Here is a 288,358-nt window from a genome sequence, read left to right as displayed (position 1 = left end):
GTAACTTTTACTAACCTACAAGGCCATCAACAAAGCTGCACCAACATACATCTCCTCACTTGTCTCAAAATATCTCCCAACTCGGCAACTCCGTTCTGCGTCTCTCTCATCCACCCTCATTACATCCTCCCATTCCCGGTTACAGGACTTTTTTTTGGGCTGCACCCACTCTATGGAATTCTCTCCCTCGCACAATAAGACTCTCCTCTGGTCTACAAACTTTCAAGCGTTCTCTGAAAACCTACCTATTCAGACAAGCTTATAATATTCCTCAACCACCCTCTTAACCTCACTACATTAGCCTATTACCACCCGTTACACAATTTCACACAAGACAACTACCCCCTGACCAACATTGTTGTGTGACGGAATCATTTAGCTTATGAGTCACTTTTACCTTTGCATCCTGGCTGGGCCGAAATGCAAAATGTAGACTTAACCTCATGTGTGAAACTCCCATTGTCCCATAGATTGTAAGCTTGCGAGCAGGGCCTTCTCCCCTCTTTGTCTGTTTTACCCAGTTTGTTTATTAGTTTACTATGTTTGTCCCCAATTGTAAAGCGCTACGGAATATGTTGGCGCTATATAAATAAATGATGATGATGATGTATTATATCGATATGGAGCTGTACTGGAGAATAATCTAATCCTGGGGTGCCATGCAAATGCCCTAAAACCGGCCCAGCTCCCTCATCGTTCCTAGAGAAGGTTTGCCAAAAACTTATGCCTTGGTGGAACACAAGTTGCATTCTGTCAAGATAATTTGATCCAATGATTTTTTTTTCCCTTTATGTGTAATTTTAGCTTTTTTAACCCTCATCGCAAGTGTGAGTTGGATATTGAGATTGGATCATGACAACAAAGTCACTCATTTATTGAATTATCAGTCGTTAACAGAATCATGGCTTTTGAAACTTGTCAACATCTCTGTCTTCAAAGCCGTGGGATGTGGAACATAAAGTTCTTTTTTTTTTGTATAAAGCACATCATTCGATGGATGGAAACACTGCTCTATTCTTCCCTGGCTAATCCACGTGCCAGGTGTTCGAACCCCTTTCATCTCTCCGCTCTCACCTCGTGTCAGGCCACGTGGCTCCTCAAACAGTGACAATGGAAAGGGAGCTTATGCGGGGGGTGGGGTGTAGACAGATCTCTCTCTGTCTGTCAGTGGAGATGCTTAAACCCAATAAGGAGAAATTAGATTTGTATCACGCAACAGGTGCTGCAGATTCACATCACTAACTCGTTGCTTTGTATGTTAATACTCTATGAAGAGGTACAATGTGTACTGTATGCGGACATAATATATGGTATACAAATGACTCAGGTGGTTGAAAAGTTAGATCACTCATTCCAGTCTGCCCAGGTGGTCCCAGTTATTGGGGATTATTCAATGATTCGGTGCAAAGAGCTATAATTTGCTTTTACTGAGCGTATCCAATCGCAGAGCTTGTTTCAGTCTAGGGTACAGTCAATACCCCTCACCTACCATCTAATCTTTAACCATTTATTACAATTATTTTATCTTATGATGATTATTTTATTACATACGTGCAATCAACACTATTATTATTAGTTTATATTTATAAAGCGCTGTCATATTACACAGCACTGTACTTTGAGGGGGGAATCATGACATAACACAAATAGCATACAATGGCATCCAACAGCTCTGCCCCAATGAGCTTACAATCTAAGAGGTGCGGGGAAGGTATAATACAGAAGGCAGCGGAATAACAATTGTTTTGGAATGTTCGGGCGGCTATTGTTGAACAGAAACATCATCAGCCTCAGATAATAAACTAATAAACAATAGAGCAACGATTGGTGGCCGGCGTTTCTGAGCAAGCAATAGTGGTGCGGTACGGTTGGAACGTGGAGAGACGGCAGGAGGCAGAGACACGAAAAGTGAACCAGTCACGGTAGTGATCCTAAAGCGGTCATCTGCTGGCATCAAAAATGTCCATCACCATTTATCATAAGGGAGCGTCTTCATCCGCTCGTTCTACAGGAGGATTTTGCTTTCTTGCTGCACGGGTAATCTTATGATTATCTCAACAGTCCATTATTTAAAGGAAAAAATTGCAGCTGGCCCAGTGACCCAGCCCAAGGTACCCACTATGGGACCGGCCCAGGGGGCAGCTGCTCCCCTGCCCCCCCACCCAAACCTGCCCCCGTTCCCCATGTCCGATGGCAGATAAGAACATTATGTGATAGGTAGGGCACAGAGCTGATCAAAAGTCTATCCGAAGCGCCGTACTACTCTAGACACCCAAATCTAGGACATTCAAAGCCAAGCGAGTCCACCCAGCACTCCACAACAACAACCGGCTTAGCATAGCTTTATTTTAGCGTAACAAGATGGAGGATACGGTGTATGTAGCGCACACTTTTTTCACAACAGCTAAGCGCCTTGGCAGCTATTTTGTAGCATGAACCTATATTCAGCCTATCATTTCCCTAGGAAATGATGACATCGCTGAGGCGTGTGTCGCTGACTGAGTGGCTAAGCTGAATTCTCATGAATATTGATCCCGCCCACAAGATGGCTTCCTCTGCTGTGTGTAAATGATGGTTTCACTTCACAGCGAGAAATTATACAGGTAAAAACTATCATTTATTTTAACTATTATTCTCTACCTATAATAATATAGTAACTCTAATTAAATAAGAGTGTTTCTTCTTTGCAACCAAAAGCTCTGTATTAATATTGAATTATGTATTATTTTGAGTCAGGCTGACATACTGTTTGGTCAATTCAAAAGAGTTAGGAATTGATTTACCAAACAATTTGAAAGAGAAAAGTGGAGGTGTTGCCGATAGCAACCAATCAGATTCTAGCACTCATTTATCCAGTACATTCTAGAACACGATAGCTAGAATCTGATTGGCTCCTATGGGCAACACCTTCACTTTTCCTTTTTATAAGGTCTGAAAAATCTACTCCTTAAATATTATCAGACTCCTCTAACCAGCTCCACCTATTGGCCGTAATGTTAGAAAAACTTATAAAATAATTGCTCATCTTCTGAACCAAAATTTCTTTAAAAAAAAAAAAAAAAATCCCTCAGGTTTAAAATGCAAGTTTTATTCATCCAAGGAGCCCTGCGTGGTTTTTATAATAAGTTGTGTTATATTATAAGATGCCTTTAAATAATGAATGCAAACAAGATGTAAATCAATATGCGAGGTAACTTGTCCTTAGCTAACTCATTCGATGGTTGGCATAAACTTGTATAAAGCTATGCAATTGCAAGGCAGACCCCCAGCGCTGGTCACTAGCGGTCCCCCGTGGTGTTGGTCCTGGCATAGCTCAGCAACTCTGGAATCCGCTTGACAAACGACAGGACAATGAATGTTATCTTGATTACACAGATTTGCCCTTGGCATTATACCGGCGTACACAAAGGACCCATGACACTACTCGCAAGAATGTGTTGTTGAGACATATTATTTTATTAGAAAATGATTTGATAAGCAACGCAATAAAAACTTTCCAGACAATACAGCAAGTTTAAAATAAAAAAAAAAGTCTACTTAGGAAGTTTACACAACAACTCGGTGGCTCGATGAGATACCAAGAAAAGTGTTGTGTGAACTGCACCAATAGTGGAAATGACTTGGCTATCAACGGACTATTTCAAAGTGCTGTGGAATATGCTGATGCTGTATAAACACTTTATGAAATAAATTATACTATATGTATTTTAGCTTGCAGGATGTCAGTAGCAGTGATGTCCCTGGTTTCAAGTGAACCGATTAGCATTCTTGTCATCTGTCCAGGAAGTACAGGGAGTTCCCACGCAGGCCATCCTCATGTATCCCGCATCAAGTGGCCGCCCCCTTGGTAACGCCATCCGAAGCGAAACGCTTTGTCGCGGTTCTGCCGCCAGCTGCGCTATGATGAGAATAAAGTCGTTAACCCCAAGGGGGTGAGGGCGTGATTTCGCAAACCACGTCTTCACAGGCCAGCGCTAGTCTTTTGTTGCACCTGCTCTCTGAGATAAGGCTAAGGGGCATATTTAATAAAGCACGATAGTGCTTTTAACGGGTCATTAAGGTCCCACAGTGTCCTCCGCAAATTTATTAAGGGGGCATCGCAGCAGATATCATGGATATCTGCTGCTTTGCATTCCTCTTCGTTTTTGGGAGCAGTCACCATTCAACAGAATGGTGACTGCTCCTGGCCGCAATCTAACAAGTCCCGAAAAAACATTTCAAGCTGGCGTACATCAAACCGAATTGAAGAAATCTAATGCTGTCAGCTCTGCTCCGAAAAGCAGAGCTGGACAGCGCATGTGTGGAGGGATCACATGATCCCTCCCTGTCACTCAGCGCTCTCTCTCTGCAACTATCGTTGCAGAGACAGAGAGGGGATCTATGTGCGCATGTCCAGTTCTTGGAACTGGACATGCGCAATTGAAGAGTGAAGAGAAGACCCGAAGACAGCGCTTCCGAAGAGGGGGGTAAGTATGATTTTTTTTATCACTGAAACAGCAGATTTTCGGAACTGCTGTTTCTGTGCAGGGCTGTACATAAATGTGAGAAGTAGTTCAATCCTTATCATTGCGATAAGGATTGAAAACTACTTTTCACTTTATGTGAATATTGATAAATGTGCCCCTAAGAGAGAGTGAGAAGTGAATCTTGTATGAAAATGAAGAGAAATTGTAACCACAGCTGGTCAACAAGAAAGGACATTTCCAGGGAGAAATCTTTAAACAAACAATAACGAAGACTGCAGCGCTAATTAAACCATAGTTGCACTACACATTATATCATACATATTGCAAAAAATAGTCTCACACAAATCACTGGTATAAACAGATGTAATACAATCAAAAAAACATATAAACCATATATAACTCTCTAGTAATATGATATGTACAGAGCATAAAACATTAAAACATATATTCCAGTGGTTCGTGAGTGATATAATTAATAGTGCATTTATGGTTTAATTAGTGCTGTATTGCTCTTTGCTGGTTGTTTGGATATATCTGTGGAGGATTGCAGCCCATATTTATAGCTGCTTTACTGCTGCACTGATTATCTTGTTGTTGTTTTTTTTATAGTGTTACGTGCGCCACTATCCAAGGGGATTATTTTGTTTTTCTAATCTCTAAAACCTGACACTAGCTGATAAGACACAATCTATGCAGACATTTTTAGGTAGAGTTCCATAAGTCGTCATAACAACCACAGCCCCAGCATTCTTATTGGCTCATAGAGCTGGCGGGAACTTATACGGTGGACTCTGATTGGCTGCAGTTGTCCGTTGTACAAGAGCCTAATACTATATCTACACTGGTTGTTCTAACTCTTCCCTAGTAACAATTGTCAGTTGCCTTTTGCACATTAATAGTGGAGAGGTTCACATACCTGCAAACAGTCCAGATTTTCAAGATTCTTGGAGGTCAAAATGACACATTGACCTTTGCTAGGCCATTGGTTCCACCACTGGCTTCGGCCTGTGTAGCGGTCTCCATTTGGAAAAGGCTCTGACGGGGTGGACAGGGTCTCTGGGCTTTACATTTCAGTGTGCAAATAAGCTATCAAGTATTTGTGTGCTACATGAAAAAACAGTCAGTATTTAACTTATGTGCAAAACAGAACACTCATTTGCACCCCTTGCAAAGTAACATGGTTTTGTCCAGGAGACTGAAATAAGAATCCTCTTCATTTAAGATCCTTAATGAATCAGGCCCCTTAATTATATAGAGTTTTTCTTCCTTACAACCTAAAGTTCTGCATTATTGGCTATTATCATGAGGCTGGCCTAACGTTTGGTCATCTCAAAAGAGATAGCGGGTAGATTTATGAAACCCATAGCGACCAATCAGATTCTAGCTTTCATTTATCTAGTGCAGTCTAGAAAACGACAGCTAGAATCTGATTGGATGCTACAGGCAATACCTGCACTTTTAGATACGTGTACCCCATAGTTGCAAAAGGTGGGACTCATTTTATGTATAGATGTCTCATTGTCTCCAAGACAGTCCCTTTTTTGGACCCTCCTATTTCTTGCAACGAGAGTTGATGTTAATAAGTTGGGGAGACAAATGTGGTATGACCGCTATGTGAGGATGGGCCAATCCGATCTATCCACGTCACCCTCTCTCAATGCACAATGAAATATACAGAAAAACATAGGAGAAAAACAAACAAACAGCCTGATCGCTTTCTGTAAACTGCATAATTAAGGCTCTCTCTATGTCACTATTTTAAATTCCTTCTTAAAAATAAAAAAAAGTAAAAAAAAATAGTTTAGAATTCCAGGTGTCGCTGTTTATTAAAAGCCGTTATGCAACTTTGGGATGTAATAAGTAAATACAGATTGATGTAAACATGTCAAGCAACGGACTAGAGGATCGTCCTGGTTTTGGGTTCAATATTTCCACGTCTTTCCCAACAATGAGAAACATTCAGAGAGGGAACGTTTTCTCCCTGGGGATCCGAGTGAAAGGTAAATTGAGGTTTTTTTTTTTGTTTTTAAATATTTTCGAGCCCATCTTTCCATTAACGCCTTATAGAAAATGCAGGATCCTGATGAACAGACTGCGGTCAAGTTAACTGCCTCCCTATGTTGGTCTTTCCAGTGACGAGAGGTCCGTTCGCTCTCTGCTATTTGGGGGCGAGAGAAAGGAAGATGTCGTATTTGCACAGCTTGTGGAAAATATAAAAAAAAAAGACAAACACGCCATTGGGAAGACTTTGGGTGAGGCCACCCCCCCCACCCAGAAGAGAAAGATTTTCCTGTAGGACTCCTATACCCCTAGCCTGCCAGGCATGTACTGTACTCAGCGTTTGGTAATGTTTTGCAATAATTTATATTCATTTATATAAAGGCCGCACTGTGCGTATCGCTTTGCGGACATAAACTCCAGAAAATTATATTACTGTGAAATACCGTACAGCTATTTTTTGCACTTTATGTAATTCATGCACGTCCTGATATAGAACCTGTGTCAGCACATGGGAGGGTCATTATGGAACACAAAATTGTTATGTTAAACTGAAGGATTAACTCATTCTCTGCTCTGCAGAAGTTATTGCATTGATAAAGAAATGAATGTGATATAATAGATTCAGATAGAGACTGTTCTAAGCTGTGTTGACTACATAGGGCAAAGCATCCGTTGCTTTAGCGTAGATCCAGGGGTGGGCTGGGCCGGGGGGCAGGGGGGCATTGGTCCCCCGGGCCACTCAGACTGACCCTTGTTTGAGCCGGGCTCCCCCCACCCGGTGGATGTCAAATTTCGTTAATATTATCGGTGGCCGCATCGCAAAACACGCGATGCGGCAGCGTCAGCGCACAGGCGGCCGCATCGCATGACACGTGATGCGGCCATGTCATCAATACGCGGACGCATCCCGTGTCATGTGATGCGGCCGACTGTGCGCCCACCGGGCTGAGATTTGCCAGCCCGCGCCTGCGTAGATCTAGGCTACACAGAAAATATACATCCAGTATACCAGCATATGAGTGATGTGTTAGTGAGGACAGGGCTGCATGTGACAGGGGCAGTGACATGATGTGAGGATGGGAATGGAGGCAGCAGGAAGCCACAGACTGAGAGTTATATAGTGGAAGGAGCAGGGTCCCCCAGCAGAACAGAGTATATCAGGAGATGAGTGATGTGTCAGTGAGGACAGGGCTGCATGTGACAGGGGCAGTGACATGATGTTAGGAGGGGAATGGAGGCAGCAGGAAGCCACAGACTGAAAGTTATATAGTGGAAGGAGCAGGGTCCCCCAGCAGCACAGAGTATATCAGGAGATGAGTGATGTGTTAGTGAGGACAGGGCTGCATGTGACAGGGGCAGTGACATGATGTGAAGAGGGGGATGGAGGCTGCAGAAAGCCACAGACTGAGAGTTATATAGTGGAAGGAGCAGGGTACCCAGCAGCACAGAGTATATCAGGAGATAAGTGATGTGTTAGTGAGGACAGGGCTGCATGTGACGGGGGCAGTGACATGATGTGAGGAGGGGAATGGAGGCAGCAGGAAGCCACAGACTGAGAGTTATATATAGTAGAAGGAGCAGGGTCACCAGCAGCACAGAGTATATCAGGAGAGGAGTGATGTGTTAGTGAGGACAGGGCTGCATGTGACAGGAACAGTGACATGATGTGAGGAGGGGAATGGAGGCAGCAGGAAGACACAGACTGAGAGTTACATAGTGGAAGTAGCAGGGTCACCAGCAGCACAGAGTATATCAGGAGATGAGTGATGTGTTAGGGAGGACAGGGCTGCATGTGACAGGGGCAGTGACATGATGTGAGGATGGGAATGGAGGCAGCAGGAAGACACAGACTGAGAGTTACATAGTGGAAGTAGCAGGGTCACCAGCAGCACAGAGTATATCAGGAGATGAGTGATGTGTTAGTGAGGACAGGGCTGCATGTGACAGGGGCAGTGACATGATGTGAGGAGGGGAATGGAGGCAGCAGGAAGCCACAGACTGAGAAGAGTTATATAGTGGAAGGAGCAGGGTCACCAGCAGCACAGAGTATATCAGTAGATGAGTGATGTGTTAGTGAGGACAGGGCTGCATGTGACAGGGGCAGTGACATGATGTGAGGAGGGGAATGGAGGCAGCAGGAAGCCACAGACTGAGAGTTATATAGTGGAAGGAGCAGGGTCACCAGCAGCACAGAGTATATCAGTAGATGAGTGATGTGTTAGTGAGGACAGGGCTGCATGTGACAGGGGCAGTGACATGATGTGAGGAGGGGAATGGAGGCAGCAGGAAGCCACAGACTGAGAAGAGTTATATAGTGGAAGGAGCAGGGTCCCCAGCAGCACAGAGTATATCAGGAGATGAGTGATGTGTTAGTGAGGACAGGGCTGCATGTGACAGGGGCAGTGACATGATGTGAGGATGGGAATGGAGGCAGCAGGAAGCCACAGACTGAGAGTTATATAGTGGAAGGAGCAGGGTCCCCAGCAGCACAGAGTATATCAGGAGATGAGTGATGTGTTAGTGAGGACAGGGCTGCATGTGACAGGGGCAGTGACATGATGTAATTAGGGGAATGGAGGCAGCAGGAAGCCACAGACTAAGAGTTATATAGTGGGAGGAGCAGGGTTCCCAGCAGCACAGAGTATATCAGGAGATGAGTGATGTGTTAGTGAGGACAGGGCTGCATGTGACAGGGGCAGTGACATGATGTAATTAGGGGAATGGAGGCAGCAGGAAGCCACAGACTAAGAGTTATATAGTGGGAGGAGCAGGGTTCCCAGCAGCACAGAGCAATTACATAAAGTTCTTTTCACACCAATGAAGGAAAGAATTGGTGTCAAATGCACCTATATGTGAAACAAACTTTATTCATTTTTCCTGCCTTGCAAGTATCACAACAGCATCAACAATCAAGAGACACAAAATAATCTCTAGAGTTTGCATCAGCTCCTTGGCAATAGTTTAAGGATTAATTGTGCGCTTTTTAATTGCTGTGATAAACGTCATTAAAGAAATCGTCCTTGTCCCCCCATTTTGATAAATAGGCCCCTATGTCTAATTAATGAATGCATTTTTTTCTTAACAAACGTTAGCATTTATACATTTTTTTCAGCACATAAAATTCCCCTTTAAGACACCTATGATGAATAATAAACTTGTTGTAATGGATATATTATTACAATAAAGCGCCATCATGGCTTGAAAATCTGCAGAACGCAGAGAATGTCACTCAGACGTCAGCTGTCTGCCAAGCGCGGTCACAATGCTCGCTAAAGTCTGATCCTTTCCTCTAGAAATCCCCCGTCTCTCAGCAGCTCTTGTTATTTCAATAGGAAACAGGAAAAACAAAAAACTACCCAGCTAATAATGGGTCAGTATCACCTTGACGGCAGCCGCAGTGCCATAAAGAAGTCTACGGGAGCTGAAATGGCGCCAACCAACCAAAAGGAAACTATTTGCTTCCTCTGTGACTGGCATTTCGTCTGGCTGAGAAACGTCCAGTTCTGTGCCGCGTATTGTGAGGAATGTTTCTCCAAGAGGGCCTGTTATAGCCCACAGTCAGTTACTGCATGCCCGTCCTCGCGCTTGGTGACACTGCGCTTGGCGACAGGGTCCCTCGAGTCTATTAAATGCCCATTTCTCTGGGCGCTGCAGCTATAAACGGGTTCTGAAAATAAACACTTGTATAAAAGGCTTCTTGTTGCCAGAACCTTTAATTATTCAATTAACTTTAGCTCGTTTTACTAGGTGTTCACGGGATTCGTGTATGGAATTAGGACAACAAAACGGCTACTAGCTTTAGACAACAAATAAATAGCCGCTGTAGAAGTATATAATACTCCCATTGTGCACTACATAATGTATATATCTGTGTCACCATCACATTGAAACAGCAATGAAAGCTGCCAGCAGAACGTGACTTATTTTAGTGCCCTCTCGGGTATATTATTGTGATTTGTGACATTTGCTGGCCACGTGAGAAGGGAAAGATGTCTTGGGGTCTGGGCTGAAGTTTTACCTATAATTTGGGCTTTATTGTAGTTGCTTGTATCCCATTAGTTCAATACACATTACACATACTTGCCAACTTTTCCTCATTGGCTTCAGGGAGATCCCAAGTGAGGTGGGCATGCGGGGGCGGGGCTTGATGAATCGCATCATTTGGCCCTACCCCCTAAACGATTGTCACAATTTTGGCCAATTACAGCAGGGGGCGGGGCTAAGATGACAATTATTGCGCCATTAAGCCCCACCCCCGCCACTTATCTATTGTGGGGTCGAGAACCAGGAGGTTGTCCTGCTCTCCTGGGAGCTCGGGATGTCTCCCAGAAATGCGGGAGTCTCCCGGACATACCGGTAGAGTAGGCAGCTATGGGTTAAAGAAAAGCAGCTAATGAATCTCTAGAGACTGAGGTGTCTTTTACATTTCTGTCTCCAGAATTGGCGTATGATTTGACGCAAGATACGACATGTATCGGCATTTACCTGCCCTAATGAATCAGGCCCCGGATCTGCATATAGAATTAAGCGTACATAATTGTTACGTGCATGCATGGTACAGGAATGCGTAGTAAATTGCAACATGCATAAATCTATCCAGTGCCTGACGACGAGATTTGCTTAATCGCGACATACCCCTGCGAGAGAAGGGATGGGCAGGAAAGCTCACCTGCGGGAGAATTGCCTTTTCTTTATAAACCAAGTTACAATGAGAAAGAGGAGTCCAAAGGGTTGAAATATCTGGTTATTTGGGCAAAATATCCCCCCTAGATGGAGCATTTTACACTCATTGAATAGGAATTTTGACCCCGTTACTGCAGGAAACTTCTTACATTAACCCAGTTGTGTACATTCCCCTGCCTGTACCGTTGCATTCCCTTCCTACAGGATCACGCTTGCCTCTACATCACGAAGTTAACACTTGCCACTTGATACTGATATAGATATATTTACTCAGTAGGCTAATCCATTTCAAAGCTGGATTTATGATTCAGAAACCCAGGTGTGGAAAGTATGCGAGACTGTTATATCAACGGCTTAGTTACTCAAATGAAAAAGGACGTGAAGAAAACCACACTCAGGTAAAAGGAAAACGGAACGGAGGAAATGTCATTTCCCAGACTAATAGGACTTCAGGAATTTGCATCCAGTGGGACCGGCGGTGAAACATAGGAGAAAAATTAAAGTTGATGTTGAGGAAAACCAGACAGAGGCTTCTGGTGAAGTTAAATCTTCTGTTAAAGGAAATAAAAACTGTATCTTGCATTGTACGTTTGGCAAAGGACACATGTGGGCGGGTTTTCTCAGGACTCTATTGATTAAAACAAAAAACCAACTATTTAATTGAGATATGGCTTGTGTTTAACCCCTTAATCACTGGGGATATTTTGTAGCTGGGTGATCGGACACATTTTAGCTGGTTAAATGAGAATCTTTATTAATAATAACAATAATAATCATATATTAGTACTGCATCCTACAGGCCCAGTGCATTTATGATCGTGGAACCATTAATAATGGCTGCTTGTAGTCGTTTTGGTGGTATGCTTGGGGTACAAATTTAACGCCTGGGGCGAGATGGTGCCCCCCCCCATGCCCTCAATTTTAACCCAATTAACCTAAAATATTCATAAACTTACGGCTGTGGGTACACGTCATCTCCGAACTGTCCTTAGGTCATATCTCCTAACCCATGGGACATTGTCACTGTACCGCCTAAGTCGGCGGTACGGAATGGGAAGACCTTGGCGTGATTGGGTCAACTTTACATATATATCGCAATATGTGGAACATTCCCTTTTTTCAATTTAGAAAAGTAGTTAGTACAACATTAATGATGTATTTGGAGACTGCAGAGTATCCCTGGTTTTTGTCTATACGATGTAAGTCCCATCTCTCTTGCACCCCATTTTTATCCATTAATTCCCACTTGTGTCAGGGGAGTCCCAGGTGTCCCATGGCTGCTAGTGCTTGGGAAAGAGCTGCCTTTAAAAGCTGTGTGCAGGTAAGCCTTAAGCCCAGATACAAAGCATTTCATCATGTTAGGACTCACCAGAATGGGAAGAGTTTTGCGTGAGTTTGTCAGCTTAACATATAGTGCAATATGTGGAACTAACATTCCCTGTTTTTAATATATAATATTTATATTTAATATTACATATTATATATATATATATATATATATATATATATATATATATATATATATATATATATATATTACTTGCCAACTCTTCCAGAATGTCAGGGAGACTCCCTGAACTAGGGGTGATCTCCCTCACTCCCTGAAGAGTCTGGCATTCTCCCTGATGCTGAGCCAGTACAAGACGTGGTTGGCTTCGCCATCTGTGGCATGATGACACAGTTCAGAAATTGTGTCCTATGTCCATGTATTGATGCCTATGGAGGTGGCCATTTTCATGGAGACCAAGATTTAATCAAAGAATGACAGGTAAGACAACATGACTTCAGTAATGGAGACAGAAATGTAAAAGACACTTCAGTCTCTAGAGAATCATTAGCTGCTTTTCTTTAACGCACAGTTGCCTACTGTCCTGGAATGTCCGGGAGACTCATTTCTGGGAGACCTCCCGGGAGAGCAGGGCAACCTCCTGGTTCTCACTCCCGTAATAGATAAGTGACGGGAGTGGAGCTTAATGATGCAAATATTGCTCCATCTTAGCCCTGCACTCTTCTGTAATTGGGCAAAATGGTGACAATCGTTTAGAGGCGGTGCCAAAATGATGTAATTTGTCAAGCCCCACCCCCAAACGCCCACTTCCCCCAGGATCTCCCTGAAGCCAACGAGGAAAAGTTGCCAAGTATGATATATATATATATACACACACATATACACGCACAACTTTTTTTTTTTTTTTTTTTGCCAAGGGAGAGGTTGATTAAAAACATTAACATTTTTTGGGCCTATAAAGACAAAATGAAAGTTACCTTTTAGGGGGGATTTTGTAGAAAATTGCAAGTCTATATAGAATATGTTTAGGAAATTGTAAGAACTAAAAGTATTTGAGATAAACTGTTGTGTGTGATTGGATCCATTGTTTCTTATGCACAGGAAACTAATGTACTGTTCTACACAACAGGAAGTTAAATTGTGGGGTTATTAGAGGACATTGCCAGCAAAATCAGTCCCTTGTAGTGCTATGGCAGATACTTTATAAAGGGGTACTCCGCCTTGTGGGAGATCTCCGCAAAACTGTATTATTTTTAATAGAATGTGTGGATGAAGGTGGCTTTATAAAAGTTGTACTTTCTCAGTTACCTCCTGCGGGCGCTTACTCCAGACGCAAAGGGGTTGATATGCAGGAGCGCAGTACAAGACGCAAGTTCTGGGAGCCACCACTCCCTGCATTCTCTGCAGGGAGGCTCAAAAAGGGGGCTTCACTACATCACCATGTATTTCTACCACTTCTTAAGTCTTCCCCCTAACCCTCCTACCCTCAAAACACTCATCCATTCCCGCGTACACTGTTGGTAGGTGCGTGCGGCACCTGTTCACCACTTGTGTACTATGCAGAGCAGCAGTGAAGGGGCATTGCCTCCAAAGTTTCCGATCTGCTGGACAAAGGTGTTCATAGTTGGGACGGTAGGACAGAGCCTTCAACTGAGGACTATCCCACAAGTTCTTTCAAATCGAGCACAGATTTGTCTAAACCACACCCATTCTGGGGCTATCCCTAGAAAATTGTGATTATTGACAGGTTTGAATTAAGTCTTGGCTATAAACAGTTAACGTATGCATCCTTTGCTAACTTCCTGATGCCCAATTCCTCTGTGCTGCTCTGCATGCTGTAGTGCACTACACTGTATGATAATGTCATATCACACTAGGTACCACATTATATATCACACTATATATCCCATTATAATATGGGCTCTACTATAATGGGTGGTAGAATAGGCAATCATCATCATCATCAGCACCAGCTATTTATATAGAGCCACTAATTCCGCAGCGCTGTACAGAGAACTCCCTCACATCAGTCCCTGCCCCATTGAAGCTTACAGTCTAAATCCCCTAACATACACAGACCAGCGAGAGACTAAGGGCAATTTGAGAGCAGCCAATTAACCTACCAGTATGTTTTTGGAGTGTGGGAGGAAAGCGGAGCACCTGGCGGAAACCCACGCAAACACGGGGAGAACATAAAAACTACACACAGATAAAGCCATGGTCGGGAATCAAACTCATGACCCCAGTGCTGTGAGGCAGAAGTGCTAACCACTAGGCCACTGTGCTGCCCAAGCAATGATATCGGTCCGTAGATAAGGGGGTGACGATGGGGTGTTAAGTTGTTGAGTCATTGATGTTGTGTAAGACAATCACTAGCCCGATGGTGAGGGTATGAGTTTGACGGCTAGACATTAATTTGGTAGACAATTCGAATGTAGACAGTATTATTATTTTGATAATTCAAATGTGGATAGTATCACATGGTTAGAGTTAGGGATACTGATAGGGTTAGGATGGGGATAGCGATAATGTTAGGGTTAAAGATAGGAATAGGGTTAGGGATAGGGTCATGTTGGTGACTGTGTTGCTTGTTGGGTGGCACCAGATTGTATGGAGGAATTTGGGATTGGAGCTTACAAAGATAAGACAGGGACAGCATTCAAATAGGGGCACATTCCAAAAAGTGGGTTATCCCAGAAAATAATAGCCAAAAAATGTCTTTATATCAGATTCACTTCATTAAATGAACTCCTATTCCTTGCTGAGTTACTATGGTTGTACGTTGGTGAGGCCAGCAGATTGCTACATAATGATGTAATAAATTGTTTAGTCACTAACGACCTAATGATGATGAGGGTGTAATCTGCTACTACATTAACATGAAATATTTTGTGTTATTACAATAAACTGTTCTCATCACTCATTTCCTCCTCTTTCATGAGAGCGCAAGACTGGCAATCACAATCCTGGCATTTTCTTACGTGTCCTGACCTGTATAGTTCTTGTGTATGGGCAGATAAATGACACCCTCCAAAGAGGGTCTACATACTAAGAGAAGAAGAGGGGGGGGAATAGTGATTTATTTTTATATTTAATCTTTGGAAGCACAAAAGAAATAAAAACGTGTAAGAATTTAAGGATAAATAAATAAGAATGTTTTCTTCTCTCTATTGTCTCTCCAGCTTGATAGACCCTAGTGGGGAAACATACCTAACAACGTGCAAGTCCTCGGCGGAGGGGCAGGGGGCGTGGCCAAGTCTTGATGGGGGCATGACTACATTCCATTGGTGGGGTGTCCACGCCGCCAGAGGGCTGCCCATTAGCTATCTCCCTTCCCGAACATTCCCACCCGCAGGACAAAACATGTCCCTAGACGGGACAGTGGGACAGAGCCCTAAATTCAGGACTGTCACACTGAAATCGGGACAGTTGGGAGGTATGGGGAATCACAACAATTTAAATATACTAAATTAGTTGCCATAAATCGATTAAAATGTAGTTAGAAAAAAAAATAAAAAAAAAAAAAAAAATATATAATCTGATGCACCCAGGGTAGGGCTGCCAAAATGTAGCCTGGGTGGAAAATGTAAGCAAGTTGTCCAGGTTCCTCTGACTAATATTCAATGCAATAACTATTCTAATGACTTGTACACAATACACAGAGCATACTAGTGGCACCTATACAATACACACAGCATTCTAATGATCTCTACACAATACACAGAGCAGTCTAATGATCTCTACACAATACACAGAGCATTCTAATGACATCTATGCAACACACAGAGCATTCTGATGACCTCTATGCAGTACAGCTTTCTACTGACTTCTATACAATATATTCTAGTGACCTCTATAGAATACACAGAACATTCTAGTGACCTCTATACAATATACAGAACATTCTAGTGACCTCTACACAATACACTGAGCATCCTAATGACGTCTATACAACACACAGAGCATTCTACAGACCTCTATACAGTACAGCTTTCTAGTGACCTCTATACAATATACTCTAGTGACCTCTATACAATACACAGAGCATTCTAGTGACCTCTACACAATAAACAAAGCGTTCTAGTGACATGTGATTATATATATATATATATATATATATATATATATATATATATATATATATATATATTATAGGGAGTATTTTAACGAGCACAATATAATATATAGATCAATCCTGTGATTGCTACAACAACAAAAAAAAGTCAATCAAACCGAGTAACAGGGACTTGATGAGATTTTTGTGCTCTACAGTCCGCTGAGAACGTGACGTACATGACACGACATCGGCTCAGCGGTAAAGTGTTCTTACAAGTGATTCAAAAATGTTAGCAGCTATGATGTCATGCCCCTATTGTCACAGTTATCTGTTGAATGAACAAGTGCTGGCGTCAAGATGGCGTCCACTGCGACAGGACTCATTTGCTCCTAGGGATCAGCGTCACTGTCCGGATAGATCAGGGAGTTTCTCAGACATTGGATTATAGCTTTAATATTGTACCTGATTCTACGCATCAATGCAAAATTTAGTTTTGTGGGACAAGTTACTCTCATAAGCTTCAAGGGGGGGAATTCCCAATTTTGTTCGGTCCGCAGATTCTTTTTAGGCCCAATATGCAGCAGAACGAATCTAGGCGAAGAGTTTAATCAGTGAGGGGCAATCTGATACACTTTGTGGGGGTGCATGGTGCAGCCCTCTCACCTTCTAACGGGCCGCTGGTTACCTTTAGTCTGAGTAATAAGGTAAAACAAGAAACAGACACCTATCTGTATCAACATATCAGCCTTTTACACAAGTGTTACAAGCTGTAACAAACAGATCTGACAATAAAGCAGGAAAGAGCTGAGGGCCGCAGGGAGGGCTCAGGGGGCCACAGGGAGGGCTCGGTGGGGCAGCAGGGAGGGCTCGGGGGGCCGCAGGGAGGGCTCGGGGGGCCGCAGGGAGGGCTCGGGGCGCCGTAGGGAGGGCTCGGAGGGCCGCATCGCTGGTCTACACCATGAATGTTACACTCTAATGCTAACACTGGACATAATTATTTCTCATCTCTTCAAATCTTGCTCAGTAAAATTTTTTGGCTTCAGTTTTATATCACACGATGCTGTGATCCCGCAGAACACAATTTCTAGGACTCTTTTTAGACATAACAGACGAGCGCTGTCTCTGTTTGAAGGGTGACATGTTGTGAGACATCTTCTCAGTCAAGGTTTCCACCAGAGACTGCTGCAGAAGTGTTATATACACAGATGTGTCACCCAGGGGTGTGACTGTAAGTATGAAATATAGACCCGGCCGTGATAATCCTCACAGCTGGGTGAGATCTCCCCACGTCAACGCCAAACGGTTACTAATTGTTTTACCTTATTATGTAGCTCATCCCAGGTGTATAATATACACTATATATATATATATATATATATATATATATATATATATATATATATATATATATATATATGGGCAGCACAGTGGCCTAGTGGTTAGCACTTCTGTCTCACAGCACTCACAGCATAAATTCGATTCCTGACCATGGCCTTATCTGTGTGGAGTTTGTATGTTCTCCCCGTGTTTGCGTGGGTTTCCTCCAGGTGCTCTGGTTTCCTCCCACACTCCAAAAACATACTAGTAGGTTAATTGTCTGCTATCAAAATTGACCCTAGTCTCTCCCTCTCTGTCTGTCTGTCTGTCTGTGTCTGTGTGTGAGTGTGTGTCTATATTAGGGAATTTAGACTGTAAACTCCAATGGGGCAGGGACTGATGTGAATGAGTTCTCTGTACAGCGCTGCGGAATCAGTGGCACTATATAAATAAATGATGATGATGATGATGATTATATATATATATATATATATATATATATATATATATATATATATGTTACAAATCCACAACAATAAGACATTTAAGGGAGCAGACAGTATTCCGACAGTAAGGATGATATATATAGCAGCTATTCCATACTGGCACCAAGCGGCACCACTTCTCCCGACAAGTCCCTGTCGAGCAGGCTTGCACTATTACTGCTAATTGGAATTTTTTCCTTTTAAAAAACTATTAACAAAAAGTGTTTGAAACCTTTAAACATTAAAAATATAGACGGAGAAAAGAATAGCACAGTGGCTCAGTGGTTAGCACTTCTGCCTCACAGCGTTGGGGGTCATGAGTTCAATTCCCAACCATGGGCCTTATCTGTGTGGAGTTTGTATGTTCTCCCCGTGTTTGCGTGGGTTTCCTCCGGGTGCTCCGGTTTCCTCCCACACTCCAAAAACATACTGGTAGGTTAATTGGCTGCAACAAAAAAAATAATTTACCTTAGTCTCTCTCTCTGTATGTATGTTAGGGAATTTAGACTGTAAGCTCCAATGGGGCAGGGACTGATGTGAGTGAGTTCTCTGTACAGCGCTGCGGAATCAGTGGCGCTATATAAATAAATGATGATGATGATAAAGCGTTTATTTTATGATTCTCATCTGTTATCGGCATTTCTAGATAGCGATGACAGTACTGCGCTGGTACAAGTGCCGCCACCGTACTTGTTAAATTCTCCATACAGAGCCCGCTGATGTAGTTACTTCAATGCCCTAGACCAGTGTTTCCCATACCCAGTCCTCAGGGCCCCCCTAACAGTGCAGGTTTTCCAGGTGACCAGTGATATAATTAGCACCACCTGTGGATCTGTTACAATGTATCAGTCAGTAATGATTACACCTGTGCTCCAGCCAGGACATATGAAAACCTGCACTGTTATAGTTCCCTGAGGACTGGGTTTGGGAAACACTGACCTAGTGGGTTAAATTTTGGCAGACTTGCAATCAGGTCCCCTATGTGGAGGTCTAATTATATATATTTTTTGAATACAGATGGGATGTCATAGAGGTTATGTTTCTGTGTTGATGGGAGAGGGGCTAAACCCCAAAATTGCCCTCCGGTGCTAAATTAAATCCTGGGCTGTCTGTGGAGTTAAGCGCAGTGGGTGTGGTTTCGACATTACGCTCTGCTGCGGCCAGTTCTGCAACGTGTTCATCAGGACCCCCAACCTCGTGAAGACAGGGAATTGTCCTTGGAATGACCCTGCCATTTAGGCAAGCGCATGGAAATTAAATTTTTAAACCTACTTTTTAAAAGAGTGCACTTATCCTTTAACCTGTTCCGGCACCTAAAAGTAACGCCACGAAACAGGTGGAAATAGGCGTACTTCCACTCTTAATGGGTGAATTTCCAAACTGCCTAATTCCACTGGTTTAAACAAGGCTGATCCGTATCCAAAACCTCTCCAAGCCACATGCATACATTCTTCTAATAAGTCTGATGGAATGAGAATGTTATTCAATGTCCAGCTTTAAATCCACTTAATGTTTTCCCGAAAGATATTAGTGGAGCGGAGAAAAGGACGCGGGGAGCGTAGGGAGACCCCGAGGGAATAATCAACTGATGGATGGACCACACACAGAGACACGTACACGATAAGTACTTCCTGATTTCTAGATTCCCCCTCTCTCTCGTGCCAGTGTCTATCCTGAAATAGTCTGTCTTTCAGAACCTGCAACGCAGGGCTCCAGTGTTATTATGACACAGGGTTACGTTGCCAGCGAACGCTGATACTTAGCATGGGTAGCCATCTGGCCTTCCCGTCATTGCCCTCCCAGTTTACTGGACTCCCTTTTTTTGTTTTTCTTTACCCCAAGCGTGGGGAGATCTATGGTCTTCCACTTTCAATCCATGAATCATACAGAACTGTTGTAAAATTACTGGGCACAGAGGTCAAGTAATTAATTTGCTTAGAGAACCTACAAAGAGGATATAAATTCCATTAAAAAAAAAAAGTTCTGTTCTGTTTACAAAAACATTTGTCTGCTCGTAAAAGAGTATTAAGTGAAATTTACATACCTGTCTACTTTGGAAATAAAACCTTTCTATCCTCTCTTCTTGTTGCCATCACATGATTTATTTTGAGCATCAGTCAAAGTAAAAAACTTGTTACGGAAACCTATTCAAAGTAATTTGGCTCAGCGAGGCAGGAATTTGAACTGTAACATAGCGCACGCGAAAGGTTTAGTATTCTAAATATGGTGAGCAGAGAAATGAGTCCGTCTGCACGTATATGGTTAATATTTTGTGTTGTCTCTCAATGTGACCGAGCTTCTCATTGGAAGGGGCTTGTCTCAGACCCCTAACTAAAAAATGTTAGCGCCTGCGCTGTCGTATAGATAGGGAGAGAGTGCCGAGCGGGTAACAATCAGATCAGTGTGTAACTCGGTATTACAGGTAAATTTATAGTGTAAATCACTAACTTCTCCTTATATGGTGTATATGTGATATATATGGACTCCACAAGACCTCTGAAGGTGTCCTGTGGTATCTGGCAATAAGATGTTAGCAGCAGATCCTTTAAGTCCTGTAAGATGTGAGGTGGGGGCTCGATGGCTCAGACTTGGTTTTCCATCACATCCCACAGATGCTCAATCGGATTGAGATCTGGGGAATTTGGGGGCCAAGTCAACATCTTGAACTCTTTGTCATGTTCCTCAAACCATTCCTGAACAATTTTTGCAGTGTGGCAGGGTGCATTATCCTGCCGAAAGAGGCCACTGCCATCAGGGAATACCGCTGCCATGAAGGGGTGTACTTGGTCTGCAGCAATGTTTAGGTAGGTGATATGTGTCATAGTAACATCCACATGAATGCCAGGACCCAAGGTTTCCCAGCAGAGCATTGCCCAAAGCATCACACTGCCTCCGCCAGCTGCCTTCTTCCCATAGTGCATCCTGGTGCCATCTCCTCCCCAGGTAAACATCGCACACGCACCCGGTCAGCTACATAATAAAAACGTGATTCATCAGACCAGTCCACCTCCTTCTATTGCTCCATGGTCCAGTTCTGTCGCCTACATGCTCATTGTTGGCGCTTTCAGTGGTGGACAGGGGTCAGCAAGGGCACTCTGACCGGTCTGCGGCTGCGCAGACCCATACGCGGCAAGCTGTGATGTGCGACACCTTTCTATCATAACCAGCATTAACTTTATCAGCAATTTGTGCTACAGTAGCTCTTCTGTGGGATTGGACCCTCGACCCTGTCGCCGGTTCACCGGTTGTCCATCCTTGGACCACTTTTGGTCGGTACTAACCACTGCATACCAGGAACACCTCACGAGACCTGGCGTTTTGGAGACGCTCTGACCAAGTTGGCTAGTCATCACAATTTGGCCTTTGTCAAATTCGCTCAGATCCTTACACTGCCCATTTTTACTGCATCTAACACGTCAACTTCAAGAACTGACTGTTCACTTGCTGCCCAACATATCCCACCCTGTGACAGGCGCCATTGTAAAGAGATAACCAATGTTACTCACTTCACTTCAACACCAGTTATTTATATAGCGCCACTAAGACCGTAGCGCCGTACAGAGAACTCACTCACATCAGTCCCTGCCCCATTGGAGCTTACAGTCTAAATTCCCTAACATACACAAACAGACTAGGGTCAATTTGTTAGCAGCCAATTAACCTACTAGTATGTTTTTGGGGTGTGGGAGGAAACCGGAGCACCCAGAGGAAACCCACGCAAACACGGGGAGAACATACAAGCTCTACACAGATAAGGCCATGGTCAGGAATCAAACTCATGACCCCAGTGCTGTAAGGCAGAAGTGCTAACCACTACGCCACCGTGCTGCCCAAGTGGTTTCAATGCTGTGGCTGATAGGTATATATATATTATATGTATATAGCAATGCTATGTGATTCTGCTGCTGGGCGAATGTGTTGTTCTCCTAAGAGTCCAGAAGTAATTCGGTAGTATATGGTTTAAACCTGTAGAATATCAATCTGAATATTTTATAACATAAATAATGTTTAGACAATTACACAAACAAAAGAAGAGCCATTATTTCACTTTTAAAATGCAGTATTCCGTTTCCCATGCTTGAATCATTGACATTGATCGTCTGTCACATACATTCCGCTATCAATAAGCAGCTATTGTCAGAAGGTGCATGAATCAGAGGTAAGACATGTAAAGGGGTTTCCTGTTTCTGACTTGTAACAAGTCTACTTCAGTAGGAAACATCCCCTCTTGTAAGTGTAGGTATTGTGCAGTCACCTACGTAATAAGCCCAGCTCTTCTGGGCCAGCTCTGTGCCAACGTCACAGCGTTAAAAACACAGAAAGAATTCACATTCATTAGGCAAATATTTCCGGCTGGGATTATTAACCTCTCGGTAGCTGGACACAAAGCCAGGAATGAAGGAGAAGTTTATCGTGCAACATTGCTCGGGTCCGGTGGGAACAGAATGTGCCGGTTGCATTGGACACCAAGGCTGGGGTGTGCTGGTCAGATCTGGGGGTATATTTACTAAAATACGGGTTTGAAAAAGTGGAGATGTTTCCTACAACAACCAATCAGATTCTAGCTGTCATTTTGTAGAATGTACTAAACAAATGATAACTAGAATTTGATTGGTTGCTATAGGCAACATCTCCACTTTTTCAAACCTGCCGCTTAGTGAATATACCCCCTGGATGCCTTGGATATGATTGCTTTGCTGCACATGCCAAATAATATAGTCCTATGTACTGGAGGAGAGGCGGCAAAGCAAATTCCAAAGTCTATGCTCTGCTGCAAAATGATTAAACGGATATTATAGAAAAAAAGGGGCTTATTTTAAATATTTATTTAACAAGTAAAAGACAGATATTCCACACAGTGAAGGCAGCCATTTTGAGGGCTAAACCAATTTTTATAATAGCCAAAATAAGTTTGCCCCAGTGTTGTCACTGGATTCAAATTCATTGATAGGCTGCATTCTCAGTGATGTCACTGGTTCCTAGTGTATGGATAGGCTGCATTCTCAGTGATGTCACTGGTTCCTAGTGAATGGATAGGCTGCACTCTCAGTGATGTCACTGGTTCCTAGTGACTGGATAGGCTGCACTCTCAGTGATGTCACTGGTTCCTAGTGACTGGATAGGCTGCATTCTCAGTGATGTCACTGGTTCCTAGTGAATGGATAGGCTGCATTCTCTGTGATGTCACTGGTTCCAAGTGAATGGATAGGCTGCATTCTCAGTGATGTCACTGGTTCCTAGTGACTGGATAGGCTGCACTCTCAGTGATGTCACTGGTTCCTAGTGACTAGATAGGCTGCATTCTCTGTGATGTCACTGGTTCCTAGTGAAAGGATAGGCTGCATTCTCAGTGATGTCACTGGTTCCTAGTGAAGGGATAGGCTGCATTCTCAGTGATCTCACTGGTTCCTAGTGAAGGGATAGGCTGCATTCTCAGTGATGTCACTGGTTCCTAGTGAAGGGATAGGCTGCATTCTCAGTGATGTCACTGGTTCCTAGTGAAGGGATAGGCTGCACTCTCAGTGATGTCACTGGTTCCTAGTGAAGGGATAGGCTGCATTCTCAGTGATGTCACTGGTTCCTAGTGAATGGATAGGCTGCACTCTCAGTGATGTCACTGGTTCCTAGTGAAGGGATAGGCTGTATTCTCAGTGATGTCACTGGTTCCTAGTGAATGGATAGGCTGCATTCTCTGTGATGTCACTGGTTCCAAGTGAAAGGATAGGCTGCATTCTCAGTGATGTCACTGGTTCCTAGTGAAGGGATAGGCTGCATTCTCAGTGATGTCACTGGTTCCTAGTGAAGGGATAGGCTGCATTATCAGTGATGTCACTGGTTCCTAGTGAAGGGATAGGCTGCATTCTCAGTGATGTCACTGGTTCCTAGTGACTGGATAGGCTGCACTCTCAGTGATGTCACTGGTTCCTAGTGAAAGGATAGGCTGCATTCTCTGTGATGTCACTGGTTCCAAGTGAAAGGATAGGCTGCATTCTCAGTGATGTCACTGGGTCCTAGTGAAGGGATAGGCTGCATTCTCAGTGATGTCACTGGTTCCTAGTGAATGGATAGGCTGCACTCTCAGTGATGTCACTGGTTCCTAGTGAAGGGATAGGCTGCATTCTCAGTGATGTCACTGGTTCCTAGTGAAAGGATAGGCTGCACTCTCAGTGATGTCACTGGTTCCTAGTGAAGGGATAGGCTGCATTCTCAGTGATGTCACTGGTTCCTAATGACTGGATAGGCTGCACTCTCAGTGATGTCACTGGTTCCTAGTGAATGGATAGGCTGCATTCTCTGTGATGTCACTGGTTCCAAGTGAAAGGATAGGCTGCATTCTCAGTGATGTCACTGGTTCCTAGTGAAGGGATAGGCTGCATTCTCAGTGATGTCACTGGTTCCTAGTGAATGGATAGGCTGCACTCTCAGTGATGTCACTGGTTCCTAGTGAAGGGATAGGCTGCATTCTCAGTGATGTCACTGGTTCCTAGTGAAGGGATAGGCTGCATTCTCCGTGATGTCACTGGTTCCTAGTGAAGAGAGAGGCTGCATTCTCAGTGATGTCACTGGTTCCTAGTGAAGAGAGAGGCTGCATTCTCAGTGATGTCACTGGTTCCTAGTGAAGGGATAGGCTGCATTCTCCGTGATGTCACTGGTTCCTAGTGAAGAGAGAGGCTGCATTCTCAGTGATGTCACTGGTTCCTAGTGAAGAGAGAGGCTGCATTCTCAGTGATGTCATTGGTTCCTAGTGAAGGGATAGGCTGCATTCTCAGTGATGTCACTGGTTCCTAGTGTATGGATAGGCTGCACTCTCAGTGATGTCACTGGTTCCTAGTGAATGGATAGGCTGCACTCTCAGTGATGTCACTGGTTCCTAGTGAATGGATAGGCTGCATTCTCAGTGATGTCACTGGTTCCTAGTGAATGGATAGGCTGCACTCTCAGTGATGTCACTGGTTCCTAGTGAATGGATAGGCTGCATTCTCAGTGATGTCACTGGTTCCTAGTGAAGGGATAGGCTGCACTCTCAGTGATGTCACTGGTTCCTAGTGAATGGATAGGCTGCACTCTCAGTGATGTCATTGGTTCCTAGTGAAGGGATAGGCTGCACTCTCAGTGATGTCATTGGTTCCTAGTGACTGGATAGGCTGCATTCTCAGTGATGTCACTGGTTCCTAGTAAATGGATAGGCTGCACTTTCAGTGATGTCACTGGTTCCTAGTAAATGGATAGGCTGCATTCTCAGTGATGTCACTGGTTCCTAGTGAATGGATAGGCTGCATTCTCAGTGATGTCACTGGTTCCTAGTAAATGGATAGGCTGCACTTTCAGTGATGTCACTGGTTCCTAGTAAATGGATAGGCTGCATTCTCAGTGATGTCACTGGTTCCTAGTGAAGGGATAGGCTGCATTCTCAGTAATGTCACTGGTTCCTAGTGAATGGATAGGCTGCATTCTCAGTGATGTCACTGGTTCCTAGTGACTGGATTGGCTCATGAATATTTCTTCATCCCATAAAATGGCTGCCCCCGCTGTATGGGAGACCTTTAAATAGGGAATATTTACATTTTAAGTATAATATTGTCGCTACATTTTGTTCCCAGGGAATCCTGTGGTTTGAATGGCTGGCTGTGGTTGGGGATTATTAAAGTGGTTAGTTTCTACTCTTCACATCCATGGAGAAAAACTACTATTACTATAATGGCCTGTTTGTTGTTCATGCTAAAAAAAAGGCATTTGGAACTTTCCCTCCCAGTTGTGGATAAGTGGTGAAGCTGAAGACAGAGGACCATCTAAGATAACTTCCCCCGGCGGTCCCAAGGAGCAAAGCTCCACAGCTAACCTGTAAGTGTATTCATAATCATTTTCTGGTCCTTCTTCCCTCTCAGGACACCACGCCATGTTTACGGCGCACTTCTGTAAACGCCTGCACGCAGTTTTCAATATCCTCATCACTGGGTACCCTTTTCCAGTATCCATATTCAGCATAGGCGGGGGGCCAAGTCTTGGAACTAGTGTATGTGGGAGATTTAATATCCCAGCCCAGACTTAGTGGAGCCAAGCCCCCCCCCCCCCCCCTCCTTCATATTGAGGGGACATCTGACCCACGCCCACCCCTAGTTAAATTAAGAACACTGTTCAAGGTGACTGACCTGCAAGGTAAGTGAATTAACCGGTGTGTGTTATCATCCACTACATTTAAGTGGGGGTTATGTGCAAGTGTTCTTTTAAGTGCTATTGATGGGCAATAAACATTGATTTTCCTAAAGCTCCTGTGACAACAGATAAGAGCAGACGCTCCCATCCATCCTGTATTGAACCCAGCATCCTGCGTCAAAGCTCGAACAGTCTTGATCCAAAGTAAGTGGTCAGGGGGATCCAGCTACAGTCCCCATCAAAGAGGCGCTGCAGTGGCTACACCCACCCCCCCGGAAGCAAGCAGCTCCAGGTGTCAGGGAAGGAGACCGGTGGTGGCAGCGAGGTCATCAGGAAGGTGCACGGTTGGCACAAATATTCTAACGCAACCATGAACCCTATTTTTAATCGTTCAGATATGACTCTTGAAGATAACAATACGCTGTTCAGTGTTACTCTGACTTTCCGCTGCAGCTCCTCCCATATGCTAGGGACAGTGTCCTGATGGGATCTGACACGGGTCAAAAACTGGACTGCTGTGCCCCACCCCTGTGTATGATCCAACCAATGAACCAATCCACACTGTGCATTTCTGCAAAGCAAGTCTGCAAAGTTGTCAGTCACTCTGTATGTGCTCTGTTAGAGAACCACCTTAATTCTAAATAAAAGTTATTTTTATAACCTTTAGGCTCCACTTTTGCTATTATTATCATGTATTTAGAGCACCACCATATTGCACAGTGTTATACAGAGAATATTTTATCATTCACATCAGTGCTTGTCCCATTGGAGCTTACAGTATAAAATCCCTAACACAAACACCCACTAGAGTTCATGTTTTTTTGGAGCATGGGAAACACAGCATACAAGCTCCACACAGATGACCTTGTGGGATTCAAATTCATGATCCCATTGCTGTAAGACAGCAATGCTAACCTCAGTGCCACCATATTTAGTTGACTACTTAAGACTCTCCAAAAAGCAGCCTTTGGCTTATTTGATGGTACATTCCTCATTAAATAAAATGTCAATTGCTCCTGTGTATCAATAACATATAAGTACAATGTAAATATATAGCATAGCATAATAATATTTTTTTTGAAATGGGAAATATATTTATGAATATGGTTTAATGCTATAAGGATTGTATAAGATATTCTGTACCAAAGAACCTTACTCTAACTATTTGAACACTCCTTATCAGTAAACTCAAATCAATTAATCAATTACTATAGAACAGTGCCCCCCAGTGGCCAAATTATCATTTAAGGGGTAGCGTAGCTGCAAGAGTTTATCAAACACATTTTCTTTTTAAAACAAAGTATCACTCAGATAAGATCCTTTGTTGTAGCACTAATTCAACAAAACATATTAAATTCAGAAAAGCAAAAATGTATTTAGTAAAGGTTGAAGGATGACGCAAGCCAAGACATTAAAGTCACCTGAAGGTGGATCATCTGTTTAAATGTGTCTTTTTTATTGCCTATCTTGAGTCTACAGTACAACCCGCATTGATCTTTGGCCTTCAGGAAACATTCGTTCTTAGCAAAACAAAGTCAGCATAACTTGTAAAAATCCAGGATAACAATGAAGGCCGATTCAGTCATGTCCTTGGAATTTAAACAGCGTGTTTCCGTAAGCTGTTTAAATGTCCCCATAGCTTCCTTAAACACATGTTCAGCATTATTTCTATCGGCTTCTTCATCTCGTTACCATGGCAGCGTTTGTCAATAACATGGCAAGTCCGCAGATGGTTGAGCAGCAGATTTTCCTAATACATTAGAGGTTCGGAGCTTTGAAATCAGACCCGGGACGGTAAAAACGAGAGATGCTAAATCACGACTTAACTGTTGCTGGATAAACTCGTGGTGAGATTTCATGACACCAAGTGATGTATTTGTCTTCTCACTGCTGTCAGTTTGCCAAAATCCACAAATTTTAGCTGATTTTAAAAACCTTTGTCCTCATTTGGATAGAATTCATCTTTAGGGAAGGAGTCTTCCGTCTCATATGGACAATGATCAGTTGAGGTCAAATTTCCTAGATCTTGGTGCAGGGCCAGCTAGAGCAATTTCGGGCCCCTGTACAGAAACATCTTAGGGCCCCTGTTTTACGTCCCCCCCCCCCCCAATCCCCTCTTGTCAAACCTGCTCCTGCTCTGAGGAGATGTTAGCCCGCACAATGCATACAGTTGTATAGAAAAAGTTTGGGTACCCACTTGTAACTTTGGCCATCCCAAAACCTTAATCTCCAGGTCCTTCATGGCTGATATTCAGGTACATCCAGTTTAGAGAATGAAAGAAGTGGTACTGTGCATACAACACTGGAATAGATACTGAGAATTATTTCCAGCCTGGTACTAATGTCCGTGTATGTTAAGAATTACGTTTAGCATGCAGAAAACCCAGACAATCCAACGTGTCCCCTTCTACTAAGTACATCATTCACTACTCTCAATCACTTAACTTACAATTGCAGTTACCTGGACCGAATTCATTGGTCTCATGTTTTTGTGCAGTTCCATAGGGGTAGATTGATCGCACCTTCTAAAAAGGAGAAGAACAGATGTTGCCGATAGCAACCAATCAGATTCTAGCTATCATTTATCTAGTACATTGTAGAAAATGATAGCTAGAATCTGATTGGTTGCTATGGGCAACACCTCCACTTTACCTATAAATGATATCTAGACGCTGATTGGTTACTATGGCCAGCGCCTCCACTCTTCCTATAAATGAGAGCTAGAATCTGATTGGTTGCTATAGGCAACAACTTCACTTTTCCTATAAATAACTAGACTCTTATTGGTTGCTATGAACAACACCTCCACTTTTCCTATAAATGAGAGCTAGAATATTATTGGTTGCTATGAGCAACACCTCCACTTTTCCTATAAATGAGAGCTAGAATCTTATTGGTTGCTATGAGCAACACCTCCACTTTTCCTATAAATGATAACTAGAATCTTATTGGTTGCTATGAGCAACATCTCCACTTTTCCTTTTCAGAATTTTTGATAAATCTATATGAACGTATGGTATACTGTATGTACATTACTTCTCCAGCTGGTTAATCTGTTTCTTATATCATAAAATAAGTTAGCAAAAAAAGAAAATAATCTGGTAGCTCTTTATAATGCACTTATCAAACATATCTTTTCTGCCACCAAATTCCATTATTTAATACCAGTAACTTGCTAGGAATTCTGTTTATTCCAAGGACATAACCGCTCTGCACGTTGTCCGCACACACCCACCGCTTCCCGAGTAGAACCCTCGGCCGTCCTAATTGGTTACACATGGCCGTATAGTGTACACGCTGGGGGGAAAATGCTTTGACAAGTGTGATGTGATGTCATGAAATATTTCAGGTTAGCTGCAGCGAGACGCTCTGGAGAGCTGGAAACCTCTGTGGCCCTGACCTGCCAGTGGGGTGTGTAGAGTTATGGGGATTTGACAGTTTTATGGGTTTAGGATGGAACATGTAAGTACTGCGTAAACTCCTAGGTACCAAATATAATACCATTTGCGTGTTTTAACTAGGAAGCGTCTCAAGACGTCTGCGAAAATGAGGACATGTCGAACAAGTCGTTTTTTGCTTTTTTTTTTTTAAAACTGTGGACAATATTGTTGAGTAAAAAGATATTATTAAATGAGCTGCAATATAATATCTCTTTCTTTTATTTTTACCAGCAGATAAAGGGTTCTTAGAGGAAGATTTTCTTCTGGAAATTCATTTTCAGCCCATTTAAACCTGAGTCTTTGCAGCCTTTTATCCACTGCTTGGACAATTGGCCAGTAATCGACCTTTGTCAAGGATTTGTGAGGTTTTTAAAACATACCTCCCACCCTTTGGGTAGGTGGCCTCAGGACAGAGGGCGTGGCTATGGCCCCCATTAGGGTGTGGCCACATCGCGGTTGGGGGCGTGCCTAGGACTTTTGAAGCACTAGGCTCCGTCGTTCTCTCCTCTCGTCCAAAACCACCAGTGGGCACGGTACTCATGAGTGTCGTAATGTCATCCATCCTGCCTGTGTTTTAAGGGGACCACGGCTCCCCCACAAAGCGATGGCCGCTGACACGGAGGAGAATCGGGCGGCGGCGTCTTACCTGTGAAGCCGTCGCTGCTTCTCCTCAATGTCAGCGATGGGGGCTGGGAGAGTGGCCCCAATCCACCTTCCTGGCAGCTAATTTCAGAAGCCGTGCGGTGTGGGGATGCGGCCTCAGTGCATCCACGGGCCCTGGATCATCGGAACCAATAGGATCCATCCCCACACCCATTTACATACTTGTACTAGCGTCAAAAACACTAATAAAATCATGATTATATACGGGACATAGGCAAACTGAGGGGGGGTTTCCTAGTGCCCGGAAACCCCCCTCCAAGCTTGTGGCACTGTATAATTGAGGTGGCTGGACCCTGCCCCTGCTTCACACAGCTCTGCTTGAAAAGGGAGAGCTGTGTGCACCTAACAATAGTGCAGGCAGCATTGCCCATGTATATTATAGGGATAGGAAGAGTTGGAGAGCAGCCAAGCACTGTCTAATATTATAGCCACGCCCCCATGCATGCTGGTCACGCCCACTGGCGGCGTGGTGTGGAAACCCCTTTCCTACAAATCCTGCGTTTGCCCCTGGGGGACTTATAGTACTGTACAGTAACTTTTTCCTTGTTCTGTATTACGGCAAGTTCTCAGTAGAGAACAATGGGTCATTCTTTAGTAATGCAAAATGTACGAAATACGGTACACACCTCATATCTCCCAACAGCGCCAATCTGAGGGATCTGTGCCCGACAGTCGGTACTTTGTCCCCCATTGTCGGAGTGTTGGAAGGTGTGACCATCATTCTACACAATGCATGTGGGAGGAACGGGGGATAGCGGCAGCCAACAATTGAGAAGTGAGATCTATTAATGTATTAATAAGCGCCAAACAGTTAAAAGAAAAAGCAAAGTGGAGCCCAGCATAGTGCATAATTAATTTGCTGTGGCTTTATGGCATGCAAAGAGTTACATGTTAGAATGTTTTTACATCAACAAATGGAACATTTTTGGCAAAAAATGCGTATTCCTGTCAGGCAGAGATGCCGGTAGAATTTATTGGGTGTTTTTATGTGCTATATATCATGATCTATATCTACTGAGCAGAGACTCTTTAGCTGTAAAACGTTCCAGAGCTCTACAATTACAACCACACCAGATATATAGCGCTTAGCGGAAGGGAAATCTCCCTGACCTCAGTGAGTGTTAAGGTGCATTTACTGGAAGGTTGGGCAGAAGGCAGAGGGGCTGCGAGAGCGGAACGGGAGCGGTGGATGTGGCTTCATTTAAACCCCCTTTTTTTTGGCAATTGATTAAGGGTTTGTAAATCTTTGCGTAATGAGCTGGGTTTCCGGGCACAGGGAGGGTTGTTTAAGAAATGTCTGTTCGCTTTAGGCTTTGGGTATACAGCTGCAGGCAGAGCGTCTGCTGGTCACTTTGACATCTCTGGTTTTCGGTATACAAAACGCCCTTTCACACATCCTAAATCACCTTCTAAGGATTCTGCACACAGGTCATGTAGTTTATATGTGGTTATCACTGGGGGATTATTAATTTTGCTGCCTGAAGAGACAACTAAAGGTGTGTTCTCAGCCTCCACAATAACACGTGCACTTTAATGTGAATTACTATATAATTACTATTGTAAACTAGAACGGATATAAAAAAAAAAATGACCTTGAATTTCTATGACCTGGGCCAGGATCACAGTACTCCTCGATTACTTCTAAAAGTCTTATAAATTTACAGTAATACAATGGGGTTCTGTTTGCATGTCCCATAATAAAGGTAGTTATTCACTTTAATGGGTGACGCCCAATGAGGTAATGGGCAGGGCTTTGCCGTGACTTTACATCTTTGTACCTCATCCGTACCTTGCAAATGTCCTGATTTTGGTGGGACATGCAGATTTGCAGGATGCAAACAGGGCGTGGCTTAACAAAAGGTGGGTGGAGTTTTACCCAAATATGCTCATTTGTGAGCAGAGCTTCTGTATAATGTGGGCGGGGTTTATTTTGTTCCAATTTCGTGATTCTAAATGTTGAGATGTATGCCCATGTGCAGCAGGGGTTGGCTGGGCCGGTCCCATAGTGGGCTACCTTATACTGGGACTCTGGGCTATAGTGTCGGACTGGACATGGAGGGCCCACCGGGGGAATGCAATGTTAGGGGCCCACAACAATCAGTGGCTTTTTTGTAACGTCAGTGATTTTAACATGCACATTTTACGCATTACGTAAGCTACATATACAGCAGAATCACGGTCACTCAGTTGGTGGATCTGCTATTTAGAGATAGAGGCTGTCTGGCTATATCCCTGCTATGTGTCTTAAGTATTGCTTAGTAATAATTACAGCAGGGGTAGGCAACCTTTTTCAATCAGTGTGCCAGCTAAAATCATACTTGCCAACTTTCTAAAGTTGGCTTCCGAGGGAGGTGGGCGGGATGGGGGGCAGGGCTCTAAAATTTGCGTCATTTTGGACCCGCCCCTGTGACGTAATGACGCAAACATGTCATTTTACAGCAGGGGGCGGGGCCAGACGCCGCGATTCCCGGTGAATCACGGCGTTTTGGACCTAATTCTGCCCACTTCACTAGGAAGTGGGAAGATGCAGGAGATTGCCACACTCTTTCCCACGTGAAATGCGGGAGTCTCCCGGACATTCCGGGAGAGTTGGCAAGTATGGCTAAAATCTAGTCAAGCCAAGGTATGCCAGTTGTATGCATATTATATATATATATATATATATACACACATATAATTATGTCTTATTTTATGATGCTAAAATTATCATATTAACAGCAATGGGACCAGCAAATAAACATTAAAATATGCCACATAGATGTACCCGACATTCACAGTATGGCACAGTTATACCATCAATTCACATTATGTCACACATAAGTGCTCACAATTAATGTTATGCCTCTGTCAGACAGCCTCTTTGTAACCACAGACTCATTAGTAAATGTATGTGGAAATGACACTGTTCCTACCTTCCTTTACAGTCTCTCTTTATGTGGGGTCAGGAGGGCACACGTCATCCTCTCCTGCTCATGGGCTGTGCCAGCTCTGACACAGGGAGCTCCGCATAGTGAGAACTGACTGCCTGAGCTGCCTGCTGGTTGGCAGGGGGCTTTCTCCTATAGGACTGGCTGTCTGCTGGTTGGCAGGGGGCTTCCTCCTATAGGACTGACTGCCTGAGCTGCCTGCTGGTTGGCAGGGGGCTTCTTCCTATAGGACTGGCTGTCTGCTGGTTGGCAGGGGGCTTCCTCCTATAGGACTGGCTGTCTGCTGGTTGGCAGGGGGCTTCCTCCTATAGGACTGGCTGTCTGCTGGTTGGCAGGGGGCTTCCTCCTATAGGACTGGCTGCCTGAGCTGCCTGCTGGTTGGCAGGGGGCTTCTTCCTATAGGACTGGCTGTCTGCTGGTTGGCAGGGGGCTTCCTCCTATAGGACTGACTGCCTGAGCTGCCTGCTGGTTGGCAGGGGGCTTCTTCCTATAGGACTGGCTGTCTGCTGGTTGGCAGGGGGCTTCCTCCTATAGGACTGGCTGCCTGAGCTCCCGGCTGGTTGGCAGGGGGCTTCCTCCTATAGGACTGACTGCCTGAGCTGTCTGCTGGTTGGCAGGGGGCTTCCTCCTATAGGACTGACTGCCTGAGCTGCCTGCTGGTTGGCAGGGGGCTTCCTCCTATAGGACTGACTGCCTGAGCTGCCTGCTGGTTGGCAGGGGGCTTCCTCCTATAGGACTGACTGCCTGAGCTGTCTGCTGGTTGGCAGGGGGCTTCCTCCTATAGGACTGGCTGTCTGCTGGTTGGCAGGGGGCTTCCTCCTATAGGACTGGCTGTCTGCTGGTTGGCAGGGGGCTTCCTCCTATAGGACTGGCTGTCTGCTGCCTGCTGGTTGGCAGGGGGCTTCCTCCTATAGGACTGGCTGTCTGCTGGTTGGCAGGGGGCTTCCTCCTATAGGACTGGCTGTCTGCTGGTTGGCAGGGGGCTTCTTCCTATAGGACTGGCTGTCTGCTGCCTGCTGGTTGGCAGGGGGCTTCCTCCTATAGGACTGGCTGTCTGTTGGTTGGCAGGGGGCTTCCTCCTATAGGACTGGCTGTCTGTTGGTTGGCAGGGGGCTTCCTCCTATAGGACTGGCTGTCTGCTGGTTGGCAGGGGGCTTCCTCCTATAGGACTGACTGCCTGAGCTGTCTGCTGGTTGGCAGGGGGCTTCCTCCTATAGGACTGGCTGTCTGCTGGTTGGCAGGGGGCTTCCTCCTATAGGACTGGCTGTCTGCTGGTTGGCAGGGGGCTTCCTCCTATAGGACTGGCTGTCTGCTGCCTGCTGGTTGGCAGGGGGCTTCCTCCTATAGGACTGGCTGTCTGCTGGTTGGCAGGGGGCTTCCTCCTATAGGACTGGCTGTCTGCTGGTTGGCAGGGGGCTTCTTCCTATAGGACTGGCTGTCTGCTGCCTGCTGGTTGGCAGGGGGCTTTCTCCTATAGGACTGGCTGTCTGCTGGTTGGCAGGGGGCTTCTTCCTATAGGACTGACTGCCTGAGCTGCCTGCTGGTTGGCAGGGGGCTTCCTCCTATAGGACTGACTGCCTGAGCTGCCTGCTGGTTGGCAGGGGGCTTCCTCCTATAGGACTGACTGCCTGAGCTGCCTGCTGGTTGGCAGGGGGCTTCCTCCTATAGGACTGACTGCCTGAGCTGTCTGCTGGTTGGCAGGGGGCTTCCTCCTATAGGACTGGCTGTCTGCTGGTTGGCAGGGGGCTTCCTCCTATAGGACTGGCTGTCTGCTGGTTGGCAGGGGGCTTCCTCCTATAGGACTGGCTGTCTGCTGCCTGCTGGTTGGCAGGGGGCTTCCTCCTATAGGACTGGCTGTCTGCTGGTTGGCAGGGGGCTTCCTCCTATAGGACTGGCTGTCTGCTGCCTGCTGGTTGGCAGGGGGCTTCCTCCTATAGGACTGGCTGTCTGCTGGTTGGCAGGGGGCTTCCTCCTATAGGACTGGCTGTCTGCTGGTTGGCAGGGGGCTTCTTCCTATAGGACTGGCTGTCTGCTGCCTGCTGGTTGGCAGGGGGCTTCCTCCTATAGGACTGGCTGTCTGCTGGTTGGCAGGGGGCTTCCTCCTATAGGACTGGCTGTCTGCTGGTTGGCAGGGGGCTTCCTCCTATAGGACTGACTGCCTGAGCTGTCTGCTGGTTGGCAGGGGGCTTCCTCCTATAGGACTGACTGCCTGAGCTGCCTGCTGGTTGGCAGGGGGCTTCCTCCTATAGGACTGACTGCCTGAGCTGCCTGCTGGTTGGCAGGGGGCTTCCTCCTATAGGACTGACTGCCTGAGCTGTCTGCTGGTTGGCAGGGGGCTTCTTCCTATAGGACTGGCTGTCTGCTGGTTGGCAGGGGGCTTCCTCTTATAGGACTGGCTGTCTGCTGGTTGGCAGGGGGCTTCCTCCTATAGGACTGGCTGTCTGCTGCCTGCTGGTTGGCAGGGGGCTTCCTCCTATAGGACTGGCTGTCTGCTGGTTGGCAGGGGGTTTCCTCCTATAGGACTGGCTGTCTGCTGGTTGGCAGGGGGCTTCCTCCTATAGGACTGGCTGTCTGCTGGTTGGCAGGGGGCTTCCTCCTATAGGACTGACTGCCTGAGCTGTCTGCTGGTTGGCAGGGGGCTTCCTCCTATAGGACTGGCTGTCTGCTGGTTGGCAGGGGGCTTCCTCCTATAGGACTGGCTGTCTGCTGGTTGGCAGGGGGCTTCCTCCTATAGGACTGGCTGTCTTCTGGGTGGCAGGGGGCTTCCTCCTATAGGACTGCCTGAGCTGTCTGCTGGTTGGCAGGGGGCTTCTTCCTATAGGACTGGCTGTCTGCTGCCTGCTGGTTGGCAGGGGGCTTCCTCCTATAGGACTGGCTGTCTGCTGGTTGGCAGGGGGCTTCCTCCTATAGGACTGGCTGTCTGCTGGTTGGCAGGGGGCTTCCTCCTATAGGACTGGCTGCCTGAGCTCCCGGCTGGTTGGCAGGGGGCTTCCCCCTATAGGACTGACTGCCTGAGCTGTCTGCTGGTTGGCAGGGGGCTTCCTCCTGTAGGACTGACTGCCTGAGCTGTCTGCAGCAATGCCTGCAAGAGCCAATCAAAACTCACTGAGACTTAGGACTGTATTATGCAGGCATTGCTGTGGGAAGCTCAGGCAGTCAGTTCTCAGGCCCCTGCCAACCAGCAGAGAGGACAGGCCAGGAAGTCAGACTGAAACAAGGTAACAACTTACATTTGGGGTTTTTTTGTGACCACGCCCCTTGCTGGGAAGGGCCACAAAAACCCTTGTATTTCCTTTAAAATGTTCCTAATAGGTTGCTGAGCCTGGTCTTGCTCCCCCCAGGCTTAAAATTGCCAGCCAGCCCACGCTCATGTGGGGCCAAAATTGGCATATCTACCTGCATTCGGGGTATGGACCTATGTTTGCACTGTGGTTATATAAAGCAGGTGCGGCAACTGTATTGAGAGGGGTCTATAAATTTTCTCTATGCTCATGGTCTGAAATGTGGGCCCCAAACGAGGTTCGTTTACAACAGAAGAGTCCATTGGTGATGTGTATTAGTGCACTTTCACCAGAATTGGCACACAGATATAACGTCTATTAAGATGGGTATTGGAGGATTCTGACAGAATCCAGCTGGACCATTGGCCGGATTGGGGGATGCCCGTAGGGGTAACTGACTTACCATGGGCAATACAGAAGCATGAAAACAAAATGGTGGACTTGGTGTTTGGTGTTCTCTGCCAGGGGTCATGGGTCACCGAGCTTATACAAGTGACATTTTTAGCAGGGCTATTTTAATAAATGGGGAAGAAGTTTCACAGTATTTTCTTATGTGGCAATACAGGTCCTACAAGCCTTGGCATGCTTGCAGTTGTAGTTCTACAAGCGCTAGCATGCTCTGGCAGCCATTGGTATGCTGGCACTTGTAGTTCTACAAGCGTTAACATACCCAAGCAGTTTCTGGCTGCCAGGACTTGCAAGAACTAGTAGTGTCACATACAAAAATGCTATTTTTAAACTATTCCACATTAATGTGAGAAGCCCCAGTGCTTTCTGCATAAGGCTTTTTGGAGGGTCTGATTTCCCTAGGGATTACTGCCCAGCCTGTCATAGCCTGGTCCTGGTTGAGGCTTTTGTGGCGGAACCAGGAACGCTGTTGGTCTCCCCGCAATAGTGATGGCCAGTCTAGGCCTTGAGCGTTGGCACTTTTGGGGGGGGGAAGGGGCACACTTTAGGAAACAAAAAATATATATATTTCCGGCACTGCAAAGGTCTGTGCTAATCATCATCAGCAGCACACGTCTTGCACCGATTCTGCATATGGATCCATGAGTACATGTTTCTTGCACGCAACATAAATCCATATTTTATGCAAAATAAACACAAAGGTCCAACTAGATATGAGCCCTGTATCTATATTTGCCAGTAATGTTGTTAAGCACTCTCTCACAATTCCTCAGGCTAAGCACACCATCTTCAGCGGTTATTACATATTACACGAGAGCCTACCGTTCTTTTCACTGCTACTGTGCGACAATGTCTACTATCTACCTATTCTCAAACCATACTTGCTGACTTTTAATGGCTCCCCACCGGCCAATGGGCGGGACCAGATGGTGGGCAGGGCCATGATGATGCAATTCTCAACGAATCATGTCATCTATGGCCCCATCCGGCCCACTTCTCTAGGGAGTGGCTGAAAGTGAGCGAGATCCAGGAGATCAGTAGAACTCCCAGAAATTTGGGAGTCCCCCGAACATTCTGGTCCATTTTCAGGGCCTGATTGAGTGTTCCCTAGGCTAATACGCTCCTAGTGACCCCTACGCGCTAGGTAAATCAACACCCGTTTGTAATTTAAAATCCGCCAGTGTTTATGTTACCGTGGTTTTGAAACTCAGTTCTACTTGGCTTTTTAAAATGGTCATGGCAATATTTGTATAGCAGATTGAAGGCAGGAACGAGCGCTACTGAGGGTGATGATGTGAACGAGGAGGGGGCTGTCACACCTGCGTCTGTCGCCATCCTTGTCTCTCCTACTCGCTTATCCTCAAGCGCCCGCCCAAGGACGGCTCATTGTCTTCAGCCTTTACCAACTGAATACGTCAAGATTAAAACCTTACTACCTTTTTCTTTCATGTTTTCTTTTTACTTTGGAGAACAACTATTCTCTAATATTTCAAAATTAATTTCAGTTTGCATCTCTCTGTGTCATAATTTTGTGCCCCCCAAAAGCCTAGCGCCCTAAGCTGCAGCCTATTGGATAATCAGGCCCTGCCCATTTTCTATATTGCACCCATAATGTACAGAGTCTGAGCTAACCTAAACTATCCTGAGCAGAATGTAGGTGCGCCATTCCAGATTGGGTCTAAACCAGAGCTCAGTTTTGCACCCAGACCACTGACATCTGTGAAGCGGGCTACGAGGGAGACAAGTACGCTTCTGTGTCATGTTTGAATGTCCCAACACGTCACTTCAAGGAGAGGCCAACCAAGAAAAAAAATTACAGCACTGGTCCATTTTTTGTGTGTTTTTTCTTCTTTCTAAAAATACCTCAGAATTTCCATTTCGTAAAGTCCCAGTAAACGTACTCGCTGGACACAAACATGTCACTTGGCCGGCGCAGGTACCTGAGCGGTTTGTTCCACCCAGAAACTGTAAAGCGACACAGAGAGACGTTTCCACTCTGGCCGAGGGGCCTGAGTGTGTCATCGCCGTGCACAGGAAAGTCATAATGACATCAGTCTGATTGAGGGAATCTGGGCAGATTGACAAACTGGACCTCGGCCAAATGGAAAACTACAATTTCAACATATGTGGGCTACGCTGAATATGGCTCACGGTACACAATGTGAACCAGTCAGTTATGTAACTATAGACACTTCTATATTCAATGCACTATGTTTTGCTTCTTTCAATCATCAGAGTGGTGGCAACATTCCGCGCAAACGGAGATTTACGGCGGATCAGGCTGCGAACTTCCCGCGACACAAATTTTTTCAAAACTATAGCTGGGACGACGCCAGTGTCAATCCGTTCTGCGGTGTGGTTGGGATATAATAGTCCGGGCGGAACAAAATTAATAGGGTAAATTCCGCATTGAACACTTAAGAACAAGTTTTGCCGACAGACAGAGGCAAATATTTCGGAGGGCAGTTTTGAAAATTTCACTCATTTCTACTCTCAATAAACAATTATTTTACTAACATAATTCACCACTGGTTTTTGTGCTTAAATTCAATGAAAAAAAATCTCATATATAGGGCCATAATTACAGGTTGGCAGAGTAGCCGGGGCATTACTAGGTTTCTAGAAGATCAGGGTCTGGCCTCCCCCACCAGGATTGATACAAATTTATACACGAATAAAAAATGCTGGTATTGTTTATTATACAAATTGAGTGTTATTATCTGGGATAAAAGGTCCACATGGGATAAATGAATTATAATATGAGCTATACAACATACAGGGTCTGAAATGATCACGTCCTAATTGTTATTACACTCTAAGGGCTAGATTTACTAAACGGCGGGTTTGAAAAAGTGGGGATGTTGCCTATAGCAACCAATCAGATTTTAGCTATCATTTTGTAGCAGGTACTAAATAAATGAAAGCTAGAATCTGATTGGTTGCTATAGGCAACATCCCCACTTTTTCAAACCCGCAGCTTAGTAAATCTAGCCCTAAGTCTAAACTCCAATACTATCTCTATGGCACTTATTCTACAAAACAAATGACAAACGGAGTAAAAAGAATCTGAAGATTATTTACAGTAAGGATTACTGTAGTGAGATAATCTGTAAAAATTTCTAGACTGTTATTTTTTCTTTACACTGTAATTTTTGGCATTCAATAAAAATCTTCATCATGGGCGTCAAATTCTATTAAATTACTCTCACGATGATTGGCTTACGTAGCACAAATCATAGCGTGTATGGAGCCTAAAAGTGCGTTGCTCAAAGTCCTGTCCACCGTCTGACTCGTTAATGGTGCGCTGTATGTACGTATTTTTTCAAATCTGGCAAAGATCTACTCAGGCTGAGCAGGGATGAACATCGGTATAGCCACTTCATCATCATCATCATCATCATCATTTATTTATATAGCGCCACTAATTCCGCAGCGCTGCACAGAGAACTCATTCACATCAGTCCCTGCCCCAGTCTAAATTCCCTAATATAGACACACACAGACACACAGAAATGGAGAGACTAGGGTCAATTTAGATAGCAGCCAATTAACCTACCAGTATGTTTTTGCAGTATGGGAGGAAACCAGAGCACCCGGGGGAAACCCACGCAAACACGGGGAGAACATACAAACTCCACACAGATAAGGCCATGGTCAGGAATCAAACTCATGACCCCAGTGCTGTGAGGCAGAAGTCCTAACCACTAGGCCACTGTGCTGCCACTTTCAGTACTTTGTCACCAGAATTCCTGATAAAAATACATCCCAATAGCCCTGTCCCCCGTTTTCGGGGCAGATCCTCACTGGGTACACCACGTGCAGTTAGCAGAAGGTTTGCGTCTTTCTCTTGCCACAAAGAACTGTTTTACAGGTTGTGCCCAGCATCGTCCTGCTTAGTTCAAAGCTCAGCGGAACAAAGCCCTGTGTTTTCTCCCCTTTAAAGATCAAAGTCAAGCCGGGTTCCATTCATGAGACGCGACCAGCGCACAAAGGACACAGAGGAATGCTTTATCTGGTCCATTGTCCCTCCGTGCTCCGCGGGCAAATGGCCCAGGACTGTTTTCTCTCTCACTTACTTATTGATGGAATAATTGTGTTTTATCAAAACAGAGCTATTAGAAGCTGCGTCTCCTATTCATCTTCCTGCCGGTGCCCTGACCGTTTTATTTGTTTGTAACTGTCCTGAAAAATCCTCGAGTCGCCGAGCACCAAAAAGATGCCTTTAATCTCAGTCGCTCCCACACATCGCCGCGCTGTACACGTATGAACGTGTGCCGTGGAAAAACTAATTGTCACTTTTAATTGTGTCCAATCTCTTAATTGCCCAAAGAATACTAATAAATCAAAGGCGAGTTTTGGCAAGAGAGCGTTGGGTATTGTGCCATCCTGGTTCCCTCCCCAAGCTCCACTTCAAACAGGTTGGGAAAGCATGTGACCTTGGCACCGGAGGATTCGCCCGTCAGCGTCGCTCCAAAGCACCATCCCGGTGACCCACACGTTGCAGACTCTTCGGAGACGTCAGAGCTTTAAAGGGATTTCACTGTCTTCTTTGCCTGGCCCTTGAATTAATATTTTCTAGAAAGGGGCTTCATGAAAATAAAACCAGGATATAGTAAATCAGATTTCTATACTGAACGAGGTGTTGTCCTAGTTTATAATTGGAACTTTTCGTCTAGTGATCGAGTGGGTACCGTGTGGACGATGCTCTTCGGTGATGAGATTACTCTGATTTACACTTGGAAAAATGTTTTGTTGAACCTGATGAGGTGTATTCATAGGATGCACCTCATATATTCAGAGAGCGAAACAAGTTTGGTCAACCTATAACATCCACTCAAAATGTTCTTTGTTGAGTGTTTGAAATCTATACTTAGCACGTGCACTGTTATAAGCCCTTGTGATGGCTTTATATGACCCGAAAATGCCACTTTTAAGGCCACCAGACAGCTCCATAATGTTATCTGATAACTCCATTATTTTAATGATCATGATAGCGTCATTGGTAAGATCGCACTTCCTATTGAACTGCCATTGGCTGGAATTCATTAGGAAGTGCAATCTTTACGCTGATGACAGCGGTTGATTTATTTCTTTGTTCATCTGTTGGCTGAAACTTCCTCCCAGTGAGTGTAAAAAGTTGCAATACACCTATATATTACAGAAACAGAGTCTGATTTAGACCCCATGGGGCCATAGGCTGGGTTGGGCCTCCTTCCCACTTCCAATTGTAAGAAAAACCCTATGAAAACAAGTAGAGTATTCAATGCCCCTTCGTGCCCATTGGGTATTTAGCGGAAGCCAAGGGAGCGTCTCTGTACAGAGACAAGCATTTTGTGGGAGATGCCAGTATTTCAAAGTGAGAGAAATTTTCAAAACTGTTCTGCAAAATATTCGCCACGTTCCCCATTCGGCCATAAAATTTTGCGTTTCCCCATAATAATTTGACCGTCGGTGTTCCCAGTAGCGCCCATACCAAACTGTGCAGAAGAATGAATTGTCTGACATCTTCCCAATCCTATTCATTCCGCGTAACGCAAAAGCGGAATTGGAAGATCGTATGTCCGGAAATTTGCACTTCTGGCAAAGCCTGTTCTGCTGCAAAACTCGATTTTGTGCGAAATTCCGCTTATATCTATTCAGAACCATGCAGATTATCAATTCACTGAGAACCAGTGACACGAGGAATACATTGCACCCAGTAAAGTGCACGACACACCTTTTGTCCATGAAAATTTGATACAATACGATATGAAGAGCAAAAAAGAGAGTAATTTTGTCAGTAATATAAATGATCACAGCTTCGGCCAGGCTTTCTGTCCGCAGAATCGGACAGAACTCTTAGGAAAGCTTTCCTTGTCTGTGTCTCACCGAGTCTCTCCTAATCTTCTCCGATATTTATTTAATTAGGCATGTTCATTTTCAAACAAAATACAATAGGTACAAATGATGTCGTTATTAATACATAGCTCCGGTATCTCACTGATCCACCTGTCTTATGGCTAATGGACCCGAGTCATTAAGAAGAGCAAAGCATGAAAAAAGGAGTAACTTTGCACCTGGGCCAAACCATGTTGCATTGGAGGGGGAGGTAGAAGTTAAAATGTAGGACAGATATATGGTTGGGGAAGGGCATGTCCTAGATCAACTTTAAATTTCAGTGTTAAAATAAAGCTATCAATTATTTGTGTGCTACATGAAAAAACAGCCAGTATTTAACTTATGTGCAAAATAATAAACTAATTTACACCCCTTACATTGTATCATGGTTTGTCCAGGAGCAAACTTACTTAATATTCTTTTTGCTTTATGTTTTCTAGAACCTGTGTAAAAAGAACAATGAGCTTTGTTCCTATAGTTTTAAGGAGAGGATAATAAATATATTTATTATATTGATTATTTATATCCATTGCAGTGTTACATTTTACATATTTAAAATCACAGGGTGCATTAGCGCTGCCTTCCAGTGCACGGAGAGTTTTGGATGCCGAACACGTGAAACTCCTAGATATAATTTTAAAGCTTTGAGTTTCCAAGGCGACGGGTAACGCTGCGTCCACCTGATCTGCGTGGTCCGGTCCTTTTTCCCAAATGTTTATTGCTTTTCCATTTGTCAGAGGACTTGGCCGAGAAGCTGTTGTCTCAACACGTGAAAGCCAGATGTCAGAGCTTTGCTCACGTAATTAGCAGCTGCGCGGACGGTGCCAAGATCTCACACACGGAGTCATGTCACCTGCGGGAAATCAAAGCGGGGAGACCGGGGTCTGATGTCATTGCATGATGCCCCAGTGCACTCCCCCGCTGGGAACGTTCCCTGCAGATCAGAGCAGCAGATGGACATTATATCATGGACGTGTCAAGTTTATTCCAAACAAACAAGATGCAGGAAGGACAGATCATTCGAGAGAGATGGACAAATGTCACAGTTCAACAAGCCGCACAAATAAAGTTTAGGAATTTGATCCTGGACATTGGAAGTCTTCATATTAACCCCCCTCCAGTAAACTCTTTGACATGTGTTCAATCGGCCACCTTGACATATTAGGCTGTGTATATAGCTGACAATCAAGCTGCCTTTCACCCCTGTGCAGCACAAATTGCCAGGTTTGGGGGTGGAGGCAGTAATCTCATAGCAGCTTAACTGCCAGAAATTTCAGCTTTTTGACCCAAATCAAATTCCTATTTGCGGTATGTACAAAAGATGTGAAATATGGCTTCAGCGGCCTGTAATGGAGTGGTCACCAATCACCCTACGGGTTGAGTTATCAGAACCTGTTGTTGACGATAGCTTCACCTTTAGTATTCCCCTTTCCCATGGAACCAGATATGTTCGCCGGTACTCGGCTTTCCCCAGGACTTATTCTCGAGTAGTGATAACTTAACTCAGGTAGGTGGGCACCAGAGAGTACTTGGTAGTGGGCTAATGAGCAGAGATACTGTATCTATGGCAACAAGGAAGAGGATACCCCTGGACCAGATATACTGAGTTGCAATAGGATGTAGTACCAATCTCCACCACTATAACTGCTTGGGAGTGTAAAGTTGAGGATGGGTGTAGTACCAGTAGTGGCCTGTGTGGAGGTGGAGCTGGAGAGCAACACAGTGCAAGGTGCAGGATCAAGATCGAGCTGGATTTCTGGAAGGTGAAACACAGCTGATACAGGGGAGATAAACGTAGTCAAGGTCACAAGCAAAACCTCTATCCAGGCAGCAAACAGGGGTGGTCAGGTCACAGGCAGAGGTCAAAACCGTGCATCAAACAAGCAGACAGATAAGCATGTAACACTATAACCAGCAAAGGCTCAGTGAAGCTGACAGGTATTTAAAGCAGTAGTATCCAATCAGGGCAGGTGTCAAATTGAGCTGAAGGTGAGTGGAGGTCATGTGATCACACCCAGGCTGACAGCAATACTGGAGTAGGAATGAAAGTCATTTAATGCATCATTTCTTGTCCCGCATTATTGGACTGTACCATGTGAGCATTTTTCAGGTAAAATTTAAAGGAGCACTTTAACAAAAACTTAAAATCTAGTATTAGGTAGAGTTGACTGGGTTTGAAAAGTGGAGATGTTGCCTATAGCAACCAATCAGATTCTAGCTGTCATTTTGTAGAATGTACTAAATAAATGATAACTAGAATCTGATTGGTTGCTATATGCAACATCTCCACATTTTCAAACCAGCAGTTTAGTTGATATACCCCCTAGTGAGAGGGCGATTTGCACAGAGGGTCATCAACAAAAACTCCACTTATAAAAATCAAGCAAGAGAGACTTCGATACAGGACACCAGAATGGGGCAGTTGAGTGTTTCATAATCCAAGCTGATCAGACCAGCAGCACATTACATTTAAAATACCAAATTTAAGGGACCGATTTATCTATTTATTTAATCAAAACTGGTGTTAAAGATTATTTATTATGGCTGCTTCTCGTGGCAATAAAAAAAAAAAATCACTTATCGCTACAATTTATCGAGTAAATATCACCAGGATAGCTGAGGGTTAACTTACCGGATTAGCTGGGCCCGTTGCATGCATGGTGGAACCAGAATTTGTACCAGAAATGGTAAAAATAGCTAAAAAATATTTAAAATAAATAATAATAATTAGAAAACCAAAAATAAAACATAGGAAATGATGCACTCAATGGTGAAAAATGGCATCAGACTATCGAACTATGGTGGAGGGGGTATAATAATAAATTAAAACACACATGGATCAAAGCCAGTTACCGTCATCTATGGTTAGAAATATATGTTTACTCAGCTCTGCAAAACCCCAGAACATTGATTCTGTTTCTTTGTCTTATACTCGAGTTAGTGGAGAGACCACAGTGTTGTTTTTTATTACCAAGAAAAAGAGCAAAATGTTCTAAACAGGACAACCCGATTCTAAATAAAGCATGAATTAGACTACAGGGGGGGGCTGGGAAACCAAGTTTGAGCATCTGAATTTTGAATTGTTTTATTTTTAGCCACATCAATTTTTTTATTTTTTTTTGTGGTTGAATTAAATCTCCTGCCGGCGAGGTCTGCAAACTCTCTAATGACAAATACATACCGGGCGTCCTGCGGCCGGGCACTGCCAAATTGCACGTCTGGAAAGATCTTTTACTAAATGCCATTCTTCAACCCTTGTGATCTGTTCCCAGGGATGGACATGGGCGACGGGGCTCCATTTAATATGACATTTAGCTAGGGGTTCAGTTATAGCAAGAAAACGAGGTCATATCGGTATTAAAGACGTGTGATGAGATTTTGAGGCTTGACCAGTGTGGGCGAGATGACATTTCGGTTCAGAATAGGATGATTTTTTTTTGGTCAACGCCAAAATGTTTCTAGAACAGTTCAAATTCTTACCGGATGCGAAGAAGTAAAATTGTAACATTTTGTTCTACTTGAGCTTCCAATAACAACAAAGGGTTATGGTTATAAGCCTTGGAATTTATGGAGTTGAACATTCTAGAATTTTAAAATTAGAAGTGATACAAAGTTATTGGTCAGTACGGTTTAGTGTGACATCATAGGTTCCAAAGGATTTACCTTAATAGAGGTGCGAGGGATATCATGGCAGTGGAAAAACACAAGTCAGCAGCCCTGAGCGAGTTTCAAGATGGATATTAAGGACCACTTTCGCCAGCGGCTCCTACGGCCCCGACAATTTCCCATATTCTCTCCAGGGTATTCGGACAGTGTTGGATGAAAGGACACGTCCATTTTTTAAACGAATGGCTTCCATTAAATCTATCAAGCCAATAAATACATAGTTGTCAATACAACATTAACCTATGTGCTTTAATTTAGTTTTAGATCCTGTGGAGTAATATTGCTTAGTTAGGTTGATCCAGCGGACACACACACATCCTACACCAAGGGGTAAATGTATCAAGCTGAGAGTTTCTGGCGTGTTTGAAAAACCAATCAGATTCTAGCTATCATTTATTTAGTACATTCTACAAAATCAAAGCTAGAATCTGATTGGTTGCTATAGGCAACATCTCCACTTTTAAAACCCGCCGGAAAACTCTCAGCTTGATACATTTACCCCCCAGGACTGCAAAGACAGAAAACTGGAGTTCACAAAAGCTATTCACACTAATTACAAAGGTGCATTTCAAAATGGAATTACCTTTGAAATGCTTTCCTGCCGCTGGATCATATCATTCTGACCCGGCCTGATTTCACTTTCCCTTTAACTTTCTATTATTGCCAAACAATGATTTAAAAAAATACTTGTTTTTCCAGCAATGAATATTAATAATATTAATTCCAACTGCAAAAAATACTAAAGGTTTTGTCTATGTCTACTGTTGATATCATCATCGTCATTTATTTATATAGCGCCACTGATTCCGCAGCGCTGTACAGAGAACTCACTCACATCAGTCCCTGCCCCATTGGAGCTTACAGTCTAAATCCCCTAACATACACACACACACACACACACACAGACTAGGGTCAATTTGTTAGCAGCTAATTAACCTACCAGTATGTTTTAGGAGTGTGGGAGGAAACCAGAGCACCCAGAGGAAACCCACGGGAACACGGGGCGAAAATACAAACTGCACACAGATAAGGTAGAGATATGGTCGGTAATTGAACTCATGACCCCAGTGCTGTAAGGCAGAAGTGCTAAATGCTATAAATATTCATGATCTGTACAGTACAGTGACGGGTAACAGGCAGGCCAAGGGCCAGATGTGGCCCTCCCAGTCTTGACCTGTGGCCCCCAGCTCCTTCCTGCTACACTGTCACATTTTATTGTTATAACTTGCAGCACCTTTAGGAAAACAATGAGAACAGCTACTGAGATTTCCAAGTTACATTATTTCATTATTTACCTTTTGACAATTTGCAAATAAAATACAGCACAAGCAGAATAGACTTCACGGTAGCATCATTTACATGGGAGTTCTTTCATTCAATGAACCACCCCGTTGGGTTTTCAGAACATGACAGGTCCTTGCTCAGGCAGTAAGCCTGTTTGTAAATGACATTACTGGAGGGACTTACCTGCTTAGTGCCGCCCAGGAGTAAAACTCTGAAATCTCACTTACGCCACCTCCCGAATTTCCAAGGACAATCATTGAGACGACATTGTAAACAATTTATTCCACCCAAGTCACGTCCAAATCAACAGAAACCTCACCCAGTTCAAATAAAAGATGCCCCCAAATTGCTAATCCCCTGGGAAAATACCGTGGTCTTATGGATTTAACCTCTCCAAGCCTTCTGAGACTTCTCCTTTCAGGGGGGCTAAATTTTTTGCTCAAGGCCCCCCTCCTTCCCTCATTTCCGAACAAAAGTGGTATGAACACCCCAGTCCCAACAGGAGACATAGGGTTCAATGATTTGGAGATTACTCATTTTTGGAAAGCGCCTACAGACCACAGTGCTAACATTCCCCTTGTAAATTTGGGCAAATTAGGCCACCGTCCTGAATCACCCAAACCTATACCTATTTGGGCAAGAAGACTTCCCTTTACCAGCAGACCATGTCCCCTTTAACCACCAAAAACCAGGACTGTCCTGCGAAAATCTAAACCACTGATAGAAATACTGACTGAAAACCCTTACAGTTAATAATCCAAAGGCAAACCAAGGGGGGGTTGCTAGTGCCTGGAAACCCCCCTCCAAGCCTCGAGCACTGTATAATTGAGGTGGCTGGACCCTGCAACCGCTTCACACGGCTCTGCTTGAAAAGGGAGAGCTGCGTGCACCTAACAGTATTGCACGCAGCATTGCCCATGTATATTATGGGGATAGGAAGAGTTGGAGAGCAGCCAAGCACTGTCTAATATTATAGCCACGCCCCCATGCATGCTGGTCACGCCCACTGGCGGCGTGGTGTGGAAACCCCCCCTCTACAAATCCTGCGTTTGCCCCTCTAATCCTTTAAATTTAACAACGAGAAATGTTAACCTTGTCATCTAGTTTTTATGTAATCCTCTATAGGAGATTCCTAGCGGCCCCCTGCGGATCTTCGTTCAGGAACTATGTCATGCACGGAAAATAATAGCTCATCCGTGGGGCAAACATTATATTTATATAACATTTCTATATTGCCAATGTGGTTTTTTTCCTATATTAAGACTTTGCTTTCCTGCAGCTCAGCAGATGCATGAAATTAAACTTAATTAATAAGTCATGGATGAGCGACTCTCCGCGTTTCTCCACCGCCGACAAAGGTAGACAGGCAGCGTCCAACCTAATCAATCATGGCGGCTGCCACTGACAGGCGTGACTGTGGCACTTTGTTGCTGGGGGGGGGGGGGGGGGGTTACTTCACTTCCTTTCCAGGAGTGAGAGCTATCTCCTGGTGTCAATCATCCTTCACAAAACAGGAAAGTTGGCACTCACACCCCTGTGTCACTCTGGCTCCGACGTAATCAGCCGTGTTAGTGCGGTGCCAGGACGTGACCCCGGAGTGCTCACACCAGCATGAGATCTTTCGGGGACCTGCGTCAGTCACATGTTAACTCTTCAGCTCCTACATAGATACGTAGATAAAAATGTGCAATTAATTCACCCTTGCAAAAGCAGAATCAAGTAGGCGTAGTTCTACCTACTTTGCAAATTGTATACTGTTCCTATAGAGAGCCAAACCTCGCCTTCCTAAAGTGCAACTTTTTTTTTGTTTAACAATGAACCTCTCCCTTACGCTATCCACCCGTGCAAAAGTCCCGCTGCAATTCTAATGTTCTAAACGTTTTGATATTCGAAACTTTGCCGGTTCGATGGCCAACCGCGATCGATTCCAGTATTGGGTTCAAAATCACTGGGCCACCTGCATTTTTCTCCCTTTAAAATGTTCCTAATAGGCTGCTGAAACGAGTCTCGTCTCTCCGGGCTATAATTTGCCAGCCAGCCCGATAGCGTGGGTTTAGGCTTGTCGAAGAAGTCAAGGGGTTATTGCTCTATAAACTGTCCCGCTGGGGATGCTTGGTAACCTGCTCTCCAAATGGACTGTATATATCAACAAAAAGCTATGTTACCAGGGAGCAGATTCCTCTGATAACTCCCGCAGTATTTTCAGCATCTTAAGCAAATTATTTATACCCTGGTGTACTAGCAACATCCCCAGGCCGGTCTGTTTACACTTGGCTTAAAGACACAGGACCGTTCATTCCAGCAAGGCAATCAGAGTAATACAGAGGTCTTTCTACCAGCGGTCTTAGACTGGAACGTGAAGGGTTGAAAATAAAGAAAGCAATTCTCCTCTCCGGGAAATAACGGCCAGCAGGCAGATTTGTAAACTCACCGAAAAAGGAAGGCGGATGATTGATATTACACCGTTAGTGGTGCGTGGAAAAAGCGCCCAATCCCTCTCTGTGTTTGTAAAACACCTTGACAGCCTCACATCTTCCTTAAACAAACGTCGTACGGTGTCAAGCATCCAGCTGGCATAGCCCCCTGCGAAATACATATCACGCCGACTTTTTCTTTTATAGTTTCGCCAAGTGACGGGATCATCATCACCATTTATTTATATAGCGCCACTAATTCCGCAGCGCTGTACAGAGAACTCACTCACATCAGTCCCTGCCCCATTGGAGCTTATAGTCTAAATTCCATAACACACACATAGAGACTATGGTCAATTTTGATAGCAGCCAATTAACCTACCAGTATGTTTTTTGGGGTGTGGGAGGAAACCAGAGCACCTGGAGGAAACCCACGCTAAACACAGGGAGAACATACAAACTTGGATAAGGCCATGGTTGGGAATTGAACTCATGGCCCCAGTGCTGTAAGGCAGGAGTGCTAACCACTGAGCCACCTGGCTGATCTACGGCTGCTCCACTTTGACTGGTCCCTGGGTCTCTAGAGCATTGTTTAGATCAGGCACGAATCTCAAAGACAACAAACAGGACAAGTTTCACATAACTGATATATGAATCCATAATGATTCATTGGATGAAGAGGTCAGGGGTTAGCCCTCCGCCCCCTGGGCTGGTCCCATAGTGTGCTACCTTGGGCTTGGTCACCGGAGCAGCTGCATTTTGTTTCCTTTAAAATGATCCTAATAGGGGGTTAAAATTTGCCAGCCAGCCCCTAGAAGAGGTTTTTTTGTGGCTTTTTTTGACCCTATAGTTTCTTTGCAAAGATATTTTAGATCACAGCACTAAGACACAGGGGGGCGAATTGTGTCAAATTGCAGTTCTGTGTGCGGTTTTAAAACCACCTTTGTATGTGGTTTTCAGCCCTAAAGTACAAGATTTACTACCTTGCGGTTTGGAGGCTGAAACCACACGAGATGTGCTGTAGTTTTACAAACCCCTAAACAGTGAGTGATTGAGGCAAAATCAACATGGTAAAATCTGTTTCACCCACTCAATTTAGTAACCAGCCAGTGATATTCAGTACCAAGAGAGGCCTGGTCCAATGCTGAATACCCCCGGGCATGTGGGTACCCGGGTACTAATGTTCATATAGTGTCCACTCTGGTGACACTACAAGTGCCAGCATGCAATGGTTTGCAGGTGCATGCTGACACTTGTAGTACCACTAGTGCAGACGTTGCAGTATTGGCCCCTGACTGGCTGCCCAGTAAGCGGCTTTACTTGTCTCTCAACAATAAAACAGAAGGAGAGAAGGCCAAGCTCAGTAGAGCTTGCCCCTACATGTAATGACTCTGCCCCCACACGTGATCCCTGACCCTGTGCCCCTAAGCTGCCATCCCCGATACTGGTCCTACGCCATCACCTCCCACGTCACTCAGTGCTGCCGAATTATAGTACTGAACCCAGCAGCAGGCCCGCGGGCTGCTCTCATAATGGACTGCCTTGGGTTGCGTTGGACCCAGACGTCGCCACATTCTACACAGCAGGTTTGTAGGGTTTATTAATGTAATGTGGGGACTGGGACATTATTAATGTTTTGTCGGGACTGATGTTGGGAGGGGTTAATGTGGGGACTAGTGTGTGGAGAGGGGGATAATGTTATATGGAGACTAGTGTATTTGGGGGGTTTAATGTTACGTGGGCGCGGTTTATCATATGTTGCGATTGTTGTGGGAGATTAATGTTAAATGTTGGCTACTAATGTAATGTGGGGCTGGTAGGAGCTGTTAATATATTTTAGGGTATATTATTGCAAAATAGGGTCTCTGTATTAAATGTGCCTGCTACTAATATGATGTCGGGGCTGCTTGGGGGGGGATCTAAGTCTATTTATTTAATCTGAATTAAATTAATTTGCTCTTGGGCCTGGTTGGGGGTGAGATAGGCCTATGTATTAAGTGGTAATGCAATTAATTTGAAGTTGGGGTTGGTTGGGGGAAAATAGGCCTATTAAATATCAGTGCTATTGATTTAATATCATGGCTGGTTGGGGGCAGGGAGGCCTAAAGTGTTCACTCGTTGCTTGGCTTTCCAAAAGATGAATAGTATCTATTTCTTTGAAAAACAGGGCCCCAACATTCCAGGGCCTGGCCAAGCTGCAACTGAGGCTGGCTTGCATGTGTGTTCGGCAGGGCAGTGGTGACCGGCTCCAATCGTTACTCTATAGACCATCACTCCTTCATCCTCCTGTGCTGTGGTTCTGTTACAGTAGATAGCTCCATAGCTTATCAGCATTCCCCTCCTCATTCTCTTACATGGAAGTAGCTAACTGCTATGCAGGTGGCATTAGGGCACAAAACAGCTCCATTCATTAATAATTGAAATGGACAGACCAGAGGAGCCAATCATTGTGCGTCTACGATACATTTTTTTTTATTCCAGTAAGTGCCTGGCGTAAGTGTTCCCCATAGTGATCACATTGGGAAACTCTCCTCTCTTGAGCAACACGTAATAATGACCCATTATGTATGACATCTGTTAGTTGTCAGTTGCCCACCCCCCCTCCCCCCATCTGGACACGCTGAGAAGAGCCTGTTTGATGTAGGTTATAAACCAAGCAAAGAACTTGACCTTGGAAAAGACTAAAATTCTGACATAATAACGTCACCCTCGTCCTCTGGTCGCTCTCTCCTAGCCCGGTTCTGTAACAGCTGAAGGGTCGTCAGTTCTTCTCTTTTCTACAGACACTTGTATTAAATTTAAAGGGACATAATACCCCAGTTTTAAAGCGCTACGGAATCTGCTGGCGCTATAGAAATAAATGTTGATGATGATGACATAATACGAATCATTACGCATTAAAAAAACAATGGGGGGCATTTAAAAAAAATGTTGCACAGAAAAACTGTTAAAAAGCGGCAAAACGTAAAAGAGTAAAAAAAAATGGCTTACATGTGTAAATCCAGCACCGACAGTTATTATAAATACCCCCCCTCCCTCCCCATGTCCAGGGGGTCTCCTGAATTCCAGGTAGTGGACAGGACTGGGGCTCCCATGACACGCTGCATTTTGGCTCCAACCTCGTGGCGAAATGTGATTGTGGCATTGCTCCATGGGGGAATGGGCCAAAATGATGCCATATGCTGGCCACGCCCCCCTTCGCCCTTCACCTCCCCTCTGGGATCCCCAGGAGGGATGAAACAAAGGTCGGCCAGCATGATGCAAGTTCTGACCTGGTTTCGGACAAGTGCTTTAATTTGTGCCTTAACAATATTTCTGTCACAAGTTACTCTGTATCCCTGCTAATTATCTTTACTCTGTCCCGCAGAGGGACGGGGGGCATAGGACATAAATATACCCGTTTATGGTGAGACCACTCTCCTTTCCGTTGTCTACGTGCAGATGTCCCTAAGACTGGTTGGCGAACGCGGTATGAATTCTCTTACTGCCGCCATGCAGCGGGGAACTGAGTATCACCCTGGTGATCAGTCCTTGGTAAATTGAGGTGAGAGAAGATTTCGATAAGCATTAAGCAAAGATAGAAAATCTTTGATATCGCCGACCATTGACAATAGAACCTTTTATCATTTTCCTAAGAATAATTACCTACTTTTTTTTAACTCAGCACCGATTGAGTTAAAAAAAAAATGACTGCAAAATATATGACTACATAGTGTACATTTTATAAAAGGCACCTTATTTTGTGGCTGTGGATTAAACCTCATCCACTTTTAACACATCACCATGGAGAGACGGACAGAATATGCCAATATAACGCTATAGAATATGTATTATTATTATTATTATTTATTTATAAGGCGCCACAAGGTTTCCGTAGCGCCGAACACAGTACAAACAATGGACAGTACAGGGAATAACAGGACAGAACAATAAACAACTAGTAGCAAAACTTCAGAGGCTCCAGGCAAAGGAGATGTAATGGAGTAGGAGCAGAAGAGAAGGTAGAGAGACAGGAGGGAGAAGGGCCCTGCTCATAAGAGCTTACATCCTAAAGGGAGGGGAAACAGACAGCCGGCACAAAGGGAGTCAGAGGAGGGGAGCAAGCGTGCACCCCAACAGAGGAGGAACAAGGGGATGGGAGCGAGCATGGAGAGAGGGTTAGGTGGAAGGCTGGTAGGCTTTAAGGAAGAGATGAGTTTTGAGTGCCCGTTTGAAAGAGCACAAGTTAGGGGACAAACGGATGGAGCGTGGGAGGTCGTTCCAGTGTAGGGGGGCAGCTCGGGAGAAGTCTTGAATTCTAGAGTGGGATGAGGTGATCGGAGTGGACGAGAGGCGACGGTCATTGGCCGAACGCAGGGACCGGGCGGGAGTGTGGATGGAGAGGAGATTGGAGATATAGGGTGCAGTAGAGTGGGAGAGGGCCTTGTAGGTGAGGGTAAGAAGTTTGAAAAGGATTCTGTAGGGGAAGGGGAGCCAGTGAAGGGCAAGGCAGAGAGGGGAGGCAGAGGAGGAGCGGCGTGAGAGGAAGATGAGTCTCGCAGCCGCATTGAGTATAGAACGGATGTAAAAAAAATAAACTAAAATTAGGACCCATTTATTTCAAAGAATGTTCCCAAAAAAAGCTTAAAAATAAGTTGGAAAAGTTGTTGCTAGTTATTTCTAAATGACAAGTTTGTGGAACAACTATTATTTTAAAAGACATTTTTTATCCAAACCTCCTATTTTCTTTTCAGCTTGAATTATTTAGCTCAGTTTTTGGCTGCAGATTAGGGTGAGCATACTATAACCTGACACCAAATGTTTAACATTAGTAAATGTAATGATGCCAGGTTAGTGCATGCAATAGATCAGATATAGACTTGGATACAGTAACAGGCAAATAGGGAGGAACAGGGTTCCCGTTATAAATTCTTTGCCGGAATGGAGCCCGGCAACAACTGCAGATGTTTCGGAAGTCACCAGACCGGTCTGTTCACGTACGGTTACGTTATGAGCGAGGAACAGGTTTCCTCTGTGATATTTAAGGCTGCTCGTTGCAACAGATCTGCTGCTATTAATTAAAACGGAAAATCTAAATCCGCTCACAGTGATAGAGAGACGGTTATAGACGATGGGCAGAATTACAGACCCTGGATCTGAAATCGGCAGCAACATGAAGAAGATTGAATTGCAGAGCAACACATTAGAAGCTCATTGGACTATGGCCACAAATTTATGGAGAGATGGACAGCAGCGATAGACACTGACCAACCAAAACCCGCTGGATTTAGGGCTTCTCCCTATTTAACAAACCGCTCTTACCCTGCGATGATAACAGAGGTTCCCACTGGTACAAATCATCATCATCATTTATTTATATAGCGCCACTAATTCCGCAGCGCTGTACAGAGAACTCATTCACATCAGTCTCTGCCCCATTGGAGCTTACAGTCTAAATTTCCTAATATAGACACACACTCACACAGACATACAGACAGAGAGGGAAACAGACAGAGAGGGAGAGACTAGGGTCAATTTTAATAGCAGCCAATTAACTTACCAGTATGTTTTTGGAGTGTGGAAGGAAACCGAAGCACCCGGAGGAAACCCACGCAAACACGGGGAGAACATACAAACTCCTCACAGATTGAGCCATGGTTGGGAATCGAACTCATGACCCCAGTGCTGTGAGGCAGAAGTGCTAACCACTAGGTCACTGTGCTGCCCTCAAATGCTTCATCATTTAAATAAAGCATTGTTTCCTTAAACTAATTGGAAGCCTGTCAATGCTGAGTCACGCGTGCGCAATGGCGAAGGAGTAAGACAACGCTGCCAGCCGGGGGTGAATCCCGCTTTTCGCCATTCCACGCTGAATTTGTAAAGTCACATTTTGCAGCATTTAAAGGCCGTAACTAGTACCTGGGACGGCTAGGGACAATTCAGTCAGCTGTGCGGCTTGGCTGGGGTAGCAACGAGGACACTTAATGCCAAATTCCGCTGACGTAACGGGCAAACGTTCAGTGGCGTCGCGAGGCGGAAATTCGCGCACAACAGGTTTAAACCGTTTGATCCTTCCTAATAGATACGGATTGGAAAACGCACGGATATCACAGCCATCGCTGAGTGACGAATCAGACAGCTATATAAATAGCTCCTTACTCTGCCGAGAAGATCTATTTCGGCTCCTCTGTCGTCCTTATTAATTTATTTATTTTTGAAAGTTAAAACCAGGCAGGAATTTCGGAGATTGTTTTTTTATTCTGTTCTGCCTTGGAGTTCTCCATAACAAACAGTGTCTGTGCGAGGGGGGGGGGGATCCTGACCACCGCGCCAGAGGTCTATATTCAGCAGAGGTCGGAAAATCCCCCCCCCCCTCTTTGTGATTCACGCCGGGAGAAATTGTGTGACTTTGTCTAAAAAATGTGGGATGGAAACGTTCTCGTTTATTTACCTCATCCATCTCCGACTGATACAGGAGCAGGATCTGGGTAACACAGATATATTATTAACGCCTGACGTGACTTTTGGGGTCTCTGCTTTCAATGAGTAACCAAAACTGAGGTCAAGAGCAGTTTTGACATCAGTATATGGATAATAAAGGGGATTTAAAAGACCACTGTACACTATATTTATCAAACAATCTTAAAAGATAAAAATTGTGGTGTTGCCCATAGCAACCAATCACATTCTAGCTTTTATTTATCTAGTACATGCTAGAAAGTGATAGCTAGAATCTGATTGGTTGTTATGGGCAACACCTCAATTTTTCATTTTCGGGTCTGGTAAATCCCCCCCCCCAAAACTGAAATTTTAATTTTTAACACGTCTTAAGGCAGTGTTGGCTAACCTGTGACACTCCAGGTGTTGTGAAACTACAAGTCCCAGCATACCCTTCCAGCAATAAGCTGCTATATATTGGTAAAGCATGCTGGGACTTGTAGTTTCACAAACACCTGGAGTGTCACAGGTTAGCCAACACTGCCTTAAGGTAAAATACATTGTTCAGTGTTACTCTGATAGCAGTTTTAAAAAGTAAAGTTAGAGTTTTACTTCTTTCCAATACAGGCAGCTGAACACACCCATCACACTGTCCTAATAGGAACTGCCACAGGTCAAAAAGCTGAAATTCCAGTCAGTTCACCGAGCAAACCCCTCACTTACACTCTGCTTTGTCAAATAGAGAGGCACCTCCCTTCCGAATATGGCAACCTGTCATTGAGGGGTAACCAATGCGGACATATTTAATCATGGTGTTATTATTATTAATCAGCTCTATAATACGGCGCCTTTGATGGGTTAACGTGAAGTTGTGGTTTTATATTCCTCTTTCGTTTGAGTATTAGGGAAGATCCAACAGTGAAAGATTCATTTTTCAATCAGTTTTCTTATTTTACACAGTAATTTAATAACAATGTAAGTACAAGTGACCAGGTTTGGTAGAGAACCAATCAGAGGTCTACGAAGTATTATGTTGCCCCAGGGGGCAAATGTAACGTTATCCTTCTTACCCCTTGTACATGAGCTCTGTGCACCTTAATGCTGCATTAGCTGCTAGGACAATATTATCCTTGGGTGACTCCTCCCCCTTCCGCAACAGTCATGACTTGGGGTGTGGCCACAGTAAATGATGGGTGGGTCCATGCCGTACTGGGGCGTGGCTGCGCAGTTTGGGGGCATGGCCTAATTTGCCATGACTTTTTAACTTTATTCAAAAATAATCAGGAATTGGAGGTAGGCTTTGTATTCAATCCTTCAAATATGAGAATGTCCACGGTTTAGGGTAAATTGAATATTAAATTTAAAAATGCTTTGGCTTGTGATATATTTTAAGATTATACATTTAAGTATATGTGCATTATTTTTTTTAACATTTATTGAGATTTAGTACAGAACAATAAAACAACATTAATTTAGAGGTTAGTATTCACTATAGTAATATAACACTATTGTAAGAATGTATATACAACTGCACCCCGTTTCGGTCGCTCAGTCGGTGTATTAGGTGACCTGTAATCATTGGTGCCCTAGGCAAGTGCCTAATGACAGCGTTGGTCCTGCTACACTTATCAGTCCCTACTACTATCAATAAGAATCTTATTAATTACGTCTCTTGCGTTACCGTATGTCAGATATTACGCAGTTTACTTTTGCTTCTATATGTGATCACAAATCTGTTCCCGCTGGAAATCCTGGCCCGTACCCACCCAATAAAACTGCATCGGATAGGTCTCTCCCACGCACTACATACCGATATATTACTAAATGTGTGGTACATTGTGTGACGGTAATCTTCATTTGTATCTCTTATTCATGCCTGTGAAATATATGACAGCCTGACTTGGACAATTTTACAATTCCGCATGCAATACAACGTATTCATATTCAACAATTTGTCAAAATCTATTCCAGGGAACGATGCAGGAAACCTGTCAATTATTCTTGTAGTTTTTATAGGCCGACATCTATTAAATAACACCAAAGTATATCCATTCTGCCGTCATCCCCGTCCAACTCGATGGACATATCCTTCCAATTCTCTCCGATCCTCCTCTTGAAGTTGACCAACCTGCAGTTCAGTTGGTCGAAAGCAACTCTCATCTCCGTCCGTGTTTATCTCCTGGACAGCTGTCGATTCAGCGCTCTCTATGCACGACGTGGTAGCAGACCTGTCTTCCTCCATCTTTATTTCTTGCACAGGTGTCGGTACTGCAGCTCTTAATTCATGCGGTAGGTTGCCCTAAAGGGACTCTTACGATTCACAATTACACACAATCATAACAGGTAGTCTTTCCTCGTCACTTGTCGGAGACATTTAAGGAACACCCGAGTGACATCAAACTACATCACACTGGTCCAAATGATCGGATCTCAGTCCCGTTTCCTGACACTGAGGGAAATACGGGATGTTACGCCTTGGCTGTCTCAAAAAATACAAAAACAAGAACTCATCAATGAAATAATGCATACATTATGCGCTGAAGGCTGCCATATTTCTGAGTAAGTTTGTCCCACTGATCAACACAGTATCCCACATCTGGCACCAACAATATATGCTGCAGGTAACCTTCTTATTTTATTTAGAATATAGCAAATAGAACTCAGAGCGAAGTCTTTCCATCCTCATTGCTTTCAGTATGTGAGCCATCATATTAGCCCACTTTGACAGAAACCACTATGGCGGCTCACGCTGAGCTAAAATACCCGCAACGACCCACCCACTGAACACTACATTTGCAGGTGTTAATAACTTTATTGAGACAACTTGACATAGTGCAGTTTCAAATATAGATGGGGCTGAGCAAATGCCCAGCATGCTTTGTTTTTAAACAGTTGCACTTTAAACAGATGGTTAATGCTAAACTTGCATTAATCACATCCCACAATATTTATGGGGTGTGGTCAAGGCAATTCAGGGGTGTGTCTGAGCAGAACAGGGGCGTGGCATGTCCAGCTTGAGGGCGTGGTCCAATTAGCCACACGGTTTGTGAATCAATTTAATTTTTGGTTTAGTGGTCATTTTAATAAAATAACGCTTTGACATATGATATAGTAAGGACACAAGGGCTTCCTCGATTCCTTTCTTATTCAGCTATTCTATCTGAAAGTGAATTATGCGGTTAATGCATTCAAGAAGATAAAAAGCAAGCCGAATTAACTCTAAATGGAAACAGGATGTTAAGTGGGTACTTGAACTCTAAGATACAGCATACTATAATAGGTTATTTTTTATTTTTAATACGAGATGAAGTTATTGATTTGATACAATAATTTAGAGTCAATCATGGAATGTGAAGAAGCCAATCAGCAACGATCATTAAATGTCACGTGTCTACAACCTTATAAAAGCAACTTACAGTCCACCTGACACTCAGTCTTCAGTCTGTGAATACAGCTATTATTAATTAGGGATGTGCACCGGCCACTTTTGGTGTCTCGTGTTTTGTGTTTTGGGTTCGGATTTGTTTCGCAAAACACCTGACGAAAGGTTTTGGTTCGGATTTATCTTGAAAAAAACATAAAAAGTGCTAAAAAACAGTTTTGTGGTTTTTTTTCACTCCTACACTGTTATTAACCTCAATAACAATCATTTCCACTAATTTCCAGTCTATTCTGAACACCTCACAATATTGTTTTTAGGCCAAAAGGTTGCACCGAGGTAGCTTGAGCACATAATGCCAAAAAAAGAGGTACAAGATGGAATTGGTCTGGGCCCTCCCTCCCACCCCTCGCGAGATTCGACGCGAGACTTGGACGACAGAGCCCCGTTTTCATTTTTTGCCCGCCGGTAATATCCGAACAGTGCTCGGATCCCGTTCGGATACGCACTGTTTGGGTGGGTTCGGATTAGCGGAATCCGAGCCCGCTCATCTCTATTATTAATAAGGACTTGAACGGTCAATCGTCAGCAGCCTCCGGCTACACCTGTCCATTTATTATTAAATACCCTACTTATTTAGCCCTCTCGTGGGCTCAAAATGTGTTACAGGCTAATAGATTTGTGTTGTTTATCTCTTTATTTTTACATTGCACAAATTTCATTTCAAAATACCTTTTATATCTACTTATGACATGCAAGACATCTCTGGTAACCACCTCTCACTCCTGCCTACGGCAGGGGCGCACGCAGGATTGTCAGGGGAGAGAGCTCTGTTTCGGCAGCACTGTACTATGCAGCGTCCGCGGCGGTGCTGTATACAATACAGCACCGCCGCGGACGCTTCTTTGACAGCGCTGCAGCTGCTGTATAGTACAGTGCCGCTAAGGTGGGCACTTAGCGGAAGGGGGGGTTTCTGGAGACCCAGAAACCCCCCCCTGCGTGCGCCACTGTACGGGACTTGTGCTGCTCCCTACTCATGGAATTCCCTACCACGTCCAATCAGACTCTCCCACAGCCTTCTCCCTTACCGTACCGCCACCTATCCTACCCACACTAGTACATTGGTACGGTGCCAATCGCCACTCACTCCTCTTGTCTCAGCTCTGTCTTTTTTCCACTAACTTGTAAACTCTCAGTAGCAGCCTTCCACCCCTTTATTTTCAGGTCTGCATTTATTTTGTCTACCTTGTACTGAAGACCATTGTCTGATCTTTTAGGACACAAGCAACTTAACTGGGATGCAAAAAAACATTTCAAGTGGAGATGCTGCCCTCTAGTGGGCATAGGTAGAATCACTGTGAAAAACAGCATCTTGCTCAATGAGTGCTGCACTGAATCCGAAAGGATTAGCGTAGGGCATAGATAGGGTTTAGGCAATGGGTTCTCCGAGCACACTCTGTTCTGTTCCCATCGATGGGTGTACTGACCTTACGAGGAGAACAAGGGACATACTGCTTCCCATGGATGTTTAAGGCAATTAGAATACAGGAGAAACATAGAAAAGAGAAACAGTACAAGATGTGTCTATAATGCATGAGTGATGTGATACTGGTATAAAGACATCTATCACTAATAGTGTCCATGTGACATAATGCAGATCAGACGCTACACACAGCTTCTCTCCTTCATGCCTCTCTCCCTACTTATATTTATCCATCTTCAATAAAGCATTACACAGGTCACTATACACAGCTGTATGACAGAGCCAACACCTGATCAAACATTTATATAACCCAAATAATGTAGTAAAATAGTAATATAAATATTAAGGGGTTTAGATTCTTTGTTAAAAAGTTCTATTATGTTATTATTAAGGAGTAGATCCAAACTTTTTGTCTGGGGGGGGGGGGGGGGGATTACCAAAAATATAGCATGCATACTATATGATATGCAAAATATATAGCTGTCCCACGAAGTACAGCTAGCACCATAGTGTAATATATAAAGAATGCAGTGTGTGTATAAAGAGTACACATTCTTAACCTGCCCCTTAGATTGGGCAGAACAGTCAGCAAAAATCGGGATTGTCCCACTAGACCAGGCTTGGCTAACCTGTGGCACTCCAGGTGTTGTGAAATTAAAAGGCCCCGTTCACACACTGCCATGCTCCCCCCTTGTTTCCGTTCATTCACTTACCTTTTCTATCGGCTTCTTTCTTCTTTTCTTCCAGACTCCTCTCTGTGCCACTCCTCACTGAACGTCGGGCCTGATGACGTCACGTCCGACATTCAGTGCAATCAGAGAGGAGGGGGTCACGTGAGTAATTTACTTATTTATATTTTAAGTTTCCCGCTCCCCCCACCAACGAAGAGGGGAGCGATCAGGGTTGGGGCCTACCGGGGGATAGCCCGGGCCCCAGATGGTGAAAGATCAGGAGAGGATAGATAAATTTGTGTATCATCCGCATAGAGATGATACTGAAATCCAAAGGAGCTTATTAGTATTCCAAGAGAAGTGGTGTAGATAGAGAACAGCAGAGGACCTAGGACTGAGCCTTGTGGTCTCCAACTGATAAAGGAAGCGGAGCAGAGGTGGATCCAGAGAAATTAACACTGAAAGAGCGATTAGATAGGTAGGATGAGAACCAGGATAGGACAGTGCCTTCAAGACCTAGGGATTGTAGCGTTTTTATGAGGAGAGAGTGGTCAACGGTGTTGAATGCAGCAGAGAGATCCAGGAGAATTAGGAGAGTAATGGTGTTTAGTTTTAGCTGTGATCAGATCATTGACAACCTTGGTCAGCGCAGTCTCTGTGGAGTGTTGAGAGCGAAAGTCAGACTGAAGCGGATCCAATAGATTGTTTGCTGTAAGGAAGCGTGTATATACATACATACTATATACATGCTACATACACACTCATACTAATTACATACTACCCACATAGAGTCACCTGTCTTGCTCCTCCCATGATGCTCTCTGCCTCCTCCCCTTTCTTACACCTGTAGGACCAGGAGGGGAGGACTTTTTTTTTTTTCTTTATGATAACTAGAATCCGATTGGTTGCTACAGGCAACATCTCCACTTTTTCAAACCCGCAGCTTGATACTATCACCCCCTAATGTCCTTTCTACCAGTGTATTATATATATATATATATATATATATATCTATCCCATCCTGCGGTCTCCTTACATCGCCCACCCATGTTTACGTCCCTTGTGCCCCATCTGACAAAACACCACACTGTACCATCAGCACATACTTGTCATCACTGCACCCTCCCTATGTACACACATAGTATCTCATGCTGCGCAGCGGACAGACTGAGGTAGCGTCAGACGCCACCTGTCCGCCCACATAAAATGACATCAGACTGGAAATACTGTAGAAAAGACGCATCCAAACAGCTGGAGTAAACAATCTGTTTTTAATAGATAACAAGGACGTACAGCTCGTGGCTGGCGACATTTGTAACAAATCCACACTGTATTGAATATTAGTGGTGTGACACAGAACCCTTCGTACCTCGTCCAGATAGTGGTATTAAAAAAAAACATCCATACTTGAAGCTGCGATACCACCCACAAAAGTATTTTACCAACGTGCCTCCTTCCCCAGCCCCCGCTGGGGTGGAGGTGCGTCCACGAGGGCCAATCACAAGCCGCAACCAAGAAACCGCGGCTTGCGATTGGTTCTCCCGCCTCACACGCCCCCTTTATGGCCATTTAAAGATGGCTAGCTTAATTCTGTATCACATGACCCGAAAAGCTGGGGCTGGTAGCAGCGGATAGGAGGGAGGGGGCACGTTCGTAAGATATTTTCCTAGGGGGTGGTGCGGCTTTAAGGTGTATAACAAAATAACGCGATTCGATCCCAAATCACCTAAAAAGGCACAGACCCCAACACTTAACTGTAAAATGGCAGAATAGCATTACCCGGAGGGTTTTGTTAAAGTAAACTTAATATTTAGAAACTGGTTTCAATGCTATTCAGACAGAACCTCAATTAGTGCAGAGTTATTGGCTATTTAGTATCTACATAGATTATATTTTAATAATTTTATCCTTGAGAAAAAAAAAAATATGGTTTACACTTTAAATATGGTCAGACGTGGGCAAATTCAGCGACAGGATCATTATTTAGTTTTACCACATGGGTAGCCAAATCAGGAGAGATGATTTGTTTGTTTTTAAGGTGTCCGGAATATGTGCAAAATAAGTGCACACAGGCTGGAAGCCTTCTTCACCTCAACACATCCGATAATGATCCACTCGGTTCCGATACGATCATGCGAAGTCACACATGCCGCCAAATCCGGCTGGGGGACAGACATTGGCTGCAATATGGCAGTGTGTGTGTGTGGCCAACTTTAGAATATTAAAATGAAACAAACAAAAAAAAATAATTGCCAATTAAACCATTTGAAACAAAGTGGGACCACGCGGTTCTCGTACATTAGTGGCCAAATGCTGCAGCTCTCAAATCTGCCCACAGCAGGTCTGGTTTTCTATATTTCTTCACAGATGAGATAGTTAATGTGCTTGTGCTTCTGTCTGGAATGATAGGAGAGCCACTGTCTTAGTGTCTACCTGTCCCCTACACACAGTCTAGGCGGCCATTTTGTCGGCTGAACCACTGTTTATGAAAATGTAGCCTAGCGATGGCCTAAGAACTAGTGACATCATCGAGGTATGAGGCACAAGGTGCCTCACTGATTTTACTACTACTCGGTAAACTGATTAGCTGAATATTGATTCAACTCACAAAATGGATGCCTCAACTGCATACAGGTAGCAGATACACTTTAATGTTTAAAAGAGGCCCCCGTCCACGTAGAAAAAAAAAAGAAAAGAAAGTTAAGACATCACAGATGGATACAATCATAAGACATGCAGAATATCTGGTAACAGAGAAGTGCTATGTAAACAACCCTCACGAACCCCCCTTTAAAGTGCACCCGTTGTTGACATGGAGGCGGCCATTTTAGAACGCAGCTTAACAATTCATTGGACGTCACTGAGGCACTTCACGAGGCAGCCGCGTCTCGTGCCGACGACACAATATTCATGAAAACGCAGCCTAGGAACCACAGACATCGTCAATTAGCTAACGAACCAGCTCTATTTCTTAACGGCTAGGTGAATGGACGGGCTGAATGCTCATCAACATTGGTCCAGCACACAAAATGGCCGCCACCAATGATAAGCAGATGATGGGTGCACTTTTAATTGCTGGGACGACACCTCACAAAAACAACTCCAAGGTATATTGACCATTGGCAGTGGATTTACCGCATGACGTATTATATACACACACAGCAGCAGTAGTGCAGATAGTACAAAATACATACAGGTCATGTAAAACAGAAATCCCGCAAACATGCTCTGCGTCTCAGGTAGAATGGCGCTACCTAGTAGCTGCAAAAGGGTTTAACGAGCCATTTCTACAGCCACACCCAATACCCCACCCCCTCCTCCGACATTTGGAGGATCCGAACAAGGTAACAATGCCAAACTTGCATCCCTCCCATAATCCCGGTTTTGGCAGGAATGCTCCATCGATAAAGAAGTGTGACTTCATTGCATGTGTCTGGATTGTTGGATTGGGGTTGGGACTTTAAATATTGGGAGGTATTTTTCTTTTTAAAATCAAAGATAGTTGACCTAGTACAGGTCCCAACCCAAACAGTACCGCTACTTAGTAAATATAACCAGGTATCCTTCATTTTCCAAAATATCTAAGACTATCTTCATGCTCTGTACATTTATTTTTTATATAAAACACGATTCCCTTTCCAAAAAGAGGCAACGTTTAAAACTGTGGAGAAATGTAGGGGGGGTTAAGAAGCCCGATCATCGGAATCCCTGAGTGCAGTAGTAGAGGAGCACTGCCACTAGAGGGAGCTCTCGTTCATCCATTTCAGGTTTTGGCGGACGTTTTGGTGCAAGAACAAAAGAAATCTATCGTTCTCCAATCACTTTTTTTTAGGCAGAACATTGTCTTCAAAGTATCCTTTGTTGGCGATGTTGCCGGCCGGGTCGTAGAAGCCGACGGCGATGTACATTCCTTTACTGTCCGTGCTCAGTCCAAACCCCACCTGGTTGGATCCTTTCCAGATCATCTGGGTGAAGTTACCTGGAGGGTGACATAACCAGACAGGTCAAGGAAATGACCAGCTCACGGTAAGAGAGATATGTCTTGCTTGTTTTGGGGCGAGTTGGGGAGGTGGGGGGAGTGGGTTAGGGGTTGTGACAATACATTGCTCACCTGCACCACTCTGGAATCCGGGGCTACTGAAATTGTACTTTGTAATTTCATTGTACCAGGATTCAGCCACTTCCTTTCCTATAATAAAAAAACATTTATTATTTCCCATATGTATTAAAAAACAAACAAACAAACACAAGTTGTATCCGATACAGAACAAAAAGCCGAGACTGTGGTCATTTGAGCTGCTGTGACATCACTGGCCCCGCCCCTACGTATGAATCCACCAATCAAAACGTGCATTTCTGCAATCCTGTCAAGCCCCTCCCCTCATAACAAGGCAACCACGGTAGGGCATTGACAGATCACGGTGGACATACTTAGTGAAGTAGAAACACTCGGTATTTTATTACTATTATTGAGCTCAGTAATACACAGCCTTTGATATACAATAATGTTAGAATTACCTTTACTCGCTTTTTAATATACGTCAACATTGCCGATTGGAAAATTGGGACAATTTGTCCGTGCAGCGTCACTGTTCTACAAAACATGCATTTTTAAATCTCCGTCACAGACTGGAGTTTGAATACGTACCATTAGGCAGGCTGGCGTCGGTGCCCCACCGGTACCAGAGGTTCTCCCCACGTTCAGTGTCGCTGTTCTGGAGCGCACGGATCCCCACCAAATAATCGGCCCATTTCTGAGCCTCCTGGGACAAAGCCGCGCTGAGCTGCAACGCTCCAGATCCGTGCAGGCGCCTGTACTTGTTGTGTTCGTTCAGAAGGTCTTTGCGGAATGATTTCAGGTCTCTCTCTGAAAATATCAGAACCTCCGTTTACTTCTCAGTTACTGTATCACTCATAAACAGATGGAAGGAAGTCTAGTTCTGTGATGTTCTGAATCATAAAGAACTACCGTGGATATTGCTGTGTAGTTAATACATTAAAAGGTCACAGACCGTCTGCCCGATGGGTGAACTGGGTGATCAGCAATGGATTTAGGGACGGATAACCATACGTTTTACCAGGGTCCACAGGCTTTAGGCTACACTACTCCTACCTGCTACTGTAGAGACGTCCAGCCCCATCCAAGGTGCCAATGAGAGACAAGACCACGCCGATTTACGTTGCCCTGGGAGGAGTATAAATTTCCCTCTGAGGCCATATTACATGGTGGAGAATTTGAGACTATATTTTATGTCGGACCTGTTGGAGTCTTCAACTGGTGGTGTGTGGGCTAGATTCAGACCTCAAGTTTCGGCTTTCCTGACGATCCCAGGTGGTTGTAATAATAAAATAATCAGACCTATGACCCGGGTTGTACAGAAAAATCCTACGTACACCAGGAGGTCCCAAACTGGAGTTCCTGGGTCAGGTTCCTACCTGGAATATCAACAATGCCGTTAGAAGCCGAATCCTTCACGAAGCCATCTTCATCATCGTCGTCATCGTCCGTCACCTTAGATCCCCGAGGAAGGACGTTGCGGGTGTAGAAGCCGGGGTTCGTTACGTTGCCGCATGGGTTGTACTGGGCTACAACAATGAACATTCCCTTCCCGCTGGATGCTACGCCAACGCCGACCTCTTTGGAAGACTTCCAGACCATCTGGGTGAAGTGCCCTACAGGATGAGGGAGGTCAATCAGAACATACAGATATAGAAAATTATATAGAACAACAAACTGGGGTACATTCTAGTGCAAAGGACTACCGATGATATACTATAATTCAGCAAACTGAATGCACAATTACATTTAAAAAGCCACAAAAACAAGTGGCTTCTCATGTTTGCGAGACATCCACAATATGTACAATAATCTGAACCTTTGCAGCACTTAAGATATCTTGTCCATAACCACCAATCAGGTTCTAGCTATCATTTATCTAGTATATTCTAGAATATTAGAGCTAGAATCTGATTGGTTGCTATGGGCGACACCTCCACTTTTCCTTTTAAGAAAGTTTGATAATTCTACCCCCTGCATTCTCATACATTTCGGGTCAGTCTTCCTCCTGTGCACGGATTTGATTTAATGGGGTTTTTGGTTTTTTTTTGCATTTCAGTCACTCTTATAATAAATGGAGGGATGTGTGTGTATTGCACAACCAGGGAACGTTAACTAAACTAAAATGCACTGCTGCCTTTGGCCAACAGGTGGCAGTCTAGTACTTTAGTCTACGAGTAGTATAGACAAAATCTGGGGCATATTCAATTAGGATTTGCGGCCGCACAGGTTCCCCGGTACCTCAACATCGCAGATTTCTGTGCACACTCAATAGGGTCATTTATACCTGTATCTGGCTGGTGTCCTGGTTTGGAGAAATTGTAGTTCTTTTCTTCCTTGTACCAGCTGTCAGCCACTTCTTGTCCTGAGGAAATACAATAAAACGGGTTTAAATCCAGACACTCCGAAGTTAGTAAACTTAGTACCCTAGAGCATAGAGGGTGCAAAGTAATCAGTAGTAGTTTTATTTTCCCTTTGCATTTGTCTAGTGGTTATACTAGAAGATTAATAATAATCCTGCTGCAGTGCATTCCTAGCTTCTATAAAAGTGTAACCGTAATCTTCTTGCAGAATTTAGCAAACACTAAACAGACATTATTTGAATCTTTGCTTTATAAGAGTTTTAACTATTCTCAATGCCCTGCTGTCATTCTTTATAAACCTCTCAATAACTGGGCACGATTTGCATTTCCAGAAATATTACGGGAATCGACACAACCTGGTGGGCGGAGATAATAATCTTGGCAGGGATCCTGTCACCGACCTGTCACAGTGATTGATGGGCCTCCCGTCTTAGCCCAGATGTTTTCCCCGCAGGAGGTGTCGCTGTGTTTCAGAGTCTTTAACGTCAGGAGATGCTCCGCCCACTTTTGGGCTTCCTGGCTGATCCTCGTATTCAGCTGCAGGGGTTTCGCTCCGTGCTGCGACCGGTAAGTGTTGTTGACCTTCAGGAACTCCAGTGCAAACGCCCTGGTGTCTACTAGATCAAGAGAGAGCGAAGCTTAACAAAACAGCCGCGGGGCCAAACCATATCACGTGTCAGCAAGTCTTAGGAAAACGTTTCAGTTCCGTCAACTATACACAGTGCAGACCTGGCGGCCATTTTATGTCCTGAACCAATATTCGGGCAGCCAATCAATTCAATGGGAACTAGTGACATCACTGAGCAATAAGGCAGTTTGTCATTGGTTCCCGGTCAATTGATCTTGGTTCACCCGACAAAATGGCTGCGAAGAGATTAACAGGTACAAATACGCATAGTAAATAAGTTCTCTCTTCAGAAAACCCCCCCAAAAACAATGTAAATTTGTTTCACTTTTATATAAAAAAAAAATACATTTTATGATTTATATAAAACCTCAGCCACCCAATGACACTTGCAAGATTTACACATTTCAAGGATCGGTGCGACAGACTGAATATCGGTAACGGTTGTAGGTAATCCTTACATGGGCAATCGTTGGGACATTAGGATGTAGCGTTATGACCCAATAGCCAACGCTTTTTAATTTCTTTTACTTCTGTGCTGCTATCAGACACAGCCTCTAACTCAGTGGTCAGGGAACAGGGTTAAATTACCCCAAATGGGATCAAAATGAAATTCCTGGGGGTAATGCTGCCGATTCACATGCTGTCAGTTGGATTGTAGACCCCTTTAAATGTGAAATTGCTGTTGTACCAGAAGAGCCTGAAGGGTTGGCAGAGGCACTTCTTGAGCTTAGATGTAATAATGAAGCACGTATTGCATTTGAAAACAAAGCAGATCTGTCATATTTTTGGATGTTAACAGCTGCAAAGGCATCAAAATTGCACATGAGGAGGCGTCATAAAGCTGCTGCCTTTTGCAACAACCTACCTTTGCGAACAAGGATTCTCCACTCTAACGAACATAAAAACAAAGCAAAGAAATCGATTGGACGCTGAAGACTGTATCCAAATTGCTCTGACATCAAAATGCCCCAATATTGATGCTCTCGTATCAAAAATGAAGCAACGTCATTTCTCCAAAACCTGAAGTTTTGAAGTTGAAGCTTTCAAAGAAATTTTGAATAGATTCAATAAAATTTTGAATTCCAATAATTAATAATATAGGATTTCCTTCCTTTCATATCAAGGGGGTAACGTCCGCGTATCTAAATATATTTTGTGGTAAAAGGTAAAAAAGTTTCCTGACCCCTGGTCTTACTCATGTGAAAGGGAGGCTGCTGGAATTGAGAGCTTAAAAAGAGGAAGGGTCCTATGTCTTGACTCTGGTTTCTAATTGGACATGCCTTGTCCAATCAGAAGCTAGTTGTAATTAACATCCCTTGTTTCTGATCCCTCCTCTACTTCAACTCTCCAGCAGTGGTCCTACACACAGGTAACTAATGGAGAAAAACGGGGTGGGCACTTGTCAAAATGGTCTAGTAGTTAACCCATGCCAGCCTACACCCACTGAACAGCAGCATGGCTGTACTGAAGCCCGGAAACCGTAGATCAGATGTAGACACATCACCGCATTTATGGAGCAGTTACCAGAAGACGACGTTGAGGAATCGCCCCCACGCGCTGCCGGGTAGAAGCTGGCGGCTGGCCCTCTGTCGCTAGAACCCGCTGCCCCCTCCGTTACCGGGGTGCCCTTCTGCAACACGTTCTTCTGGAAGTAGCCGGGGTTGGTGATGTTCCCAGCCGGGCTGTACTGCGCTACCGCGATCACCATTCCTTTACCGTCCACGGCTTTGGCAATGCCAACTTCTTTGGAGTCTTTCCAAACCACCTGCGTAAAGTGACCTGGAAAGGAGAATATAGAGAGTCTGATTATAAAAAGATCTTATGGTGCCTAGATTTTGAAAGAAGTTGTGAAATGTCTTTTGATTAGAAAATAATTCATCATTGTGGTGAAATTTTTTATGGGGGAAAGGAAGTAAGTTAGGGTGGGTGTAGTACCCTCTGTTATCCTGCAGATGTCACTAATGCAATGGATAAAACTCACCATGTATTGGAACCAATGACTTGTGCCAGATACAAACAGAGTTTATGTTTGTTGCTAAAATTTGAGGGTTTGAACCAGTCTTGTCACAAGCTTAAGATTGTCCTGAAGCCAATCAGATCATCAAAATGATAAAAGCGGCACAGAGTATATCAGGAGATGAGTGATGTGTCAGTGAGGACAGGGCTGCATGTGACAGGGGCAGTGACATGATGTGAGGAGGGGAATGGAGGCAGCAGGAAGCCACAGACTGAGAGTTATATAGTGGAAGGAGCAGGGTCCCCCAGCAGTACAGAGTATATCGGGATATGAGTGATGTGTTAGTGAGGACAGGGCTGCATGTGACAGGGGCAGTGACATGATGTGAGGAGGGGAATGGAGGCAGCAGGAAGCCACAGACTGAGAGTTATATAGTGGGAGGAGCAGGGTCCCCAGCAGCACAGAGTATATCAGGAGATGAGTGATGTGTTAGTGAGGACAGGGCTGCATGTGACAGGGGCAGTGACATGATGTGAGGAGGGGAATGGAGGCAGCAGGAAGCCACAGACTGAGAGTTATATAGTGGGAGGAGCAGGGTCCCCAGCAGCACAGAGTATATCAGGAGATGAGTGATGTGTTAGTGAGGACAGGGCTGCATGTGACAGGGGCAGTGACATGATGTGAGGAGGGGAATGGAGGCAGCAGGAAGCCACAGACTGAGAGTTATATAGTGGGAGGAGCAGGGTCCACAGCAGCATAAAGCAGTGATGTGAGGCAACTTTCATAGTCATGCGGGAAGATTATGAATGAAAATTCAACTCTATATGAAACAAGGTTCAAAAGTTTAGCATGTTTAAATTGTTAATACTTATGAAAAGCATCTGTTGACTTACAGTCATACATACAAATACACAGTTATATCATATTACAAAACAAACGCATCCGATTCCAATGCCAGGAAAGAGTTATACAAGGTCAGCTCTTATTCATGATCAGATATTCTGTATTAATAGGGATGAGCCTGAATGATCATACGAGTGTGGAACAATTGTGAAAGGTTTAATAGGTAACCTGATCAGTAGCTTATAATGCAGAGCACATTATGCCTGCAACTGTTGTTGTATAATCATCCTGTCTGTCGTAATTACTGTAAAAGTAAATATATATTTTTTGAAATAACGTAACTTTAATAAATAAAGTTTAACAAAAAAAAAAAAAAAGAAAAAAAACCCCAAAAAAACATTGTATGAACTTAGAGGTGCGTGTGACATCACAACCTGCTGCAAACAGATGCTCGGATTGGCTACATCTTGCCTTAGCCCATCCCACTTTAAACTAAAGTCGCCTACCAATGGCCACACGGGAAATGGTTCAGCTGGAAAAAAAAAAAACTTCTCTGGCGCTGTTTGCATTCCTGTCCTCTGATAGGCTACAAGTTAATCTAACCCCACCCACTGCTTGTCCATGTCCAATAATATATATATATATATATATATATTATAGTGGCACTGGATCCTCACCTGTGTTAGACTGAAAGCCGGGCTTGCTGAAATTGTAGTCCTTTATCTCATTGTACCAGGTTTCCACAACCTCAGAGCCTGAAATATATATAAAAAAAAAAAAAAAAAATACAGATATTTCCATGACAAATGTAATAAACGGACTATAAAATAACACCTATACTATAGGCCAGACATTTATGTCCGGACAAAAGTCGCTTCGGCGACTGAAATGTTGACCGTTTCGCCAATAACAAGGTATTATTCCATCGGGAAAAGGGTTTGTGATCAAATTCTTCCTCTGCTCTTTTCGATTTGACACACAGAGGAAGTAACTTTGTAAAAGGCGGTCTCCACTTTAATTTTGTAAAGTGGAGATGTTGCCTATAGCAACCAATCAGATTCTAGCTGTCATTTTGTAGAATGCACTAAATAGATGAAAGCTAGAGTCTGATTGGTTGCTATAGGCAACATCTCCATTTCCATACTGAACAGTGTACGGTCTCTACCCACAATCCCCTGCTCCACACCAGCAGGGCCGGAGCACTGACATAGAGTGAGGGATGGGGGGGGGGGGAAGTAATAGTATTTATCACGCTAGACGGGCTGAGCTCAGAGTCGACAGATCCCCCAAATAAACAAACAGTCGCTGCATTGAAAGGGTGCAGGGTCATTAGCGTCATCTAGCCAAAGGGAGTTGGCCGTTTTTGCAACATACAAACGTATCTTAATATGTCACAATGCAGGATGTCAACAGGAAAACAGAAGAACGACTTCCTCATATTAATAGTCATAGGATTTACTCAGTCTAATCTAACTTTTATACCAATATTTATAAAACACATTGTAAACATACCAAAAACAACATCCTGTTTTTTGTGTATATGAAAACTAGTTAAAATAACAACACGAATTGATAAAATATTTAAAAACAGAGGCACAATTTGCAGGAAAGGTCTCTTACCATCATGAAGGCGATTTTAAAACTAATTATCACTGTCCATTATCCCCAGATACTAATAATGCCAGAGAGTTATTTAACTATTAATGCTAATTTATGTATCACCACCATATTGCGCGGCGATGTACAGAGAGTAAAAGCGGTATAACTCACTATTATATATGGGGAGGGAGTGCAAATATCAACTGTGTACACAGAACTCTGATGTTAATAGCGGAATCCGCTGCAACCGACGGAGATAGACCATAGCGGGACGTATCGGGAGACGGCCGGCGCTCCTCTCTAACACATCCCCCGACCAGCTGCTGCGCGGGTCACCTCCGTGACATCACATGCGCTAACGGGGCCATTAGGTTGTAAAATAATTTTGATATTAAAAAAAATATATATAATATATATATATATATATATATATATAATTAATATAAAAATAACGTTGATTATTTCATATATTTCAACCAGTTTCCATGTACACATTAAGCAGTTTGCAGTAAAATATTCTATGATGTTTACAATGTATTTTTATAAATACTGGGATGAAAGTTGCATTATAAGCCCATCATATGCACACAGTAAGTCTGCGAATAGAGAGGTCGGACTCAGCAATTCCTATGAGCGGGTTATATGAGAAATCCTCTCTCTTCCGGTTTGTATCCCTCTTACATCCCCATCACTCAGCGATCAGTCATATTATTGACTCCTGACACTGTGATGGGATTTTATTACTATGTAATCCTGTGCAGGATACACAACCTTGCTAAAATATGTCGGAACGCAGCCAAGGAAAGCCGATCGTTTCATTCTGATAACATATTCGGCATCTCGGCCAAAGCAATTTTATCTTAAAGGATCGCTAAACCCTGTTTAGCCTCATTAATGATGAAGAACTGCTCCAATTGGCCCTTGGTGGTAGCCAACAAGATTGCTGCATTAGCCTTTTAGACACCCCTGTTCCCCGCCCTGCTTGGTGGTACCCCCGGAGCTTACCGGAGGCATCCCGGAGACTCGAGTCCCACTTGTACCATAAGTTCTCTCCGTGGTTGGTGTTGCTGTGCTGAAGAGCATTGATAGACAGAAGGTGGTCGACCCATTTCTGACTGGACTCGCTCAACTCACGGGAGAGCTGTAGAGGGGGTGCCCCGTGCGACTTTCGATACTTGTTGTGCGCGTCCAAAGCTTCTTGCTCAAAAGTGCCTAGTTTTACTGAAAGATAATGAAAGATATCATTAAGTACCACCCCATACTCCTACTTGGTCCTCTTTCCGCATTCTACTACGTAGGTCCTCTTCTGGGAGACGGGGGGCGGGGGGTATAGACATTTCACTAGCTCGTAGTTCTTACCTTGTCGACCAACTCCAATCACAGGTTTCTTGTCGCTAGTCTTCTCCGGGACGTACGCTTTGGTGCCGGCTGGTTTCCACCGCGAGCCGGACCCGTCTCCGTCCGTCGATGGCGCCGATCCGGAGGGCAGCACGTTCTTCTCAAAGTACCCTGGGTTGGTGATATTGCCAGCTGGGCTGTACTGCCCCACCACAAAGAAAAGTCCGTTGCCATTTGTGGCCACCCCAACGCCAACCTCTTTGGATTCCTTCCAGACGACCTGCGTGAAGTGACCTTTAGAAAGCAAGACAACCCCAAGGTGGCGAGTGAGGACGCAGAAATGTCAAAATTATGCCAATGAGGAAACGGACACCACAGATCCTGAGAGTTACCTGTATTACTGCGGAAACCAGGCCGTCCAAAGTCATAGTTCTTTATTTCATCGTACCATGAGTCTACTGGCTCCTGACCTATATATATACGTAGGGGAATAAAATCAGCAAATCAGATGCAAAACTTGTAATCTCACACCCTCCTGCATTGCAAACACTGGATTTGAGTTATTTCAGAGGTGAAAACTATTTTATACACCAACAACTCATAAACTTAAGTCACTGACGCAGATCAAACATTTACTCGTTTTTGTGTCCAGATTTCAGTGGATGAAAACAAATGCACAGGATTGCAGTCTAGAGAACGGAAATTGCTGATACAAAAACAATTTTGCATGGATGGTAAACATACGATCTGCATGTTATATACCAAGGAAGGAAACAGCCTCCAAGTAGGTAAATTTACTAAACTGTGGGTTTGAAAAAGTGGGGATGTTGCCTATAGCAACCAATCAGATTCTAGTTCTCATTTATTTAGTGCATCCTACAAAATGACAGCTAGAATCTGATTGGTTGCTATAGGCGACATCTCCACTTTTTCAAACCCACAGTTTAGTAAATATATCCCCCCCCCCCCCCCCCAAGTCTCTTGTGTGCAATGCACTGAACAAATCTCACTAAACAATTGTAAGCGATCCGAGTGCTCATTTTATTAACCAAAGTGGAATCTAAATATATTTATTACGAAGCATTAGGTACAAAGATACATTGAGAAACAGGAAGACACAGAAAAAAAAAAGTACAGAAAAGGGTTAATGAAGGCCCGTCACGGCCATTTGTCATACTAGCTGCCCGATGACACAACTAGCGTGAATTGCTGGATAAAAATGGCATTTTGTCAGAGGGAACAGGGTCTGAAATGATATATCTTATAGGAAATACAAGTAATATCGCACAGCCTGACGCACTCCTCTAACACTCTCACCAGAACTGTACGGAAGGTAACACCAACCTGATGAAAATGTTTTATATACCAGGAAGTGATGACTCAGAACAGAGGCGTAGGAGCCTATTGAGTACTTGGCCTTGTTTTTGGATTGTAAAGGGGGCCGCTCACGTAAGGCAGCCGCCCTTTCTCTGAGCAACAAGAGACGTTGGCATTATAAAGAGCGAACATAGCAACTATAAAAGACCGTTGAACAGCGTGCGGTGGTCTGGGTGCTTTACATGTCTTGGGGTCACCGAGCAGTTCCGATAAACTGTTTAGAAATAGCTTTGGTAACGTACGCGCTTATATAAGTCTACAGTTACGCCCAGCAGGTTGACCGTAAAACTGGCTGCTGTACAAGCGAGCGATTTGCCAATTTTTCCATTAGGCAAATCTCTATATAAACCCAGAGTTAACATTCCTCTATTACGAGCCAATTTAGTTTGAATTAATCCTGCAGGCATCACTCCCTATAGTCGTGTGTGTATTATGCGAAGTCAGCTTTGACTGTGTACAATAACAAACACACCCAAAGGGCTGACACGCAGGGTTGGTTTAACGCAGGTGCAAAAGTTCAGCAGCTCAGAGCGAGCGGTGAGAGGCAACGCACTCGTTTTCATCCATTTAACTCGCAATAGCCAATCGGGTTAACTGACGATTGGTCGGGATCCGTCACTGCACATTTTGAATTCTATCGACCGCAGAGACATTGCTATATATTCAAAGGTATTCCTGAATAATATACAAGAAATAAGTGAAAGGTTTCCAATTAATTAAAATATGTCCACCATGCTCTCTCCCCCCTACAGCAGGTTGCCATGTCAAAGAGAGGGACTGGCTTCGCTTGCAGAACTGCTCCGTGTTGATTGGTTCATGTAGAGGACAGAGCCAATGATGTCACAGCAGCTCAAATGACTGCACTGCTCCGAGGTCAGATTAGGACACCGTGCTACAGATGTTGGCAGGGCTTCAGCTGGATGTAATGGGAGTAGGCAGTAACATTAAGGTGCACTAATTCCACCCACCATGTCCCAGACAGAGCAATCAGATATGTCCATTTTGGGTAACCCACACGGGGATGGGGGGGGTCCAATAAGCGTCGACCCGCCAGGATTTGCAGGAATTACCTGGCAGCTCTAGGGTACTGGAGCTGTATTTGTAGTACAGGTTCTCTCCGTGGTCCGTCCCGCTGTGCTTCAACGTCCGGATGGAGAGCAGGTGGTTCGCCCATTCCTGCGCGGATCGGCAGAGATCCTGGTTCAGCTGCAGCGGTGGGGCCCCATGCTTCTTTCGGTACGTGTTGTGGGCGCACACAAACTCCTTCTCAAACTGGCTTCCTTCAGCACCTAAAAAACAGAGTCACCATTTATCTGCTGTGGCTCTACCCATCGTAGGTAGGTCAACGGAAACGTGGTCAACATTCAAAATAACTGGATTACAGCCTTGTTGGTCATGTACATGTTGGATCAACAACGTCCTCCCTTCCCCCTCCCTCCCTGTGGCTTCTTATTGCAATTCTCTTACTTCTTGGGTGTTGTAATCGTTGACAAGGAGATAAATCGGGTGGGGGTGGGCGGCCGTATATGGACAGGCCGGAGGTTAAACATTGTGGAACTTCTACCAATGCAGCGGATTGAACAGAAACTTTGACATATGAGCTATTACATGCGGTTGATGCAGGAGAGTTTTCAGTCCACTCTAACTAGGCTTTAAATGGATTCTGACTTTTATCACTATACAGATTAACGCCATGTAAAACAAACCAGTGCGTATTATTTTTATAGCGCCATCATATTTAACTCTGCTGCTCCATCGGAAAACCTTTACGCTTTCACATCAGTACCTGCCCCAGCGAAGCTTACAATCTAATTTCTCTATCCAAGTCAGATAAATGCTCACACGTACTATGGCCAAAGTAGCCAATTAACCTCCCGCGTACTTGCCAAAATGATGCGATTCGCGTCCAGCTCGTTTCACTAGGAAGTGGTCTGCCCTCCCGGGAGTCAGGGAGAACCAGACGAAATTCAGGAGTCCCCACGGAATCTCCAGGGGGAGTAGGTATATATGAACTACCAGTTTGGTTTTAGACAGTGGGAGGAAACCTGCGTGGGCACCAGCACAGATAGTGCCCTGGTTGGATTGGAATTTACAATCCCAGCACTACAAACCAGCAATGCTAACCACTCTGCCACAATGCCATGATTGGGAGGGAACAGTGTCCGCACAGATCATTATATTTCACTTAGACAGTAAGTATCACAGTAGTACAAATGCTTACACAGTTACAGGTCTCGGGGTAGCAGACAGAAGCCCCCGCCCGCAGCCTGTGTACAAGACTTCTACAGCCAGATTTGGGCTTCCCTCGAGACGGCCTACTTCATTCCAATCCCCACAGTCATTGGCTAGGGGTGAATCACTACATTGTTTTCCATGGAATCCTGCTTTCTGGAAGACAAACCCCACCTACATACATTTCTTACTGGAAAGAGGACCAGCTGATTGACTTCAAGGAGAAACTTGCAAGGACCACTTATCTGCACCAAGGACCAGCCACTGTCCCTGCAGATGTGCAGGTTACTTACACCCGAGGGGGCAAACTGACCAGAGGACAGTTTACGTCAATGATGGGGTTTTATTGTGGGTCGACCTATACATCACTGGGTCTCCTGCAATTTATCAGCACCACCATCACCAAATAATGACGGCAATAACAAAAATTAAAACCTTTACAATTTGTGTAAAGCATTTTTAAAATTAATAAACTTTTATTATTTTTCATACATTTTATCTATTTTTCATTCTAAGCCCTAAATCAGGGTTTTGAGCTCCAATGCAAGAAGCCGGCTGACAGGCAAAGACCGTCCCGGCTAAGCGGCACGTTAACCCATTACCGTTCCGGGGCAGTGTCGCCTTGGCAGACGAGTTTGACTGAACCACGGCGATAATTATTTTTTGCTAAATTGCAGCAACAACTGAATTTTTATTTATTTTTTTCAATCGCGGCAATAAAGGAGAAAAATCCACCTTATCGCCACGATAGGAGCGTCACTGACGAAGTGTTCCGTACAATCAGCACGGTGGCTCAGTGGCTAGCACTTCTGCCTTACAGCACTGGGGTCATGAGTTCGATTCCCGACCATGGCCTTATCTGTGTGGAGTTTGTATGTTCTCCCCGTGTTAGCATGCGTTTCCTCCGGGTGCTCCGGTTTCCTCCCACACTCCAAAAACATACTGGTAGGTTAATTGGCTGCTATTAAATTGACCCTAGTCTGTGTGTGTGTGTTTGTCTGTTAGAAAACTTAGACTGTAAGCCCCAATGGGGCAGGGACTGATGTGAGTGAGTTCTCTGTACAGCGCTGCGGAATTAGTGGCACTATATAAATAAATGATGAATCATTCCAAATTCGCTCAGGAATGCGTTTCCTTTTTATAGGCAAGGGGTAAATATACAAATCTCTCTCGGATTCATGCACGGTAGAAGAAAGCACCTCCTGCATTTAGTTAAAAAAGAAAAAAACATCTTTTCTCTAACCCCCACTTAAGGAGTTAATCTACTATAATAATAATAATATTAATAAAATAACCAGATGCATTTGCTCAGCTCTGTGTCCTGCAAGTAACTTGCCTGAGTTTTTTACAAGAACTCGGTGTAATCTGGACTGTGTTATTGGGCGGAGATGACAAGGACTTTGCACATTGCTGTACCTGTGATTTAGCAGAACACAAGTCGCACCTCGGTGATGCTAAACATTTATTACGAAGAGGGGTTGCAAAAAAAAATAAAAAAAAATGCCAGAAGCAAAGACACTTAAAAAAAAACCCATACTGGTGGCCATTTATATTGAGGTCAACGGATGCAAACCTTCCTCGGTATCTAATAGATCCTGTGTGCTCCTAGATTTGAGCAATTATAACATACGTCTGTATAGCCGAAGCGGCCATTGAATTTCCTTTGAAACGGAGACAGTCGGATGGCGGCTGAGGAGAGATTTCATTGTCTGACTAACGAATAGACTCTGCTGTACAAATCAGCGAAAAGTTTTAAAGACTAAAAAATAAAAAAAAGTTAAGCCACCTTTTCTTAAAGGGGAACTCCGCCTTCAAAGAATTCTATTGCCCAGGCAGACTCATTTGTTTTTCTTGTGTAGGTAACACTGTATGCTATAAACAGACCTGGATAACAGTTGTATCATAGGACCTGGGACATAAATAAATTTGCCTGGGCTATAGAGTTCTCTGAAGGTGAGAGTTCCCCTTTAAAGTGACAGGTATATTTAAAGGTTTCTTTCCCTCGTCAATTCATTCTGTAATGCCGGGAAACTATAGCGAGATATAGGAAGATTATAATCATTAACATTTATTTATATAGCGCCAACATATTCAGTAGTGCTTTACGATTGATAAACACACTAGACAGGGTATTAACAAACAGACAAAGTGGCAAGAAGGCCCCACGGGTGACATCACACGGGCAAAATATCTCTATTGACAACAAATACCTCCATCGCCATCACTAACTAGGCAGAGAGGTTTCAGCTGCAACTGAATTTAAATCATACTTGCCAACTCTCCCGGAATGTCCGGGAGACTCCCGAAATTCGGGTAGGTCTCCTGGGCTCCGGGGAGAGCAGGCAAATATCCTGCATATGGCATCTGCTTCTCAAAATGACACGACTCGGGCAATTTTGGCCCCGCCCCCCCGCGGCAAAAATCGGCATTTTGACACGAATCACTGCGCCCCGCCCCCCCCCCCGCCCACCAACCACGCCCCCCTGCCTGGGATCTCCCGGAAAGAACTTACCAAAGGTTGGTAAGTATGATTTAAATGCTGCAACTCTAGGAATTGTTTTTTACAAAGTTGGATAATGTCAATACGAGTCAGCCAAATGATAGATATTCTGAATAATTATTGTTCTGTGTAAATGGTGATAACTGGCTCAATATGCCATAGGTTTGGCCCCAAATCCCATATGACGCACTAGAATAACCTGTGTCTAAATATTATCAAGCATATTGGCAAATACGATGACAAGATAACCGCTGTTGACGTGTGTGTGTGTGTGTGGTCACCTCAACATATTAACGAACTGCGTCCCCATAGCTGGATCGTTTCATACGGGTGTGGAAAATCAGAGCCGTAACTTAAACTTTTAGAGCCCTGTGGCAGATTATCGTGCAGATCGCACGGTTTACGACCGTTTGGTCAGATATTGCATTAGTGTGTACGCTCCCAAGATCGTGTTTAATCGTTCCAAAGCTCATCTGTTGATTTGGTTCTACAATCAACGAAGGAACGATGTCTTTTCAGCCGATGGTTATAACAGATGAAGATCACCATCACCATTTATATAGCGCCACTAATTGCGCAGCGCTGTACAGACAACTCGCTCCCATCAGTCCCTGCCCCATTGGAGCTTACAATCTAAATTCCCTAACACACACACATACATACACACAGACAGACAGAAAATAGGGTCAATTTGTTAGCAGCCAATTAACCTACTAGTATGTTTTTGGAGTGTGGGAGGAAACCGGAGCACCCGGAGGAAACCCACGCAAACACGGGGAGAACATACAAACTCCACACAGATAAAGCCATGGTCGGGAATCGAACTCATGACCCCAGTGCTGTAAGGCAGAAGTGCTAACCACTGAGCCACCATGCTGCCCAAATCACTCATGTCCGTGTGTACGCATGAATTGGCATGCTCATTGGGACTTTCAATCATTGGTGAAACCGCAAGAGACATCGTTAGCATGATGACATAGGTGGGTACCAAGCTTTAGGTTGGTTACAATCTAATGACTGCGGACTGGACCGGAATTAAAATGTGTACGCTGGAAAATTCAGCAATCTGCGCTCGCAGTTACTGGCTGACCAGTCTAACAAGCCTCCATGTGAGCTTGTTGCCCGACCTGCGTGCAAAACAGCTGGATACGTCCAATTTGGGTACAGGCTTTAGGTACAGGAATTAGACCCCCATGCACTCCAATGTACATGACATCATAAACCCTGTCTCTAACAGAAGATACATTGCAGATGCCATTCCTGAGTTCTTCTATATATAGTGTAACTGTAGCCGTGTCTACACCCTTTAACCCACACACCCCACAGATGTCTGTGTCACTGAGATAGGAACTGTCTGGTGTATCCTACAGACAGAGCACAGTTCTGACCATGTGTCATCTTCTGCTTTGCTAACTGTACAGCGGACAGGCCCAACATCACTTCGACCAACCCAGATCTATCCCAGGCCTGAGGAATGTTCTGTTTATGGAGAGATCATTCTGCGGAGTGTGTTTAATGTTAAACGCTTTACGGTTATCCCAATATATTTTCTGTCTCCTATTAAGGTCCATAACGGCCTATTTTTATTTAGTCATCTTATATCACGACACCAATATCCCACCAGTGTATTTCCACCCAATAAAATACAAGTATTAACGTTCCTGCCTCTCAGCGATGGGGCCGTGGGTTAGATTCCTACAGGACCCCATCATCCCGGTAGATTAAATGGCATTTGACAAAAACGGATTGGGAATTAGAGTGTAAGCTCGAAAGGGTCAGAGGCTAATGTGGATGATTATATAGGACGGCAACTGAGCCACTCAAGGTGGCTGCCTCCACTTTGCAAAAATACACAAAGTGCTTTGAGCCCTGTTGGGTGAAAAGAGCTCTAGAAATAATACAATTATTATAAAGTCTTGAACTATAGCTGCAAACACCCTCTGTGAACTTAAAATCACACTACCCTTTCTTGATAAAGAACATGGTGACATTGCGTTAACCAACATCCTGACTGGGTATTGCTATAGCCTGTTGACATCTGACTATCCACGAGACTGAGCTAACAACAAACAACGTTCCCACTATATAAACAACACGCGACTGTGGGAGTACCCGAGCTCAGCGCGTCTGAATACCAGCACAACGGGTCTGTTTGTACAAACTATCGCTGCCCCTGCCAACTAGGCACCAGCATCTTCTTGGTAGAAGCTGCGTTGCGCTATGACATCATACTAGACGCGGTGATGGCAGAGAATGTATCTGGACCTGAATCCGCCTCATTCTCATTTCGTGTTGACTCTTTTAAACATTATTATATTTGCCAGGACCGGAGCTCTTTTTAGGGACAACTAAAAGCTAAAGAACATGACGATCCATTATACAATGACACCTTGTTACACTCACAAATAACTAAGTCAACATTTCTGTAAGATGTCAGGAGCTGAGTATTCAGTGCCAGTAATTTTCCTTTGTACTGCTGACAGCTCTAAGGCTCTTCCAGGTGCGTCCTCTCTTATATTTACATTGGGACAGGTTGTGGCTTTCAGGTAAATGTACAGCATAAAGTCTTGTTGACGCTGCCTCTGAGCAGTCAGAAAAATCAGGACATTTTGTAGAGAGAAAAGTGCTGTGTGCCCACCTGTATAACCGGTAGCCCCCCATGCTGCATAAATAATCCCTACCAAAGAAATTAAATCTTGTTTTCCCACTTTGGCGCAAATTTAGTTGCATTTGCGCGCCTAATCTGTACTTAACACACCCTGATCCACCCAACCAGGGGCATAACAATCTATCGCCAGACCCCACTGCAAAATTTGGGGGGCTCCATTTTGGCCACCATATTTCTGTATTATCGGCCACCCTTACTCACAAGAGTATCCGCGCTGCCATTTGGCATGACCACACTGCAAAAAACACTCCTTTTTGGTGAACAAATACAAGTTGGCCACCCAAACCCCTAACCACAAAGAAATAAGAGACATTTTGCAACCAAACAATGCACAGCTGCTTCTTCAGATATTGCAATAATGTTTATATTAAGCTCTCACACATACAGCCACTTATTATTGCAATACACAGACACCCCTGTCCCAGCTCAGATATTAGTGAGGGTGGGGTGGGGGGGGGGTTGTGTCAACCATTTCTACCTCTGTGGATGTTACAAAGTTGTCTAACTAGGACATAATGTTGTTGCAGTAACTTGTTGTCTGGTGCTCTGACCCCCAAACCTGCAAAGCCAAAGACTTTACCCTTCCTTAGCCATGTATCCTTATATCAGAGAGACTTTAAGTCCTCCCCATGGGTTAATAATAGTCCTATCAGGTCCTATGCAAAGCACAGAGGTCTGTACAGAGTAACACAAGACAGAATGCAGCAATAACAACGTATAATGAGAATAAAACCCCCCAGGTCTCCATGCAAGACCCCGACCCCCCCCCCGGCTCCTACCTCTTGCCCTGCGGCGGGAGAAGCAGCCTCCCATCTCCTCCTGTCCTCCTGGAGCAGACTCTACCCCGGCCCGGCCTCCTCCAGACTCTCACTACAACAAGGGCTGAGTCACATAACTTGGCTGCGCTGAGAGCTGCTCTTGTTTGGGGAGGATAAAGGAATTGGGCTGTGGATGCTCAGACTCTCCCCCCCTCTAGGAGGAGGGGATGTGACTATAGACTTCGGACAGCTGCATTAGGAGCAGCCCCCCCCTTGTAAGGCACATCTGGAGGTGGGTAACTGTTTGTATGCCAGCCTGGCACAACATGCACCCTGCCCTGCTGTCTCTGCCAAGCCTGTAATAAGCTCTTGTGCTCCACTGGATCATTTCGACTGTCAGCTCTGCGGGTCAGAGAGGTCTGCTGGTCTTACTCTTCTTGGTATGTAAGGAGTTAATACTGAGCTTCCTGCATTTATCACACATGTGTGTCAAGACATGTTGTTAACACCTACTATAAATTATAAGGAGATTATAAATCAGTAGAGGTGATTTATGGGAACTGGGAGTTCACGGCAGGGGGTGGGGTGATTATTCCTGATAATACACCCATTTTTCTAATTAACACTGAAATGACTGATTAGAAGCAATGTCATCACTGATTATACAAATGTTATTTACATATATTAAAGTCACTGGTGTGTTATGTAAATTTAGATACATGCAGTTTTATATCTGTTGGACCATAATATAATATTATTTTGTTGTAATATTGTGTCTAGACTTCAGCACATAAATACCCTGAGTCCCACAAACTAGGATTAATAAGAATACCATACCTGGAATATTAATAAGTGTAAATAGATTTTAAGATATTTAACATTGTAAATAGTATTGCTAGCCATCTAGGGGAAAGCTATTGCCCTATGTAGTGTACGGACCTAGTTGGTTCCTGCAGCTTACAGACAGGAAGTCAGCTCTGCATAGCAGAAACAGGCTTTCTCCATGATCAGATATATCTCAGCTATGTAGTATTATAAAAAGTTTTTAAATTTTTTACATGTTTGTGCAACAATTTCATGTAAAGTAACACCCCATTCTTTAAATCCCGGCCCCAGGCTTGGGGGCTTGTAAGCAAGACTGGAGTTTGAACCAACAGCAGAAGACAAGAAAATGCCCCCCATTCCCTTCCTTAAAATTGGAGCCAATTTTAGAACTTGCAGTACCTTGGTGAGGTGGGGCTGCAATATTTTGCATTCAAAGTTCACTCTTAGGGGATTAGCGGATACAATCAATTGCTAAAAACTGTAGTTTAAAATGTAATTTTTGTCAAATTCTCTCATATCAAACTTATTGAAACTAACAAGTTGGCAACAAATTTACTTCGCAAGGGCTCAGACACAGAACTCGTCTCAGCTGCCTTCACCGCGTAACTAGCGCCTCAAATCAAGTTTGCGACGTATCCCAATGGCTCACGTCCGTATGCTCTCTCGTGTACATTGCGTGTGCGTTACTCCTTGGGTTTAGCGCACCCTGTGTGCAGGCTGACATGCGTTCACTAATCTGTCCGTACCACAGATACAAGAAGACTGTCTATATGTACAGGTCCTAAAACGCCATTTATTAAAAGACACATTTTTTCCCTTTTCCCTGTTTTGAAGCAGAAATTAAATGTTTGCAAATCAATTTGTCAAAAAAATTAATATTGCAAATGTATTTGCAATCTGAACCAGAGAAGATCCAATCGCTTCTTGTAACAGGCAAGTTACAAACCCTACGTACCTGGGTGACGCAGGCCACAGACCTGCTAGGACAGATATAGTCCCAGTTTACCCCCAGTAATCTGATTCACAGGGAGGTTCCAGAAAGTGAAAGTAACTGTGACCAGGAAGAGAATTAACACAGAGGAGGTTCTACTGAGTGCAGAGACCAGCTGCACGTCCTTATCCATCATATATGTGCATGGCAGGGGCAGTGACGTGTTTCCTCAGTACACGCACTGGTCACGGGATGCATGCTTCTATCAGCTAATTACAGGGCTGGATTCAGCAAAGTCTTGTTTATATCAAATGTTTATTCTGCTAAAGTGTGTTTGGCCTCCAGTTTCTCTGTTACACATTCCAACGGGAAAATATTTTCAAATTAAGAAATGTCTGGAAAATGGGTGTGGTCAGGGTTCTGTTACTTCTGTGCAAGCAAATTTGGAGTTGGTGCAGCTAGAAGTAATGAAAGCATTAAAACAGTCACAGGGCTAGACCAACCTGCAGCCAATCAGAGTATTAGAACATTCACAGGACTAGACCAACCTGCAGCCAATCAGATCATTAGAACATTCACAGGACTAGACCAACCTGCAGCCAATCGGAGCATTAGAACATTCACAGGACTAGACCAACTTGCAGCCAATCAGAGCATTAGAACAATCACAGGACTAGACCACCGTGCAGCCAATCAGAGCATTAGAACGTTCACAGGACTAGAACAACCTGCAGCCAATCAGAGCATTAGAACATTCCCAGGACTAGAACAACCTGCAGCCAATCAGAGCATTAGAACATTCCCAGGACTAGACCAACTTGCAGCCAATCAGATCATTAGAACATTCACAGGACCTGACCAACCTGCAGCCAATCAGAGCATTAGAACATTCCCAGGACTAGGCCAACCTGCAGCCAATCAGATCATTAGAACAGTCACAGGACTAGACCAGCCAATCAGAATATTAGAAGAATCACAGAATTTTATTTTTGCCCCTAACTGCAACAAAAACACTATTTATGGTAATTTCACTAACCATGGGATTTTTACTGGATTAAGGGAACAAATGACTTAGTTTGCAACTTCCAAGTTATTTTTCATTGTTATAATTCCTTGTTAACTTCCCCTGGGGATGTCTCAAAGCCTCAGGGCACTAATAGGATAATTTTGTAATCTTGCACAGTTTAAGGGGCGGATTCGTTGTCCGGCTGCACACCCTGTAGTCTAGTATGTCATAGAAATCTCCGCTCATTGTCCTTCGCATCTCTATGGGACAGGAGGGAAAGTGAGCGAAGATTTCTGCAAAAACTCTGCCGCAAGATGCCGCCGCAGGCTGTTCCGGAGACACATCGCGTCCTCTACAGCCGAAATTAAATTACCCCTAAATGTGTTGATTTAAACCAGCACATTTAAAGATTTCACAATTATCAACCAAATGATTATCGTCCATGGCTGAAACTTATATCTGTGTTTGTGTTTGTTATCACGCGCAGTTTGTTCACAGCACATTCTGTGATCACAATATGCCGCCATTGTTGGCTGTTCTTTATGACCGATTTGGCCTTTTTCGTCCTCGGTTCCCCCAATATACACCCCGTAGGCTCCTCTCTCTGAAAGACTCAACGATCTTATGTCCCTTCAGCTGTGTGGATGTGATACGCCCCAGAATTATTATTATTATCATTTATTTGTTAGGCGCCACAAGGATTCCGCAGCTTCTTACATAGTACAGAATCTACAGAGGGGTTAAGTTTTAAGAAGTTTTTCCCCTTCTGGTTTTTGTCTCCAGTAAACCCCTGCCTGGTAGTTGTCTGCTCTGTGAATGGGGGCTGCAGAAAGGACTTGGGGGGGTGGGGGGGGGGGGATTGTCTTTGTGCCGTAGTGTGAGAAGCCACAGCCAGACTCTGTGCATTTTAATTCACTCTGATTATTCACACTCCCCCCACTGTAATCAGAGACAAGAAGCAGTTTGTGTGCTGTTATTCCCCCCCCTCCTAACTGATGTATTCAATTAAGATGCTGAGTCACCTGACCTACACCCCGACCCCCTGCGCCCCCCCCCCCCCCCCATGTGATGCTTGTGTTAAGTCATTGTGCAGAACTTTGATCAGAAAATAAATACAAACATATTATAGGTCTATTATAACGATACAACAATGAGGTCGCGTAAAGCAGTCGCCATCTTGTGACGTCATGCGTGGTGACGGTAAATGGGTTCAACGCAGATGGACGTTAGACAATAGACGACACTGTTTGTGTCCCCGAACCTGGGCAATGTTATGGCACTAAGTGGGCGGCGGAAGCTCTGTGGGCACCCTAATTGGCGGCCCACCCCCCCCCCCCCCTCCGCCCAGAAGCATTGCCCCCCTTTGGGCGTTGCGTCCCACTTATTTCCTTAGCAAACGGGAAGTGGCATCTTCTGCTCCTCAGACTGAGAGCGTGGTGCTGAGCAATGACATCATATCCCAGCGCCACACTCCCAGCCTATGGCATTGAGCAGGCTATACAGGTAAGAAGCCGCCCGTTCCCTCTCCTCCATCTCATTGGCTGGCGCTCTCTGTGTGTACGCAGCCTGAGAGGACCCCCCAAGAGGCAGCCGTACCGGGTCCCATGATCCCTGCGTTCCGGCGGCATTCTCATTGGGCAGCATGGTGGCTCAGTGGTTAGCACTTCTGCCTCACAGCACTGGGGTCATGAGTTAAATTCCCGACCATGGCCTTATCTGTGTGGAGTTTGTATGTTCTCCCTGTGTTTACGTGGGTTTCCTCCGGGTGCTCCGGTTTCCTCCCACACTCCAAAAACATACTGGTAGGTTATTTGGATGCTATCAAATTGACCCTAGTCTCTCTCTCTCTCTCTACCTGTGTGTGTATATTAGGGAATTTAGACTGTAAGCTCCTATGGGGCAGGGACTGATGTGAGTGAGTTCTCTGTACAGCGCGGCGGAATTAGTGGCGCTATATAAATAAAGGGTTGCGTTCTAGTTTTTGTAACGCAACTTGCTCTGTTCGATGGATTGAGGAAACCTCCAAATGTTAGTAAGGTGCAGTGTGTACCTGGCTTTATAATTCCAAGTCCGCGCAACCAAATGAAAGCGTATAACATGGTCAAGTTCAAATTTGAGACGTGATATAAAAACCGTCCCGCTGTCCTGTTTGTTCTTAGGATTTATTTAAGGCTTGAATGAGACCCCAACGGTATTTTTATGGATTAGTGCCCACTAGGTGGCGCCAGTGTCTGTGGGTCATTGCACTGTTACCCTGCAAGAGGCAGGTGCAGAATAATTGTCTCTGTAACCCTTTCAGTGCCAGGATAAATAGCTGCCACAGTGCAGGAAATACTACGGCAACATTCAACAGGTTCTACAATAATACTGTGTAAAATAAATGAATAAAATGTTTAAAAACTATATATAAAAAATATAAAAAAAAGATTAATTGAATCAAAGCTAGTATTATTTAAATAAATAAATAAAGTGGTTTTTTCAGGTACTCCCCAAATTCAGACTTTACAGTCCAGTATAAATTAACAGATCTAAAGGACCCGCCGTTATTTGCTCTATATAAAGCTCTCTAGTAGCTTCTAAGATAGCCGTCCTGCAGGCGGTCAGCAGAGATCATTGGTCAGTCCTGTGTTAGTGTAAACACACTGATATCCATATGCTGTATTGTTACTCTCTCTCCTTGCTTAAACTGTGTGAGTCTGCCACCTACAGGTAGGGTCAGGAACAGCAGTCTCTCTGGTTTTTATAAAACGCAGGAGCAGGGTAATTAGCCTTAACATAGCTTTTTGGAATTAGAAATGCAATAACAAACTAACATTTAGGTTAAAAATAAATTGCTTCACAAAACGACAACTGTAGCTCCAGGATATCCGGTATACAGGAGCTTAGGGCAAGCGTTAATACAATGTATACTAGGGCATGCGAACCTACAGAACTGCAATCTCGTCCGATTTATATGCAAAAATGACGCTTCTTCGTGAGCGCATTAAGGAATTAATGCCCCCTTGTGGACCATATATATATATATATATATATATATATATATATATATATATATATATATATAAATATATATATATATAATCTTAATCACGCTTTCTGGACAAAACCATGTTACAATACAAGGGGTGCAAATTAGTTCATTATTTTGCACATAAGAAAAATACTGTCTGTTCTTTCATGTATCACTCAAATACTTGATAGCTTTATTTGTACGCTGAAATTTAAAGTCGATCTAGGACATGCCCTACCCCAACTATAAATCTGTCCTCACATTTTATAATTACCACCCCCTCCAATACAACATGGTTTTGCCTTACTTACTCTTGCTTAACTCTCCTTAATGAATCAGGCTCACTGTGTTTATGATATACGAATAGTGGCTGTGAGACAACAGTTTGCCTTCTCCATAAACACTTCCTATAAATAAAAATAAATAAATACTGCAAGAACAATATTAACAACATGGTCATATCACCTGCAGGATATGATGAAATCGTGTTACGAGACCACAGAACTTGAAGCGTGTGTACGTAAAACAACCAAGTAACATTTACAAACATACTGTATATATATATTCCGGGGCTGTGCAGAGCTAGATATATTGCAGAGATTTGTCCTGTACTGGTTAAACTTCCTAATTGTAATCTAACGCTGCAAGAAATTTGATTCTGCAAAGACTGGTTAACATAAAGCACTAGCTTGCAGTCTTCTAGGTAACAAAGTTACATACAATATCAAACACTGTAAAGGTTTAGCCTATGGGTTATTGTAGAACCGTCAATTCGCCTATTTATTTATTTTTACTGACTGCAAGTAAATTTACTTACAGTTAGTAACAATACGGGCAACCAGATTCGCCGTTCTGACAGATCGATTCTGAGTCAACATGACTGGATTTGGTGTGTCAGAATGAGGCCACGCGCTATGCAATGGTCGGCTAGTTTAATCTGCCCAACAAAATCTGCGTATTTACGGCCAGCCTTAAAACTGTCGCTCGTGTACAAAGCCGCGATCGCTAAATGCAACACCAACACTGTAAATGTATAGTAAGAGTAATGTATGCAGCGACTGGTCGTAATGGAATGTCTACAGTGTAATTACTCACTACAGAAAGGGTTATAAGGACAGTGTTGGCTAACCTGTGACACTCCAGGTGCTTGTGAAACTACAAGTCCCAGCATGCTTTGCCAATATATAGCAGCTTATTGCTGGAAGGGTATGCTGGGACTTGTAGTTTCACAACACCTGGAGTGTCATAGGTTAGCCAACACTGTTATAGGGCGTCGTCTTGGAGGGATAAGCCTTATATAACGCTAACGATATTCTCTATAGTTCAGTGTTTTCACACCAGTCGGCGGATGCTGAGTTAGGTGGTGAAAACATCAAACATTTCAACCTTGCCAAGAACATGAAATTAAAATTATCATTCGAGCTGACAGAATCCTCAGCTTCTGTGAATCACGTGCTCTCAGTTTGGGTATATTTAGCGTCACTGCAGAAGGTGTCTGTCTGAGCCAAGTAAGAGAGAAAAAAAAAATTGATTTTAATGGTAATTATAATACCTCGGCACGTAAATTCCAGAGCAGAAACTAAAAATTAGTCAATCCTGGGAATGGTTAATTTGGTTAATCACATAGTTATTCTCCTTTAAATGTCATATCAAAGGTCTGGGTGGGAAGATAAGACTATGTACCAAGGGGCGTAATAAATATAAATTATGTGCATGTTTAATGCTTTTCATTCTATTTCAGTGCCGATGCAATTGAAAGCTAATTGCATATTAAGTGCATACATAAACGTTATGTGATTGAAATGCATTTTTATTTGTATTTTAACATGTGTTTAAAAAACATTTATATTTACTAAACTGAGAGTTTGAAAAAGTGGAGGTGTTGCCTATAGCAACCAGTCAGATTCTAGTTGTCATTTATTTAGTACATTTTGCAAAATGACAGCTAGAATCTGATTGGTTGCTATAGGTAACATCAACACTTTTTCAAATCCGGAGTTTAGTAAATATACCCCTAGTGTCTAGTGTGGGAGGAGCTCCCTTTCCCTCCTGCATTCAGCAGGCGCCTGTGAATGGTGAAGCCGGATGTTGTTTCGTCAAACCATTTATTCAGCAGGTTTCCCCCTAATGCTAGGGACAACAAAATTATGGACAGACAATGTCTGCTGCACCTGGCGCCATGTTCTTGGAGCCTCGATTTCATAAACTGGAGTTCCAAGTCTGGCACCAGAGGCTGCACTGCACTAACAATATATGTCACTGAGCCATGGGGGCCATTTTGTCGGCTCCTCTGCTCTATTGGAGGCTGCTTTGGGAGAGGGGGGAAGTCTTTATTTAAATTGGAGGCGTCACAGATGTTAATGCTCCTGCTGACCGTGAAGAGGATTAGTCAGAGATAGATTCACATGGGGCCTGAGTCATTAAGGAGAGCAAAGCAAAAAAAAAAAAGGAGGAAATTTGTTTCAGGACAAAACCATGTTACAGTGCAAGGGGTGCATATTAGTTTATTATTTTGCACCTGAGGAAAATACTGGCTGTTTTTTCATCTAGAATACAAATACCTGATAGCTTTATTTTTACACTGAAATTTAAAGTTGATTTAGAACATGCCCTACCCCAATTATAAATATGCCCCTGCATTTTAAATTTACATCCCCCCTCCAATACAACATGGTTTTGCCCAGGTGCAAAGTTACTCTTTTTTTTATGCTTTGCTCTCCTTAATGAATTAGGCCCGAGTGGTTTTACAAATTCAATAACTGATTTTGTTAAGTGCGCTCCTGTGACACATTGTGGAGGCAGCCATTTTATGAGCTGAACCAATATTCATGGAGATGCAGCCTATCCATCCACTAAGAACCAGTGACATCACAGAGGCACAAACAATGTAATATCCGGTGTATACTTTAATCCACTAATACTATTAATTCAATACGCAAAGCATACCTCCCAACATTTATAAAAGCAACATCGGGACAAAATAAGTCACACCCCCAATTTGCATAAACCCCACCCCCAATTTGCCCAAACATGCCATTTTCCCACTAAGCCACTTTTTCAAAGTTGGGTGTAAGCCCCGCCCCTTTCTAGGTCCATGATTTGGGACCGTCCTACTGAAATTGGGACATTTCGGATGTATGGTCAAAGTATATACAGCCTCTCTCACCTTTGTTGGTGTCTGAGAAAGGTTTCCTGTCGTTGTGAGTCTTCTCTGCCGCCGGTTCCTTGGTGCCTGCTGGTTTCCCTCGTGAGTTAGGACCGGCGCAGTCCGCAGGTTGCTCCGCTCCGGATGGCAGCACGTTCCTCTCAAAATAGCCCGGGTTGGTGATGTTTCCAGCTGGGCTGTACTGCGCCACCAAAAAGTAGACCCGCTTCCCATCCGTGGCCACCCCAAATCCAACTTCCTTGGAGTCCTTCCAGACAACCTGAGTGAAGTGACCTTCAGGATGAAAGAACAAAGTTCTTGTTTATTAGTAAGAAATATATTTATATATTTCCTTCCTCCATGGAAAGTGTCTTTAAATGGAATCGTTTCATCGTTATAGTTCGATGGAAAATTTAGGAGCTTGTCGGAATTTTAAAAGGGTCATTCAATTTTGAGCTACTCCCCACCCCAATATGACGTACCCCCCCCCCCACCCCGTTACCTGAGAGTTACCTAAACTTCCTGAATGAAAGTTATTGAAATCATTGCAGCGAGCCACTCAAAACCTTTTATGGACAATTGTATAAAACCATTATATAAAACAATAACATGCAGTTTTAAATACCTCAAGTTCTGTCAACGCATGGAAATGTTTACTTATAGGCTTGTGAGGACCGAAAGTGTCTTTTGTATTGGTCAGATAGTGTTCTAGGTTGATGCTTTGCATTATGGATTCATCATCGTCAATATTTATTTATATAGCGCCAGCAGATTCCGTAGCGCTTTACAATTGGAAACAAACAGTAATAAAACAATACTGGGTAATACATACAGACAGAGAGGTAAGAGAACCCTGCTCACAAGCTTACAATCTATGGGACAATGGTTTGATACACAAGGGTAAGTGCTACATCATATTGCACATTGGTCCTGCTAGAATGCAAAGGTTACAAAGTATTAGGTGGGCTGTGTGATCAGTCACGAACTATGTTGGTATGAGGGTTGTTGTCTTGTGTTAGCTGTGTAGAGGGTGGTAATAGGGTAACCTAGGGAGATTAAGATGCTGGTTGAGGAATACTATAAGCTTGTCTGAAGAGGTGGGTTTTCAGAGAACGCTTGAAGGTTTGGAGACTAGAGGAAAGTCTTACTGTGCGAGGGAGGGAATTCCACAAAGTGGGTGCAGCCCCAAAAAGTCCAGTAACTGGGAATGGGAGGATGTGATGAGAGTGGAAGAGACAAGTGAGGAGAAGTATGTCGGTGCAATTTTGTTGACAGCCTTATATGTTAGTAGATGAATTTTATATTGAATTTGTTGAAATACAGGCAGCCAATGTAGAGACTGACAGAGCAGCTCAGCAGAGGAAGAACGGTTTGCAAGGAAAATCAGTCTAGCCGCTGCCTGCAAAATAGATTTTAGGGGTTCAAGTCTGATTTTGGGAAGACCAGTAAGGAGGGAATTACAATAGTCGATGCGGGAGATGATGAGTGCATGAATTAAGGTTTTTGCAGTGTTTTGTGTCAGATATGTGCATATGCTGGAAATGTTCTTTAGATGTATGTAACATGATTTAGATATAGAGTCGATGTGGGGAACAAAGGATAGTTGTAAGTCAAGGATTACACCTAGGCAGCGAGCTTGTGGGGTGGGATTTATGGTCATGTTATCAACAGAAATAGTAATGTCAGGCAGGAAGCCTCTGTTGGTGGGTGGGAATATTATTAATTCAGTTTTTGAAAGATTGAGTTTGAGTTGGCGAGAAGACATCCAAGATGAAATGGCAGAAAGACAGTCAGTAACGCGAGACAACACAGATGGTGAGAGATCAGGAGAGGATAGATAGATTTGTGTATCATCCGCATAGAGATGATACTGAAATCCAAAGGAGCTTATTAGTTTTCCAAGAGAAGTGGTGTAGATAGAGAATAGCAGAGGACCTAGGACTGAGCCTTGTGGTCCAACTGATAAAGGAAGCGGAGCAGAGGTGGATCCAGAGAAATTAACACTGAAAGAGCGATTAGATAGGTAGGATGAGAACCAGGATAGGACAGTGCCTTCAAGACCTAGGGATTGTAGCGTTTGTATGAGGAGAGAGTGGTCAACAGTGTCAAATGCAGCAGAGAGATCCAGGAGAATTAGAAGAGAGTAATGTCCTTCAGTTTTAGCTGTGATCAGATCATTGACAACCTTGGTCAGCGCAGTCTCTGTGGAGTGTTGAGAGCGAAAGTCTGACTGAAGAGGGTCCAATAGGTTGTTTGTGGAAAGGAAGCGTGTGAGTCGAGTGTAGGCAATTCTCTCTAGATCAGTGTTTCCCAAACCCAGTCTCTACGGCTCCCTAACAGGACTGGTTTCGGAAAACACTGCTCTAGAAGTTTGGGGCAAGTGAGAGCTGAGAGATGGGGCGGTAACTTGAAAGAGAGTTTTGGTCAAAATTTAGTTTTTTCAGAATAGGAGTAATCACTGCGTGCTTGTATAATGAAGGAAAGTTACAAGTAAAGAGCGAGACATTATAGATTTTACTTAGAGGTGGAATGAGCACAGGAGACATTGTTCTACCGATTTGTGAGGGTGTGGGATCAAGAGGACGTGTAGTAGAGTTGGAAATTAAGAAGAAAATAGATACTGCCGTGAAAGTAACTGGTCTTTCTGCCGTATCTCTTCCTCCTGCTACAGGGCTAGTCTAAGTCCAGGGGGTATATGTATCAAGCTGAGAGTTTTCCGGTGGGTTTGAAAAGTGGAGATGTTGCCTATAGCAACCAATCAGATTCTAGCTGTCATTTTGGAGAATGTACTAAAGAAATGATAACTAGAATATGATTGGTTTTTCAAACCCGCCGGAAAACTCTCAGCTTGATACATTTACCCCCTGATCAGTATTGGTGACAGTCTCATATGCATGCTGTAAGATGAGTTTGCAATCACGAGAACTGTAAAAACAAATAAATATATATATATATATATATATATATATATATATATATATATATATATATATGTTCAGTAGACATTAACAACAGTCTAATGAATGTGTTTCCAGGAAGAAAAAAAAATCCAAAAAAAACTTGAGCTGGTTGTTTGTTGACGGAGATGATTCCAATTCATCTTGTTTAAGGCCGCGTGCTAATTGGAGCACACACAGAGGTACCGCTAGTAAATGTTAAACAGCCCTAAGGTCCATTCATCTCTATGGTAATACATTATCTGTTTCCATGGCAAGCAGTGAGCATCGAACGCTGCACAGAAGAAGTTCGAAGCAGAGTGAAAAAATTAAAATTATAAATAGATGTTTGTTTTATGTTTGGCCACTAGAGGTCAGCGTTGTGCGCTGTATATCAAAACCACTACACAAATGCTCATTATTCTAAATTATTAGACACATTTGATCCTTAGACCAGGAGTAAGTATTTTTTTTTGTGCCGTATTATATAACCACCAAATTTGAAGGTTTTCTTGACTTCTTTGCTAAAAAAAAAAAGTGCGCTATACTAAATTGTGCTTTCATTCAATCACAACCAATCGGGTTTTAGCTTTCATTTTTCCAAGGCAGCTTAGAAAATTAAAGCAGTAATCTGATTGGTTGTATAAAGGGTTACAATATCTTTATGTATATAGTGCGTGTGGATGAGAATGGATTAAATCCGTTCAGATGTAGTTGTCTGATTCGATCAATAATACGATGGGGGTTGAATTAAAGTTTTGGAGCCTGAGAGAAGAGGCTCTGCTAGATTAATACCTATAATCTCAGCTCCCTGGCGTTCTGGAAAGACAAGAGACGCTTTGTTTTACAGAGAAGAATGTATTTCTTAGCATGTATGACTAATGTGACTCCGGGGTATCCTTGGACAAATTTAAAAATGCAATGTAATGCATACTTGTCCTCTCTCCCGGAATATACAAGAGACTCCTGAATTCCTGGTTGGTCTCCCGGACTCCCGGGAGAATAGGACAATCTCCCGCATCTGCCCACTTCACTAGGATTTAGAGCCTCCATGACGCGATTTTCCATTGAGTAAATGGAGTGCATTCACAGGAAGGAAAGGTTACTAGTGGAGTACCCCAGGGATCTGTACTTGGACCAGTACTTTTTAATATCTTCATTGGTGACATTGCAAATGGTATTGAAGGGATAGTATGCCTTTTTGCAGATGACACAAGGATATGCAACAGGGTAGTCACACCAGGAGGGGTAAAACAAATGATTGATGATCTAGGTAGACTAGAGGAATGGTCAGAGAGTGACAGCTACAGTTTAATGCAAAATCATGCACTTGGGTCTCAAAAACCCAAAGGCTAAATATAATATTAATGGCACAATAATGGAAACTACCGAGGAGGAAAGGGATCTAGGAGTCACTATTTCAGGTGACATAAAGGCAGGTAAGTGATGTAACAAAGCAATGAGGAAGGTAAGTCAGATGCTTGGTTACATAGGGAAAGGAATCAGTAGCAGAAAGAAGTAATAATATCACTGTATAGGTCATTGGTGCGGCCTCATCTAGATACTGTGTTCAGTTCTGGAGGCCGTATCTCCAGAAGGATATAAATACATTACAGACTGTACAAAGAAGGGCAACTAACATGGTGCATGGTCTACAGCACAAAACTTACCCGGAAAGACTAAAAGATCTTAATATGTATAGTTTGGAGCAGAGAAGGGAACGGGGGACATGATAGAAACTTTCATATATATCAAAGGTTATAACAAGGTGCAGGAGGGAAACATTCTACAAAGGAAGAGAAGTATTAGAACACGAGGACATGTACTGACACTGGGGGGAAGAGAAGTATTAGAACACGAGGACATGCACTGACACTGGGGGGAAGAGAAGTATTAGAACACGAGGACATGTACTGACACTGGGGGGAAGAGAAGTATTAGATCACGAGGACATGTACTGACACTGGGGGGAAGAGAAGTATTAGAACACGAGGACATGTACTGACACTGGGGGGAAGAGAAGTATTAGAACACGAGGACATGTACTGACACTGGGGGGAAGAGAAGTATTAGAACACGAGGACATGCACTGACACTGGGGAGAAGAGAAGTATTAGAACACGAGGACATGTACTGACACTGGGGGGAAGAGAAGTATTAGAACACGAGGACATGTACTGACACTGGGGGGAAGAGAAGTATTAGAACACGAGGACATGTACTGACACTGGGGGGGAAGAGAAGTATTAGAACACGAGGACATGCACTGACACTGGGGGGGAAGGGAAGTATTAGAACACGAGGACATGCACTGACACTGGGGGGAAGAGAAGTATTAGAACACGAGGACATGTACTGACACTGGGGGGAAGAGAAGTATTAGAACACGAGGACATTAACTGACACTGGGGGGAAGGGAAGTATTAGAACACGAGGACATGTACTGACACTGGGGGGGAAGAGAAGTATTAGAACACGAGGACATGCACTGACACTGGGGGGAAGAGAAGTATTAGAACATGAGGACATGCACTGACACTGGGGGGGAAGAGAAGTATTAGAACACGAGGACATGTACTGACACTGGGGGGGAAGAGAAGTATTAGAACACGAGGACATGTACTGACACTGGGGGGGAAGAGAAGTATTAGAACATGAGGACATGTACTGACACTGGGGGGAAGAGAAGTATTAGAACACGAGGACATGTACTGACACTGGAGGGAAGAGAAGTATTAGAACACGAGGACATGTACTGACACTGGGGGGAAGAGAAGTATTAGAACACGAGGACATGTACTGACACTGGGGGGAAGAGAAGTATTAGAACACGAGGACATGTACTGACACTGGGGGGAAGAGAAGTATTAGAACACGAGGACATGTACTGACACTGGGGGGGAAGAGAAGTATTAGAACACGAGGACATGCACTGACACTGGGGGGAAGAGAAGTATTAGAACACGAGGACATGTACTGACACTGGGGGGGGAAGAGAAGTATTAGAACACGAGGACATGTACTGACACTGGGGGGAAGAGAAGTATTAGAACACGAGGACATGTACTGACACTGGGGGGAAGAGAAGTATTAGAACACGAGGACATGTACTGACACTGGGGGGAAGAGAAGTATTAGGACACGAGGACATGTACTGACACTGGGGGGAAGAGAAGTATTAGAACACGAGGACATGTACTGACACTGGGGGGAAGAGAAGTATTAGAACACGAGGACATGCACTGACACTGGGGGGAAGAGAAGTATTAGACCACGAGGACATGTATGACACTGGGGGGAAGAGAAGTATTAGAACAAGAGGACATGTACTGACACTGGGGGGAAGAGAAGTATTAGAACACGAGGACATGTACTGACACTGGGGGGAAGAGAAGTATTAGAACACGAGGACATGTACTGACACTGGAGGGAAGAGAAGTATAAGAACACGAGGACATGTACTGACACTGGGGGGAAGAGAAGTATTAGAACACGAGGACATGTACTGACACTGGGGGGAAGAGAAGTATTAGAACACGAGGACATGTACTGACACTGGGGGAAGAGAAGTATTAGAACACGAGGACATGTACTGACACTGGGGGGAAGAGAAGTATTAGAACACGAGGACATGTACTGACACTGGAGGGAAGAGAAGTATTAGAACACGAGGACATGCACTGACACTGGGGGGGGTAGAGAAGTATTAGAACAGGAGGACATGTACTGACACTGGGGGGAAGAGAAGTATTAGAACACGAGGACATGTACTGACACTGGGGGGAAGAGAAGTATTAGAACACGAGGACATGTACTGACACTGGAGGGAAGAGAAGTATTAGAACACGAGGACATGTACTGACACTGGGGGGAAGAGAAGTATTAGAACACGAGGACATGTACTGACACTGGGGGGAAGAGAAATATTAGAACACGAGGACATGTACTGACACTGGGGGGAAGAGAAGTATTAGAACACGAGGACATGTACTGACACTGGGGGGAAGAAAAGTATTAGAACACGAGGACATGCACTGACACTGGGGGGAAGAGAAGTAATAGAACACGAGGACATGCACTGACACTGGGGGGAAGAGAAGTATTAGAACACGAGGACATGTACTGACACTGGGGGGAAGAGAAGTATTAGAACACGAGGACATGTACTGACACTGGGGGGAAGAGAAGTATTAGAACACGAGGACATGCACTGACACTGGGGGGAAGAGAAGTATTAGAACACGAGGACATGCACTGACACTGGGGGGAAGAGAAGTATTAGAACACGAGGACATGTACTGACACTGGGGGGGAAGAGAAGTATTAGAACACGAGGACATGTACTGACACTGGGGGGAAGAGAAGTATTAGAACACGAGGACATGTACTGACACTGGTGGGAAGAGAAGTATTAGAACATGACATGCACTGACACTGGGGGGAAGAGAAGTATTAGAACATGAGGACATGTACTGACACTGGGGGGAAGAGAAGTATTAGAACACGAGGACATCTACTGACACTGGGGGGAAGAGAAGTATTAGAACACGAGGACATGCACTGACACTGGGGGGAAGAGAAGTATTAGAACACGAGGACATGCACTGACACTGGGGGGAAGAGAAGTATTAGAACACGAGGACATGCACTGACACTGGGGGGAAGAGAAGTATTAGAACACGAGGACATGCACTGACACTGGGGGGAAGAGAAGTATTAGAACACAAGGACATGCACTGACACTGGGGGGAAGAGAAGTATTAGAACACGAGGACATGTACTGACACTGGGGGGAAGAGAAGTATTAGAACACGAGGACATGCACTGACACTGGGGGTAAGAGAAGTATTAGAACACGAGGACATGCACTGACACTGGGGGTAAGAGAAGTATTAGAACACGAGGACATGTACTGACACTGGGGGGGAAGAGAAGTATTAGAACACGAGGACATGTACTGACACTGGGGGGAAGAGAAGTATTAGAACACGAGGACATGCACTGATACTGGGGGGAAGAGAAGTATTAGAACACGAGGACATGTACTGACACTGGGGGAAGAGAAGTATTAGAACACGAGGACATGCACTGACACTGGGGGGAAGAGAAGTATTAGAACACGAGGACATGTACTGACACTGGGGGGGAAGAGAAGTATTAGAACATGAGGACATGCACTGACACTGGGGGGAAGAGAAGTATTAGAACACGAGGACATGCACTGACACTGGGGGGAAGAGAAGTATTAGAACACGAGGACATGCACTGACACTGGGGGGAAGAGAAGTATTAGAACACGAGGACATGCACTGACACTGGGGGGAAGAGAAGTATTAGAACACGAGGACATGTACTGACACTGGGGGGAAGAGAAGTATTAGAACACGAGGACATGTACTGACACTGGGGGGAAGAGAAGTATTAGAACACGAGGACATGTACTGACACTGGGGGGAAGAGAAGTATTAGAACACGAGGACATGCACTGACACTGGGGGGAAGAGAAGTATTAGAACACGAGGACATGCACTGACACTGGGGGGAAGAGAAGTATTAGAACACGAGGACATGCACTGAAACTGGGGGAAGAGAAGTATTAGAACACGAGGACATGTACTGACACTGGGGGGAAGAGAAGTATTAGAACACGAGGACATGTACTGACACTGGGGGGGAAGAGAAGTATTAGAACACGAGGACATGTACTGACACTGGGGGGAAGAGAAGTATTAGAACACGAGGACATGTACTGACACTGGGGGGGAAGAGAAGTATTAGAACACGAGGACATGCACTGACACTGGGGGGAAGAGAAGTATTAGAACACGAGGACATGTACTGACACTGGGGGGAAGAGAAGTATTAGAACACGAGGACATGTACTGACACTGGGGGGAAGAGAAGTATTAGAACACGAGGACATGTACTGACACTGGGGGGGAAGAGAAGTATTAGAACACGAGGACATGCACTGACACTGGGGGGAAGAGAAGTATTAGAACACGAGGACATGTACTGACACTGGGGGGAAGAGAAGTATTAGAACACGAGGACATGTACTGACACTGGGGGGAAGAGAAGTATTAGAACACGAGGACATGTACTGACACTGGGGGGAAGAGAAGTATTAGAACACGAGGACATGCACTGACACTGGGGGGAAGAGAAGTATTAGAACACGAGGACATGTACTGACACTGGGGGGAAGAGAAGTATTAGAACACGAGGACATGTACTGACACTGGGGGGAAGAGAAGTATTAGAACACGAGGACATGTACTGACACTGGGGGGAAGAGAAGTATTAGAACACGAGGACATGCACTGACACTGGGGGGAAGAGAAGTATTAGAACACGAGGACATGTACTGACACTGGGGGAAGTAGGTGAGGAATAATGACTTCACAGAAAGGGTAGTGGATAAGTGGAATAGTCTCCATCAGAGGTGGTAGAGGATAATACAGTAGAGCAATTTAAACATGCTTGGGATAGACATAAGGATATCCTTACAGATATCTAAGGATCAATAGGGTTTGAGGTTACCATAGATTAAAAATGGGAGACTGGATGGGCCAAGTGGTTCTTATCTGCCGTCAAATATGTTTTAATATCCTTTTAATGAGCTATTTTTTCTAAACAAGCAAAGAACTGGAGTCAGCCTGTACATTATAGTCTGATTATAGTCTGCGGGCTCCTTACCTGTGTTACCAGAAAATCCAGGATTGTTGAAGTTATAATTCTCTATCTCACTGTACCAGCTGTCCACCGGCTCGTTCCCTAAGTGTGTAAAAGAAGAAAGTGGTGGAAATGTCTAACGTAATCCTACTGACATCTTACTTACTCGCGTACTCAACAACATCTTGCAAGAATTGTTTCTGTTCTAATCAACTAATTGTGTTACGAGCCTGCTGACAGGAAGATATGGTTATTAATTCTCATTATAAAAAAATTCTGCTCTTATAATAAGCGTTTAAAGGGACACTGACAGCAGATGCATTTCTCAGGTGTTTTCTGTGCATAACATTTTTTTTTTGCAAAAGTTTCATATAGTTACTGTTTTATCAATGGGGTCTGTACATGGTAGAGATGACGTTTATATCATCGACTATTCCCCCCCCCCTCCCCCTGTATATTTTGTCCTGCTTACTACGCTGCTAACACTGGTGGGAGTCTGCATCCTTTAGAGATTTTACATATGAGCTGTTTCCTGGGTCGCTTTAAACACTCAACACACGAAAACCACAGAAGATAGTGTGAGATATTGATGCCCATATCGCGTTCACGTTGAATACTTGTGATGCAGATGACATTTCCATCGTTGGGTTCAATGAACCTTATCTGCAACGCTGTTTGAGCTGCGTCCACGAACCGGATATTGCCATTTAGAGTGAGCGCACCACCCATGATACAAGCCCTAACAGAGCAGGCACAGAGTGAGTGACAGCCCTTTCGGACTTGCCCTGCAGAAATGTACTACGGTTCGGTGGATTAATACACTGGGGGGGGTAGAGCCTGTGATGTCACAGCAGGTCAAATAACTGCAGCCTTAGTTTTATCACCTGCACCAGATCCTATGCACTAAGATACGGGGTGATCTGGGGACGGAAAGGTATTACTTTCCTTTTTAACCGAGCTGTAGTGGGTTTAATGTATTTAACCTTTTATGGGTTCATAGCCACAAATTTCAATTTGGATTTTAGTGGTCCTTTAAAATGTAAGTATAGGATTTTAAAAGCTCTTTACTCTCATTGAGACGTGTGTTTTTTGAGGTTTTTTTTTCCTTTTAAATTCTATCCCGTAGCCCTTTCATCAAGAATGTAGACCGCTGCAGACCTCTCTACCTGTTTACAAATACTCAATGGAAACTAACGTCAACTACCTAAGTATTTCCTTCTGCGTGATCATAACGGCCCTATTCCCTTGCAGTCAGGAGCAACAGTCATTCGTTCAGCAACAACCACATACCGGGTAAGTCCTTGGGGCTGGACGAGCTCTTGTAATACAAGTTTTCTCCGAGCTTGGTGTCGCTGTGCTGTAGCGTTCGGATGGAGAGAAGGTGCTCGGCCCACTTCTTGGAGGATTTGCAGAGATCTTGGCTCAGTTGGAGAGGGGGGGAACCGTGCAGCTTCCGATACTTATTATGGGCGGACAGGAAATCTTTTTCAAACTGTTTCAGGTCAATACCTAAATGACATCAAAGAACTCGTTATATAAACCTGGTAGCTGTTTTCTGAGTCTCTTACGTGTATCTTTATTGGTTTGTATATTTTTAAGTATCATTTTAAAGAACGTGTTCATGTATAGGACAACGTGCCGCAGTACCTGACCGTAACGGCACAATCCTACGCGCCAAGAGACCGCCAGACAGCAGGCGTTAACTGGAAGATGATTATATTCCTATGTTAGGGATAAGTGAATTTATTTTGTTTATGATTTTATCTTCTCCATACTGTAGAGACATACCCTATTGCCCGTTATATGTTGAAGAAATGCCCAACAACCTTCAGCCAGGCGTTCCACAGATGCCACACAAGGACCAGCCATGTGTCACAGAGATGCCAGATCTCTGTCTACCATCCATTTCAAAGAGTTACCTTAGGTGCCAACCAACTAGAGACACCCGAACTGCCCGCCGTGTGTTGTACAGACTGCCGTAGCCTGGTACGTGGAAGCAGGAACAGTCTGAACAACCATGGGCTATAGTGGCATGGCTTGCCAGAAATGGGGCATAACCTTGCTGTATATGGGAGTACCATCGGTGGGTCAGGGCATTGTTTGGGATGGTTGGGCAGCATGGTGGCTCAGTGGCTAGCACTTCTGTCTCACAGCACTGCGGTCATGAGTTCAATTCCTGACCATGGCCTTATCTGTATGGAGTTTGTATGTTCTCCCCGTGTTTGCGTGGGTTTCCTCTGGGTACCTCCCACATGGCAAAAACATACTGGTAGGTTAATTGATCGTAGTCTCTGTCTGTCTGTGTGTGTGTGTGTGTTAGGGGATTTAGACTGTAAGCTCCAATGGGGCAGGGACTGATGTGAGTGAGTTCTCTGTACAGCGCTGCGGAATCAGTGGCGCTATATGTACCCTAATTTTCCTACTGTCCATGTTGGGAGGTAAGTTAACGGTAAGGAAGATGTATCGGCCTCTGGTTAAACCAAAAGAGGAAATGAACAGTTAAAAAGAGAAAATAAAATTAAATGAAAAAAATAATCCGCTATCTGGCCACACACACCCCTAGGTACCACTGCTAGAAAATAATAATCTTTTTCTGACATCCCCATTATGAAAAGAAGGGTCCACAATTACCTGGTTCTTGAAGATGAAGGCCGGCAAATCTCTTGTTGAACGCCATTATCTGGTGTGTGGCTGCTGGATAGTCTGAGGAAAGGGAACAGTGGGGATTGTCAGAAGGAATATTCCGTACCAGGTTCACACTAAACACTAAATGGATTCAGTACAGTGACTATGTGCTATTGCCCATCATTCATTGATTTACTGTAATAGACCATCTAAGAATCTGATGTCCACAATCGTGATTTTGAAGGTGTAAATCGAAATCAAATAAAATGTTGTCACAACAGCATTGGCTATTTGTTACGCTGTGCTGAGAATGAGCCCTCTCGTCTCTCTAGGGCCACGTTACACTGTAAGATTCACAATATTGGAGTGAGGGATGGTGGAAACGCTCCAGAACTTTGTAAAACTAAGGGGTAGATTTATCAAACCATCTAATATGGAACAGTGGAGGTGTTACCCATAGCAACCAATCAGATTCTGTCATTTTCTAGAGCTGTACGAGATAAATGAGAGCTAGTATCTGATTGGTTGCTATGGGCAACACATCTCTGTTTTAGAAGGCTGAATAAATTATATTTACTGGTATCAGTTATTTATATAGCGCCACTAATTCTGCAGCGCTGTACAGAGAACTCACACCAGTCCCTGCCCCATTGGAGCTTACAGTCTAAATTCCCTAATATACACACACACAGACCAGGGTCAATTTAATAGCAGCCAATTAACCTACCAGTATGTTTTTGGAGTGTGGGAGGAAACCAGAGCACCCGGAGTAAACCCACAAACACGGGGAGAACATACAAACTCCACGCAGATAAGGCCATGGTCAGGAATCGAACTCATGACCCCACTGCTGTGAAGCAGAAGTGCTAACCACTGAGCCACCGTGCTTGCAGCTGGTATGTATGTTACACTTAGTGTTGCCTATCAGGACGATGCTGGTAGCGTGTCAGCAATTTTCTTTGACCCAGTCCGGTTAGGACTGTAAAAGAGTTAGATCTTTTGGACAACCAAGACTCTTGTTCACTCACTTTGAACCTCAACAATTGTTTTTTTTGTTTTGTAAACACAGTGGTCAGAAAGTCCAGTTAAACTGCTAAATTCTTACACTTTCTGTTACTGTAATATTCAGAATACAACACAAACTTGTTTCTTTGTTTACAGCGACGTATAAAACTAGACTTGTCCACGGGTTTCACTTCTGCTTCCTTTAACCACTGAATGAGTCACCGCAGAGATGGTTAAAGGTGAAACTTTTTATTTTGCAAGTTTTACAAGTTAAGTCCTGGTAGCTATCAGTCCTTCCATCCTCTCCTGTCCCCCTATTTATCTTATTGAGCCGGCTCTGCTCCCCTCTACAATCCCTGCTCAGAGGGGAAAGTAATATGAGCGGTCTCTTCCCCTCTGAGCAGAATTTAAACGTTGGAGCCCCAGAACGTCGTCTCGCCAGCATCCTGTGGCTTCAAATTATTTGCTCTGCCTGGAGTTACACACAGGGCCTGATTCAACCTCAGACATAAGGCCAACTGCGTGGCGTATCTTGCCTGATAAAGCTCTGCGAGTCCGCTAGAACAACACAGTGGCTCAGTGGTTAGCACTTCTGCCTCACAGCACTGGGGTCACGAGTTCGATTCCCGACCATGGCCTTATCTGTGAGGAGTTTGTATATTCTCCCTGTGTCTGCGTGGGTTTCCTCCGGGTGCTTTGGTTTTCTCCCACACTCCAAAAACATACTGGTAGGTTAATTGGCTGCTATCAAAGTGGCCCTAGTCTCTGTGTGTGTGTATGTTAGGGGATTTAGATTGTAAGCTCCAATGGGGCAGGGACTGATGTGAGTGAGTTCTCTGTACAGCGCTGCGGAATTAGTGGCGCTATATTAATAGCTGATGATGATAATGACTTACACCAGTGAACGCAGCTGTATGCAATTCAAGTCTGAACGCAGATGACACAATTTGAGGACAGAACAGGGGGTGGCAAGGGTCAGAATAACGTAGACTATGTGCAGTAACGGCGTGTCTGTGCAGATACAGCAGAGTCAGGTTCAGGGCATCCTGTATGTACGTATTATTTGCACCAATGACGGGGCAGGTGTAAGTGTGCCCACTGGTAGTGATGACGGAGACATACGTTTACCAGTAAGAGAAACTATAAAAATGCATTTTATCTACATTAGGCATTAAGGAAATCCTGATTTCTGTATTTTATGCAAAACATTTTTTTTTTAGACAAAAACATATTTTTATTAATGATTCTAGCATTAAGAGTTGAAAATTATGTTTATAAAATCTTCCATTTTTTTTTTGCATGCGTTCTGATTGGACTTTAAATTGCACATAGGCATGTGAGTATCCTGCAGTCTGTTCAGAGTGCTCTTATACCCAGACTCAAATGTAAACATATCTTAATATCATAGGTGCCGACCTTTGAAGATTGGCCTCCGGGAGTCTCGGTGTGGAGATGGGCGTAAGGGGACGGGGCTCCGCGAATCGCGTAATTTTGCCCCACCCCTGTGACGTAATGACATACCAAGGGGGGCGGGGGCAAATTCTCCGGGAATCGCATCATGGAGGCTTGAAATCTGCCCACTTCCTAGTGAATGCGGGAGAATTGCCAGCTCTGCTTAAGATCGGCTTGAATTTGAATACGGGTATATATGCGTCCAAGTTACGTTTTTTAAACGCAAGTTGTGTTCACATTTAAACAGACCCATAAGGGTATATTTACTAAACTGTGGGTTTGAAGAAGTGGAGATGTTGCCTATAGCAACCAATCAGATTCTAGCTGTCATTTCCTAGAATGTACTAAATAAATGATAACTAGAATCTGATTGGTTGCTATAGGCAACATCTCCACTTTTTCAAACCCGCAGTTTAGTAAATATACCCCTTAGTGTTTAATTAGGAGAGACTGGTTGCTGTTGCAGGATCTCTTTTATTTGTGTATAAATTACTAGGGGTATATTTATCAAGCAGCGGTTTCCAAAAAAACACAGATACTTGGCAGTTTGCCATAGTTTTTTTTAAACTAAAGACAAAAGTATCGCGTTTCGTCTTTAATAAAATTGCTGTTTTAAAAAATGACGGCAATGCTGGATAAATATACCCCCTAGTGTGCGTACCCTGTAGTCCGTTTTACAAATGCGCTTTTGATGTAAATGCAGCTTGGTCTGAATATTGTAACATGGTTTTGTCCAGGAGACCACTTACTCATTTTTTTACTTAACTTTCCTTAATGAATCAGACCCATAGTCATTAATGAATAAACTAATAGGCTTTTACTCCCCCCCCCCCCCATGAAATACATTTATCAGGATGTTATGAATGACTACTGTACGTATAATGCACTTTTACAGTTGTCCCCAATTGCAAACACATGTTCTAGCTGTATACACTGGTAATCTCCACTTACACCTGACCTGTAGTTTGTGCAAGTGCTACGGCTACAAATCACGTACCTGAGAAATGCACAAAGCTTGGATGGGACGCTGCTGAGTTATTGTACATTGACTAAGTGCATATGCCCATTCCCCTGCCAGTTACGCCCCCTGGTAGGAATCATGACGGAACGACCATCCTCCCGAGTTAGATTTGGGTGGAGGCACTCCGTCAGAGAACCGGCGAGGCTAAGTTACAGTTACGATGCATAGTTTCGTATGATATGAAGAAGCATGACACCTACACCCCTGAGGATTACTGAGAAATGTAACTACTGTAACAAAGGCTTAATTCATTGATCTAAAACAAACATTGTGGCAAATATCAACACTAGTAGGAGTATAGATCGTATCTTTGCCTGTGCAGAAATTCTGGAGAACTTGATACATTATCGTTTTCAACGGTTCCTTCGGTAACGAAAGAACAGTGCAAAGTTACGAGGGCAAATATTGAGCTTGTCCTCAGAGCATCGTGCTGGGCTTGTCTCACGGGCAAGGTGTGTGGCAATGCTCTGCTTGTCTAAGGCAGCTGATTACAGTGTAAGCAAACATCCAGCTCCCTGTATAACTTCTAATCACAGGCCAATAAGAAAGGAATCTGGCAGCGAGCACACGTGTAATTACACCCACAGCCGTAACTAGAAGTGTTATCTCCTGGGGCAAGAAAGGAAAAATGCCTTGCCCTGACGGTCAATGACGGTTCAATACTTAAAATATTACTTTACCTGCCCAAATAATGTTACACATTTTCCTGTGCAGCTCCCGAGAGGAGATACATGTTTGTTACAAAGAAACACCATGTCTGATGATTGCATTAATTTTACTATTCTTTAGTTGCCACATGTTAAGCCACGTCTAGGTCTGTTTTGGCAAATGTGAGAATGACCTGTTGTTCTAAAGTCCCCTCTATGCCATGCCCACTCTCCCGGGAATGTCCGGGAGACTCCCAAATTCCGGGTAGGTTTCCCGAGAGAGCAAAGTAATTTCCCGCTTTCCATCAACTTCTTAGTGAGGTAGGTAGGATGGGAGCCTCCATGACGCAGTTTTCTCCAGATCCAATCTGAGCCCCACGCGGCTTTTTAAACGGGTCACAGCAATGTTTGTTAACCCTTTAATTTTTATTAAAATCAGATCTGTATAGCGGACATTAGGCATGAACGAGCGCTACTGGGGGTGCGCCTGTCGCCATCCTTGTCTCTCCCACTCGCTTATCCTCAAGAGCCCGCCCAAGGATTGACTTCAACCTTCACCACGGGAAGACGTCAAGATTTAAACCTTATTACATTTTTCTTTCATGTTTTTCTTTTTTTTTACTTTTAAGAACAACTATTCTCTTATATTTTAAAATTAATTTCAGTTAATACCTCTCCCTGTCACAATTTTTTTTTACCTCCCCTAAAAGCCTCCAGCCCTAGGCTGCAGTCTGGTCAGCCTACTGGAGAACCAGACCCTGATTCTGGTCATCCTCAGATGTAGTTTACTGGTTTTTCCACTGTACCTCACCACTATTTGCATAACCCCTCTAGATGAACTCTTCAGATATATAAGTGACTATAAAGCAGGTCGGTCAACGGATCAAAGGGGTGCGAGTGATGTGTGTTAGTGCTGATCACAATCTGTCTACTGTAGACTAGTAATTTGCATTGTTGATCAAGAGTTCAATCCCCTCAGGAAATAACAGACATTGACAAATTAATTTCCGGCAGATACAGTAGAAATTAATACTTGTTATTGTGGATACATACATAGGATCGTAGTTACACTTGGACACAGGACCGGTGGAAAGATTAAAAAGACTCTAAAAAGTCACAGCGTCCATCCCACCACCACTTAAGAGACCGTCCCCATCAGTCATTTCAACTTTTCCGTTTTTCTCCTAAAATCTCGCTCTGTGTAGCCTTTACGTCTTATATGAATCACGCCTGTGATTGGTCATCAGAGCTTTATTACCTGTGTCACTTTTCAGGGATCTCACGGGGAACATGAAATCGATGGGTTCACCATCACAGACATGGGGGGGTCTACAATTGCGATTTCCCATAAAAGTTCAGCTGGAAGGTGCAAAATGCAGACGAGGGCGTTCAAAATTCAACTAGGGAAAGAAATAAGGTAAAAATAGGTAACGCTTCTTACTTGGTCTATCTCCACGTCTTTAACCCATTTAAGTCATCCTGCAAAATGTAATCTTGCAGACTGCAAAACTTTGTATAAGGAAAATGACAATAATAACCTAGTATATAACCAGTATCTAAAAGAATATTGTTACACTACATGTGTACAGTATAGGTCTAAACGTCCTTGTAGCTCCCAGACCCATATCGGGGTCAGCCCCTGCTCCTCGGATAGACGACTCACCTGGTAAAGAAATCTGGAAATCACAATGTTTTCTAATCCTTGGTCTATCTCCAGCAAAGAGTCATTTTATCCTCCCAGGGAGCTGCCCAGGTCACCTCTCGAAGAGAACATGGAACTGATGTGTAGTGAACACACAGCCTGATATATACACATATAGCTTCTATTGTATTCAAAGCCTGGACTCCACCTCTAACCGGGGGTTGCTGTTTGCATATTGTGACCCATGGGTTGCTGTTTGCACATTGTGTAGCTGCACTTCCTTCCTAATCTGTGTATACAGCTATTTTTGTCTTCTTTACAGGAGCGTCAGCAAGGTAAATGGAATCCCTGTTCTGGGATGAGTTTATGGCATTGTAATAAAACGCAGGGCTTGCCCGGTCCTTGAATTGGGGGTGATCCTCAGTCTTATCAACATTCTGTGCATAGACTAAAAATACCCTTCTTATAGTGAGTCATACTACTACTGCCTCACACAGAGCTCACCTGTAGATCATCTCACCTGTTTATGAAGCCCTAAACCATAGGGAAGCTGATATCTTCTGCGTTAGGTGAATTACCGCATTAAACCGCAGTCCCCGTAATACTCAATGGGGCAGCACAGTGGCCTAGTGGTTAGCACTTCTGCCTGACAGCACTGGGGTCATGAGTTCAATTCCCAACCATGGCCTTATCTGTGTGGAGTTTGTATGTTCTCCCTGTGTTTGCGTGGGTTTCCTCTGGGTGCTCTGGTTTCCTCCCACACTCCAAAAACATACTGGTAGGTTAAATGGCTGCAATCAAAATTGACCCTAGACTCTCTTTCTCTCTCTGTCTGTGAGTGTGTGTCTATATTAGAGAATTTAGACTGTAAGCTCCAATGGGGCAGGGACTGATGTGAATGAGTTCTCTGTACAGCGCTGCCGAATTAGTGGCGCTATATAAATGATGATGATGATGATGAATGGGGACTGCAGTCTGGGCAATTTTATCAAGCTCCAAAAAGCTTAGCTTTCTGGCGCTTGACCCGTTGACTATCCTATGAGAGCATCTCAGGCAAGGGATGTTCGGATCTCTCTCCGCGCCGCGTTGCTCCTCTTATCGGATGCGCAATCCCAACATGACTTGTATAGTAAATTAAGCCGAAAAGTCATCTCTCATTGTTGCGAAAACGGGGCAAAAACCCATTATAGGCATCTCACTTCACTACATACTGACAGGACTCCACACAATCTGCAAGGATGGTACCTGGTTTGTATTCAGACCTCTCAGCTTTCTTCACTGAAATATTGGGACAAAATAGTCCACGGCCCCAATCAGGCAAAACCACGCCCCAATCAGTCCCAAGCCACACCCATTCCCAGTAGTGAAACACACTTTTCCATTAAGCTCAGAATGAAAATATTGACTCTGTGCAAAACCAGAAGCATCTAGATTTCTAGCATAAGTTTGTAGAGAAAGGACGCAGCGTTTATGGAAGACTAGATGTTTGACCAGGCAGGAGAGAGAAGTCAGGCGAAGTGAGGACATTAATTGCAAATAAGTTATAAATAAAGTAAATAATAAATAAAGTTGGGAAAGATGGCAGATTATTTGCATTGTTCTTTAATGCGGAGGACACATGGACATTTACATTCCGCAAAATGACATTTTGCACCAGTTAACAGCCAGCGGTCCTTGGGTCTCGTCGTATACTTTTTTAGGATATGTATTTTGACCCTCCATGCTGTTGATTTTCCAGACTCACTTCAAGCAATGTGGCAAAAAGCTTCAGACACTTAGGGCTAGATTTACTAAGCTGCGGGTTTGAAAAAGTGGGGATGTTGCCTATAGCAACCAATCAGATTCTAGCTATCATTTTGTAGAAGGTACTAAATAAATGCAAGCTAGAATCTGATTGGTTGCTATAGGCAACATCCCCACTTTTTCAAACCCGCAGCTTAGTAAATCTAGCCCTTAGAGTTCAGTAAAACCAGCTCCTATATCCCCTCACTCCCATAATTAATGTCACATATTTATGAAAGAGGTGGTAGTATAGAGCTGGGACACTGAAGTTTGATGGGATGTGTACAGTTTTGCACATTGTCCATTTCCTCACATCTATGCCCCCTACTAGGTTGTAAATTCATCTCCTGAGAGAATAGAAGAGACGGGCACCTTGATATGAGCTGGCCGAACCAACCTAGCGCATTTTGCATAATGTGTCAAGTTTGCTTCTAAAGGCCCTTTAGGAGGTATTAGTGATTGCTGTGTCATTTAGTCTCTTTTTATGTACTTAATTGAAAATTCTTCTATTCACACTAATTCCGAGGGGTAAATGTATCAAGCTGCGGGTTTGAAAAAGTGGAGATGTTGCCTATAGCAACCAATCGGATTCTAGTTTTCATTTATTTATTACATTCTACAAAACGACAGCTAGAATCTGGTTGCTATAGGCAACATCTCCACTTTTTCGAGACCCGCAGCTTGATACATTTACCCCCGAGTATCTGGCCCTGGGATATATTATGAAGGTAAGCATGATGTCAGCATTCTGTATCAACCCTTTTACAAATGGCAATGATTAATGCCTGTCCCTCTGCCACCTCTGCTGTCACCATCACCATCACCCCTAGCTCAGTTGCATCACTGGGTAACAGCAATTCCCAGCTGCTTGTTCCACAAACCTCAGTGTTCCGTATAGAATGTTATGTAACAGCGACTACAGACCACATCCTGCTGATGTGGAAACTCTGGTGATGACATCACCGGGACTTCTGCGTAGGAGGAGGAGCCTGTGGATATAAACAGATCAGCTTCCCTAAATTGCCCTGTTAGATCTTGGGTTAACATGTTGCAACATGAATTTATTATCTGTTAATGAAAATCTTGTAATGCATAATTACCATTTGGCTACCTTAAAGGAGCTGTCCACTCGTTTTAATTTCTGTTATCCCACGATTGATAATAAAATGACCTCCCAAATTTTTTTTTTTGTCTTTATTTCTGTCCTGCGTTACGCTACTTTGCGCAGTGAAATGTCTGCATTTAATCTCTTTGAAATCTCATTACACAGGTCAAAGTAGCATTTCCTGCTAAGTCGTCTAAACGGTTTGAATGGCTGATCCTCTCGTTATAGTCATTGGACGCAAATAATTGCTTGCAATAGACGCAATTAAATTATGGCACTGTGCAGTCAGCCGCAACTAACTCCAAAATGTACTCAAACTGAATTCACACATGGATTTAACAGATAATTCCATCCAAAGCTGTAAATTAATTTTAGGATATGCTAAGAAAAACTCGATCGACCCAGCCAAGGGTAGCCCACTATGGCACTGGACTGGGGGGCAAATGCCCCCATACCCCCCAGCTCACCCTGCCCCTGGGTGCCAGCCCTAGGCGCAGTAGACGGAAAACCCGAGCATCGAACCCCAGTAAGTCCTATTTAGGATATATTTCACCCGACACTAAAAATCAATTTACAAGAAATGTGGCGACGTTTCCTTTTAACGGTGAAGAAACAAAAATAACATCCGCTGAATATAAAAAAATAAAGCAGAAGTCTATGTCTTTTATTATGATCCACAGAAGCTATTGGGATTCCGGTAAACATCACACAAGTCGTTGAATAAATGCTGTGAAAAGCAAAACAAGGATGGGACGCCTCGCTGAAGACCGTTACATTTATTATTTCTGCTCCCCTTTTGCAAACATAAATATGGATTATAAATATTCAACTATGTTATCAAACAAGGGCCTGATTTGTCATAAAAAAAAAAAACATCAGTCACTTGGATACAGTAAGTGATAAAAAGCCTGGCACAAATGTGACACTTGGTCTGGTTAGGAAGGGGTTAAACACCCATGTACGACAAGGGGTTAATAAGAGGAAACCAGGACACAGTGTAGCAGGTAAATCACATTATATTTTGTATCTTGGAAACCAGACAGGATCTGTAACCCCCCATCTGGGTGATGGCAGCAGACTAGCAATGTATTATATATATATATATATATATCATACATGTAACAGGTCTCTCCCGTGTGTTATTGTGGTACCACAACATCCCTGGCTCAGTGATACAATGTTGCATTGTCTGTAAGATTACCGGTGACGCAGACAGTATGTACTATCACTGGTGACGCACTGACTCCTATCTGCAGACACATGTAACCCCCCCAGCACTGACAGATAGAGGGGAAGGGGGGTCCTGCATTTTAAGGGGGTTTGCCCAATGCTGATGGTAAAACAATCTGCAATCCCCAGGTATGGATAATAAAGCACTGTATGGCTCAGGAGCAGTCTGACCTTGTCTGGATGCAGGATGCTGCGCTGGTGCACCCGGGGGAGAGCCCGTTACTCTCAGCCTGCAGGTTCCTGGTGTCAGAGGAGATCAGTGACCGCAAGAGGCGGAAGATGTGTGATCCCTGCGCTGTCTCTCTGAATAAGTAACATGTCAGGAAGGAGGATGCAGCCTTACAGAACAGTCCTCTGTGTCAGTGCAATCAATGAAGGTGGTGGTGGGGATGTGTGTGAGTGTGTGTCTGTCTGTCTGTCTGTGTGTGAGTGTGTGTGTCGTGATATATCCCTGCTGCAAACTGTATGCATATTGTCACAGAGCATTTTATATATATATATATATATATATATATATATATATATATATATATATTACGCAGGAGGATTGCATTATCCTATATCTGCATATTATAAGTCACATATCAATACGTGTGTGTGTGTGTGTGTGTATGTGTATATATATATATATATATATATATTGGGCAGCACGGTGGCAAAGTGGTTAGCACTTCTGCCTCACAGCACTGGGGTCATGAGTTCAAATCCAGATCATGGCCTTATCTGTGAGGAGTTTGTATGTTCTCCCCGTGTTTGCGTGGGTTTCCTCCGGATGCTCCAGTTTCCTCCCACACTCCAAAAAAACATACTAGTAGGTTAATTGGCTGCTATAAAAAAATTGACCCTAGTCTCTCTCTCTCTATCTGTGTCTATATTAGGGAATTTAGACTGTAAGCTCCAATGGGGCAGGGACTGATGTGAACGAGTTCTCTGTACAGCGCTGCGGAATCAGTGGATCTATATAAATAAATGGTGATGATGATATACAGCATGGATTGCATTATCCTCTATGTGCCTATTATAAATCACATAGCAATATGTGTGTGTGTATCTATATATATCTGTATTCTGAATATAAATTGCAGTAAGAATTGCATTATCCTATATATCACGATACAACCACAATATATATATATATATATATATGAGATGTATATACTTTTTTATACTGGTCACAAAAGGTGGAGGTGACTTTTCTAACTCCTGTAATAATAATACACAGTAGGGGGTGCATTATGCCTTCATAACTCACCTAGTGTAAGCGGTGACATCACTCTTTATACAGATATTATTTACAGGAGATTATATGTTTATAAACATGACTTGTGTGTTATATAAACATAAACCTATACCATATATTTGGCACACATATTAAAAAAAAAAAAGTCTGGTTGCGTTAATTACATAAACTCCATTTGCACGTAGTAGTTTGGTTGTGTTTTGCACCTATGGGCTTCCTGTGTATTGTCCACGTCTAAGTGCACCTAGGACAATTGCCCTTGTTGCTATATTAAAACCTGGCTTTTGTCATTGTGTGAACCCTATGATTGTCCAAAATTGACTGGTGTAAATGACCTAGATTTCGCTCTTGACAGCTTTGGCAGCTGCAGAGATGATTGCTAAAATTAATTTGGGTGGAACTCGAAAGCATAAAAACTGAAATCTGCATTTGGTGGTTTTTGTGCAGCTGGGGGGGCCGACCTGTCAACAGGAATCACCTCCCACCCGCCGCCTCCTCATCTGTGGTGTGATCGTTTCCGTTATACCTCCAGTAATTCAGTAAGGTCTGTGAATGCTGCTGTAATATTCATATGCTCAGACACTACTACAAGGAATAATCAATATAGTGTAGGAAACCTGCCAAGCTGCAGGCGTTGGTACTATATTGCTTTCTAAAATATTATAATACCTTTCCTGGAGATTTCTACGAATGGAAAATGATCAGATATAAACACAGGAGGTCATTTAGGAAGCGTTTCTCGTCCACTGCGCAGTGCGCTTAAATTTCCACCAAGGGATGATCCCTTTAGGTAATACGTTGGCTATAGAGAACGGTATTTTCAGAGAAAAAAATAAAAAAATTGTATTTGATTGAAAGAGGTGGTGCTGAAGAGGTAGGAGGTTCAGCTTTGAGGCATCACTGTTTTTGCACAGTCCACCATTCGAGATTTTAGTGCAGGATTCTCGCCTGTAGAGTTGTTTCCAAACTGTTTCAAAGTGGTTCTCGAACTGGTTTGTCCAACCGGTTTGAAAGTTAAAAAGTTTGTGAGCAATACTTGGACTTTAAATAACAAATTTAGCGGAGTGCGTCGAACAACTTCCACCATGTTTGAGCCTAGTGGTCACCTTCTAAAGTCTTTGCAACCGTTTGTAACTCAAATGTGGTAGTTTTAGCTCTTAGTATTAAAAACACTATAAAATGTGGTCATTGAAGCTCAAACATAGTTTATTTTAATGTCTAGGAAATGGGGACTACGTATGCGCAAGCAATTCGTGTGTGCGCGCTACGAACTTGCGAACGTGAATTATGCAAGTTCCAGGTTTGGTACCAGGTACTGGCAGCCAAAGGGTGATGGATAGTAATGTGATGTCCCTTAATTAAAAATTTAAAAGTCAGCCTAGACTTAAACCGTGTCAAAATTGAGCGTCCGTAACGTCATGAGTCTTTAATTTGGGGCATATTTAGAATATTTCTGTGGGGACCGTGGTATAGATTCTTGAATCTGCAGGCAGACATCACGCACCATTGATAAGGTGTGTTCTTTACATATATCCATAGCAGGTGTTTTGTTGTATGTTCACATAGAGCCACCTGCACCGTCAGACAACCATTGAGTCAGCCCCAGAGCTGTACACAAAGCAGGGCTTCCGTTTCTGTACCAGGGCTTTCTAGGTTTACAGGTCGGTGATAAAATACAAAATCATCCACAAACAGGATTCCCAGAACAGGTTTGTGTTGCCCTCCCTCACATATTTACAATCTGTAGACACATTTATAAGCACACACAAACACACATTTATTTGCTTGTATAAGCTAACCCCTGGACTGGGTCCATTTCACCAGCACTGTGCATTCAGGCGTTTTATAAATAAGTGATGTAACGCAGGTGGGCGGGGTCTGTTTGGTGGGCTGCGTACAGGCAGACCGACGGAAGCATCAAGCTCAGTACATCAGCTTCATCTCCTGCCCCTCCCACAAATTATCGTCACTGGACACTGTGGGAACGCAAACTTAACTTATTGTGCATTTTTTTTTTTAAAACGCACATCAGTCGGGTATACGGACCTCCGTATTCAACTAGGAGTGGACCTGAAGAAACGTCTCTTGTGGAATACGGGTCTAGGTCCACTCTGGTCTAACAGACAATGATACACTGCAGGATACGGCCAATACATATGTGGAATAGAAAGTCACAAAAGTACGCACAGGAAAAAAAAAAAATCAATGTCCCCTAGTTATCATATAGTCATTAATAACAAAACATTGAAAAAAAAATATTTTTCGCTTTTTTTTCGTCAAGAAAATACATTTACTAGGATGTTATTAATGACTACTGTACAGAAAATGTAAGTTTACAGCTGCTCCTGATAGCAAACACATGTTCTAGTAATCACTAGTAATCAGCACTTACACCCGACCTGTAGCTGGTGCAAATGTGACGACAAAAAAAACACGTAGCTGAGAGATGCCCAAAGCTTGAATCGCTTGAGCTTGGCACGTCCTTACTGTACTGAATATGTGCATACACTCACCCCCTCCTCGTTCCACCCCTGAAATCGTAGGCTGTTGGAGCTTTGCGCTCAAAAACTAATTGGACGTTGCCTCTCTCTCTGGCGTCTGGTTTGTTTCTGGGCGTGCGCAGAGCGATGTTACGCAAAATACGGGACATATCGGCATTTATCTGCCTCCTAATGGCTAAGCAGAGACTCTGAAGCCTCAGTTTGCTTCTACATAAGTGAAGTAGCAGTAGGAGAGAGAATGGAGATAAGGAGCAAATGCCCCTGGGGACCCCACCTGGATCTGGTCTCAGTGGCGGATTCAGGAGGGGGGGGGGGGGCGATCGGGGCAATCAACCCCCCTAGCAGTGAAACGGGTGGAAGGGGCAGGACCAATTGTGGACGGGGTTTTCCGGGGCCAGCCAATCAACATGAAGGAGAGGCGTGATTATGCAAAATGCCCCCCCCCCCTAAAAATTACGTTTAGGTCCGCCCCTGTCTGGTCTATTCATTGCTCTGAGGGTATGAGTTCAATTCCCAACCATGGCCTTATCTGTGAGGAGTTTGTATGTTCTCCCCGTGTTTGCGTGGGTTCCTCCGGGTGCTCCGGTTTCCTCCCACACTCCAAAAACATACTGGTAGGTTAATCGGCTACTAACAAATTGACCCTAGTCTGTCTGTCTGTGTGTGTGTATATTAGGGAATTTAGACTGTAAGCTCCAATGGGGCAGGGACTGATGTGAGTGAGTTCTCTGTACAGCGCTGCGGAATTAGTGGCGCTATATAAATAACTGATGATGATGATGATGATGATATTATAGCCAGTGCTGTCATCAGCTATAATTGTTGAGCATTTGGGTATCAAGAGTCAGTGCTAGAAACATTGCTACCACTCTTGAAGTACACATTTTAGCACAGACCTGCTAGGACGCCCCTTCCCATCTCTAAATCTGTCTGTATGTGTTAAATTGACCCCTTTCCCCCCCCCCCATGCAGTCCAACATGGTTTTGCAAAAGTGCAAATTTGCTCCTTTTGTTGCCGACTCTAAACGACGCCCGGTAGCAGCATTTGAAGTAACCTCACACCCCCTCAACCTTGTATAAAATTACTTGATTTTTTGGGTACAGAAATGTTTTGTTCCTTCAGCCCTCTAAGCAGTCAGCCTTCAGTTGCTGAATTAATCTACCAATAATTGGAAAGTTTTACATATTTAACTCTTTCTTCTTGTGCTTTTTGTTAATAAATAGCAACTTTTTCCTATTTTTGCCAGACATAATTGTTTGCGCTGCTTGCCGTACATCGGTCAGGACTGTTAAATTGTTGAGGGCCGAGGCACATGAAATGGTCCCAACTTTATATTTTACTGATAAAAAACATTCTTGCCAGTAACCCAAATCCCTCAGATCTGATGAGATCTGCTGGTGGCTTCTTCCTTTTCCAAAGCGGCATGTAGCGCGCAGAGTACAGAATATTACTGGGCATTGCGTTATGCAGGGCCTGTAGGGTTACCTAGCTGCAGAAATATACCCTTTAGTGATATCATGCGCCTATTTCTGAGTGAATACACTTGTCTGTTCAGGTAGACACATGTATGAGCACGACAAGATGGTGGCAAATGCAGCATTGTGCGTTTTCTTAAGCATTGCGTTGCAAGACAAAATATATCAGCTTCAAGGGGGCACTGTGCATTTAGAGAGATGTCCCCAGGGCCTGTGGTCAACACTTTAGTGGTTGACCACAGGGCCTTGGTTTCCCAACGTTAAATGACCTAAATTATACACATCCTCAGAGATGCCGTAATCAAGAGTTGATTACAGCATCTGTCACCATTATTTTGTCACCATATTTCAACTGCATAGATCAATGTTAGTAAATTGGATACAATTATCACTAGTCACTATTCTTTTTCCCTGGGGGGGTTATAACTTTAAAACATATATTTATTACAGAGGACTTTAGTAAAGAGTTAGATTATAACACACAGAGGTCCAGTGACTCACATTCAGGACGTGTACTGAGGCACAGGCTAAGCTGTAAAGTATTATTATAAATTATTTATTCAACGTTCATTATGATAAGAAAGCAGGACATCTCATCTCTAGTCCCTTACCTGTGCCTTCTGCCCAGGACGGTCTGGTCGTCGTCGGCTGTCACTATTGTACTGTTTGTTCACTCTCTATCATTCAGTAAATGCACAAATACTTCTGTCACTGATTACACGCTGGTACAGGAAGTCTAGTCACCTGCCCTGGAGCTCCTAAATATATATAAGTGTGCAGTAAGACTTATCACGCCTACAGTGTATCCCTCCCACTGTACACATAGGTCTATCTCTCGGACTGTGCCAACTCCTAACAAGAGAGTCCGCTGTACCTGACTGGCACTGACAGATTAACAGCTCAACTCGTCAACAAAAGCACATTGTATGTTGTAAGGTTGAGGATATGGAGCAGTAATCTAATGAGTAAAACAGAAATAACATGTAAAGTTATTTTTATTGATCCCAGATCACTATCCAGCTCCACTGACGCGGTCTGCAAAATTCTTTGGCCTTGTACTGACGCGCTTTGACGGTCTAACTAGAAGTGTGTCTGTGGGCATCACCTCCACTTTTGAAGACGTTTTAGTAGATCTCCCCACTGCCATCTGGGGCACAGTTCCGTTTTTGCGGGGAGGAGTGGCTGGGCACGGCGACCACTGTAAATGATCCTTGTACCTGGCTTCAGTAATCTCGCTCTTCAAATGAACATCGCCTCTATGGTTAATGTATGCAATACGCGTAATGCCGTCTACAAAGTCTACTTGTCCGTTGTAGGGAATAGGGATCGAAAAATACATTTGTTGTTTTTGTTTTTTGTCTTTTCAAAAATGTTTTGTTTTTGTTTTTTGCTTCACTTTTCTTTCTTTTTATACAGACGGCTTCTTAACGAAGAGTAGGTCGTCGACGAAGGCCTAAATGTCCGCTCTGCAGCGCAATTTCTGTTTTGAACCCGCTGTGAGCCACGATTTGCTCAAACATGAACACTGGGAAAAAGAAGAAGAGGTCGCCCGTAGCAATCGGTCAGTTTGTCGCTTCCGTTTTCTAACCTGCGCGAGAAAATTGGCAGGAACGTAATGGTCACCACGGGCAACACCGCTATTCTCGTTTCATAACCCCTCCTCGTGCCGTGGCTCTAGAAAAATATATTATTTATCTCTTATGCAGAATCCCGTCACCCAGAAGTTTTAGGTAGGAAAAAAAGATGAAGAGCACAGAACGTTTTTTACCTACAGATACTATAAGGAACAAACTTCTAAATTGATACATGACCATACCTCATCATCATCACCATTTATTTATATAGCGCCACTGATTCTGCAGCGCTGTACAGAGAACTCATTCACATCAGTCCCTGCCCCATTGTAGCTTACAGTCTAAATTCCCTAACATACACACACAGACTAGGTCTATTTTGATTGCAGCCAATTACCCTACTAGTATGTTTTTGGAGTGTGGGAGGAAACCGGAGCACCCGAAGGAAACCCACACAAACACGGGGAGAACATACAAACTCCACACAGATAAGGCCATGGTCAGGAATTGAACTCATGACCCCAGTGCTGTGAGGCAGAAGTGCTAACCACTGAGCCTCCTTTTAAAGGGGGCTTTTGAAGCCTTAGGTTGCCCCCAATCCGCCTCACCTCCCCTTATAACGCCTTTGAGCGGTGAGGCGGAAGAGCTCTCCCAGCTTCCTGAGGGTCAGGGATGAATGTGAGGACCCCCGGGACAGTCCCCTCAAATCGGGAACGTGAGTTATTGTGCGGAGTTGAATTAAGTTCTCCTTTCTCCATGAACTGGCAGAATGCTGATCTACTGGTAAAATAGTTTTCTTACACTTTTTTAAGAAATAATAAAAGGCTAAAAAAATAAAAACCTCCAATAGCAAAAAGTGGAATTTGAAGTAGATCTGTAGAATGGTTTACGAATCCTCACCTGCAATGCGCTTCCCGCACAGTTAGAGGAAGGATTATGCTTCAGTGAATGCCCTGCAAACTGTTTGTGGAAATTGCATAACATAATCTTCCATAGAATTTGAGGAACTTCCTGAAACAAAGGTAAATAATGGTTTATTTCTTGCTGTTTCAAGGTATTTTTAGGTACACTGAAACGTAAGAAAGGATGGACAGTCAATAGCATCACATGAGCGAGAATTACACCACGATTTGAAGGGCGGAACGGGGGTGGGAAGGGGCGTATGCACATAGTCAATGTACAGCAGTACGAGCCGAGGACCAAATCATGCACATTTGTCCTATTAAAGCCCTGGGCATCTCTCAGGTACGTGAATTTTCGCCGTATCACTTGCACCTTCTACAGGGCGGGTGTAAGTGCCGACTGAGAGTGAATACTACACGTGTGCATGCTATAACATTGCAAGTAAGAGAAACTGTAATAACGTATTTTATATACAGAACATCCTGATTTATGTATGTGCAGGAAACTCCCGAAATCCGGGTAGGTCTCCTGGAATCCAGGGAGAGCTGGCAATTCTCCCGCATCTGCAGATTAGAGCTGGCATGTATGGGCGGAGGAGGCGGGACTTCGCAATTTGAGTCATTTTGGCCCCGTTCCCAGTGACGTAATGCTTGTTTTGGGCCTTTTTGCAAAAAAGACCCATCATCATCATCATCAACATCAATATTTATTTATATAGCGCCACTGATTCTGCAGCGCATTACGCCACTGGGGGCGGGGGCAAAATGACGCGATTTGCAAAGCCCCGCCCCCTCCGCCCATACACCCCTCCTGCCGTTCAGGAACTCCCGGACGTGGCTTACATAAAGCTGTCAAGTATGATTTAAGAGCAGATTCAAATATTATTATTACTGCTTATTTATTTAGCCGTAATCATAGTAAGCAGCACTGTACAGAGAATATTTATCATTCACATCAGTCCCTATGCCGTTGGAGCTTGCAATCTAAATTCCTTACCACACACAGTGAGTCTGATTCATTAAGGAAAGCAAAGAAATGAGTAACTCTGCACCTGGGCAAAACCATGTTGTAATTTGAGGGATGTAAATTAGTTTATTATTTTACACATAAAATAAACACTGTTTTTTCATGTAGGACACAAATACTTGATAGCTTTATTTTTACACTGACATTTGAAGTTGAGCTAGGACATGCCTTACCCCAGCTATAAATCTGTCCCCACAATTTAAATTTACCTCCCCCTCTAATGCAACATGGTTTTGCTTGCCCAGGTGCAAAGTTACTCAATTTTTTTTGCTTTACTTTCCTTAATGACTCAGGTCTCCAGTATGTTTATGGAGTATGAGAGAAAACCAGGGTATCCCGAGGAAACCCACACAAACACGGAGAGAACATACAAACTCCACACAGATAGGGACCTGATCGAAATTGAACTATCCAACGCAGCGCCGTGAGGTAGCAATGTTTACCACTGTGCCATCATGTTCCTCAACTATGACAGCAATTATCTGATTGGTTGCTATGGCCAACAACTTTTATCCATAATTGTGCTGCCTCTTAAACTTTATATTAACAAACAACGTGGAATCAACAACAACCTAGAACATAATAGCAAAAGAACTCGCTGATTAAAGATCTAATTAAATACCTTCATGCCCAAAACGTACCAGGCGGGTGCCCCAATGTAGACCGGAGACTGGCAGTTCCTTCATTAACCTGCAGATTATTGCAATTCACCACATATCCGCGCGGTTCGTGTCCTCTCCATCTACTACAGGGGAGAAGTGCAGCTTCTAGATACCTGGATACAGAATGAACCTGCTGTAGGGACAGGTGGGGACCACTGTCGGTTAATAATCCCTCTGCAAATTGGTCACCGCGGCGATGGCTGCGCTGGGATATGATGCAATTGGTTTCACTACTGTGTACGAAGCATCAAGTTCTCCTGTAATGCTTTAAAGTCTAATTTATAGGGTGCAGAAATAAATCACATGTAAAGGATGCATTAGGTGATTAAAGGCGTCTTTTTAGGTATCCTACTTAGAGGCAGGATATCCCTTCTCAGCAAAATGCTAAAACCAAGGTGTTTTTTCAATCATGAAATATTTTTTTAAAATCTATGTCTTTATTTTTCTCCTATTTAAGTTACACTTTCCACAATAGACACACGATAAGGTGCGCTTTACGCAAAATACACGGGTAGTATCGCCAGAGCTCAAACGCATTTATTGCGTCTCAATTCGCCCTGTGATTTTACGGTTTACGCTAAATAAAGTCTACATACGCACGCGTAGACCGGTCTATTTAATAAAGAAAAAGAAGACTTATTTAGGCTTGCGATAAAGGTCTCTTACTGCCATTAGATATAGGTAATATGAATGACAGAGAGAGAGAGAAAAAAAAATCAGGTTTTATTTTAGGAGTTGAAGTTTAAACCCCCTCCTCATTTATCAAACCGAGAGAGATTGGATGACTGGTGCACAGATCTCTGAATATACGTTGGTTTGATGTATTACACAGTCACAAATGTTTGTTATTGTGATTAGTGTTATGTCTTCAGTGTCTAACATGCTCTGTAATTGTTGTCCTCTCTACCCCCAACATAGCTGGTTTTCCGAAGCAGAGGGTCTGATTAATTAAGGTCCGTTTGAGTGCCGTATCTAGCCTGAAATTGCTCCGCAGGTGCTCCAGAACGAAAGTTACGCCAGTGAACGCAATTCATGGTCGCCCGTAAACTACATGTCTGCCACAACGTGTGTGCAAGTAAGATTAACTATAAAAAAGCATTTTATGTACAGTGCGCATTTAAGAACATCCTGATTTTTGTATTTCATATAAAACAACATATATCATTTATTTATTTTTTTGCATATATTTTTCTTACTGATTATGGTATTAATAGTTTAAAAATTGTGCATATCCTGCAGTCTGCTCTGTCTCTCTGCATACAGCGAGTACCGTATGGCCGGAGCGTACTTATACACAGATTAAAATGGGAACGTTCATTGACAACGGCTTGTGCTTGAATACAGCGACAGACGTTCGTACGAGTTACGTGCAATTTTGTTGAAGACAAGTTGCGTTCACATCACCTTCCTAGATGAATCGGGTCCATTGTGTCTGCATACAGTAATTTATATCTATTTACAGTATTGTCTTTATTTTTAAATCTAACTTGATAAATGGTACTTTCCCTTTAAATGTTTGCAGACCTGGGGGGTATATTTACTAAACTGGGGGTTTGAAAAAGTGGAGATGTTGCCTATAGCAACCAATCAGATTCTAGCTGTCATTTTGTAGAAAGTACTAAATAAATGACAGCTAGAATCTGATTGGTTGCTATAGGCAACATCCCCACTTTTTCAAACCCGCAGCTTAGTAAATCTACCCCCTAAGAATCTACATACAGAACTTGCACGGATGTTGCTGTGTACACACATGTGGTGGCTGTTGTGGAAGGTCTCACGTGACATTTCTGTATTGTTTTAATGCTGTTCCCTCCGCCCTGCCCTGTTCTGTCAGATTTCTTACTGCAACAGACACTACAAACCTTATTGATGAAGAAATGACACCGTGCCTCCTTATTAACGCCCTGGGTCCTCCTGAGAGGTGGTCATTCTCCCCAGCCGTCGGTACTCCCAGCACTGCTGTCCTCTTCTAGACTTAGAGAAGCATTTTCCGGGTCTGGACGTTTAGCAACGGGCGTGATATGGTTTCTGCTGAGCATCGCCCGTCTCTAGCTGCTATGTATTAACAGATAAGCTGTGTGCTGAGGTCTTCAGGGTGTGGTGGGGGTTATGGGCTCTATCTGTGACACTGGGTGGGGGGCGTAGAGGGTGAAAAAGTGTAACATGATTTTGTTCTTTAACAGTGTGATAAGTGTGCTTAGTCGTGCATTAGTGCATGTTATAATCACCAAGCACTATTTATAAAGATCTGTGAAGCTTCTCGCACATGATGTATGAAAACAACTCACACTGGATAATAAACAAAGCTTAGACCCTCCATACGCGGGTCAATACAGTCTCTCAGACCGACCACTAGGCAGCCCAATCTCTATCCAAACAAGTATGTGGCCACATCCGAAAGATCTGGGCATTAGATGCTTAAGACGGATCGGACAGGGAATCATTAGCTCAGACGTACGATGAACGCAATGCTTGGTCAGATGCTGGTCATCCTCTGGCAGAATTTACCATCCCTCCTGGCCGACACGTGGCAGCTCCCAATCAGATGTCGGTTGGGATCTGTGGTTTTTGTGGGTCTATAAACACTGAGGTTTGCGGCTAGTTTGCTCTAAATTGGCCGACAGAATCACAGGGTGTAGGAACATCTTACTGCTCATATATAAAAGAGAATGATTTCATTAATAGTTTGTTAGATACACTCTCCAAGTCAGGTTGAGTGCCGTATCTTGTGCGAAATCGCTCTGCAGATGCTGAGAAACACACTTTATCTCTATGAACGCAATAGTATGCAACTCGAGTCCAAACACAAATGACACTTTGGACTGCCTACGATTTGAAGGACGGGTTGGGGAAGGGGCGGATGTACATTAAGGGCGTACTTATACCCGTATTCAACTGTAAACGTTTCTTGAGATCCTCTTGTACCCGATTACGGGCGGAGGGGCATGCAATTTTTGTCCAATCTAAAAAAACTCAAATTGCGTTCCAAGATTAATCATGCCCTCTATTGTTAGATACACTTTATATTGTTAGATACACTCTATTATGAAATGACTCCTCTTTTCCCTCTGTTTACAATTTGTTTCCTTAGGAAACCAAATGAGGGGGAACGGTGGACACAAATACCGCCCACAGCTGCATCAACACGACAGTCTATTGGCCTTGGGTGTTTGAAACCTTTAGTGACGTCTGGACAATGGTACGGCTTGAGTCTAGACCAATATTCCCTCTTTCACATAATCTAAAATAGTTTCCCAGGGAAACAAATTGTAAACTAAAAGTGAAGAGGAGCTGTTAGATACACACTAATGTGCTAAACCAACAATACATGGTAAGCCGTTATTATATATATGAATCACCATTGGGGACTATACTTATTAGAATTTTTTTTTGTTTGTTTGCTACTGGATGTAGCGTGTGTTTTTAGCTATCAATTACATTTGCAATGAGATGTAGCATTATTTTGTCAGACTTTAAAGTCCCAACTTTTAAAACGGGACACCCATAAATCGCAAGGGGAGTGGCCATGTCATGCTAAGGGGTTTGACCACAGAGGGGCGTGTCTAGCACTTCTGAACTGCCAGGTCGTCTCCACTCCCCTTAGCACCCCTGAATTGCTGCACGTACCAAAGCACACACCTCCCAAGCAGGAAACAGCAAATAGGGACTTTCCTGACGGAATTGATTAATGAAGTACACTATTGTAATTTCAAATTCTAACGCAGAGGGAATGTTTCAGGATGCCAAAGGAAAATAAAGGAAAAATTCCAAACATAGAGCCCAAAGAAACAAACAGTACAACGGATATATAACAATACCGTATGTCGGTTCTTACTGGTCTAGAATACTGAGGGAGCGAATGTGGAACAGGAAGCGGTGGTGAGAAGAGGGACTGCTGCCCCGCATATTAATTAGCATAGTAGTCAGACAGATTAGCATACTGGTCACTCTGTCGGACCCTCTCCCAGTCAAACAGTGGGGTGGTTAGAAGAAGAACCCAACTCCTCCGTATTTTCTGCAGCCCGGTGTCGGTCCACTTGCAACGACGCTCATTTTGCCTGCAAAGTCGCTGAATATCGGCGTTTTGCAGAAATCGGACCTTAATACATTTACCCCAAGGAGTGGACAAAATAATGTAAAATTTATGAGCCAGTCAATCAAATCAAGGCGACAACTGGATCTTTAAATGAGTCGTTCATTGACATCAATAACTCCCTAAACACTACCTAGCTCCTAGAATTTATCCTGCCTTGTAATAAGCCCACATGTATGATGTATGTATGTATGTATGTATGTATGTATGTATGTATGTTCTATCATGCCGATGAGCGTAACCTTTAAAAATGTTCTGCGGAATATCCGCCACTTCCTTCCGGATTTGGGTGAAGACTCTAACGCGTTTCTTAGATGATATTTGTCTGTGGATGCTGTGTGCAGAGAATATATTGAATGTGCAGTTTCTGATTCATTTACCTTGTACATTATATCCATGGTATTTATTTCACGCCTTGATTGATGGTGAGTGAGCGTTTCTGAGGAAAGTAACTGGCTTTGTGTTTGTTTACTTTTGTACTTTTAAGTAGCAAGAATGTTAATAACTTAATACAAACTCAAGGGCGATGTCAGAGGATGAAGCCGCTGACCCGAATATTTTATTGTGCACCGTGACAATATTTCCTCGTGTTGCGCAATTTCTACAGAAAGACCTTGAAATAACTTAGAAAGATCAAACGCTGAGCTTTGCTGTAGGAGGTTAGATGTCATAAGGGCTTTAATCCACTGTTATTACAGTAAGAAAGAGATGGGGAGAGGGTAAGATGGGCGAGTTTGTCAGAAATGGATTCAGTTTCTTCCTTGTGACCCAGGGCACAGAATTATATAATTTACGGACTATAAACTAGACTTGAAGGAAATTTTCTAAACCGTTCTGCAAAATGTTGACCTCATTGCGCATTTAACGTTTCCCCGGCGGAATTTGCCAGGAGCGCGTTCGCACGGCCCAACCTCTCCCATCAGACACCTCTGCTGTGCGTTCCGATGGGGCTTTTTTTGTACTTAGCCAAATAACTTTTTATAAAATAAATTTGATATTTAATTTAAAGAACAACAATCAAATTCAATTAAAATAACAATTTTCCAACATTTTAACATTTTTTTGGACAAAAAAAATGAAAAAAAAATTAAATCGGAATCTTATTACATTTCACAATGATATCTGAGCCATCTGGGTGTACAAAAATAATTAAAAAAATTATATTTCATTAAATTGTAAAAAAACCCTCATTATAAATGTATGGGTATACAGATTAGACGACATAGACAAGACCTTTTAGAAGCTTTTAAAATACACAAGCGCAAAACACATGTATGTAAGTGTTGTAGGAACTATACAACATGAGCACAACATTTTAAAACAGACAAATCTTGGTAACGATCACACACGACTAGGTTAAAACTGTATCAAACTGTTTTGAAAAGCAGAGACCATTTCTGATATCGGCACGAGACCTAGCATTGCTTGTAAAATTTAAAAGAATGCACCTACCTCGTTGGTATATAACACGCCTATAATCCACGGCAAACTATATGATATAATTAACAATCCGTTTTACACAATGGCAACATAGTAATCTTTCTCTTGCGCGTTTATATAGTGTTTATATAGTGTTGTATAACCAGATGTTTGTGCAGGTATGCAGGTGAATAGTCAATTCTGCTATTAATTGAGGAATTCGGTGTTTAGTCATCACTATCGCCGAAGATTGAATCCCACGTATCTGCAGTGGAACGCCTCTATTGTACACTGAATACGTGCATCCGTCCCTACGCCACCTCGTTCCACCCATAAAACCGTAGGCTGTCGTGTCCTTTGCGCTCGAAGATGAATTGGACGCTGCTGCCTTCTCTGGTTTAATATTGAGACCTTCTTCACGGACACGCCTAATAGTATCAGCTTATTATAGACAGAACACTCGCTGCAATGATTAGTGTGATTAGTGTGTTATCAGCACTGGAACGTGACACATGGAAGCTCATTAAGAGACAAGTGTGACCTGGATCATCTGAATTAGATAACCAGTGCTAGTTTTCATTCACTCAGGTTGTTTTCAGCTGGCAATTGGTTTGTAACTTGGCTGATGTGCCAAGAATTCGGTTAAGCAGCACATATGTGCGTACGTCACAACGAGACGTCGGGAACCACAATTTTTTCGGAATAGGCAACTGAGGACTAAGTGACGCAATAATGGCAATTTGCAGATTTTTTTCGTTGTTGTTTTTCTGTAGATGCGTCGCTGTGCAGAGCAGTTCCCTTTTGTTGAATGTGGAAACGACATAAAGCTGATTCTGGATACAAATATATATGGAACAGAGAGCACAGGGGATTGTGTCGTATATAAACCACTCTGACTGATTATGTAAATAACAGGGCTAAGTAAAATAAAAAAGATGCTAGCAAAATTAAGCTATCAAAAGTTGCTTCAGAACATAACCTATAACCTAAATTTGTCTGAAGGTGCAGAGCCCCTGAGCGTGATTCTGTGCCTGAATCTCAATTGTAACCAATGTGTCATGCAGTCGGATGCAGGGGCATACGCAGGATTTGTAGAGGGGGGTTTCCACACCACGCCGCCAGTGGGCGTGACCAGCATGCATGGGGGCATGGCTATAATATTAGACAGTGCTTGGCTGCTCTCCAACTCTTCCTATCCCCATATTATACATGGGCAATGCTGCAGGCGCTACTGTTAGGTGCACGCAGCTCTCCCTTTTCAAGCAGAGCCGTGTGAAGCGGGGGCAGGGTCCAGCCACCTCAATTATACAGTGCCCTAGGCTTGGAGGGGGGTTTCCAGTGTCGAAGTCGTATAATTGGATGAACAAAAGTATATTGGTTAATATTGTTTTATCGTGCGATTGCACTCAGTATGCCACGCTACACTTTAGTGTTATTTAAGGTTCAGTTTATAGGAATGTCTGGTATCATATTAATCCCCTATTCATCAGCAGTTGTCCGGTTCATTTGCCGAAGAGATCGCACATTGCATACTCTAGTTAGTGATGTTAGGGAATAAATACTTAAAGTGATACTGACTATAAAATGCTAATAGACTAGTTGAAACTGGAGCTTTGACGTGAAAAGTCAGAGCACAACCCCTGGAGAGATGACCCCCACCTTTGGATATTTTGGTTTGAACTGGCCTATGACCTGCAGCACTCTGGACCTTCCTGATACCTGGACCAATAGAAGCAAACCACACCATCTCCATTGTTCTCATTGTAACACTGAGTGTATATAATAACAGCTCTCACCGGCACACCTTAGTCTACTCTGACCACAGTATTCTGGAGTGAAATACTGTTCGCAGGTGCCAGTGGGAGCGCAGCGAGCGCGGTAATGTATTTATCTTTTATTATTGGCTGTACTGTATTATAATCATGTATTGAATTGTTAAATTTTACATCTGCTAAAAATAAATTACTTTGTGCTTCGGAAACACAATACAATCGCTTATGCAATGCTTATTTGAAAACGATAAAATTACTTTAATACCAGGCACTGGGAGCCCCCCCACCCCCTTCCTCCATTTGCCTATGGGATGATCTGGTGAATAACGGGAGTAACACACTGCTGTTCTCCAACATTCTAAGCGTCACGTCTCAGGCGGTGTAGCTAGGCGCTGCCACCCACACCGGACGGGTTTCAGTGTTGAATTTAATAAGAGTGCGCTCCATGTATTTCCAGCTATTTCTGGAGCTCCTGTCCACTTCCACCACTGCCCAAAACTAAATAGTTCCTCTGTTACCGGGCACCATAACCCCTTTAGAGATCTGCCGATCGGCGTATGTAATCTACCAACAGCCATCACTACCGGCGCATTAAAGACCCAACGTCATCAGGTTTGAGTAGCGTGAATAGCATTTTCTTATACTTAGATCCATCCCAGGCGTGCAATGCGATTTTGGGAGCCATCTAGAGACAGAAGACACCATGGGGGAGATTTAATTGCGGATGATGTAGCGCGCGGACATTGCGCCGCGCACATTGTCGACATTTACAGTAGGAATGTCCGCAGATTTCTCTTCCAACCTCTTTGGGTTGCGAGAAAATATGAGCAGAGATTCCAGCCATAGCATTGGCACGAGTTGTCTATGCGGACTTTCCGGAGACACCTCGCGCCGAATTGAATCTCCCTCATACGTCTGACACCTCTGAGATGCTGCAGTACAGGTAAGTGCTAGATACACTCTATTGGAGAGTGTATCTAATAAACAATCATACATAGGATATGAATTATATGTACAATATGAACTGCTAAATATAAAGCCTACCAAAGTTAACCTTACCTTTAAAATATTTATATTATAACTTGTAATCAAGTGGAATAAATATATCTGTGGCAAATGCCTGATCTTGATAGGTCACAGACGTTTGGCAATCTGGTAAAATACCCGGTGAGCGAGTAGGAAATCTTCATTAGTTTATTATCAGTCCCACTAATCTTCTGGCCTCCTTGTATGGACGCATCTTTTAGTTTAGTATTCCCAATTTAGGAGGAGTGAGTGTAGGCCGCAGAGAGGAAGACGACAATTGATGAAACAATGGAGTTGGACGAGATACTGCCTTGTGTGGCTCACTGCTTTAGAAAATGTAGGTGGAACATATTATTTTCGCCATTGAGTTGTAGATAAAATTCTGCTGAATTTCTATAGATCTATCACAACGTGGAGAATGGTTAGATGAGAAAGAAACAGATCCACACCAGAATATCCACAGATCAGGTTTCATTTTATTTGGCAATACAGATTTCATTGCACTTCAGTCCAGTCTGGCTACAGGTAAATACATATTCCTTATCTACAGAGTGACAGTAGTACAGTATTAACAGATACACAGACCCTGCCCTCCCACCCACCACTTTTACAGGTCATAACATCACCTTTTTTTTTTATCATTCAAATGACCTTATAACATTCATGTGTAAAACAATAACAAGAAATATCCAGTGTGGGAGAGAAAAAAAAAGGCATTTAAATCAACAATTAAAAGTGAGAAGACACGCAAGGTGTAACCCGGGGAGATGTAAGGCTTTGGGCTAGATTTACTAAGCTGCGGGTTTGAAAAAGTGGGGATGTTGCCTATAGCAACCAATCAGATTCTAGCTATCATTTTGTAGAAGGTACTAAATAAATGAAAGCTAGAATCTGATTGGTTGCTATAGGCAACATCCCCACTTTTTCAAACCCGCAGCTTAGTAAATCTAGCCCTTTGTGTTTGCGTGGCTAGGTGACAACAAGATATTTTGGCTATGTAGCCATGTAGCCACCGACAACTCTCAGTGGATCTAAGTTACAGAGCACAATGGATAAGCGCTTTGCACCAAGATATACTTTGCTGTCTTTGGAGACGCTTGCACCATCTAGATATGTGCCTTGGAATGCAGAATAATCTACGCGCTGCGCAAAAGTGTGTTTGCGGATTGTGTGATGCTATCAGCCATACTTGTCTACCCTCCCGTCACGTCCGGGAGACTCCCGAATTGTGGGGCATCACCCCCGGACTCCTGGAATAACCCCCCCCCCACCGAATCCTGCCCACTTCCCTAGTGAGGTGGACGGACTCTGCAGCGAAACGCGTCATTGTGGCTCTGCGTGATGATGTGATTCACAGCGTTACGCCTCCCCCAAATCCCGTCGCCCGGACCACCCCCTGCACGCGGACGGCAAGTAGGCTTTCAACTATTGTAAACACCGCTTCCAATAGAAGTAGAAAATGAATTGAGGACCATATAAGAACAGCGTATTAGCCTCACCTAATCTAGTCTAATTCAGGTGGTTGTATGCCGTCATCTCAGGATCACCCAAGGGAAGTAACTTACTTCTGGACCATAAAAATTCTGCACAAAGAGCAGAATTATCTCATGAAAATGAGACCCAACTGAAAGTGCAACTGTCACTTACTAAATCTCTCTGATGTTAGGAATCATCCCCCGGTGGTTCTATGAACTCTCTGCCACTAGGGCCTATCTAGAGTTGGACGTATTTGCGCGGCGAACGTACGCAGAGAGCGAAGCACAAATATAGAACTTTCGGACGCATCTCAAGATGTGTAGAGATCATAAACAGTAGTTTCTGCATCAGACATGCGTCAGCCGTACAAGTGTAGAGAGGTGGCATGACAGTGTTAGTAGTAAATGCTAAATTACCCTATTTGTACACAATATAATAATATAATGAAGTGTCATAGACACACGAGGGAATAGTATCTTGATGGTTATTAGTGAATGCAAATGTTGCAAACACCTCCACCTCTGTTGTCTTCCACTTTAAAAATCAAATGGGAATCTTCTTACCAAGTGGAAATGTCAATGAAGTAATATGAACAGACGACCACACGGATATAATATAGACACAGCGCTAGTGATTTATGTCAACTGCAGTGGACAATGCGGAATAAGAGGCTGCTCATCATCATCACTGCAGCAACGTTCCGGTACCCGCAAGAAATACGCCCAATAAAAGGTTTATCTGAGGTCATATCTACATGCCGTTAAGTGGAAATGGCGTGAACATGCCCTTACTGTATTTGGTTTAATCTCACCTACCCACGCTTTGCCTCTCTGAACGTAAGGGACACAGGTCAAAGATAATCCGGATACGTACGCAGTTTATTGAGCTCATGCGCAGTTTGGAAATGCGAAACTTCTGCAAGACAAAGAAATTGTCATACGTCCAACTATAAATAAGCCCCATTGTGTCTGAGACCATCTCTCCCGGAGGCCGACCCTGGTTTATAAGGTTAGTGTATATGAGCTGACCTAGAACCCACCTCTCTCTGTTCACTTGTCCTCTCGTTTACTAATTACACCGCTGAGTATTGCTGGTTCTAGATCAAAGTATCAATATTCAAATCTTCTCCTGCCTCATATATCTTTTATTCCTTCAAGTTACTATACTAATCAGCCTGATGAAGGCTAATTCCACCCAAACGTGAAGATCCAATTTTTGGATGGAGCTCAGTCTAGTTAGACATTAATCCGATACTTTACTCTCCTGGAGTGCGGAGTTCCAAGTTCCAACCGGTTCCTTGACGTCTGCCACTGTCCTGCCATGTTCTTCTCGCTTCTACCGGCAGTTGGGTAACTCGGTCCCTGTATGATAAAAGCCCGCCACATCAGGGGTCAGGAGGGACACAGAGGTCTGCAGCGGTCCGGTCTTTGTCATTTTCTGCCGGCAGGGGCAAAAAGAGCTCCGTAGGATCATGGTAGACATCATGGACCCATCGGATTGGGTGGATCGGCTGACCTCACGTAGGTACCATACTGGATTAAGTTTCACCATAAGGAACTCAACCAAAATTTTGAGGTTTGGGTGGAGCTATCCTGTAATTTGATTTTAAGACCCTCTCCTGGTCCTCATTACTCCATTGATTTCATGGAGCCTGGTGGTATAATTCTCTGTTGTCCCGTCAGCCCCACCCTGTCCTAGATGGAGTAGATACATTTACATATAAAATTTATTAAGAGGAGATAAGGTTTACCCCTGTGAGTGGCTGTATGTATATATATATATTAATGTGTGTGTGTTACGACTGTGACCTGGGACATGTATAGCATACAATACACGTGGGCTGTATACAATGACACAAAATAGTAAATCAGTTCCATCAATTAACGATGGGGTCAGGCAGACTATGAAGTCACAGACAGCATTTTGGGGACAACATCCAACCCTCGGTGTCTCCCAATGGAAAGTTAAGAGAAATACAGGTAGATCTATGCACATTACATAGAGGTTGGATGCATATTGCCACGTGCCATTACACAGATACCACTGGGCCACGGGTGTGATCACACATTTTGGGTAATTTACCATGCACACGGACTAGCATTATTAGGCTTATATATAACCAATATAATGGATGTGAAGGCGAACTGACCGAGCCTCCTTGGAGGTGTCCCCTTCATGTACTATAAGTTGCAGAGTCTGGGCCTGAGTCATTAAGGAGAGCAATGCATAAAAAAAGGAGTAACTTTGCACCTGGGCAAACCCATGTTGCATTGGAGGGGGAGGTACATTTGAAATGTGGGGACAGATTTATAGTTGGGGTAGGGCATGTCCTAGATCAATTTTAAATTTCAGTGTAATAATAAAGCTATCAAGTATTTTTTGTGCTACATGACAAAAAAGCCAGTATTAAACGTATGTGCAAACTAATAAACTAGTTTGCACCCCTTGTATTGTGATATGGTTTGTCCCGGAGAACATTTACTCCTTTTTTTGCCTTGCTTTCCTTAATGACTCAATTTTTTAATTTTTTCAAGTCTGGTCGGACAGTTGAGCTAATATTTGACTGTTAAGCCATTTGTGCACCCATGGGCACAAATGGATTAAGAGTCACCTGCAGATGTGTACACCATACAGCAAAAAAAGTGACCCAAGGAAAAATTGGAACTTTATTTATTACTTGGTGCCTTGTACACTGTGCAGTTAGCCCCTAAAACAATCTGCTCTTGCCTCCCTCATTTGCCTGGACAACAGGCTGTAATTTACCACGATCTGTATACTGATTATTCTACTGAGCCTTAACTAAAGTTGCGGGAGTGATTTTGCAAGCCAATAAATTATCTGAAGTTGGTAAAGAACTTTGAAAGCAGCTGCGGGACTGAAGAGGTCATGCTGTACCAGTCAATAACGCATCGCAAACATCGTCCTAAGCCGAGAATGACTCCGGCCTCCCTTCCAAAATGCCTAAATAAATAATACCGCGAACATTGACCGTGCCGAGGATTCGCCAGGCTACGTGCTCTCATCGAACTAGCCACACCCCAATTTGTTTTTAATGTAACTACACCCGTTATTCAGTAGACTTCTGTCTGCGGATAAAGCAGGGTTATATTCTAATTACTTAAAGACGTCGTCCACTTTGGACAACACCCTTTTTAATCAAATAGATTTCCTCCCCCTGTATAATGAAATAGGAAAAAACTTGGGAACCCCAAATGTTACCTGAAGCTGAGAGCCGCAACGACTCAGTCGGTCTCTAGCGCTTCTTCAGAGCTCTATTTAAGAGTTATGAACAGTTTATTGCAGGAAAAAAAAATAACACCATTTGGCACGAGCTGGCTATCAGTTTTATATAACAGGGGTCCCATATTTGCTATACAACTATCCCTTTAATAAATTCTAGTGGAGTGAAGGAATGTGAATATTTAGTAAGTAAAATTGCCATACGATAAAAAACACCCCCAAAATAATGTATTTTGCGTTTTTGATCTGTCTTGTAGAAAAAAAGGGTTTAAAATATAACTTCTCTTCTTTTACAGAATTATGTGTAGCGCTTATTGCTATCCAGCTGTTCCGTCCTACAATGTCGCTTAATAACTATAGATCTACAGTTTATAAAAAGGTCACTTTGAAAAGAAAACTAACCGTATCTCTCATCTGTCTGCTGTACAAAACGCTCGATTTCCGCATATTGTCTAGAAAACTAAGAAAAGACATAACAAAATAAAAATAATTCATTTAATAATAATTCTTTTAAGTGTAGTTTATCTACAAGGTACAGAGAGCACAGCTATGCTATGGCATACAGCGAACCAATCAGAAACCGGCTTTGTCAGGTGTCAGTCTAGTGCAGGTTAGACTAATGAAAGCTAATATCTGATTGGTCGCTATCAATTTAACCACGTGTGAGCTGTTTGCACCAGATTAAAAATGTAAGCTTTACAGTCCACCAGTCATAGTATTAATTACCACATCTGTACAACTACAGCAAAATTTAGTCTTTCGGGACAACAGTGGCATGCTGAAGTCAGATTTTAAGGCTCTCCGACTGACTTCCCCCCCAAAAATATCCCCTTAATTATTTTTTTTGCCTAGTATACGGGAAATATTATAATACAGTAGATATGGTGTTACATTATCCCTTTTACAAATAATAATAACATTGATAAGATTGACAGGAGGGTTTTGGGGATTGCGAGACAGAGGCAAGAACAATGGCAGTCAAGTGAATGGTACAGGCTGCCAATCTCAGTAACACCTTTATAGGAGTTAGATGTACTCCTGTCGTGTGAATATTTTTATACATTCATATCATCTTATTTACATTACAAAAAAAATATAAAGGGACAATGAAGAGTGGGAATAGAGTGCCTTTAAAGGTTTTTTTTTTCTGTTCATTTAATATCTATATTTATTTTTACTGATTGACCTCTATTCCTGTATGGATATAAGTGGCCTCTGGATGTTGGCATTCGAGGAAGGTGCCTATACTCACTGGCTAGATGTCCTTAGTAGTATTCTATCACACATGATCCGTCCCAGATTATTATTCTATATACAAACAGTTCTGCCTTAAGGTGGTAGGTCTAAATAAATATTTTCCAATCGTTTTGGATCTGTATAATGGCAATATGATCACAACGTGAGACATGAACACACACATGGCCAGTACACGTATATATACACATAGAATATAGTGGTACTTTTTTTTATTTAGTGGGAGATTGTCCTACTTCTCACATCTTATTTTCCAGTCCTCGATCCCAGCGGGTTTTCTCCCCTTCTAGGGAGGTGCAAACCTTGCGTCTTCACCCCCCGGGGTCAGTTGTGTCAACCGCAGGGGCTGGAGCCCTTGAACAGGCCGAGATGTCCGGTGGGATTCCCAGGGGGGGGGGGGGGGGGTGGAAAGTCTACCAGCACCACAGGAGAACATTGTCTCTTGGTCCTTCTACGTCTACATCTAGAAAACTAAAGCCACTGTCCAGTATAGCTCCAGATGAGTTGGGTACAGCAAGAAGCTGCCGCTTCAGGTTCTAAAGTGTTCTAAGAGTTCCGTTACAGATTACACAATGGAATCCAGTTGCTCTATCAGGAATTGGTGGGTCGTCTCAAACGACGGTCGGTCGCTTATGTCCCGGCTCCAACATTTCATCATCAGGTCAAATATGGGACTTGGACACAGAGGCGTCTGAGTGAGATAGATCTGCCATGTGGGAGACATAAACAAAAAATACAGGATATAGACCATAGGGTATGTAGGTGTTCCATCCCTGCCCTGCCCACTTTTCTTCTAAGGTCACTTAGTGCGATCCATCCCATCTCTAAGGGGGGGATTTAATTGGAAGCGATGTGCCGCGGAGTGCCTAGGATAATGAGTGGCGGTAATACCCGCAGCCGGGCATCACGTCCAATTGAATCCACCATAAATCTGTTGACGCATTTCAAATTTTTCCTACCCACAGTGCAACATGGTTTGGCCAAGGTGTAAAATTACACCTTCTAGCTGGATTTACGCCCACCTATAATTGAGGCACATGACGTTCTTCTGTTTCATATTAAAGATCTAGCAAACTTTGGGCCATAGACATAATGTCAGGTCACATTTGTGAACAAATCTGAAATATTAAATGCCCCTTGTGGCCAATTGAGGGACCCCCACCCGTAAACTTGTGACCCAATGCTGCTGTACCGAACCATGTATTTCTCCTCAGTAGAGCTATATTGAAGAGGTACGAATGGATCGATAGTAACAGCCCTGAGAAAGATGTGTCACGTGGGGAGATTAAACTAAGGAGAGCGATAGGAGTAGGACAACCCTTTTTAAATACAAAGGAGAAGTCCACTTGTCTTAAACATCTGACCCCCACATCTTTGCATTTTAAAGCTTTTCTCTATTACGCCGCACTTGGTTCGTTTGCTTTTTGAGTTACAGCTACCTCTAGGTCGCTGTAACAGCTTTGTACTTTAATTACTTGACCCTGGTTGCTGGGGAAATCTTCTCTTCCTTAAAATAGCTATTTGTGGTGGAACGTTGTATTTTGTGATGTTGACCTTTTTATAATTTAAAAGTGGAGACTTGCGTTTGGTGTGAAAGAAACATTAATCTACAGTCCTTCAATGAACATCACGTCAAGTCTATTGAGCGATGTGACGTCCTTACCTGCCGTCCTTGGTCCCTGAAGAACTCCCCCGTGTTCTCGATGACCTGCTCATCTGATAGAACGCTGTATGGCTGCTCTTTACACAGAGTGAACATCTCCCATAAGGTGACCCCGAACGCCCAGACGTCACTGGAAGTGGTGAACTTTCCCTGTAGATACAAAGCAGAGTTGGGTTTAGTATAGAGAAGACATCGACGTGTTGCATAAAGGTCATGATTGTAGACCGCTCAGAAACCTTTCTCAGTAACTCACTAGTAGTATGCTCTCCCAGGCCATCCAGCGAATGGGCAACACCGCTCGGCCTTGGATGCGGTAATAATCTCCACTGTATAAATTCCGACTCATGCCAAAATCCGCTATCTTAATAGTGTGGCTGTTCCCCATCAGGCAGTTTCGTGTCGCCAGGTCTCTGTGGACAAAGTTCAACGAGGCCAGGTACTTCATCCCCGAAGCAATCTGTGTGCTCATGTATAAGAGATTGTGGAGGCTGTGTGAAGAGATAACAGAGAAGAAGTCCTTATATCGATACCAGACGTGAGTGAGAAGATGGAAGAAGATGTCAACCTACAGACAACACAAGTGCTCGATGGTGGCCCAACCAGTAGATTGAAACCCAACTCCATCAAGTCATCCAACTACGTCTCATTTCCAGCCAGAAAGTCAACAAACATACATTTGCAGCAGGATGTAGTGTATTTATGAAATGTCTAAACCATAAGGGAGGAACGATGAAATGCGAATATCAGGACTTCTCATGGAACAAGCTACTCACCTGACGGACGGGATGTTGTTGGCCGTGGTGAACTGGCTGCGGATCTCTCTCTGGGAAAGGAACTGGTTGAGGTCTCCATTTTCCATGTATTCGGTTATCATACAGAGGGGATCGTCCTGCAGGCAGACACCCAGCAAGCGGATGATATTCGGATGCTTGAGTCTGGAGATGATCTTGATTTCTTTCAAAAAGTCATTTCTGGGAGCGGGAAAGAGAGAGAATAATAAGAAGCTTATCTACACTAGGGATTTGGTCAACTGCACTACTGATAGTCACTAGTTTACAGCAGTCTTTAGAAGGTCTTTTACAAAGTGCAAGATTTTGGGCCAAGACGTGGCCCAAAATCAGCTTTGTTCTTGTTTTACACAAGAGCCTCTAAATTTCCGTCATAGCACAAAGGTTTGTGTAAAAAGATGGCGGCAAGTTTAAACTGGCCGGGCAGTAGAGTTGGACACACACTTGTGTGTAGCTCTAGATGTTGTTTTGGTTAAAATTAACCCTTAATGTCTAGTATCGGGCTCACTTGCTCTTTAACAGAGGCACGAGGCACCGCTCATTACTCTTGATGATGTACCTGGCGGTTTTGGTGACGTTAGACCGCAGCATCTTCACCGCCACCAGGACTGGCTGGCTACTGCACCCCCTGGTGGGCACTTCCAGGAAGTCATCTAGCCCCTCCACCTCGCACAGGTGAACCTGGGATAGGAATGAGGACATTGGAAAGGTAAATATCAGGCTATAATTAATAAAGTTAATGGAAGAAAAACAACTCATTTGTTATAAATATGGCAACCAACTGTTATTGCTATTTATTTTGTATGTATTAAATGTGAATATATATTTGGCTGATGACCACAATAGTCAGGTGAAGACCGTTAATACACCATCAGTAATTACACTATTAAGAGACACAGAAATGTTCTCTTACACAAGGGCACCATTAAACCACTGATAAGGCATCTTGGGGGTGTTGTATTAAGTGTGCCGTCAATCCTTATTAGCGAGACACTCACTTTGTATGCACAGACACTCACTGTGAACACGGGGTTGTGTTTTGGGCTGTGATTGACTTATGGACTGTGATGGTCTCTTGGACTGCGATGGTCTCATGGACTGTGATGGTCTTTTGGACTGCGATTGTCTCTTGGACTGTGATGGTCTCTTGGACTGTGATGGTCTCATGGACTGTGATGGTCTCTTGGATTGTGACGGTCTATTGGACTGCTATGGTCTCGGACTGTGATGGTCTCATGGACTGCGATGGTCTCATGGACTGTGATGGTCTCTTGGATTGTGACGGTCTATTGGACTGTGATGGTCTCATGGACTGTGATGGTCTCATGGACTGCGATGGTCTCATGGACTGTGATGGTCTCTTGGATTGTGACGGTCTATTGGACTGTGATGGTCTCTTGGACTGTGATGGTCTCTTGGACTGTGATGGTCTCATGGACTGTGATGGTCTCATGGACTGCGATGGTCTCATGGACTGCGATGATCTATTGGACTGTGATGGTCTCATGGACTGCGATGGTCTATTGGACTGTGATAGTCTCATGGACTGCTATGGTCTCATAGACCTTGATGGTCTCATGGACTGTGATGGTCTCTTGGACTGCAATAGTCTCTTGAACAGCAATGGTCTTTTGGACTTGATGGTCTCTTGGACTGCTGTGGTCTCCTGGACTGCTACAGCATGTCCAAAGACTGCCTCTGTGTTCACAGTGAGAGTCCGTTTAGACAGAGTGAGCGTTCCCCACAAAGGGTTCAATGAACTTTCTGAGTGCCTGGAAGTCTTTGAAAGCACCCTCCGCACAACACACAGCAAGAATAAAGCTAGATCTAAACTTGAGATATTGAGTTGCGAGATTAAATCTCATGCGATTAAACCAAAGGAAATAAAAGCTGCCGGTGTTCTCTTCAGGAAATCAACATTTCCTGTTCAGAATCACCACATGTTTCTTGAGATCAATTAAACACTGGTCCTATTAAACATTATGGGCTCCATTTATCAAAAGGCAGTGGTAGGAATAAAGAACGGAAAACTTATATCCTGCAAACTATCAATAAAATATCACCCTGAGATGGCAGTAACAGAAGAATGCTGCAATAAGCGGCGATATCGGCCCCATAAATCTGTTATCGCCGCAATTTATAGATAAAATTTCGCCAAGGCAGCTGATCAAATCTTACTTCCGCCAGTAATGTAGAGGGCGAAGCTCTATCTCCGGCAAAAAGCTTTACGTCCTTAAATATACCCCTTAATCACATGTCACACGTTACCAACAAATACTTTTATGTTATTGTGTACAGTGGTTTGACATAGTGCCCATGGAGAGCTCTGGCTGTTTGCATAGACAGTAATTGCAACAGTGACACCCGCAGGCTAGATTAACATCTCAGTAGAAACAAAACGATTAATGTTAAAAAAAATGCTTTTTCTTATTAAATGATTAACAATTAAGTCTATGTAATATATGAAAGAATTATGTTTTGTAATTATTTCACCCTTTAAAGTTGCAATCCCCTGTAAAAATGGTTCAAGTTTTATTAATATAAATCATTGCGATTACATGTAAAAAGACACAAGGAGTATTTTCCTTAGTATTTTGAGTCAAGCTGCTATTAATGATTGATTTCAAAGTGCCATGTGGTAACCATGGCAACCACAGCCACATGACATATGATATAGTGAGCAGATATGTGTTTGAATGTCTCTCTTCTCAGCAGGCATGCTCATAGCATTAAACCACACACCTTCACTTTCTGCCATCCAACCAAGGAGCCTTGTGACTGACTGGCTCAAACTCAGAAATCAGGTTACACTCTACTTTGGAAAGCAGAAACAAAAGACTTCAAATCTCCCTTGTAGTTTTTGCAAAAGAAACAATTAGAACTTCCTGGACCAAATACTAAAAACAAGGGCACTAAGAGCATGGGGGTGGAGAGGGTGCAACATACCTGGGCCTGAGCTTTCCTTGGGGGCCCAATATTGGTGGCTATGGTAGTGGTGAACGGGCTCTGGCAGATTATGGGAAGGGGGAAGTGACAGCACAGACCAATGGCTTACACCCCTCCTTGGCCTTTAGCTACAGCTGCCGAAAAAAGTTGTGTGTGATTTTAACGATTGCTCCTCCATAATGTATTTTGTTTGGAAGTGCAATGTTTATATGGGAGTATCACTGCTAGTTAATCAGCTACGCGTTTCGCTGAAACCTGTAACCCTTCTACATTGGTCTAATGGGACTCCAGAAATCAGCTGGTGGGAGGTACAGCCCCTTATATAAAACCACCGGATTACATACATTTGTCATTGATTAAATGTTACAATATATAAAACATCAATCGTACATGAGCTAAAATACAATCAACGAGCAAAAGGATTTACCGTATTCCTTGAAACGCGTAGCGATGGTGGTGCGAGGCACCTGGTCGGCTGCTATTGCCTGTGCGTGACGGAGAACAGCCCTAAGTGCTACGTGCTAGATAAAGTCATCTAAATGTTGGTCTGTATTGCGTACCTCCCCAAATTGTCCCTCCCCGAGTTTCTCCTTCAGCCGTAACTGGTTGCGCGGGAACTCTCCGACGCTGATGTCCTTCTTGGTGAGCGAGTCCACGGTGAGCGCAGGCACGGCGTACATGTTGTTCCCAGTGGCGCCCTGAAGATTCACGATGTCGGTCTCTGCGTAGTGCGGGACGCTGTTCTGGAACCCTTGGTGTGGGGTGGACTTGGTCAGGTCCGGCTCGGCGTAGTCTCCACTGCAGGCTGCAAATAAACGTCAGATCCATGGTTAAGATAATTACATTAGATTGAATCCAGTAACGAAGGTTAATTTTAACATTTTTATCTCTGGCATATTTATACGGGAGCCCTACACAGTCAATGCTTTACCCGTTGGGTATATAGAATATGACACGACTGGGCCATGACTGAGAAAGATTCTCACCTATAGATAGACTGTTTCTGTCTGACTGAAGCTCATCACCGTAGGGCAGGGAGTTTTCTGGTGCTGTTTGGTACTTTCCCTTCCTTTGAAACCACCAGCACGGTCTGTTTAGAAGACTTTCTAAATCGGGGGCATCATGCAATGACTTCACTACATAACCCTCGCACAAGAATTCAGGAATTGAAGGTCTCCAATATCTACTACCCAAGCAGTGCTGGGGCTTTTACATTCTGGGCGCCCCCCCTGGCTCAGATTGTTCGCTAGGGGGCTGGAACGGCGGAATCACAGATAATGTGCATCCCTCACCTGAATCCTCGGCACTCTGGGATAGCTCAGGAAGTTTCCGCAGAGGTTTGGTCGGCTGTTGGTAGTCAAAATCGAGGGGGAAGATCCTCTCGTAGGTGGGGTTGGACTGGTGGACTTGAGTCTGATTGTTATTGCCGATGGTGTAGCTGTAGAACGACAGGCGGACCGTTGCGTCTTCTTCCAGGATCCGTCGTGGGGCCTGCAGAGTGGAAATACATTAGAGACTGCATTAATCCCTCAGGAGGGGCTACCCTGTAGCCCAAATAGGACATTTCACCTTCATACAAAGAAATATATCCATCCACCAAACCAGTTTCTAAAAATTTGTTTTATACTTCCTAAAGGAGGACATAGGGCTAGATTTACTAAACTGCGGGTTTGAAAAAGTGGAGATGTTGCCTATAGCAACCAATCAGATTCCAGCTGTCATTTTGTAGAATGTACTAAATAAATGACAGCTAGAATCTGATTGGTTGCTATAGGCAACATCTCCACTTTTTCAAACCCGCAGTTTAGTAAATATACCCCATAGTCTTTAGTGGGAGAAGAACAGAATATCAATGACATAGTGTGACACAATAGATTACCCTCATCTGGGAAATTTGACAAATAATAACCAGACGCCTGATTTATATCTACATTAGTTGCTACTGACTCTACCTTAAAGCGTGGTATAACCATAATGCATAGTAATAACGGTCCTCATACATTTTCCACATATAACTATCAGAATTTAAAGGGGAATTCTTTGTATACTCAAGAGATGGTTTTTAAGTGCTTCTAGTCAAATTATAAAAGATGACAGACCAGACAGTCCCTACTTTACATGTCTGCTACCCTAGGGGGGCTCTGGTTTGTCAGTACACGCTCTGTTAGTTTCCATTCATTCAGGTCACATGACCACATGCTAAATTCTCAATCCTCTCTCACTTATCCGATTGTTGTCTGTGTTTGTGCAGAACTGAGATTTTTCTTTATACAGTTACATGACTCATCCGAAAAAATGACATAGTTTTCCCCATAACGCTGCTGCCCATTAAGGGGCTAATTTAGAGGCACGTGTCGGGTGATTTTGAGCGTATCGTACCCAAAATCACTTTGAGCATGTCTGGATCCGGCTCAAACACCAGTAAACGCAGCACTGTCCGCTTCATTTTCGAACAGAAAGGACACTTACTACAGGCTATGATTTCGGGGAGTGAACGGAGCAGGCAAGAGGCGTTTTACCGCAGTCAATGTACAGTAGCGGCGTGTCAAACTCAAGCGCATGCAGCCACGTCCGAATCACATTCTGGGCATCTCAAAGTTACTTGTTTTCTGACGTATCTCTTGCTCCAGCTACAGGGCTAGTCTAAGTCCTGATCAGTAGTGACGACAATCTTGTGTGCATGCTATAACATGTGTTTGTATTCAGGAGCAACTGTAAAAATTTATTTTATGTTCAGTAGACATTAAGTACATCCTAATACATGTATTTCATTATTAACTGGTGACATTAATATTATATATATATATTTCTCTGCGTTTTTTGGGAAATTTATAATCCACATAGATATTGGACGTATCGTGCAGTGTTTTGCGTGGTAGAGAAGAGCAGACCTAAACCCAAATACAACAGCGCACGTATCTTTAGATCCGCGCCTTGAGGAATTCGAGAGTACGCAGAGCCGATTTACGTGTGTTTTAAAACAAACGCGCGTTGCGCTGAGAATACGTGCCTTGATGAATCAGGCACGGAAAGAGCAAAACCATTTTGGTTTTCAGGTGGAGTGACCTTAAAAGGTGCGGGCAGTTTTAGAGTTTGCAGGGGGCATGTATCATAACATGAAAATAAAGCTGCTTAGAATTTGCGCGCTATATGCAAAAGCAGCCACTATTTCCCCTGCATGCATGCAAAAAAAAAGCATTTGCCCCCTTTGTATGCAACGTGGTTTGTACAGGTGCAAATTTGAGTCTAAATTAGGCCCTAAATCATTAAGCAGTGCTCCTCACAGTGAACAAAGTTTGTCTAAATAATAACATTTTATGCATTGTATGTTGGATCTGTCCAGACCAGAATACTGATTCAGGTTTTGGGTTAGGCAACCTCCAGATCAGAGGGTCTCAAACCCAATCCTCAAGAGCTATCAACAGGTCAAGTTTTCACGATTTCTCTCCGTAGAAACAGGTGAGAGAATTACTGACCCAGTAAAATAGATGAACTCATCTGTGCATGGTTAAAGAACTCCTGAAATCTCAACCTGTTGGTAGCTCTTGAGAGAATGGTGATAGCAGATTGTATTTCTTACAGGAACGAATGTATGAACCTATCTTTTGCGCAGATTATTAATTTTCTAAACTCTCTAAAGATCTGATTCTGACGGTACCCTCTGACACATAAAAGTTTTTACATTCAAGCCAGCAGTAGATACAAAATAGGACTGATGTATTGATGGCTGAAAGGCCTAATTGTCTGTGCAGTCATTTTAATCATTTACGTCTATTGCTTACATTTTTCTTTTATTAATAAACATTTATTTATTAATTTATTTTTTTACATCAATAGTTTTTGTTGGAGGTTTATAAGTATGGGGTCAGGGGGTACAGAAAAAGAGGGGTTAAAAAAGAGGGGGTACATAGTGGGGAGCAGACATAACAGTAAATAGCTAGCCACTAAACATTGTTTTAGGTACATAACAATAAAAGTGTATAGAGGGGGACCAACGATACTACGGCAATGAAGACTCAACTAACCGGATCAGTGGTGGGAGAACTAAGCCCGGATCCTTCTCCGTCCGTTCTAAAGTCATGCCAAGACATCCATTTAACGTATTAATTAATTTTTAACAAATATATAAGTAGCTCTTTATATAAGTTACAGACTCCAGTTAAAGACTCCATTCCTTGATGGAACATGAGATGTATCATATTATATTTACATTTGCTATATAGCTGGGTGCATGCTATGGTTCTCTGTTATCAGTAATTTTCTACAAAAAGGGACTAAGTGCTCATCCAAAAGGAACGTGACCTTAGGAAACCGCCGTTTTTGTCCTCTCTATGTTGTCCACATGGATATTTATGAAATGCATCAAGATAATTTTCTTGCGGTCTTCTCCAAGCCACTTAGGGAACTGCTCCGCCTGGACGGCATAGGTAATGTCAGGGCCCTCTTAACAACATTTTGGGCCCCCGGGCAAAGCAGTGCACCGGTGCCCCTATATATATATAAAAAAAAAAAAAGTGACTATATATATGGGCCCTGCAGCCCAGGGGGGCCCGTCAGAGGCAGCACAAAAAAAAACCTGAAAAAAAAGAAGACAAAAATACTTACCTTGCGGTCAGCTGGCGATCCGGCTCCCTCCCTGGTCTCCTCCTCCGTTGCGCTCCGCAATGGATTTCGGGCGGGCGTGATGACGTCACGCCCGACATGCACTGCGAGCGCCGCATGGAGGAGGAGACCAGGGAGGGAGCCGGATTGCCAGCTGACCGCAAGGTAAGTATTTTCCTCTTCTTTTTTTTCAGGTTTTTTTTGTTTGTGCTGCCTCTGACGGGCCCACCTGGGCTGCAGGGCCCCCGGGTACCTGCCCATTGTGCCCAATGGGAAAGACGGCCCTGGATAATGTGAAATATAGATCAAAAGATATTTCCACAGCAATTTTCTCTAGTGGTTCTCCCGTTGGAAGCGCATCTTGAGAGAATGGTTGTGTGGACGTGCTCTTAAAATGAAGCAATGTCCTTCAACGGGACTACTGACAAGAAGTCTGCTGTACGAAGGATAAAATATCCACCCTCCACTCCCATTATCAAATCCTTATCTCAAATGGATTTAGTCCTATGAAGCTCTTGATTCTTTTATATATATTAGTGAATGTTATAGCTGACTCTTTTAGATAAGCAGAATGTGTTTTAGATTTAGTTTTCCTTACTCTTCTTGCCTGTATCCCACTTCTAACACCATTTCTGAATCCAGGGTGATGATGTCTGATACTGCTGCTGCTTTTTGATACTTTACCTTTTCCAGTCTCTTTTGTATATATTGTTTCCACAGGATCAGAACTATAATGATGACGAGCAGGAGAATAATAGCCACCAGACAGCCGATCAGAACGGATGTTTTTGGCTCATCTGGCTTGTCCAGTTGTCTGCTGATGGTGGATGGGAAAGTGGTTTCTGGAAAAGAGAATGGACAATCAGAGAGGAACGAATGGTTTGATGAAGTCCAAGGTTAGCCACTTAGATTGAGAAAGGTAAGAAAAATTTAGTGGTTCATATTAGTCCAATATCAGAGTTCTACTTTGCTTGTTTTTTTTTTTTTTGCTATTATCTGAAATACTCAGCAAATATGACCACTGGGAAGTGTTAATGTGTACAGCGGAATTATTATTTTGTCCCTATCTCCAAGATAACATTCATAAAACCAAAACCATTTGGAAAAGGATCAAAAATTTGATCCATCGCTCACACAGCAAAATGTTTCCATAACGATCCATTCAGAAATTCAGTTATGATAGAAACTTTGATACATATGTAAAGTATTAAGAGATTTTAGGAAGCATTTCAAAGAACGCAAGGATTTCTAGAGAGAACACCATCTGTAATTGGTTGGTGGAAGAAAGTAGAACAGGTAAAATAAGGTAGTGCGTTTTTAAAGAAAAGGTGATAGTTGGCATATCTATGGAATAGTTGGGACTAATAAACTAAAATAATCTAAACATGCATAAGAGAAGCATAATAGCATAACGGTTTAATAAATAAATAAATACATGAGTAGGCAAGACATTCTTGTGCCCCCAAACTTAGGCATGAAGCCAACGACATATTTCCAGGGTTGTGGTTTTGAGAAGGCCCCAGAACCAGAGTGAGTTGGACTTGTTAGGTATTTGTGAGTTGATGTGTATAATTAGGCTAGTGGCACATGCACACTTTGTACACCCTTATATTTTATATGTTGTGTTTTCCTGTACATACCAGTCAACATTAGAACTGAGTTCCTACCATACAATCAATTGTATGCTCTGTTAAAGCTGTCAGAAGCAAATCAGATGTTGTGTATTAGGAACCTATGCTGTCCACTATGTGCAGGAACAGAGACAGCAGAAGAAGTGAGGTCCCTAGGCTTATGTAAGAGGATACTCAAAGTGCTAGTAATCTTATAAAGTTGTGTGTTGGAGTTTACAGTTGGACATTTGTTGAAGTTCTTAGTTAAACATTTGGAGATCATAGTTAGCCAGTGGTGAGTTGGAGGTCACAGGCAGCGGTGAGTTGGAGGTCATAGGCAGCTGTGAGGTGGAGGTCATAGTTAGGCAGCTGTGAGGTGGAGGTAATAGTTAGGCAGCTGTGAGGTGGAGGTCATAGTTAGGCAGCGATGAGGTGGAGGTCACAGTTAGGCAGTGGTGAGTTGGATGTCATAGTTAGGCAGCTGTGAGGTGGAGGTCATAGTAAGGCAGCGGTGAGTTGGAGGTCATAGTTAGGCAGCGGTGAGTTGGAGGTCATAGTTAGGCAGCTGTGAGGTGGAGGTCATAGTTAGGCAGCTGTGAGGTGGAGGTCATAGTTAGGCAGTGGTGATTTGGAGGTCATAGTTAGGCAGTGGTGATTTGGAGGTCATAGTTAGCCAGGGGTGAGTTGGAGGTCACAGGCAGCGGTGAGTTGGAGGTCATAGTTAGGCAGCTGTGAGGTGGAGGTTATAGTTAGGCAGCTGTGAGGTGAAGGTCATAGGCAGCTGTGAGGTGGAGGTCATAGTTAGGCAGCTGTGAGGTGGAGGTCATAGTTAGGCAGCTGTGAGGTGGAGGTCATAGTTAGGCAGCTGTGAGGTGGAGGTCATTGTTAGGCAGTGGTGATTTGGAGGTCATAGTTAGCCAGGGGTGAGTTGGAGGTCACAGGCAGCTGTGAGGTGGAGGTCATAGGCAGCTGTGAGGTGGAGGTCATAGTTAGGCAGCTGTGAGGTGGAGGTCATAGTTAGGCAGCTGTGAGGTGGAGGTCATTGTTAGGCAGTGGTGATGTGGAGGTCATTGTTAGGCAGTGGTGATTTGGAGGTCATAGTTAGCCAGGGGTGAGTTGGAGGTCACAGGCAGCTGTGAGGTGGAGGTCATAGTTAGGCAGCTGTGAGGTGGAGGTCATAGTTAGGCAGCTGTGAGGTGGAGGTCATAGTTAGGCAGCTGTGAGGTGGAGGTCATTGTTAGGCAGTGGTGATTTGGAGGTCATAGTTAGGCAGCTGTGAGGTGGAGGTCATTGTTAGGCAGTGGTGATTTGGAGGTCATAGTTAGGCAGCTGTGAGGTGGAGGTCATTGTTAGGCAGTGGTGATTTGGAGGTCATAGTTAGGCAGTGGAGAGTTGGAGTTAATAGTTAAGCAGTTGTGAGTTATTAGGCAGTTGTGAGTTATTGGACAGGTGTGATTGGGAGGTAATTGTTAGGCAGTTGTGAGTCGGAGACCACAATTAATCAGTTGTGAGTGTCACTTACCCGATATCCTTTCAGTTGTGTTCAGGAAGGGGGTCTCAGTGGTAGCAACCCTGGCAGTAGTAGGGTGGAGAGTAACACTGGTGGGCATCGCAATATCCATGTCTGGGGTGGAGAGCGTAACAAGAGCACTGAACAATAATGATACTGCAATATTATTTATTTAAGGATGCATGATATACATTATGTTTCACTAACTCATTCCCTGAAGTCTCACTGTTATCATAGAGCACTGGATATTTGTACTATTCACACTGTCTCACGACTGCCTCGGTGTTTGTGTGAATGGTCCCACGGTTGTCAACTTGTCTTTTAAAAACCTTCTTCTCCCCTATTTCCCTAGTTACATAAAACCTGGACACCCGGATGGCTGGATCACGTTGTAGGAATCTCAGCTATAGGTAAGCTGGGTGGGTGGGGGTGGGGCTGAGCATAGGGATGTCCATGGTGCCGATCCAATCAGGAGCGACGTCCCAAAAGTAGCGTTAGTGCCCACAGTACCGGCAATTACGATACATAAATCTTTACTTGATTTTTCGGTTTTAACCATGAACATCCCGCGGCGGGACCTCGCCTCTCATTGAATCTTCCCCCATACGTTTCATTTTGAATGTTAGCTATATCAGGTGTCATCTAGATTTGGGCATATGTCAATTTTTGACGCATACATATGCGCATTTCCAAACTGGTCATGCATACCATAATACGTCTATATCTAGACAGGCGTGACAGCGTTAGTTGGGTGCAGTATTCAATTAAGCGTACCAATGCTCCACTGGAGATGCGACCTAATAAGATTTGGACGTATTCCCAAACATGCATCTTAGGAGACGCATATTTTGCGGGTACTGGGGGCTTGTTGTAAAGATACGTGATGATGATGATGATGACGATGACAATAATGACACCTGCAGCGCTATCTAGCCGCTTCTGATTACCTGATTCCGTATTCTAGTACTTAATTAACATCGCGTCTAGATTGGGGGCATGTCCACAGCCTTCTATTCAGATGACTTATTTGTCATTTACATTTGGACTACTGGCGGAAAGAAGATGCCCATTGGATTTTTAAACGACGGAGGGTGTGTTTGGATTTTATTGACATTTGTTTAATTGTACAAGAAAATTGTGTCACATTCATTAATAACACTTTTAAGACACTTTTTTTCCCTTCTGCACCGTATGTATATATATCCGATACTTCATTACATTATACTTTGTACGAATAGGGTAATGCAACTTCCGCATTTACTACTAACACTGTCAACCTGCATCTCTACACTATAGTGGAATGTAAGTGCACACATTTGTCCACTTGATGCAGAAATACAGCTTTTTTGGAGTTTAACATATCCCACGTAAAGTTTTTTTTTTTCTCTTTTTGTTTTTTGCGACAGAATCTTTATGAGCTCGGAGCGCAAAATGTGTCAATTTCTAATTGAGGCCCATTAAGTATTATTCATTGATTGTAGGTGTGCTTTATACATGTTAGATGTCCTTTCTATTTAAGGTGTATTATGTGTATTCGTTGTATTCTACTCCTCTTAAGTGTATTATGTGTTTAGTTATATTATATTTATTGTGTCTGTTGTTTGTTATATGTACACGACATCTCCTACCCAGAAGTGGTATGTAGTGTACACCTAATTTTGCTAATCATGTGAAACAAAATCCACCTGAATGCGCTGAAATTCCCATTACTGTATAAATCATATATATAGTGGGGGTTTTAACACCTTTAGCAGATAGGTCCAGCAGGTTTCACCTGAATTAACAGTCAAGTATTATTATTATTAATTTTATTATTATTAATTTTTATTTATAGGTGTCCGTAGCGCCGTACAGGGACAAACAAAATTACAATACGAGGTGAGACAGCACAGTACAGTAAACAATAAGCACAGTAACTCAGTGAGCTCAAAGCACAGCTAGGGGTGGGGGGGAGGGGAGAGGGGAAGGTCCGCATACGACGGAGCCCAAGAGGGAGGGCACGGATGACAGGGAAACCCCCAGAGGGGAGAGGAGCGAGCGAGAGGGGACGGGGATAAGAGGGTCCTCGAGGAGGAGGGCTAGGTAGCTGGAGAGCAGAGTTGAAAGTGGTGAAGACAGGAGGAGAGATGACCCTGCTCAAAGGAGCGTACAATCTAAGGGGTGGGGTAGACAGACAGAGAGACACGGAGGTGAGAGGGAGAGAAGGAGGAACCGAGGATAAGGGAAGGGGAATGAAGAGGCAGAAGAAAAGGTAGGAAGTTAAGTGGGAGACTGGAAGGCTTTAAGAAAAAGGTTTTTAAAGCCCGTTTGAAACTGGACAGATTAGGGGATGATCTGATGGAGGGGGGAGCTTGTTCCAGTGGAGGGGGGCAGCGCGGGCGAAGTAGAAAACAGACAATAACATAGATTCTGCACGTCTGAGCTCTAACTAACAGCACATATTCTAACTATCCAACACTGGTCACAGAACAAAATCACAGGTTAAGCTCACGAAATATGTTGCCGTCTTACCTGACTGGAAGGAGATCTCGCTGAACATCATCCAATTGTCTGCAAAATAGAACCTGCAGAGGATGAAGCTCCCCACTCGTTGCTGCAGCGGGATAATGACGAACCTACAACTGGGGTTCTTGTCGTCCAGTATCGTCACCATCTCCACTGACTCCGGCTCCCAGTCAGACTGCTGGCGGGATTTGAAGAGACACTCGGCCCTCTGGAAAATCTTTACCCCCTTGGTGAACATGTTGTTACAATGTACCTGGTAAATTAACCGAGAAACACTCAGATCTCATCTTACACTTAGGAAACGTTCACATCTTTATTTCGCCATTCTTATCCAACTCATAATGCATTAAAATTGCACGTGGTTCCCATGCAATATTTAACTGATTTTCACAGTCCCGAGGCCCACGCTGTGGTCATGTCTGGTTCCTCATTTACATAGGCAAACCGAGGGGGGGGGGGGGGGGGGTTACTAGTGCCTGGAAACCCCCCATTCAAGCTTGGGGCACTGTATAATTGAGGTGTCTGGACCCTGTCCCCGCTTCACACGGCTCTGCTTGAAAAGGGAGAGCTGCGTGCACCTAGCAGTAGTGCACGCAGCATTGCCCATGTATATTGTGGGGATAGGAAGAGTTGGAGAGCAGCCAAGCACTGTCTAATATTATAGCCACGCCCCCATACATGCTGGTCACGCCCACTGGTGGCGTGGTGTGGAAACGCCCCTCTACAAATCTTGCGTGTGCCCCTGATTTGGGGCTAGATGCATAAGATCTGGGTGTAAATGAGTACAGGTAAGCCTGTTTGTCTTAATAGAGAGACAGAGGGAAATAGAGAAAAAGAAAGAGATAGAGGAAGCTAGAGAGAAAAAGAGAGAGAGAAAGAAATAGACAGACAAGGGTTACGAAAACTAGAAAGATATAGAGAAATAGATAGAGAGGCCGAGAGCGATAGAGGGTAATAGAGAAAGAGAGATAGAGGGTAAATAGAGAACGAGAGCGATAGAGGGAAAGAAAGATAGAGGGAAACAGAGAAAGAGAGAGATCCATTTACCTTCATGGATGTAAAGTTTCTGGGCCTGTCAAACTGGAACTCTATTTCCACGTATCCGCTGCGCGAACTTTCATTTTTCCAGCCAACATAATCGAAGCCGGGCCAACCGCGATACTGGTGGCTCTGAATGAAGTCATCCTGGCCGACTACCCCGTCCGTCAGCTGACCGAGGCCGTCAAACAGCCGCCTGCGTTACACAGAAGCACATTGAACCAGCGCGCTCTCGTCTATACATAGTACAATACAGGCGCAATGAATTACACACACTCTGGGGAGGACATTTATTAAAAGAAAAGCAGAAATAGAGCATTTTCTTCCCTCCATAAGCTTTATTGAATAGCTCCTAAAGATGTATTGCTTTTTCTGATTTACGGTCTCCCGTACTTGTACTACCCCAGATACATCCTGCCGCTTTCTGTGGTCTCAGAATGGAAATGTCTCCGAAAAAGTTTTTCCGTTAAATATGTTGCATGCTCGGCACTGAGCAGTTCCAGCCAAGCCGTGCCCCTTCTAGTTACAGAATTTGGAAAAATTTGCACCGGGGGCAAAGGACAAACATTATAATGTCTTGTATGTTATGTGTAGCAGTTTGTTGTATTACTGTATAATAAGGATTCCCAATATTTCAGGTTGTGCGTTCTATTCCACGTATGCCTTAACGGTACGGAGGTGATTTTGTGTAGGGGTGGCAGGCTTACTTTTTGACCTTATATTACAGTACAAAATAACTGTACCCCTTCTCGAGGTATCCGTCGTAGGTAGAATCATTCAGGTACGCGGTTTTGTGTCCAGGGGCCATAAAGATCTCTCCTTCTGGGATGCTGTAGGACTTCAGGCCATCTAAAAATACAGACAAGACATTAGGAGAACGGTCTGCATAAAATAAACAAGCAGATCGCATGTAAACAATTCAGTTAGGTGTCTCCGGAATGTCCGCAAGACACCTCGCGGCGGGGGTTTGATACAAATCTCCGCTCATTTTTCCTCGCACCTCTTAAATGAGTGGAGACGTCTACCGTAATTGGCGGAAATGTGCGCGCTCCACATCACCGGCAATTAGGAGCCCCTAACTATTGGCCTCCTAAGCTCTCCTAATGGTCGTGCCGGCCCTAAGAGCAGCACATATCCACTCTTTTCTCCATATTTGCTTCCGGGCGGCTAACTTCTTTACTTGCCGTTCCTCAGGGGAGGTGGCAGCAGGAGGAGTCGGGACAGAACAAAGGTAACGCGCGCATAGTAATGAAATTAATCATTGCTATGCAGCGCGTTGTGCCGCGTCCTTCCTCCCCGCCTTCGTTAGTGACGAATGGCAGCTCTGTCCAGTTTTTCAGCAGAGCCGCAGTTAAGAAACAGCTCGGCATTACAGGTTGCGCCAAAAACGGAGGCGGAGCTGCCGTCGTTGCAGACAGAAACCAATGCATTATCAATCACTGAAATATATACAGTATTCTAGAATATAATATATTGTACATTACTCAGACCTTGGCAAGGCCCAGAATACAGGGCGATGTTCTAAAATATACTCCGTATTTTACAGGGTATCCCTTTTGAATAAATTACTTTAATTTGCGTAGTGCGGCCCTACATGATGTCATTGTTATATATACAACATTAAAAAACTCTCATAGCAATATTAGTTAATAAGGAAAATATTTTTATTAAACTGAATTTCTTATCGTTTACAATGGTGAAAGTTTATGTTGTATGTTAGGAGATATTTTCATGTAGAACCGACTGCAATTAAAGTTGTTTTTTTTTTAAAGCGTGCTAACCTAAAACCAGATAATTGTGTTTAATTATTCTTAGCACAAACGAGTACATACACTGCACACAGAGTTGTTTTTTTCATTACTTCCTATGCGTAAGGGAATAAGCACAAGAGTTTATCTTTTGCCTTTTAATTTTCCTCCCGAAGAGGAAGGAGAGTGGAAAACAGGAAGAGAGACAATCAAGTAGTGAAACAAGATTTGGATGTTCCTGGGTGAAATTTTAGGGGGAAAGTAATATCATAAACTGATTTCTTTATAGTTGAAAAATAAAATGGTTTAGTTTAATCATCTGGACGGTGATCTGCTGCCATTGTTGCGCATCCGGTGCTGCCACTGAAATGAGAATATAGCAATTTTACGTATGATTTCTATGCTGCTAATGGACACTGAGGAGATGACTGCTGGTGACTGGGTCATAGTTTTGTGCTGTTTTATTATAAACGCTGAATATCACGGACAGTTGTATAAAATGACCAGATGAGGGATGTGCTTACCGTACCACACGCAGCCGTATAGCTCCACCCTCATACAGACCGTCATGGGCACGTTAGTGACCGGGATCACTCGGATGTGGCTAGCAATGATTGGTGGTCTCAGATCAGTCAGGACCACCTCATATTCATCCACGTTTCCTTTAATAACCTGTAGGCATAAAATATAGGAAAAGGTCATTGTATCTATTTATCTATCTATCTATCTATCTACCTACCTACCTATCTATCTCATATCTATCTATCTACCTATCTATCTATCTATGTATCTATGTATCTATCTATCTATCTATCTATCTCATATCTATCTACCTATCTATCTACCTACCTATCTATCTCATATCTATCTATCTCATATCTATCTATCTATGTATCTATCTATCTATCTCATATCTATCTACCTATCTATCTATCTACCTACCTATCTATCTACCTATCTATCTCATATCTATCTATCTATCTACCTATCTATCTATCTACCTATCTATCTCATATCTATCTATCTATCTATCTACCTATCTATCTATCTACCTACCTATCTATCTCATATCTATCTACCTATCTATCTACCTATCTCATATCTATCTATCTCATATCTATCTATATATCTATCTCATATCTATCTATCTATCTCATATCTATCTATCTCATATCTATCTATCTATCTATCTATCTCATATCTATCTATCTATCTATCTCATATCTATCTATCTCATATCTATCTATCTATCTCATATCTATCTATCTATCTCATATCTATCTATCTACCTACCTATCTATCTCATATCTATCTATCTCATATCTATCTATCTACCTACCTATATATCTATCTATCTACCTACCTACCTATCTAATATCTATCTATCTATCTATCTACCTACCTATCTCATATCTATCTATCTATCTATCTATCTATCTACCTACCTATCTCATATCTATCTATCTCATATCTATCTATCTATCTCATATCTATCTATCTCATATCTATCTATCTCATATCTATCTATCTATCTATCTATCTATCTATCTATCTCATATCTATCTATCTCATATCTATCTATCTATCTCATATATATCTATCTAATATCTATCTATCTTTCTATCTATCTCATATCTATCTATCTATCTCATATCTATCTATCTCATATCTATCTATCTATCTATCTCATATCTATCTATCTATCTCATATCTATCTATCTATCTAATTTTCATAGTATTGTTTGTTTTTTACCAATTTAGTAACAGCTATAAGTATATTTCACACCGCACTGTAATCTCCCTCCATCAGCAAATTAATTAGTGAAAAGAAAAATAAACATTTAGATGAGGAAATTCAGATGACTGGTTCTGAACAACCAAGGTCATTGTTCCCTTTGGCTGTATGGGTATTATCAGAAGCTATGTCAAGGATAGGCGGCCAGTCACTCATCACTTTACCCGGCTGACGAGTCAGGGCCTTTCTGCGGTTATAAAAATCGCATTGGGATGTCGTAGTTTGAAAGATATAATTTTTAAAGTGTGATCTTTGTGTTTTGTTTCTTTTTTTTTAACCTACGCGATGGACTACGTGGCCATGTTGTGTGTTAGGGAAGAATGAGGCGTCCTTTTATGGGAAGAAGACACTGTGTCTACTTTGTCTAATCTAGAAAGTACACGACCGTCACAGGTCTTACTCAGCTGGGTGGGCGAGTTCAACTTATGTGTCCGAGAAATGCCCTTCATCTTATATCTATCTATGTAGCTTGGTGGTGTGGTTGGAGTATGACTATAAACACTCAAGGCCAAATTCCATCGGTTAACATGAAACGTTGTGACCAAATGCAGAATGAGGTGATCATTTTGCTTATCTATAGTATGAACTCATGAATCATCCATAAAATAGAATAATTCAACAAGAACTCTCACCGGGTCTCCCTTGTGGTCTTTCCATGAAAGCCACCGGTCTCCATTCCTGCTATAGTCCACTCGGTAAGACCTGGCAAACTCTTTCCCCGTGGCACGAGCATGACGTCCTTGAGTTCCAATCAGGGTGATGAAGAACAGTTTGTGTAGGTGTATCTGTAAGTACTGCACATCCTCTGGTTCAAGTGGACCTGCTGGACACCAAGCCCCATCACCTTCTTCTCTTTGTAGTCTATAGGAAAGTCAAAAAAAAACCAATACACTTAGCTTTCCTACACAGTTGTTCTGGAATCAACCAGAGATTCATGTTCAATGTAACTCATCTATTACTGGAATACTATCTTGGGCAGTGGTTGGGAATGAGGAGTTCACGGAGAAGGAGCAAGAGTGGGTAGCGTAGACAAGAGTGTAGCATGGGACCATGAGGGACATCGGAAGATCTGGTGAATAGCCCATCCATGACAAGTACAATTTTGGTTTTGTTTTGGGTGGTGTTATCCTTTAACATTAAAAGTGACCATTTATGTTTAAATTGTTGGATTATCCCACTTTTGGTCCAGGGAAGGTCAACAAAAGCCCTACTGAAGACAATTCAAATTAAAGTAAATGGGTGAAACATTTCCTTTCAGGCAACAAAAAGAGCCCCATCATCTATACATTAAGAGATCATTACACTCCGTCTAGTTCTGAGAAAAGTGAAGTGTTCAGGATATCAGGCACAATTGTATGACTTGGCAAAATATCTCTATAGGTCCTAAGGTGGCCACACACAGCCCAATCCTGACATTCGACCAGAAGTTTTATCACGCAATGCAAGATTATTTTGATTATTTTACGGTGAGACATTTAAATTCAATCAACCCTATGTTAGAAGGAGGCAATCCTATGTGAAACTTCCTGAGTAGGTTCCTGAGGTTAGGAAGCCGGCAATGTGTAGTCACGGCAGAAGATGCTCTCAGTATTCTTACACAAAGTCGCAGTCCTCTATGTCATAGACTGTCGATGGCGGGTTGCAGATGCTGAATGGAATTCAGCCGCCCAAGGATTTAGATTTAGAGATTTTTAGAAAAATGTTCTGCTGCATTAATTACAAGAGAGGCAGATAGAAAGACCAAGGGAATGTCAGATGGAAAATACCCATCACCCCAATCAAACTTTGAAACACCTCACCCATTTTCCAAAGTTCTCAGCCAAAAGAGGAGTCTACTGAAGGTCCTCTAACACAGGCAGAGAACAATGATCCCAGACTCTGTTTCTACTGTGTGTGAAGGACATATCATTGGAAAGATAAGTTAATAGCAGTTAGTGGTTAATGGATGGTCCCTCACTCTTCATCCCTTGCCTTAACCAGAGTTTTCACCCTGTCCCAGAGACCATATGTCCTATCCCAGAGACCATAGACCCTAGGTCCTATCCCAGAGACCATAGGTTCTATCCCAGAGACAATAGACCATAGGTCCTATCCCAGAGACCATAGGTTTCATCAGAGAGACCATAGATGATAGGTCCTGTCCCAGAGACCATAGGTCCTATCCCAGAAACCATAGACGATAGGTCCTATCCCAGAAACCATAGATGATAGGTCCTATCCCAGAGACCATAGGTTCTATCCCAGAGACCATAGGTCCTATCCCAGAGACCATAGGTTCTATCCTAGAGACCATAGACCATAGGTCCTATCCCAGACGATAGGTCCTATCCCAGACGATAGGTCCTATCCCAGAGACCATAGACGATAGGTCCTGTCCCAGAGACCATAGGTCCTATCCCAGAGACCATAGATTCTTTACAGCTCTGGCTTCAAATAGGTTTCCAAATCCATAACACAGGCAGAAAACAATGATCCCAGACTCTGTTTCTACTGTGTGTGAAGGACATATCATTGGAAATATAAGTTAATAGCAGTTAGTGGTTAATGGATGGTCCCTCACTCTTCATCCCTTGCCTTAACCAGAGTTTCCACCCTGTCCCAGAGACCATATGTCCTATCCCAGAGACCATATGTCCTATCCCAGAGACCATAGACTCTAGGTCCTATCCCAGAGACCATAGACCCTAGGTCCTATCCCAGAGACCATAGGTTCTATCCCAGAGACAATAGACCATAGGTTCTATCCCAGAGACAATAGACCATAGGTCCTATCCCAGAGACCATAGGTTTTATCACAGAAACCATAGACGATAGGTCCTATCCCAGAAACCATAGATGATAGGTCCTATCCCAGAGACCATAGGTTCTATCCTAGAGACCATAGACGATAGGTCCTATCCCAGAGACCATAGACGATAGGTCCTGCCCCAGAGACCATAGGTCCTATCCCAGAGACCATAGACCATAGATTCTTTACAGCTCTGTCTTCAAATAGGTTTCCAAATCCATAACTCAGTCTTCAAGGAGTATACCCTGCTAGATTACTGAGCTTTATAGACTACGATTTAACGACCTTGAAATGGATTCATGATTTCCACCTCATCCAAGGTGATCATAGGTTTGAATTTTAACAATTAAATCTACAATACTGATCAACTATCAACGTGTGTACCCAAAAAATAGAAGATATATAATATATATATATTTATATATATATATATATATATATATATATATATATATATATATATATATATAGGTCTGCAGTGCAACATGTGGGGGATATATCATGCTGTAAGAATAAACATTCTATCTACAACTGAGTACTAGAGAAAAACATTTCGGGAAAGCAAGAAAAGCCCTTCATCAAGCAAAAACAGGTGTGTTCTCAGGATTTAGGACTTCCTGTTTAAGAAGCCCTCCCTGTCGGTGATTACTTTTGCTGTGATCGTTATATATATATATATATATATATATATTCTATATTTTGGGGCAGGAAAAATATTGTTACAAAGTTTAATTTTCACTCTTATTAGGTGAGCGAAGATGCTTATAATTGGCAGTCACGTATCACACACGCTAGAGATTCTCTTAATCCCTAATTCACAGCTGTGATCTGAGAAGATTGACAGACGCTCAGAAAAGTGATCTGTCAGTTGTGGCATCAATGCTGGGTCACCCGCCTGAGGCCTGCGCTCTGCTTTTTTTACTGGAGTTTGTATGAGAGGGTAGGGGGTCTAGGGGCGACCTAGGGACGTGGCACGCCACCAATGTGACACAGCCAAGCCCATTCAATTTCTGAATAACAACATTAAAATGCTGGGAGCTATCCATTGACTGCAAGGCTCTGAGAGGAGACCAACAACGGAACTGTACTGGATGGTAAGTGCTATCATAAAAACAAGATAGACAAGTACAATGGGAAACAGGTTGAAATTAATGTGCAGTAAACACTGCGATATAAATATAAGACTGTACACGGAAAAACCACTAAATGTAACTTATTCATGTCTGTAGCAGATGTGCAGGAAAATGCTTAACGTTCACAGTTACAGTCCAGTTGCATCATTCATCTGAGCAGACATTTCATTCTTCCAAACATTCGGTTGTTCATTACATCATTTTTTGGCACAGGATAGGCAGCTAAATCTGCACTGTTATAGTTAAAGTAGAATTTAAGAAACGTATTATACACGTTGCTTATATAAATAGCTTTGTAAAAGTTCCCATACCTTGAGAGAACTTAATATATTTAATTTTGTATGTAGATTAGCTATACAAATAAGCAATATATTCTCATATGTTATCAGCCATTGTAGACTAAGAGGTTTTAATGTTCTCATTGTCTGCAGGTTGGTCTAGTCCTGTGAATGTTCTAATAATCTGATTGGCTGCAGGTTGGTGTAGTCCTGTGATTTTTCTAATGCTCTGATTGGCTGTAGGTTGGTCTACTCCTGTGATTCTTGTAATGCTCTGATTGGCTGCAGGTTGGTCTAGTCCGGTGATTCTTCTAATGCTCTGATTGGCTGCAGGTTGGTTTAGCTACGTAAATGTTCTAATATTCTGATTGGCTGCAGGTTGGTTTAGCTACGTAAATGTTCTAATATTCTGATTGGCTACTGGTTGATGAAGCCCTGTGAACTTGCTGAATATCCTGTTGGTGAAATCACTGAGAGAAAAAAACTAATATAAAAGGCACTCTCACCACAATCATTTTCTGTTATGGAAAAAATGCGAGATGTCAACAACTAGAAAAGGATTTATATATTCATGTTTATATCATACCTTGCGTACTGGGGCCCCGTTGACTCGTACCACTGGCTAGAAGCTGTGATGTCCTCATCACGTATCGTCTTGTCATGCATCCCCAGGGCATAGCGGCATAATGCTGCAGACAGAAGAGAACAGTCATCCCACCAGCTTTATATCTCTATTGCCAACTTATTTTTTTGCAGTGTCGTTATACAACTATTTAACAAATGTCACCTAAAGCATTGTAATGACCATCTAGAATCAATGCCGAGCGGAGAACGAGTCGCGGGCTTCATGGTTCATTTAAAATGCTCTTATTGCATAACTGTGAACATGATCTCTTAGAAGATTAGGACACTTGAGGTCATGTCCCGATCCGCCAAAACCAAGCCCCAATTTGCCAAACTGAGCCTATTTCACAGGGATGTATCAAACTTTCTATACTATCATTTACTAACTACAGTATACATATATGTACTGTATATATACAGTCTATATGTCCGCAAGTATTCATCAATAAGAGGGAATGAAGGGTGAATATATCAGTGTATTTACCTTCTACGTACTTTTGAGTTGGAAGCAAATCTAAGTACTGGGAAAAAATCATTTTAAGCCAAGGAGGGAACGGAGGGGGGTGCAAAATGTGATTTAGAGTTTGCAAGATGGGGGCTTAGCCCAACTCTAAAATGCAGTATAAACATAGTGTATGTGTAGCATGCAAGAGCTGTGATATATGACTTGCGTGCAAATATATACATATATATTCAGCAATGCTCTGCATCATACTTGCCTACCTTCCGCGATCCTGCCTCTTGCTGCGCAATGACGCTATCGGAGGGAAGGTGTATAAAGTAGGCAAGTGTGTTCTGCACCCAAGATCTGCCCAAGGCTGGAACAGAAGTCAGTTGTCTTGGGAGACCTGAGATTTCAGTTTCAACATTACACATCACTTTCCTCTGGCTATAGGGAGACAAAGACATCCTGTGACTCTCCATGTGTTGTGGAACTCTGTCCCAGAGGGCACGCTGGGACTTGTAGTTCAGTTACAACCAGAGAGTCACAGGACGTCTTTCTCTGAGGACAAGCCATGAAAAATGTTTCCAACCAGTAACAGACTGCTCTACAACTATTTACACCCTTTGGGAAAGTTCTCACCGGGAATAACCTCTGAGCTGGAGCCTCCGGTCAAAAGGGACAGCAGTAGGAAGCGGAGATACATTCTGCGGATCCCAGAACTAGACAGACTCCTCCGGCTTTCCAGTTCTTTTCTTCTCAGCCACGTGCTTCACTCAGCTACATTTCTGTAACAAGAAGAAGGAATATTATAATCACACAGATCTATCATTCGCATATAATCAGTATACTGTGGTAATCACAGACTACAGGCAGGGCAGAACATTTGCTGCAGAGTCATATTGAACGGCTGCTGATCAGATGTTTCATTATGGCAATTCGGCAGTTCATTTTATAAACTTTTAAAATAAATATCTATATTTAAACATTTTTTCCCACATTAGTGGAACTGAAGCTCAAAATTTGGCTCAGTCTCTCTGGCCCAGCAGTAAGTTAAATATCACAGCTGTCCCTGAATATTTTTTTTAAAATTGCAGCAATAACTGTTTTATTTTATCGCTGCTTAAATGATCAGCCATGATCAGGTCTTGATTGACATTTTATTGGGAGCTCAATAAAATATTATAACTGAGCAAACCTTTCATGTTTTAAAGATTTAACATATGTAATAATAATAATAATAATAATAATAGTATTATATATTTCTGTGCAGATGATTTTAGCTTGTAATTTGGTCTGAAACCACAAGGTGGCAGTAAACACCTACATAAGATATATCCTGAAGGCATTGTCAATCTGGATAATTAAGTTAATATAGAGAATGAAATGTATCTATTAAGAAAAGCAGGAGACATCTATATTTTCTATGTCATTCAATTTAGTGCTGTGTCTCGGTCACATGGGCATTATTGAACTCTGAGTGAGCGAATCTCGTCAGATCCGGTCAGCAATTTGCCGTTTTCCTTAAAGCCCATGTGACCTTGCCCTTACTGGAAGCTGGCAGCAGCCATGAACATTATGGGCATGATTTAGAACCTGACGCATTTTGCACCCCTAACGTACATTAAAAAATTTGATCACAAAAAGGATGTGTGCGAGCTGGGTCGCGCCAAGATACGTCTAACTCAAAATAGCTGAAATATTTCTACATCAGACATAGAAAACGTGTGTACTTATGCCAAACTACAGCGTTAGATACACGACTAGATACTGGTCAGGAATCACTCATGACCCCAGTGCTGTGAGGCAGAAGTGCTAACCACTGAGCCACCGTGCTGCCCTAGGACTGCTAGCAGCTGGAGGGGTTTAATACGCCAACAGCCAATCAGAAGCGACTAAAGTAGAACATGGACCTTTACACCAGGACTCCGGTGCCTGCAATAGATACGTCTCCTAAGAACCAAATCTGGCTATACGTCCAAGTCAACATACACAAGGTTTGAAAACATAGATGGGATATAAAAATAAATAAATAATAATAATTGTAAAAAGAAATAAAAATAAATCTAAAAATCTCTAAAACAAACAAACAAAACAAACCCTAAAACGGACCCTTAAAAAATGCATTTCGTAATTGATTTTCTTTTGTCTTGCAGTGGTAAATGGGGATACTATCGCTGACGCGGGGTCACTGTCAGCGACAGTACTTCTATATATGGAGAGAAGAAATAGCACCATTGGAAACGACCATAAGACTTTTCACCCTTTAATATTTAGAGTCTTATACTGTAGTTTCATTCATCCGTAGTTAATTAATATTTAAACAAAGAATTTTTACAGTCGGAGTCCCAGCAAATTATTATTTTTTTTTTTAAAGATTTTTTTATTTATTGTGTTATTGTTGCATAATAATACATAGGGGCACTTAGCTGATGAAACAAGTATATGTTTTACACTTGACAGCATTAAATGACGACTGTCACTGTTTTGTGCATTCACAGTAAACGGAGCATACACAGGGTCCTATTTTTAAAGCAGAGACTGGAACAGACGTGTGCCAGGATCTTGAATGAATGCTCTAAATCAGTGTTAGACCACCCGATACACATCAGGGGCCCCACGTTGTGGCCCTCTAATCATCATAAGGGCCGCTCATTACCCTGAATCTCAGTAATAGGTTAAAACAAGACATTTAGTCAAAGAAAGAGACATCTATCTGTAATAACATATCAGCAGTCATTTATACCAGAGCAACAAGGTATAATAAACAAACTAGCAACAAAGCAGCATTATTCCCAATATAACAGATATACTGACTACATGTAACTCACAAGCTCACTGACCAACCCTGTCCTGGGCATTTAAATACCTTACCCCAAAGGCTGAAGGTTCCATCTCAGACCAGAAGCTTGGACGCTATCTAAGAAATAATCATTAATCTCTTCCAATCTTTGTTACGTAGAAATTATGTAAAATTCTCCGCCTCTTGTTTTTCTCCAGATCTGGTTGTTTTGAGGGTTAAAATTCCTGGAAAGATCTCGTGAGTGGCCATAATCCAAAACATATGTAAGTGTCTGTGTACACAGGCCGATCCTGCTCATCTCTCCGTACCTCGGCTGTCCTGTTACTCGTTATGTGACAGGGGCTAGGTCTGGGGGGGGGGGGGGGGCCTTTGGCACAGGTACAGCAAGTTTTGTTTATTAAGTGCGTAATAATATCTATTAGGGCTGATGTGGATTGATTCACGTCTGTTCCATTTTTCTGGAAAGATATTGCGCTTTAGCCCTAGGCATCTCAGGATGGCGACAGCAGGGCGAAATGATTGAAAATATACCTTTATTTATTTATTTATATAAAACATTTTTACTCTGCACAATTATTTTTTGTTTATTTTTAGAACATTTTTATTATTTTTTTTACATTTCATTTTGTTTTATTACAATTTTTTGGGGAGGGGGGGAATCTTAGTTACTCTCTCTTAATAAAACAATACCTGAAAGAAGAGAAATGGAATATACAGATGGTCCTTAACTTCATCTTATAGTTCAGTCCCCTGAGATAATATTAGTCTGATTATTTATGACTGTGGACGGATCAGTACAGGAAAACGTCTGGTTTCCCTGCGGGGTCAGTGGAATACAGTATATATTTGACCTTACAGGGAGACCCCAGGGTCTCCCTCTGATCTTCCTCCTTACAGGGTCTCCCTCTGATCTTCCTCCTTACAGGGTCTCCCTCTGATCTTCCTCCTTACAGGGTCTCCCTCTGATCTTCCTCCTTACAGGGTCTCCCTCTGATCTTCCTCCTTACAGGGTCTCCCTCTGATCTTCCTCCTTACAGGGTCTCCCTCTGATCTTCCTCCTTACAGGGTCTCCCTCTGATCTTCCTCCTCCGTTGACCATATCGGCAGTTCCTGGTTGATGTTTGGTGATAAGAGTTGAGCAATGCCTGGAATCCAGACTCTCTTTCATCAGCCAACAAGTTAGGTTAGGAACACACTGAAGAATTTTCCGTAACACGATTGTACCTACGACTGAAGGTCCGATCAGTCTGACGACTCATCCATACACACAGATACGATTTACCTCCAGATCTGTGCTCTTCATCTGGTCCTTCATCTGGTCCTCTAGTCTTCAGAGAATGTCAGTACAATATTCATTCATTCATTACTGTCACATTGTCACACTGATTAAACCGCCTTGTTATAACTATCCACATGTCCTAACGAAGCTCGTTAGCTTCTGAAACGAAACATTCTGTCTCAGAACAAACAAATGAATTATCCCTTCTACAGCACTCTCTACATTTATTCACCGGGACATTCATCGCTAGCATCGGCTGAAAAGAGCCCGACTCTGTAACCTCTATGGAGACCGTGAGTATGAGTGTATACACACTACATAATCGGTCGGTGATTGGTCAGAAAATACTAAACAGTACGACCAAGCAAATGAGCGGACAATTGACACCTTGGGACAACTTTCGACCTTCGTGTCACTATACACACTAACCTGACTACCAACCGAATGGTCGTATGTCGGCAGATTTGCCCGATTATTGGGCGAAAACGCTCCAGTGTGTACCTAGTCTTACAGAAATGCGACCTGTAGACTCTGGTCTGACATCTTGTTGTGTCCTTGATGCCCCTTAGATAGCGTGTTCAACAAATTAACACAGCGTGACTGGTTAATTATTATTATTATTATCTTTTATTTATAATGCGCCACAAAGAGTCCACAGCGCCGTACGTGACATATGCAGAAAGCAGCGATCTATAACACATAACATGATACATGAAGAACAAAATACGAAGACCAGACATACTGAATGAATAAATATACAGAAACACGGTAATGTAGATCAAATTATATGAATGACAGCGAGAGTGATGGTAGTAATCAGCGGGAAGTAGGACTGAGCTCAGGAAATCAGGGCTAGGGAAGCAGGACAAGAGGTACTGGGGCTGATGGAATATTAGAAGGAGAACACAAGGAAAGAGTGCCCTGATCCTGAGAGCTTACATCCTAAAGGGGAGGGGGAGACACAAATAGGGTGGTACCGACTGGGGAGTGGGGTATGATCCCTTACCACAAATGATGAAAGTTCATTACATGAATTCATCGCTCTTTTGGTAAAAAAAAGTTCTACCTTAAATTACACTTTAGTCTTTTCCCCTCCAAACATGTCTCCTTATTCTAGAAGTTCTCTTATTGTAAAGAATTAGGCCATCCTGAACTATTAATATCTTTACGTTTCTATCACTCCCTTCTGTCCTCTAAGCAGTATAATATTTGGCATGTAGTCTCTAATGATAATTTTTGTTATATAGCACATGCACTATTGTAGAAGCCCATCACTGAATAGTTTGTCGTTTTTTTGTCTTTTTGATGATATGGTCTCCAGAATCGTACACAGTATTCCAGGTGCGGGAACTGCGTTTTGTCACATCCCTCCATGCTCCCTTACCCACTTAAAAGGATCTATAAGTCATACTTCCAGGACAATGGCGGGAGATTGGGAAGGAGATGTCTGCAGGAAGCAGTGTATTTGGCAGGAGACGGCCAATGTTCTGATTAGACATGTTGTGTATATTTGTAGTCGCAGCTATGACACGTGTTGTACTACTGTTCATTTACAAGAAATGGCTTCTGTAATCTATATCCATAGTTTGCACCCCCTCCAAAAACTGACCATGCCCCCCCTCTGGTCTTATGCTAACGGTTCACTAGGGTCACATAAGCTTATAATTTTTTTAAAAAAAACAGGTCACCATAATATATGAACCCCATTATAATATGAATGCTGGGCGTGATTATAATGTAAATCATTTTATATCTACTGAAGAGTATTGTAATTAAAATGCACTTACACAGCCAAGGGAAACGAGATAGCAAGAATAGGATTCAATATGTAAAATAATTGGAATTATAATGTACACTTGATCAATATTGATCAATATTGAAAAATAGGGACATTTTGATGGGACAAGAATTTTTTTTAAAATTTGAGACTGTCCCTGGAAATTAGGGATGGCTGGCAAACAGCCACACCCACATCAAACAGCCACACCCATATCAAACAGCCACACCCATATCAAACAGCCACACCCGTATCACAGCTACTACCCAACACGTTTGTCACATCCACCAGCCACACCAGTATCATCACAATTGACTGACATAAGGAGGGTCATTGTTACATCATAGTAACAACTTGTCTATATAAGAAACATTTCTGGCCACCGAACATCATTTGGGACTGCGCGGAGGTGGTGCGCAGGGGTGGCACCGTGCAGATGTGGTGTATGGGGTGAGACCATGCGGAGGTGGTGCACAGGGGTGGGCTCGTGCAGATGTGGTGCTCAGGGGTGAGACCGTGCGGAGGTGGTGCGCAGGTGGAACCGTGCGGAGGTGGGCGATTGTCTAATTTAACAATAAAGTTCCGCTACTGGCTGACAGAGTACTCTCCCTGACTCACCAGCCGGTGCACGACCCCTCTGCGAGTTGCCAGCTCACACCTGTGTAGTGAAATAGGAGAATATATATATATATATATGAGACTTGTTCATATATTGAGGCCTTGGAGGCATACACAGTACAGGTATCAGAGAGTAGCAATAATATCAATTAATAGATGACTTTTCTTACAATCTTGTAGTGGATCTGTTCCTTTAATCAGTTATTGTATCCAATCTTCCATAGCACGGACATAAGATGCCATCACAGAAGTCGGACACATGCACTGGATGTACTCTCTCTGTTTGTCTCTATTTCTCACTATTTATGTCACATGCAAGTAATTAGTGAAGCTTCGTACATGACGCAGATTGCTAGAATAACAAAACAATATAAAAACACTATGCCATCGTTCATTTGGACAATGTTTTTGGCAAACAGGAGAGGAAAATGAATTATGCAGAACTTGATCCACGCCATAAATCTGGGTGTGGATTGGCCATTTACAATGTAAACATGCAGCAGCGTTTATTGCAAAGACAATCAAAACAATGGCTACAATGTAGGGGGGATGATGAATTTTCCAGTCAACCCAAAAGCTGTAAGGACAGTAAATCTCCCTGCGCCACATAAGACGCCTGGTTGTTTTGTGTTTGCTTGTTACCTCTGCAGATATAACAGGAGTGACCACGTCCAGAGAGGACCGGTCGTTTCTGGAAGAACGAGTCGTGTGGCGTAATATGGGCAGTAATAATACCCAGCAAGGTGTAATATGGGCAGTAATAATACCCAGCAAGGTGTAATATGACCAGTAATAATGGCTGTAGAGAGTCAATTTAAATATGCAAATTTGTAGAATACTTGTTTATGCTCAATAACTTTTTATCAGAATATCTGTCACACATGGAAGAACATGTATGTATAACATGGTGTATAAGGTGTATTAGGTGTATAAGGTGTATAAGTGTATAAGGTGTATAGATGTATAAGGTGTATAAGGTGTATAGATGTATAAGGTGTATAAGGTGTATAAGGTGTATTGATGTATAAGGTGTATAAGGTGTATAGATGTATAAGGTGTATAGATGTATAGGTGTATTAGGTGTATAAGGTGTATAAGTGTATAAGGTGTATAAGTGTATAAGGTGTATAAGGTGTATAAGGTGTATAGGTGTATAAGGTGTATAAGGTGTATAAGGTGTATAGATGTATGAGGTGTATAAGGTGTATAGATGTATAAGGTGTATAAGGTGTATAAGGTGTATAGGTGTATAAGGTGTATATGGTGTATAAGGTTTATATGGTGTATAGATGTATAAGGTGTATATGGTGTATAAGGTGTATATGGTGTATAGATGTATAAGGTGTATAAGGTGTATAGGTGTATAAAGTGTATAAGGTGTATAGATGTATAGGTGTATAAGGTGTATAGATGTATAAGGTGTATAAGGTGTATAGATGTATAAGGTGTATAGATGTATAAGGTGTAGAAGGTGTATAGATGTATAAGGTGTAGAAGGTGTATAGCTGTATAAGGTGTATAGGTGTATAAGGTGTATAAGATGTATAGGTGTATAAGATGTATAGGTGTATAAGGTGTATAGGCATATAAGGTGTATAGGCATATAAGGTGTATAGATGTATAGGTGTATAAGGTGTATAGGTGTATAAGGTGTATAAGGTATATAAGGTATATAAGGTATATAAGGTGTATAGGTGTATAAGGTGTATAGATGTATAAGGTATATAAGGTATATAAGGTGTATAAGGTGTATAGGTGTATAATGTGTATGAGGTGTATGAGGTGTATGAGGTGTATGAGGTGTATACGGTGTATAAGGTGTATAAGGTGTATAAGGTGTATAATGTGTATAGATGTATAAGGTGTATAGGTGTATAAGGTGTATAAGGTGTATAAGGTGTATAGGTGTATAAGGTGTATAAGGTGTATAAGGTGTATAGATGTATAAGGTGTATAAGGTGTATAGATGTATAAGGTGTATAAGGTGTATAGGTGTATAAGGTGTATATGGTGTATAAGGTGTATATGGTGTATAAGGTGTATAGATGTATAAGGTGTATAAGGTGTATAGGTGTATAAAGTGTATAAGGTGTATAGATGTATAGGTGTATAAGGTGTATAGATGTATAAGGTGTATAAGGTGTATAGATGTATAAGGTGTAGAAGGTGTATAGATGTATAAGGTGTAGAAGGTGTATAGGTGTATAAGGTGTATAAGGTGTATAGGTGTATAAAGTGTATAAGGTGTATAGATGTATAGGTGTATAAGGTGTATAGATGTATAAGGTGTATAAGGTGTATAGATGTATAAGGTGTAAAAGGTGTATAGATGTATAAGGTGTAGAAGGTGTATAGGTGTATAAGTGTATAAGGTGTATAGGTGTATAAAGTGTATAAGGTGTATAGATGTATAGGTGTATAAGGTGTATAGCTGTATAAGGTGTAGAAGGTGTATAGGTGTATAAGGTGTATAAGATGTATAGGTGTATAAGATGTATAGATGTATAAGGTGTATAGATGTATAGGTGTATAAGGTGTATAGGTGTATAAGGTGTATAAGGTATATAAGGTATATAAGGTATATAAGGTGTATAAGGTATATAAGGTGTATAAGGTGTATAGATGTATAAGGTATATAAGGTGTATAGGTGTATAATGTGTATGAGGTGTATGAGGTGTATGAGGTGTATACGGTGTATAAGGTGTATAATGTGTATAGATGTATAAGGTGTATAGGTGTATAAGGTGTATAAGTTGTATAGGTGTATAAGGTGTATAGATGTATAAGGTGTATAGGTGTTTAAGGTGTATACGGTGTATAAGGTATATAAGGTGTATAGGTGTATAAGGTGTATAGGGTGTATCTGTGTATAAGGTGTATAGGTATCTATGGTGTATAAGGTGTATAGGTGTATAAGGTGTATACGGTGTATAAGGTGTATAGGTGTATAAGGTGTATAGGTGTATAGGTGTATACGGTGTATAAGGTGTATAAGGTGTATAAGGTGTATAAGGTGTATAGGTGTATAAGGTGTATACGGTGTATAAGGTGTATAAGGTGTATAATGTGTATAATATGTATAAGGTGTATAGGTGTATAAGGTGTATAAGGTGTATAGGTGTATAATGTGTATGAGGTGTATGAGGTGTATACGGTGTATAAGGTGTATAATGTGTATAGATGTATAAGGTGTATAGGTGTATAAGGTGTATAAGTTGTATAGGTGTATAAGGTGTATAGATGTATAAGGTGTATAGGTGTTTAAGGTGTATACGGTGTATAAGGTATATAAGGTGTATAGGTGTATAAGGTGTATAGGGTGTATCTGTGTATAAGGTGTATAGGTATCTATGGTGTATAAGGTGTATAGGTGTATAAGGTGTATACGGTGTATAAGGTGTATAAGTGTATAGGTGTATACGGTGTATAAGGTGTATAAGGTGTATAGGTGTATAATGTGTATGAGGTGTATGAGGTGTATGAGGTGTATGAGGTGTATACGGTGTATAAGGTGTATACGGTGTATAAGGTGTATAAGGTGTATAAGGTGTATAATGTGTATAGATGTATAAGGTGTATAGGTGTATAGGTGTATAAGGTGTATAAGGTGTATAAGGTGTATAGGTGTATAAGGTGTATAAGGTGTATAAGGTGTATAGATGTATAAGGTGTATAAGGTGTATAGATGTATAAGGTGTATAAGGTGTATAGGTGTATAAGGTGTATATGGTGTATAAGGTGTATATGGTGTATAAGGTGTATAGATGTATAAGGTGTATAAGGTGTATAGGTGTATAAAGTGTATAAGGTGTATAGATGTATAGGTGTATAAGGTGTATAGATGTATAAGGTGTATAAGGTGTATAGATGTATAAGGTGTAGAAGGTGTATAGATGTATAAGGTGTAGAAGGTGTATAGGTGTATAAGTGTATAAGGTGTATAGGTGTATAAAGTGTATAAGGTGTATAGATGTATAGGTGTATAAGGTGTATAGCTGTATAAGGTGTAGAAGGTGTATAGGTGTATAAGGTGTATAAGATGTATAGGTGTATAAGATGTATAGGTGTATAAGGTGTATAGATGTATAAGGTGTATAGATGTATAGGTGTATAAGGTGTATAGGTGTATAAGGTGTATAAGGTGTATAGGTGTATAAGGTGTATAAGGTATATAAGGTATATAAGGTATATAAGGTGTATAGGTGTATAAGGTGTATAGATGTATAAGGTATATAAGGTGTATAAGGTGTATAGGTGTATAATGTGTATGAGGTGTATGAGGTGTATGAGGTGTATACGGTGTATAAGGTGTATAATGTGTATAGATGTATAAGGTGTATAGGTGTATAAGGTGTATAAGTTGTATAGGTGTATAAGGTGTATAGATGTATAAGGTGTATAGGTGTTTAAGGTGTATACGGTGTATAAGGTATATAAGGTGTATAGGTGTATAAGGTGTATAGGGTGTATCTGTGTATAAGGTGTATAGGTATCTATGGTGTATAAGGTGTATAAGGTGTATACGGTGTATAAGGTGTATAGGTGTATAAGGTGTATAGGTGTATAGGTGTATACGGTGTATAAGGTGTATAAGGTGTATAAGGTGTATAGGTGTATAAGGTGTATACGGTGTATAAGGTGTATAAGGTGTATAAGGTGTATAAGGTGTATAATGTGTATAATATGTATAAGGTGTATAGGTGTATAAGGTGTATAGATGTATAAGGTATATAAGGTGTATAAGGTGTATAGGTGTATAATGTGTATGAGGTGTATGAGGTGTATGAGGTGTATACGGTGTATAAGGTGTATAATGTGTATAGATGTATAAGGTGTATAGGTGTATAAGGTGTATAAGTTGTATAGGTGTATAAGGTGTATAGATGTATAAGGTGTATAGGTGTTTAAGGTGTATACGGTGTATAAGGTATATAAGGTGTATAGGTGTATAAGGTGTATAGGGTGTATCTGTGTATAAGGTGTATAGGTATCTATGGTGTATAAGGTGTATAGGTGTATAAGGTGTATACGGTGTATAAGGTGTATAAGTGTATAGGTGTATACGGTGTATAAGGTGTATAAGGTGTATAAGGTGTATAAGGTGTATAAGGTGTATAAGTGTATAGGTGTATACGGTGTATAAGGTGTATACGGTGTATAAGGTGTATAAGGTGTATAAGGTGTATAGGTGTATAGGTGTATAAGGTGTATACGGTGTATAAGGTGTATAAGGTGTATAATGTGTATAATATGTATAAGGTGTATAAGGTGTATAGGTGTATAAGATGTATAGGTGTATAAGGTGTATAGGTGTATAAGGTGTATACGGTGTATAGGTGTATAAGGTGTATAGGTGTATAAGGTGTATACGGTGTATACGGTGTATAAGGTGTATAATGTGTATAAGGTGTATAAGGTGTATAAGGTGTATAAGTGTATAGGTGTATAAGGTGTATAAGGTGTATAAGGTGTATACGGTGTATAAGGTGTATAAGGTGTATAAGGTGTATAATATGTATAAGGTGTATAAGGTGTATAAGGTGTATAAGGTGTATAGGTGTATAAGATGTATAGGTGTATAAGGTGTATAGGTGTATAAGGTGTATACGGTGTATACGGTGTATAATGTGTATAATGTGTATAAGGTGTATAAGGTGTATAAGGTGTATAAGGTGTATAAGTGTATAGGTGTATAAGGTGTATAAGGTGTATAAGGTGTATAAGGTGTATACGGTGTATAAGGTGTATAAGGTGTATAAGGTGTATAAGGTGTATAAGGTGTATAAGGTGTATAAGGTGTATACGGTGTATAAGGTGTATAAGGTGTATAAGGTGTATAGGTGTATAAGGTGTATAAGGTGTATAAGGTGTATAAGGTGTATAAGGTGTATAAGGTGTATATATGGTGTATATATGGTGTATACGGTGTATAAGGTGTATAGGTGTATAAGGTGTATAAGGTGTATAAGGTGTATACGGTGTATAAGGTGTATACGGTGTATAAGGTGTATAAGGTGTATAATGTGTATAAGGTGTATAGGTGTATAAGGTGTATAAGGTGTATAAGGTGTATACGGTGTATAAGGTGTATAGGTGTATAAGGTGTATACGGTGTATAAGGTGTATACGGTGTATAAGGTGTATAATGTGTATAAGGTGTATAAGGTGTATAATGTGTATAAGGTGTATAGGTGTATAAGGTGTATAAGGTGTATATGGTGTATAAGGTGTATAAGGTGTATAATGTGTATAATGTGTATAAGGTGTATAAGGTGTATAATGTGTATAATGTGTATAATGTGTATAATGTGTATAATGTGTTTAAGGTGTATACGGTGTATAAGGTATATAAGGTGTATAGGTGTATAAGGTGTATAGGGTGTATCTGTGTATAAGGTGTATAGGTGTATAGGTGTATACGGTGTATAAGGTGTATAAGGTGTATACGGTGTATAAGGTGTATAAGGTGTATAGGTGTATAGGTGTATAAGGTGTATAATGTGTATAAGGTGTATAATGTGTATAAGGTGTATAGGTGTATACGGTGTATAAGGTGTATAATGTGTATAAGGTGTATAGGTGTATACGGTGTATAAGGTGTATAATGTGTATAAGGTGTATAATGTGTATAAGGTGTATACGGTGTATAAGGTGTATAAGGTGTATAAGGTGTATAATGTGTATAAGGGTGTATAAGGTGTATAAGGTGTATAGGTGTATAAGGTGTATAATGTGTATAAGGTGTATAATGTGTATAAGGTGTATAATGTGTATAAGGTGTATAATGTGTATAAGGTGTATAATGTGTATAAGGTGTATAAGGTGTATAAGGTGTATAAGGTGTATAAGGTGTATAAGGTGTATAATGTGTATAAGGTGTATAATGTGTATAAGGTGTATAAGGTGTATACGGTGTATACGGTGTACAATGTGTATAAGGTGTATAGGTGTATAAGGTGTATAATGTGTATAAGGTGTATAAGGTGTATAATGTGTATAAGGTGTATAGGTGTATAAGGTGTATAATGTGTATAGGTGTATAAGGTGTATAATGTGTATACGGTGTATAAGGTGTATAGGTGTATAAGGTGTATAGGTGTATAAGGTGTATAAGGTGTATTAGGTGTATAGGTGTATAAGGTGTATACGGTGTATACGGTGTATAAGGTGTATAAGGTGTATAGGTGTATAAGGTGTATAGGTGTATAAGGTGTATATGGTGTATAAGGTGTATAAGGTGTATAGATGTATAAGTGTATAGGTGTATAAGTGTATAAGGTGTATAATGTGTATAAGGTGTATAAGGTGTATAAGGTGTATAAGGTGTATAAGGTGTATAGGTGTATAAGGTGTATAATGTGTATAAGGTGTATAAGGTGTATAGGTGTATAAGGTGTATAAGGTGTATAGGTGTATAAGGTGTATAAGGTGTATAGGTGTATAAGGTGTATAAGGTGTATAAGGTGTATAATGTGTATAAGGTGTATAAGGTGTATAATGTGTATAAGGTGTATAAGGTGTATAAGGTGTATAAGGTGTATAAGGTGTATAATGTGTATAAGGTGTATAAGGTGTATAAGGTGTATAAGGTGTATAAGGTGTATAAGGTGTATAGGTGTATAAGGTGTATAAGGTGTATAATGTGTATAAGGTGTATAAGGTGTATAAGGTGTATAAGGTGTATAATGTGTATAAGGTGTATAAGGTGTATACGGTGTATAAGGTGTATAAGGTGTATATATGGTGTATATATGGTGTATACGGTGTATAAGGTGTATAGGTGTATAGGTGTATAAGGTGTATAAGGTGTATACGGTGTATAAGGTGTATAAGGTGTATAATGTGTATAAGGTGTATAGGTGTATAAGGTGTATAAGGTGTATACGGTGTATACGGTGTATAAGGTGTATAAGTGTATAAGGTGTATAAGTGTATAAGGTGTATAGGTGTATATGGTGTATAAGGTGTATACGGTGTATACGGTGTATAAGGTGTATAATGTGTATAAGGTGTATAAGGTGTATAAGGTGTATAGGTGTATAAGGTGTATAAGGTGTATATGGTGTATATGGTGTATACGGTGTATAAGGTGTATAAGGTGTATAATGTGTATAATGTGTATAAGGTGTATAAGGTGTATAATGTGTATAATGTGTATAATGTGTATAAGGTGTATAATGTGTATAATGTGTATAATGTGTTTAAGGTGTATACGGTGTATAAGGTATATAAGGTGTATAGGTGTATAAGGTGTATAGGGTGTATCTGTGTATAAGGTGTATAGGTGTATAAGGTGTATAATGTGTATAAGGTGTATAGGTGTATACGGTGTATAAGGTGTATAATGTGTATAAGGTGTATAGGTGTATACGGTGTATAAGGTGTATAATGTGTATAAGGTGTATAAGGTGTATAAGGTGTATAAGGTGTATAAGGTGTATAAGGTGTATAAGGTGTATAAGGGTGTATAAGGTGTATAAGGTGTATAAGGTGTATAGGTGTATAAGGTGTATAATGTGTATAAGGTGTATAATGTGTATAAGGTGTATAATGTGTATAAGGTGTATAAGGTGTATAATGTGTATAAGGTGTATAAGGTGTATAAGGTGTATAAGGTGTATAAGGTGTATAAGGTGTATAAGGTGTATAATGTGTATAAGGTGTATAAGGTGTATAAGGTGTATAAGGTGTATAAGGTGTATAAGGTGTATAAGGTGTATAAGGTGTATAATGTGTATAAGGTGTATAAGGTGTATAAGGTGTATAAGGTGTATAATGTGTATAAGGTGTATAGGTGTATAAGGTGTATAATGTGTATAAGGTGTATAAGGTGTATAAGGTGTATACGGTGTATACGGTGTATAATGTGTATAAGGTGTATAGGTGTATAAGGTGTATAATGTGTATACGGTGTATAAGGTGTATAGGTGTATAAGGTGTATAAGGTGTATAAGGTGTATAAGGTGTATAGGTGTATAGGTGTATAAGGTGTATACGGTGTATAAGGTGTATAAGGTGTATACGGTGTATAATGTGTATAAGGTGTATAAGGTGTATAGGTGTATAAGGTGTATAGGTGTATAAGGTGTATATGGTGTATAAGGTGTATAAGGTGTATAGATGTATAAGTGTATAGGTGTATAAGTGTATAAGGTGTATAATGTGTATAAGGTGTATAAGGTGTATAAGGTGTATAAGGTGTATAAGGTGTATAGGTGTATAAGGTGTATAATGTGTATAAGGTGTATAATGTGTATAAGGTGTATAAGGTGTATAAGGTGTATAAGGTGTATAAGGTGTATAAGGTGTATAAGGTGTATAAGGTGTATAGGTGTATAAGGTGTATAAGGTGTATAGGTGTATAAGGTGTATAATGTGTATAATGTGTATAAGGTGTATAAGGTGTATAATGTGTATAAGGTGTATAAGGTGTATAAGGTGTATAAGGTGTATAATGTGTATAATGTGTATAAGGTGTATAAGGTGTATAAGGTGTATAGGTGTATAAGGTGTATAAGGTGTATAAGGTGTATAATGTGTATAAGGTGTATAAGGTGTATAATGTGTATAAGGTGTATAAGGTGTATAAGGTGTATAAGGTGTATAGGTGTATAAGGTGTATAAGGTGTATAAGGTGTATAATGTGTATAAGGTGTATAAGGTGTATAAGGTGTATAATGTGTATAAGGTGTATAAGGTGTATAAGGTGTATAAGGTGTATAATGTGTATAAGGTGTATAAGGTGTATAATGTGTATAAGGTGTATAAGGTGTATACGGTGTATAATGTGTATAAGTGTATAAGGTGTATAAGGTGTATAAGGTGTATACGGTGTATACGGTGTATAATGTGTATAAGGTGTATAGGTGTATAAGGTGTATAATGTGTATAAGTGTATAAGGTGTATAAGGTGTATAAGGTGTATACGGTGTATACGGTGTATAATGTGTATAAGGTGTATAGGTGTATAAGGTGTATAGGTGTATAAGGTGTATACGGTGTATAAGGTGTATAAGGTGTATACGGTGTATAATGTGTATAAGTGTATAATGTGTATAAGTGTATAAGGTGTATAAGGTGTATAAGGTGTATAAGGTGTATACGGTGTATAAGGTGTATAAGGTGTATAGTGTGTATAAGGTGTATAAGGTGTATAAGGTGTATAAGGTGTATAAGGTGTATAAGGTGTATAAGGTGTATAGGTGTATAAGGTGTATACGGTGTATAAGGTGTATAATGTGTATAAGGTGTATAATGTGTATAAGGTGTATAAGGTGTATAAGGTGTATAATGTGTATAAGGTGTATAGGTGTATAAGGTGTACAGGTCACTGGACTGCAGAGCAGCCGTCCCTCCAGACAGCGGACTGAACACACATCATACAGTCGCCTGGGATGTAATGTCTCTTGAGAAGACAGCTGCTGTGTAATATGACTCGCTGTAATGGTTTAGCAGCATTATTAGCCAGATTAGCAACGTGCAGAAGTTCGGGGCCTCTCATTCCTAATAACTTCTCCCCATCACTGAACAGCGCTAATTACATTGGGAGAAGATAGACTTTAAAGCTTCAGAAATCTTGGCGTTATTTAGTCGGAAGTCTCTAGTACGGAGCCAGAAGTATAATCGAGATTTTTATCCTGCAGCAACATTTAAAGGAGCAGTAAACTTACAAGTTTGCTTATATATTAAATGCTATTAACACCATTGACAAATATATATGAGTAAGAGTTTCAGTAGGTTATCAGAACTGAAGATATTTGAGATAATGTTCATGATCATGGGAGAGATAAGCTGAACCGGCCCCTTGGCATGAGCGCTGGGTGACAAGGCTGCCACCTGGCTGGTATTGTAAACGGTAATCCATAGAAAGTAATTTGATATCGGTCTTTATTATCTTTGCACCAAATCAATTAAGGCCTTGTTTTTGCACATGGGAGTGTGTTTAATTTAAATTTCCAGGGTGGCCAGGAAAACGAAAAAACACAGTGTTTTAGGTGCGACCTGAAATTTTGGCATACTGGATGACCGTCTGATTTTGCCCAAGGGTTGCGCCGGCCCTGTCTGAACCTCACAGTTAACCAGGGCCAGATTAAGGGCCACATGGGCCTAGGGCTGAAAATGATAAAGGGCCTATTGTGAGAAGTGCCGTCCCACTGGAGGTGTGGCCAGTGATGTGCGGGAGTGGCCAACTTTGTGTGGGTGTGGCAAGCACCAATGAGGGCATAGCTTGCACTTCCCTCCAACCACCTACATCTCCCTCCCTTCCTCCCAAGTTGTGTAACTCTGTGTTTAATACTGTCAGAAGCCCCAATATCAAAGCTGCAAATAAACAGCAGATAAGCGAACGATGCTTTGTAATGTCTTGCATCCATTTTTACAGGAAGCACAGGAATTAGCCCCTGAAGATGGCTGCCTGTGCGGAATGGCAAAAGTTTGCATCTTCTGATGGCAGAAGCTGTCAGACAGTGGGCAGATTGGGGCTCTCCTTCCTCTCGTATGGTGCCCACATACGAAAATATGTTTTTATTTCCCCAGAAGGCAAGAGGTCGGGGAGGAGAGGTAGATTTAGGTGTCTTCTGCATAGAGGGGGTATTAGAGGCTGAAGGAGCATATTAGTTCACCGAGAGATAATCTATAAAGAGAGAAAAGCAGAGGACCAAGAACACAGCCTTGAGGAGTATTGAGCCGCGATAAATAGTGTGAGTGGAGGATGTGCCAGCAGTAGAGACACTGAAAGAGCATTCAGAGAGGTAGGAGGTGAACCAGAAGAGTACAATGTCACAAAGTTCAAGGCAGTGGAAAGTGCAGGAGAGGAGGGTGGTCAACTGGATCAAAATCAACAGAGAGGTCAAGGAAGATGAGCATGGAGAAGGGATCCATCGACTTAGCTGTCAGGACAGTCTCAGTGGAAGGTAGATAGTGAAACCCCAATTACAGATGGCTGAGGATCAAATCAGAGGAGAGAAGCTGTCAGGTCTCATGCTTATATAGTCCTTGACTTTACCCTGCGGTTGGTCCACAAGTTTCATATGCACTGATATCTTCACTGTCTGCACGTCGGGGTTTCCATTTAGGTTTATGCCTCTTTTCCAACATGGCGCTGCCGATCCACAGACATAGACACTCATATTACTTGACCTGACAACTCTGTTGGACAATGTGCAGTGAAACACAAGCTCAGTTAATAAGCTGTTGCATTATGTTCCTTACTTCTATGTAAACCTGCATCGGAGCATGGACTAATGACCTGCTGCTAGTAATTAGTTGCCAGCACCTGAGGTTACATCCACATGTTCAGGCCTATATAAGCAGCTTTCTGGGAACAACACACTACGAGTTGATTGAACTTCTCTCCTTAAACCAGCACTCTGTATCCTGTTGCCCCTTGGCTACAGATGACTGCCCTCTCTAGCTTTGACCTCTGATTATTGGATGACTTCTTGATTATTTTTGACCCCTGGCTCTTAGACAACTACCTTCTCTGGCTCTGGTACCTTATCTAATCCCTGGACTTGCTGCTGTATGAGATTCACTTTTTGTATTTAAAGGTACAGTACCTCTTCTCACTAAATTCTCTTCCTGTGTTTTCCTGCTACTGGAATCCAACAACCCAATAACTACAAACATAAATCCTAGAGACCTGACACAAACCTCACGAGTAGTTTGGAAGCAAAGGAGAGAAGAGTAAAATAGCAGTAGTTGGAGACACAGGTAGGGTTACAATATAGTTTACACAGGAGTTATATGGCACTTACAACTTGGCACCTAAGGCTCAGTGGCGGATCCAGGGGGGGGGGGGGCGATCGCCCCGATCGCCCCCCTTAGCAGGGGCTTGCTGCCGACAGCTGCACACTGTGCAGGTCCGTTCAGCAGTGACAGTGTGCTGCCCGGCTGCTCTGATTGTGTTTTAAACACAATCAGAGCAGCGGGGCAGCACACTGTCACTGCCGAGCGGACCTGCACATAGTGTGCAGCCGCCGGCAGCCTTAGAAATCAGAAATGGGCCAGGGTAGAGCAATTGTGTAGATCCGCCCCTGCTAAGACTGGAGGAATATATCTGAGTAACATTGTTGATTTGGAACCCACCTACCTACAATAATGACTTTAGTTGGACTTCCCCCTTAAGGACACATTGACTGTGCGGCATCAATTGTCCTCCACTCACACAATGATATAACCGTAACTCAGAGTTATTTATATATGAGTATATGTCTTGCAATATGTCTTTGACCATACTTGAAGCCACATCTGGATCCTCCTCATGATCGTATAAGACAGAATCCTTCATGACACATAAGCTACCTCATTTTATTTAGATTTTTTACAGCTATTTCAGGCCATGCCATTATATACTTAAAATTATTTTTGTTAGAAAAGCTTTTGAAATGTTGTTTCACACTGTATCTGAACCCACTCTCCCCAAACCTTCCCCTTCTTCCCTCCTCTAGTTTTAAACAAAAAAGAAAAAATAGGAGTAACACTATCTAACTTAGTGCTGAAAAAGTTAATGCCGGCTATAATAGAAAGGTGCCAGCTTGCTGCGTATCCGCAGACCCCTCAGAGTGCCCATGCTGACCCCTGTCCACCTCCGAAAGTGCCTACAATGGGCATCTGAGCACCAGAACTGGACCATGGAGTAATGGAAGAAGGTGGCCTGCTCTGATGAATCGTGTTTTCTTTAACATCATGTGGACAGCTGGGTGCGTGTGTCATTTACCTGGAGAAGAGATGGCACCAGGATGCACTAAGGGAAGAAGACAAGCCGGCGGAGGCAGTGTTGATGATCTGGGCAATGTTCTGCTGGGAAACCTTGGGTTCTGGCAATCATGTGAATTTTTTTTTGATATGTATCACCTACCTAAACATTACTGAAGACCAAGTACACCCCTTAATGGTAACGGTATTCCCTGATGGCAGAGGCCACTATCAGCAGGATAATGCGCCCTGACACACTGCAAACATTGTACAGGAATGGTGCTAGTTAAAAGTGTAAGAAAGAGTTGTGGAAAGAGTAGTACGTTAAGAAAGTAGAGTGATACTTTTCATACATTGGCTGTTGTTCTTTTAGACACTACAACAGCCAAGTATATTAAAGAATGCTGCACAAACAATTTAACACATCATCATGGAGAGAACCCAATAACCAGCCCCAGATCAGGCTAATGACATAGGAATGCCCATCAAGCCTGTCTGGGGAATCAAACCGGGACCTCTAGCATCACAGTCAGCAACCCTGGCCACTAGTCCACTGAGCCAGTACATGATGTCAGCAGCAGTGAGACTTATATCAATACCATCAAGGGGGCAAAAGTAAAATTAAAGGAGATGTAAATGATACCTTGATGGGGAGTTGAACACTTGGCCACCAAGCTAGAACATTTGTGGAAGATATGGACTGGAGAGACTTTTCTCATAGACTTCATCAAGCCTGTTGCAACATGAAATGTGATAAAAGGAAGCCACTGTGAATTCAAAGCAGGGCCTGTACTATGACTGTCCATGGGCACCTCACTACTAGTCAGCTGGGCTCACTTATACTGTTCTCATTGTCTTCTGTCAGCTGCAACATTCAATGTATGAAAATGAAAACTAACAGGGGATTTGAACCAGAGGCTCCTCTATTCCTGCAAGTAGAGAACCCAGTTACTATCCTGCTGAGCCACTTCTCCTTTAAGTGACGTAAAATACTTTTCTCACTGTCTTCAACCAGTAACTTTGTATCAGGAATGGGCCATGTTTCTTAACTGCAAGTCCCAGCAAACTCAATAAACCTCTGTTTGACCATCAGTGGAGAGAGTCACAACTGGAGTCCTCTGAGCAATGTCACTGGAGACTGGAGAGTGACAAGAACACTGCTACCCCTGTTTCTGTGTGAGCAATGGCACTGAGCAATGGCACTGGAGACTGGAGAGTGACAAGAAGACTGCTACCCCTGTTTCTGTGTGAGCAATGGCACTGGAGACTGGAGAGTGACAAGAACACTGCTACCCCTGTTTCTGTGTGAGCAATGGCACTGAACAATGTCACTGGAGACTGGAGAGTGACAAGAACACTGCTACCCCTGTTTCTGTGTGAGCAATGGCTCTGAGCAATGTCACTGGAGACTGGAGAATGACAAGACCACTGCTACCCCTGTTTCTGTGTGAGCAATGGCTCTGAGCAATGTCACTGGAGACTGGAGAGTGACAAGAACACTGCTACCCCTGTTTCTGTGTGAGCAATGGCACTGAGCAATGTCACTGGAGACTGGAGAGTGACAAGAACACTGCTACCCCTGTTTCTGTGTGAGTAATGGTGCCGGATCTCCTGGGGAGGGAGGTAATTATGGAATCCAAAACCTGCAAGATCCGACAACGCAACAATGAAGTTTTGCCTCGATTCAGATCCGAGGACCCGCGAAAGTACCGAGCCCGGCGCACGAGCCTACTCGGATCCGCTAAGTTCAGGGTGGACTCGATTTTCAGAAAACCGAGCCCGAGCATCTCTAATGGTAATCGGTGCCTATTTTCGGCCTCCACGTGCTGCATTTTGAGGCCAGTTAAAGTCTACAAATGTTAAAGTGGATTGTAAAATCCTTGCACGTACTGGCGATTTATATCGGGTCTCCAGCGCTATCCAATTCATTGGCCCACAAGCAGGGGATCCTCACGCTCCCAGCAGAGTTGTCCTCTTGACGTAACTAGATTGATTTGGCCAGATCTCAGCCATGATGTCCTGTTCAAGGTTACTATCGCTTGAGCTGCAAACTCTCGACCAGGCCGAGAGTGTAACGTTCAATCGCCCTCTCCCCAAATCCAAATCTTTTGTGAGGGGCACTGAGTCTGGTTCAACCGCTCTGAGCCTGCACGGACTACTGGGCCAACATAAGATTGGTGAACTTCATCCAAAAGCAATAGTTCTGTCAGCTCGTTTTATTTAGCACATCCTGAAAGTGACATAATTGTAAAAAAAAAAAAGATTTGTGTGGTCAGTTCCACCATCCATTTGTCCTGTGTTTAACAGCTACATTAATCATCATTTACTTGACAGTGACATTAATCCTTGCTCGGCCACGAAGGAAAATGTATTTAAAGACAGGGTTTTTTTGCTGATGTGCTTGTAATCAGATATTTACGGCACGTATCGAGTTGGTCTGTAAACGTTCGTCGCCCTATTCATTAGAACTGGCAATGAGTTTGGACCTAGGACATGGTTTCATGAGACTATAGATCTTTTATTTAACAGCTGGGGCATTTCCAAACACAGGTTTGTGCTTTTTTATTGTATTAACCCAATGTGGACAGAAAATGCGAAGCCAGCGGAGCATTTTATTTTGTCCAGGAACACCTTCCTAATTTGTGCAGTATCCACCCCTTAAAATTTTGTTAAAATAACATCATTTAAAACAAGATCAACTTTTTGCAACAAGGCACAGAATAACCCTAACCCTAACCCTAACCCCAACCCTATTACCAACTTGTTTTCTCCATGGTAAGCGCCAAAACTCCTGTATCTCGCTAACTCCTCCCGTCAACGTTTATGACGCTACCTACCTCTGTCTACTACTAATAAGCCAATAACAGAGTGTAGCGAGATGGTCCCGATTCTATGAGCCCAAAAGGATTGGGACTAACACTGAAGTCATCAGCTATTTATATAGCGCCACTAATTCCGCAGCGCTGTACAGAGAACTCACTCACATCAGTCCCTGCCCCATAGGAGCTTACAGTCTAAATTCCCTAATATACACATACAGGCCAAGAGAGACTAAGGTCAATTTAATAGCAGCCAATTAACCTACTAGTATGGTTTTTTTGGAGTGTGGGAGGAAACCGGAGCACCCAGAGGAAAGCAAGCCACGTGGAGCTACAGACAACATGCTAAATTCCACGTGAATTTATCAGCCAGAAGAACCCTGTTTCTGTGACACCGAGTTCACCATTTTCACAAGGGCCGGTGGGAGATGCCGGCCTCAGGGAGACCTACCTGTGACTTGGGAGCACCTCTCCTAACCTAGCACGCACCTTTCTTGCACCAATTATTTGCATACTTGCCAACTTGTAGTTGGCTTCCCGGGAGCTGCAGGTGGGAGATGTGAAGTGGGTAGATGTGGGAGATTGCCATACACTCCCGGGAGTCCGGGAGACCCATCCCGAATCCGGGAGTCTCCCGGACATTCCGGGAGAGTTGGTAAGTGTGATTATTTGGTATATTTACACCTTCCTATGTTATACCATACTTGCCCACTCTCCATGTCCGGGAGACTCCCGAATTCCGAGCAGGTCTCCCGGACGTCCAGGAGAGCAGGCAATTCTCCTCAATCGCGCAATTTGCAGTGAATAGCGTCATTTTGCCTCCTCCTCCGGTGACAAAATGTAGATTTAGTCACAGGGGCGGGGTCAAAATGACGCGCTTTCCTGCAACCCGCCCCTTCTCGCCCTCCGACCTCGCCCCCTCCCGCAGGACAAAAATTCAATATCGCTAAGTATGTCTTATATTGAGCATCCCAAGTGAATAAAATATGCAATTTTGCCAGGTTCCCAATTAATGTTTAAAAATGTTACACACAATTCAAATAAAATTCTATTACAATAGAGTGTAATCTATTTTTGGTGATGCCATTATAACATTCTGTAATTTTTTTAAATAGTAAAATGACCACTAGGGGCAGTGTTCTGTTGGTTTAAGGGGTTGATAATTGACTGAACAATTAAATTGGCAACTCCCATCCTTTTTAACAAAGACAGACATGCAGAGAAACAGCACTGTGCGTATAGAATCACCTATGTTTATATATTTTACTAGAACTTTACAAAAACATAACGAGATAATACATTCTACTGTGATCTATTGCCAATAAAAGTGCCACCTTCGAGTAACATTGACTTGTTAGCCTCTATATACTCTCCTGAAACTTGTACTAAATTGCATTATAATTCTGGCTTCTGTCTGTGCTTTCCAGCCATGTCTTTTTAAAAAAAAAAAATCCGTGCCTGGACATATAAAGTTATTTTGTTGCCCGAGAATATTACACACAGCCGCTGTCTCTCTATACAATCGTATCCAATGCAGAGAACAAGCGGATCTGCGTCATATGATAAACCCGTAGCCGTGAAAACAAACAGCTGTGCCTTATGCTATACATAGGTGGCTGAAAAGCATACACAGGTTTTTGGTTTTTTTGCATATCTTTATTAGGCTTGAGACAGTACAAGTGACGATGGCACAGGATACATAGAAGTCATTAGTACAGTAGTAAAAGGAATGCAAAAATTGAATAACTTTAAGGGAAAATATGTCACGTCTACCAGCAGAGTGTCTCATACCTCAGAAATGTTACTGGTTCGCAGTGAGCTAAGAGGTTGAATGCTGGTTCAGAGACCACACTATGGTGTGTATGTATCGAGTCCACTATAAGTGATTTTAATATGCTGTAATTTGTAATATACCCCCTGTCGTTCTATGCTGAATTCTACGCATACTTGCCAACTTTTCCTCGTTGGCTTCAGGGAGATCCCGGGAGGGGTGGGGCTTGTCGAATCGCATCATTTTGGCCCCGCCCCCTAAACGCTTGTAGCAATTTTGGGCAATTACAACAGAGGGCGGGGCTAAGATGACACGATATGTGCATCATTAAGCCCCCCCCCCCCAATTTATCTATTGCGGGGGCGAAATCCGGGAGGTTGCCCTGCTCTCCGGGGAGGTCTCCCAGAAATGCGGGAGTCTCTCGGAGAGTAGGCAACTATGCGTTAAAGAAAAGCAGCTAATGAATCTCTAGAGGCTGAAGTGTCTTTAACATTTCTGTCTCCATTACTGAAGTCATGTTGTCTTACCTGTCAGTCTTTGATTAAATCTTTGTCTCCATGAAAATGGCCACCTCCATAGGCATCAATACATGGACATAGGACACAATTTCTGACGTGTGTCATCATGCCACAGATGGTGAAGCCAACCACGTCTTGTACTGGCTCAGCATCAGGGAGAATGCCAGAGTGAGGGAGATCACCCCTATTTCAGGGAGTCTCCCTGACATTCAGGGAGAGTTGGCCGGTATGATTCTACTGCAGTATTTTATTCAAGCACTCAGATGCCAGATTCGTTGTACATGACATGTAACTCACAACATATGTGTCACACATGGTCTCAGGCCCATCTGTTAAACTCTAGTAAATCTTTCACAGGGGAAGCTCCCAGCGTACAGTAAAATACCTGGAAGCCGATCTACAGGAAAGTATCACTGCCAGGAGACGCTGAGATGTGGCGCCCTCTGCTGGCTGCTACAGTAATGCAGGTGGTAGTGCCAACTTTACTCCTATGATGTCGGAGGGAGGTCAAGTGGCAAATGGGGGAGGGGGCAGCGCAACGATTAGAGTCAATTTTAATTAGAGATAAGTGGAATGGTTCACTGTTCATCTCATCCCACACGTGGCCGCAAAACTCTGCACGTCTCACCAGCGGAATCTGGCGTTAAGCGTTTCTTAGGCCTGCCACAACCACACAGTAGAACCAGTCGGCTGTGGTCGTCTCAGCTCTAATCATTTTCAAAGCCATTTCGGTCATCTGTAGCCGTCTCGGTGATGTCTCCGGTTCATAGAGAATTCTCAGAATTATTGGCCCAGTCCACAAATAGCTCCTTAACAGTAAATCCTCTAATTATATCGATACACAGCGTACTTGCCAACTTGCCCCCAAGTGGCAAGCATGGGGGGCATGGCAACTGTCCAATCCCGCAACTCATAGTATTGCGCAGCCGCCGAGGGATCCCGATGAGGCCGTGAATCACATGATCAAGTCCTGTCTACGTCACTAGTAGTTTTATTATTTCGATTTTGTCGAAAGCGGAACTGGAAGCCGACGTTACTCCTCTGTCCTCCGGGAGATCTTGGAGGGGAGGTCAAGTGGAAGGGGGGGGGGGAGGTCAAGTGGAAGGGGGGGGGAGGTCGTGGTGCATTAATTAGAGTAAATATTTTTCCTGCACACGTGTGAACGGGCAAAAGCGGGGTCACGCTTGCGCAGAGGGGACATGCACTGGCTGAGCTAACGATCTACCGTATCTCCTAATATTGATAAATAGACCCCATCGGTGGAGACGCTGGTGGGTCTTAGTGAACGTCACACAGTATCCGTGTCCTCCGTCGTTATCGTACGGTAAATAAAAGTCAGCAAAGGGTTAGTTGCGGATCGCAGATCGTGTAGCAGATTATTACCATCTGTCCGCCTTGGAGTGAAATGTGTAACCGGCACTGTGAGAGCAGATGACTGAATACAACCAAGAGCAACAGAATATTCACACAAAAAGAGTGTGAGAAAAAAGAGATCAGTGATGTCAGGGGACTCCGAGGGAAAGAGAGCTCGTTATCTTATGAATTAAGACAGTACAGTTTGACAATGATATCAGTTTAGATTCATTTAAGTTTAGACGATTCAAATGATACTGAATATGGGGCGTCAGATGTGAGAATTTGGTAGTTAATAGCAAAATATGTATATTCTTGCATGAGTGTAGTAAGTAGAGATGCTCAGGCTCGGTTCCTTGAGAACCGAACACACCCAAACTTAGGGGATCCGAGTACAGAGCCGACTCGCCATCGGAATTTAAAACGAGGCAAAACGTCATTGTGACGTCGTCGGATCTCGCAAGTTTCCTAGATGTGCTAGGAACAGACGTGTGTTTGTGTCATTGCTCTGTCGCTTACCATCCAGCCAGGTCGTTGCAGTATTTGTCCGAAAGTGTATGAAAATAATATTGTGACCTGTGAGGTGGTCAAAATTGACTGCAAATGACTTGAAATTACAGTTATTGAGGTTAATAATAATGTAGGAACAAAACAAGAGGAAAATTATGTGATTTTAGCATATTTTAGGATTTTTTCTAAAAAAAAACAAAACCAAAACCAAAACATGAAGCTAACTCAGATCCAAAACCAAAACCAGTTCACGGAGGTCAGTGAGCATCTCTAGTATTAAGACATACTTTCCAATTCTCCCGGAATGTCAGGGAGACTCCCGAAATCCGGGTAGGTCTCTGGGACTCCCGGGAGAGCTGGCAATTCTCCAGCATCCTGCTCGTAGTGAGCCTAAATGACGCGATTTGTGGCAAATCCTGCCATTTTACTTCCCCCAGGATCACCCGGAGCCCACCAATGAAAAGTTGCCAATTATGTATTAAAGTCGTTAACGTCCTGATGTAGAGGGGGTGATAACCTCCCGAAATACGTCATGCATGAGCATCTCCCCTGCGACTGGCTACCTTCAAGTCCACATTTCAATGATGACTATATTTATAAAGAAGTTGTTGGGGTGATGTAAACATTTGCTAAACCTGTTTTTTTATCTTTCCTTTTTGTTGGTCTAACAATAATATAAATAGATTAATATATAATAACATTCCTGTAGCAGGGCCTTATTTCGGCCCCATAATGGTGTTACTAACTCTGCTTGCAGAGATTACCGTTCACTTGAAAGCCATTATTTTTGCCTTCCAAAACCATAGTAAGTGAAAGTCAATCACTTGATTGATACGTAAAACTTTACCTCTGAGTTTACGCCTGGGAGAACGGCAGCCTCGGTGCCCCCTTCAGGCAGTGTCCGTGTGGTAAGTGTCTTACTGGTGAGTTATATGGAGAGAGCGGCTATTATAAGTCTGTATTAGTTATTGCTGTAATAGCTGCACCACATTCAGTCTGTACACATGAAGTGAGGAGTTACGGGAAGGATATAGGGGAGAAGTTGAGTCACGTCCTTGGTTTAGGTCTTAGTAAATTAATTGCATTATTTTCAGGCCTGGTATTGACATTTTTTTTTCCCGCTGGGGGGAAATCATCATATTTCGGAAACAAATGAAACCGCGTCTCTTCCTGTAAACATATTTCTGCGGCTTTGACACCTTCGTGCTGCCATAAATGTAATGTCACGTGGCAGCATTATGGATGCCGGGAAAGGGCCCCTTGAAATGCCCTCTTTATTTATTTCTTTACTATGACTGTTATTACATACTTACCTACTTTCTTCAGCTCCCTTCCGGGAGCCAGCCAGTGGAGGGGGGCGTGAAGGGGCGGGGTGGCCGAAATCGCGTCATTTCGACCCCGCCCCCTGTGACGTCATGACGCAAATTGCGTCATTTGACAGCGGGGGCGGGGCCAAACGCCGCGATTCACCGGGAATCGCGGCGTTTGGGATCTAATTCTGCCCACTTCACTAGGAAGTGGGGCACTTCCTAGTGAAGTGGGCAGAATTCGGGAGATTGCCACACTCGCCCGGGAGTCCGGGAGACTCTCACAAAATGCGGGAGTCTCCCGGACATTCCGGGAGAGTTGGCAAGTATGTGTTATTATTCTGAGTACATGATGCCACCCTCTGCTTGTCCTGACCACTAAACCCCGCAGCCTGTGCTGACCACTGAACCACACAGCCTGTGCTGACCACAGAACCCCGCAGTCTGTGCTGACCACTTAGCCCTGCAGCCTGTGCTGACCACTGAACCCTGCAGTCTGTGCTGACCACTGAACCCTGCAGTCTGTGCTGACCACTTAGCCCCGCAGCCTGTGCTGACCACTGCACCTTGCAGTCTGTGCTGACCACTGAACCCTGCAGTCTGTGCTGACCACTTAGCCCTGCAGCCTGTGCTGACCACTTAGCCCCGCAGCCTGTGCTGACCACTGCACCTTGCAGTCTGTGCTGACCACTGAACCCTGCAGTCTGTGCTGACCACTGCACCTTGCAGTCTGTGCTGACCACTGCACCTTGCAGTCTGTGCTGACCACTGAACCCTGCAGTCTGTGCTGACCACTGAACCCTGCAGTCTGTGCTGACCACTGAACCCTGCAGTCTGTGCTGACCACTAAGCCCGCAGCCTGTGCTGACCACTGAACCCTGCAGTCTGTGCTGACCACTGCACCTTGCAGTCTGTGCTGACCACTGAACCCTGCAGTCTGTGCTGACCACTGAACCCTGCAGTCTGTGCTGACCACTAAGCCCGCAGCCTGTGCTGACCACTGAACCCTGCAGTCTGTGCTGACCACTAAGCCCGCAGCCTGTGCTGACCACTGAACCCCACAGCCTGTGCTGACCACTGAACCCCGCAGTCTGTGCACGAAGTATCTCACGGACGTTTCGGAGACACTTTGCGGCTTTGTGTCATCAGAAACACTTTGTGTTTCTGATGACAGACCACATTCTTACCTCGTTCTTTATGATACAACATTATGATAAGGAGTTAAATGTTTATGCAGCTTGAAGACATATATTGTACATCACACACGTTGTTTACCCTGGAAGACGTAGATTGCAAAATGCTACAAACTATACACAATGGATTTACTTATTTATTGTTCTTAACTAATAGAAAATCCCTACGTTCCTATTCGCCAACTCAGAGCCGTAACTTAGAATTCTAGCGCCCCGGGGCCAGAAAGACAAATGCCGCCCCCCTAGCCCTCACTTTTACCCAAATGAACCTAAAATATTCCTAAATTGCGCCCCCCTTCAGCGTTGCGCCCTGGGCGGTCGCCCCTGTGGCACAGCCCTAGTTACGGCCCTGCGCTAACGTGGCCGCAGTAACTGTATATAACACGCTGCCCCTATTTCAGCTGGTGCCTCCGACTAGTTCCTGAGTCTAATAACCTCACAACTTAGCCTCTATTCCGTTGTCGAGAGCGAGAGCTTTCACACAGGAGGCCGAGTTCTCAACCTCCCTGTAATAAAGCCTGGATTAGTGTCCTAATAAGTCAGTTTAACCCCCTTGTTCCAAAGAAAAAAGCCTCCCTTTTCAGCCACCTCCACCCTAAAACATCTGATTGTACGTTTAAGTGCCGATGACACCGGTTTAAAGAGGTCTGCGAAGTTCCAGAACTATAGCCAACCACGTATTCGGCTGGTTATTAGCATTAGCCAGTTACATATGTCTGCCGTGGGGAGCTGTGACCCTGAGAACCAATAGGAAGCTGCAAGCTCTCAGCTTGGACCATGGCGCCATATCGCCCACCGCAAAGCCGCGACTTTGGAAAAATGGTTTCAGCGTGCAATTCCTGGCACTCTGCTAATGGAATGGAGCATGTGGGCAGCACGGTGGCTCAGTGGTTAGCACTTCTGCCTCACAGCGCTGGGGTCATGAGTTCGATTCCCGACCACGGCCTTATCTGTTTGGAGTTTGTATGTTCTCCCCGTGTTTGCGTGGGTTTCCTCCGGGTGCTCTGGTTTCCTCCCACACTCCAAAAACATACTAGTAGGTTAATTGGCTGCTATCAAAATTGACCCTACTCTCTCCCTCTCCCTCTGTGTATGTTGGGGAATTTAGATAAGCTCCAATGGGGCAGGGACTGATGTGAGCGAGTTCTCTGTACAGCGCTGCGGAATTAGTGGCGCTATATAAATAAATGATGATGATATAAAAAATCCTTAAGCGAAATTTTTCAAACAATCTTCCCCTTTAACATGACCCAAGGCCTAATAGTCTAAATCATAAACAAAGATGAAACTCTAAAACTACGCCTAACAGATATCTAAAATAACTTCAACAATTGTGTCAGTAATCGTTATAAGATCATCTTTGGCCAAATGAGGTGCTGGGAGGGATGTGTTAGCAGGCGCAATGGCGATTAGTGGATTCTACTATCTAAACATGGCCTGATTTAGAGTTGTACAGAAGTTCATTTGCATGACGTAAAAATGCATTGTGGACACAATGTGCACTAGCATTTAGTGTTGCACGGATCTTTGCGCTTGCGGCCCCTTGAGCTTAGGGCGACGGTTCGGGGGGGTTAACTTGCCTGCACGGTACAGTAAGGGTGCGTAGATGCAAGTTAGACACTCCCCTTTGAGACTCGTCTTTGAGTTACACGGATCTTGAGATACATTGGCTACCAGGCGTAAATTTTAGCACCGACATAAACTGGGAGTTGATGGTGATGATTGACGCATCTTTGCTCCAGAAGCACCCAGGGCCTGAGTCATTAAGGAGAGCAAAGGATAAAAAAGGAGTAACTTTGCACCTGGGCAAAACCATGTTGCATCGGAGGGGAAGGTAAATTTAAAGTGTGGGGACAGATTTATAGTTGGGGTAGGGCATGTCCTAGATCAACTTTCAATTTCAGTGTAAAATTAAAGCTATCAAGTATTTGTGTGCTACATGAAAAAGCAGCCGGTATTTATCTTATGTGCAAAATAATAAACTAATTTGCACCCCTTGCATTGTAACATGATTTGTCCCGGAGAACATTTTCTTGCCTAACTTTCCTTATTGACTCAGGCCCCTAGACGCTAGATAATCATGAGACGTGTGCAACTCAAATTGCAGACCTCTATAAACATGGTGCACATGGCATTAAACTAGCTCCCACCGGCGGTCTCCCATGGTGGGTCATAGGCAAACGGGGCATCTTGACACAGCCTAGGGCCCTGAACTTCGGATGAAGCCACAGGTCAGGGCAGCTAGTTTCTCTAGCATGTCATTGACATCTATTCTCAACCTCTGGGCATCTCCCACAGAACTGATCGCTCACGCAGCTATGTTGCTGAAAACCCAATGATCGTGCAGCCTTGTGCGGAGTCTGCAAAACCAGTTGACAGAGACCTGAGCGAGCCTTAGATGTCGGAGCAGCAGCTATTGCAACATGCTCTGTTCTCAACTGCCTGCCATCCATAACTCCCTGGAGGATTGTTAACTGCCCCTTCATCGTGGGGGTTTGGAGGGGGTTAAAATCCCTCCTGCGTCACCAAGTTATTCTAACCTCCTCCCCCACTGCACTTAAACTTCTTTCCGGAAAGTTCCCTGAGCCAGATGAGATGCATGCTTTGGCCCAGGGCCCAGCTGGATTCATTCAGTGCCAGTGAAAATTCCTGGAGTGGCTGATTACCACGCAACTTGGGGGCAGGGATCGGGGGAAAAAAACTGAGGAATCTTCCTCTTCTACATCCCACAGCTGCTTGGAGTCGGATTTTGCATCTGGATGGGAACCGCTCGGTTTTCAGCCGCTCCCTTAGTGTAGGGAAGAACCTCCCTCATACCTCATCTAGCTTTTAGCCTCTTTTGTTCCAATGTGTACAGTAGAAAGCAGGAGGCTTATATATCAGACATTATTACCAGTATGTACTAATAGGCCTTGTTATGTATTCCAAACAATCCAGAATGCATCCATGTGTCTTGGTCCTGTTGTTACTAGTAGAGAAAAACCACTTTTACATCTGGCAGGGCATGCTGTGACTTGTGGTTCTACACCGGATGGGAGAGTCACAGGTTACCTACGCCTGGGCCGATACACGTTAAATCGATGGAAGCCAGTGGTTGCTATGGGTGACAGTACATGGGTGCAATTTGCACTATCCTATTAGACAACGTCCGCTGTAAGTGTGCACTCCAATTTGCACTAAAGACAAGCTATGAAGATATCTGAGTGACAAATACTGTTACTTATTTCTTTTCACACCTAGTGGACCTGTCTCCGTCCTCTCATTCGCACAGAACGTCAGGAACTTTAGAGATTGGCCGTCGGCAAGAGGGATAATGATAAAATGTTTAGTGTAGGTTATAGGTTATTTTTGATAACCCAATGAATAAGAAAACAAAAATACCTAATGGTAGGGCCAGTGCAAGTTCTGACGCAGGATTTGTAGAGGGGGGTTTCCACACCACGCCGCCAGTGGGCGTGACCAGCATGCATGGGGGCGTGGCTATAATATTAGACAGTGCTTGGCTGCTCTCCAACTCTTCCTATCCCCATAATATACATGGGCAATGCTGTGTTTAGGTGCACGCAGCTCTCCCTTTTCAAGCAGTGCCGTGTGAAGCGGGGGCAGGGTCCAGCCACCTCAATTATACAGTGCCCCAGGCTTGGAGGGGGGATTCTAGGCACTAGGAAACCCTCCCTCGGTTTGCCTATGCCCTATGCAGCACCCACCCTCTCCCAAAGTAAGTCCACCACCCACCTTTCACGTTGCACCCCAACACTTAGCGGGAGGTGGGGGCGGCATCCTCTCCGACTGGAACTGGGAGTGTGGCGCTGGTCTATGACATCATAGCCAAGCGCCACACTGCCAGCGTAACACGGACATGGAAAAGCCACAGCTGCACATGTAAAAAGCTACTGGCTGCTTCTCCCTCATGTCAGCAGTTGGCGGGACATTAAGTCATCATGTCACTGCTCCAGTGTTTTAGGTGCCCCCTAACCATTGGCTCCCTGGGCAAACACCTAGTTTCGCCTAATGATTACGCCAGCCTTGTTTCATGGTGATAGATCCAATTTAAGGTAAATCTGCTCACATCTAGGACACACTGGCACACAGCAGTGGCAGAAAAGATAAATGGGGGTCCGCTCTCCCTCCCTCCCACCGTTATGTTGGATCTTAAAAAGGAATCCAAAACTCGCGAGATCCGACGACATAACTAGGACGTTTTGCCTCCTTTTCAATTCCGAGGGCGCGCGAAAGTACCGAGCCGGCTCGGTACTCGGATCCCCTAAGTTCGGGTGTGTTCGGTTCTCGAGGAACCAAGCCTGAGCATCTCTATTAATAATAGACGCTAGTATGTGTTTGTTTGTGTGATATAGAATTTAGACTAAGCTCAAAGATGGCAGGGACTGCTGTGAATAATTATTCTCTGTAAAGTGTAATGTTATGTAAAAGAATGATTATAATTAACCAGATACCATGGAAACGGTGCGGTCTTCCGATGCAGGCGTTTATACTGCCGGCTCTTGTCTTGGTGTACAGTATCTGCGTGGGTTGACAAGTCAAGAGGAAACTTATCTGGCTCTAAAACTCAACGCTCTTCATAAGTACAACTGCTAAGGTCTTTCTAATCATGGTCATTGGGCCGTGTGCTGGGAAAAGTCAGGGTCAGGTCTACCTAACAGTAAAAATACTAAATTATGTCTGCAACTCACTTGCAAGACTGGAGGTTTGCGTGGCGTTAGTAACATGACTTTAACGTGTAGAGAGAAGGAGGACGATGCTGACTTAGCAGCGATTAGATAAAGTGGATTGTTTGAGATAAAGGAGAGAAAGAAAGAGATTTGTGTATAACTAGCGTGGTGAAGGTGATTACTGTAGACATATAGGGCTGAGCCGTGGCGCCATGCCCAGTTCCCATGAATATAAGACAATATATTGCACACTTTTGTTTAAGACTGATATAAACATGGGGATTAAATAACAGTTATATTCACAATGCGCATATAACTAGATCATATCTCTTCGCTGGCAGCTCTTCCTCGTTAACCATTACCAGCAAGTTCTTTGTCCTTTCCAGTAGTTATTACAAATGATTCCCCACCTAACCTTAATCAGCTCTTTCACATTCTAATTAAACATTATCAGACCCCCCTCTATCCCACTTACTAAAGCTGGGCACACACTACAGGGTTTTCGTCCAATAATCGGCTCAACCAGCCGACATACGACCGCTCGTTCGAAAGTCGGGTCAGTGTGTGCAGTGACACGATGGTGGAAAGTCTGCCCAAGTGGACGATTGTCGCCTCATTTGGTTGGTCGTACCGTTAAATATTTTCGTTCCAAACTCCTTTACGCTGTGTAGTGTGTATAAACTTCCGACCGATGTTGCTTCAGTGTGTACGGAACTAAAATCATTGCTCACGACAACATGGCTGTAAAAGTCGCTAACGGGGCGGCCGCTCTTCCCTTTATCGTCTAAAACGAGGCTAGTGTGTATGCAGTCCATGGACCGAGCGATCGGACCATCGATCGGATGTAAAATCGATCGGCATAATTCAGAAAATTATGTAGTGTGTACCCAGCTTAACCATTACTAGGACTTCCTACTGCTAACTAAACATTAGAATCTATCACTCCACTTTATCACATGCTCTGTGTGGATCTAATTTCGGGGAAGGAGTCTAGTTGCCAAAGTGGGAGGAAGCGGGAGCAAGCCAACGTCGGTGCAAGCAGAAGTTGATAGTAGAGGCAAGATTCACTTGATTCTCGGGTCCTTGAAGACTGTCAGAATATATTGTGATTTCATCAAAGTAGACCACCACAAACTGGTCCAGGAAATCCCATAGGACATTGTTAATAAAGTCCTGGAATGTTTGGGAGGTGCTGCAAGACGTCACTAGATACTGATGGTGCCCATAAATGGTCCAGAAACTGGTCTACCATTCATCCCATTAAGTATTCCGTAAAACTTTTAATGCCAGTTCTGAGTAAGAATAAATACGACCAGAATGTATCACAGCTTCTAGCAGAAATTCGATGGGACAATCATAAGGTTGTTGATCAGAATTCTTGACCTCGCTGATATTTTGATGCTAATGATATGGAGGAGACAGTCTAACAATTTCTGCTACTTAGACTCCCTGTAAAACCAACAGGGGAACTAGAGATAACGGTTAAGGTGGCAATATTCAGAAGATAAAGTCATAGCCTTTTGTCTTCAAATCAATGGAGGGATACTGAGTAATAAGCCAAGGAATGCTATGTATAACAGAGAACTGTGATAACGAATAAGATGAAAATAGATGGTTTTGCAGTGGCTGACCTCCATTGACAATCCCACAGGTTTTATCTCATGAGTAACCGGTTCGCAGTTCATAGGTGAACCATCCATAGGTGAACCATCCATAGTTTCCATTATAAATAGATGATGTTTCCGACCTGGATAGGATGTGGTTATCTCTTGCAAAATTATCATTGGCAGCAATAGAGTGGGGTGAATCATGGACCTTTATCTTCCTAGTATGTAGAGAGTGGAGGGTGAGTGATATGAGCCTCCGAACCAGTTTATTCTTCTGCGATCTGCTGTAAACGTTGTCCTCCTGATACTGATAGGACAATTAACTACTTAAACACACTAAGCTGGGTGCACACTACAGAATTTTCCACCAACTTTTTATGCCGAGCGATTTTACATGCGATCGATGTTCCGATCGCTCGGTCCATGGACTGCATACACACTAGCCTTGTTTAGGACGATAAAGGGAAGAGCGGATGTCCCTTTAGCGACTTTTTACAGCCATGTTGTCGTAAGCAATGACTGTAATTTCGTACTCACTGTCGTGGATCGGTCGGAAGTTTATACACACTACACAACGGAAACGAGATTGGAACGAAAATATTTAACGGTACGACCAACCAAATGAGGCGACAATCGTCCATTTGGGCAGACTTTCGACCATCGTGTCACTACACACACTGACTCGACTTTTGAACGAGCCGTCGTATGTCGGCTGATTGAGCCGATTATTGCACGAAAACCCTGTAGTGTGTACCCAGCTTAAGTTCTCCCTTTACTTAAACAAGCATTACCAGATCTCCCCTCCTCTAACCAGACAATGCCATCACTACATCCCTCTAGCCAGTCGATGGCGGCGGTCATATCACCAAACAAGACAGTCGGCAGTCCCTTCTCCAAGCTAAACATTACCAACTCTACCTCTTTTTATCCAATCACTGCAGCTCAGGTCCATAACTTGCAAGCACGGGGCCCCATACTTAATTTGGTGTCTTTACACCAGAAGCACCACCTCTTCAATGCCGATAAGATCATATTGCATATTACAAACATACCTTATCTCTCGTCAGTTCCTCAACTCAAAAATAACGATCACTTTGCTGAGACTAACTCGATCGAACAATCTTTAGATGTCCTGCTAATCCTTCAAATGGGGGGGCTTCCTAAACAAAAGCAAAATTATTGTTACTTTCTAACAGTATATATAATAAAACATTTTAAGATTAAATTTTTTTTTAAAAACTTTTACACACATATCACAAACATTTAGGATGGACACAGATTGACCCATAGAGAAAGCAGCGGTCAGCAACATCTCTTAAAGAAATATGAATCCTAAAATACAAATTTCTCATATACAGCAGTTATTAATAAATAACCTTCACAAATATATATGTAAACATTCAAGAGTTTATCAGAATAGACAATATTTGAGATAAGATTGTGGTCATGGGGGGGGGGACCTCTTTTTTCCATCGGACTTCCTGTTGGTAATCCCACTGAAGAACACTGTAGATGGCCCTTCTGGTCTACTTTCACGGGACACCTGTATCTAGCACAGTCTGTACGACTACACTTATATATATATATATGTTTGTGTTATTAGTGGCACTTTCATGTAAAGCCACTTTTAATTTTAATTTTAGTGGTCCTTTAATTTCTAGCTTTTCGGTGCATATCTGGAGAAGCTGAGTTCTCACACACAGTCCTTTATTTTCATAATAGTCACAGCACAAGAGAGGAACCTGAGGAGGGGAGTGTGTTTGCTATCGGATGCTGATTGCCCCCTGGGGAGTGGGTGGACCGTAGAGCATAGAGCTCCGAGTCAGTTCATCAGTTTGTGATGTGGGATGTGTTATGTGAACAAAAGAGAGAACGCAGCAAACTATGGAAAACAACCCACTCAGCGTGCAAATCTAACCGAAGGAGCATTCACAGATCCGGATTATTATGCTGGAATAAAACCACTTGGTGTAACCAGTAGCAACCACAGAGACAATAGCTTCCACCAGTCTATAGGGGAAACCTACTGGTACCACTGATAGGTAATCAGAAGTTCTACAAACTTTTTAGAACGGAAGAAATTTAAGGGTCTATTTATGACCCACTGCAATGTTTTCCCTATTAACTATCATCCCCCATCGTCGCTTTTCGCAGCGATAAGTGATGACGTTTCAGACCTATTTCAGCGCATCCGATAAGAGGCGATGACTCTGCGCTACTATTTCAGCGCTTGCTTATTGCAGCTGCAACTCCTGGGTTCTGATCCGGAGTCTTTTCTGTGACCATAGGTGAGCAAATGCGGAGTCAGTTTAGTTAGAGGAGGGAGGGGAGAAGCATCCAGCCGGCTGGGGAGGGACCAGACGATAACTCTACGAAGACACTCTGTCCATAGGCTAGAACGGCTAGGGGGCCGTAACGCAGGGGAAGGGGGGGCTGGCAAATTTTAGCCTGGGGGCAAGACTTGATTCAGCAGCCTATTGGGAACATTTTAAAGGACAACAAAATGCAGGTGGGCCAGTGGCCCGGCCCAAGGTAGCTCACTATGGGACCGGTCCAGGGCGAAAATGCCCCTTCTACCCCCCAGCTCAGAGAATAGTGGGAACTGCCGTATTCTGCGGTAGTTTCCCTAACGTAGGAGAGTGCCCCTCCCCCAACTCCTCAGACATCGTGGCGCCCCAAGTAACTGCCCATTTTCGCCTTATGGCAGTGCCCCCTCTGACCTTCCGTACCCTCCTTCATGCCCAAGCAGCCTGTCACAGAGAGAAAGAATCTTCTCACAATACACAACTGTGTATCCGCTTTCCCTTCTCTCAAAATCCATAGATTCCAATCCAATAGTTCCCTCAGTGTGAATTGGTGAAGACATATTAAGTGCTTTCAGATGAGGACTGTACAGTACATACAATAACTCAGACAAGGAAACATCCTTCACTCTCGCTGTTTTCGTCTATACCCGCAGAGATCACCTAAAGTATATACATATCTTTGCGTATCCCTTACATAGTGTGCAGCTGACAATCATTGAGATGTTGAAATATTGGGCTATTACGACATATCTGTTCTTGCACAACAACCAGTCAGACAACAGTTGTCACTGTGATTAAGTGAGTTGAGGTTGAAATTAGGTTGTTTAGGAGTTGGGTCGATGTCTGCTCTGGCAAGTTAGGTCAGACTGACGGTTTTGCCTGTGTGGGGGGGGGGGGGCGTGGGGGAGTTTAGTCTGCTGTGGGGGTTTATGGTTAGGCTGTTGGGAGTTGGGTTGGGGTTAGGGTGCTAGGGGCTGTGTTAGAATTATGCCGCTGAGGGGTAGGTTACAGGGGCAATTGCTGGATTTGTAAAGGGGGGTTTCCACACCACGCCGCCAGTGGGCATGACCAGCATGCATGGGGGGCGTGGCTATAATTTTAGACAGTACTTGGCTGCTCTCCAACTCTTCCTATCCCCATAATATACATGGGCAATGCTGCGTAGACTATTGTTAGGTGCATGCAGCTCTCCCTTTTCAAGCAGAGCCGTGTGAAGCGGGGGCAGGGTCCAGCCACCTCAATTATACAGTGCCCCAGGCTTGGAGGGGGGTTTCCAGGCACTAAGAAACCCCCCATCAGTTTGCCTATGGGTTGGAAGAGAAAGGGTCTTATGTATCCAGGTCCAGAGGTAATTACCTTCTCATTTAAACAGTTTTTTAAAATCAATAGCTAGGCAGAAATAATTTGTTTCCCAAGTAGAACCATCATATCCCTGCCCAACAACGCCAGTATATGCCCCCGGGTCCTAATAAAGATGGATCCTATTGTGCATTCTCTGAATGGGGATATGGACAAAGTGGCTCTCTAATCCCAATAGTCAATACCGCCAGGGACCATACAGCCATGTCACTCACTCCATGGTCTCTGCAAACCCGCGGATGGAGCATAACGTCAGCCCTTTCAGCTGTCAAAACAACTCGGAATGTAAGTAAGTGTTGTATTACAGTATTACATCAGTTTCCATCGACCTGCCGAGCTGCATCGTTAGAGGAACCTTCGTCAGACTTGTAGATCTCTTTGGGGGCCTCGGTTGATGGTGTTTGGGTTTATTGGGTAGGATATATGTGTCAAGTTACTTGAGGCAGAAAGCAACTCTGCCAAATAAGTTTTTCCAACAGATTAGAAATGTGTAATATTAAAGCACAATTCACCCAGGGGCCCCGTTTCCGTGTTAGATCCATGCAGTCTGTTCAGTCCAGGGGGTGGATTTATCTAGGCTTCTAAAAAGGAAAAGTGGAGGTGTTGCCCGTAGCAACCAATCAGATTCTAGCTGTCATTTTCTAGAATGTATTACATAAATGAAAGCTAGAATCTGATTGGTTGCTATGGGCAACACCACATATATTTATATTGGATCAATTTGCCTTGTAGGGTTTAGCGAGCGCAGTGTTGTCGATCAGACAGAATGTGATCTCTTTTTAAAGGGGTTCGGCCAGGAGTTCTCTCTCCTACGGGCTTCCTAATGGGTCTGATTATCAACGTGCTTATTTAAACAGTATATTATTTGCAACCGTTTGCTCTGTTATATAATAAGACTACCATACATGTGTGGCGTAATTAAAAAACAAAATATATCCTTTTTACAGTCGTGTGCCTGCTAAGTATTCACTTTTATGGCGCAATAAGTATATCTTCTTTCACCATACCATGCATGCCTAATATAATTACACACAGCACAGTACTAATATCTTTATAGCTGTCAAGCATACTCATTTAACCCTTTCGTACTGCAATTACTATAGCTGCATGGAAATTTAGAAGTGGTGCTATGGTAAATATAATTGAATGGCCGGATGGCCGCCTAGCTTTGGGGCTTTTCAGAAGTTTAAATTAAGTTTAGCTCTACTTTTAGATGCTTTTAACACTATTTAATTAAAATACACTGCACGGCGCACGGCAATGAAGGTGTTTGGAGGGGAGGAGAGAAGAAGGCAGCCTTGCACTTCAGAAGCGCTAAGCATGCCCTTGGAGTGTGGCCATGCCCCCATCATGACAAGACCACGCCCTCATTGCGATGCCGCCTACCAGTATGTTGGGGGGTATGGTAAAGTACGTGCCCGTGTCCTGAGATAGATACTGTAAATCAGGCCTGTCCAACTTCCGGCCCTCCAGGTGTTGTGAAACTACAAGTCCCAGCATGCCCTTCCAGCTATCAACTGGTTGTCTACTGGCAAAGCATGCTGGGGCTTGTAGTTTCACAACACCTGGAGGTCCGCAGGTTGGACAGGCCTGCTCTAAACGGTGTTGAGTTATGAAGAACTCCTGGTTTATTCTTTCTCCTGAGGGGAAATTCTTAAATAAAGTTTTGCCAGAACATCAGTGAATTACCAGCATCAATCAAGCGAATTAACTTCTACTTTACAATATGTCTCTATTACCAAGTTATACAAGCGGCAGCCATTTTTCTGGAGACCAAAATGCACTGAAGCCTATGTAAATAGCTCAACCATATGGATTCTGCATTGGAGACAAATGGATTGTGACAATTGATTACCAAGTGGTGGGTTAGACCATACTTAGCCGCCTTCTCTCCCGGAATGTCCGGGGCACTCCCGGAAGAACAAAGCACCGATTCCGCACCCTGCCCAATTTAAGTGGAGGGGGGGTGGGGCTTAATTACGCGACTCACAGCAAATGACATCATGCTGGCCACGCCCCCTGCTCTGTTATGCCACACCCCCTGTGCTCAGCATCAAGTATATCCACATGGCTTCCTTAGCAGGATCCCATCCAGCCAATCAGAGAGCAGGAGAAAAAGGAGTCTGACAGGCGGAAAAAGAACAGCATACATAGGCCAATAAATCAAATAAATGAACAAGCTTCCATTACGTTGCCCCGTGCAGCTGCCTCAGTGAGCTCTGACCTTTCTGTGTCTATATTATAAATACATCCAGGTCCTCAGCTCTTGTAAGGGAGACCTGACAGACATCTGTGCAAAGAATGTGTTTTGGGATTTTGGGTAACGCTACTAACATTTAGCAGCAAGCACGATTAAAAAGCAACTGAACGTAAAACTTAGCAGTATTTATATATATATATATATATATATATATATATATATATATATATATATATATATATATATATATGCCAAACAAATTTTAAGCTGACGGGCGCTCAACAGTGCAGACACACAAATGAGTTGGAAGTGTATACTTAATTTAAAATAGGATGGCAGCTCCCAACATACGACACCTATCTGCAGATGTCACCTATTAAACCAAAAGACAAGAAAGGGCGCCAAACATAGTGTATTAAATGTGACTCTTAGTGAATTTTCCACATGCATGTAATTCCCGTACCAGAGATCCAGATAATATCAGCTTCAGTGATTGCATATGATGATCTTCTCTAGGTACCGTCTAAGATGGACATCTGGAACCAATTATAGATACTCCCAACAGTGTAACTCCAGGGTAGCCACATTAGGAGTACTGAGAGTAAGACTGGAGCACGGTTATAGCGGAGACACGTCTCCGGGTACACTCTTAGCTGGATAGCACAGGTAGATAGCTTAGGTTAGCCCCAATATAGTGTGACACTTGTGAACACAGGAGGATCGTCTTGTCCGAACCGAGAGAGTGACCGGGAGACTACGTAATGGGAGAGGGGACTGGATGGGGACACGTAATGCTATATATTTATATATTTACATGTATACATTTACATGTATATATATATATATATATATATATATATATATATATATATATATATATATCAATTCATATACTCCCCCGGATTTTCCGGGAGGCTTCCGAATTTTGAGGAGTCCTCCCGGAAGAGTAGGCAAACCTCCCGTTTCCTAAAAAATGCCGAAATTCACAGCATTGAATATCCGGGCACGGGGCTATTAATCTCATCATTAATCCCTGGCCCCGATATTCAATCCCATCATTAATCCCTGGCCCCGAAATCCCAGAAGAAAGCTATCGTCAGCGATACCAGGTGATAACTAGCACTGCATCGGGGACTTTGTGGCCCGCCAGATATTTCACGTTGCCCCTGACTACTGTAGAAGCTGCCATTTTGTCGTCTGAAACAATGTCCGTAAGCTGGCATCCTGTCCTTTCCCTGTATTATAACAAAAACCACACACATCTGTGTGGAAACACCTTAGACAAGCGTAACTGCGACGGAATCATGTTGTGGACTAAACCAATATTCAGCAAGTGCCTCGTGCCTCATGCCTCAGTAATGTCTCAAGATAGCGGCGCTCCCCCAGTAAGTGAGAAGCCGGAGCGCACGTCGGCTGCTTGCAGGGTGCTATACAGTTGGGTCTCAAGCCGAGGTCAGTATTGACATCTGTTGTATAATGTGTTCTGTAACACAGATGTGTTTGCAATCCGCTCTGCAAATGCCTCAATCTGTGCATCTGGTGGAGATAACAGCTCTGGGGATGTTTTGTATTTTGCTGTGGGGAGCTCAGGGAACTGAATATTTTAAAATCTGAACATCGCATTTTAATTACAGATAACATGAGATTTGAAATGAAAAAGACATCTGTGGCCTGCATGGAGCAGTCCCTATACACTTAACTACGTACGGTTTATTTGCATGCATTTACCATCTAGTTCCTAGATTAGCAATGGGTAACACGTGAAAACTGTGGTGTTGCCCATAGCAACCAATCGGACGTTTGCTTTCATTTCCTAAACTGCACTACAAAGATGACAGCTGAAATCGGATTGGTTGCTATGGGCAACACCACCATTTTCCTGTAGACTAGTTTTCATAACTGTCCCCAACTATATATATTTTACAAGAAAGCGCATTCTATAGGATACCCGGACTGTGTTGTGAAATGCAGAAATATTCTATGAAAAACAGGGTTGTTATATAAAAATTGGTACACGTTGTTTCACCCACTGGCATACTAAGAGGACAGGCAGCGTGCAACGGGTTATACTCAGAGGTGGCCAGGCTGAACGACATCCATCATTTTCGTCATGACAGATGTCTGTTAGAAATATTTACCACAGCTATGGGGGACACTGATTAAACCAGGCCCTAATAACATCTGGAGCCAGAGAAAACCTACCCCCTCTGAGCCTGAAATGTAATTTGCAGCCTTGCAGGGGAGTCGCCTACGTGAGTGATTTCAGCTGGCATGTCCAGGTTGTTATATGATCAGTAAAGGGTTCTACAACCAGAACAAAACTTTAGTTTTGTATGTGTTTATCTGTATTCTACACTGTGGCCTGTTCTTAAATGGCATTTGGTTTCTTAAATAATCTGTTTATTGCTATACGTGTGCTCTGCAAGTTTGCCATCTGCGATAGCCGTCACGCCCCGTGGTTTAGTAAGCGGTCCCTCTAACGCTACACGGAACTTAGGGACTGGATGCGTTGATTTTCTCAGCTGTTTTTTGCCTGGCAGAGAGAGAAGGAAAATTCCTCAAAATTTCCACATGTGACACAGATCAGATTCTTGCACGTTTTCATTGTGATTATTAAGATGCAAGTAGCATGTACCGTAGTATACTGACACTTTCACACGCAGCGCCTGTTGTACACCTTCACTATTTGGTCAGGAATAGGTGCTAACAGGTAAGGTGCTAGAGTTGGTTTATTGAAACTAAGCAGAAACACCAATTCCTAATGCACGTTTAATGAGAACACTGCATTGAGCTGCATTCCTGGTCATAACACCCAATATTTAGAATCAAGAAATCAGGAGAAAATAAGCGCCATTCCGCACAAAGTCTCGCCACAAATTAGAGTACCCAAACACCCCCCCCCCCACACACACACACACTCACACTTTTTTTGAAGATTCGCATAATTTTGGCACCGCCCCCTAAACGATTGTGGGGCATCGCCCCCTAAAAGATTTCGGGGCTAAGATTATGCAATATTTGCTTCATTAAGAGCCCCCCCCCCAATACTTATCTATTGCGGGGGCGAGAACCGGGAGGTTGCCCTGCTCTCCCGGGAGGTCTCCCAGAAATGCGGGAGTCTACCAGATATTCCGGGAGAGTAGGCAACTATGCATTAAAGAAAAGCAGCTAATGAAACTCTAGAGACTGAAGTGTCTTTTACATTTCTGTCTCCATTACTGAAGTCATGTTGTCTTACCTGTCAGTCTTTGATTAAATCTTGGTCTCCATGAAAATGGCCACCTCCATAGGCATCAATACATGGACACAGGACACAATTTCTGGACTGTGTCATCATGCCACAGATGGTGAAGCCAACCACGTCTTGTACTGGCTCAGCATCAGGGAGAATGCCAGACTCTTCAGGGAGTGAGGGAGATCACCCCTATTTCATGGAGTCTCCCTGACATTCAGGGAGAGTTGGCAAGTATGGGAAAGCCTTTTCTCCCTATCTATAAATGGTTTCTGCCTGGCTGTCGCCGGCGGGGAGATGCGCCGGCTATCTTCGGCGGTAATCTTCCCCATAGCAAGTTCACGCGTGAGCAGAACCCACATAGTGGCGCGGCAAAGCGGTAAGAAACCTCTGAAAATGAAGGCGATTATAGGTTTTCCTAGAAAATCAGTCCTATCGCTAATTACTAAAAAATAATGATTGACCCATGGAAAAATAGATTGCCAGTCCGGTCCTGGCCTCCATCTGCCGCTGCTCCCTGGCTAATCGTGGCTTCCCCTCATTACCAGGGGAGACTGAACACTTTAACCATACAAGCCCAGCTCTGTTCCTCTGCACCGAGAGTCACTCACATGTAATGGTACAACAAAATAGCTACAGGGACCATGTAATGGGTGTAATGCTTTCAACACAGGGGCCCGGCCTGGTTGCAAGGTAGATTGTACTAAGAATTTAAATGTTAAACAGCTGGAATGATAATTTCACAGAAATATTCCTAGTATGTTTCTGCCCCATGTAAATACTTAAAATACCAAGAGAATGTAGTAAAGGCTCAGAGTAAGAGGAACAAATAAACATTGCTTTTAAAAATTGGAACTAACCATCAACTAAAATACAGAGTCCACGTACAGGGTCACAATCAGATCTGGAATCTGTAATAAGGTATATATTTATCTTAATAGGGAACAAGAGCCAGTGCGCGAAACCATTTTATAATAAAAACTATATGTATATATATATATATATATATATATATATATATATATATATATATATATATATATATATATAATTACATTTAATCCACTAACCAGCAATTAGCTTTTATCCTTGTAGTGCAAATTGGACAACAAAGTCAGGTCTTGCAAGTATCAAACATCCTGTTTTTTTTTGTTTTTTTTAAGGGGGCGATTACAGGAGTCTAGAATCCTCCAGTCCATGAAATATTGTTCAAATGATTTAAGAAAATAAAAAACAAACATCCTGCACTACCACTTGTGGCCACTAGTCCTTGCATTCCAGCTGTCAATTAATTACACCATGTTAGTAAATTATACTAGGGCAAGATTCATATCTACCAAACAGTAGGGGTGGAATCGTGCTCATGATAATCCTGTGCTGGTATATTTTACACCTGAAATCCTGTACTGACAACATACATGATTACTAGTTGACTTGAACTTTCTATGCAGATCCTCACCATTTATTTATATAGCGCGACTAATTCCGCAGCGCTGTACAGAGAACTCACTCACATCAGTCCCTGCCCCATTGGGGCTTACAGTCTAAATTCTCTAACACACACAGACTAGGGTCAATTTGTTAGTAGCCAATTAACCTACCAGTATGTTTTTGGAATGTGGGAGGAAACCAGAGCACCCAGAGGAAACCCACGCAAACACGGGGAGAACATACAAACTCCTCACAGATAAGGCCATGGTTGGGAATTGAACTCATGACCCCAGTGCTGTGAGGCAGAGGTGCTAACCACTGAGCCACCGTGCTGCCCCAATTCTCAACATTTTCTATTAAAAGGTGGTTCTACTATTAAGGTGGTTGGAGGGTGGACTTTAATGTGAGGTTTACAGAGAGTAGGAGTGTACCTTGATGAGCCGTGGGCCCTGGTGCAATTCTGAGGTGTTTTGCAGCTCTTTACAATTGAGATCCAACGTATTTCGAAAACGTTGCATTGTGGCATGTACAAGCCAATAAATTAAAGTGATCTTAAGGTGGAGAACCCCTGTAAGTGATAGACAGCAGGTGGCCCACTGCACTTTTGAATTTTGCAGCTGATTATTCAGCTCACAGGTTAAGGAACCACATTAACAATTAATAGGTATATATAGTTTACTTTGTCATTAGTAATAAATTACTCTGGAATATCATTACAATACAAAGTGCAGAGAACAGAAAAAAATCACAGCTCAGATGAAAAAAAAAATTAGGATTTACTTTGCAACTCAAGAAATCGTTCTCCTTTTTCAACAAATAAAACTTAAATTGACCTTTAATCTCCTTACCCGGGGTCTGCTGTGCAGAGCCCAGCCCAGAAAGCAAAACATGGGCTCTGATTTGCATAACCACGCCCACATTCTGCGATAGTCACTCCCCCTTGGCGAAGAGACCCAGAAACCGTCCCAATCACTCATACCGATCCCTCTCCTGCGCTCCAGGCTCTGGCTGGCGTCAGGCCTGGACTCAGCTGGAAGCTCTTCCGTAAAAACAAAGTAAAGTAAGCTTGGATATAACTGAGCAAAACCACAACACAGCAAGTCTCTTAGCTCCAGGAAACGGGACTCTTGTAGGGGGAGAAACAAATATGGACGTGTTCCTGATTCGGAGGGTTCGTCGCCAAATACAAGAGACGGCAGCTCACGGCGCTCACCAGAGGAAATGTTCTGTTGGATGAGGTCCAAGGTGCTGTGTGACCCCAGTAAGCGGAGAACCGCGGGTGCCCGAAAATTCATTAGTGATGGCTCTGCGCCCTCAGTGTGGCGTATGCACATTTTGCCTCTCATGTGACACCTCTACTTCTTGGCTCCGGCCTTTTGGCCAAGGACAGAATTTTTGGTCTTTTTTTAACGCCATCGGGCATTCACGATTTCCTTTTGTTCCGTCTTGTCTGCACATATCAAGGAGTTTATGGGTGACCCCTCTCCCAATGTTATCAGAGGCTTCCGCCTTCTGGGGGAGCTGAAGAACCAGGGAGAAAGGAGCCCACCCAAGCCGTGTGGCGAAGGTTTGCCTGAAGACCATTGCCTCCTAACGCTTTTTGGCTCTGGAGATTGTGAGTGTCAAGAGCCCCCCCCCCTCTAGCTTTGGTGAAGGGGGGGCCTGTAGTCCCTTGTCCCAGTCTGGGGCCTTCCGGCTCCGAGGGGGTAGAAAAGGCCCCAAGTCCCCAGAAACGGCTCTTAGATCCTCACTTGGTGATTGGAGTCACCTCGGGCCTAAGAGGAAAACAGTTGGCTAGCCTATATAAGAAGGATTGCAGCGGAACAAGTACCCCCGTAATCCTTCTTCTGTCGTTACCATCTCCGGTTGGAGATAGCGGAACAAAATCAGTGAAAATCTGCTTTATTCTTTAAGTAAATCTTTTTTTGTTTTTCAACTGGGATTTTTTTAAAAATGTTTTGTAGGCTTCCAGGTGCACTTTTCATGCTCCGCAGCGCCGTACAGTAAGGGAAACAGTACACACATAAAACGGACATACAAGGTAGACAAAATAAATGCAGACATGAAAACAAAGGGTACGGAGGACCCTGCTCATTACAGAGCTTACATTCTAAGGGGAAGAGGGCACAGCTGAAACAAGAGGAGCGAGTGTGGCTCAGAGTGGAGATTGGGACAGTTGTGAGTGTGCATTAGTGTGAGTAGTGTTATCGGGGATAAGGGTATAATAGGAAACCAGCCCTGTCGCTATTTAATATTGTGACTGATCCTTATACACAGTGCGACCATCATAGATGTAAATCTATGAAAATTAGACAATAAATATTGCCATGCTCGTCAATCAAACCCCAGCAGACCAGGTGACTTCTACCAGTGAATTGATTGGTTGCATATATGTTGCCTGTATCCAATGATTGTCATATTTAGTACTGCTCACTGATTGGCCGTACCATGTGTGCACTGATGTTGTAGGACCGTACTGTGTGGCCAGCATTATATCATTACATTAACTTCCCCCCCAGACTCCCATTATTTACACTCAGCTACACCCTACTCATAGGCAAACCGAGGGGGGTTTCCTAGTGCCTGGAAACCCCCCTCCAAGCCTGGGGCACTGTATAATTGAGGTGACTGGACCCTGCTCCCGATTCACACGGCTCTGCTTGAAAAGGGAGAGCTGTGTGCACCTAACAGTAGTGCACGCAGCATTGCCCATGTATATTATGGGGATAGGAAGAGTTGGAGAGCAGCCAAGCACTGTCTACTATTACAGCCACGCCCCCATGCATGCTGGTCACGCCCACTGGGGGCGTGGTGTGGAAACCTTCCTCTACAAATCCTGCACTTGCCCCTGCTACTCTCAATGGTTATATCCAGCTGCCTCAGCTGTCCAATGCAAACATTCCGGAGGTTTCTTACCGCCGACAGAGGACTCTGCTGGTTACCAGTTGTCATTGTTTACACAGCCCCTTGCCACTGATACATGCAATACCTGTACCCTGCAACATGACCTAATCCACCTTTAGTATACGGCAACGGTCTCCTCTGTTTTTTTTCCATTGATTTTCCAACTAAATTAATTTGTTCTACGGATTTCACACACAATGTTTCCTAAGGTTCCCCAGCTCCCTTTGGTATTAACAGTACTTTCCAATAACACTAAGTTTCTCATGACACTAGAGGTGTTTGGGAGTAAGCTGGTTACAAGGGCTACACTTAGGGTGGTTCACATGGGTGGTTTCCAGGCGGATCTCATCATTGTGGCCCCTGCCCCGCCCACTTCTCTAGGGATTGGGCAATTATAATCGACACTAAAATTCAATTAATTCTTACTACGTTTGAGTTGCAGCCGGGGCACAGTGTGAACATGCAGAAGCAGTTGACTTAGGGATCGATGAACCCTGCGCCAGCAGCATTTTGTTGGCCAGTGCACTAGCGGCTGATACATAAAGCGCTATCGCTGATTGGCCGCAGGTCACTGCCCCCTTCGAGGTAACGCATAGTTGCCTACTCTCCCAGGGTGTCCGGGAGAGTCACAAGTTTTTGGGAGCCCTCACGGACTCCCGAGAAAGCAGGGCAACCTCCCGGATCATGCCCCGTTCGTCGGTGAAGTTGGTGGGGGCGGAGCCAAACGTGTCATCCTGGGGCCTAACGACGTGAATCTCGTGGCCACGCCCCCAAGATGGAGCCCACTCCCGGACAGCTTGATGTCAATGTCGGCAAGTATGAGGTAACGGTGACTCTTGGTCCTTTCGTGTGGAGGATCCCTTGACCCGCTTTGTGACCAAGTTTCAATTGTTAATAAAATGTGACCTATTTGGCCACTTTACAAAGTCTCTGGGGGGGAATTCAACTCCCCTCTCTGAGTCTTTATCTTAGATAAGTTAAGTACATACGTGCCTACTTTCGGGAGAGGGGAGTGACTAGAGGGGGTGGGGTGCAGCCAAACGCGTCATTTTGACCCCGCCCCGGCGACGGAAATGCCGTTTTGTCGTGGGCGGCGGGACCAAAATGACACGACTCACCGCGAATCGAGTCATTTTCGCCAATCAATTGCGGCATGCGGGAGACTTGCCTGCTCTTGCGGGTGTCCGTGAGACCGAGCCATATTTCGGGAGTCTCCCGGACATTCCGGGAGAGTTGGCAAGTATGGTTAAGTATAGAAAGTAATTGTGAGGGGGAGGAAAGGCAGTTTATACAATCAAAACAAAAATTCGGAGCCTCATGCAGCCAGCACATTGTCCAGCGTTAAAGCTTATTCATTTTTGTAATTTAGGGCTGCAATCGGGACAGCTGGGAAGTATGGTAGAAATGGTAGTACAATAACATACCTCCCCAACATATAAAATCACGAAATCGAGACAAAATAAGCCCCACCCTGCTTTTGTCAAACCCCGCCCATAAGTGGGAAATTTGGATTTAACAACCTGCTTTTTTAATCCCCACCTCTTTAGTGGTCCACGAATCGGGATGTCATACCAAAATCGGGACAATTGCGAGACATGCATAGCTTTTCTTCATAGCATGGCTCTTGTATTATATGCACTATGGCTCGTTAAATAATATTGTATTTAGGTGCTAAATTTGCACTAAACCACATCAGCCAATCAGATGCTTTCTTTCATTGCCTAACTTACACCAGTCATATAAAAACTAAATGCTGATTGGTTGTTGTGGCTGAGTACAAATTTTGCAATTAAATGTTATAGTTAGTAAACGATGCCCGTTGGTCGCAGCATTTGTATTCGATGCGATGAGACTACATAAGAAGGTTGTATAGTATTTATTTTACTAAATAAAATATACAAAGTGATTCATTGTTAATTGTGACTTCCCAAAGCTGACGGTGTCTGTCAGCCAACGTCAACACACAGTCATTGGTTTGCAAAACCGGTTAGTAATTCTTCCCCTTATTAATCTTGTTGCTGTAATGCATCAATTTCCAGGTCCTCTGGATTCACATAGTGCAAATCCAACTGCTAATCCTGCAAACAGATCTATTCCGAGCTGATATCTTGACATTAGACATTAAGCCGCTAATGGCAGCCTTTTATGGAATCTCAGCTGCTCATTGAGTATTGAGCAGAAAGTGGGTGTCAGGGGCTGGTCTTGTAACATGATTTTATTATAATTCACTATGCACTGTGTCAGTGTTAATACCTGCCAGCTTGAATGTTTTTCTTTTTCTTCTTGTGAGAGTTATAAGTAAAGCCCTGCAGGAATAACGGTTACATTTGTCCAACTGTCCCGGTTTTGGCAGGAAGGTTCCGATTTTAGGGCTCTTTCCAGCCCAGGGAGATGTTTGTTCTGAGCAGCGAGAGAAAATCTGTCATCAACACAATTTATTATTATTACACATACTTGCCAACTCTTCCGGAATGTCCGGGAGACTCCCGAAATCCGGGTCAGTCTCCCGGACTCCCGGGAGAACAGGCAAGTCTCCCGCATACCGCAATTCCCTGGCCAAAATAATTCAATTTGTGGCGAATTGTGTCATTTTGGCGGCATTTTCTTCACTGGGGCGGGGCCAAAATTACGCCATTGACTGTGCCCCACTCTCTAGTCACGCCCCCTGCCTGGGATCTCCCGGACGTCACTGCCTAGGCAAGTATCTTATTACATATGTATATATTGGGCATGGTCTCATTCTGAGTTGATGGCAGGCATCTGATTGGCTATTCATCACTGCGTCAAAACATACCTCCAAGCATTTGGCTAGGCGGCATGGGGACAGTGGGTTGGGCCTCGCCATGATGGGGGACTTGCTAATAAATTGCTGGGGCCTTTGAGTCCGGGGGGGGGGGGTTGGTTAATTATGAATGTAAAGCTCTGCAAACTCATATAAACCATCAGAACAGAATTTAATTTTGGTGCTCTGGAATGCTAGACAGGTAGTTACGCCCGTGACGTTCAGGTTTTCACAAATGTAAGGAGCTGTGTACAGTTTATCTCCCTTTTGTCTTTATTTTCTGATAGAAGATGCTTCTTATTGATGTTTCTGCCGAATGCCCCATTTACTTGGGTGCTCAATATATGTCAGCCGACACGTGTCAAGCGAGTTTGAAAAGACAGACGTCTGAGCTCACCCAGGCTCCTCCCCCGATCACTGCAATAACAGCAACCAGGACTACTGTTAATTATTTGACTTGCAACCGTGTTAACAGATACTATACATTTAAATGGCTGCAGTTGAAAACCCCTGGATTAATGCTATATACACATGACTGTGGCCTTATCAGACCGTTCCGTCTTCGGCTGTTCCGCAGGTTGCCACGCTAGCAATGCTCTGTTGACTGTGTATGTTTTAGCAGTAACGATGCTAGGCTGTAGCTGGATGACCTTCTATGGACTATGCGGAACTCTCTTCGTTTATAATGCTGCAGGGGACGCTACTGGGGCAGGACGATCTGCTCCAGGCACCCGGCCGGCCGCGGGCTCTGATAATCCCCACACGGTCGTGGCTTATGTGTTTACCAGAAGAAGAGCCATAAAACATTTATGTGGCTGTTCTCGGACGTCGCCATCCTGTCAACAAATGAAGGAGTTTATTCGGTTCATGTAAACTCTGCAAATGTTATTATTATTTTATGGAGAAATTCTCTGCTCAAGGACACAGTTTATTACACAATATTAGATTGTTCGCTTCCATGTGTGGATTCTGCAGCTTGTCCCTGACAGAGCCACATCCAGGAGAAATCATTTCTGCAAGTTATGTCTTGGACAGACCTCTTATTTGTACGTACTTCCACGGTTAGGGGTCTATGTATCAGTGCTGGGCGATAGGGAAGACTTTCTGTCGCCGCTTAGCGTTAATATCTCCCAATTTACCATTGAACGGTCGCTGCGGCAGGAGAGATGCTCAGCTCCACGGCGCCTGCGGTGAGAAGACTCTTAGCGCTGGTAAGGCCAGTATAGATTCAGTGAAAAAATGAACAATAACATTTTCAAAAATAAATAATGAAAATAATAATAATAATAATGTTATTTAATAAAAACAAGGAAAAAATGATTTAGCTCCCCAACATTTTTTTCTCTCTGGGTAACCTGAGATGGCGATTGTCGGTTTGAGTACATCGCTGTACATGATAAATAGGTTTCATCGGAGGCCCTTTGAGAAGGCTATTGCTGTCAATAGCCAACACAGGCCCGGGGACTTTGTTAAATATGGAAAAAAAGCTGAAATTAGGCCTTTTCATTGGTGGTGCTGGGCAGAAATATGTTGATATAATGTTAAGGGCAAACTGTATCGTGTTACCTTTCCTTGAGTGTCAAAACTGCTCTGCTTAGTCTGGAAACTATTCAGAAGTTGCTCACCACACTATGCCATAAGTCTGTAAAAGTTCACCCCAAATCTCCGGTTACTAAACTATCCTGTTATCAGTAATATATGTCACTTAAATATTCCTTTTAGACCACAGCACATCCATTATTATTAGAGATGCTCGGGCTTGGTTTTCTGAAAACCGAGCCCATCCGAACTTAGGGGATCTGAGTAGGCTCGCGAGCCGGGTCGGTACTTTTGCGAGTCCTCGGATCTGAATCGAGGCAAAACGTCATTGTTGTGTTGTCGGATCTCGCGGGTTTTGGATTCCATAATTACCTCCCTCCCCAGGAGATGCAGCGCCGTTGCTCACACAGAAACAGGGGTAGCAGTGTTCTTGTCACTCTCCAGTCTCCAGTGACATTGCTCAGTGCCATTGCTCACACAGAAACAGGGGTAGCAGTGTTCTTGTCACTCTCCAGTCTCCAGTGACATTGCTCAGTGCCATTGCTCACACAGAAACAGGGGTAGCAGTGTTCTTGTCACTCTCCAGTCTCCAGTGACATTGCTCAGTGCCATTGCTCACACAGAAACAGGGGTAGCAGTGCTCTTGTAAAAACCAAAACCAAATCACGGGGGTCAGTGAACATCTCTAATTATCATATCATGATTGTCTGTGATGTCTTTGTACCTTTTTATGTCTATCTGCAACCCATTAAACGGCATTGTAGAAGTGCAGAAATGCAGAGCACACGGCAAACGTTGTTTTAAAATGCCATGTGACTCTTTTGGCCAAATGCTTCGGTTTATATGAATGCACATACAGTAGAGGTTAAAGTGGCTGTATCTGTGGGAGAAGCAAATTGCGCATCATTTGATCGCCCACGTAGTTATACCACTGGGCAGCTGCTGAGACCCACTGTACTAAAACAGTACCTGTTCTATTTTATGTACGTTGTTCGGAATGAAAAAGCATTTGTCAGAGAGAACAATGTCTCCTGTTTCTTGTCTACCTTTGTTCCGTTGTGAGCGATCATCCGCACTGAGCATAAGCTGAAATGATTCCGCAATATTCAGAACCCAGAGGCTATTGACTTACTATTTGTAATAAAAAAACCTGTGCTTGGTTATACCTTTTAGCTTGGTATAATGTTGATGTGGGTTATAACTTTCATCAGATCGATATTTCATAGCACTGTTCGTTCCCAAAGTTGTCTGGAGGCCAGTAAATGAATTAAGACCGTAGAGGAATGATTATCTTGCTGGAAACAGAGTTGGTACCAGAATTAAACAAGTCTTTGTTTACAGAGGGCCGTGGGGAGCAATGTATAATGTGCCACTCCTCGGCCTGGCACACTTCCATGTCAGGGAGAGAAGAGAACAGAGACGTCTGAGCTCTGCCAGCCCACAGAGACAAACACGTACCCACTGAATTATCTCTCACTGTGATTGTTCCCCACTGGAAAGGGGGAGCTCATTCATTTCAGTGACGAGCTTTCTAATTTACTGCCTCCCCAGAGACCTGTTACATTTTCCCAGACATTCAGAGAGTAGTGTAGTCACCCAACGCGTTCTGCATTATAACCAGCCAGTTACACAATTCAGTGCTGTTGGGACAACCGCACAATATTATACAGAGATAGCCTGGGACATCCGCACAATATTATACAGAGATAGCCTGGGACATCCACACAATATGATACAGAGATAGCCTGGGACATCCGCACAATATTAAACAGAGATAACCTGGGACATCCACACAATATGATACAGAGATAGCCTGGGACATCCGCACAATATTATACAGAGATAGCCTGGGACATCCGCACAATATTATACAGAGATAGCCTGGGACATCCGCACAATATTATACAGAGATAGCCTGGGACATCCGCACAATATTATACAGAGATAGCCTGGGACATCCGCACAATATTATACAGAGATAGCCTGGGACATCCACACAATATTATACAGAGATAGCCTGGGACATCCGCACAATATTATACAGAGATAGCCTGGGACATCCGCACAATATTATACAGAGATAGCCTGGGACATCCGCACAATATTATACAGAGATAGCCTGGGACATCTGCACAATATTATACAGAGATAGCCTGGGACATCCGCACAATATGATACAGAGATAGCCTGGGACATCCGCACAATATTATACAGAGATAGCCTGGGACATCCGCACAATATTATACAGAGATAGCCTGGGACAACCGCACAATATTATGCAGAGATAGCCTGGGACATCCGCACAATATTATACAGATATAGCCTGGGACAAGCACACAATATTATACAGAGATAGCCTGGGACAACCGCACAATATTATGCAGAGATAGCCTGGGACATCCACACAATATCATACAGAGATAGCCTGGGACAAGCACACAATATTATACAGAGATAGCCTGGGACAAGCACACAATATTATACAGAGATAGCCTGGGACATTCGCACAATATTATACAGAGATAGCCTGGGACAAGCACACAATATTATACAGAGATAGCCTGGGACATCCGCACAATATTATACAGAGATAGCCTGGGACAAGCACACAATATTATACAGAGATAGCCTGGGACAACCGCACAATATTATGCAGAGATAGCCTGGGACATCAGCACAATATTATACAGAGATAGCATGGGACATCCGCACAATATTATACAGAGATAGCCTGGGACAAGCACACAATATTATACAGAGATAGCCTGGGACAAGCACACAATATTATACTCAGATAGCCTGGGACAACAGCACAATATTATACAGAGATAGCCTGGGATGAGCGCACAATATGATACAGAGATAGCCTGGGACAACCGCACAATATTATACAGAGATAGCCTGGGACATCTGCATAATAGTATACAGAGATAGCCTGGGACATCTGCATAATATTATACAGAGATAGCCTAGGACATCTGCACAATATTATACAGAGATAGCCTGGGACATCCGCACAATATTATACAGAGATAGCCTGGGACAACCGCACAATATTATACAGATATAGTCTGGTACAAGCGCACAATATTATACAGAGATAGCCTGGGACAACTGCACAATATTATACAGATATAGTCTTGTACAAGCGCACAATATTATACAGAGATAGCCTGGGACATCCACACAATATTATACAGAGATAGCCTGGGACATCCACACAATATTATACAGAGATAGCCTGGGACAACCGCACAATATTATACAGAGATAGCCTGGGACATCTGCATAATATTATACAGAGAAAGCCTGGGATATCCACATGCTATAATACAGAGATAGCCTGGGTCATCTGCATAATATTATACAGAGATAGCCTGGGACATCTGCATAATATTATACAGAGATAGCCTGGGACATCCGCACAATATTATACAGAGATAGCCTGGGACATCCGCACAATATTATACAGAGATAGCCTGGGACAACCGCACAATATTATACAGATATAGTCTGGGACAAGCACACAATATTATACAGATATAGTCTGGGACAAGCACACAATATTATACAGATATAGTCTAGGACAAGCACACAATATTATACAGATATAGTCTAGGACAAGCACACAATATTATACAGATATAGCCTGGGACAAGCACACAATATTATACAGATATAGTCTGGGACAAGCACACAATATTATACAGATATAGTCTGGGACAAGCACACAATATTATACAGAGATAGCCAGGGACAAGCACACAATATTATACAGAGATAGCCTGGGACATCCACACAATATTATACAGAGATAGCCTGGGACAACCGCACAATATTATACAGGGATAGCCTGGGACAAGCGCACAATATTATACAGAGATAGCCTGGGATATCCACACAATATTATACAGAGATAGCCTGGGACATCCGCACAATATTATACAGATATAGCCTGGGACAACCGCACATTATTATACAGAGATAGCCTGGGACATCCGCTCAATATTATACAGAGATAGCCTGGGACATCTGCACAATATTATACAGAGATAGCCTGGGACATCCGCACAATATGATACAGAGATAGCCTGGGACATCCGCACAATATTATACAGAGATAGCCTGGGACATCCGCACAATATTATACAGAGATAGCCTGGGACAACCGCACAATATTATGCAGAGATAGCCTGGGACATCCGCACAATATTATACAGATATAGCCTGGGACAAGCACACAATATTATACAGAGATAGCCTGGGACAACCGCACAATATTATGCAGAGATAGCCTGGGACATCCACACAATATCATACAGAGATAGCCTGGGACAAGCACACAATATTATACAGAGATAGCCTGGGACAAGCACACAATATTATACAGAGATAGCCTGGGACATTCGCACAATATTATACAGAGATAGCCTGGGACAAGCACACAATATTATACAGAGATAGCCTGGGACATCCGCACAATATTATACAGAGATAGCCTGGGACAAGCACACAATATTATACAGAGATAGCCTGGGACAACCGCACAATATTATGCAGAGATAGCCTGGGACATCAGCACAATATTATACAGAGAGAGCATGGGACATCCGCACAATATTATACAGAGATAGCCTGGGACAAGCACACAATATTATACAGAGATAGCCTGGGACAAGCACACAATATTATACACAGATAGCCTGGGACAACAGCACAATATTATACAGAGATAGCCTGGGATGAGCGCACAATATGATACAGAGATAGCCTGGGACAACCGCACAATATTATACAGAGGTAGCCTGGGACATCTGCATAATAGTATACAGAGATAGCCTGGGACATCTGCATAATATTATACAGAGATAGCCTAGGACATCTGCACAATATTATACAGAGATAGCCTGGGACAACTGCACAATATTATACAGATATAGTCTGGTACAAGCGCACAATATTATACAGAGATAGCCTGGGACAACTGCACAATATTATACAGATATAGTCTTGTACAAGCGCACAATATTATACAGAGATAGCCTGGGACAACCGCACAATATTATGCAGAGATAGCCTGGGATATCAGCACAATATTATACAGAGATAGCATGGGACATCCGCACAATATTATACAGAGATAGCCTGGGACAAGCACACGATATTATACAGATATAGTCTGGGACAAGCACACAATATAATACAGAGATAGCCAGGGACAAGCACACAATATTATACAGAGATAGCCTGGGACATCCACACAATATTATACACAGATAGCCTGGGACAACCGCACAATATTAAACAGAGATAGCCTGGGACATCCGCACAATATTATACAGAGATAGCCTGGGACAAGCGCACATATTATACAGAGATAGCCTGGGACATCCACACAATATTATACAGAGATAGCCTGGGACATCCACACAATATTATACAGAGATAGCCTGGGACATCTGCATAATATTATACAGAGAAAGCCTGGGATATCCACATGCTATAATACAGAGATAGCCTGGGACATCTGCACAATATTATACAGAGATAGCCTGGGACATCTGCATAATATTATACAGAGATAGCCTGGGACATCTGCATAATATTATACAGAGATAGCCTGGGACATCCGCACAATATTATACAGAGATAGCCTGGGACAAGCGCACAATATTATACAGATATAGTCTGGGACAAGCGCACAATATTATGCAGAGATAGCCTGGGACATCTGCATAATATTATACAGAGATAGCCTGGGACAAGCACACAATATTATACAGATATAGTCTGGGACAAGCACACAATATTATACAGATATAGTCTGGGACAAGCACACAATATTATACAGATATAGTCTAGGACAAGCACACAATATTATACAGATATAGCCTGGGACAAGCACACAATATTATACAGATATAGTCTGGGACAAGCACACAATATTATACAGATATAGTCTGGGACAAGCACACAATATTATACAGAGATAGCCAGGGACAAGCACACAATATTATCCAGAGATAGCCTGGGACATCCACACAATATTATACAGAGATAGCCTGGGACAACCGCACAATATTAAACAGAGATAGCCTGGAACATCCGCACAATATTATACAGGGATAGCCTGGGACAAGCGCACAATATTATACAGAGATAGCCTGGGATATCCACACAATATTATACAGAGATAGCCTGGGACATCCACACAATATTATACAGAGATAGCCTGGGACAACCGCACATTATTATACAGAGATAGCCTGGGACATCTGCATAATATTATACAGAGAAAGCCTGGGATATCCACATGCTATAATACAGAGATAGCCTGGGACAAGCGCACAATATTATACAGAGATAGCCTGGGACATTCGCACAATATTACACAGAGATAGCCTGGGACATCTGCATAATATTATACAGAGATAGCCTGGGATATCCGCACAATATTATACAGAGATAGCCAGGGACAAGCACACAATATTATACAGAGATAGCCAGGGACAAGCACACAATATTACACAGAGATAGCCTGGGACATCTGCACAATATTATACAGATATAGTCTGGGACAAGCATACAATATTATACAGAGATAGCCAGGGACAAGCATACAATATTATACAGAGATAGCCAGGGACAAGCACACAATATTATACAGAGATAGCCTGGGACATTCGCACAATATTACACAGAGATAGCCTGGGACATCTGCATAATATTATACAGAGATAGCCTGGGACATCTGCACAATATTATACAGAGATAGCCTGGGACATCCGCACAATATTATACAGAGATAGCCAGGGACAAGCACACAATATTATACAGAGATAGCCTGGGACATCTGCACAATATTATACAGATATAGTCTGGGACAAGCACACAATATTATACAGAGATAGCCTGGGACATCTGCACAATATTATACAGATATAGCCAGGGACAAGCACACAATATTATACAGAGATAGCCTGGGACATCTGCACAATATTATACAGATATAGCCAGGGACAAGCACACAATATTATACAGAGATAGCCTGGGACATCTGCACACTATAAAACTGGCAACTACCATTTTCGATTGCCAGTTGCCAGAATTTTGAAATATTTTCCAGCAATGCTAAAGGAAAGTTTATTGTACAGTAGAAAAATAGGGATCTTTCCAGGGACAAATCTTTAAACCCTGGAAGTGTCCCTGAAATTAGAGACTGTTGGCATCTACGATGTACATTGCAACATGAAGACAATCACAGGCTTCTCTCACACATTACATGGGTACGTTGGTAATTAAATACTGGGGAATGAGTCCAACTATCAGACCAGCAGCCCGAGTCAGTGAGAGACGGACGGAGAACTCTAGTCAAGCAGAGAGACAGAAATCTCAGCCTTTATCTACCAGGCCCAGCTAAACGTCGGTTCAGAGCAGGTCAACATAACCACATTAGGCACAGGAGAAAATTGAATGCCGGAGGTAGACGCCAAGAGAGATTCTGTTACAAGATACAAAGACAGATTTAAAGTTACGATTCGCTCTGCTGCTGTTTCTGTGATGACGCTGGGTGAACGCAGAGCGAGAGTGGGGTGCGAAAACAAACCTCTCTGCTCCTTCCCCACACAACAACGTGGATAGAAAATACTAACAAAAGACCACAAGAAACCGCGTGACGACTGGAGGACGTGAGCAAAGACCTCCATGATGTAGCTGAAAGTGGGCAATGAATATCTTGCAGCAAAAAGACAAATATATATTGCATATAAACCACAAACCGCTTCTCTCCGACTGTTTGGGTTAATGAAGGGCGATAAAAATCCTATTGGCGATAGGGCTTTAATTTTTTATTTTCATTTAACTCTATACATCAAACGGTATACCATCGGGAATAACACTGCAATCATTTTGCGGTCAGTAAGATTCGCCAACTTTCACCGTGGCAAGGGGTTGTCGGCTTTTGCCACAAATGCATTCAGAAGCTTATTGAACAAGTATCACTGCTCCATATTAGATAGATAAAGATTTTTTTTAATTTTTTTTAGAAAGTCGTTTAAATTTGGGCTTTCAGCTCCACTGGTTGTCTGCAAACTCCACAACTGGCAGAACCGTAAATTAACCCTTAGCAATACGGGCCAGTATAGCCAGGGTAGCCTTCGGTTGCCCTGGCAAAATCAATTTGTTCAATTGCAGCGATAACTGACTTTTTATTGCTACAATGATTGGCTAAAAATCATTATCTCCTGTCATTCCATCCTGGACCCTTTGAAATCTGAATAGCGAACAGAGAATGAAAATCGACCACGTGTAGAAATAGGGACATAGATAGTCTGCTATATTACAGTATTCGAGCCAGACTTTGTCATGTTTTGCTCTTATCTGCAACAAGATATCTGCATTGTTCCACTACAGACAGGATCTTGCTCACAACCTCCCCCCCCCCACTACAAACACACACATTAAGTTTGTTATCATGTTTCCCAGAAGCCTTTGCACTATTTGAGTGGTTATCTGTTAGAACAGAACCTTTATAAGTAAGCTCAGTACAGAAAATCACAATGACTGTGAATGATTGATGGCATGGCACAGGAAAGAAAGCAGCCTCTGATTACATTCTATCATTTCAATTAATTACACCGTCTGCTGGCAACATACGCTTAGTTTTGGACTTGGTTCATGACAGGTTATTTGAAAGGGGCCATTGTTACAAAGGAGAGGGGTGATGCAACTGCAGATGGATATGTGTCAGCTCAGAGGGAGAGCTGTGCCTCCCATTGTCTGCTTAAAACCGCACAGCACACATTGAATACAAACTCAAATTGTGTAGTGTTAAGTTAAACAGGTTTTCCAACCTTAACATGACTTTAGCGTATTCGCTTGCACATACTCTCCTGCGGCTTTTACGAAGTACATTGCTATCTCCTTATTCTGTCACTATGTCATACTTGCCAACTCTCCCGGAATGTCTGGGAGACTCCCGAAATTCGGGTCGATCTCACGGACTCCCGGGAGAGCAGGCAAGTCTCCCGCATTCCGCAACTGCCTAGCCTAAATGACGTGATTTGCTGTGAATCGCGTTTGCCATGCCCCGCTCCCTCCCGCCCACTAGTCACGCCCCTCTCCCGGGCTACACTTGCGGAAAGTAGGCAAGTATGCACTATGTACCCCAAAGGGGTAGATTAATCAAACACTAAAGATCAGCTAGTTGCACCATAATAATACTAAATGATTCCTGTGGTTTTAAACATATGACTTCATTGCTCTGTGGTGTCCCAACCCGCCAGATATGTCTGCACCCTCTTCTGTATGGTAAAAGTAGGGACTACGCCAGACTCTTTTACACCTAACCCCCTACACACACAATTACTATATTGTGTATGAGATTACCAAAATATCATCATTCTACAAGGGAATTGTAATAATATATATTGATTTGACTTCAATAAGATCTTACTCAGACATAGGCGGCCCTCTCAGTTGAACTTATTATCTAATTTTAGTGCCTAGATAAAATAATGAATCCAATCTTACACAGTGCCAATGTTAGGACTTCAATAAGGTTCTTTAGTGAAGATAAGTGAAATTTTCACTCCAATCGATAAGGATCAAACGGTCAAACTTTTGCGGCAAAATGCGCAGTGTTGTGAATATTCCATGGACCGATTCGAAAAATTCCACTCATCTTTTATCACATAGTTGTCTCACTAACTCCCCTGGGATGCCCTCTACTGGAAGATACGCCTGTTGTTGGGCTGTCCCCCCAACCAATCACACTACTGGTGCATTTGGGGGTCTCCATTCCCTTTAACAAACACGGATAGAAGCTGTTCAAAATATATCATATTATTATTATTATTATTATTATTATTATTAATAATAATCTTGCATATATGTTTAATCGAACCTTCCAATTTTACAAGAAAGGAAATCTAGGTTAAATTGGTCACACAGCCCAATAAGCCTGGCCATGCCCAATTTACATGAAGCCCTGTCTCAAACACACTTGCATACTTTTTTGGACCTTCATGGAAGTGCAAAGGACAAACGCGAGGGGGAATGACAATGGAATTTGCACCATCACTGCCCGCCCCCAGCTACGCATCTATGAGATTTGCGCCACTGCGCAGTGTGGGAGGGAGGCATGATCATGTGATTTGCAGCGAAACGCGTCAACAAGACCCCGCCCACTAGAAAAGTTAAGTCCAGGGGGGAATGACCTACTCTGCCAGGACAGTAGGCAAGCATGGCCTCAAATCAGTAAATTCTGTGCCCTCGGGGACCAAACATCTAGACTGTTTGGGGGGCTATGGTTTATTTGGAAGAAAGAAAAATCCCTGTTTATTTAGAAACCATTTTCATACCTTTGTCAAAGCACAAAAGTTACTCAAAACAAAGAATGTGCTCACAGAGTGTTTTGTGTGTCGGGTCAGACGTTCTTGGAAGACGTTCAAGAATTGCTAATGTACTGATCCGCTATTGTAAATTGTGGTCAGTCTCTTGTTTTTTCATCGCATTCGTAAAGTTTTTAGTGTCCATTTTCATTTAACGCTTGAAAGGGACTGACGGAGGGGAGGACGGGGTAATAACAGATGAAGTCATCACAATTACTTCTTTGTCCTGACTTGCGAGCTGCGTGTATTCTACTTTACAAACACATTTAAGTCTTAAAGCACCATTAATGGGCATCAAAGGAACAGTATCGTTGGGAAATATTAGTTTTGTAACTACCTTTAACCTGCAGTTTGATCCACAAATTAAAAGGCCATACACGCTCCCAAAATTTGAGTTCTCCAGGAGTTTGTTGGACTAGAAAATATTAATAATTCCACTTTAAAAGAGGACAGCAATTGATTTTTTGGGTGTTTACTTAATAAAATGATGTTTTATCCCATAGTAACCAATCATATATCTGATATCAATTTATAACAGGCAATAGAAAATGTACAGCTTGAATTTGATTAGTTAATATAGGTTACAGCACATTTTTGCCTATAATAAGCTAAATGAAGTACTGTAGGAAGAGAGAGAGTGAGTAACTTCATCTAGAGTGTAAAGAAAAACGTGGTAGAGAAACTAATCAAGTGTAAGTGCGTGCAAGTGAGAATAGGCACCCAGATAGGACATTCTTAGCCGACAGATGCGTTCTGACTGTGGGACAATTTGGCCACACTGGTTCAGGTTATACAATGTTTCATTCCCTGCCCAAGCTTGTCTCTCACTTTTTATATGTACATAAAGACAACTGCACTTGTCATTTATTACATCTCCCAAATAGCAACAGAGATTTAACTGTAGTTAAAGGTCTCTGGGATCAGGGGCAAACGCAGGATTTGTAGAGGGGGGTTTTCACACCACGCCGCCAGTGGGCGTGACCAGCAAGCATGGGGGCGTGGATATAATATTAGACAGTGCTTGGCTGCTCTCCAACTCTTCCTATCGCCATAATATACATGGGCAATGCTGCGTGCACTACTGTTAGGTGCACGCAGCTCTCCCTTTTCAAGCAGATCCGTGTGAAGCGAGGGCAGGGTCCAGCCATCTCAATTATACAGTAACCCGGGCGTGGTGGGGGGTTTCCAGGCACTAGGAAAACCCTCCTCGGTTTGCCTATGGGGGGTGTCACACGGGTTCTTTAAAACAAACCCAACTATATTTTTTACCCCAGGAGGGGTCCAGATTGAAGGCTAAAATGAGATCTTGATGGGTATATCTACAGACTCTTGTGATGTGGTGACTGACCGTTCCTGTAATGTGTATTTTATTATTTTTCCATCGTCTTCTCTTTGGTACTAAGTATCTCAAGCTTCCCACAACCACATCTCCCTATTATCCATTGAAACATGAAAACTAGTGTAGGATTCTCTCCTGAAATCTACAGAGACGTTTTACTGTTCTCCATCTGGGAAAACAGAAACTATTTATTTACTGCAGTTTATACTTGTAACAAAGTTGACTCTTTAGCTAAAACATGAAAGGAACTGCGGATTACTGGATGAATTATAGCCCCAGTGTGCTGAGTCGGCTTCTGGACTCTGTAGTACTGGCATTTTATAACGGGGAGAGGAAAGGATAACGGATTAACAATTACAAATCACTTCAGAAGTCATAATTAGGAAGGTTGTCTACTCTCAGAGACTACCAGAAAAGCGGCTGCATCTGCCTAGCAATTCTTTATAAGGAAATACCTAATAATCAGTCTTATACACAGTAGGCACCACGTAAGATGACATGTTAATGGTGGATCTAGAGACATCTATAAGGTGACACAATGAAAACATAAGACAGGTACTGAACCCGCAACCTGACCTCTGTATATGATCATAACACCCCCCAACCTGACCTCTGTATATGATCATAACACCACCCCAACCTGACCTCTGTATATGATCATAACACCACCCCAACCTGACCTCTGTATATGATCATAACACCACCCCAACCTGACCTCTGTATATGATCATAACACCCCCCCCAACCTGACCTCTGTAAATGATCATAACACCCCCCCCAAACTGACCTCTGTATATGATCATAACACCCCCCCAAACTGACTTCTGTATATGATCATAACACCCCCCCCAAATTGACCTCTGTATATGATCATAACACCCCCCCCAATCTGACCTCTGTATATGATCATAACACCACCCCAATCTGACCTCTGTATATGATCATAACACCACCCCAATCTGACCTCTGTACATGATCATAACACCACCCCAACCTGACCTCTGTATATGATCATAACACCCCCCCCCCCAAATTGACCTCTGTATATGATCATAACACCCCCCAAACTGACCTCTGTATATGATCATAATACACCCCCAACCTGACCTCTGTATATGATCATAATACCCCCCCAACCTGTCCTCTGTATATGATCATAACACCCCCCAACCTGACCTCTGTATATGATCATAACACCCCCCAACCTGACCTCTGTATATGATCATAACACCACCCCAACCTGACTTCTGTATATGATCATAACACCCCCCAACCTGACATCTGTATATGATCATAACACCCCCCCAACCTGACCTCTGTATATGATCATAACACCCCCCCCCCAAACTGACCTCTGTATATGATCATAACACCCCCCTAACCTGACCTCTGTAAATGATCATAACACCCCCCCAACCTGACCTCTGTATATGATCATAACACCCCCCCCAACATGACCTCTGTATATGATCATAATATACCCCCAACCTGACCTCTGTATATGATCATAAAACCCCCCCAACCTGACCTCTGTATATGATCATAACACCCCCCCCCCAACCTGACCTCTGTATATGATCATAATATACCCCCAACCTGACCTCTGTATATGATCATAATATACCCCCAACCTGACCTCTGTATATGATCATAATACACCCCCAACCTAACCTCTGTATATGATCATAACACCCCCCAACCTGACCTCTGTATATGATCATAACACACCCCCAACCTGAGCTCTGTATATGATCATAACACCCCCCAAACCTGACCTCTGTATATGATCATAATACACCCCCAACCTGACCTCTGTATAAGATCATAACACCCCCCCCCCCAACCTGACCTCTGTATATGATCATAACACCCCCCAACATGACCTGTGTATATGATCATAACACCCCCCCCCAACCTGACCTCTGTATATGATCATAACACCCCCCAAACCTGACCTCTGTATATGATCATAATACACCCCCAACCTGACCTCTGTATAAGATCATAACACCCCCCCCCAACCTGACCTCTGTATATGATCATAACACCCCCCAACCTGACCTGTGTATATGATCATAACACCCCCAAACTGACCTCTGTATATGATCATAATACACCCCCAACATGACCACTGGACATGATCATAATACAATTCTATTACACTCTATACAGACATAGGACACTACACCCCAACATGACCTGACCCCTGGACATGAACATAATACAATTCTATTACACTCTATACAAACATAGGACACTACACCCCAACATGACCTGACCACTGGACATGATCATAATACAATTCTATTACACTCTATACAGACATAGGACACTACATCCCCAACATGACCTGACCACTGGACATGGTCATAATACAATTCTATTACACTGTATACAGACATAGGACACTGCACCCCCAACATGACCTGACCACTGGACATGATCATAATACAATTCTATTACACTGTATACAGACTTAGGACACTACACCCCAACATGACCTGACCCCTGGACATGATCATAATACAATTATATTACACTCTATACAGACATAGGACACTACACCCCAACATGACCTGACCACTGGACATGATCATAATATAATTCTATTACACTGTGTACAGACATAGGACACTAGACCCCAACATGACCTGACCACTGGACATGATCATAATACAATTCTATTACACTGTATACAGACATAGGATACCATACCCCCAACATGACCTGACCCCTGGACATGATCATAATACAATTCTATTACACTCTATACAGACATAGGACACTACACCCCAACATGACCTGACCACTGGACATGATCATAATACAATTCTATTACACTCTATACAGACATAGGACACTACATCCCCAACATGACCTGACCACTGGACATGATCATAATACAATTCTATTACACTCTATACAGACATAGGACACTACATCCCCAACATGACCTGACCCCTGGAAATGATCATAATACAATTCTATTACACTGTATACAGACATAGGACACTACACCTCCAACATGACCTGACCACTGGACATAATCATAATACAATTCTATTACACTCTATACAGACATAGGATACTACACCCCCAACATGACCTGACCAGTGGACATGATCAAAATACGATTCTATTAAACATTATACAGACATAGGACACTATACCCCCAACATGACCTGATCACTGGACATGATCATAACAAAATTCTATTACACTCTCTACAGACATAGGACATTACACCTCCAACATGACATGACCACTGGACATGATCATAATACAATTCTATTTCACTATATACAGACATAGGACACTACACCTCCAACATGACATGACCACTGGACATGATCATAATACAATTCTATTTCACTATATACAGACATAGGACACTACACCTCCAACATGACCTGACCACTAGATATGAGCATAATACAATTCTATTACACTATATACAGACATAGGATACTATACCCCAACATTTCCTGACCACTGGACATGATCATAATACAATTCTATTACACTCTATACAGACATAGGACACTACACCTCCAACATGACCTGACCACTGGACATGATCATAATACAATTCTATTACACTCTATACAGACATAGGACACTATACCCCCAACATGACCTGACCACTGGACATGATCATAATATAATTCTATTACACTCTATACAGACATAGGACACTACATCCCCAACATGACCTGACCACTGGACATGATCATAATACAATTCTATTACACTCTATACAGACATAGGACACTACATCCCCAACATGACCTGACCCCTGGAAATGATCATAATACAATTCTATTACACTCTATACAGACATAGGACACTACACCTCCAACATGATCTGACCACTGGACATGATCATAATACAATTCTATTACACTCTATACAGACATAGGACACTACACCCCCAACATGACCTGACCACTGGACATGATCATAATACAATTCTATTACACTCTATACAGACATAGGACACTACATCCCCAACATGACCTGACTCCTGGACATGATCATAATACAATTCTATTACACTGTATACAGACATAGGACACTACACCTCCAACATGACCAGACCGCTGGACATGATCATAATACAATTCTATTACACTCTATACAGACATAGGACACTACACCCCCAACATGACCTGACCACTGGACATGATCATAATACAATTCTATTACACTCTATACAGACATAGGACACTATACCCCCAACATGACCTGATCACTGGACATGATCATAATACAATTCTATTACACTCTATACAGACATAGGACATTACACCTCCAACATGACCTGACCACTGGATATGAGCATAATACAATTCTATTACACCGTATACAGCCATATGACACTACAACTCCAACATGACCTGACCACTGGACATGATCATAACACAATTCTATTACACTCTATACAGACATAGGACATTACACCTCCAACATGACATGACCACTGGACATCATCATAATACAATTCTATTACACTGTATACAGACATAGGACACTACACCCCAACATGACCTGACCCCTGGACATGATCATAATACAATTCTATTACACTCTATACAGACATAGGACATTACACCTCCAACATGACATGACCACTGGACATCATCATAATACAATTCTATTACACTGTATACAGACTTAGGACACTACACCCCAACATGACCTGACCCCTGGACATGATCATAATACAATTCTATTACACTCTATACAGACATAGGACACTACACCCCCAACATGATCTGACCACTGGACATGATTATAATACAATTCTATTACACTCTATACAGACATAGGACACTACACCTCCAACATGACCTGACCACTGGACATGATCATAATACAATTCTATTACACTTTATACAGACATAGGACACTACACCCCCAACATGACCTGACCAGTGGACATGATCAAAATACAATTCTATTACACATTATACAGACATAGGACACTATACCCCCAACATGACCTGATCACTGGACATGATCATAATACAATTCTGTTACACTCTATACAGACATAGGACACTACACCTCCAACATGACCTGACCGCTGGACATGATCATAATACAATTCTATTACACTGTATACAGACATAGGACATTACATCTCCAACATGACCTGACCACTGGATATGAGCATAATACAATTCTATTACACTGTATACAGCCATATGACACTACAACTCCAACATGACCTGACCACTAGACATGATCATAACACAATTCTATTACACTCTATACAGACATAGGACATTACACCTCCAACATGACATGACCACTGGACATCATCATAATACAATTCTATTACACTCTATACAGACATAGGATACTACACCCCAACATGACCTGACCACTGGAAATGATCATAATACAATTCTATTACACTAAATACAGACATAGGACACTACACCCCAACATGAACTGACCAGTGGACATGATCATAATACAATTCAATTACACTGTATACAGACATAGGACACTACACCCCAACATGAACTGACCAGTGGACATGATCATAATACAATTCTATTACACTTTATACAGACATAGGACACTACACCCCCAACATGACCTGACCCCTGGACATGATCATAATACAATTATATTACACTCTATACAGACATAGGACACTACACCCCAACATGACCTGACCACTGGACATGATCATAATACAATTCTATTACACTCTATACAGACATAGGACACTACATCCCCAACATGACCTGACCACTGGACATGATCATAATACTATTCTATTACACTGTATACAGACATAGGACACTACACCTCCAACATGACCTGACCACTGGACATGATCATAATACAATTCTATTACACTATATACAGACATAGGACACTACACCCCAACATGACCTGACCACTGGACATGATCATAATACTATTCTATTACACTGTATACAGACATAGGACACTACACCCCCAACATGACCTGACCCCTGGACATGATCATAATACTATTCTATTACATTCTATACAGACATAGGACACTACACCTCCAACATGACCTGACCACTGGACATGATCATAATACAATTCTATTACACTCTATACAGACATAGGACACTACATCCCCAACATGACCTGACCACTGGACATGGTCATAATACAATTCTATTAAACTGTATACAGACATAGGACACTACACCCCAACATGAACTGACCAGTGGACATGATCATAATACAATTCTATTACACTTTATACAGACATAGGACACTACACCCCCAACATGACCTGACCCCTGGACATGATCATAATACAATTATATTACACTCTATACAGACATAGGACACTACACCCCTGACATGACCTGACCACTGGACATGATCATAATACAATTCTATTACACTCTATACAGACATAGGACACTACATCCCCAACATGACCTGACCACTGGACATGATCATAATACTATTCTATTACACTGTATACAGACATAGGACACTACACCTCCAATATGACCTGACCACTGGACATGATCATAATACAATTCTATTACACTATATACAGACATAGGACACTACACCCCAACATGACCTGACCACTGGACATGATCATAATACTATTCTATTACACTGTATACAGACATAGGACACTACACCCCCAACATGACCTGACCCCTGGACATGATCATAATACTATTCTATTACATTCTATACAGACATAGGACACTACACCTCCAACATGACCTGACCACTGGACATGATCATAATACAATTCTATTACACTCTATACAGACATAGGACACTACATCCCCAACATGACCTGACCACTGGACATGGTCATAATACAATTCTATTAAACTGTATACAGACATAGGACACTACACCCCCAACATGACCTGACCACTGGACATGATCATAATACAATTCAATTACACTGTATACAGACATAGGACACTACACCCCAATATGACCTGACCACTGGACATTATCATAATACAATTCTATTACACTGTATACAGACATAGGACACTACACCCCTGACATGACCTGACCCCTGGACATGATCATAATACAATTCTATTACACTCTATACAGACATAGGACACTACACCCCCAACATGACCTGACCACTGGACATGGTCATAATACAATTCTATTACACTGTATATAGACATAGGACACTACACCCCAACATGACCTGACCACTGGACATGATCATAATACAATTCAATTACACTGTATACAGACATAGGACACTACACCCCAACATGACCTGACCACTGGACATTATCATAATACAATTCTATTACACTATATACAGACATAGGACACTACACCCCCAACATGAACTGACCACTGGACATGATCATAATACAATTCTATTACACTCTATACATACATAGGACACTACAACTCCAACATGATCTGACCACTGGACATGATTATAATACAATTCTATTACACTCTATACAGACATAGGACACTACACCCCCAACATGATCTGACCACTGGACATGATTATAATACAATTCTATTACACTCTATACAGACATAGGACACTACACCTCCAACATGATCTGACCGCTGGACATGATCATAATACAATTCTATTACACTCTATACAGACATAGGACACTACACCCCCAACATGACCTGACCACTGGACATGATCAAAATACAATTCTATTACACATTATACAGACATAGGACACTATACCCCCAACATGACCTGATCACTGGACATGATCATAATATAATTCTATTACACTCTATACAGACATAGGACATTACACCTCCAACATGACCTGACCACTGGATATGAGCATAATACAATTCTATTACACCGTATACAGCCATATGACACTACAACTCCAACATGACCTGACCACTGGACATGATCATAACACAATTCTATTACATTCCATACAGACATAGGACATTACACCTCCAACATGACATGACCACTGGACATCATCATAATACAATTCTATTACACTAAATACAGACATAGGATACTTTACCCCAACATGACCTGACCACTGGACATGATCATAAAATAATTCTATTACACTCTATACAGACATAGGACACTACACCCCAACATGACCTGACCCCTGGACATGATCATAATACAATTCAATTACACTGTATACAGACATAGGACACTACACCTCCAACATGACCTGACCACTGGACATGATCATAATACAATTCTATTACACTCTATACAGACATAGGACACTACACCTCAACATGAACTGACCAGTGGACATGATCATAATACAATTCTATTACACTTTATACAGACATAGGACACTACACCCCCAACATGACCTGACCCCTGGACATGATCATAATACAATTATATTACACCCTATACAGACATAGGACACTACACCCCCAACATGACCTGACCACTGGACATGATCATAATACTATTCTATTACACTGTATACAGACATAGGACACTACACCTCCAACATGACCTGACCACTGGACATGATCATAATAGAATTCTATTACACTATATACAGACATAGGACACTGCACCCCAACATGACCTGACCACTGGACATGATCATAATACTATTCTATTAAACTGTATACAGACATAGGACACTACACCCCCAACATGACCTGACCACTGGACATGATCATAATACAATTCAATTACACTGTATACAGACATAGGACACTACACCCCAACATGACCTGACCACTGGACATTATCATATTACAATTCTATTACACTGTATACAGACATAGGACACTACACCCCTAACATGACCTGACCCCTGGACATGATCATAATACAATTCTATTACACTCTATACAGACATAGGACACTACACCCCCAACATGACCTGACCACTGGACATGGTCATAATACAATTCTATTACACTGTATATAGACATAGGACACTACACCCCAACATGACCTGACCACTGGACATTATCATAATACAATTCTATTACACTATATACAGACATAGGACACTACACCCCTAACATGACCTGACCCCTGGACATGATCATAATACAATTCTATTACACTCTATATAGACATAGGACACTACAACCCAACATGACCTGACCACTGGACATGATCATAATACAATTCTATTACACTCTATACAGACATAGGACACTACACCCCAACATGACCTGACCACTGGACATGATCATAATACAATTCTATTACACTGTATACAGACATAGGATACTACACCCCCAACATGACCTAACCACTGGACATGATCATAATACAATTCTATTACACTATATACAGACATAGGACACTACACCCCAACATGACCTGACCACTGGACATGATCATAATACAATTCTATTACACTCTATACAGACATAGGACACTACATCCCCAACATGACCTGACCCCTGGACATGAACATAGTACAATTCTATTACACTGTATACAGACATAGGACACTACACCTCCAATATGATCTGACCACTGGACATGATTATAATACAATTCTATTACACTCAATACAGACATAGGACACTACACCCCCAACATGATCTGACCACTGGACATGATTATAATACAATTCTATTACACTCTATACAGACATAGGACACTACACCTCCAACATGATCTGACCGCTGGACATGATCATAATACAATTCTATTACACTCTATACAGACATAGGACACTACACCCCCAACATGACCTGACCACTGGACATGATCAAAATACAATTCTATTACACATTATACAGACATAGGACACTACACCCCCAACATGACCTGATCACTGGACATGATCATAATATAATTCTATTACACTCTATACAGACATAGGACATTACACCTCCAACATGACCTGATCACTGGACATGATCATAATATAATTCTATTACACTCTATACAGACATAGGACACTACACCCCCAACATGACCTGACCACTGGACATGATCATAAAACAATTCTATTACACTCTATACAGACATAGGACACTACACCCCAACATGAACTGACCAGTGGACATGATCATAATACAATTCAATTACACTGTATACAGACATAGGACACTACACCTCCAACATGACCTGACCACTAGACATGATCATAATACAATTCTATTACACTCTATACAGACATAGGACACTACACCTCAACATGAACTGACCAGTGGACATGATCATAATACAATTCTATTACACTTTATACAGACATAGGACACTACACCCCCAACATGACCTGACCCCTGGACATGATCATAATACAATTATATTACACTCTATACAGACATAGGACACTACACCCCAACATGACCTGACCACTGGACATGATCATAATACAATTCTATTACACTCTATACAGACATAGGACACTACATCCCCAACATGACCTGACCACTGGACATGATCATAATACAATTCTATTACACTCTATACAGACATAGGACACTACACCCCCAACATGACCTGACCACTGGACATGATCATAATACTATTCTATTACACTGTATACAGACATAGGACACTACACCTCCAACATGACCTGACCACTGGACATGATCATAATACAATTCTATTACACTATATACAGACATAGGACACTGCACCCCAACATGACTTGACCACTGGACATGATCATAATACTATTCTATTAAACTGTATACAGACATAGGACACTACACCCCCAACATGACCTGACCACTGGACATGATCATAATACAATTCTATTACACTCTATACAGACATAGGACACTACATCCCCAACATGACCTGACCACTGGACATGGTCATAATACAATTCTATTAAACTGTATACAGACATAGGACACTACACCCCACATGACCTGACCACTGGACATGATCATAATACAATTCAATTACACTGTATACAGACATAGGACACTACACCCCAATATGACCTGACCACTGGACATTATCATAATACAATTCTATTACACTGTATACAGACATAGGACACTACACCCCTGACATGACCTGACCCCTGGACATGATCATAATACAATTCTATTACACTCTATACAGACATAGGACACTACACCCCCAACATGACCTGACCACTGGACATGGTCATAATACAATTCTATTACACTGTATATAGACATAGGACACTACACCCCAACATGACCTGACCACTGGACATGATCATAATACAATTCAATTACACTGTATACAGACATAGGACACTACACCCCAACATGACCTGACCACTGGACATTATCATAATACAATTCTATTACACTATATACAGACATAGGACACTACACCCCCAACATGAACTGACCACTGGACATGATCATAATACAATTCTATTACACTCTATACATACATAGGACACTACAACTCCAACATGATCTGACCACTGGACATGATTATAATACAATTCTATTACACTCTATACAGACATAGGACACTACACCCCCAACATGATCTGACCACTGGACATGATTATAATACAATTCTATTACACTCTATACAGACATAGGACACTACACCTCCAACATGATCTGACCGCTGGAACATGATCATAATACAATTCTATTACACTCTATACAGACATAGGACACTACACCCCCAACATGACCTGACCACTGGACATGATCAAAATACAATTCTATTACACATTATACAGACATAGGACACTATACCCCCAACATGACCTGATCACTGGACATGATCATAATATAATTCTATTATACTCTATACAGACATAGGACATTACACCTCCAACATGACCTGACCACTGGATATGAGCATAATACAATTCTATTACACCGTATACAGCCATATGACACTACAACTCCAACATGACCTGACCACTGGACATGATCATAACACAATTCTATTACATTCTATACAGACATAGGACATTACACCTCCAACATGACATGACCACTGGACATCATCATAATACAATTCTATTACACTAAATACAGACATAGGATACTTTACCCCAACATGACCTGACCACTGGACATGATCATAAAATAATTCTATTACACTCTATACAGACATAGGACACTACACCCCAACATGACCTGACCCCTGGACATGATCATAATACAATTCAATTACACTGTATACAGACATAGGACACTACACCTCCAACATGACCTGACCACTGGACATGATCATAATACAATTCTATTACACTCTATACAGACATAGGACACTACACCTCAACATGAACTGACCAGTGGACATGATCATAATACAATTCTATTACACTTTATACAGACATAGGACACTACACCCCCAACATGACCTGACCCCTGGACATGATCATAATACAATTATATTACACCCTATACAGACATAGGACACTACACCCCCAACATGACCTGACCACTGGACATGATCATAATACTATTCTATTACACTGTATACAGACATAGGACACTACACCTCCAACATGACCTGACCACTGGACATGATCATAATAGAATTCTATTACACTATATACAGACATAGGACACTGCACCCCAACATGACCTGACCACTGGACATGATCATAATACTATTCTATTAAACTGTATACAGACATAGGACACTACACCCCCAACATGACCTGACCACTGGACATGATCATAATACAATTCAATTACACTGTATACAGACATAGGACACTACACCCCAACATGACCTGACCACTGGACATTATCATATTACAATTCTATTACACTGTATACAGACATAGGACACTACACCCCTAACATGACCTGACCCCTGGACATGATCATAATACAATTCTATTACACTCTATACAGACATAGGACACTACACCCCCAACATGACCTGACCACTGGACATGGTCATAATACAATTCTATTACACTGTATATAGATATAGGACACTACACCCCAACATGACCTGACCACTGGACATTATCATAATACAATTCTATTACACTATATACAGACATAGGACACTACACCCCTAACATGACCTGACCCCTGGACATGATCATAATACAATTCTATTACACTCTATATAGACATAGGACACTACAACCCAACATGACCTGACCACTGGACATGATCATAATACAATTCTATTACACTGTATACAGACATAGGACACTACACCCCCAACATGACCAGACCACTGGACATGATCATAATACAATTCTATTACACTGTATACAGACATAGGATACTACACCCCCAACATGACCTAACCACTGGACATGATCATAATACAATTCTATTACACTATATACAGACATAGGACACTACACCCCAACATGACCTGACCACTGGACATGATCATAATACAATTCTATTACACTCTATACAGACATAGGACACTACATCCCCAACATGACCTGACCCCTGGACATGAACATAGTACAATTCTATTACACTGTATACAGACATAGGACACTACACCTCCAATATGATCTGACCACTGGACATGATTATAATACAATTCTATTACACTCTATACAGACATAGGACACTACACCCCCAACATGATCTGACCACTGGACATGATTATAATACAATTCTATTACACTCTATACAGACATAGGATACTACACCTCCAACATGATCTGACCGCTGGACATGATCATAATACAGTTCTATTACACTCTATACAGACATAGGACACTACACCCCCAACATGACCTGACCACTGGACATGATCAAAATACAATTCTATTACACATTATACAGACATAGGACACTACACCCCCAACATGACCTGATCACTGGACATGATCATAATATAATTCTATTACACTCTATACAGACATAGGACATTACACCTCCAACATGACCTGATCACTGGACATGATCATAATATAATTCTATTACACTCTATACAGACATAGGACACTACACCCCCAACATGACCTGACCACTGGACATGATCATAAAACAATTCTATTACACTCTATACAGACATAGGACACTACACCCCAACATGAACTGACCAGTGGACATGATCATAATACAATTCAATTACACTGTATACAGACATAGGACACTACACCTCCAACATGACCTGACCACTGGACATGATCATAATACAATTCTATTACACTCTATACAGACATAGGACACTACACCTCAACATGAACTGACCAGTGGACATGATCATAATACAATTCTATTACACTTTATACAGACATAGGACACTACACCCCCAACATGACCTGACCCCTGGACATGATCATAATACAATTATATTACACTCTATACAGACATAGGACACTACACCCCAACATGACCTGACCACTGGACATGATCATAATACAATTCTATTACACTCTATACAGACATAGGACACTACATCCCCAACATGACCTGACCACTGGACATGATCATAATACAATTCTATTACACTCTATACAGACATAGGACACTACACCCCCAACATGACCTGACCACTGGACATGATCATAATACTATTCTATTACACTGTATACAGACATAGGACACTACACCTCCAACATGACCTGACCACTGGACATGATCATAATACAATTCTATTACACTATATACAGACATAGGACACTGCACCCCAACATGACTTGACCACTGGACATGATCATAATACTATTCTATTAAACTGTATACAGACATAGGACACTACACCCCCAACATGACCTGACCACTGGACATGATCATAATACAATTCAATTACACTGTATACAGACATAGGACACTACACCCCAACATGACCTGACCACTGGACATTATCATATTACAATTCTATTACACTGTATACAGACATAGGACACTACACCCCTAACATGACCTGACCCCTGGACATGATCATAATACAATTCTATTACACTCTATACAGACATAGGACACTACACCACCAACATGACCTGACCACTGGACATGGTCATAATACAATTCTATTACACTGTATATAGACATAGGACACTACACCCCTAACATGACCTGACCACTGGACATGATCATAATACAATTCAATTACACTGTATACAGACATAGGACACTACACCCCAACATGACCTGACCACTAGACATTATCATAATACAATTCTATTACACTGTATACAGACATAGGACACTACACCCCTAACATGACCTGACCCCTGGACATGATCATAATACAATTCTATTACACTCTATACAGACATAGGACACTACAACCCAACATGACCTGACCACTGGACATGATCATAATACAATTCTATTACCATGTGTACAGACATAGGACACTACACCCCAACATGACCTGACCACTGGACATGATCATAATACAATTCTATTACACTGTATACAGACATAGGATACTACACCCCCAACATGACCTGACCACTGGACATGATCATAATACAATTCTATTACACTCTATACAGACATAGGACACTACACCCCAACATGACCTGAACCCTGGACATGATCATAATACAATTCTATTACACTCTATACAGACATAGGACACTACACCCCCAACATGACCTGACCACGTGACATGATCATTATACAATTCTATTACACTGTATACAGCCATATGACACTACAACTCCAACATGACCTGACCACTGGACATGATCATAATACAATTCTATTACACTCTATAAAGACATAGGACACTACAACCCCAACATGACCTGACCCCTGGACATGGTCATAATAAAATTCTATTACACTCTATATAGACATAGGACACTACATCCCCAACATGACCTGACCACTGGACATGATCATAATACAATTCAATTACACGGTATACAGACATAGGACACTACACCCCCAACATGACCTGACCCCTGGACATGATCATATTACAATTCTATTACACTATATACAGACATAGGACACTACACCCCGACATGACCTGACCACTGGACATGATCATAATACAATTCTATTACACTCTATACAGACATAGGACACTACATCCCCAACATGACCTGACCCCTGGACATGAACATAGTACAATTCTATTACACTGTATACAGACATAGGACACTACACCTCCAACATGACCTGACCACTGGACATGATCATAATACAATTCTATTACACTCTATACAGACATAGGATACTACACCTCCAATATGACCTGACCACCGGACATGATCATAATACAATTCTATTACACTGTATACAGACATAGGACACTACACCCACAACATGACCTGACCAGTGGACATGATCAAAATACAATTCTATTACACATTATACAGACATAGGACACTATACCCTCAACATGACTTGACCACTGGATATGATCATAACAAAATTCTATTACACTCTATACAGACATAGGACACTACACCCCCAACATGACCTGACCACTGGACATGATCATAATACAATTCTATTACACTCTATACAGACATAGGACATTACACCTCCAACATGACCTGACCCCTGGACATAATCATATTACAAATCTATTACACTATACAGACATAGGACACTACACCCCAACATGACCTGACCACTGGACATGATCATAATACAATTCTATTACACTCTATACAGACATAGGACACTACATCCCCAACATGACCTGAGCCCTGGACATGAACATAGTACAATTCTATTACACTGTATACAGACATAGGACACTACACCCCCAACATGACCTGACCACTGTACATCATCATAATACAATTCTATTACACTCTATATAGACATAGGATACTACACCCCCAACATGACCTGACCAGTGGACATGATCAAAATACAATTCTATTACACATTATACAGACATAGGACACTATACCCTCAACATGACATGATCACTAGACATGATCATAACAAAATTATATTACACTCTATACAGACATAGGACATTACGCCTCCAACATGACATGACCACTGGACATGATCATAATACAATTCTATTTCACTATATACAGACATAGGACACTACACCTCCAACATGACCTGACCACTAGATATGAGCATAATACAATTCTATTACACTGTATACAGACATAGGACACTACACCCCCAACATGACCTGACCACTGGACATCATCATAATACAATTCTATTACACTCTATATAGACATAGGACATTACACCTCCAACATGACCTGACCACTGGACATGATCATAATACAATTCTATTACACTGTATACAGACATAGGACACTACACCCCCAACATGACCTGACCACTGGACATCATCATAATACAATTCTATTACACTCTATATAGACATAGGACATTACACCTCCAACATGACCTGACCACTGGACATGATCATAATACAATTCTATTACACTGTATACAGACATAGGACACTACACCCCAACATGACCTGAACCCTGGACATGATCATAATACAATTCTATTACACTCTATACAGACATAGGACACTACACCCCCAACATGACCTGACCACTGGACATGATCATAATACAATTCTATTACACTGTATACAGACATAGGACACTACACCTCCAACATGACCTGACCACTGGACATGATCATAATACAATTCTATTACACTCTATACAGACATAGGATACTACACCTCCAATATGACCTGACCACCGGACATGATCATAATACAATTCTATTACACTGTATACAGACATAGGACACTACACCCCCAACATGACCTGACCACTGGACATGATCATAATACAATTCTATTACACTGTATACAGACATAGGACACTACACCCCAACATGACCTGAACCCTGGACATGATCATAATACAATTCTAATACACTCTATACAGACATAGGACACTACACCCCCAACATGACCTGACCACTGGACATGATCATAATACAATTCTATTATACTGTATACAGACATAGGACACTACACCTCCAACATGACCTGACCACTGGACATGATCATAATACAATTCTATTACACTCTATACAGACATAGGACACTACATCCCCGACATGACCTGACCACGTGATATGATCATTATACAATTCTATTACACTGTATACAGCCATATGACACTACAACTCCAACATGACCTGACCACTGGACATGATCATAACACAATTCTATTACACTGTACACAGACATAGGACACTACACCCCTACATGACCTGACCACTGGACATGATCATAATACAATTCTATTACACTCTATACAGACATAGGACACTACATCCCCGACATGACCTGACTACTTGACATGATCATTATACAATTCTATTACACTGTATACAGCCATATGACACTACAACTCCAACATGACCTGACCACTGGACATGATCATAACACAATTCTATTACACTGTATACAGACATAGGACACTACACCCCCAACATGACTTGACCACTGGACATGATCATAATACAATACTATTACACATTATACAGACATAGGACACTATACCCCCAACATGACCTGACCACTGGACATAATCATAATACAATTCTATTACAGTCTATACAGACATAGGACACTACACCCCCCGACATGATCATAATACAATTCTATTAAACTGTATACAGACATAGGAAACTACAGCCCAACATGACCTGACCCCTGGACATGATCATAATACAATTCTATTACACTCTATACAGACATAGGACACTACACCCCCAACATGACCTGACCACTGGACATGATCATAATACAATTCTATTACACTCTATACAGACATAGGACACTACATCCCAACATGACCTGACCACTGGACATGATCATAATACAATTCTATTACACTGTATACAGACATAGGATACTACACCCCCAACATGACCTGACCCCTGGACATGATCATAATACAATTCTATTACACTCTATACAGACATAGGACACTACATCCCCAACATGACCTGACCACTGGACATGATCATAATACAATACTATTACACTCTATACAGACATAGGACACTACATCCCCAACATGACCTGACCCCTGGAAATGATCATAATACAAATCTATTACACTCTATACAGACATAGGACACTACACCTCCAACATGATCTGACCACTGGACATGATCATAATACAATTCTATTACACTCTATACAGATATAGGACACTACATCCCCAACATGACCTGAACCCTGGAAATGATCATAATACAATTCTATTACACTCTATACAGACATAGGACACTACACCTCCAACATGATCTGACCACTGGACATGATTATAATACAATTCTATTACACTCTATACAGACATAGGACACTACACCCCCAACATGATCTGACCACTGGACATGATTATAATACAATTCTATTACACTCTATACAGACATAGGACACTACACCTCCAACATGACCTGACCGCTGGACATGATCATAATACAATTCTATTATACTCTATACAGACACAGGACACTACACCTCCAACATGACCTGACCACTGGACATGATCATAATATAATTCTATTACACTGTATACAGACATAGGACACTACACCCCCAACATGACCTGACCACTGGACATGATCATAATACAATTCTATTACACTCTATACAGACATAGGACACTACACCCCCAACATGACCTGACCACTGGACATGATCATAATACAATTCTATTACCCTGTATACAGACATAGGACACTACATCCCCAACATGACCTGACCACTGGACATGATCATAATACTATTCTATTACACTGTATACAGACATAGGACACTACACCCCCAACATGACCTGACCCCTGGACATGATCATAATACTATTCTATTACACTCTATACAGACATAGGACACTACACCCCCAACATGACCTGACCCCTGGACATGATCATAATACTATTCTATTACACTCTATACAGACATAGGACACTATACCTCCAACATGACCTGACCACTGGACATGATCATAATACAATTCTATTACACTATATACAGACATAGGACACTACACCCCCAACATGACCTGACCACTGGACATGGTCATAATACAATTCTATTAAACTGTATACAGACATAGGACACTACACCCCAACATGACCTGACCACTGGACATTATCATAATACAATTCTATTACACTGTATACAGACATAGGACACTACACCCCTAACATGACCTAACCCCTGGACATGATCATAATACAATTCTATTACACTCTATACAGACATAGGACACTACACCCCCAACATGACCTGACCACTGGACATGGTCATAATACAATTCTATTACACTGTATATAGACATAGGACACTACACCCCTAACATGACCTGACCACTGGACATGATCATAATACAATTTAATTACACCTGTATACAGACATAGGACACTACACCCCAACATGACCTGACCACTGGACATTATCATAATACAATTCTATTACACTGTATACAGACATAGGACACTACACCCCTAACATGACCTGACCCCTGGACATGATCATAATACAATTCTATTACACTCTATACAGACATAGGACACTACACCCCAACATGACCTGACCACTGGACATGATCATAATACAATTCTATTACACTGTATACAGACATAGGATACTACACCCCCAACATGACCTGACCACTGGACATGATCATAATACAATTCTATTACACTCTATAAAGACATAGGACACTACAACCCCAACATGACCGGACCCCTGGACATGGTCATAATACAATTCTATTACACTCTATATAGACATAGGACACTACATCCCCAACATGACCTGACCACTGGACATGATCATAATACAATTCAATTACACGGTATACAGACATAGGACACTACACCCCCAACATGACCTGACCCCTGGACATGATCATAATACAATTCTATTACACTCTATACAGACATAGGACACTACACCCCAACATGACCTGACCACTGGACATGATCATAATACAATTCTATTACACTGTATACAGACATAGGATACTACACCCCCAACATGACCTGACCACTGGACATGATCATAATACAATTCTATTACACTCTATAAAGACATAGGACACTACAACCCCAACATGACCTGACCCCTGGACATGGTCATAATACAATTCTATTACACTCTATATAGACATAGGACACTACATCCCCAACATGACCTGACCACTGGACATGATCATAATACAATTCAATTACACGGTATACAGACATAGGACACTACACCCCCAACATGACCTGACCCCTGGACATGATCATAATACAATTCTATTACACTGTATACAGACATAGGACACTACACCTCCAACATGACCTGACCACTGGACATGATCATAATACAATTCTATTACACTCTATACAGACATAGGACACTACATCCCCAACATGACCTGACCCCTGGACATGAACATAGTACAATTCTATTACACTGTATACAGACATAGGACACTACACCTCCAACATGACCTGACCACTGGACATGATCATAATACAATTCTATTACACTCTATACAGACATAGGATACTACACCCCCAACATGACCTGACCAGTGGACATGATCAAAATACAATTCTATTACACATTATACAGACATAGGACACTATACCCTCAACATGACCTGATCACTAGACATGATCATAACAAAATTCTATTACACTCTATACAGACATAGGACATTACACCCCCAACATGACATGACCACTGGACATGATCATAATACAATTTTACTTCACTATATACAGATATAGGACACTACACCTCCAACATGACCTGACCACTAGATATGAGCATAATACAATTCTATTGCACTATATACAGACATAGGATACTATACCCCAACATTTCCTGACCACTGGACATGATCATAATACAATTCTATTACACTCTATACAGACATAGGACACTACACCCCAACATGACCTGACCCCTGGACATGATCATAATATAATTCTATTACACTCTATACAGACATAAGACACTACACCTCCAACATGACCTGACCACTGGACATGATCATAATACAATACTATTACACATTATACAGACATAGGACAATATACCCCCAACATGACCTGACCACTGGACATAATCATAATACAATTCTATTACAGTCTATACAGACATAGGACACTACACCCCCCGACATGATCATAATACAATTCTATTAAACTGTATACAGATATAGGAAACTACAGCCCAACATGACCTGACCCCTGGACATGATCATAATACAATTCTATTACACTCTATACAGACATAGGACACTATACCCCCAACATGACCTGACCACTGGACATGATCATAATACAATTCTATTACACTCTATACAGACATAGGACACTACATCCCCAACATGACCTGACCACTGGACATGATCATAATACAATTCTATTACACTCTATACAGACATAGGACACTACATCCCCAACATGACCTGACCCCTAGACATGATCATAATACAATTCTATTACACTGTATACAGACATAGGACACTACACCTCCAACATGACCTGACCGCTGGACATGATCATAATACAATTCTATTACACTCTATACAGACATAGGACACTAAATCCCCAACATGACCTGACCACTGGACATGATCATAATACAATTCTATTACACTCTATACAGCCATAGGACACTACATCCCAACATGACCTGACCACTGGACATGATCATAATACAATTCTATTACACTCTATACAGACATAGGACACTACATCCCAACATGACCTGACCACTGGACATGATCATAATACAATTCTATTACACTCTATACAGACATAGGACACTAAATCCCCAACATGACCTGACCACTGGACATGATCATAATACAATTCTATTACACTGTATACAGACAAAGGACACTACACCCCCAACATGACCTGACCACTGGACATGATCATAATACAATTCTATTACAGTGTATACAGACAAAGGACACTACACCCCCAACATGACCTGACCACTGGACATGATCATAATACAATTCTATTACACTGTATACAGACATAGGACACTACACCCCCAACATGACCTGACCACTGGACATGATCATAATACAATTCTATTACACTCTATACAGACATAGGACACTACATCCCAACATGACCTGACCACTGGACATGATCATAATACAATTCTATTACACTGTATACAGACATAGGACACTACACCCCCAACATGACCTGACCACTGGACATGATCATAATACAATTCTATTACACTCTATACAGACATAGGACACTACATCCCAACATGACCTGACCACTGGACATGATCATAATACAATTCTATTACACTCTATACAGACATAGGACACTACACCCCCAACATGACCTGACCACTGGACATGATCATAATACAATTCTATTACACTGTATACAGACATAGGATACTACACCCCCAACATGACCTGACCACTGGACATGATCATAATACAATTCTATTACACTCTATACAGACATAGGACACTACATCCCAACATGACCTGACCACTGGACATGATCATAATACAATTCTATTACAGTCTATACAGACATAGGACACTACATCCCAACATGACCTGACCACTGGACATGATCATAATACAATTCTATTACACTCTATACAGACATAGGACACTACATCCCAACATGACCTGACCCCTGGACATGATCATAATACAATTCTATTACACTCTATACAGACATAGGACACTAAATCCCCAACATGACCTGACCACTGGACATGATCATAATACAATTCTATTACACACTATACAGACATAGGACACTACATCCCCAACATGACCTGACCACTGGACATGATCATAATACAATTCTATTACACTGTATACAGACAAAGGACACTACACCCCCAACATGACCTGACCACTGGACATGATCATAATACAATTCTATTACACTGTATACAGACATAGGACACTACACCCCCAACATGACCTGACCACTGGACATGATCATAATACAATTCTATTACACTCTATACAGACATAGGACACTACACCCCCAACATGACCTGACCACTGGACATGATCATAATACAATTCTATTACACTCTATACAGACATAGGACACTACATCCCAACATGACCTGACCACTGGACATGATCATAATACAATTCTATTACACTCTATACAGACATAGGACACTACACCCCCAACATGACCTGACCACTGGACATGATCATAATACAATTCTATTACACTGTATACAGACATAGGACACTACATCCCAACATGACCTGACCCCTGGACATGATCATAATACAATTCTATTACACTCTATACAGACATAGGACACTACATCCCAACATGACCTGACCACTGGACATGATCATAATACAATTCTATTACACTGTATACAGACATAGGACACTAAACCTCCAACATGACCTGACCGCTGGACATGATCATAATACAATTCTATTACACTCTATACAGACATAGGACACTACACCTCCAACATGACCTGACCACTGGACATGATCATAATACAATTCTATTACACTCTATACAGACATAGGACACTACACCTCCAACATGACCTGACCCCTGGACATGATCATAATACAATTCTATTACACTCTATACAGACATAGGACACTAAATCCCCAACATGACCTGACCACTGGACATGATCATAATACAATTCTATTACACACTATACAGACATAGGACACTACATCCCCAACATGACCTGACCACTGGACATGATCATAATACAATTCTATTACACTGTATACAGACAAAGGACACTACACCCCCAACATGACCTGACCACTGGACATGATCATAATACAATTCTATTACACTGTATACAGACATAGGACACTACACCCCCAACATGACCTGACCACTGGACATGATCATAATACAATTCTATTACACTCTATACAGACATAGGACACTACACCCCCAACATGACCTGACCACTGGACATGATCATAATACAATTCTATTACACTCTATACAGACATAGGACACTACATCCCAACATGACCTGACCACTGGACATGATCATAATACAATTCTATTACACTCTATACAGACATAGGACACTACACCCCCAACATGACCTGACCACTGGACATGATCATAATACAATTCTATTACACTGTATACAGACATAGGACACTACATCCCAACATGACCTGACCCCTGGACATGATCATAATACAATTCTATTACACTCTATACAGACATAGGACACTACATCCCAACATGACCTGACCACTGGACATGATCATAATACAATTCTATTACACTGTATACAGACATAGGACACTAAACCTCCAACATGACCTGACCGCTGGACATGATCATAATACAATTCTATTACACTCTATACAGACATAAAACACTATACCCCCAACATGACCTGACCACTGGACATAATCATAATACAATTCTATTACAGTCTATACAGACATAGGACACTACAACCCCCGACATGATCATAATACAATTCTATTACATTCTATACAGACACAGGACACTACATCCCCAACATGACCTGACCACTGGACATGATCATAATACAATTCTATTGCACTGTATACAGACATAGGAAACTACAGCCCAACATGACCTGACCCCTGGACATGATCATAATACAATTCTATTACACTCTATACAGACATAGGACACTACATCCCAACATGACCTGACCACTGGACATGATCATAATACAATTCTATTACACTCTATACAGACATAGGACACTACATCCCCAACATGACCTGACCACTGGACATGATCATAATACAATTCTATTACACTGTATACAGACATAGGACACTACACCCCCAACATGACCTGACCCCTGGACATGATCATAATGCAATTCTATTACACTCTATACAGACATAGGACACTACACCCCAACATGACCTGACCACTGGACATGATCATAATACAATTCTATTACACTGTATACAGACATAGGACACTACACCCCCAACATGACCTGAACACTGGACATGATCATAATACAATTCTATTACACTCTATACAGACATAGGACACTACACCTCCAACATGACCTGACCGTTGGACATGATCATAATACAATTCTATTACACTCTGTACAGACATAGGACATTACACCTCCAACATGACCTGACCACGGGACATGATCATTATACAATTCTATTACACTGTATACAGCCATATGACACTACAACTCCAACATGACCTGACCACTGGACATGATCATAACACAATTCTATTACACTCTATACAGACATAGGACATTACACCTCCAACATGACCTGACCCCTGGACATGATCATAATACAATTCTATTACACTCTATACAGACATAGGACAATACACCCCCAACATGACCTGACCACTGGACATGATCATAATACAATTCTATTACACTCTATACAGACATAGGACACTACACCCCCAACATGACCTGACCACTGGACATGATCATAATACAATTCTATTACACTCTATACAGACATAGGACACTACACCCCCAACATGACCTGACCACTGATCATAATACAATTCTATTACACTCTATACAGACATAGGACACTACACCCCCAACATGACCTGACCACTGGACATGATCATAATACAATTCTATTACACTCTATACAGACATAGGACACTACACCCCCAACATGACCTGACCACTGATCATAATACAATTCTATTACACTCTATACAGACATAGGACACTACACCCCCAACATGACCTGACCACTGGACATGATCATAATACAATTCTATTACACTCTATACAGACATAGGACACTACACCCCCAACATGACCTGACCACTGGACATGATCATAATACAATTCTATTACACTCTATACAGACATAGGACACTACACCCCCAACATGACCTGACCACTGGACATGATCATAATACAATTCTATTACACTCTATACAGACATAGGACACTACACCCCCAACATGACCTGACCACTGGACATGATCAGAATACAATTCTATTACACTCTATACAGACATAGGACACTACACCCCCAACATGACCTGACCACTGGACATGATCATAATACAATTTTATTACACTCTATACAGACATAGGACACTACACCCCCAACATGACCTGACCACTGGACATGATCATAATACAATTCTCATACACTCTATACAGACGTAGGACACTACACCCCCAACATGACCTGACCACTGGACATGATCCTAATACAATTCTATTACACTCTATACAGACATAGGACACTACACCCCCAACATGACCTGACCACTGATCATAATACAATTCTATTACACTCTATACAGACATAGAACACTACACCCCCAACATGACCTGACCACTGGACATGATCATAATATAATTCTATTACACTCTTTACAGACATAGGACACTACACCCCCAACATGACCTGACCACTGGACATGATCATAATACAATTCTATTACACTCTATACAGACATAGGACACTACACCCCCAACATGACCTGACCACTGATCATAATACAATTCTATTACACTCTATACAGACATAGGACACTACACCCCCAACATGACCTGACCACTGGACATGATCATAATACAATTCTATTACACTCTATACAGGCATAGGACACTACACCCCCAACATGACCTGACCACTGGACATGATCAGAATACAATTCTATTACACTCTATACAGACATAGGACACTACACCCCCAACATGACCTGACCACTGGACATGATCAGAATACAATTCTATTACACTCTATACAGACATAGGACACTACACCCCCAACATGACCTGACCACTGGACATGATCATAATACAATTTTATTACACTCTATACAGACATAGGACACTACACCCCCAACATGACCTGACCACTGGACATGATCATAATACAATTCTATTACACTGTATACAGACATAGGACACTACACCCCCAACATGACCTGACCACTGGACATGATCATAATACAATTCTATTACACTCTATACAGACATAGGACACTACACCCCCAACATGACCTGACCACTGGACATGATCATAATACAATTCTATTACACTCTATACAGACATAGGACACTACACCCCCAACATGACCTGACCACTGGACATGATCAGAATACAATTCTATTACACTCTATACAGACGTAGGACACTACACCCCCAACATGACCTGACCACTGGACATGATCATAATACAATTCTATTACACTCTATACAGACATAGGACACTACACCCCCAACATGACCTGACCACTGATCATAATACAATTCTATTACACTCTATACAGACATAGAACACTACACCCCCAACATGACCTGACCACTGGACATGATCATAATATAATTCTATTACACTCTTTACAGACATAGGACACTACACCCCCAACATGACCTGACCACTGGACATGATCATAATACAATTCTATTACACTCTATACAGACATAGGACACTACACCCCCAACATGACCTGACCACTGATCATAATACAATTCTATTACACTCTATACAGACATAGGACACTACACCCCCAACATGACCTGACCACTGGACATGATCATAATACAATTCTATTACACTCTATACAGACATAGGACACTACACCCCCAACATGACCTGACCACTGGACATGATCATAATACAATTCTATTACACTCTATACAGACATAGGACACTACACCCCCAACATGACCTGACCACTGGTCATGATCAGAATACAATTCTATTATACTCTATACAGACATAGGACACTACACCCCCAACATGACCTGACCACTGGACATGATCATAATACAATTTTATTACACTCTATACAGACATAGGACACTACACCCCCAACATGACCTGACCACTGGACATGATCATAATACAATTCTATTACACTCTATACAGACGTAGGACACTACACCCCCAACATGACCTGACCACTGGACATGATCATAATACAATTCTATTACACTCTATACAGACATAGGACACTACACCCCCAACATGACCTGACCACTGATCATAATACAATTCTATTACACTCTATACAGACATAGAACACTACACCCCCAACATGACCTGACCACTGGACATGATCATAATATAATTCTATTACACTCTTTACAGACATAGGACACTACACCCCCAACATGACCTGACCACTGGACATGATCATAATACAATTCTATTACACTCTATACAGACATAGGACACTACACCCCCAACATGACCTGACCACTGGACATGATCATAATATAATTCTATTACACTCTTTACAGACATAGGACACTACACCCCCAACATGACCTGACCACTGGACATGATCATAATACAATTCTATTACACTGTATACAGACATAGGACACTACACCCCCAACATGACCTGACCACTGGACATGATCATAATACAATTCTATTACACTCTATACAGACATAGGACACTACACCTCCAACATGACCTGACCACTGGACATGATCATAATACAATTCTATTACACTGTATACAGACATAGGACACTACACCCCCAACATGACCTGACAAGACCATCTGCTACAAAGGGTTGAAAGACAGCATGATAATTATATTTAGTGAAATATAAACACTGCAGGTACTTTGAGTATAAGAAGCATGTGACATTGGCCATTGTGTAAACCACTAAAGGTTCTTAGTCATGGCCAGTTCTGCACTACATGGAATGCACAGCTAACATCTGATTTTAGGAGATGAGATATCCAAACAATAAGATAATCAAACTCTTTCACTCCCCACTGAACTGAGGGGTGGAGTGGGAGGAAAACACATTAATAAAATTCAACTGGGTTAGAATAACCGTCTCGGTGCCAAATCGGACTATTCAGAATAATCCCCAGTTCTGTCTGATACCGTTGCTGAATTAATCAGTATGAAATCTGGCCCCGCCCAGTGTCACATGACCCTCTGAGGTCTGACAGATGGGCCTCTTACTCTAGCAAAGCTTTTACATGCGAGACTTGTGGCACCAAAAACATTTAGAGAGAAGGAGGACATCTGGAAAGAGGGGAATGCTCTCTGTGTACAGGACAGGGGGTGAGGCATTTGCACAAGGACAAGGCGGATTAACAAGTTCCCAAGATGACCCCTTAACCACAGGAATCCCCCCTCCCACCAGACAACCGCACCAAAACATGCATACAAGGACAGGAGGCAGGAAACGGGATGGGATCCAATCTTTTAAACATATTGAGGGCACAATACGATATAGGATAGCATGTTGCGGTCAGACAGGCTATTAATATTAATATCCTGCAGCGCTGTACAATAATGTATAGATGTAATGATAGTTGCCCACTGTTCGGGAGGCTCCCAAACTTCGAATCGGTCTCCCGAACTCCCTGGAGAGCAGGCTACTCTCCTGTATCCTGCCCACTTTGGCAATATGTGCCACAATAGAGCAATAGAGTGTTACGAATTTACCTTCTCCTCGTTCCCCCGCCTCTCCGTCTGTCTCGGAAGCCGCACTTCCGAGTTCGGCGGTGACATGACCGCAACTCGGGGCCGGGAGTTTGAAATCTCTGCTCCTATTTAAAACCCACTCTGACACTCGGTGAGTGTCAGAGCAACTTACCTGGTTCCTGGCTCCTGTTCTTCGTGGAATTCCTTCTGCCTGCTCCCTCGTGAGTGTCTCCTGTGTACCATTCCCTGCTTGTCGTACTTTCCTGGATCTCCTGTCCCTGTGTACTGACCCGGCTTGCTGACCATTCTGATTGCATGTGACCCCGACCCGGATTGTCTGACGTCTCTTTGTCTCCGCTTGTACCTCTGCCGCCAGTCTGTGTGCCGAACACGGAATACTACGTGCACCGGACCCGGCTATCGTCCTACATCTTCTCTAGCCGCTGCTCTATCCGCTATACTACATCTTGAGGCAAGCCTGAGGACGGCGACCCGCGTCTCCCGGCAGCTAAGTCCATCCCGCTTTGCGTAGGTTCTTGGTGAACACCGGGGAGTCCTTTAGACTTCGCACCTCATGTAAGCCAGCGCTAATCAAGATTAGTACCGAATCCAGCTAACCTACAGTAAGTAGGTGATAACCTTTTCCTCTATAGCAGCAGTGGGCAACAGGAAGCCCGCTGGCCACCAAGCTTTCGCCTGCGGCCCCGCAGCCGCCTGCTCCCGATCTTACCAGATCGGGGGCAGCTGACTACTGCGTTATGTGATATCATCTGCACAGCGCAGGGAGGTAACGCGGTATACCCGGAGGAGGAGGAGAGAATTCACTGTGCTCCCCTTTCTTCCCCTGTGTGGTCCCTCTGTAGGCTGGAGGGCCACCTATCCTGCCCTCCAGCTATTTCACGTTTGCCCTGACTGGTGTATAAGGAAAAGAGAAGAAAATCTCTAGTGCCAGCTAAAATACCCGCTTTTCACCCTTTGATAAACAGAGGAACGTTTCCATTGCGAGTTCATATTCATAACCAATATATCCTCTTTATGACACATAACTGGCTGCACCGAGTATTTCATCATCGATTGTAAAGAGAAGAATGTAAGATTTTGCAGAATGTGACTATAATTCTGGAACATCGCAATCGAGCTTAGCAGGAGCTCTCTTTCCTTCTCACCGGTCGGCTCTCACAGCATTTCCAGTCCACTGTATCCCGGGATTGCAGAGTTTCAGCAGCAGCCCCTGGACTCCCTGAGTTGACCAGTTCATGAGCTTAGTTCTGCGTTCAATCATCCTGGACACCTCCCCTCCCCCCTTACACAAGAGCTCCTGGGCTCAGGGCAAAAAAACAAAACAAAACAAAACAATAGCCAGTGCTCAACAGAAAGACTTAATAAATGCATTAAAAAATGAGTGTGTTCCACTCATCGTTTTGTACTTATCAGGGATAGAGACTGTAAATCAACATGTTCATCAAATAGAAGAACATAACAGCATTCCATACGTTCCGGGAGACATCTTACCTCTCTGTATGTATTACCCAGTATTGTTTTATTACTGTTTGTTCCCAATTGTAAAGCGCTACGGAATCTGCTGGCGCTATATAAATAAATGTTGATAATGATGATACTACACAGTGCTGCTTTACGTTACCCAGGGGACTGCCCACACTATCACGTGCATGGTGGGTCATAGAGCATTGGTAAGGGTGCTGATGGGGCAAGCATACACCCATCATGTATGTAAAATGTCTACAACATTGCTCTGTCATGTAACTCCATGACTCAGTACACATGCACACACATGGATTGACTATGATATTTTGCGAGTTGCGTCAATAACATTGATTACAGCTTTAAGGGTTGAATCAACTAGCCGCGAGGCGCAGGTGGCGATACCGCTGCCTGGCGGTACCTGCTGACAACGGTAAGAGAAGTCTTGCGGCCTGTATTCATCTCCGCAGGCGAAATAGTGATGGGTGGATTGCGGCAGTACATGGGCCACCATCATACTTGTTAATAAGGCTTCCCCATGCTTTGTCGGAGAAACCCGGCAGCCCGCTGGCACCACATCGACCGACCATGATAGATGGGGAAAAGCTGGGGATAGCTCCCATTAATAAATAGTCTCCAGCACTGTCTCTGATCGAGCTTTGCAAGAATATTTGGATGAGAAAAGCAGATGACCTCATGTGCTTCAGTCCAACGCTCTTATATAACAATAACCAAGCCAGACCTCAGCTCACATTTACATGACCCTGAAATCATCCCACTTTTCCAATGCACCCCAGTGGAACGCATTGCAAGGAGGGATATTCATAGGTCTACATTAAGAGCAGATTGCGTCATCAGTCTCCATAAGCACGTGTAGGAAACAGGCAACGTTTTGGAATATGTTGGGTGATTTCAGTAACGGGGGTATTCAAGGACAGACCTTGTGTAAGAACTTATTTGCAGAGAAGGAGCTCTCTAAATCATAACTGGCAACTTTCTGACTCCCCTATGGGAGATACCAGAGAGGAGGTCAAGTGGCGAGTGCAAAGGGGGGCGTGGCTCAGGGAATCCCGTCAGTTGGAACCGCCCCCAAGACGAAATGCCCACCGTGGGTGGGCGGGATCAAAATGACAAGTTCGTGACAATTCGAGGTCCCGTCTCTCCCACTTTCCTAGGAATTTATAAGTCTTATGGTCATTCCGGGAGAAGGGGGTAAGTATGCTTTAAACGGACTATCAAAATTCAGGACTATTAGCAGGTAGGGACAATGGAGATAATTAGGTGACAACGACACTGTAAATTGACTGAACCAATATTCAGCCTCTATCGATGTCATAGTGATCTCACTGTCGTTGGTTCCTAGTGAATTGGTTAGCTGCTTTCTCAGAAATATTTGTTTACCTCCTCAACTGTATGTATGCAATGGGTACACTAAAGTAAAATGCCGATGCTCAGACACTAAAGTGGTACAACACAGCCAGGACCTGATTCATTAAGGAACCTAAATGCCAATACGTGACATATTTTGCGTAAAATCACCATGCTCATGTCCAGAACCGGACTATAGAACGCAGCAACATCCAGTTCATCTTCGAGTGCAAAGGACCGGTGCTACAACCTACAATTTATTGGGCGGAACGGGGAGGGGACTGGGCGTATGCACGTAGTTAATGTACAGTAAGGACGCGCCAAGCTCGAGTGCCCGCAGCAGCGTTCAACTGAAGCTTTGGGCCTCTCTCAGGTACGTGTTTATCTTGTATCACTTGCACCAGCTACAGGTCTGGTGTAAGTGCCGATTACTAATGATGATGGGCACATATGCAGCTAGAACATGTGTATGCAATCAAAAACAACTATAGAAATGTATTTTACAGTAGACATTAGTAATATTCTAATAAATGTATTGTAGTGGGTAAAAAAAATTTTTTCTTTTTGACAATTTTGTCATTAATGACTGTATTATTATTATATATTATTATTATTCATTTTGGGATTTTATATTCTATCTATGTATTGTGCGTATCCTGAAGTGTACTGTCTGTTAGACCAGAGAGTACCTAGACCCATATTCCACAAGCGACGTATCTCTTTAGATCCGCTCCTAGCTGAATACGGACGTGCGTATGCCTGTTTTACTCGCGAATTTATGCTTGTTTTGCGTGCGTTAATGATGCCATTCGCATCGGCTCACACTGTCTCTCCTGCCCAATCCCAATTCGGTAAATACCACTCAGATTATGATTAGAAATATTGAAAGCAAAAGATTAGCCAATCAGATCTGACCGGTAGTGGGCCACTAAACTTAAAAAATTACCATTTATAGACAAGGGGCTAGATTTACTAAACTGTGGGTTTGAAAAATTGGAGATGATAACTAGAATCTGACTGGTTGCTATAGGCAACATCTCCACTTTTTCAAACCCGCAGTTTAGTAAATATACCCCAAGAGCTCCTAACAGCATGTACCAATACATTTAATTATTGTTTTTCAAAAGCTTATCAGAAATAAAGATATTTAAGATGAAAATATGATCATTGGGGGGGGGGGGGGAATTATTTCCCTGTGCACAGCAGACTTCCTGTCAGGAGGAACTGCTCGGTGCTGGATGGCCATAGACCAGTACTCTGCAGCCAGCAGTAACATGTTAGTCCGCGACTAGTCTGGCATACCAGTGATAAACTAACAGAGGCAGGAGGAAAGTACACTTGCTGGGAGAACGCATCTACAGGAACAGCGTTTACTATATAAGGGATTAATATAACATCTTATTGACTTGTTTTTTTTTTTTTAAAAGACAACAACATTTTATTATTTATTAAGCAATCAGTTGCATTCCATACTAAACCCCTCGGACTGATTAGAGCCAGATCGTGGCTGGATGAGATAGAGGATCTCGTCTGTCTTCACCACTTTGTGTCTGTGGCCTTGTTAAAATGCCTGACCTAAGCAGCTGGCAGAGGGGGGACAAGATTTCCACTCACTCAAATTACAGCTCAGGATGGTTTGCGGTGGCTGCACCGAGTTAATGTGTCAGCACAGAATTGTGCGCTCTTCTCTCTGGGGAACAGTGGACTGTGTTAGTCCTGGCAGCTAGGAAGAGAGACGCGTTTCACCGACTCCGTCCACGGGAGCTGCGCCGAGTGTTCCAATACTAACTGTGTTATTAAAGGGACCCTATACCTAGTTTATAACACGGCGACAGGTTCCTTGTTACATATTAGATATATGGATCGGACTTATTCTACACGCAGATTCTATTTTCTTTGTAAAGCGATGCACTGACTGCGATGGAACAGCGCCTCCTGTCTGCAAATTAGCATAAAAAAATTAACCACTCACTGGAATGCGCAACATTACGCGGTAGATTCATCAAACCTTCGAAAAAAGGAAAAGTGGAGGTGTTGCCCATAGCAACCAATCAGAATCTAGCTATCATTTATCTTGAACATTCTAGAATGTGAGAGCAAGAATCTTATTGGTTGCTCTGGGCAACACATTCACTTTTTCTTTTTAGAAGGTTAAGCAAATCTATCCCGGAACCAGGGGGACATTCCTCCCCCGAAGAGGTCTCTCCAGTGTAGGATCTGAGTCGATCATTTCATGCTCCAATCCTGCTCTGACCTCTTCTGCCAGGTTCAATACTGGCTGTGGTAGTGGGGATAAATATCACGGTAAGGCTTGGATTTCCATCCGTTTTATGGCTGGCGGTCTTGCCTATATAATCCACATTCTATACTGCTCTGATAAGCTCGGAATGTGATAAGTTCATCATTGGGTTTATCCCTATGATGTCCCAAGAGGTGTTTTCTAGACCCCAAAAATGTTGCAACGAGGCCCGATAACGTCTGGCTATTTCGCTAGTACCAATAGCTATTATAAACTCATATTACTGTCAGTTGTAGCTACTGTATATATCAAGTTTGTATATGATTAGTGTTTGGGTGGACTGGGGGCTAGACGGGTTTGGAAAAAGTGGCGATGTTGCCTATAGCAACCAATCAAATTCTAGCTGTTATTTAGTACACTCTACAAAATGACAGCTAGAATCTGATTGGTTGCTATAGGCAACATCTATACTTTTTCAAACCCGCAGTTTAGTAAATATACCCCCTGGGTCTTTTGAGGCCCTGTGTGAGGTCAACCGCTGACCTGGAAGTAGTCAGCATCCTGTCTTGGCCCAGTGCCTCTGTGGTCTATGCAAAGATGGTGAATGTCCGCTGTGCGCAGGATGTGAGTACGATTATTCAGAACCTCCACTCCCACTCATTATTCCGGGAAACTGATTTCCCCTCACCTTCTCGTTCCTCTCTGCCCCCACAGTTATCCTCTCACAGATACTCCCTTTCCTGTCCTCATTGTCTCTCAGAACTTTCTTCACCCTCACCCAGATTTCTCTCTCTCTCTCCATTATAACCTCACCCTGTATTGTTTCACAGCTCATTTCGTATAACGTCCATGATTGCATTTAGCCAATTTCTCGCAAAATTAGTCATATTTAAAACATTTCCATCAGAACTCGGCACACGGTGATCTTGAGCAATTGGTTCATATTGCTGATGCCTGATAATGTCATCGAAATCGATGCAGTTACAAGAGGTTGGCAGATGACCGTTGTTGGTCTCTCTGTGCGCTGCTAAATTGGGCGATCCCTGCGTCTGTCGGCGCTCACGCAAAGCGCGCGCGTGGCCACAGAGATTCCGGAGCAGACCTGCCAACATTTAGAATCCAGAAATAGGTCCCGCCCCGTTCTGCCTAAACTCCGTCCACAAAGGAGACACCCACTTTCCTGTTAAGCCCTGCCCCTTTTGTGGTCCATGAATTCGGATGTCCCTCCAAATTCGGGACCGTTGGGAGGTAGGCTAGAGTAAGGGTCCCATCGAACAGACTGATTGTACAGCGCTATGGAATATGTTTGTGCTATATACATAAAGCATAATATAAGTACTATACTATGTACCATAACTGAAGTATAAACGTGTTATACAATGGAAATCCGACCATGCTCCTGATACAGCGCAAAGCCTTAGAAATAGTGGGAATTCCAATATATATTAAGTCATCTTACTACAGTGTATTTACAGCATTACCATCACATTGTACGATGTACTAATTTCCTCAGCGCTAACCCTGCTACAAGCCAGCGGGAGACAATTTTTCGTTATCATGCAAACATTGGGCTAAACACAACACGATACACTTTAGCATTCAGTCTGTGCGCTTCCAGACAAACACAAGATCGGCCAATTTACCACCAATTCTATCTGTTGCGTAAAACGATCTGACTCTTCTCATTGACCCAGCTGGGAACATTTGTAACACGCAAGTAGCAGAAACATAACACAAGATGTCATCTATAACATGTAAATGTAAATACTGAGTTCTGCGCAGACTTCCCAAGTAGAGTTTTCATAACCTTCCAGGTCGAAGTCTAACAGCCAAAGTTTTACGCACAAAAAAACCAAAGGAATGAAAATGAATCCAAGTATTAAATTTCCATTTGAAAATCCAAAAGATCTATTTTATTTTGCTTAACGTCTACACTTTCCATCCTGACCATTGTGCCTCATTGTCCGTCCTGCATACATCTCAGTGTTTGTCATTCTGATCACACAAGAACAGCAGCCAATGCAACCGAAAAAACTTGCACACTGACCTGAGAGTGAAGTTGAGTTGTCCAAGTTCTTCTTTAGATCCCCGGCTTTATGTATTGGTGCTTAATGGTCTTCCAACCGCCTTTTTTTGGGGGTTTGTTAAGTTCCTTTCTTCGTTTTCTGTAATAATCTGAGAGATCTTCCAAAAAGTTTGACTGTGAATTTGCATCACATCCCCCTTCCGGCTGGAGACAAGGAAAGGAGGAGGAGGAGGGGAGAGAGGGGGGAGACAAAGGGGGGCACAGCATCTGCTTTGCCTTTTAAAGGTGCAAGGCCCTGAATCCGGACAAGATGCAACTTCTTATAAAGTACTAGCAGAATTGACCTGGTCGTTGCCTAGACATGCGGGGGTCTAAGTACAAGGGCTAGCTGTGACTTGTGAATAATATCAGGGTTGCAATTATGCCTTAGATTAATGTCAAGGCTTAACACAGTAACATTTTTAGCTTCAATTAGAAAAGGTTAAACGTACTACGAAATGTGCCCATTTAAGCTCTACCAGGCAACATTTCTACATCTTTTCTTTTAACTGCAAAACTCGAATTTTGAACCACAAATTTGGCCACGGCAGTCAAGACGGACCAAAAATTTGCTAAAATAACTGAGCGGTGACTGATTTAAATCATAACACAAATGAGCGTAATTTCCGTGTTTAAAAAGAGTACGCAACTTTTGCCTGGTTCAGCCCGTATTCATACCCGAACTTTTCTTAAGATACGTTACAATTTGAATAGGAATGGAAAATACGTTCTGTCTAACTGATGTGTACTTTCCGTAAGTCTAAATACTCAAACAGACTGATGTATCTTTCATCATCATCATCATCATCATCATTTATTTATATAGCGCCGGCAAATTCCATAGCGCTTTACAATTGGGAACAAACATTAATAAGACAATACTGGGTAATACATACGTACAGAGAGGTAAGAGGGCCCTGATCACAAGCTTACAATCTATAGGACAATGGTTTGATACACAAGGGTAAGTGCTACATCATATTGCACAATGGACCAGCTAGAATGCAAAGGTAAAAGTATTTAGTGGGCTGTGTGTCATACAGTAATGTTGGTCAGAAGGTTGTTGTCTTGTGTTAGCTATGTATCTTTAGGAACGACTGAACAACGTTTAGTGCAGGCGTATTTACAACATAACTTTTATATGATCAGAAATTAAAATAACAACTGGTAACAATATCATAACAAACCTGCTTAAAAAAACAAAACAAACTAAAAGAACACATTTAAATATTTTCTTTTCATTATATATTTTTTTTTTTGCTTTCATCTATTATTTTAAAATAACTGACTAAATAAATTAGAACCGAGGGATGGAATAAGCCCGAGGGAGATTAAAAGCTGAGGTTTGTGTACAGAACTAGTTGGCCTCACTAAGGGGTAAATGTATCAAGCTGCGAGTTTCTGGTGGGTTTGAAATGTGGAGATGTTGCCTATAGCAGCCAATAAGATTCTAGCTGTCAGTTTGTAGTATGTACTAAATAAATGACAGCTATAATCTGATTGGTTGCTATAGTCAGAGGCGATGCTCTTCGGGCAGTGGCACCTGTCATCCCCCGCGGTTTTCCCCTTCACAATCAAGTCAGTCTTTCATCAATATTTTTAGAGGTTGGTTTTTGCGGAGAGGGGGCTGCCCTGAAGTGCTGAGAAGAGAGACTGGCGACAGTCAGACAGAAAGTCGGTTTGTGGAGCCTCAGAGACCTCACCATCAAAGGGAAAGCACTGGAGCTGCCAAACGAGATCCTTCCCGTTCTGCAGTACACGGCCCAAGCTTGGCCACCTCTTGCTGCCGTCTGCAAGACCATCACGAGGGCAGTCTTTCACTTCATCTGGGGCTACAAAATGGACAGAGTGAAGCGGTCAGTTTTGTACAAGGAGCCCCTCAAAGGTGGGAAAGGGATCCCGGATACCCCCACCATGTATTTGCAATGATATCCACAGGACTCTTATTGAAAAGAACATTTGCTCTACTGGGAAGTCCATGTCCCGCTTCTTCCTCCTGCCTCTTTGGAGATTCCTTGGTTGGGACAAGTGGGACAGCTCCTTCCCTTACAACTGGACTACACCTTGGTTTTACCTGGATGTTGGACAATATGTGAGGGAGCACCATCTGGAAGGACTTAAACCAGACTTGTGGAAGCCAAAAACTGCCCACAAGCTCATCAGAGCTAGAGACATTATGGAGTCTGTTCCAGGGCTCCCTGCTGCAACAACAAAACACATGTAGGAGAATGTGGCCTCCAAGAGGCTGACTAATAGACATTGCATGGATGGCTATCAAGGAATGTCTGCCTCTCAGGACATTCATGCACTCCCGGAACCTGTGCCGATATGTCCGCTGCCCCTTTTGTATCACCAAAAGGGAAACAGCACAGCATATTTTTGGTGACTACCCCACTGCACTGGCACTGTTGGGCACCTTGGAACATGAACCTAAGGACAGTGTGCCCAGAATTTGCCTTTCATACCATTCTGTATTTTATGGATTACTTTCTGGGACCCACACTATTGGGGCAATCCAGGAGGCCTGGCGCCTTATGAACTGTTTTAAGGACGCTATATTGGTTGCCAGGAATCGCCTCATTCTGAAAAGGGAGAAGATGACCATCCAGGACTGTCACAGGCTGATCCACAGCCTGCTAAGAGACTATAACACCATTGACAGTCCTGAGAAAGAGGAAGATGATTGATGGTTGTCTCCTTCTTCTCCTTCTCTGCCTGTTTTTTCAATAAAGCGTTGGGCTTGTGTCTCCCCCTCCCTTACCCCCCCCCACCCTCCATCCCATTCCCCCATCACTGTTTGAAGTCTTGTTGAAATGTCTTGCATTAATTTATGCACCCTTCCCTATATTTGTGTTTGTCTTCAATAAAGCTTTGGGCTTGGAATGTAATGTATCATGTGTTTTTTTTTGTACCTTTATACAAAATAAAGTTTCTTTTTCAATCAAAAATTGTGTATCTGGAAATTCTGCAACGTGGCCTGTTCCACCACAAAACCTTCATTCGTGCTAAATTACACTCATCTTTAGATATGACGTTGTGACCTGAGGTATATTATAGCTAAATGATCATTGACTGACCTCACAAAAGACGAATGAACAGCGCAAAGGGCGTCACAGGAGCGTTGAGCGCTCGCGCAGTCTATGTAACGCTTAGAATTGAAGCCGCTTTAGTTCCATACGGGTTGCAGAAGGCCACATTACTAAAAGCTTCAGTGCTAAGCACTGCAAATGATTCTACATATCTGGGGCACATGAAATAAAAGACAAACGAATCGCAGCTGAGCCTTGGGTTGAACCACAGTTTGTTCAGCTTGTGGAATTTTTGGAAAGATTAATATGACCGTAGAGCGAGATCAATATATCTGTTTTATTAACAATGACTGAAGATGTTACTGTTTATTTACGCCTAGCTCAAAAGCAGCCAAGAAAAAAGCTTATTTGAGGCGTAAACATTTTATTTGCGGATGGGAACAATGATTTATTTATTAACCTTTATTTATATAGTGCCAACATATTACGCAGCAATTCACGGAGAATGTTTTTAATCATTCACATCAGTCTCAGAGGTTTAAATTCAGGTTTAAAGACAGTTTAGATTCCCTGCCCTACAAACACACACACGCTGCCATAAACCTACCAGTTGTCTTTTGGACCTGCGATGAGTTGGCAATCTCCAATATCCGTCACCTCTCCTCTCCTCTACCCAACTGTCCTCCACCCGTCCTTCTAATCATCTACCCTCACACTTCTATCCTCCACTCACCTATCTCTTACCCTTCCTCCACTCACCTATCTCTTACCCTTCCTCCACCCACCTATCTCTTATCCTTCCTCCACTCACCTATCTCTTACCCTTCCTCCACTCACCTATCTCTTACCCTTCCCCTACTCACCTATCTCTTACCCTTCCCCTACTCACCTATCTCTTACCCTTCCTCCACCCACCTATCTCTTACCCTTCCTCCACTCACCTATCTCTTACCCTTCCCCCACTCACATATCTCTTACCCTTCCCCCACTCACATATCTCTTACCCTTCCCCCACTCACATATCTCTTACCCTTCCCTCACTCCCCTATCTCTTACCCTTCCCCCACTCACCTATCTCTTACCCTTCCTCCATTCACCTATCTCTTACCCTTCCCCCATTCACCTATCTCTTACCCTTCCTCCACTCACCTATCTCTTACCCTTCCCCCACTCACATATCTCTTACCCTTCCACCACTCACCTATCTCTTATTCTTCCCCCACTCACCTATCTCTTACCCTTCTACCACTCACCTATCTCTTACCCTTCCTCCACTCACCTATCTCTTACCCTTCCTCCCCTCACCTATCTCTTATTCTTCCCCCACTCACCTATCTCTTACCCTTCCCTCACTCACCTATCTCTTACCCTTCCTCCCCTCACCTATCTCTTACCCTTCCTCCCCTCACCTATCTCTTACCCTTCCTCCACTCACCTATCTCTTACCCTTCCTCCCCTCACCTATCTCTTATTCTTCCCCCACTCACCTATCTCTTACCCTTCCCTCACTCACCTATCTCTTACCCTTCCTCCACTCACCTATCTCTTACCCTTCCTCCCCTCACCTATCTCTTACCCTTCCTCCACTCACCTATCTCTTACCCTTCCTCCCCTCACCTATCTCTTACCCTTCCCTCACTCACCTATCTCTTACCCTTCCTCCACTCACCTATCTCTTACCCTTCCTCCACTCACCTATCTCTTACCCTTCCTCCACTCACCTATCTCTTACCCTTCCCCCACTCACCTATCTCTTACCCTTCCCTCACTCACCTATCTCTTACCCTTCCCTCACTCACCTATCTCTTACCCTTCCTCCACTCACCTATCTCTTACCCTTCCTCCACTCACCTATCTCTTACCCTTCCTCCACTCACCTATCTCTTACCCTTCCTCTACTCACCTATCTCTTACCCTTCCTCCACTCACCTATCTCTTACCCTTCCTCCCCTCACCTATCTCTTACCCTTCCTCCCCTCACCTATCTCTTACCCTTCCTCCACTCACCTATCTCTTACCCTTCCCTCACTCACCTATCTCTTATTCTTCCCCCACTCACCTATCTTTTACCCTTCCTTAATACCCTCACTGCCCCTTAACTTTACCCGTCCTCCTCTTTGCTTGCCTGGCCTCCATCTATCCAGCTTATTGGAATTAGCATTCCAGTTGGTATATTAATATTATTACTTTAATATGATTAGTATTATTACATTGTACTCTGTCCTCCTCGGAAATTACCTGTAAGCAGCATATTCACAGCTAAGGTCTATGAGAGCCAATATTGAGTAGTTTACAGCAGACCTTACAGCGTATGAAATGCCCAATGGGCACTTGTAATTATAGCTAATAGATGACGTTATGGTGCGTTTGGGTAGGGTCAGAGCACCTTTCTGCTATTATTAGTCATATATGGCTCCTTTGGTTCTCTTCAAGTTTGAAGTGAATGGAGATAGACTAATCTGTAGCCAATTAGATAATCACACTGCTCACTGTCAATCTTATGGGAAGTATTGCTACGAAATGCCGTTTCTCCACAGTATAAAACTATAAAAAACAGTTGCGTGAACAAAACATATTGCAGCAGGCGACACAATTCATTTTGTGCAGGCACAAAGTGTAATTCTGTAGCACACAAGAACAATGTTGTGAATATATTATATTACAAAACTAATTTGTAGAACACGAAAAAAGATCTATTTTATAACAGCAAATATTTAGTATTTTTTTTTGTATTTTTTTGTTTTAAAAAAATTAATTTGTATAGGTTAAATAAACAACTGGCACACCCAGGAAGGAAGAGAGGGAATTTCAGTGTTCATGGGGAGTCAGGATTTAAACATGACATAAAAGGCAGCTCCAATATGTATCTCTTATTCCTTTTGATGTGGTAGAATAATTTATTGTTTTAGAACGCGGAGGGAAGGCCGAATCATAGCAATATGCTCTCTCATTATATTCTTTTATGATCCTGTGTAGTCTAAATGTCAAGGATCAGTCTGGATGGAGAGGATCATGGAATTTCCAATCCCCCGTAGATTTGTGCAAATCGAATTATATTTGTAACACTGTAATCACAGCTAATTGTATTCTTTCCTACTTAGGCCGTGTATTTACAGTGTTAGCTAGTCCTAGCGACTTTCACATTGCACCCTCTAGTGTGCAAAAGTATAACATCATTCAATGTGCAGGGATTGAGATAGACACGTACAGTATATATATATATATATATATATATATATATATATATATATATATATATATTAGAGGATCCGTCTCTAAGTGTTCGATGCCTAGGGGTTATCCTCCACTCCTCCCTCTCCTTCAGACCTCACATTCCGTCTCTCTCCAAATCCTACAACTTCCACTGCCGGAATATATCCATGATACGGCCCTTTCTCACCACGGAAGCCACCAAAACTCTTATTCACTCTCTTGTAATCTCCCGCCTTGACTACTGTAAACTCCTTCTCTCTCGCCTACCTGATTCTCACCTTGCCCCTCTTTGGTCTATCCTCAATGCTGCTGCCCGCCTCATTTATCTCTCCCGCCACTCTCTCTGCTGTCCCTCTCTGCCAGTCCCTATATTGGCTCCCCATGGCCTACACAATTAAATTGAAACTCCTCACCCTCACCTTCAAAGCTCTCAATAAATCCACCCCCCACATCTCCAACCTCATCTCTACCTACATTCCTCGCTGCCCCCTCCGCTCTGCCAATTATCGTCGCCTCACTACTTCACTGATCATCTCTTGTCACTCCCCCCCCTCCTCCAGGACTTTGCCCGGCTGCTCCCCAGCTGTGGAACGATCTCCCACGCTCCATCAGGTTGGCCTCTACTCTCAAAGGCTTCAAGCGTGCCCTTAAAGCTCCTTTCTTTATTCAAGTCTATCAGCCCTTCTCCTAACTCCTTTGTCCCGGCTTTCTCCTACCCACTTGGTACCACCCTATTTGTTTCTGTATATGTCATGTACGGCGCCGCAGAACCTTTTGTGGCGCCTTATAAATAAAAGATAATAATAATAGCGTTGAACCATGGCACCTGGAGAAGCACATGCTACTGCCCCCCCCCTCTACCTCTACTGAACTGTGCATGGGGAGGTGGCATGGCCTGCATGTGGGGCCCAATGCAAGGTAGGGGCCCAATCAGCTGAAGAGATCTGGCCATCCGCCAGGGGGGTTGTGGCCATACCGCAGAGGATATGGATGCGCACTAGGCAGCATTTGGGTGACTACACGGCCTAGGCCCTGCCCACAGGGATTGGCTGTCAAATTTTAGCCTTGGTGTTAGCACAAAGTATTGTCCATAGTGTGTGAGCACCAGCCCAACCCTTATGGTGGTATTTGGTACCATGTGTAAGATGGAAGTTCTACTTTATTATGTATTATGTGACTGGCCCTCTGCCGGGGTGTATCCTACGGTTCTCTACCTGCTTGTAATGATAAGTTCTAGCTTGCCCTCTGACAGAGAAATCAGTGCCTTGTAATTCCACATCACTGAAGAGCCAGAGGCACTGACCTTGCAGCTTGTAATCTGCCCTGGCTGCTTCTTCTCTGTAGCTTCTCCGGAGCAGAGCAACAGAGCGGAATCTATTGACATGAGAAGGCTGTATTCTGCCCTGCCTGCTTCTGCTTTTGTAGCTTCTCCAGAGCAGTGCAGGGGTCCCGAATCCATCCACATGAGAAGCTTGTATTCTGCTCTGCCTGCTCCTTCTCTGTAGCTTCACCGGAGCAGAGCAAGAGAGTGGAATCTATACACATGAGAAACTTGTATTCTGCCCTGCCTGCTTCTGCTCTGTAGCTTCTCCAGAGCAGCGCAGGGGTGCCAAATTCATCAACATGGAAAGCTTGTTTTCTGCCCTGCCTGCTTCTGCTCTGTAGCTTCTCAGTAGCAGTTCAGGGAAGTGGAATCGATCTACCTGGGGAGCTTGTATTCTGCCCTGCCTGCTTCTTCTCTGTAGCTTCTTCGGAGCAGTGCTGGGGAGCAGAATCCATCCACAAGGGAAGCTTGTGTTCTGCCCTGTCTACTTCTCTATAGCTTCTCTGGAACAGTGCAGGAGAGTGGAATCCATCCACATGGGAAACTTGTATTCTGCCCTGCTTCCTTCTCCTCTGTAACTTCTCTGGAGCAGTGCAGGAAGGAGGAATTCATCCAGGTGGGAAGCTTGTATTCTGCCCTGTCTACTTCTCTGGAACAGTGCAGAAGAGTAGAATCCATCCACATAGGAAGTTTGTATTCTGCCCTGTCTGCTTCTTCTCTGTAGCTTCCTCTGAGCAGTGCTGGGGAGCGGAATCTATCCACTGTGTTCTGCCCTTTCTACTTCTCCTCTATAGCTTCTCTGGAGCAGTGCAGAAGAGTGGAATCCATCCACATGGGAAGCTTGTATTCTGCCCTGCTTCCTTCACTCTTTATCTTCTCCGGAACAGTGCAGGAGAGTGGAATCCATCCACGTGGGAAGTTTGTATTCTTCCCTGTCTACTTCTCCTCTATAGCTTCACCGGACAGGACAAGAGAGTGGAATCCATCCACATGGGAAGTTTGTGTTGCTATCTAATTGCAAGTCTGAAATTTTAAGCTTGAGGTATACTAAAAAAGACATGTCACAAGAATGACATTTTAAAAAATGGTTTAGTGGGAAAAAATACAAAAGGTTTAAAAATAGATTCAATTTATTTAAAAAAATAAAATTAAAATATTTAAAAAACCTTTATACACAACAAAATTGCTTTATTAAAGGTATAAAGCATTTTTCAAATGATTAAATCCTTTTAATCTATTGTCTATTAGGGCTAAAAGTCATTTCAATTGATTAAACTAGCTAAAGTTTCTGGGACTAGGTGACCCTGGCCGTCCTATGGGTTTTGAACTTCAGGAAAAATTGTTGGTGTTGGAAAGACAGTTTTCCTGGACTGTGATGAGGGAGGGGGGCATGTACTGTGAGGTGGGAGGGGGGCATGTACTGTGAGGAGGGAGGGGGCATGTACTGTGAGGCGGGAGGGGGCATGTACTGTGATGAGGGAGGGGGCATGTACTGTGAGGAGGGAGGGGCATGTACTGTGAGGAGGGAGGGGGGCATGTACTGTGAGGAGGGAGGGGGCATGTACTGTGAGGCGGGAGGGGGCATGTACTGTGATGAGGGTGGGGGCATGTACTGTGAGGAGGGAGGGGGCATGTACTGTGAGGAGGGAGGGGGCATGTACTGTGAGGAGGGAGGGGGCATGTACTGTGAGGAGGGAGGGGGCATGTACTGTGAGGCGGGAGGGGGCATGTACTGTGAGGAGGGAGGGGGCATGTACTGTGAGGAAGGGAGGGGGCATGTACTGTGAGGAAGGGAGGGGGCATGTACTGTGAGGCGGGAGGGGGCATGTACTGTGAGGAGGGGAGGGGACATGTACTATGAGGCGGGAGGGGGCATGTACTATGATGAGGGAGGGGGGCATGTACTGTGAGGAGGGAGGGGGCATATACTGTGAGGAGGGAGGGGGCATGTACTGTGAGGTGGGAGAGGGCATGTACTGTGAGGCGGGAGGGGGCATGTACTGTGAGGCGGGAGGGGGCATGTACTGTGAGGAGGGGAGGGGGCATGTACTGTGATGAGGGAGGGGGCATGTACTGTGAGGCGGGAGTAGGCATGTACTGTGATGAGGGGGGGGCATGTACTGTGAGGAGGGAGGGGGCATGTACTGTGATGAGGGAGGGGGGCATGTACTGTAAGGAGGGAGGGGCATGTACTGTGATGAGGGAGGGGGCATGTACTGTGATGAGGGAGGGGCATGTACTGTGAGGCGGGAGGGGGCATGTACTGTGAGGAGGGAGGGGGCATGTACTGTGAGGAGGGAGGGGGCATGTACTGTGATGAGGGAGGGGGCATGTACTGTGATGAGGGAGGGGGGCATGTACTGTGAGGAGGGAGGGGCATGTACTGTGATGAGGGAGGGGGCATGTACTGTGATGAGGGAGGGGGGATGTACTGTGAGGAGGGAGGGGGCATGTACTGTGAGGAGGGGAGGGGGCATGTACTGTGAGGCGGGAGGAGGCATGTACTGTGATGAGGGAGGGGGGCATGTACTGTGAGGAGGGGAGGGGGCATGTACTGTGATGAGGGAGGGGGGCATGTACTGTGAGGAGGGAGGGGGCATGTACTGTGAGGAGGGAGGGGGGATGTACTGTGATGAGGGAGGGGGGCATGTACTGTGAGGAGGGAGGGGGCATGTACTGTGAGGAGGGAGGGGGCATGTACTGTGATGAGGGAGGGGGCATGTACTGTGATGAGGGAGGGGGCATGTACTGTGATGAGGGAGGGGGGCATGTACTGTGAGGAGGGGAGGGGGCATGTACTGTGATGAGGGAGGGGGGCATGTACTGTGAGGAGGGAGGGGGCATGTACTGTGATGAGGGAGGGGGCATGTACTGTGAGGAGGGAGGGGGCATGTACTGTGAGGAGGGAGGGGGCATGTACTGTGATGAGGGAAGGGGGCATGTACTGTGAGGTGGGAGGGGGCATGTACTGTGAGGAGGGAGGGGGCATGTACTGTGAGGAGGGAGGGGGGATGTACTGTGATGAGGGAGGGGGGCATGTACTGTGAGGTGGGAGGGGGGCATGTACTGTGAGGAGGGAGGGGGCATGTACTGTGATGAGGGAGGGGGCATGTACTGTGAGGAGGGAGGGGGCATGTACTGTGATGAGGGAGGGGGGCATGTACTGTGAGGAGGGGAGGGGGCATGTACTGTGATGAGGGAGGGGGGCATGTACTGTGAGGAGGGAGGGGCATGTACTGTGATGAGGGAGGGGGCATGTACTGTGAGGAGGGAGGGGGCATGTACTGTGAGGAGGGAGGGGGCATGTACTGTGATGAGGGAAGGGGGCATGTACTGTGAGGTGGGAGGGGGCATGTACTGTGATGAGGGAGGGGGGCATGTACTGTGAGGAGGGGAGGGGGCATGTACTGTGAGGAGGGGAGGGGGCATGTACTGTGATGAGGGGAGGGGGCATGTACTGTGAGGAGGGGAGGGGGCATGTACTGTGAGGAGGGGAGGGGGCATGTACTGTGATGAGGGGAGGGGGCATGTACTGTGAGGAGGGGAGGGGGCATGTACTGTGATGAGGGGAGGGGGCATGTACTGTGATGAGGGAGGGGGGCATGTACTGTGAGGAGGGAGGGGGCATGTACTGTGATGAGGGAGGGGGCATGTACTGTGATGAGGGAGGGGGCATGTACTGTGATGAGGGAGGGGGGCATGTACTGTGAGGAGGGGAGGGGGCATGTACTGTGATGAGGGAGGGGGGCATGTACTGTGAGGAGGGAGGGGCATGTACTGTGAGGAGGGAGGGGCATGTACTGTGATGAGGGAGGGGGCATGTACTGTGAGGAGGGAGGGGGCATGTACTGTGATGAGGGAGGGGGGCATGTACTGTGAGGAGGGGAGGGGGCATGTACTGTGATGAGGGGAGGGGGCATGTACTGTGATGAGGGAGGGGGGCATGTACTGTGAGGAGGGAGGGGGCATGTACTGTGATGAGGGAGGGGGCATGTACTGTGATGAGGGAGGGGGCATGTACTGTGATGAGGGAGGGGGGCATGTACTGTGAGGAGGGGAGGGGGCATGTACTGTGATGAGGGAGGGGGGCATGTACTGTGAGGAGGGAGGGGCATGTACTGTGAGGAGGGAGGGGCATGTACTGTGAGGAGGGAGGGGCATGTACTGTGATGAGGGAGGGGGCATGTACTGTGAGGAGGGAGGGGCATGTACTGTGATGAGGGAGGGGGCATGTACTGTGAGGAGGGAGGGGGCATGTACTGTGAGGAGGGAGGGGGCATGTACTGTGATGAGGGAGGGGGCATGTACTGTGAGGAGGGAGGGGGCATGTACTGTGATGAGGGAGGGGGCATGTACTGTGAGGAGGGAGGGGGCATGTACTGTGAGGAGGGAGGGGCATGTACTGTGATGAGGGAGGGGGCATGTACTGTGAGGAGGGAGGGGGCATGTACTGTGATGAGGGAGGGGGCATGTACTGTGATGAGGGAGGGGGGCATGTACTGTGAGGAGGGGAGGGGGCATGTACTGTGATGAGGGAGGGGGGCATGTACTGTGAGGAGGGAGGGGGCATGTACTGTGATGAGGGAGGGGGCATGTACTGTGAGGAGGGAGGGGGCATGTACTGTGAGGAGGGAGGGGCATGTACTGTGATGAGGGAGGGGGCATGTCCTGTTCGGAGGGAGGGGCATGTACTGTGAGGAGGGAGGGGCATGTACTGTGATGAGGGAGGGGGCATGTACTGTGAGGAGGGAGGGGGCATGTACTGTGATGAGGGAGGGGGGCATGTACTGTGAGGAGGGGAGGGGGCATGTACTGTGATGAGGGGAGGGGGCATGTACTGTGATGAGGGAGGGGGGCATGTACTGTGAGGAGGGAGGGGGGCATGTACTGTGAGGCGGGAGGGGGCATGTACTGTGAGGAGGGAGGGGGCATGTACTGTGAGGAGGGACGGGGCATGTACTGTGAGGCGGGAGGGGGCATGTACTGTGAGGAGGGGAGGGGGCATGTACTGTGAGGAGGGAGGGGGCATGTACTGTGATGAGGTAGGGGGCATGTACTGTGATGAGGGAGGGGGCATGTACTGTGATGAGGGAGGGGGGCATGTACTGTGAGGAGGGGAGGGGGCATGTACTGTGATGAGGGAGGGGGGCATGTACTGTGAGGAGGGAGGGGCATGTACTGTGAGGAGGGAGGGGCATGTACTGTGATGAGGGAGGGGGCATGTACTGTGAGGAGGGAGGGGCATGTACTGTGATGAGGGAGGGGGCATGTACTGTGAGGAGGGAGGGGGCATGTACTGTGATGAGGGAAGGGGGCATGTACTGTGAGGTGGGAGGGGGCATGTACTGTGATGAGGGAGGGGGGCATGTACTGTGAGGAGGGAGGGGGCATGTACTGTGATGAGGGAGGGGGCATGTACTGTGATGAGGGAGGGGGGCATGTACTGTGAGGAGGGGAGGGGGCATGTACTGTGATGAGGGAGGGGGGCATGTACTGTGAGGAGGGAGGGGCATGTACTGTGATGAGGGAGGGGGCATGTACTGTGAGGAGGGGAGAGGGCATGTACTGTGATGAGGGAGGGGGGCATGTACTGTGATGAGGGAGGGGGGCATGTACTGTGAGGAGGGAGGGGGCATGTACTGTGAGGAGGGAGGGGGCATGTACTGTGAGGAGGGGAGGGGGCATGTACTGTGATGAGGGAGGGGGCATGTACTGTGAGGAGGGGAGGGGGCATGTACTGTGATGAGGGAGGGGGGCATGTACTGTGATGAGGGAGGGGGGCATGTACTGTGAGGAGGGGAGGGGGCATGTACTGTGAGGAGGGGAGGGGGCATGTACTGTGATGAGGGAGGGGGGCATGTACTGTGAGGAGGGAGGGGGCATGTACTGTGAAGAGGGAGGGGGGGCATGTACTGTGAGGAGGGGAGGGGGCATGTACTGTGATGAGGGAGGGGGCATGTACTGTGAGGAGGGGAGGGGGCATGTACTGTGAGGAGGGAGGGGCATGTACTGTGATGAGGGAGGGGGCATGTACTGTGAGGAGGGGAGGGGGCATGTACTGTGATGAGGGAGGGGGGCATGTACTGTGATGAGGGAGGGGGGCATGTACTGTGAGGAGGGGAGGGGGGCATGTACTGTGATGAGGGAGGGGGGCATGTACTGTGAGGAGGGAGGGGGCATGTACTGTGAGGAGGGAGGGGCATGTACTGTGATGAGGGAGGGGGCATGTACTGTGATGAGGGAAGGGGGCATGTACTGTGAGGAGGGAGGGGCATGTACTGTGATGAGGGAGGGGGCATGTACTGTGATGAGGGAGGGGGGCATGTACTGTGATGAGGGAGGGGGGCATGTACTGTGAGGAGGGAGGGGCATGTACTGTGATGAGGGAGGGGGCATGTACTGTGAGGAGGGAGGGGGCATGTACTGTGATGAGGGAGGGGGGCATGTACTGTGAGGAGGGAGGGGCATGTACTGTGATGAGGGAGGGGGCATGTACTGTGAGGAGGGAGGGGGCATGTACTGTGAGGAGGGAGGGGGCATGTACTGTGAGGAGGGAGGGGGCATGTACTGTGAGGCGGGAGGGGGCATGTACTGTGAGGCGGGAGGGGGGCATGTACTGTGAGGAGGGAGGGGGCATGTACTGTGAGGAGGGGGGGGCATGTACTGTGAGGCGGGAGGGGGCATGTACTGTGAGGCGGGAGGGGGCATGTACTGTGAGGAGGGAGGGGGCCATGTACTGTGAGGTGGGAGGGGGCATGTACTGTGAGGAGGGGGGGGGCATGTACTGTGAGGAGGGAGGGGGCATGTACTGTGAGGAGGGAGGGGGCATGTACTGTGAGGAGGGGGGGGCATGTACTGTGAGGTGGGAGGGGGCATGTACTGTGAGGAGGGGGGGGCATGTACTGTGAGGTGGGAGGGGGCATGTACTGTGAGGCGGGAGGGGGCATGTACTGTGAGGAGGGAGGGGGCCATGTACTGTGAGGAGGGAGGGGGGCATGTACTGTGAGGAGGGGGGGGGCATGTACTGTGAGGTGGGAGGGGGCATGTACTGTGAGGCGGGAGGGGGCATGTACTGTGAGGAGGGAGGGGGCATGTACTGTGAGGAGGGGGGGGGCATGTACTGTGAGGAGGGGGGGGCATGTACTGTGAGGAGGGAGGGGGCATGTACTGTGAGGAGGGGGGGGCATGTACTGTGAGGTGGGAGGGGGCATGTACTGTGAGGCGGGAGGGGGCATGTACTGTGAGGAGGGAGGGGGCCATGTACTGTGAGGAGGGAGGGGGGCATGTACTGTGATGAGGGAGGGGACATGTACTGTGAGGAGGGAGGGGCATGTACTGTGATGAGGGAGGGGACATGTACTGTGAGGAGGGAGGGGGCATGTACTGTGAGGAGGGAGGGGGCATGTACTGTGATGGGGGGGGGCCGTGCCGGATTAATTAGTACTGAGCCCCACAGTTTCTGATGCCAGCCCTGCAGTTACGGTGCTGGCAGACTTAGCAGCAAACGTTCCTTGGAAATGCTTTTAATATATGGCAGCTATGATTGTGCTGATTGGTCCTTTTATCTCCCCTCAGAGGGATGTTGGAGTATTATTATGTGATGGCTCCATGTCTGGTGAGCAGCTTAGAGCCGAGTGAGGAATCAGATCTGACTCAGACGCAGAATTTATTGACATGAGTGAGACATAATCACATCCAGTTAGTATCGTGTCAGTAGCGATTATGAAACTGATCTAATGCTGAGTCACACTCAGCTAATATGCTGATTATCTCAGTAAGGTGAGTGCCAGGGACTCGGGGTTAAATAGTGATGTTTTATGATGCCAAATATGGTGATTTTTTTGCCTAATTAGTTCAATTAATTCATCTGCTTTCTATACTGTACGTAGTTGGCCTGTGGCTCTCAGGCTCCAATATACTCTGTTAGACATGGTGGACTTGTAGTCAGCGTCGGACTGGCCCAGCGGCCTACCGGTGGCCCGGCTACCTTACGGCCACACCCCTTTTACCCGTGGGCGGAGCTTACCTGGAGGACCCTCACGAGGACCAGGCGTCCCCGCTGCTCAATTGCGATCGCAGCTGCGATCATGTGACCCGCCCCCTCCCCCTGTCAGCTGATCTTCCCGCCGCCGCTAAAGAAGGGAAAAGGAGCAGAGAGCCTGCAGCACTCAAGATATCGGTAAGTATATTTTTTAACCATTTGTTTATACTAAATATATATATATATATATATATATATATATATATATATATATATATATACAGGGTGATTCAAAATTCGCAGTACACCCTTTTATTTCAAAAACTCAGGAAATTGGGAAACCTGAATACTCCAGTAAGGTATGGGTGACGTGGTCTATCTTTTACGGTATGTACCAAACATGGGCGCCATCTTGAAATCGGCCAATCGGCCCAATTCCTGTAGAGTTTTTGAAATAAAAGGGGTGTACTGCGACTTTTGAATCACCCTGTATATATATATATATATATATATATATATATATATATATATATATAGTGTGTGTGTGTGTGTGTGTGTGTGTGTGAATTGTTGTCACTTGCGTGGTATAACATTTGGGGCACTACTGGGTGGCATAACATTGGGGGCACTATGTGGCATAACTTTGGGGCACTACTGTGTGGCATAACATTGGGGGCACTATGTGGCATAACATTGGGGCACTACTGTGTGGCATAACATTGCTTTGGGGGCACTACTGTGTGGCATAGGGGAGCTGCCTATCTATACTAAACTATAGGGGGGCTGACTATACTAAACTATAGTGAGGGGGGCTGCACAGAGAACACTATAGGGAGGGGGTGATGGGACCTTTAATGCTGAGGTGGTTTGGGTCTATAATTGAATGTGGGACTGAGTGTGGGGAGAAGGGCTATCTATTAAATGTGAATATTAATTATTTAATGCTAGGAATGGTGGTGGGAAATGGATGTATTAAACGTAAATGCTATTAATTTATTGCTGGGGCTGTTTGGAGGGAGGGTAATAGGTTTATTTATTGAATGGCAATACTATTAATTTAATGTTGGGGTTGTTTGGAGGGAAATATATCTATTTATCAAATGTGAGCACTATTACTTTAATGTTGAGGCTGGAGAGAAGCCTAATTATTAAATGTGGGTGCTGTTGATTTAATGGCAGGGATGGTTGGCGTTTCTAAATGTACCCATTATTTTTTCCAAATAGGGCCCTCAACATTCCAGGATCCAGACAAGCCGGCACTAAAGAAACCAGCAGCCACAGGTGGTAAAAGTGACAACAACAGGTAGGACAGTCTGTCAAATGTTCTGAGTCTAGTGCAGGCTTGGCTAACCTGTGGTACTCCAGGTGTTGTGAAACTACAAGTCCCAGCATACCCTTACAGCAATAAGCTGCTATATATTGGCAAAGCATGATGGGGCTTGTAGTTTCACAACACCTGGAGTACCACAGGTTAGCCAAGCCTGGTCTAGTGGGACAATCCTGATTTTTGGTGACTGTTCTGCCCAATCTAAGGGAAAGGTCAAGACTGTGTATTCTTTATACACACACTGTATGCTTTATATACTATTATCTCACTTTATAGATCATTATATTCTCTTCTCCTGATATCATTATCAGAGATCAGCAACATTTTCACAACTGTTCTGCAAAATATGCGCCTTGATCCACATTTTGACAGCAGAATGTGACCCCAGGGCTAACATTTGCCAGTTCTCCCCTGGCCCAACCACAGCAAAATGGTGACGCACAAGTGAAACTTGAATATAGCATCGCCGGAACATCGCACCCCAACGAATTGGCCTTTTGCCGTCGCAAAACTCGATTTGCATCAGATTTCACCCCAACTTTGCTCGTTTCTAATCATCTTGTCAATTTGTGGCATTTTAAAGGTGCCAGGTTTAGCAATTGAGGGTATGAAGGCAAATATTGCTGTGTGGGATCGAGGCAAGTCTGGCAAATTTTATCCCGGTTTCCTTGCCTGCAATGTTGGGAGGTCTGATGTCAGAATATTACGTTTAGTAGGAAGGTGGGAGTAGCTTTGTATTTAAATTGGAAAAAGAGGATAAGACTGAGAACTATGTGAAACATTGTGCACTATGCAGCCTTGTTGCGTTATGGATATTAAATGAGCTCATATGAGTGGATACTAAAACCTCTGGCTCGTGGATTGTTGCCAAACTTGATAATACTTTGGCGCGCACGGAATTCAAGGGATTGAGATACCCGATAAACATCTTGCGAAATAACCGCTTATAACTAAATATATTGAGGATATAGACCTGGTATTGGTATGATTGATCTGTGTCACCATGGTTCGCCCACCTCTACATAATGATGCAAAACGCGTTAGCAGCAAAGATGGAGGCCTGCGATGACATCACGGACCATCGTTGTATGGGGTGTGATGCAGGGGTGGGCCCACCAAGATAAAGCCAACCTGATTGGCCCACTATGATGATGCTTGTAGACCTCTCCTCTGCATCTCCCTTTGGGCTGGCCTAAATACTTGGCTGGTATGTTCTAAAGTCTACCAACCTACAGTGGAGGCGGACAGTTTATCGGCTTAGCCCAGCGGTTACCAAAGTGTGCGTTGCGGCTCCCAGGGGTGCTGAGGCGCTGTCACATGGGTGCGGCGGCCAGCAAGAGAAAAAAACAAAGAAAAAACCCGTCCCACCCGACATTCAGTGAGAAGCGAGGAGGGAGGAGGATGCTGGGTCCCTGGTGCCGCGGAATTGCTAAGTTGTTTTTTTTGTTTTTTTTCTCTTGTTGGCCGCGACAGAGGGGGCAGAGTGAGAGAGGGCAGATGGGCCAAAGTGAGAGGGGGGTAGTGGGGTCAGAGTGAGAGGGGGCAGAGTGACTGGATGCAGAGGGGGCAGAGTGACTGGATGCAGAGGGGGTAGAGTGACTGTGACTAGATGAAGAGGGGGCAGAGTAACTGGATGCAGAGGGGGAAGAGTGAGAGAGGGCAGATGGGCCAAAGTGAGAGGGGGGTAGTGGGTGGCAGAGTGAGAGGGGGCAGAGTGACTGGATGCAGAGGGGGCAGAGTGACTGGATGCAGAGGGAGCAGAGTGACTGGATGCAGAGGGAGCAGAGTGACTGTGACTGGATGAAGAGGGGGCATAGTGATTGGATGCAGAGGGGGCAGAGTGAGAGGATGCAGAGGGAGCAGCATGACTGGATGCAGAGGGGTCAGAGTGACTGTGACTGGATGCAGAGGGGGCAGAGTGACTGTGACTGGATGCAGAGGGGGCAGAGTGACTGTGACTGGATGCAGAGGGGGCAGAGTGACTGTGACTGGATGCAGAGGAAGCAGAGTGACTGTGACTGGATGCAGAGGGGGCAGAGTGACTGGATGCAGAGGTGGCTGAGTGACTGGATGCAGAGGGGGCAGAGTGACTGGATGCAGAGGGGGCAGAGTGACTGGATGCAGAGGGGGCAGAGTGACTGGATGCAGAGGGGGCAGAGTGACTGGATGCAGAGGGGGCAGAGTGACTGGATGCAGAGGGGGCAGAGTGACTGGATGCAGAGGGGGCAGAGTGACTGGATGCAGAGGGGGCAGAGTGACTGGATGCAGAGGGGGCAGAGTGACTGGATGCAGAGGGGGAAGAGTGACTGGATGCAGAGGGGGAAGAGTGACTGGATGCAGAGGGGGAAGGGTGAGTGGATGCAGAGGGGGCAGAGTGACTGGATGCAGAGGGGGCAGAGTGACTGGATGCAGAGGGGGCAGAGTGACTGTGACTGGATGCAGAGGGGGCAGAGTGACTGTGACTGGATGCAGAGGGGGCAGAGTGACTGTGACTGGATGCAGAGGGGGCAGAGTGACTGGATGCAGAGAGGGCAGAGTGACTGTGACTGGATGCAGAGGGGGCAGAGTGACTGGATGCAGAGGGGGCTGAGTGACTGGATGCAGAGTGGGCAGAGTGACTGGATGCAGAGGAGGCAGAGTGACTGGATGCAGAGGGGGCAGAGTGACTGGATGCAGAAGGGGCTGAGTGACTGGATGCAGAGGGAGCAGGGTGAGTGGATGCAGAGGGAGCAGGGTGAGTGGATGCAGAGGGAGCAGGGTGAGTGGATGCAGAGGGAGCAGGGTGAGTGGATGCAGAGGGAGCAGGGTGAGTGGATGCAGAGGGAGCAGGGTGAGTGGATGCAGAGGGAGCAGGGTGAGTGGATGCAGAGGGAGCAGAGTGACTGGATGCAGAGGGGGCAGAGTGACTGGATGCAGAGGGGGCAGAGTGACTGGATGCAGAGGGACCAGGGTGAGTGGATGCAGAGGGGGCAGAGTGATTGGTAGAGAGGGGGCAGGGTGACTGGATGCAGAGGGGGCAGAGTGACTGTGACTGGATGCAGAGGGGGCAGAGTGACTGTGACTGGATGCAGAGGGGACAGAGTGACTGTGACTGGATGCAGAGGGGACAGAGTGACTGGATGCAGAGAGGGCAGAGTGACTGTGACTGGATGCAGAGGGGGCAGAGTGACTGGATGCAGAGGGGGCAGAGTGACTGGATGCAGAGGGGGCAGAGTGACTGGATGCAGAGGGGGCAGAGTGACTGTGATGGATGCAGAGGGGGCAGAGTGACTGGATGTAGAGGGGGCTGAGTTACTGGATGCAGAGGGAGCAGGGTGAGTGGATGCAGAGGGAGCAGGGTGAGTGGATGCAGAGGGGGCAGAGTGACTGGATGCAGACGGGGCAGAGTGACTTGATGCAGAGGGACCAGGGTGAGTGGATGCAGAGGGGGCAGAGTGACTGTGACTGGATGCAGAGGGGGCAGAGTGACTGGATGCAGAGGGGGCAGAGTGACTGGATGCAGAGGGGGCAGAGTGACTGGATGCAGAGGGACCAGGGTGAGTGGATGCAGAGGGGGCAGAGTGACTAGATGACTAGATGCAGAGGGGACAGAGTGAGAGGATGCAGAGGGGGCAGAGTGAGAGAATGAAGGAGGGCACAGAGTGTGTGGAGATGAAGGAGGGCACAGAGTGTGTGGAAATGAAGGAGGGCACAGAGTGTGTGGAGATGAAGGAGGGCACAGAGTGTGTTGAGATGAAGGAGGGCACAGAGTGTGTGGATGAAGGGGGCACAGTGTGTGGATGAAGGGGGCACAGTGTGTTGATGAAGGGGGCACAGTGGGAGTTAGCTGTAAATTTTTCTTTGACAGAAATATAATTGAAAAAAAATATGA

General features: G+C 43.5%; 2 protein-coding genes across 6 annotated transcripts; both read right to left on the bottom strand.

Annotated features, from left to right (window-relative positions):
• Positions 1-63,613: 63,613 nt before the first annotated feature.
• LOC142101202 (uncharacterized) lies at positions 63,614-121,665 on the bottom strand. 4 transcript variants are annotated; one of them, XM_075185481.1, is made up of 17 exons: positions 121,547-121,665; positions 105,841-105,912; positions 104,500-104,718; positions 103,234-103,311; positions 93,620-93,892; positions 77,594-77,812; positions 75,539-75,616; positions 75,168-75,440; positions 74,814-75,029; positions 72,887-72,964; positions 70,934-71,188; positions 69,183-69,398; positions 68,706-68,783; positions 67,798-68,034; positions 67,010-67,228; positions 66,473-66,550; positions 63,614-66,340 (listed from the first exon to the last, which is right to left on the bottom strand). In XM_075185481.1, exons 2-17 carry the CDS (start codon positions 105,884-105,886, stop codon positions 66,180-66,182), a joined length of 2,724 nt encoding a protein of 907 aa, XP_075041582.1. In that variant the 5' UTR covers positions 105,887-105,912; positions 121,547-121,665; the 3' UTR covers positions 63,614-66,179. The 4 variants fall into 4 exon arrangements, with proteins under 4 accessions (XP_075041582.1, XP_075041581.1, XP_075041579.1 ...); XM_075185480.1 differs by lacking the exon at positions 121,547-121,665 and adding an exon at positions 115,890-116,100; XM_075185478.1 differs by lacking the exon at positions 121,547-121,665 and adding an exon at positions 111,218-111,266.
• Positions 121,666-138,607: 16,942 nt separating this feature from the next.
• LOC142101201 (discoidin domain-containing receptor 2-like) lies at positions 138,608-267,776 on the bottom strand. 2 transcript variants are annotated; one of them, XM_075185475.1, is made up of 18 exons: positions 267,596-267,776; positions 201,824-201,931; positions 165,493-165,638; positions 164,371-164,473; positions 160,218-160,446; positions 158,315-158,462; positions 156,786-156,891; positions 156,052-156,238; positions 155,011-155,257; positions 152,512-152,613; positions 150,064-150,221; positions 146,070-146,268; positions 145,338-145,582; positions 142,391-142,512; positions 141,817-142,014; positions 141,297-141,531; positions 141,044-141,193; positions 138,608-140,086 (listed from the first exon to the last, which is right to left on the bottom strand). In XM_075185475.1, exons 3-18 carry the CDS (start codon positions 165,554-165,556, stop codon positions 139,946-139,948), a joined length of 2,634 nt encoding a protein of 877 aa, XP_075041576.1. In that variant the 5' UTR covers positions 165,557-165,638; positions 201,824-201,931; positions 267,596-267,776; the 3' UTR covers positions 138,608-139,945. The 2 variants fall into 2 exon arrangements, with proteins under 2 accessions (XP_075041576.1, XP_075041577.1); XM_075185476.1 differs by lacking the exons at positions 201,824-201,931; positions 267,596-267,776 and adding an exon at positions 171,328-171,348.
• Positions 267,777-288,358: the final 20,582 nt, after the last annotated feature.

This window comes from Mixophyes fleayi, chromosome 9 (assembly GCF_038048845.1).
Source record: "Mixophyes fleayi isolate aMixFle1 chromosome 9, aMixFle1.hap1, whole genome shotgun sequence".
Lineage (NCBI taxonomy): Eukaryota > Metazoa > Chordata > Amphibia > Anura > Limnodynastidae > Mixophyes > Mixophyes fleayi.
This window is presented reverse-complemented; position numbering and strand designations above follow the sequence as displayed.

Excerpts from the sequence above, each read along its gene's own strand:
- LOC142101201 (XM_075185475.1), bottom strand. The coding sequence starts at position 165,556 with ATGTATCTCCGCTTCCTACTGCTGTCCCTTTTGACCGGAGGCTCCAGC. Across the intron at positions 156,892-158,314 it reads ATACGGCTGCGTGTGGTACG|ATGGCCTGAAGTCCTACAGC; the intron begins GTAAGCACATCC and ends CTGTATTTTTAG. Across the intron at positions 141,194-141,296 it reads CCTGGGAGAGCATACTACTA|GGAAAGTTCACCACTTCCAG; the intron begins GTGAGTTACTGA and ends TTGTATCTACAG.
- LOC142101202 (XM_075185478.1), bottom strand. The coding sequence starts at position 111,251 with ATGTTCCCCGTGAGATCCCTGAAAAGTGACACAG. Across the intron at positions 77,813-93,619 it reads TTTCTCAGACACCAACAAAG|GTGCTGAAGGAAGCCAGTTT; the intron begins GTGAGAGAGGCT and ends TCTGTTTTTTAG. Across the intron at positions 68,784-69,182 it reads CCCATCAATCACTGTGACAG|GACAAGAAGTGGCTGACAGC; the intron begins GTCGGTGACAGG and ends GTATTTCCTCAG.